The sequence below is a fragment of the Coregonus clupeaformis genome, chromosome 14, assembly GCF_020615455.1.
Source record: "Coregonus clupeaformis isolate EN_2021a chromosome 14, ASM2061545v1, whole genome shotgun sequence".
Classification (NCBI taxonomy): Eukaryota; Metazoa; Chordata; class Actinopteri; order Salmoniformes; family Salmonidae; genus Coregonus; species Coregonus clupeaformis.
Genome location: NC_059205.1, coordinates 35,293,158 through 35,557,086, shown reverse-complemented (window position 1 = coordinate 35,557,086; position 263,929 = coordinate 35,293,158). Strand labels below are relative to the sequence as shown.

The 263,929-nt window shown below is 43.4% G+C and overlaps 7 protein-coding genes, 1 long non-coding RNA gene and 1 pseudogene across 18 annotated transcripts in view; 5 read left to right on the top strand and 4 right to left on the bottom strand.

Annotated features, from left to right (window-relative positions):
* Nucleotides 1–31,475: 31,475 nt before the first annotated feature.
* LOC121581312 (potassium voltage-gated channel subfamily H member 2-like) lies at nucleotides 31,476–121,882 on the top strand. The gene is given in 15 exon segments (XM_045224805.1): nucleotides 31,476–31,551; nucleotides 32,472–32,702; nucleotides 50,208–50,391; nucleotides 51,284–51,346; nucleotides 51,662–51,794; nucleotides 114,247–114,669; nucleotides 114,877–115,273; nucleotides 115,595–115,794; nucleotides 115,976–116,228; nucleotides 116,681–116,874; nucleotides 117,001–117,106; nucleotides 117,214–117,495; nucleotides 117,697–117,898; nucleotides 119,615–119,810; nucleotides 120,339–121,882. Coding segments are annotated over 15 exon segments (3,309 nt in total). The 3' UTR covers nucleotides 120,708–121,882.
* Nucleotides 78,768–95,428, top strand: LOC121580969. 2 transcript variants are annotated; one of them, XR_006003148.1, is made up of 5 exons: nucleotides 78,768–79,489; nucleotides 93,355–93,546; nucleotides 94,160–94,206; nucleotides 94,414–94,561; nucleotides 95,084–95,428. It is a non-coding gene; the product is annotated as an uncharacterized LOC121580969 (long non-coding RNA). The 2 variants fall into 2 exon arrangements; XR_006003147.2 differs by lacking the exon at nucleotides 78,768–79,489 and having other exon boundaries at nucleotides 93,049–93,546.
* Nucleotides 121,883–124,593: 2,711 nt separating the features above from the next.
* LOC121580970 (microtubule-associated protein 4) lies at nucleotides 124,594–178,400 on the top strand. Of its 8 annotated transcripts, none has more exons than XM_041896211.2 (16): nucleotides 124,596–124,729; nucleotides 132,783–132,961; nucleotides 141,820–141,939; nucleotides 142,605–142,697; nucleotides 146,114–147,388; nucleotides 163,426–163,799; nucleotides 164,110–164,319; nucleotides 164,691–164,823; nucleotides 165,001–165,096; nucleotides 165,706–165,950; nucleotides 170,912–170,956; nucleotides 172,359–172,451; nucleotides 173,407–173,488; nucleotides 173,679–173,803; nucleotides 174,218–174,404; nucleotides 174,730–178,400. In XM_041896211.2, exons 2-16 carry the CDS (start codon nucleotides 132,787–132,789, stop codon nucleotides 174,732–174,734), a joined length of 3,258 nt encoding a protein of 1,085 aa, XP_041752145.2. In that variant the 5' UTR covers nucleotides 124,596–124,729; nucleotides 132,783–132,786; the 3' UTR covers nucleotides 174,735–178,400. The 8 variants fall into 8 exon arrangements, with proteins under 8 accessions (XP_041752149.2, XP_041752150.2, XP_041752145.2 ...); XM_041896213.2 differs by having other exon boundaries at nucleotides 146,111–147,388; nucleotides 173,694–173,803; XM_041896210.2 differs by having other exon boundaries at nucleotides 146,111–147,388.
* Nucleotides 178,401–187,160: 8,760 nt separating this feature from the next.
* On the bottom strand, nucleotides 187,161–202,696 carry LOC121580971 (myosin-6). The gene is made up of 38 exons (XM_041896219.2): nucleotides 202,656–202,696; nucleotides 202,121–202,333; nucleotides 201,698–201,841; nucleotides 199,666–199,822; nucleotides 199,508–199,535; nucleotides 198,505–198,610; nucleotides 198,313–198,405; nucleotides 198,109–198,172; nucleotides 197,909–198,007; nucleotides 197,706–197,809; nucleotides 197,453–197,591; nucleotides 197,227–197,345; nucleotides 196,963–197,112; nucleotides 196,662–196,832; nucleotides 196,252–196,561; nucleotides 196,042–196,112; nucleotides 195,755–195,960; nucleotides 195,542–195,665; nucleotides 195,224–195,360; nucleotides 194,856–195,111; nucleotides 194,506–194,748; nucleotides 194,249–194,425; nucleotides 194,005–194,150; nucleotides 193,830–193,920; nucleotides 193,330–193,719; nucleotides 193,096–193,222; nucleotides 192,862–192,980; nucleotides 192,563–192,759; nucleotides 192,120–192,303; nucleotides 191,863–192,028; nucleotides 191,656–191,780; nucleotides 191,253–191,561; nucleotides 190,942–191,145; nucleotides 190,535–190,831; nucleotides 190,318–190,422; nucleotides 190,125–190,220; nucleotides 189,888–190,022; nucleotides 187,161–187,278 (listed from the first exon to the last, which is right to left on the bottom strand). The coding sequence occupies exons 2-38, from the start codon at nucleotides 202,319–202,321 to the stop codon at nucleotides 187,258–187,260; spliced, it is 5,811 nt and encodes a 1,936-aa protein (XP_041752153.2). The 5' UTR covers nucleotides 202,322–202,333; nucleotides 202,656–202,696; the 3' UTR covers nucleotides 187,161–187,257.
* An 8,941-nt stretch (nucleotides 202,697–211,637) lies between these two features.
* Nucleotides 211,638–223,481, bottom strand: LOC121581313 (annotated as a pseudogene).
* Nucleotides 223,482–248,439: 24,958 nt separating this feature from the next.
* Nucleotides 248,440–251,105, top strand: LOC121580974 (fat storage-inducing transmembrane protein 1). The gene is made up of 2 exons (XM_041896224.2): nucleotides 248,440–249,324; nucleotides 250,221–251,105. The coding sequence occupies exons 1-2, from the start codon at nucleotides 249,146–249,148 to the stop codon at nucleotides 250,870–250,872; spliced, it is 831 nt and encodes a 276-aa protein (XP_041752158.1). The 5' UTR covers nucleotides 248,440–249,145; the 3' UTR covers nucleotides 250,873–251,105.
* An 823-nt stretch (nucleotides 251,106–251,928) lies between these two features.
* On the bottom strand, nucleotides 251,929–257,850 carry LOC121580973 (tRNA selenocysteine 1-associated protein 1-like). Its single transcript, XM_041896223.2, has 9 exons — nucleotides 257,427–257,850; nucleotides 256,593–256,690; nucleotides 256,092–256,191; nucleotides 255,437–255,489; nucleotides 255,099–255,230; nucleotides 254,514–254,633; nucleotides 254,096–254,342; nucleotides 253,892–253,937; nucleotides 251,929–252,122 (listed from the first exon to the last, which is right to left on the bottom strand). Exons 1-9 carry the CDS (start codon nucleotides 257,460–257,462, stop codon nucleotides 251,980–251,982), a joined length of 975 nt encoding a protein of 324 aa, XP_041752157.1. The 5' UTR covers nucleotides 257,463–257,850; the 3' UTR covers nucleotides 251,929–251,979.
* Nucleotides 257,851–257,981: 131 nt separating this feature from the next.
* On the top strand, nucleotides 257,982–262,962 carry LOC121580972 (cell division cycle protein 20 homolog). Of its 2 annotated transcripts, none has more exons than XM_041896221.2 (11): nucleotides 257,982–258,088; nucleotides 258,334–258,556; nucleotides 258,711–258,859; nucleotides 258,942–259,038; nucleotides 259,123–259,248; nucleotides 260,420–260,616; nucleotides 260,757–260,851; nucleotides 261,339–261,573; nucleotides 261,754–261,879; nucleotides 262,086–262,203; nucleotides 262,671–262,962. In XM_041896221.2, exons 2-11 carry the CDS (start codon nucleotides 258,358–258,360, stop codon nucleotides 262,847–262,849), a joined length of 1,521 nt encoding a protein of 506 aa, XP_041752155.1. In that variant the 5' UTR covers nucleotides 257,982–258,088; nucleotides 258,334–258,357; the 3' UTR covers nucleotides 262,850–262,962. The 2 variants fall into 2 exon arrangements, with proteins under 2 accessions (XP_041752155.1, XP_041752154.1); XM_041896220.2 differs by having other exon boundaries at nucleotides 257,988–258,022.
* A 922-nt stretch (nucleotides 262,963–263,884) lies between these two features.
* LOC121581518 (elongation of very long chain fatty acids protein 1-like) overlaps nucleotides 263,885–263,929 on the bottom strand; it is a 23,126-nt gene continuing 23,081 nt past the window's right edge. For both annotated transcript variants that reach the window (XM_041897016.1, XM_041897015.1), the window contains exon 8: nucleotides 263,885–263,929. This exon is cut by the window's right edge and continues 779 nt beyond it. The gene's annotated coding sequence lies outside the window, so the exon portion shown is untranslated.

The following is a 263,929-nucleotide window of genomic DNA, read 5'->3' as shown; positions in this document are numbered from 1 at the left end:
ACAAATGATCTGTCGGCCTAAAAACTGTGGATGGAAACGTGGTTTATGTCTAATAAAAATCAAGTGGTTGAAGTTGTTCCATTACCCATTTCGGCAAATTGCGCATTAGGCCTAATAAATTAGCAACAGCCTGCAGCCAATGCTCTCCCACCTATATGTCATGTCTCAGGTAACACGCAAAAGCCAGCACGTATAGAATGCAATAATTGACTAATATTTGCCATATTCTAATAATTATCATGTGTCAATGTTTCGCCACAGTCCTTGCCATGGTGAAACTTGCAATTCTGTAGATCTGAAATAATTGGATGGTGAAACTTGCCAGTCAACCAGAAAAGCAAAGGCGAAGCCATTCAGACATTCTTGAAAGTCAGGACAATCCTTGTCCTACAAAGTACTTTTAATAGTTAAAAATATATATTTTGCTAGCAGTATGCATTTAGAATTAAATATGGAGTGGAGTCAAAGCTGGTGGATAAATAAGATAGTTTACTCAGGCCGTTTACCATGGTCAAGTGGGTCATGGTTAGAATGGATACAGTTCTTGTCAAATTAACGTCAGATTTTACTTTTCGTAGCAGGTTAGGAGTATTAACGTAGCAGGTCAGGAGATTTAGGTTAAGGTTAGAAAAAGGGTTAGGGCTAGCTACTTTTGACATTAATTTGACAAAAGCTGTACAGCTTCTAGCCATGACTGTGTAAGTTGGCATTTCCTCTCTCGAGCGAGCATGCTTTTCCTAGCATGAGCTCACTGTTCCTCCATTAGGAACAGCTGGTTCTGGTCTACTTATTGCTGGCTATTAGGTACTTAGACGAGGCAACACATCAACCAATGGCATTCCTGCCAGTTCCCACTTGTTTCATAGCTCTGGTGGAGCTTTATAAGCTAGAAACAATTTTAGCTGACATGGGCTAATTGAGTGCGTGACATTACAAGAGAAAAACTGCTGATGCACAACCAAATTTAGAAATGGAACCTTGTGTATTCTACTTTTCTAACTCTCAACAGCAAGTTGAGACTCTGACTGAGTTCCTAAAAAATAGATAATATTATTGGGGGAGGGACCATTTTACCTGCTTATAACATTGACATGTCCCCCCCGGCTCCTACACCCCTGGTCACTGGTTCAAATACCTGAGCCGAGAAGGTAAAAAAATCTGATGAGGAGGAACTTCTTGATGCAATTAAAGCCTTTAAGTCCAGGAAAACTCCAGGGCTGGATGGCATACCAGTTGTGATATAGCAAACCTTTTTTGATGTACTCAGAGGACCATTATTAACATGTTTTAACCACTTCTATAAACATTGTAGATGATCAGATACTCAACAAGAAGGTGGTAAATATAAAGATCCAGTCCCCTTACGCTTCAATGTTTTGACGCAAAACTTCTAGCAAAATGCATAGCGCATAGAATTAAAAAGGTATGGTCTGATATTATTCATCCTAATCAGACAGGTTTTTTACTTGGATGATACATTGGAGATAATATATACAGTGGCTTGCGAAAGTATTCACCCCCCTTGGCATTATTCCTATTTTTTTACCTTACAACCTGGAATTAAAATTGATTTTGGGGGGGTTTGTATCATTTGATCTACACAACATGCCTACCACTTTTTCTTGTGAAACAAACAAGAAATAAGAAGAAAAAAGTCAATACTTTGTAGAGCCACCTTTTGCAGCAATTACTGCTGCAAGTCTCTTGGGGTATGTCTCTACAAGCTTGGCACATCTAGCCACTGGGAGTTTTGCCCATTCTTCAATGCAAAACTGCTCCAGCTCCTTCAAGTAATAATAATAATAATAATAATTGGTCATTTAGCAGACGCTCTTATCCAGAGCGACTTACAGGAGCAATTAGGGTTAAGTGCCTTGCTCAAGTGCACATCGACAGATTTTTCACCTAGTCGGCTCGGGGATTAGAACCAGCGACCTTTCGGTTACTGGCACAACGCTCTTACCCACTAAGCTACCTGCCGCCCAAGTTGTATGGGTTCCGCTGGTATACAGCAATCTTTAAGTCATACCACAGATTCTCAATTGGATTGAGGTCTGGGCTTTGACTATGCCATTCCAAGACATTTAAATGTTTCCCCTTAAACCACTCAAGTGTTGCTTCAGCAGTATTCTTAGGGTCATTGTCCTGCTGGAAGGTGAACCTCCGTCCCAGTCTCAAATCTCTGAAAGACTGAAACAGGTTTCCCTCAAGAATTTCCCTGTATTTAGCGCCATCCATCATTCCTTCAATTCTGACCAGTTTCCCAGTCCCTGCCGATGAAAAACATCCCCACAGGATGGTGTTCTCGGGGTGATGAGAGGTGTTGGGTCTGCGCCAGACATAGCGTTTTCCTTGATGGCCAAAAAGCTAAATTTTAGTCTCATCTGACCAGAGTACCTTCTTCCATATGTTTGGGGAGTCTCCCACATGCCTTTTGGTGAACACCAAACGTGTTTGCTTATTTTTGTCTTTAAGCAATGGCTTTTTTCTGGCCACTCTTCCATAAAGCCCAGCTCCGTGTACGGCTTAAAGTGGTCCTATGGACAGATACTCCAATCTCCGCTGTGGAGCTTTGCAGCTCCTTCAGGGTTATCTTTGGTCTCTTTATTGCCTCTCTGATTAATGCCCTCCTTGCCTGGTCCGTGAGTTTTGGTGGGCGGCCCTCTCTTGGCAGGTTTGTTGTGGTGCCATATTCTTTCAATTTTTTAATAATGGTTTTAATGGTGCTCAATGGGATATTCAAAGTTTCTGATATTTTTTTATAACCCAACCCTGATCTGTACTTCTCCACAATTTTGTCCCTGACCTGTTTGGAGAGCTCCTTGGTCTTCATGGTGCCGCTTGCTTAGTGGTTCCCCTTGCTTTGTCATGTTGCAGACTCTGGGGCCTTTCAGAACAGGTGTATATATACTGAGATCATGTGACAGATCATGTGACACTTAGATTGCGCACAGGTGGACTTTATTTAACTAATTATGTGACTTCTGAAGGTAATTGGTCACACCAGATCTTATTTAGGGGCTTCATAGCAAAGGGGGTGAATACATATGCAAGCACCACTTTTCCGTTATTAATTTTTTATAATTTTTTGAAACAAGTTATTTTTTTCATAACACTTCACCAATTTTGACTATTTTGTGTATGTCCATTACATGAAATCCAAATAAAAAATCAATTTAAATGACAGGTTGTAATGCAACAAAATAGGGAAAACGCCATGGGGGATGAATACTTTTGCAAGGCACTGTAAGACTGGAAACAATAGAACACTATGAAAAATCTGCGAAAGCAGGCCTGGTTATCATAGATAACTTTGAAAAGGCCTTTGATAAAGTACGACTGTAATTTATATATAAATGCCTGGAATATTTCAATTTTGGAGAATCTCATACAACGGGTTAAAGTAATGTATAGTAACACTAGGTGTAAATTAGTAAATAATGGCTACTTCTCAGAAAGTATTAAACTGTAAAGAAGAGTAAAACAAGGTTGTCCAACAATAATATCAAGGCGCTAGAAATTCAGGGCATAAAAACAAAGCTGTCATTGTACGTTGCTGATTCATGTTTTCTTTCAAATCTTTCTCCATAGCCTCGTAGAGGATCTAGATACTTTTTCTAACCTCTCTGGATTAAAACCAAATTATGATAAGTGTACTATATTACGTATTGGATCACTAAAAAATACAACTTTTACATGACTGTGTAGTTTACCAATAAAATGGTCTGACGGTGAAGTGGACATACTCGGTATTCATATCCCGAAAGAAAGAAATGATCTCACTACAATAACATTTTATAGAAAGTTAGTAAATATAGATAATATCTTGCTACCATGGAAAGGAAAATACCTGTTTATTTGTGGAAAAATTACCCTGATTAACTCTTTAGTCATTTCCCAGTTTACCTATTTGCTTATGGCCCTGCCTACACCTAACGACTTGATATTTCAATTATAAGAGCAAAAAATATTCCATTTTATTTGGAATGGCAAGCCAGACAAAATGAAACGGGCCTATTTATATAATGCCTATGAATTTAATTTAATATTTAATTCGGAGGGCAGAAACGATTAAATATTAAAGCATTACAGTCATACAAAAGCTATACTTAAATCCAAACTGGTTCTCTAACAGATAAGTAAGAATGGCTCACCCAGTGTTCAAGAATAGCCTTTTCCCTTTATTCAGATTACAACATCTCACTTTCGGTTATTTGAAAATGAAATAATCTAAAAAATATCACTATTTTTAAAACAAGCCATAGAAGGTTGGTTGCAATTTCAGTTTAATCCACCAGAAAAGACAGAACAAATATTACAACAAATATTATGGTTAAACTCAAATATACTAATTGATTTAAAAAAATGTTATTTTTGGATTTTCTTTTTACAAATGGTATTATCTTAGTAAATTATATCATAAGTAGGACTGGTGGAGTTATGTTACACATGCAGCTAACAAACATACAGTGGGGAAAAAAGTATTTAGTCAGCCACCAATTGTGCAAGTTCTCCCACTTAAAAAGATGAGAGAGGCCTGTAATTTTCATCATAGGTACACGTCAACTATGACAGACAAAATGAGAAAAAGAAATCCAGAAAATCACATTGTAGGATTTTTAATGAATTTATTTGCAAATTATGGTGGAAAATAAGTATTTGGTCAATAACAAAAGTTTCTCAATACTTTGTTATATACCCTTTGTTGGCAATGACACAGGTCAAACGTTTTCTGTAAGTCTTCACAAGGTTTTCACACACTGTTGCTGGTATTTTGGCCCATTCCTCCATGCAGATCTCCTCTAGAGCAGTGATGTTTTGGGGCTGTCGCTGGGCAACACAGACTTTCAACTCCCCTCCAAAGATTTTCTATGGGGTTGAGATCTGGAGACTGGCTAGGCCACTCCAGGACCTTGAAATGCTTCTTACGAAGCCACTCCTTCGTTGCCCGGGCGGTGTGTTTGGGATCATTGTCATGCTGAAAGACCCAGCCATGTTTCATCTTCAATGCCCTTGCTGATGGAAGGAGGTTTTCACTCAAAATCTCACGATACATGGCCCCATTCATTCTTTCCTTTACACGGATCAGTCGTCCTGGTCCCTTTGCAGAAAAACAGCCCCAAAGCATGATGTTTCCACCCCCATGCTTCACAGTAGGTATGGTGTTCTTTGGATGCAAATCAGCATTCTTTGTCCTCCAAACACGATGAGTTGAGTTTTTACCAAAAAGTTCTATTTTGGTTTCATCTGACCATATGACATTCTCCCAATCCTCTTCTGGATCATCCAAATGCACTCTAGCAAACTTCAGACGGGCCTGGACATGTACTGGCTTAAGCAGGGGGACACGTCTGGCACTGCAGGATTTGAGTCCCTGGCAGCGTAGTGTGTTACTGATGGTAGGCTTTGTTACTTTGGTCCCAGCTCTCTGCAGGTCATTCACTAGGTCCCCCCGTGTGGTTCTGGGATTTTTGCTCACCGTTCTTGTGATCATTTTGACCCCACGGGGTGAGATCTTGCATGGAGCCCCAGATCGAGGGAGATTATCAGTGGTCTTGTATGTCTTCCATTTCCTAATAATTGCTCCCACAGTTGATTTCTTCAAACCAAGCTGCTTACCTATTGCAGATTCAGTCTTCCCAGCCTGGTGCAGGTCTACAATTTTGTTTCTGGTGTCCTTTGACAGCTCTTTGGTCTTGGCCATAGTGGAGTTTGGAGTGTGACTGTTTGAGGTTGTGGACAGGTGTCTTTTATACTGATAACAAGTTCAAACAGGTGCCATTAATACAGGTAACGAGTGGAGGACAGAGGAGCCTCTTAAAGAAGAAGTTACAGGTCTGTGAGAGCCAGAAATCTTGCTTGTTTGTAGGTGACCAAATACTTATTTTCCACCATAATTTGCAAATAAATTCATTAAAAATCCTACAATGTGATTTTCTGGATGTTTTTTTCTCAATTTGTCTGTCATAGTTGACGTGTACCTATGATGAAAATTACAGGCCTCTCTCATCTTTTTAAGTGGGAGAACTTGCACAATTGGTGGCTGACTAAATACTTTTTTTCCCCACTGTATATGGAAATGACTACTCTATCCAAAATTACAACCAACTAATTGCAGCATTACCTCAAAAATGGAAGAGGCAAGTGGAAGGGGGAGAAAGTAAGGAACTTGTCTGTTGGCCCTGCATTAAAGACCAAAATTGGTTAAAGAAAATTGTGATAAATAAAAAAGTATACCAGTTTCATTTAAGGACCAAAAAATTGACAGCTGTGCCGAAGAGATAGTTGGGAAGAGATTTTCGATGTACCAATTCCATGGCACATGGTTTATTAACTGATACACAAAACGACGCTGGATTCAAAACGTAGAGTTTTTCAATTTAAATTATAATACAAAATTCTTGCAACCAATATAATGTTAAATATATGGGAGATACCATCATCCCAGCTCTGCAGATTTTGCTGCGAAGAGACAGAATCAATAAATCAATCAATCAAATCAAATGTATTTATAAAGCCCTTTTTACATCAGCAGATGTCACAAAGTGCTATACAGAAACCCAGCCTATCAAATAATCAACCCAACCCAGTCAAATAATAATCAGTGGTTGTAGAGGGTGCAACAGGTCAGTACCTCAGGAGAAATGTCAGTTGGCTTTTCATAGCCGAGCATTCAGAGGTCGAGACAGCAGGTGCGGTAGAGAGAGAGAGTGGAAAACAGCAGGTCCGGGACAAGGTAGCACGTCCGGTGAACAGGTCAGGGTTCCCTAGCCGCAGGCAGAACAGTTGAAACTGGAGCAACAGCACGACCAGGTGGACTGTCGACAGCCAGGAGTCATCAGGCCAGGTAGTCCGGAGGCATCATCCTAGGGCTCAGGTCCTCCGGGAGGGGATGGAGAGAGAGAGAATTAGAGGGAGCATACTTAAATTCACACAGGACACCAGATAAGACCAGAGAATTACACCAGATATAACAGACTGACCCTAGCCCCCCGGCACATAGATTATTGCAGCATAGATACTGGAGACTGAGACGGGTGGGTCGGGGAACACTGTGGCCCCGTCCGACGATTCCCCCGGACAGGGCCAACCAGGCAGGATATAACCCCACCCACTTTGCCAAAGCACAGCTCCCACACCATTAGAGGGATATCAACAGACCACCAACTTAGTACCCTGAGACAAGGCTGAGTATATCCCACAAAGATCTCCTCCACCGCACGAGCCCGAGGGGGCGCAAAACCGGACAGGAAGATCACGTCTGTGACTCAACCCTCTCAAGTGACACACCCCTCCTAGGGACGGCATGGAAGAGCACTAGTAAGCCAGTGACTCAGCCCCCATAATAGGGTCAGAGGCAGAGAATCCCAGTGGAGAGAGGGGAGATGGCCAGGCAGAGACAGCAAGGGCGGTTCGTCGCTCCAGTGCCTTGCTGTTCACCTTCACACCCCTGGGCCAGACTACACTCAATCATAGGACCTGCTGAAGAGATGAGTCTTCAGTAATGACTTAAAGGTCGAGAGCGAGTCTGCGTCTCACACATGGATAGGCAGACCATTCCATCAAAATTGAGCTCTATAGGAGAAAGCCCTGCCTCCAGCTGTTTGCTTAGAAATCGGCGAGATATGTAGGAGCAAGCCCATGTAATGCTTTGTCGGTTAGCAGTAAAACCTTGAAATCAGCCCTAGCCTTAACAGGAAGCAAATGTAGAGAGGCTAGCACTGGAGTAATATGATCAAATTTTTTGGTTCTAGTCAGGATTCTAGCAGCCCTGTTTAGCACTAACTGAAGTTTATTTAGTGCTTTATCCGGGTAGCCGGAGAGTAGAGCATTGCAGTAGTCTAATCTAGAAGTGACAGAAGCATGGATTAGCTTTTCTGCAACATTTTGACAAAGGTTTATGATTTTTGCAAAGTTACGAAGATGGAAAAAAGCTGTCCATATTCTTGATATGTTCGTCAAAAGAGAGATCAGGGTCCAGAGTAACGCCGAGGTCCTTCACAGTTTTATTTGAGACGACTGTACAACCATCAAGATTAATTGTCAGATCCAACAGCAGATCTCTTTGTTTCTTGGGACCTAGAACTAGCATCTCTGTTTTGTTAAGAGTTTAAAAGTAAAATAATTGCCGTCATCCACTTCCTTATGTCTGAAACACAGGCTTCCAGGGTAGGCAATTTTGGGGCTTCACCATGTTTGAGCGAAATGTACAGCTGTGTGTCGTCCGCATAGCAGTGAAAGTTGACATTGTGTTTCCGAATGACATCACCAAGAGGTAGAATATATAGTGAAAACAATAGTGGTCCTAAAATGGAACCTTGAGGAAGGTCAAAACTTACAATTGATTTGTCAGAGGACAAACCATCCACAGAGACAAACAGATATCTTTCCGACAGATAAGATCTAAACCAGGCAAGAACTTGTCCGTGTAGACCAATTAGGGTTTCTAATCTCTCCAAAAGAATGTGGTGATCGATGGTGTCAAAAGAAGCACTAAGGTCTAGGAGCACGAGGACAGATGCAGAGCCTTAGTCTGAAGCCATTAAAAGGCCAATTGCCACCTTCACAATTGCAGTCTCAGTGTTATGATGGGGTCTAAAACCAGACTGAAGCGTTTCGTATACATTATTTGTCTTCAGGAAGGCAGTGAGTTGCTGCGCAACAGCTTTTAAAAAAATGTTTGAGAGGAATGGGAGATTCGATATAGGCCCATAGTTTATTACATTTCCCTGGTCAAGGTTTGGCTTTTTAAAGAGAGGCTTTATTACTTCCACTTTTAGTGAGTTTGGTACACATCCGGTGGATAGGGAACCATTTATTATGTTCAACATAGGAGGGCCAAGCACAGGAAGTAGATCTTTCAGTAGTTTAGTTGGAATAGGGTCCAGTATGCAGCTTGACGGTTTAGAGGCCATGATTATTTTCATGAATGTGTCAAGAGATACAGGATTTAAAAAAACTTGAGTGTCTCCATTGATCCTAGGACCTGGCAGTTCTGTGCAGACTCAGTACAACTGAGCTTTGGAGAAATACGCAGATTCAAAGAGGAGTCCATAATTTGCTTTCTAATGATCATGATCTTTTCATCAAAGAAGTTCATGAATTTATCACTGCTGAAGTAAAAGCTATCCTCTCTTGTTGAATGCTGCTTTTTAGTTAGCTTTACGACAGTATCAAAAATAAATGTTGGATTGTTCTTATTCTCCTCAATTAGGTTGGAAAAATAGGATGATCGAGCAGCAGTGAGGGCTCTTCGATATTGCACGGTACTGTCTTTCCAAGCTAGTCGGAAGACTACCAGTTGTTGGAGCGCCATTTCTGTTCCAATTTTCTGGAAGCTTGCTTCAGAGCTCCGGTATTTTCTGTATACCAGGAAGCAAATTTCTTGTGACAAATGTTTTTTGTTTTTAGGGGTGCGACTGCATCTAGGGTATTCCGCAAGGTTAAATTGAGATCCTCAGTTAGGTGGTTAACCGATTTTTGATAGGAATTCCGGGAACTCAGTGAGGAACGCTGTATGCGGCCCAGGAGGCCTGTAAACAGTAGCTATAAAAAGTGATTGAGTAAGCTGCATAGATTTCATGACTAGAAGCTCAAAAGACGAAAACGCAGTCTTTTTTTTGTTGTTGAAATCTGCTGTCATAAATGTTAGCAGCACCTCCGCCTTTGCAGGATGCGCGGGGGATATGGTCACTAGTTTAACCAGGAGGAGAGGCCTCATTTAACACAATACATTCATCAGGCTTGAGCCATGTTTCAGTCAGTCCAATCACATCAAGATTATGATCAGTGATTAGTTCATTGACTATGACTGCCTTGGAAGTGAGGGATCTAACATTAAGTAACCCTATTTTGAGATGTGAGATATCGCAATCTCTATCAATAATGACAGGAATGGAGGAGGTCTTTATTCCAGTGAGATTGCTAAGGCGAACACCGCCATTTTTTGTTTTGCTCAACCTAGATCGAGGCACAGACATGGTCTCAATGGGGATAGCTGAGCTGACTACACTGACTGTGCTAGTGGCAGACTCCACTAAGCTGGCAGGCTGGCTAACAGCCTGCTGCCTGATCATTAGATCATTTGTTGTCCATATATAGCTTGTTTTTGGTCGCAGGTTCAGGAATGGCTGATGAATTGCAACATTTACCTGGAGTTAACTCTGCAAATAGCACTGCTGGGTGATCTGAAAGGTCATAGTCAATCGATCAATAATAAACTCAGCAAAAAAAGAAACAACCTCTCACTGTCAACTGTGTTTATTTTCAGCAAACTTAACATGTGTAAATATTTGTATGAACATAACAAGATTCAACAACTGAGACATAAACTGAACAAGATCCACAGACATGTGACTAACATAAATTGAATAATGTGTCCCTGAACAAAGGGGGGGTTAAAATCAAAAGTAACAGTCAGTATCTGGTGTGGCCACCAGCTACATTAAGTACTGCAGTGCATCTCCTCCTCATGGACTGCATCAGATTTGCCAGTTCTTGCTGTGAGATGTTACCCCACTCTTCCACCAAGGCACCTGCAAGTTCCCGGACATTTCTTGGGGGAATGGCCCTAGCCCTCACCCTCCAATCCAACAGGTCCCAGACGTGCTCATTGGGATTGAGATCCGGGCTCTTCGCTGGCCATGGCAGAACACTGACATTCCTGTCTTGCAGGAAATCACGCACAGAACATTGTCATGCTGGAGGGTCATGTCAGGATGACCCTGCAGGAAGGGTACCACATGAGGGAGGAGGATGTCTTCCCTGTAACGCACAGCGTTGAGATTACCTGCAATGACAAGCTCAGTCCGATGATGCTGTGACACACCGCCCCAGACCATGACGGACCCTCCACCTCCAAATCGCCAAATCGATCCCGCTCCAGAGTACAGGCCTCGGTGTAACGCTCATTCCTTCGACGATTAACGCGAATCCGACCATCACCCCTGGTGAGACAAAACCGCGACTCATCAGTGAAGAGCACTTTTTGCCAGTCCAGCGACGGTGGGTTTGTGCCCATAGGAGACGTTGTTGCCGGTGATGTCTGGTGTAGAAACGATGCATAGAGAAGCGAATGTCTTATCTTCATGGTAAGTGAAGCAAGGGAACTCAGAATAAAATGAATATTAAACAAACACCAGGGATAATGAAGCAGTGTTGGACGGAAGCAGAGTATGAAAGATAACATTAAGTGAGGAATATAGGAACTTTTAGCTGAGGTCACTACAGTAATATTACTGACACAATATCGTAACAAATAAACTGAACCAAACATGAAGCTACTATAGCAATTGATTGTTAATGTTGTTAAGTTAGTTTTTAAACACTATGATAGAGGTAAATGCAGAAACGCTGTTTGAGAATGGGTTTTATTTGGTCTACTAGTAAGAATGGAAGAGTTTCCATGTTTTTATCTGCGGGTGTTAGCGAATGGGGCTCGCTGATGTAAGGGACATTATGGGTTACGTTTGGTGAAAATGTATTTGTGGTATAAGGCAGGATGTAGAGGAGGCCTGTCTATGGAACGAGTGGACTGCAACAAGCTGCAAGGTTGTGCACTTCCTAATCTCAAGGCTTCTCCTGACTGATGAGAAGACAGGGTAAAGTAGCAAACTGTGTCTCACCTAACAATGTTCTGAATACTTTCTTCCAAAGGGTGAAGGCTTCTCTGCCAGAACTAACAGGAGAATCTGGGCATTTTCTGCGCATTGGAGACTATGTGGCAGTAGAGGATTACAGAAGTAAGAGCTGGACAGAATCTAGGTGGGGAGGTCAGTACTAGGTGTTGCTGGCTACCTCGATGGAGGGGAAAGTAGCAGAGACAGATTCCTAGATGTATGTATCCCACTGTAAGAGTATTCTAACTCAGAGGAGGAAGATGGCATCGTAACTGCGGAGCATTGCTTTTGTGTTTGTGTCTGTGTGTTTTTGCAGCAGGGACTCTCAACTTCCCTATTGGTAAGATGCAAGACGGACACACTCCACAGAGCGATGTTGATAAATGGAGAAGGACTCTGGATGATCAGAGACCATAGTGACAGAAGAAGATTTAGAGATAACAGGACCATACATAGTCACCCAGTCTACACCAACGGATGAATGGATAGAGGGGATATCGATCTGGTATAATTTTAACTACTGCAACATTGTACTATGAGGAAACGGCGACCTAGAGATAAGGGAGCTGAGGATGCTGGAGATGACAAGGATCAGGTGATGGGGAGACGATGTTAAGAGGAATGCTACTGATGAGCTACGTGTTCTGGCTGATTCCCTTGGTGGAGGCACAGACCTCCAAGAACTTCAAGATCTTCCAGATTTTCAAGAATCACCTGACTGGCACACCATTCAGTTCTATGTATTTGGAGGGTTTACCTAATAGAATTTGGGGAGTATATTAGAAATTGGTATTAAGGATAATTGTTAAAACATAATAATCAGTCATATAGTCAATGCTTATTTGGATTTATTGGATTAGAAATTAAATCAATTAAACTGTTATGTTTGTCTTCTAGTGAGGTAAATACAGATGGTGTCTTGATGCATCTTGAACCTAAATAAAAGAAACAACATATGAACCGGCTGAAGATGAATATCAGAGGCGTTGAAGACGTTCCTGTAAAGTATAACTACATGTAACCAGTGTACAACAGCCAATAGAAGCTATCAACGGATTTTCTCATGTTTTTATATCGAGGGAGTGGGACAGGAGTCCACCATTGAGTAAGAATGGAGAAACGTTAAAATACAACATTTCTAATGTTGTGGGCATAATGGTTGGCAAATGGATAAGACACAATGGGGTGTAGAGTTGGTGGTGACTCGGATAAGTGTCACACTCTGGCTCTGGGACTTTGTATGTTGAGTCAGGGTGTGTTCGTTTTGTTGTGTTTTTGGGTATGTTGGCTGTGTAGTCATATGACTCCCAATCGGAGGTAACGAGTGTCAGCTGTCGGCTCGTTATCTCTGATTGGGAGCCATATATATACTGGGTGTTTTCACTTTGTCTTTGTGGGTTATTGTTCCATGTTTCTGTCAGTGTTACAAGAGGACTTCACTATCGTCATTTGTTGTTTTTCGTGGTTGCTTTATTAATAAAGTCATCATGTTCACTCCACGCGCTGCGTATTGGTCCGCTTCCTCCGACGATCGTGACAGAATAACCCACCATAAAGGAACCAAGCAGCGCGTCCAGGAACAAAGGGTCTGGACATGGAAGGAACTGGTGGACGGAAAAGGGTCCTGGACTTGGGAGGAGATCCTCGATGGGATGGATCGCCGTCCTTGGAGCGAGACGGTGGAGAGGCGACGGCGAGAGGAGCAACGGCGTCAGCAGGGCCATCGTCGGAAGGACGGGAGGCAACCCCCAAAAAAGTTTTTGGGGGGGCACATGGCTTGGGCGACTGAGCAGCAGGAGGCTGCCACAAGGCAGATACAGAAGGCTACCAGGTTAAGGGGGCTGACGGAGGCAGAGAAGGGACGGATTCAGGAGGCTACCAGGTTAAGGGGGTCACTGGCCAAAGTAGGGAAAGGAGATGTAGAGGCACGGCGTGAGAGACTGAGGTGTGTATCCAGTCCGGTCCGGCCCGTTCCTAATCCCGAGGTACAGCCAGTAGTGTGTGTCCCCAGTACGGTACGGCCTGTTCCGGCCCCTCGCACTAAGTGTACGGTGCGCGTCGCCAGCCCAGCCCGGCCTGTTCCTGAGCCTCATACGAAGCCTACGGTGCGCGTCGCCAGCCCAGCCCGGCCTGTTCCGGCCACTCGCACCAGGGATACGGTGCGCGTCGCCAACCCGGCCCGGCCTGTTCCGGCCACTCGCACCAGGGATACGGTGCGCGTCGCCAGCCCAGCCCGGCCTGTTCCTACTCCACGCACCAGGGATACGGTGCGCTTCGCCAGCCCGGCCCGGCCTGTTCCGGCCACTCGCACCAGGGATACGGTGCGCGTCGCCAGCCCAGCCTGGCCTGTTCCTACTCCACGCACCAGGGATACGGTGCGCTTCGCCAGCCCGGCCCGGCCTGTTCCGGCCTCTCGCACCAGAGATACGGTGCGCGTCGCCAGCCCAGCCCGGCCTGTTCCTGCTCTCCGCACTAGGCCTACGGTGCGTCCCCAGGGCCAAGCATGCCCTGTTGCTGCTCTCCGCACTAGGCCTTCTGTGCGTCCCCAGGGCCAAGCATGCCCTGTTGCTGCTTCCCGCACTAGCCCTGAGATGCGTGTCCTCAGCCCGGTACCTCCAGTTCCGGCACCACGCATCAGGCCTACGGTGCGTCCCCAGGGCCAAGCATGCCCTGTTGCTTCTCCCCGCACTAGCCCTGAGATGCGTGTCCTCAGCCCGGTACCTCCAGTTCCGGCACCACGCACCAGGCCGACGGTGCGCCTCAGACGGCCAGAGTCTGCCGTCTGCCCAACGGGCCTGAACTGTCCGTCTGCCCAACGCCGTCTGAACTGCCCGTCTGCCCAACGGCGCCTGAACTGTCCGTCTGCCCAACGCCGTCTGAACTGCCCGTCTGCCCAACGGCGCCTGAACTGCCCGTCTGCCCAACGCCGTCTGAACTGCCCGTCTGTACTGAGCCTGCAAAGCCGCCCCGTCTGCCATGAGCCTTCCGTCAGACAGGATCAGCCAGAGCCTTCCGCCAGACAGGAGCAGCCAGAGCCTTCCGCCAGACAGGAGCAGCCAGAGCCTTCCGCCAGACAGGATCAGCCAGAGCCTTCCGCCAGACAGGAGCAGCCAGAGCCTTCTGCCAGACAGGATCAGCCAGAGCCTTCTGCCAGACAGGATCAGCCAGAGCCTTCTGCCAGACAGGATCAGCCAGAGCCTTCCGCCAGCCAGGATCCGCCAGAGCCGTCCAGCCAGGATCCGCCAGAGCCAGCCAGCCAGGATCCGCCATTTAGGCCGGTGCTGCCCCTTAGTCAGGTACTGTTCCTTAGTCCGGTGCTGCCCCTTAGTCCGGTGCTGCCCCTTAGTCCGGTGCCGCCCCTTAATCCAGTGGGGTTTAGTTGGGGGGTGGTCATATGGAGGAGGCGACGTAAGCGGGAGTGACTATGGTGGGGTGGTGGTCTAGGCCGGAGCCAGAGCCACCGCCGAGGAGGTATGCCCGCCCAGCCCTCCCTGGTTTAGCCTGGATTGAGGCGCGGTCGCAGTCCGCGCCTTTAGGGGGTACTGTCACACTCTGGCTCTGGGACTTTGTATGTTGAGTCAGGGTGTGTTCGTTTTGTTGTGTTTTTGGGTATGTTGGCTGTGTAGTCATATGACTCCCAATCGGAGGTAACGAGTGTCAGCTGTCGGCTCGTTATCTCTGATTGGGAGCCATATATATACTGGGTGTTTTCACTTTGTCTTTGTGGGTTATTGTTCCATGTTTCTGTCAGTGTTACAAGAGGACTTCACTATCGTCATTTGTTGTTTTTCGTGGTTGCTTTATTAATAAAGTCATCATGTTCACTCCACGCGCTGCGTATTGGTCCGCTTCCTCCGACGATCGTGACAATAAGACATTGTAGTTGTGACATTGTCATGGGCAATTCATTTGGAACTATAAAACTGTCTGAAGAACACAATGAAAAGACGCCAGAAGATTTACGTGCCAGAGAAAAAAGGGGTTGCTTAGCTGTGTTAATAAAAAAATTGGATTGATCTAAATTTGCTAATTTGGGTAGGAGGTATATACACTGCTAAATTAGTAGTATTAAGAATGCATTGAGATAATGATCTGTATTTATTATCAGGATGAGGAAAGTCATAATAGAATTATGGATGTTTATACTGTATGTTAATATACGTGTACACTCTGACAGTTGTAATGAGTGTTAAAGTTGAGGGTTTTAATTTTGATTGATAAGGACCAAGTGAATCAATAAGAATTGTCATTCTAAATTTGGTTGAGTTAAGTAATTTGGGCTTGGTTATAATTTATAAGATGACTAAGTGATTTAATAATATAATATGCCATTTAGCAGACGCTTTTATCCAAAGCCACTTACAGTCATGCGTGCATACATTTTAGTGTATGGGTGGTCCTGGGGATCGAACCCACTACCTTGGCGTTACAAGCGCCGTGCTCTACCAGCTGAGCTACAGAGGACCACCAGGATTTAAGTCAATCATTAGTATATAACTGTCTTATATAGATATTATGGTTAAAACAGTGATACATTATGGTAATGTCTTATTAAATTACCGTATTAACAGATGAGTCACTATATACATTTGATGTATTGGGTGGTATTGATATGGATGTTTAGAGTGGTAGATATATATGTTGCTAGGCAAATACTTAACTGGTTCCTATCATGGGGTTTTGGTATTTGAGACATAGGAATGTTTATGCTATTTTCATATGATCTGATTTTTGTTGAATTCAATCATGACTAGTTTAGGGATGTACTGATTTAACAGGGACTGAAAACAGAGTGTTATACTGTGTATCTATCTTAGGAGAAAAAAGTCAGAGTTGAACATTGTATCTATTAACAGTCTTGGATTTTCAAGCAATTGGGTATGAGATGGCACTCATTAGACAATATGCAATTGATAATCGCATAGCATTGGATGCTATTACAGTAGATAAAGGGGGAATGTATGTGATTATATGCCAGTGATTACGAATAGGGAGGAGAGTACTAATTATTCATCTATATCATGTTATTCCAGTGTAGAGTTCATTGATAAAGTTGATTGAGAAATGGGGAATGTTAAGTTGGAAATGTATAATGGGGAATTTAAGGTTTACAGGATGGAAGATGTGGAAACAAGACTAACTCAGTCGATCAGATAGTGCCCCAAGTGACAAGAGAAAAGCTTGGGGTTCCTCTGAATGAACATGGATGAAGAAGACTGACGTTATTTTTATTTTGATATATTCATTTGACCATATTATAATATCCATGTCGAGTGTATTTGTATGGATGATGTCATTATGTTAAGAATTTATTTATATGTATGTTTTTCTTGGTAGCATGTCTAAGAGGATGGATATATTTGAAAATTATGTATACAAGGGGGTCATTTAAGAAATAGGGATAGTCTATGTGGGATTTTTCCTTATATATCAGTAAGGTTTTGACTACAAAGATTTTTAGCATGAATATATAGTAGTTTATCATGTATCTATCTTTTACTCAGACTGAGTCCATAGCCGGTTTGAGAGGTTTGATAGAGCATGAGATAGATGATGGAGAATTTATACCTTTTGATTAAATTAGGAGAATCTGTTTGGATTCAGGTAAAGAAGGTAGAGAGTGGTGAATTCTCAGTTATCTAGCATAGTTTAGACTCTAATGATATATATACTACTGATTGGAGAACATTTTATTTTATATGAAGTTTTATGTGAATTGTTAGGGTTAAGTAATGTTATAGCTGAGTAATGTTACTTACCACAAAGAGAGAAAAAATATGTATTGTTATGATGTCATTTCATAGTGTTGTGTGAACCAGGTTAAAGTTAGTAGTTAAGCCATTCTGGGCACCGCACAGTCTGAATAACAAGGATTCCATTATGTCGAGGGAGATTACTGAGGTTTATATTAGAATGATTGATGGACATTATATACTGACTTGGGTACAGGGTAATACCTTTAAAGAAGGGAGTGCCCACTGAGGGTTAACAGATGTTCTTGAAGAAACGTGTAACTGAAAGTATATAAGCTGAGATATTTTCTTCTTCGGAATGGCAAGAGGCAAAGCACTGTCCTTTTGTTAGAACGAACCACGGTACCTATTAAATATTTGAATGAACTCCCCAGCTAAGTGTTAAATATCTTCTTGCATCATGAATTACTTGATACCCGAGAAACTCATCATAACGCAGGTGTGATGTTCAGATGTACCGATCCTGTGCAGGTGTTGTTATACGTGGTCTGCCACTGCGAGGACGATCAGCTGTCCGTCCTGTCTCCCTGTAGCGCTGTCTTAGGCGTCTCACAGTACGGACATTTGCAGTCCTCATGCCTCCTTGCAGCATGCCTAAGGCACGTTAACGCAGATGAGCAGGGACCCTGAGCATCTTTCTTTTGGTGTTTTTCAGAGTCAGTAGAAAGGCCTCTTTAGTGTCCTAAGTTTTCATATCTTTGACCTTAATTGCCTACCGTCTGTAAGCTGTTAGTATCTTAACGACCGTTCCACAGGTGCATGCTCATTAATTGTTTATGGTTCATTGAACAAGCATGGGAAACAGTGTTTAAACCCTTTACAATGAAGATCTGTGAAGTTATTTTGATTTTTACTAATTATCTTTGAAAGACAGGGTCCTGAAAAAGGGACGTTTCTTTTTTTGCTGAGTTTATAATAATACTCTTAGCAAAAAAAATGTATCTTTAATTTACAATTTGTAGAAACTATGAGAATAGAAAGGTTCAGAACTTTCGTGAAACATCACAGCACAGTTGAAAAATATATGGCAAATAGAAATCAAAACTGGATGGTGTTCGGAGATAGATGGGAGGGGTTGAGAGGAGCTGAAGGGTGGGACTAAAAAAAACAAAAAAACAAGAGAACTAATGTAAAATATACTGTGTCCGTAAAATGTACAGTGCATTCGGAATGTATCGAGACCCCTTCACTCTTTCCACAATTTATTACATTACAACCTTATTCTAAAATTGATTAAATAAAAAATGTTCCTTATCAATCTACACACAATACCCCATAATGACGAAGCAAAAAGAGGGTTGTAGAAAATTTGGCAAATGTATATGAAATAAAATAAAAAAGATATACCTTATTTACATAAGGATTCTGACCCTTTGATATGAGACACGAAATTGAGCTCAGGTGCATCCTGTTTCCATTCATCATCCTTGAGATGTTTCTACAACTTCATTGGAGTCCACCTGTGGTAAATTAAATTGATTGAACATGATTTGGAAAGGCACACACCTGTCTATATAAGGTCCCACAGTTGACAGTGCATGTCAGAGCAAAAACCAAGCCATGAGGTCGAAGGAATTGTCCGTAGAGCTCCGAGACAGGATTGCGTCGAGGCACAGATCTGGGGAAGGGTACCAAAACATTTCTGCAGCATTGGAGGTCCCCAATAACGCAGTGGCCTCCATCATTCTTAAATGGAAGAAGTTTGGAACCACCAAGACTCTTCCTCGAGCTGACCGCCCGGCCAAACTGAGCAATCAGGGGAGAAGGGCCTTGGTCAGGGAGGTGACCAAGAACCCAATGGTCAATCTGAAAGAGCTCCAGAGTTCCTCTGTGGAGATGGGAGAACCTTTCAGAAGGAAAAATATCTCTGCAGCACTCCACCAATCAGGCCTTTATGGTAGAGTGGCCAGACGGAAGGCACTCCTCAGTAAAAGGCACATGACAGCCCGCTTGGAGTTTGCCAAAAGGCACCTAAAGGACTCTCAGACCATGAGAAACAAGATTATCTGGTCTGATGAAACCAAGATTGAACTCTTTAGCCTGAATGCCAAGTGTCATGTCTGGAGGAAACCTGGCACCATCCCTATGGTGAAGCATGGTGGTGGCAGCATCATGCTGTGGTGATGTTTTTCAGCGGCAGGGACTAGGAAACTAGTCAGGATCGAGGGGAAAATGAACGGAGCAAAGTACAGAGAGATCCTTGATGAAAACCTGCTCCAGAGCGCTCAGGACCTCAGACTGGGGTGAAGGTCCACCTTCCAACAGGACAACGACCCTAAGCACACAGCCAAGACAACGCAGGAGTGGCTTTGGGACAAGTCTATGAATGTTCTTGAGTGGCCCAACAAGAGCCTGGACTTGAACCCAATTGAACATCTCTGGAGAGATCTGAAAATAGCTGTGCAGCGACGCAACCCATCCAACCTGACAGAGCTTGAGAGGATCTGCAGAGAAGAATGGGAGAAACTCCCCAAATATAGGTGTGCCAAGCTTGCAGCGTCATACCCAAGAAGACTAGAGGCTGTAATCACTGCCAAAGGTGCTTCAACAAAGTACTGAGTAAAGGGTTTGAATAGTTATGTATATGTCATATTTCCTTTTTTCTTTTGTAATACATTTGCAAAAAAAATCTAAAAACCTGTTTCTGCTTTGTTATTATGGGGTATTGTGTGTAGATTGACCCCTTGAATTTTATCAATTTTAGATTAAGGCTATAACATAACAAAATGTGGAAAAGTCAAGGGGTCTGAATACTTTCCGAATGCACTGTATATACCAGTCAAATGTTTGGACACACCTACTCATTCAAGGGTTTTTCTTTATTTTTACTATTTTCTACATTGTAGAATAATAGTGAAGACATCAAAACTATGAAATAACACATATGGAATCATGTAGTAACCAAAAATGTGTTAAAGAAATTAAAATATATTTTATATTTGAGATTGTTCAAAGTAGCAACCCTTTGCCTTGACGACAGCTTTGCACACTCTTGGCATTCTCTCAACCAGCTTCATGAGGAGTAATCTTCCAACAGTCTTGAAGCAGTTCCCACATATGCTGAGCACTTGTTGGCCAACTCATCCCAAACCATCTCATTTGGGTTGAGGTCGGGGGATTGTGGAGGTTGGTCATCTGATACAGCACTCCATCACTCTCCTTCTTGGTCAAATAGCCCTTACACAGCCTGGAGGTGTGTTTTGGGTCATTGTCCTGTTGAAAAACAAATTATAGTCCCACTAAGCGCAAACCAGATTGGATGGCGTATCGCTGCAGAGTGCTGTGGTAGCCATGCTGGTTAAGTGTGCTTTGAATTCTAAATAAATCACTGACAGTGTCACCAGCGAAGCACCCCCACACGTCCTCCTCCATGCTTCTCGGTGGGAACCACACATTCGGAGATCATCCGTTCACCTACTCTGCATCTCACAAAGACACGGTGGTTGGAACCAAAAATCTCTAATTTGGACTCATTAGACCAAAGGACAGATTTCCTCCGGTCTAATGTCCATTGCTCGTTTTTCTTGGCCCAAGCATGTCGTCTCTTATTATTGTTGTCCGTTAGTAGTGGTTTCTTTGCAGCAATTCGACCACGAAGGCCTGATTCCCACAGTCCCCCCTGAACAGTTGATGTTGAGATGTGTCTGTTACTTGAACTCTGTGAAGCATTTATTTGGGCTGCAATCTGAGGCTGTTAACTCTAATGAATTTATCCTCTGCAGCAGAGGTAACTCTGGGTCTTCCTTTCCGGTGGCAGTCCTCATCAGAATCAGTTTCATCGTGGCGTTTGATGGTTTTTGCAACAGCACTTGAAGAAACTTTCAAAGTTCTTGAAATTTTCCGGATTGACTGACCTTAATGTCTTAAAGTAATGATGGACTGTCATTTCTCTTTGCTTATTTGAGCTGTTCTTGCCATAATATGGACTTGGTCTTTTACCAAATAGGGCTATCTTCTGTAAAACACCCCTACCTTGTCACAACACAACTGATTGGCATTAAGTAAATACATTCCTGTTAATTGAAATGCATTCCAGGTGACTACCTCATGAAGGTGGTTGAGAGAATGCCAAGAGTGTGCAATCTGTCATACAAGGCAAAGGGTGGCTACTTTGAAGAATCTCAAATATAAAATATATTTTGATTTGTTTAACACTTTTTTGGTTACTACATGATTCCATATGTGTTATTTCATAGTTTTGATGTCTTCACTGTTATTCTACAATTTTAAACATAGTAAAAAAAAAGAAAAACCCTTGAATGAGTAGGTGTGTCCAAACTTTTGACTGGTAGTATATACTGTATTTATATTCATAGAAAAATCTATATGGGGGTTTGGAAATGATGCAGACAATTACATTGATACAAGCTACAATCTATTTACAATATTAAAACTGATCCACCCTCCCCCAAAAAATATAAATTATAATTGGTTGATGTGCCCTTCAGCAATGCACTTAACCCTAATTTGCTCCAGTGGCGCCGTCCTAATATGGCTGACCCTGTAAAAAAAAACATTTCACGCCACCTATCCGGTGTATGTGACAATAAAACATTATTTTTTGGACAGTGTAGAACTATGACAAAGTGACTCAGGATTTTTTCATCCTTCCTCTGTTTTTGCCCCCTTTGTAGGTCAGTAGTCTACCACATTTTAGCACAGTTAAACAAAAGGGTATTTCCTTTCCCACAGAGTAATTCAGAGGTGTTGATTGCTAGACTGACCCTGCCAGTCGAGAGAGAAGGAGAGTGGCCCCCTGTGGTAAGGCGGCAATCAACACAAAGGCCCTAGGCACGCATGTGAATCAGAGGACAAATATGGAACAATTGGTCGAATGGATACTTAAAAATGCTGAAAAGAGAAAGATTTAAAAGACTGAAGGCTATTAATGATAATGAAGATTCTGGAAACACCACATGAATGACGTTGAACACGACAAAATTGTAAAAATCTCAGATCTACCCCTGGGCTATTTAACTGAAATCTCCCAGTAATGTATTGTAAGACTCAGAGAATCATTCAGTGCGAATCATTTAGTGCTTTGCTCCTTTGGCAGTTCATGCAGATTGTTGACTCCCGAGTGACGCGGTGGTCTAAGGCACTGCATCGCAGTGCTAGCTGTGCCACCAGATATTATTTTTCCGAGTCCAGGCTCTGTCGCAGCCGGCCGCGACCGCGAGACCCATGGGCGGTGCCCAATTGGTCCGGCGTCATCCAAGGTAGGGGAGGGTTTGGCCGGCAGGGATGTGGGTTCGTTTCCCACGGGGGGCCAGTATGAAAAAAACAAAAACATGTATGCATTCACTAACTGTAAGTCGCTCTGGATAAGAGCATCTGCTAAATGACTAAAATGTAAATGTAAAAAATTGTTTACTGTTAAAGCTTTCACAGTAATGTCAGTGCAAAAACAAAGGCACTTCAAATTAAATAGCACAATGTCAACAGGACAAATCATTGGGGAAATGCTGTAGTACGCCTATAGGCCTCTTTGGTATGGTTGTCAATCATCTGTAAGCCTATGAGTTGGATAATTTGATAGTTTGGATAGAACAAAGAAGCTGTCACGATCGTCGGGAACAGAGGACCAATGCGCAGCGTTATTAGCGAACATGCTTTTATTTATGATTACACGAACAAAATAACAAAATCGAAACTTGACGTCCAAAGGTGCAAAACACAAACCTACACAGGAACAAGATCCCACAAATACTGTGGAAAAACAGACTGTTTAAATATGGTTCCCAATCAGAGACAACCAGCAACAGCTGACACTCGTTGCCTCTGATTGAGAACCACTCTGGCCAACATAGAAACACAATAACTAGAACACCCTAGAAACACAAAACTAGAACACCACAAAGAACACTCACACACTGGCTCAACATACAAGCGTCCCCAGAGCCAGGGCGTGACAGTACCCCCAAAGGCGCGGACTCCGACCGCGCCAACAGAACACCACAGGGGAGGGACCGGGTGGGCACTCCGCCTTGGCGGCGGATCCGGCTCGGGCATGATCCCCACTCCCTCTCTTACCCCCCACAGTACCTCTGGTCCGGTCTGGCCCTGCTGGCCGGAGCTGGACTGAACACTGGTGGAGCGGATTGCTCTAGCTCCGGCGTGGAGCAGCTGACCGGTGCCGGACCAGGCACCGATGGAACAGGCACAAGCTGTGCCGGACTGACGACGCACACCACTGGCTTGGTGTGGGGAGCAGGAACAGGCCGAGCCGGGCTGGCGACAGCGCACCATTGGCTTGGTGCGGGGAGCAGGGACAGGCCGGGCCGGGCTGGCGGCGCGCACCATTGGCCTGGTGCGGGGAGCAGGAACGGGCTCGGACCGGGCTGGCGGCGCGCACCATAGGCTTGGTGCGGGAAGCAGGAGCGGGCGGACCGGGCTGACGGCACGCACCACTGACTTGGTGCGGAGAGCAGGAATGGACCGGGCGGGCTAGCGACGCGCACCATTGGCTTGGTGCGGGAGCAGGAACAGGCCGGGCCGGGCTGGCGACGCGCACCATAGGCTTGGTGCGGGGAGCAGGAACAGGCCGGGCGGGCTGGCGACACGCACATAGGCTTAGTGCGGGGAGCAGGAACAGGCCGGACTGGGTTGGCGACACGCACCACAGGCTCGGTGCGAGGGACAGGAACAGGCCGGACCGTACTGGGGACACACACCACTGGCCCTACGCGGGGATCAGGAACGGGCCGGACCGGACTGGTAACACACCCCAGTACCTCTCGCCGTGCCTCTACACTTTCCTTCCCCTTTGTGACCAGCGGCCCCCGTATCCTGGCGGCCTCCTCTGCCAACCCGCTGGACCGCTCTATTGCGGCCTCCTGCTGCCCCGTCGTCCACGGCGTGAGCCCCCCCCTAAATATTTTCTGCGTGTCTCCTCCCCGTGGACCAGGCCTCCCTATCTCTCACCAGACTCTCACCTCTCTGCTCTTCACTTGGCTTGGCCCAGTCGAGACTCTTCCTCCACTGCTCCCAAGTCCAACCTCTCTGCTCTTCACTTGGCTTGACCCAGTCGAGGTTGCAACGGAGATCCGCTAGAGATTCCCCTGGCGATGGCTCCTGGACACGCTGCTTGGTCCAGTTTTGGTGGGATCTTCTGTCACGATCGTCGGGAACAGAGGACCAATGCGCAGCGTTATTTGCGAACATGCTTTTATTTATGATTACACTAACAAAATAACAAAATCGAAACTTGACGTCCAAAGGTGCAAAACACAAACCTACACAGGAACAAGATCCCACAAATACTGTGGAAAAACAGACTGTTTAAATATGGTTCCCAATCAGAGACAACCAGCAACAGCTGACACTCGTTGCCTCTGATTGAGAACCACTCTGGCCAACATAGAAACACAATAACTAGAACACCCTAGAAACACAAAACTAGAACACCACAAAGAACACTCACACCCTGGCTCAACATACAAGCGTCCCCAGAGCCAGGGCGTGACAGAAGCATTGGAATTTTAAAAACGTTTGGTGAAATTTGATTGACTTGTCAATCGGCCATTTGTTTTGACATAGCAACTTATCCTTTACAATTTATACTGAACAAAAATATAAACACAACATGCAACAATTTCAAAGATTTTAGAGCATTACAGTTCATGTAAGGAAATCAGTAAATTTAAGTAAAGTCATTAGGCCCTAATCTATTGATTTCACATGACTGGGGATATAGATATGCATCTGTTGGTTACAGATACCTTAAAAATAGGTAGGGGTGTGGATCAGAAAACAAGTCAGTATCTGGCCGGTTGGACGTACTGTCAAATTCCCTAAAACGACGTTGGAGGTGGCTTATGGTAGAGCAATAAACATTACATTCTCAGGCAACAGCTCTGGTGGACATTCCTGCAGTCAGCATGCCAATTGCACACTCCCTCAATACTTGAGACATCTGTGGCATTGTGCTGTGTGACAAAACTGCACATTTTAGAGTGGCCTTTTATTGTCCCCAGCATAAGGTGCACCTGTGTAATCATGCTGTTTAATCAGCTTCGTGATATGCCACACCTGTTAGGTTGATGGATTATATTGGCAAAGGAGAAATGCTCACTAACAGGGATGTAAACAAAACAAAAAAATCTGTGAACTTTTATTTCAGATCATGAAACATAGAACCAACATTTTACATGTTGCGTTTATATTTTTGTTCAGTGTAGTTTGGGACAAGTAGGCCAACAGCCAGAGAGGAACAGGCAAAGCATTCCAAAATCTTTGCTAAGAACACACATACCAAATCATCATGCGGTCCATGAGAAATTCCAAGATTGCGGAAAATCTATAATGGCGGATGTCATGGTCGCACAAGTTACCACAGCCACAAAATAATAAACTGCGCCTATTTCTACAATTTCTCTTCTTAAAATGTGATTTTAAACCTAACCTTAACTCTTACCTTAACCACACTGATAACCTTATGCCAAACCCTAACCTTATAGGAAGACCAAAAAGCAAATGATTGTTTTGATTTTATTATACGATAGCCAATTTTGACTATGTGGCTGTGCTATCTAGTGGAAACCGGATGTCATGGGTCCGAGCATATACTTAGATAGATGACTCATCCTTGTATCTGTTCCATTATGCCGTCTGTGAGAGCACGGGCAGCGCCATTGAGGCCATCTCCATTTTGAAGTAGTCAATTTTCTTCTTCTACTACTTCTATGAGTTGGTAAACAAACTGAAAGGGTGCATACTGCCACGTGGAGTGTGTTGTTTGAACAGCTATAAAGCCAAGGCTGGTGATTTACTGCCACCTGCAGTTATGGTATGTTTGCTCACAAGTATAATTCATTGGCTGATCCCTCCTGATGACCTGGATGGAATTATGTGATCTTTCCTTAACCCATAGGAAGACCCAGGGAGAATCTCAATTGGTTTTGCTCGCCTCCTCTCCTCTTTCCTCTCCTCGTCTCTTTTTGAAAAAGGTCAAAGGTAATTGAGGAGCGGAGGCGAGGAGAGGAAACATGGAAAAAAATGTGCTTGAATGAAATGAGACTCTTCTTCTCCACGCGTCATTAGGCAAATTACGTTTACCGGAGTGGAATCCCAAAATAAATGTGTAAAGGGATCAAAACAAATGTTGCTAGTTGTGCAATACATGTTATAGATAAAAGGATAAGTAGCTTATTGTTTTTAAATGTATGATTTTCTCCTTCAAGAAAACAACAGTTGATTTAAAAACACTTCCACAATTGTCGGCACGAGGATACTCTTGTGCATCCTCTGCCGAAGTAGGTAATCTAGGAGGGGAGCAGACTCTTCAGTCGCTTACTATTGAATTGACCCTCTCCTCGATCACTCGACCACTTATCTATTTCCGGGTCACGGAGGAGATGGAGGGGTCGAGGACAGACTTTTTTCCAATTGAGAATCTCCCCCACCAAGGGCTGTAGCTACCTATGAGGACACCGAGGTCCAAACCTCTGTAATTTTTTTCGAATGAAAACAACTATATGCACTTACTGTTGAGAGTTAGAATAGTAGAATACACAAGGTGCAATTTCAAAACTTGGTTGTGCATCAGCAGTTTTCTGCTTGTTAGGTGTCACCAGGGGCGCAACTTTCACTGGGGACGGGGGGACGGGGTCATGTCCCCCTCACATTCTGAAATGTCATTTTTGTCCCCCCCCAGCTTTATCGTTGTAATGTGATACAAGAAGCGGCAGAGGTGTACTTTAGGACAGGTTTTAAGACATTTTTGCACATTTATTAAAAATTAAAAACGGAAATATTACATTAACATAAGTATTCAGACCCTTTACTCAGTACTTTGTTGAAGCACCTTTGGCAGCAGTTACAGCATCGAGCCTTCTTGAGTATGACGCTACAAGCTTGGCACACCTGTATTTGGGGAGTTTCTCCCATTCTTCTCTGCAGATCCTCTCAAGCGCTGTCAGGTTGGATGGTTGCTGCACAGCTATTTCCAGGTCTCTCCAGAGATGTTCGATCGGGTTCAAGTCCGGGCTCTGGCTGGGCCACTCAAGGACATTCAGAGATTTGTCCCGAAGCCACTCCTGTGTTGTCTTGGCTGTGTGCTTAGGGTCGTTCTCCTGTTGGAAGGTGAACCTTTGCCTCAGTCTGAGCTTCTGAGCGCATTGGAGCAGGTTTTCATCAAGGATCTTTCTGTACTTTGCTCCGTTCATCTTTGTCTCAATCCTGACTAGTCTCCCAGTCTCTGCTGCTGAAAAACATCACCACAGCATGATGCTGCCACCCCCATGCTTCACCGTAGGGATGGTGCCAGGTTTCCTCCAGACATGACACTTGGCATTCAGGGCAAAGAGTTCACTCTTGGTTTCATCAGACCAGAGAATCTTGTTTCTCATGGTCTGAGAGTCTTTAGGTGCCGTTTGGCAAACTCCAAGCGGGCTGTCATGTGCCTTTTACTGAGGAGTGCCTTCTGTCTGGCCACTCTACCATAATGGCCTGATTGGTGGAGTGCTGCAGAGATGGTTGTCCTTCTGGAAGGTTCTCCCATCTCCACAGAGGAACTATAGAGCTCTGTCAGAGTGACCATCGGGTTCTTGGTCACCTCCCTGACCAAGGCCCTTCTCCCCCGATTGCTCAGTTTGGCCGGGCGGCCAGCTCAAGGAAGGGTCTTGGTGGTTCCAAACTTCTTCCATTTAAGAATGATGGAGGCCACTGTGTTCTTGGGGACATTCAATGCTGCAGAAATATTTTGGTACCCTTCCCCAAATCTATGCCTCGACACAATCCTGTCTCGGAGCTCTACGGACAATTCCTTCGACTTCATGGCTTGGTCTTTGCTCTGACATGCACTGTCAACTGTGGGACCTTATATAGACAGGTGTGTGCCTTTCCAAATCATGTCCAATCAATTGAATTTACCACAGGTGGACTCCAATGAAGTTGTAGAAACATCTCAAGGATGATCAATGGAAACAGTATTTCTGATTTTTATTTTTAATACATTTGTAAAAATGTCTAAACCTGTTTTCGCTTTATCATTATGGGGTATTGTGTGTAGATTGCTGAGGATTTTTTTTTTTACTTAAAGAAATGTGGAAAATGTGAAGGGGTCTGAATACTTTCCGAAGGCACTGTAACTGCTGTTTAAATTAACAACAAAAAAACTAAACTAGTGTTTATTCACAGTGCTGAGCTAGTATTGTAACTGACATGTAACGTTAGCTAATGTTTCATCCCCTCTCAACTGAGGTTAATGAATAAGCAACGCTAGCTAGTAACTACCACAGCCAAGTCAGCTCTAGCCTCTAGTTATCTGTCAGATAGTAATAATAACCACCTCATATCACTATCTAACAGCTGTTGTTTGTATGGAAATGTTTTGTAGCCTTTGTTTTGTCCCACTTCAACTAGCTTTTGCCAGTTGATGTACCGTTAGAGAGAGAGAGCTGGCCAAAAGTTGGCTAACATTAGCTATTATTTTTGTCCCAATCACACTAGACCTGAATCAAACTATGAAACCGCCGGCCAAATGATGGAATATTGATATTCTGACATTTTTTTCAGTGCAATGTGAGCTTTAGTAGTCAGTATGGCAATGTAATGTTATTGATCTTTCAATTTACTTAACTAATTCCCTACTTTTTACACAGACACAGTAATAAACAGCTCTAACGTTACAGGCTTCACTGTCATGGTGCACAGTGGAGGTCTGCCCGGTATCTTAGCAGGATCAGATGGTGACAGGGGTCCCAGCAGGGTTAGACAGCCAAGGAAGACCAGTCTACGGAGCTCAGGTGAACTTTGCAGTATATTAACAATATCAGTGAATGATACAGTTCCATGTTGAATTGATGGGTAGACCTACAGTAGCTACAGGACAGCAGCTTAAGCTTAAAGCTACAGTCTGCGATCTGGGAATAATGGTCATTTCAATTTTTGAACCATTGATTATACTCTTGGATAATAGAATGTATAAATGTACACCAAGGTAATTCTTTGTCATGACTCATTTTAGGAGGATCAGATGGTGACAGGGGTCTCAGCAGGGTCAGGCAGCCAGGGAAGACCAGTCTGTGACGGAGGTGAGGTGAATTCTTGCAGATACAACACTTTATTATCTCTGTGCAGCAAACACTGGACAAGCCAGATGCTATTTTAATGCAGTTGGACAAACCTTCAAAGTTGATTTCCAAACTGTGTCAAGGGTTGATAGAGGCTTTCCCCGATGAAACAAAACATGTAAAACAAAAATGTGAGGAAGACATGGTAGAAGCTTTTGATGATGATGAATGGATACAGATATGTTTCAATGCCCAGTCATGTTCATATCATCTCAGACATACATTACTGCAGTTTAAGACCATCCATAGAACATACTATATGCCAGGGGGAGGACCACCAGAACCCCCGCCAGGCTAAAGCCTGTTGGCATCAGACCTCATGCCACGATACCGTCTACCCGATGGTAAGGGAGTGAACAGCTCGTGGCTGGGGTGTGTGGGGTCCTTGATGAGTGATGTACTGGGACGTCTTCCCCACCCGCTGGAGAATCTTGCGGTCGTGGACGGGAAATTCCCGTACCAGGCCGTGATGCAACCAGTCAGGACTTTCTCAATGGTGCAGGGCAGTGAAGGCTGCTGAGGGGGGGATGGCATATAATAATGGCTGGAATAGAGCGAATGGAATGTCGGTGGTGGTGTTGGTCCATGTCCTCAGTGATGTGGATGCTGAGGAACTTTAAAAACTGCTGACTCTCTCAACTGCAGCCCTGTTGATGTGGATCGGGTATGTTCCTCTGCTTCCTGTCAACAATCAACTACTTTGTTTTGTTGACATTGAGGGAGAGTTTGTTGTCCTGGCACCGCAATGCAAGTTCACTTACCTCCTCCCTATAGGCTGACTCGTTGTTGTTGGTTATCAGGCCTACAACCATGGTGTCGTCAGCTAACTTGATGATGGAGTTGGTGTCGTGCAAAGCCACGCAGTGGTGGGTGAACAAGGAGTACAGCAGAGGGCTGAGGACACACCCCTGGGGGGGCCCTGTGTTAAGAGTCAGTGTGGAGTAGGTGTTGTTGCCAATCCTCACAGCCTGTGGTCTGCCCGTAAGGAAGATTTACAAGTTCATAATTTCCATTATTATAGGTAGCCATTGGTAAGTGTAAAGGAAATGCCAATGCAGACATTTGAGACAGTTGAGCATGAACAGATGAGATCAGTAAGCATAGCCTATGACATTCTTGAGAACAAAATAATCTGGTTTACCATTCACAATTCTAACCTGACAATTTGTAACCTGCTGTTGCCACCTGCTGGTCATAGGCTCATACTGTACCAGAATGCAAGCTATCTGGTAATGTGCTTTCTGTGCCTCTAGATGGCAATCCCACCATTCAGTCTCATCTTGATTGAAGGCACAAGGTCCCAGGTGGTGAGTGAATGATGCTATAAAATGCTAGCAGACTTTTATTGCATACATTTGACATGATCAAATAACTAAGCATTTGTTTATCTGAAAGAACATAACCTACAAAAATATATATATTTTAAATATTGCCTTGCTGCGTCTGTGATGGACCTACATCTAAAAGTATTTCCCTTTGCAATGTCACAATCCATTTTCAACATAAATAAGAAAAGTAGGCTAATCTTCTGTTCAGTAAAGTAAGTTCTGTCATATTGCCTTCGACTGTATATAAAAACACAACACAATGGACAGAGACGCACCTGACAACAACATATTGATAGACCATCATAATTTTAAAAAGCAGAGGTTGCAGCCACGACATCTTGGGTGGTCACAGAAACAGGACAATACAGCAACAGTCCCCAGGCACCTGTGAATTGGAATAGCAGCTTCCACTGAACATGAGGCAGTGCTACTTCCAAGCTGGGGAAGTGAAGGATACACCCGTAGCCTAACAACAAAGCAGGTTGGCTGATAGCCAAGAAGCCTATTTGGGGATTTTTTACACAAAAACGTCGAGAGCTTTTCAAAGTGATGAAAAAAGTAGTTGGCACGTCACGTCGCAGGGCTTGGTGGCTGTGACATGTTTCCAGCGGTTTAGGCATTTTAGAGGGACAACATAGGAGACCTCACCTGTGACAGGAGCGTACGGTCCAACTTTCCAAACCGCGCGAAATACGGCCCAAAATGCCTGTTCGGCGGGGACACGTGGCTCCTCAGAACACTTTTCTGGATACAATCATCAGAAAATTCGAAGGACAGAGTAAGATTTTTCTTATTCAATAGTGTACGATTTTTCCTATTCAATATTGAGTCAGCATTTTGGGGAACCAATGTTTAGGAATCCCTTTGGTTAGGGGTTTGGAATAAAATCAAAACAGCCTCTTCCTATTTTCAAAGGCTTCTTTTGGCAAAAAAAATGAAAAATGTCCCTATTGAAATTAGAATATTAGCCTATTATTGAAATCTGCATGTGTTGAGTTAATAGGTTTAATTAGATATATGCTCTTGCACTGTAAGCTATTGTGATTCTCTTGTTTAAAAAAAGTATAGTACTGCAAACGTATTAACCATGATATGATTTATGTCGGATTTGCCACCTTACTTTAATTATGTTTCCCTTCTTGGTATATTAGAATGTTAGGGTACACATAATGATACAATCAGATGTAGGCCTATGGGCTACATTTCTACATGACAGACATACTGGGAGAGTAATATTTCAAGGAGATAAATATAGGGCAGCAGTGTCTGTCAGAGCATACATTTGGCTCAAATCCAAACAGGATCAGAAGTTAGTTTCTAAGCAGGATAGGAGGGAGTAAAACAGCTATATTTCAAAAACTGACATGCATCAATGAATGTTTCCTTCTTGGGACATATTTTGATACCAAAACTTTTCTAAGGCTCTAAACAGTTAACAGTTTTGATGTAAACAGCAAGCTTAGTAGTTGAAGTTGAAAACAGACTTGCACCTTACAGATGCTCCCATCTTAGTTCTCTTGCAGGTTTTAATACATGACTTGGTTATATGCCTTGGTGCAGATCACTGATATGGCATGTGTGGTCAAGTAAAATAACCATCTTAAATTGTACTGTGGTAAACTGTATTATATGCGATGACAAAATCCAAGGACTCTTTAGATTAGAATAATTTTGATATATTATTCCCTCCCTCCTCAGATCGCAAGTTCATCATCGCCAATGCTCGCGTGGAAAACTGTGCCATCATCTTCTGCAATGACGCCTTCTGTGGCATGTGCGGGTACACACGCGCTGAGGTCATGCAGAAGCCGTGTACCTGCAGCTTCCTGTATGGGCCGCACACCAAGAGGCCCGCCGTGGCCCAGATGGCCAAGGCTCTGCTGGGCTCCGAGGAGAGGAATGTGGATATCTCCCTCTACACCAAAGATGGTACGAGCCCGCACAGCCCACAAGGGCCTCAGCAGGGCTCTCATTTTATTTTGAAACATCAAACAGAGTTAGGAATATGGGCTGTAAAGTCATTTTACATTTTGGTGATGTCTTTTGGTGATGCTAGTTTGGTAACATTTTACTTGAACGCTCCATTATATCACAATCATAACTATGTCATAACACTATCATAACGTAACAGTGTCATAATGATGGCGGATTTGACAGTGAGGAGACAGAAAGGATGTTCTGGTGCTTACCTCTCAGAGGCTTTTATTTACAATAATAACAGGCGCAGGACGAATTGGCCGATAAACTTTATACAGAAAATAACAAACAGGACGTTGACATAAAGACTTGAATAAATCAAAGATATTGTCAGTATAAACTATTCCGGCAACAACTTTGCCTATAACAAAATGCAGGTAGGCCAACCTGTTACCTGCCCAACCTGCTCTCCTCCCAAACAAAGGCCGACTGAGCACCTCAGTAGCCTACTCTTTCCAGGAACTCCCTTCCACCATGATAGCCCCAAAACATATTTCTACCACAAATGAATGATTTCCCATGGACATATAACATCATAAACAACAGTTTTACATAAACCCACACTTAAATAACTTATGCCATAACTTATTCTTTAATTCACACAATACACATTCATGAAGTAATTCACCCCGGGATAATTCATCACTTTGGTTATTCCCATTAACCAATAAATGTTCCTTGATGACTCGCAGACTAATTTGCTTCATGCACACCGGCACTTCAACAAGAAAACAGCGCGGAGCTTCAAACAAACATCAGGTAGGTTAAATTATATGATTATTCTCTACCAACACTTCGATCGTTATTCTAATAATATATTTAACATTGCTAGAGCATGTACGTTTAAATGGGCAGCTTTATACACTGTAGAAACATGGTTAACAAGTTACATTGTTTGAGTTACTGGCGTGCACAACAAACACTTGACTTTGACACCTTATGTCAAAGTATTGTTGGCAAACGGAATGCGCAACTCTAACCAACATATTTTCTTTTGTTTCAGGATTCTTGGCTATACCTTGAAGAGATACAATAAAGAGTCTTTCTCAAACCAATACTTTGTTTGTGTCATTGTCTATAAGTCACGGACATGCAATCCATGACACATAGGCTATAGTATCAGAAAAATATAGTATTTAAAAAAAAAAACATATAGCTGGAGAACAAAACATTTGCATAATGGAATAATAGACATTCCATTTCCGCCATGTTTACCTCTCTGGGTCCAAATGGTCCATGTGTTTATTACTCTTATTTCTCTCATTGCCGTTCAAGCAGGCAGAAATACAGCTGGTATGACACGTTTTGCAAAACCTCCGCCTGCTTGAACGGCGAATAGCTCAGATACACATGAACATTTTAAATGACCCCGGGAACCGATAGAACATTGCTCAGAGATGCACAAAATGATATAACATTCACAATTTGTGACATTTTATTTTAAGTAAGTAATGCACCTTTCAGAGGCATTTGACAGGTTATCAGATGAAAAATCTACTGCTCAGTCTTCAACTGGACCTGACCTATCATGTGTTTGTTTAGCTATTTTTTCCACTATCGGCGAAAAATCTGTTTTTTTTATGCCCTCAAAACTCCCAGTTCATTAATTGAATAAAGAAAGAACCATTGTCTAATTGATAAAGTACCTAAACCCATAGGTAAAGCTCTAGGCTAGAGACCAGTATTAATATGACTGCAAGGTAGACTCAGACTGGTGTTATCTCCGTAACAATTGTTATTACAATATATACTGTTTTTAAATAGTAAGCCTGTCTCTTTAATGTAGTGATTTATAGGGTAGGTGGGAGTAGGAGAATCATAACAATAGGAACAAAAGATAATGAGTCATGATGGCTTGAAGGACGATTACTCACTATGCCGCTGAAATCCCAAAAGGTAACCCCAGGATTTTCAAATGGTTGCATATGAGTCCTCTGTCTGTTTCAAGGAGTGGCAACCTGGTCTCAGAGCATTTCGTATTATTCTATGTATATCTGAGAGACTCCATTTAACACGCTGTGTTACATTTCCTATGGTATGTATTAATTTGTGGATGTCCATCACCCCATTTTGTAAGTATACTGTATGTTACGAATTACAATTGGTATTATATGTTACAAATTTGCAAACATATCATATGTTACAAATTCTAGCTAGTTGGCTAACGTTAGCTAGGCTAGGGGTTAGGGTTACGTTTAGGAGTTAGGTTAAAGGCTTAAGATCAGGGTTAGGGGAAGGGTTAGCTAACATGTTAAGTAATTTAGTTGCAAAGTAGCTAAAAAGTAGGAAGGGGTTGAAAAGTAGCTAAAATGCCAAAGTTGTACCTGATGAGATTCAACCTCGCAACCTTAGGGTTGCTAGACGTTCATGTTATACGCCCAGCCATCCACCCCGACCAAGCACCCTACTTTCGTTTTTAGTAACCATCTGTCTTATGCAACCACACCAAACAAAACACATCATACTAATTTGACTGTCCTGGATTTACATTCACTATGTTTACATCTAGTCTGTGAGACCAGACTGGGGCCAGAGATGGTATTGTATAGAAATCATGTAAAAAGGCACATTTCATTTTTTGTTTGCTGGATACTGATACTGTAAGTATGTTGATAATTTTTGAGAGATGAATAAATTCCTTTTGCATAACAGTCTATATCAAAGTACTGAGGTAGATTTAAGAACAGTGCAGGTTTCACAGCATGCTTAGCCTAGGGAATGGAATTAGTAATTCGTTAGATACTGTATATCAAGAGCAGGGACTTCATAGCCATCCAAGCTCTCATGCAGGCAGGCATATACAGTGGGGATAACAAGAATTTGATACACTGCCGATTTTGCAGGTTTTCCTACTTACAAAGCATGTAGAGGTCTATAATTTTTATCCTAGGTACGCTTCAACTGTGAGAGACGGAATCTAAAACAAAAATCCAGAACATCACATTGTATGCTTTTTAAGTAATTAATTTGCATTTTATTGCATGACATAATTATTTGATCACCTACCAACCAGTAAGAATTCCGGCTCTCACAGACCTGTTAGTTTTTCTTTAAGAAGCCCTCCTGTTCTCCACTCATTACCTGTATTAACTGCACCTGTTTTAACTCGTTACCTGTATAAAAGACACCTGTCCACACACTCAATCAAACAGACTCCAACCTCTCCACAATGGCCAAGACCAGAGAGCTGTGTAAGGACATCAGGGATAAAATTGTAGACCTGCAAAAGGCTGGGATGGGCTACAGGACAATAGGCAAGCAGCTTGGTGAGAAGGCAACAACTGTTGGCGCAATTATTAGAAAATGGAAGAAGTTCAAGATGACGGTCAATCACCCTCGGTCTGGGGCTCCATGCAAGATCTCACCTCGTGGGGCATCAATGATCATAAGGAAGGTGAGGGATCAGCCCAGAACTACACGGCAGGACCTGGTCAATGACCTGAAGAGAGCTGGGACCACAGTCTCAAAGAAAACCATGAGTAACACACTACGCCGTCATGGATTAAAATCCTGCAGCGCACGCAATGTCCCCCTGCTCAAGCCAGCGCATGTCCAGGCCCGTCTGAAGTTTGCCAATGACCATCTGGATGATCCAGAGGAGGAATGGGAGAAGGCCATGTGGTCTGATGAGACAAAAATATAGCTTTTTGGTCTAAACTCCACTCGCCGTGTTTGGAGGAAGAAGAAGGATGAGTACAACCCCAAGAACACCATCCCAACCGTGAAGCATGGTGGTGGAAACATAATTCTTTGGGGATGCTTTTCTGCAAAGGGGACAGGACGACTGCACCGTATTGAGGGGAGGATGGATGGGGCCATGTATCGCGAGATCTTGGCCAACAACCTCCTTCCCTAAGTAAGAGCATTGAAGATGGGTCGTGGCTGGGTCTTCCAGCATGACAACGACCCGAAACACACAGCCAGGGCAACTAAGGAGTGGCTCCGTAAGAAGCATCTCAAGGTCCTGGAGTGGCCTGGCCAGTCTCCAGACCTGAACCCAATAGAAAATCTTTGGAGGGAGCTGAAAGTCCATATTGCCCAGCGACAGCCCCGAAACCTGAAGGATCTGGAGAAGGTCTGTATGGAGGAGTGGGCCAAAATCCCTGCTGCAGTGTGTGCAAACCTGGTCAAGACCTACAGGAAACGTATGATCTCTGTAATTGCAAACAAAGGTTTCTGTACCAAATATTAAGTTCTGCTTTTCTGATGTATCAAATACTTATGTCATGCAATAAAATGCAACTTAATTACTTAAAACTCATATAATGTGATTTTCTGGATTTTTGGATCTTGCATGGAGCCCCAGACCGAGGGTGATTGACTGTCATCTTGAACTTCTTCCATTTTCTACTAATTGCGCCAACAGTTGTTGCCTTCTCACCAAGCTGCTTGCCTATTGTCCTGTAGCCCATCCCAGCCTTTTGCAGGTCTACAATTTTATCCCTGATGTCCTTACACAGCTCTCTGGTCTTGGCCATTGTGGAGAGGTTGGAGTCTGTTTGATTGAGTGTGTGGACAGGTGTCTTGTATACAGGTAACGAGTTCAAACAAGTGCAGTTAATACAGGTAATGAGTGGAGAACAGGAGGGCTTCTTAAAGAAAAACTAACAGGTCTTTGAGAGCCAGAATTCTTACTGGTTGGTAGGTGATCAAATACTTATGTCATGCAATAAAATGCAAATTAATTACTTAAAAATCATACAATGTGATTTTCTGGATTTTTGTTTTAGATTCCGTCTCTCACAGTTGAAGTGTACCTATGATAAAAATTACAGACCTCTACATGCTTTGTAAGTAGGAAAACCTGCAAAATTGGCAGTGTATCAAATACTTGTTCTCCCCACTGTATGGGTGATTCTACAGAAGTGATGTAAATTGCTGTCCCACCCCCAAAAAAAACGATTAAAGGGATAGTTCGGGATTTTGGCAATGAGGCCCTTTATATACTTCCCCAGAGTTAGATTAACCCGTGGATACAATTTTTATGTCTCTGTGTGCAGTTTGAAGGAAGTTGCTAACTAGCGCTAGTGCAATTGTAAACTAGCGTTAGCGCAATAACTGGAAGTCTATGGGTATCTGTATAGACTGATACCCATAGACTAGTTAGCATTGGCTTACGAAACTTCCTCTAACTTCCTTCATACTAGACACTGAGACATAAAAATGGTATCCACAATTTTATCTGAAGTAGATAAAGGGCTGTCCAAATTAAAGATAGCCAGCGATATGTTAGGTATGGGGATTCTTTAAAGACGTCCACCAGCGATATTTTTTTTACTTTCACTGTTGAAAAGCGTTATCCCAAGTATAAATACAGTAAAGTACACACACTAAAGGGTAAAAAAATATGTTTTGAGCATAATAGTGTTTTGTAGACAACTGGAGGAGTAGGGCATTCAAGGAGCTGGTCTGATGGGAACCCCTGATGTCATCAGCCTCCCCCTTGCTTGGGAACTCCCCGACTTGTGCTATCTCATGACTTACCTGGACCACCTATTGGGATGTACCTTTTGTTAATTAGACCAGAGAAATGTGACCACTAAATGTAATGGACAGCTATGGATGACAATAAGGCTGAACCATGGGTAAGATAACACATTTGTGTACCAACACATTTACAAACAATAGAGTAAAACTACAAAGCATGTGCCCAGAGCATCCAACGTGTTTGGGTATCGAGCCAGTGCATGATGCAGCAGTAATGAAACCATGATAATGCAGTGGAGAATGTAGCACCACGACCACACCGTGTGCTCCCGCCTATGCAATATTAGTATCCATGTCATAACACAATACTATTGTGCAGATGATGCAGGGAAATGGCAGCTGACCCATTATATAGCATGAACATTCAGCTAAGCAAGGTGATAGTTGCAGAGCATAAAACACATGCCGCCAATAACATACCAAATACTCCTACACTCCCATGTAAAATAGATTAATAATATAAAAAATATGTAAGTGTAAATCAGTGTCAACAATCAATATATGAATCAGTACATTGGACAAAATGATGACAAAAGCAGGTGCAAGCATGAATGCAATAATGTGGTTATGTAAATTGGTATTTAAAATGCCTTTACCATTAGCCAATAGGTGGTGCAGTAGGCCTGGCCTAGCTAGTAAATTACCTGCACCCTAGGACTGTGGGTAGAGCAGCCAAGAGATCTCTGCCTGTTATCACGATGCTCAAGTTAGAATAAGCAACATCATTATAATGTAATCCCTCGCTTGCTCCATTGCATAGCTAGTTCGAAATCATAGTGCAGTACACATTTAAAGTCCCTCAGTGTCACGATTGCTCATTAACGATAAGGACCAAGGCGCAGCATGATATGTATTTATATTTATTTCCGTACTGAACACACGACAAAACAACAAATGAAACGTGAAGTCCGAGGTAGACAAAATAACATACCTCACACGGAACAAGATCCCACACAGACTGGTGCCAAAAGGCTGCCTAAGTATGGTCCCCAATCAGAGACAACGAGCTACAGCTGCCTCTGATTGGGAACCACCCTGGCCAACATAGATCTAAACGATCTAGAAACTAAACATAGAAATAAACACAACACGAAATATACACACCCTGACTCAACAAATAACCGTCCCCTGAGTCAGGGCGTGACACTCAGATGATAATGAGTCATTGGCTAGCTTACAGTCAATTGACAAGCTATCTAACTAGCTGTTGAGCTTGCTACTACTAGCACACACAAACTCATTTTTTAACCAGCTAGCTCGCACATTATCTTGTTAAACTGTTAAATGAGTAGCAAGCAAACTATGAGTTATGCCAAATTACAAACATTATCGTCACTGCGTTGCAACGTAGAGGTCTGCGCTGGACAGATTTTTTGGTACCATGCACGCCCTCTCCCGCCAGAGCTCATCCAGCTCCTGCCCACAGTCCCGCAAAGTTACAATTACACATCTTTAAAATCACCATCTTATGCATTATATTGTGCAATGAAGGTATGCTTTCATTAGACTCTTGCTGGTTGGAATAAAGTCATTTTATTAAAACAAACTCCAGTGTAAACAAACTCATTTGAAGCAGCCCAGACAAAAAGTCACTGTGAGACAGAATGTTAAAAAAAATACGAAGGACTTCATCTCAACTCGAACTGTCAGGAAGAGAAAGGAAAGGCAACACAGGCTATTGATAGGCTGACTAGTGACCAATCATATTAGCCATTATTTCATTACCTTTAGAAAATGATTAACATACTTTCCAGTGCGAACTGCAAGCTGATAATTAAGCAATAAGGCCCTTGGAGGTGTGGTATTTGCCTAGTGCCTGGACACAGCCCTTAGCCGTGGCATCATTTTACATTTTAGTCATTTAGCAGATGCTCTTATCCAGAGCGACTTACAGTTAGTGAGTGCATACATTTTTTATACTGGCCCCCCGTGGGAATCGAACCCACAACCCTGGCGTTGCAAGTGCCATGCTCTACCAACTGAGCTACAGGAGGGCCCATATACCACAAACCCCAGAGGTGTCTTATTGCTATTATAAACTGGTTACCAACGTAATTAGAGCAGTAAAATTAAATGTTTTGCATACCCATGGTACCACGGCTGTCAGCCGATCAGCATTCAGGGCTTGAACCACCCAGTTTATAATTGCTTTCATAATTCATCACAAGTGGCCACATAAACTCAATCACATCGGATAATTGTTTTCGCCGCCACTGTTTGAAGCAGGCGCGCGAGCCGGTTGTGTAATGTGATATTGCAACATGCAGAATGCAAGCTGAGCGTTGAAAACTAACACAACTCTGGGGGTGATTTCCTCTGAACTGATCAGGGACACCTGTGTTATATCTAGCTCTGCTGCACTAAATTCTAATAGTTGATACACAAGTAATACATTGTTTAGAAGCTTAGAATCGTCTCTTTTCAACAATATATAGATCTCAAATGTATGTCAAGGGGCCAATGCGACTGATAAAGATCGAGCAAGTCACATATACAGTGTGCACTAACATAAAACCAACCAAGCTAACTAGCTTCATACAAAGCGTCTGAAATACTGTCAGATTTGCAGAGATAACACAATCCATTTAATTAGTTAAATGTACTGACTTGATCATAGAAGCTACTTCATTGTATAGTGAGGATGAGTTTCTCCTTGAATGATTAGTTCAGGGGCGCACTTCCTGGCCCTTGTCAGAGCAGCATGGGGAATTTAAGAAAAACAGTGTAGGCTACAAAACTCCAGAAATGAATTATATTTTAGCTAGGTAGTTTGCAGCCAGATAATTAGGCCTAATGACTGACAAGGCAGTAAGCAACATGCAAGAAATTATCCTCACAATCAAATCCATCGATTTACAAACCCCCAACTGGTAGCCAACAGCAGAAGTAGCCAAAAGCCGGTTAACATGGCTTATGCCCCGCACTTCCTGAAGGCTGTGGGCAGAAAACAGACATGTTACAGCAATAGCATGTCACCAAGAAACACCAGCGCATAGCTGGTTGTTAATTTCTCGATATCTAAAGCCATCAGAGGATGTGTGTGCAGAACTGGTAAACTAAAGATGGTTTAGCATGAAGATGTGTAGAAACTGCTTGAAATAGAAATCCCCGATCCTGCTTGCAGGCGATGTTGGCTAGGTAAACTTGTGCATAAACACTTAATCTGGTTTAACGGTCGTCTCGCGCCAAACGGCGCATGTGCAGGCCGTCAAATCAAAGGCACTCCGATATATATAGTTGTTTTTGACGAAAATTAAAACGTGTCAGTTTGTCACTTTCACGAGGTTGGAGTAATAACATGTTCAGCTACTTAAGACATTGGCTCGAATCTAGGTTTTGCCTTTAGATATCGAAAAATTAACAACTAAGGAAGAATTGTTCACTTCTCTCATTGACTTCTCAAACCCCCGTCTGGCTAGACTAACCCTTCAGCTAAAGCACATGAGTTAATATGGTGGTAATCTCTCCCTAGTTGCTCTCTGTGTGAGGTACCACATGCAGCACAAGGACACACTGGGGCATTACACTGTGGTCATATATCTCCTGTGGTTTGTGTGGAATTGGCTTTTCAATTTGGGAGCAGCATGTTTTCATGGCATGTCTTTTGGCTGCCTTCCATCCACAAGACAGAGATTTGGGACCGGAACTCCTGAAAGATTTCATCCTCTCAATATCAGCATTAGAGCAGAAGCCTTGGAAGACAGGAGGGATTTCTATTTGGGTCGTCATTATGGCACATTAATCTGGTTTAGGAGTGGAGGATGAATACAAAATCCAGTTAAAAGGGGATAGGGCCAAGCCAAGCTGGTAATTTTCCTGTAGAATCACAGTGAAGTCAATAAGGCATATATAAAAGGGAGCTTGCTCAAGAAATGCTAGTGGCCATGACTGAAGCCAAACGAGAGTTGTCTTGGGGGTGTGGTTTGATGTGAGTGTTTCTTGGGTGTGTCTTTGCCAGGGGTTGGAAACAAAAAATTTTTCCAATCGTTTTGTTCTGAACAGAACCATTTGTTTTTTCGTTCCATTCCACTCTTCCAACCAACAAAATAAAGTTCTGAACCGGTTCGAACGGTTTATATCGTTCCTTTCTGTTCCTTGATAAACCTCTGAAATCTGAAACTATTTTTTAAAAACATTTAGCTCAACATTAAATTACTTCATTAAATTACTTCACCAATCAGTGCGGGTAGAGCAGCTTGCTATGGAGCGGGGAAGCTATTTACATGCATTGGACAGACGAGTGTAGGGCGCGAGATGCGACTGAAATTTTGCGGGTGTGGAGAGAGCGAGAGAGGATGGAGGAGGGCATCTTGTTGTTATGACTTGCATTATCTGAATTAAGCCCAAATAATTATACCTATGGAGGAGTGTTTTTTTTTACTTCAGAGAGTTGGCTTAACATTGAACCAGCCAGCAAGATGATCTGCTAATTCAGTTCTATGTATAGGCTAAAGCCTGTGCTGACCTTGTGTTTAGCCAACCTGATGGCAGCTAGCTAGCATAGCTTGGGAATAGCTGGAGCTGGCTAGCCTATCTAGCTAGTTGATCAATAGCCTACAGAGTAATATGAGAAGAGTGCAATTGCTGAACTTACTGTATGTAGATATTCGAAACAAAGTGTTTTGATAACTTTCAAGTGTAACAGTTCCATGCAGAATAAACCATCCTTCACATAATACTGTATTCTGCTAATATAACAATGTGTAGATATTACACTTGTTGATCTTTTATTGTAATTCACAGCCGACACAGATACTGTACGTATCAACATTTTGTCTGGTGGTGCTGGGGCTACCTTACCAAACATGTCAGTCGTCATTCCTTCCTGTATGGTGTCCCGTATAAGACAGGAGTTCCCTGATATGTTTGAAGAATACACAGGGTCGTCGCCCCTGAGAGAGAAGGAGAGAGAGAGAGAGAGAGAGACTGTCACCATACAGTCATGGAAGCAAACAGTAAATACACGGTTGAACATAGCCAATCAGAGATTATGATTCACAGCTAATTCACAAGGGACATGTGCCAGCATGGTACTGACTGGTTGGCATTACTCACCCGGGCCCGGGAGTAATCCATTGCGGCACCGTGGATGGGGGCATGCACCTATTTACAATATACAAGACATATACAAACACACACAGCACTAATTACATTATCAATGGTGGTTATGATAGGTGAATTCCAGGACAAGTGGTAGTATTTTGACATTTGACCAGATCAAATATGACTAACCAAAGGTAATCTATTATAGTGACAAGATGGTCAACTGAGCGCTCTATCAATGGATAGAGCGGTCAGTTGATGAGGCAGTTGAGGAGGCAAGATCAGGTGGGAACATTCTAGCCAATGGTCTTTTGTAGAAAACATATCAATACACTCATAACAACCTAAGCATTATGAAACTTCTATTCGATTAAATAAGCGTCACCCATTTTAGCTTCTCTACATTGGATACCAATCACTTTTAGAATAGATACAATTGTATTAATCAATTAATTAAGGTTAGACTTGGTTTAGCCCCATCCTATATCTTAGATCGTTTATCTCCCTACGAGCCAGGACGCAGCCTGAGATCCTCTGGCAGGGCACTGTTGATCATTCCAAAGTCTAGGTTGAAAACGAAAGGAGACCGGGCATTTGCCATTAGGGCCACTAAACTTTGGAATGATGGTCTGCCAGAGGAGTTTAGGCTTGCAGATTCAGTGCCTCTTTTTAAATCCCTGCTGAAGACACACTTTTATAAAGATGCTTTTAATGTATGATTTGTTCATTCTCCTTCCTCCTGTCTTTGTTCTTTGGTTAGTACTTTTGTTTTATTTAATTATTTTATGATGTTAAGCACTTTGTTACTTGTATTGAAAAGTGCTATACAAATAAAGTGTATTATTATTATTACCTTTCAAAATAGCAATTCACATTTATCTTGACCAAATTCGACACTCTCATCGCCCCCATACAAAAACTCCTCACTCTTGAGCAAGGCATTTAACCCTAATTGCTCAAGGGTCACCGTTGATAATGGCAGACCCTGGTTGTGACCCCTCTGTCCAAGGTTGTCTCAGGGAGAGTTGGGATATGTCTAATAGGACAAACAATTATTTTAAAACATTTTGTGTTAAAACATTAGGAACACCTGCTCTTTCCATGATATAGACTGACCAGGTGAATCCAGTTGAAAGCTATGATCCCTTATTGATGTCACTTGTTAAATCCACTTCAATTAGTGTAGATGAAGGGGAGGAGACAGGTTAAAGAAGGATTTTTAGGCCTTGAGACAATTGAGACATGTATTGTGTATTTGTGCCATTCAGAGGGTGAATGAGCAAGACAGAATATTTAAGTGCCTTTGAACGGGGTATGGTAGTAGGTGCCAGGCACACTGGTTTGAGTGTGTCAAGAACTGTAACGCTGCTGGGTTTTTCACACTCAACAGCTTCCAATGTGTATCAAGAATTGTCCACAACCCAAAGGACATCCAGCCAACTTGACACAACTCCGGGAAGCGTTAGGCGTCAACATGGGCCTGCATCCATGTGGAATGCTTTCGAACACCTTGTAGAGTCCATGCCCCTCGCTAAAGGCGATGCTACTCAACGTTAGGAAGGTGTTCCTAATGTTTTGTACACTCAGTGTATTCTTGTTGAAGAGTGTACTTTGAATGACTGTCACTTTAAATCTGAGCTTAGCTATTAGAAAGCCCATTATCTTGTTACGATCAAAGGTGTTCTCACAAAGGGGAATTCATTGTTCATAATACGCTTTTAGTTAATGAGGCTCTGAGATCATCATCCAGGCAGGAACACACATTACAAATCAGCAAAATGGACAGCAGCAATTAGAGAATACCTCCATCACTTTTAAATCCTGTCCCTTGAGCGAGAGAGAAGGAGAGAGAGATAGGGATGGAGAGAGAGAGGGGGAGCCGAGAGAGAGCAAGGAAGGGAACCAGGAAGGGAACCAGGGAGGGAGGGAGGGAAAGAGAGAGAGAGAGAGAGAGAGAGAGAGAGAGAGAGAGAGAGAGAGAGAGAGAGAGAGAGAGAGAGAGAGAGAGAGAGAGAGAGAGAGAGAGAGAGAGAGAGAGAGAGAGAGAGAGAGAGAGAGAGAGAGAGAGAGAGAGCAAGACACACTAAAATCAATACATACAGTCATGGAAGCCAACAGTAAATACACGGTTGAACATAGCCAATCAGAGATTATGATTCACAGCTAATTCACAAGGGACATGTGCCAGCATGGTACTGACTGGTTGGCATTACTCACCCGGGCCCGGGAGTAATCCATTGCGGCACCGTGGATGGGGGCATGCACCTATTTACAATATACAAGACATATACAAACACACACAGCACTAATTACATTATCAATGGTGGTTATGATAGGTGAATTCCAGGACAAGTGGTAGTATTTTGACATTTGACCAGATCAAATATGACTAACCAAAGGTGATCTATTATAGTGACAAGATGGTCAACTGACAGAGCGGTCAGTTGATGAGGCAGTTGAGGAGGCAAGATCAGGTGGGAACATTCTAGCCAATGGTCTTTTGTAGAAAACATATCAATACACTCATAACAACCTAAGCATTATGAAACTTCTATTCGATTAAATAAGCGTCACCTATTTTAGCTTCTCTACATTGGATACCAATCACTTTTAGAATAGATACAATTGTATTAATCAATTAATTAAGGTTAGACTTGGTTTAGCCCCATCCTATATCTTAGATCGTTTATCTCCCTACGAGCCAGGACGCAGCCTGAGATCCTCTGGCAGGGCACTGTTGACCATTCCAAAGTCTAGATTGAAAACGAAAGGAGACCGGGCATTTGCCATTAGGGCCACTAAACTTTGGAATGATGGTCTGCCAGAGGAGATCAGGCTTGCAGATTCAGTGCCTCTTTTTAAATCCCTGCTGAAGACACACTTTTATAAAGATGCTTTTAATGTATGATTTGTTCATTCTCCTTCCTCCTGTCTTTGTTCTTTGGTTAGTACTTTTGTTTTATTTAATTATTTTATGATGTTAAGCACTTTGTTACTTGTATTGAAAAGTGCTATACAAATAAAGTGTATTATTATTATTACCTTTCAAAATAGCAATTCACATTTATCTTGACCAAATTCGACACTCTCATCGCCCCCATACAAAAACTCCTCACTCTTGAGCAAGGCATTTAACCCTAATTGCTCAAGGGTCACCGTTGATAATGGCAGACCCTGGTCGTGACCCCTCTGTCCAAGGTTGTCTCAGGGAGAGTTGGGATATGTCTAATAGGACAAACAATTATTTTAAAACATTTTGTGTTAAAACATTAGGAACACCTGCTCTTTCCATGATATAGACTGACCAGGTGAATCCAGTTGAAAGCTATGATCCCTTATTGATGTCACTTGTTAAATCCACTTCAATTAGTGTAGATGAAGGGGAGGAGACAGGTTAAAGAAGGATTTTTAGGCCTTGAGACAATTGAGACATGTATTGTGTATTTGTGCCATTCAGAGGGTGAATGAGCAAGACAGAATATTTAAGTGCCTTTGAACGGGGTATGGTAGTAGGTGCCAGGCACACTGGTTTGAGTGTGTCAAGAACTGTAACGCTGCTGGGTTTTTCACACTCAACAGCTTCCAATGTGTATCAAGAATTGTCCACAACCCAAAGGACATCCAGCCAACTTGACACAACTCCGGGAAGCATTGGCATCAACATGGGCCTGCATCCATGTGGAATGCTTTCGACACCTTGTAGAGTCCATGCCCCTCGCTAAAGGCGATGCTACTCAACGTTAGGAAGGTGTTCCTAATGTTTTGTACACTCAGTGTATTCTTGTTGAAGAGTGTACTTTGAATGACTGTCACTTCTTAAATCTGAGCTTAGCTATTAGAAAGCCCATTATCTTGTTACGATCAAAGGTGTTCTCACAAAGGGAATTCATTGTTCATAATACGCTTTTAGTTAATGAGGCTCTGAGATCATCATCCAGGCAGGAACACACATTACAAATCAGCAAAATGGACAGCAGCAATTAGAGAATACCTCCATCACTTTTAAATCCTGTCCCTTGAGCGAGAGAGAAGGAGAGAGAGATAGGGATGGAGAGAGAGAGGGGGAGAGAGAGAGAGAGAGAGAGAGAGAGAGAGAGAGAGAGAGAGAGAGAGAGAGAGAGAGAGAGAGAGAGAGAGAGAGAGAGAGAGAGAGAGAGAGAGCAAGACACACTAAAATCAAGCAGATTAATATTATATGGTTAAGGGCTGACCCCTCTGTACATCTCACTGATTTATTATTGGCTGACTCCTAAGGTTATTGTTAGGTAGAGTGATGATGACTTACAGGGAATTGTGAATGGCTATTATGAGTGTACATTACTCATGTCTGACTTTTCATTGATGTGTTCACACGTATTTCTGATTAAGGATTGGTACAGTGGTCATTGGTGCTATATTTTTGTCAAAGGTATCTTCGGAATCCAAACTGAATCATGCTATGTTTGACTATTGTTGAAGTGAAACAGTGATTCAGTGGGATTTTGTGGCTAGGCCAAAGGTGGATTTGTCTTAAAATCTGTCTTAGAGGAGTTAATTATACAGAGATTAGTTTTCCTTTCCTCTTACGTAATCAATAGGGGACCTCACACAAAGTAATTGTTGTTTTAGGTGCTTCTCATTGCGAGGGACTTGTTATTTCCTTTCGGGCCCTGGTCCTTGCCTCTCGTCTTATTCTCCTCTGTGAGAACAATGATCAACCACAGATCAATAAGGTGATTCTTCTCTGAGAGCAGAACCAGTGTTTTATTAACATTCATTGTCCAATTATCCCCAAGGCTCATTTCCTCTCTAGTAGATACTACCCACTGGGCACAGACATCAATTCAACGTCTATTCCACGTTGGTCCAACATCATTTCATTGAAATTATGTGAAAACAACGCTGATTCAACCAGTGTGTGCCCAGTGGGTAGGGCTACATCCCAAATGGCACCCCACTCCCTATATAGTGCACCAGTTTTGACCAGGGCCCGTAGGGGGGTATATAATACCTCCCAAATACTAGCTCTGTTCTGGCAAACCCTTAAGCGTCATCTTCATGAACAGTATCCACACCTAGTATCAATCCTTAGCACTCACTCAATGATCCACTCCAGTATCCACACTTAGATTTGTGAATATTCTATATATACTGTATTAGACTGACTCAATTCAATCTCAGCTCTTTATCTGCATTAAGAACTGCTGGAATGCGATCTGTCTGTCATTGACTTGTCATAATTCCGCCATCACTTAATGATACGTATTCATGCATGCTAGATGAGCAGTATTATTGGCTGAGTCTAACAGATCTGTCCATCATTCTGTCAGGCATCTCTGGTCCTGTTTTAAGCAGTCTGAACAGCTCAGCTGTCCCCTGCCTGCCTGTGTTATTGCAGACAGAGATGAGATAGTAGAGGCACAGCTCTCTCCTCAAGCTAATATGTAAATATTTTATGAAGAGAAAGAGAAATCTCCAATAAGTAAATCACAGTTTGTGATGATGAGGGAGAGAGAGAAAGAGAGAGATGGAGGGGGGGGAATATAATCCTATCATTTATTTTGTTTATATGGTGCTTTTGTTCTTCATGTAAACTATGATCTTGTTTCCTTATTGGCCCAGATAACTGCCTTGTCCTTGGTTCTTTGTAATATAGTCTATATATCTCCTGCGGGTACAAAAAATATGTTATACACAATGCAAATTTATATTTTCATTTTTTGTACCGGTATTCTCACAAATGTATTTGGGTCACTTTTTCCACTTGGACTCTTATTATTCCAGCCAATGATTTCAGTCAAATCCTTTGTGTAGCTTCATTCAGTTTTTTATAGGGTCACCATTGTTATGATATCTAGCAGTTAACGGTGTTCTCAGGTGTGCTCCACATGTCGAAGGTGATTTAGCCAATCCAATATGCCTGTAACTCTGTGTGGATTATAGATGTGGTATGTCCGGAGACAAAGGGTTCAGTAGCAGATGGTTTTGCAGTACAGTAGATGACTGTGTGATATCAGTGAGATGAATTAAGGCAGAATAAGGGGCCATGTTAGAGCTCTAATCCAGGAGGGGTGATAATACAGTAAGTTCCTCCTGTCCCCAGTACGGTCCCTGTCAGGCCTGTCCTGTGTCCTTCATGCTACCCCATTTTCTGACTACCTCCCCATCCCCAGTCAGTGCCCTCCATAACCCCCCCCCCCCCCACTACCCTCTCTCTCTCTCTGTCACTCTGTCACTATATCTCACTCTCCTATCCCTCCTCTCCTGTTCTCCCAGGGGAAGCCAGATTAGTTTGGCTCCTGGTAAAGCTGTAGCTCTCTACCAGGTTGGTATCACTGTCACCCGACATAGTTGGACTGAGACAGGATGGGTACTCACCTAGTTACATCACAAGACATGCTTATAATATTATGCAGGCTATAGTACTATCCTGAATATTAAATTATAACAATAAATATTTCATTTTTTTCACTGCAACATTATTTTCTTCTCTCTAAGTACAGGAGGTTGGTGGCACCTTAATTGGGGAGGACGGGCTCGTGGTAATAGCTGGGGCAGAATGAGTGGAATGGTATCATGCCATTCAATTTGCTCCGTTCCAACCATTATTATGAGCCATCCTCCCCTCAGAAGCCTCCACTCTCTTTAAGGTGTACTCTGTGACAACGCACATAAACAGTACTGACTGACATTCATTCACTAACAGATATGGAGAAAGATTGAGGAGATACTCATATTCATAGAACGGACAATTCACAGGACTGATATATTTCCTTAAATATAAATATTAAATCCTTGAGGAAACCCATAGTTCTCCCATGGCAAATCTATGCAGCTCTCATCTTCTATTGTGTTTCTCCCTCTAGAGGACAACTTTGGTATGCACGCTTTAAAATACAATAATGTTTTCTCACTGGTGGTGGTGTGTGTGTGTGTGTCTGTGTCCAGGTGTGTGTTTCTCCTGTAAAATCAACGTGGTGCCAGTGAAGAATGAGGATGGCTCGGTGATCATTTTCATCCTCAACTTCAAGCTGCCCACTGATCCACATATTCCCAGCTCCCCAACCAGAGAGCTCAACCACAAGCTACCCATCCCCTGGCTGACCCTAGGTAAGCAAAGCACATCCTCTGTGTGTTAATGAGTAGGGTCCAAAGATTTTCCTGGAACATCTTAGAGATTAAAGTATTTTAATGAAATTGGTATGGTGTAGTGTAGTCAGAAACATCATAATTATACCTTATTCTGCTGTGCTTACCCACCTTTCCCCTTTGACGTGCAGAACGTCAGCATAGGATTCGCCTGCCCTCTGCCCTGGTCCGCCCCCTCAGCAGCAGTAAACAGTCCCTGGAGGATGACACCGAATTGGGCCACCAGCGGGACCTCCTTGCTCTGGGTCATGAGTCTGTGGCGCTGAAAAAGCTGCTGTCCCTGCCAGAGCGCCGGCGGCTGGGGGGCACTGGGGTACTACTCTGGGACGAAGGACCAGAGAGCCCTGCTGGGAGGTGAGTGGTCCTTTGTGGCTCAGTTGGTAAGAGCATGGTGCTAGCAACACCAGGGTTGTGGGTTCGTTTCCCACTGCGGTCACATGTACTAAAACGTATGCATTCACTGTACTTTAAGTGGCTTTGGATGGAAGTGTTTGCTAAATGGCCTTCAGCCTTAAACCCTCCCACCCCGCTGGAGGAGTGCAGTTAGTCCCTGACAATACACAGGCTGTCATATGTTAATTTTATTTTGATTTATTTAACCCTTATTTTCCCAGGTAAGTTGACTGAGAACACATTCTCATTTACTTATTTAATACTTACTTATTTCATATGTGTTTATAGGTGAGTCCATTTCGTCCTCCAGGGACCCATCCGATGTCCCTCCAGCCCTGTCCCTGGGCTTCTCCCAGTCTTCCCCCATGCTGCACTGCCTCCGGATGGATGAGGAATGTGGCTCCAACTGCAGCGTGACTCCCAGCCACTCCTGTGAGAGCCTCTGCAGCTTGCGGCACACCTCCTCTGTGGACGGCATCAAGACCGTGAGGGGACGGGCCAGCTGGCACAGGAAACTCCAGACACAGCCCAGCAGCACAGGTAGAGTAGGATACAGAGACGAGGATAGGGGATAGGGGTCATGGGCAGAGGACAGAGATAAGGATGGGGGGTGGGGTAAGTGCAGGGGAAGGGACAGGATAGGTAGAGGACATGTGTGGGACACACAAAAAAGGCGGGGGTGTCAGGAGCTGTATAGCGAAATTTGAGGATGAAAGAGGAGCTCATAAATCATGTAATTGATTAATCCTTGTCTTACATTAATGTTCCATCTGTTTAACATCTCCTTGTATTTTTTCATGCACAAAGCACCTTCAACTCTAAGTTACTGGCAATTAAATAAACAGCTTCCGGACCTTCAGTCACGTGACACAGGTCAACCCACTGGACTACAGGCCGGACCTCCTGGTGGCCCTCCCGTTCGCGGAGATTGACATAATCGCCCCCTGTAAACTGATGGACCGCACACACGGGGTCACTGAGAAATTCACTCAGGTGAGTCGCTGCTCTTCTCCTACTAGTAATGTGTATGGATGGGATGACACTATTTCATGACAAACTGCAGTAGAGTAGGGGTCTCCAACCCTGTTCCTGGAGAGCAAACCTCCTGTAGGTTTTCGCTCCATCCCCAGTTGTAACTAACCTGGTTCAGCTTATCAACCAGACAATTATTAGAATCAGGTGTGCTAGATTAGGGTTAGAATGAAAACCTACAGGACCGTAGCTGCTCTCCAGGAACAGGGTTGGAGAGCCCTGGTCTAGAGGCTTTCACAGACACCTTGTCCCTTCTGTAGTCTGCCATTGCAGTATCTGTCCTGAGGGTGGCAGCACTATCCAGAGAGTTTTGCTCAAAATTCAGTCGCCGCTGGTAAACTTAAAATCAAATCAAATCAAATGTGATTGGTTGCATAAACATATTTAGAAGATGTTATTGCGGGTGTAGCAAAATGGTTGTGTTTCTAGCTCCAACAGTGCAGTAATATCTAACAATAAACACAAATCTAAAAAGTAAAATAATGGAATTAAGAAATATAGAAATATTAGGACGAGCAATGTCGGAGTCCGGAGTATAAATAAATACAAAAAAATATATATGTGATGGGATGTATAGACAATATGGACAGTATATGGACAGAATATGTAGTATATCTGAAGAATAGTATACGTATAGCAATAGTTAAATAGTATAGGCCTTGACTAGAACACAGTATTTACATATGAAGTGGGTAAAGCAGTATGTAAACATTATTAAAGTGACCAGTGTTCCATGACTATGTACATAGGGTAGCAGCCCCTAAGGTGCATGGTACAGTAACCGGGTGGTAGCCTTCTAGTGACAGTGACTCAAGTTCAGGGCAGGGTACTGGCTAGTGGTGACCAATGTTCCCTAAAAAACAATCAAAACTGAGCAAATTTCAGGTCTGCTGAGCGCAAACTGGAACCTTGTGAAAATTCTGTGAACACTGAGGCTGTACCCGCTTTAAGTTACAGTTTTAAAAGTGGCCAAATAGGCTACTGTGACTGTTTTATAATAATGTAGGCCTGCCAGATTGGCCTACCATAAAAAACAATTGAGAAAATGCATCCCATAACATTTGAACATGGAAATAGCTGTTCTATCATTCAGCCTACAGTAGCAGCCAATGTGGGGTGTTCAATGTAGGCCTACGCTCCATGAGACTTTTGAGAAAAAATAACATGCTGGGCTTGACATTAACCTGTTTATCCACTTGTCCTTCAGACACAGAGGTGACCGAACTTGTTGTGTTGTTTGATGCAAGAAACCACTTTTGAACTTGTTGTTGTATTGTTTGATGCAAGAAACCACTTTTCAAAAATAAAATGCATTATTATTCCCATACCATTTATTCCCATACCATACAAAGAATCAGACAAAGTATGCTACCCCCTGTCTAATGGCTACTTAACTTATTCAAGCCTGTCTCAAAATACAACACTGCCACTTTAAGACAAAAAAAAGCTCTTTACCTGACTTGCTTTTCAAAAAGTCTAGAAATGTATAAATGTTGTGCTCTTGTAGGAAGCAATCACTCCCCTATTGCTGACTACAAATTATCTATAACTGGGCTAATAAGTCACTAACTAGCAAAGGATATGAACAAAATGTGCACAAGTGGCTACATGCAGCTCTTGCTTTGATCTCAAAACAAGCTCATTTACTCACGTCCACAGCTGTAAACAGTTCAGTTCAAGGCACATATCCATATATGGCAATGGTCTATTTGCGTATAGGCCTACTGCAGCTCTGGTTATGCCGCACTGGTCTGTGTGTTCTGTGTGTTTAAAGGCCTTGATTGTTTAATTCTAACATTAGATTATTCAAATATGTAATACAAAATCTCCAAACTTCTTTAAGTTGAGTTTTTATAGCACTATTAAATGCATCAGGGCAAATTTCTTTAGCATGTTTTTCTAGATTTAGAACATAAAACATTTATAAAGCAAACATTATTCCTAGCACTGCAAATAAAGTGCATTCGGAAAGTATTCAGACCCCTTGACCTTTTCCACATTTTGTTAAGTTACAGCCTTATTCTAAAATGGCCTGAATGCCAAGAGTCACGTCTGGAGGAAACCTGGCACTATCTCTACGGTGAAGCATGGTGGTGGCAGCATCATGCTGTGGGGATGTTTTTCAGCGGCAGGGACTGGGAGACTAGTCATGATCAAGGGATAGATGAACAGAGAAAAGTACAGAGAGATCCTTGATGAAAATCTGCTCTAGAGCACTCAGGACCTCAGACTGGGGCGAAGGTTCATCCTCCAACAGGACAACGACCCTAAGCACACAGCCAAGACAAAGCAGGAGTGGCTTCGGGACAAGTCTCTGAATGTCCTTGAATGTCCCAGCCAGAGCCCGGACTTGAACCCGTTTGAACATCTCTGGAGAGACCTGAAAATAGCTGTGCAGCGATGCTCCACATCCAACCTGACAGAGCTCGAGAGGATCTGCAGAGAAGATTGGGAGAAAGTCCCCAAATACAGGTGTGCCAAGTTTGTAGCGTCATACCCAAAAAGACTTGAGGCTGTAATATTTTTCATTTATTTATTTCACCTTTATTTAACCAGGTAAGCCAGTTGGGAACAAGTTCTCATTTACAACTGCGACCTGGCCAAGATAAAGCAAAGCAGTGCGATAAAAACAACAACACAGAGTTACATATGGGGTAAACAAAACATAAAGTCAAAAATACAACAGAAAATGTATATACAGTGTGTGCGAATGTAGTAAGTTATGGAGGTAAGGCAATAAAGAAATAGGCCATAGTGCAAAAATAGTTACAATTTCGTAATTAACACTGGAATGATAGACGTGCAAAAGATGATGTGCAAATAGAGATACTGGGGTGCAAATTAGCAAAATAAATAACAATATGGGGATGAGGTAGTTGGGTGGGCTAATATCAGAATGGCTGTGTACAGGTGCAGTGATCGGTAAGCTGCTCTGACTACTGACGCTTAAAGTTAGTGAGGGAGATAAGAGTCTCCAGCTTCAGAGATTTTTGCAGTTCGTTCCAGTCATTGGCAGCAGAGAACTGGAAGGAATGGCGGCCAAAGGAGGTGTTGGCTTTGGGGATTACCAGTGAGATATACCTGCTGGAGCGCAGACTACGGGTGGGTGTTGCTATGGTGACCAGTGAGCTAAGATAAGACAGGGATTTGCCTAGCAGTGATTTATAGATGACCTGGAGCCAGTGGGTTTGGCGACAAATATGTAGTGAGGGTCAGCCAAGAAGAGCGTACAGGTCACAATAGTAGGTAGTATATGGGGCTTTGGTGACAAAACGGATGGCACTGTGATAGACTACATCCAATTTGCTGAGTAGAGTGTTGGAGGCTATTTTGTAAATGACATCGCCAAAGTCAAGGATTGGTAGGATAGTCAGTTTTACGAGGGCATGTTTGGCAGCATGAGTGAAGGAGGCTTTGTTGCGAAATAGGAAGCCAATTCTAGATCTAACTTTTGATTGGAGATGCTTAATGTGTGTCTGGAAGGAGAGATTACAGTCTAACCAGACACCTAGGTATTTGTAGTTGTCCACATACTCTAGGTCAGACCCGCCGAGAGTAGTGATTCTAGTTGGGTGGGCGGGTGCAAGTAGCGTTCAGTTGAAGAGCATGCATTTAGTTTTACTAGTGTTTAAGAGCAGTTGGAGGCTACGGAAGGAGTGTTGTATGGCGTTGAAGCTCGTTTGGAGGTTTGTTAACACAATGTCCAATGAAGGGCCAGATGTATACAAAATGGTGTCGTCCGAATAGAGGTGGATCCGAGCGTCACCAGCAGCAAGAGCGACATCATTGATATACACAGAGAATAGAGTCAGCCGAGAATTGAACCCTGTGGCACCCCCATAGAGACGGCCAGAGGTCCAGACAACAGGCCCTCCGATTTGACACATTGAACTCTGAGAAGTAGTTGGTGAACCAGGCGAGGCAGTCATTAGAAAAACCAAGGCTATTTAGTCTGCCAATAAGAATGCGGTGGTTGACAGAGTCGAAAGCCTTGGCCAGGTCGATGAAGACGGCTGCGCAGTACTGTCTTTTATCGATCGCGGTTATAATATCGTTTAGGACCTTGAGCGTGGCTGAGGTGCACCCATGACCAGCTCGGAAACCGGATTGCATAGCGGAGAAGGTACGGTGGGATTCGAAATGGTCGGTGATCTGTTTGTTAACTTGGCTTTCAAATACTTTCGAAAGCCAGGGCAGGATGGATATAGGTCTGTAACAGTTTGGATCTAGAATGTCACCCCTTTGAAGAGGGGGATGACCGTGGCAGCTTTCCAATCTCTGGGGATCTCAGATGTTACGAAAGAGAGGTTGAACAGGCTAGTAATAGGGGTTGCGACAATTTCGGCGGCTAATTTTAGAAAGAAAGGGTCCAGATTGTCTAGCCCAGCTGATTTGTAGGGGTCCAGAAATTTCTGCTCTTTCAGAACATCAGCTGTCTGAATTTGTGTGAAGGAGAAGCGGGGTGGGCATGGGCAAGTTGCAGCGGAAGGTGCAGAGCTGGTGGCCGGGGTAGTGGTAGCCAGGTGGAAAGCATGGCCAGCCGTAGCAAAATGCTTGTTGAAATTCTCGATTATTGTAGATTTATCGGTGGTGATAGTGTTTCCTAGCCTCAGTGCAGTGGGCAGTTGGGAGGAGGTGCTCTTATTTTCCATGGACTTTACAGTGTCCCAAAACATTTGGAGTTAGTGCTACAGGATGCAAATTTCTGTTTGAAAAAGCTAGCCTTTGCTTTCCTAACTGATTGTGTATATTGGTTCCTGACTTCCCTGAAAAGTTGCGTATCGCGGGGGCTGTTCAATGCTAATGCAGTACACCACAGGATGTTTTTGTGCTGGTCAAGGGCAGTCAAGTCTGAGGAGAACCAGGGGCTATATCTGTTCTTAGTTCTGAATTTTTTGAATGGGGCATGCTTATTTAAGATTGAGAGGAAAGCACTTTTAAAGAACAACCAGGCATCCTCTACTGACGGAATGAGGTCAATATCCATCCAGGATACCCGGGCCAGGTCAATTAGAAAGGCCTGCTCGCTAAAGTGTTTTAGGGAGCGTTTGACAGTGATGAGGGGTGGTCGTTTGACCGCGGACCCATTACGGACGCAGGCAATAAGGCAGTGATCGCTGAGATCCTGGTTGAAGACAGCGGAGGTGTATTTAGAGGGTACATTTGTCAGGATGATATCTACGAGGGTGCCCATGTTTACAGATTTAGGGTTGTACCTGGTAGGTTCGTTGATAATTTATGTGAGATTGAGGGCATCTAGTTTAGATTGTAGGTTGGCGGGGGTGTTAAGCATATCCCAGTTTAGGTCACCAAGCAGTACGAACTCTGAGGATAGATGGGGGGCAATCAGTTCACATATGGTGTCCAGGGCACAGCTCGGGGCTGAGGGGGGTCTGTAGCAAGCGGCAACAGTGAGAGACTTATTTCTGGAAAGGTGGATTTTTAAAAGTAGAAGCTCAAACTGTTTGGGCACAGACCTGGATAGTACGATAGAGCTCTGCAGCCTATCTCTACAGTAGATTGCAACCCCACCCCCTTTGGCAGTTCTATCGAGACGGAAAATGTTGTAGTTGGGGATGGACATTTCTGAATTTTTGGTGGCCTTCCTAAGCCAGGATTCAGACACTGCTAGAACATCAGGGTTGGCGGAGTGTGCTAACGCAGTGAATAACTCAAACTTAGGGAGGAGGCTTCGGATGTTAACGTGCCAAGAAACCAAGGATTTTACGGTTACAGAAGTCAACAAATGATAACGCCTGGAGAGTAGGAGTGATACTGGGGGCTACAGGGCCTGGGTTAACCTCTACATCACCAGAGGAATAGAGGAGGAGTAGAATAAGGATACGGCTAAAGGCTTTAAATACTGGTCTTCTAATGCGTTGGGTACAGAGAAAAAAAAGGGGCAGATTTCCAGGCGTTGTAGAATAGATTCAGGGCATTATGTACAGATGTGACAGGTTAAAGGACATATTCATAGCCTGTTATACACTAAAAAGTAGTAAGTTCATGGTATGTAAGGATATTAAAATATCTAAGGTTAAAACGATTATGCATTCAGTACTAGTTCATAGAGATTGATAAAATTCATAATTGTGTTAAAATCCGTCAAGTGTACAAAGGGTAAATATTGTAAGAGGAATGTGTAAACGTTATATTGACTACTTTATTTTGTGGTGCCTAATTTAAGGGTAAAAGTGTTAATCTGTGATCTACTAAATGCTCTTAATCTATGAGCCTGAGATCAATTGCTCTGGTCTCCTCCCAACTTTCTGGGGAAATCACGGTCTTTTTCCTCATTATACTAAAGTTTTCAGTGAGGAAACATAACTGCATCACTCTCGTGATTATTTCTCCCCTTTTTCAGGTACGTTATTGATATAAAACGAGTTAATTTGAATGTAATAACTTGCTAACATGTCAAGAGAGTTTAAGGTATGTGTTAGTAACATCTTGAGTAAGTTAGAGTTAAGTTGAAGAGAGTAATAGGTGCGTGTGTGAGTGAAACCTGCTTGGTTGCAGCGAAGAATAGCTTCGTACTGAGAGTAGCTGCCATTTTATGTTAATTGTGAATGAACATGTGCGCTGTTAATAATATATTTTGGGGTTATTTGTATAATGTGTTTCGAATACTTTGTTGACATGGTTGATAAATGTAGTTATGGGTTACTGAGCTAAAGCTACTTTGTGTTTGACAGTTATATTGAAACATTTGTATATGTTTTAGTGAATTACAGTTTATGCTGTTGTGACTTGAATAAGCTTTGTACCCTACAAAACTCTGGTTCCTGTAGATCTGTTGTTCTGTAAAATGTGGTATTTTTGTAAAAGGATTATACTAAAGTTTTCAGTGAGGAAACATAACTGCATCACTCTCGTGATTATTTCTCCCCTTTTTCAGGGGCGTAACACAGACAAGGATATGGAAGGATATGAGTACAGTGGAGGTAAACCTAAGCGTTGGGTAATGATGAAAGAGATAGCATCACTGGAGGCACCGATTGAGTTGGTCTCCACGTGTATGGGGGGTGGGACAAAGGAGCTATCTAAGGCAGGTTGAGCTGGGCTGGGGGATAATAGTCCAGGCTAGAGCTGGCTGGTAGGTGGTGCAGGCCACGGACAATGGTGAAAAACTGCTAACGGTGGCTAATAGCAAGTAGCTAGTTAGCTGGCTACTCCCGTCCGGTAGACAGAGAGGTAGATAGCCGGGATATGGGCCTGGCTCAAGGCTAGCTCAAGGCTAACTGGTGCTAGCTTCGGGGGCAGCGGTGATTAGCCAACAGCAACATCCATCCGGTTGCGGCTAGCTAGTTGCGATCCGGTGTTATTGTCCAGTGATTCAGTTATTCCGGCAGAAAGTCCGATGTTCTGGGTGAAAACTGCTAACGGTGGCTAATAGCAAGTAGCTAGTTAGCTGGTTAGCTAGTTTCAACTGGAGATTCTAGATAAAAGGTAAGTCAATAATAGAATCCGTTCCACATTGAGTGAGGCGGGTTGCAGGAAAGTATATTTTGTAGAAGGATGAAAAGTGTGATAGGGAAATAAGTACGAAAAATACAAAAAACTGGCTATTTACACGGACACACAACAAAGAACACGACCGCACTGCTACGCCATCTTGGATACCACTGCTAAAGGGTCTGAATACTTATGTAAATGTGATATTTTAGTTAATATTTTTAGTTCTTTCTAAAAACCTATTTTTGCTTTGTCATTATGGGGTATTCTGTGTAGATTGATGAGGGGAAAAAACTATTTAATCAATTTTCAAATAAGGCTGCAACGTAACAAAATGTGGAAAAAGTAAAGGCGTCTGAATACTTTTTGAATGTGCTGTATGTCAACTCCGTCAGACACCATAAAAAGCATTTCATTTTTACAATTGTTGTCCAACATTTGTAATACAAATCTCCAAACGTATTTTTGTTTTGTTTTATAGCACTATTAATGCTCCAAGGCTAGATTCGTTAGAATTTTGGCATGTTTTTCTAGAGTTCGAAAAATAAAACATTTATTAAGCAAACATTATCCCTTGGGTCTAGCACAGCAAATACTTAAATTGTTTAAGCATATGTTGCAGAACAGTGATTAAAATATTTTTTTCAGAGTATTGACAAACAAATATTGACTGCTTTAGTGATGGAGTTGACAAGCCACTGACGGAGTTGACAGCGGATACACAAAACAGACATATTTTTGCCTCTAAAAATAAAAGTTAAATACAAACATTTGTAAAATATGGAAAATGATTCATTTTGACAATCCCCAATCAAAACATAACCATTCTATCAGATCTTTCAGCACTCTGACGGAGTTGATGTTAGACAAAAATCTGACAGAGTTCATGTTTTACGGAGTTGACAAAAATATACGCAGTAGCAATTTTGTTTTTCCTCAGCTGCTTTATGACTCTAAAACCTAATTAAATGTAACATATTTTAACCAAAATTCATATTCTATCGTCATCTAGCAGGCAGATGTTGACAGTTTATAGTTGTGACCATGATGATTCCAATTTTGTTTGTTTAAATCTATCAAAAGTAGAGAACTTTACAGACCATGAGTGGTCTTGTTGCAGCACATGTAATAAGGACATGAATAAGGGGTCCTTATGGTATAGCTGACCCTGCTTATTCTTGATGAATTTAGGATTTTAGACAACTCTGACGAAGTTGACCAAATCTCTGGACACATCTTTTAGGAATCACAGTTTTGAGAGAGTATTCTTTAAAGTCACAAAGGGCTATTTCAATAAACTACATAAGATACATTTTCTGTTAATATCCATCATTGCCCTTTTTTTTTTACACTTTTTTGCAGAGTTTGAAATTAGGATTCTTTGCTCCAGACAAGGGCATTTCCAGTCATAAAACTGACATGGAAATTAATAATATTGAAAGTATTTAGAAAATTCCCAAAACAAATATTTTCCTCATTAAATTCCCCAAATTGTACATTTTAAGCTACAAATTTAAGTTTCTCTGCCAGACAATGATTGTCCCAACATTCTAGAATCCCTGAGCTAATTTCCTTCTATTCTACACATTTTGCCATGAGGCTGAGAGAAAATGTTGATTTGTCCAGGACCCAGTTGCACAGGGCGGGGTTCAGACCCAGGGCCCCGAGCTTGATGATGAGCTTGGAGGGTACTATGGTGTTGAATGCTGAGCTATAGTCAATGAACAGCATTCTTACATAGGTATTCCTCTTGTCCAGATGGGATAGGGCAGTGTGCAGTGTGATGGCGATTGCATCGTCTGTGGATCTATTGGGGCGGTAAGTAAATTGAAGTGGGTCTAGGATGACAGGTAAGGTAGAGGTGATATGATCCTTGACTAGACTCTCAAAGCACTTCATGATGACAGAGGTGAATGCTACAGGGCGATAGTCATTTAGTTCACTTACCTTTGCTTTCTTGGGTACAGGAACAATGGTGGCCATCTTGAAACATGTGGAAACAGCAGACTGGGAAAGGGAGACATTGAATATCTCCGTAAACACACCAGCCAGCTGGTCTGCGCATGCTCTGAGGACGCGGCTAGGGATGCCGTCTGGCCCGGCAGCCTTGCGGAGGTTAACATGCTTAAATGTCTTAATCACGTCGGCCACGGAGAAGGAGAGGCCACAGTCCTTGCTAGTGGGCCTCGTCAGTGGCACTGTGTTATCCTCAAAGTGGGCGAAGAAGGTGTTTAGCTTGTCTGGAAGCGTGACGTTGGTGTCGGCAACGTGGCTGGTTTTCCTTTTGTAGTCCGTGATTGTCTGTAGACCCTGCCACATACGTCTCGTGTCTGAGCCGTTGAATTGCGACTCCACTTTGTCTCTATACTTATGTTTTGCCAGTTTAATTGTCTTGCGGAGTGAGTAGCTACACTTTGTATTCTGCCATATTCCCAGTCACCTTGCCATGGTTGAATGCGGTGGTTCGCGCTTTCAGATTGGCGCGAATGCTGCCATCTATTCACGGTTTCTGGTTAGGGTAGGTTTTAATAGTCACAGTGGGCACATCACCTATACACTTCCTGATAAACTCAGTCAACGTTTCAGTTTATTAGTCTAAATTATTTTCGGAAGCTACCGGAACATATCCCAGTCCGCGTGATCAAAACAATCTTGAAGCGTGGATTCCGATTGGTCAGACCAGCGTTGAATAGTCCTTAGCACGGGTATTTCCTTTTTGAGTTATAGGAAGGGAGGAGCAAAATGGAGTCGTGGTCAGATTAGTCGAAAGGAGGGCGGGGGAGGTCCTTATAACCATCCCGGAAGTTCGAATAGCAATGGTCGAGGATTTTGGCAGCGCGAGTACAACAGTCGATATGTTGATAGAACTTCGGCAGCCTTGTTCTCAAATTTGCTTTGTTAAAATCCCTGGCTACAATAAATGCAGCCTCAGGATATGTGGTTTCCAGTTTGCATAAAGTCCAGTGAAGTTCTTTGAGGGCTGTCGTGGTATCGGCTTGAGGGGGGATATACACGGCCTTGACTATAACCGACAAAAATTATCTTGGGAGATAATACGGTCTGCATTTGATTGTGAGATATTCTAGGTCGGGTGAACAAAAGGACTCGAGTTCCTGTATGTTACTACAATTACACCATGAGTCGTTAATCATGAAACACACACCTCTGCCCTTCTGCTTCCCGGAGAGATATTTATTCCTGTCTGCGCGATAAACTGAGAACCCCTCTGGCTGGACCGATTTCGACAGAATATCCCAAGAGAGCCATGTTTCCGTGAAACAAAGTATGTTACAGGCCTTGATGTCTCTCTGGAAAGAAATCCTTGCCTGGAGTTAGTCGACCTTGTTAACCAAAGACTGAACATTAGTGAGAAGTATACTTGGAAGCGGTGGGTGGAGTGCGCGCCTCCTAAGTCGAACCAGCAGGCCGCTCCGAGTGCCTCTCCTCCGCCGGCGATGTTTTGGGTCAGCTGCTGGAATCAGTTCAGTTATCCTGGGGAGAGTAAAAATAGATCTGCTTCGGGAAAGTCGTATTCCTGGTCGTAATGCTGGTGAGTTACCGCCGCTCTGATATCCAATAGTTTTCCCCGGCTGTATGTAATGATACAAAACACTTTCTGAGCTAATAATGTAAAAAATAATACATATAAAAACAAAATACTGCAAAGTTTCCTAAGATCTAGTCGCGAGGCCGCCATCTTCGTCGGCGCCAGGGAGTAATCCTGGGCTCTGGGAGTGTGGTGCCAGGAAAATAACCTCTCACTCAACGTCAACAAAACAAAGGAGATGATCGTGGACTTCAGGAAACAGCAGAGGGTGCACCCCCCTATCCACATTGACGGGGCTGCAGTGGAGAAGGTGGAAAGCTTCAAGTTCCTTGGCGTACACACACCGAAGGAACTTCACGGCAGGTGCGGCCGAACCCCAACCTCTTGTAATTTAATCACCGACAAACTGAAATGGTCCACCCACTCAGACAGTGTGGTGAAGAAGGCGCAACAGAGCTTCTTCAACCTCAGGAGGCTGAAGAAATTTGGCTTGGCACCTAAAAAAACCCTTACAAACGTTTACAGATGCACAATTGAGAGCATCCTGTTGGGCTGTATCACCACCTGGTACGGCAACTGCACCGCCCGCAACCACAGGGCTCTCCAGAGGGTGGTGCGGTCTGCCGAACGCATTATCGGGGGCAAACTACCCGCCCTCCAAGACACATACAGCACCCGATGTCACAGGAAGGCCAAAAAGATCATCAAGGACATCAACCACCCGAGCCACTGCCTGTTCACCCCGCTATCATCCAGAAGGTGAGGTCAGTACAGGTGCATCAAAGCTGGGACCGAGAGAATGAAAAACAGCTTCATCTCAAGGCCATCAGACTGTTAAATAGCCATCACTAGCACATTAGAGGCTGCTGCTGCCTATTGAAATCACTGGCCACTTTAAGAAATGGAACACTAGTCACTTCAATAATGTTTACAGTCACTTTGATAATGTTTACATATCTTGCACTGCTCATCTCATATGTATATACTGCATTCTATTCTATAATATTCTACTGTATCTTAGTCCATGCCGCTCTGTCATTGCTTGTCCATATATGTATATTTTCTTAAATTCCATTCCTTACTAGTTTTGTGTGTATTAGGTATATGTTGTGAAATTGTTAGATATTACTTGTTAGATATTACTGCACTGTCGGAGCTAGAAGCACAAGCATTTCACTACACCCGCTACACCTTCTGTCGCCTGATAGCCCGTTGCAGGCGTACATGGGCAGCGTTCCAGGTTTCCTCTGAGCGTCGAAACCATTCATCCACCGCAGGTGCCTCGATCTGGCTCTGATGCCATGGTGCCAGGACCGGCTGATAACCTAGTACACACTGAAATGGAGACAGGTTAGTGGAGGAGTGGCGGAGGGAGTTTTGGGCCATCTCTGCCCAGGGGATGTAAACCGACCAATCCCCCGGCCGGTCCTGGCAATAGGACCTCAGAAACCTACCCACATCCTGGTTTACTCTCTCCACCTGCCCATTACTCTCGGGGTGAAACCCAGAGGTCAGGCTGATCGAGACCCCCAGATGGTCCATGAACGCCCTCCAGATCCTTGATGTGAACTGGGGACCCCGATCAGACACTATATCCTCAGGTACCCCGTAGTGCCGGAAGACGTGAGTAAACAGGGCCTCCGCAGTCTGTAGGGCCGTAGGGAGACCGGGCAAATGAATGAGACGGCAGGACTTAGAAAACCGATCCACAACGACTAAGATCGTGGTATTCTCTTGTGACGGGGGGAGGTCCGTAACGAAATCCACCGATAGGTGTGACCACGGCCGTTGTGGAACGGGGAGAGGTTGTAATTTCCCTCTGGGCAGGTGTCTAGGTGCCTTGCACTGGGTGCACACCAAGCAGGAGGAAACATAAACCCTCACGTCCTTAGCTAAAGTAGGCCACCAGTACTTCCCACTAAGGCAGCGCACTGTCCGACCGATGCCAGGATGACCAGAAGTGGGTGACGTATGAGCCCAATAGATCGCGAACATCAGACGGAACATACACACGACCCTGCCTTAGCATTCTGGGAACCTGGTCTGTACGAGAGGGTGAAAACAAAACGTGTGAAAAACATGGCCCACCTTGCCTGGCGAGGGTTCAGTCACCTCGCCGCCCGGATGTACTCCAGATTGCGGTGGTCAGTCCAAATGAGGAAAGGGTGTTTTGCCCCCTCAAGCCAATGTCTCCACGCCTTCAGAGCCTTGACAATAGCTAACAGCTCCCAGTCCCCCACATCATAGTTACGCTCCGCCGGACTGAGCTTCTTCAAAAAGAAAGCACAGGGGCGGAGCTTTGGTGGCGTACCCGAGCGCTGAGACAGTACAGCTCCTATCCCAGCCTCGGACGCGTCCACTTCGACTATGAATGCCTAGGAGGGATCCGGATGAGCCAGCACGGGAGCCGAGGTGAACAGAGCCTTCAGGTGACCAAAAGCCCTGTCCGCCTCAGCTGACCACTGCAGGCGCACCGGTCCCCCCTTCAGCAAGGAGGTAATGGGAGCCGCTACCTGACCAAAGCCCCAGATAAACCTCAGGTAGTAGTTGGCAAACTCTAAGAATCGCTGCATTTCCTTAACCGTGGTTGGAGTCGGCCAATTACGCACGGCTGAAATTTGGTCATTTTCCATCTCCACCCCTGACGCGGACAGGCGGTAGCCTAAAAAGGAGACGGACTATTGAAAGAACAGACATTTCTCAGCCTTGACGTACAGGTCATGTTCCAACAGTCGACCAAGCACCTTGCGCACCAGGGACACATGCTCGGCTCGTGTAGCGGAGTATATGAGAATATCATCTATATACACCACTACACCCTGTCCGTGCAGGTCCCTGAAAATCTCATCGACAAAGGATTGGAAGACTGAGGGAGCATTCATCAACCTGTACGGCATGACGAGGTACTCATAGTGCCCAGAGGTGGTACTAAATGCCGTCTTCCACTCATCCCCTTCCCGGATACGCACCAGGTTGTACGCGCTCCTGAGATCCAATTTGGTGAAGAAATGCGCCCTGTGCAATGACTCCGTCATACTAGCAATGAGAGGTAGTGGATAACTGTACTTCACCGTTATCTGATTGAGACCTCGATAGTCAATGCACGAGCATAAAACCTCCATCCTTCTTCTTCACAAAAAATAAACTTGAGTAGGCAGGGGAAGTGGAGTGCCGAATGTATCCCTGTCCCAGAGATTCGGAGACATATGTTTCCATAGCCGCAGTCTCTTCCTGTGACAGAGGATACACGTGACTCCGAGGAAGTTCAGCGCCCTCCCGGAGAATTATCGCACAATCCCCCTGTTGATGGGGTGGTAATTGAGTCGCCTTCTTTTTACAGAAGGCGAGAGCCAAATCGGCATATTCAGGAGAAATGTGCATAGTGGAGACCTGGTTTGGACTCTCCACCGTAGTGGCACCTACGGAAACACCTACACACCTCCCGAGCACTGACGGGACCATCCCTTGAGAGCCCTCTGTTGCCACTAAATATTGGGGTCATGAGAGGCTAACCAGGGAAGCCCCAACACCACGGGAAACGCAGGAGAATCGATCAGGAAGAGACTGATTCTCTCCTCATGACCCTCCTGCATTTTCATCCAGAGTGGAGCTGTGACCTCCCTAATCAGGCCTGACCCTAAAGGGTGACTATCTAAGGCATGTATAGGGAAGGGCACATCAACAGGCACAATAGGGATCCCTAATCTATGTGCAAATAGACGGTCCATAAAATTCCCAGATACGCTTGAATCTACGAGCGCCTTATGCTGGGAATGCGGGGAAAACTCCGGAAATTCTATGTGAACACACATGTGCGCAACAGGGAGCTCTGGGTGAGTCGGGTGCCTACTCACCTGGGATGGTCCACTAGTGCCCTGCCTGCTGCCTCGACTCCCTGAGGACCCTTTCCAACACCGACCAGCAGTGTGTTCTCTGCGGCCACAGTTGGTGCAGGAAACAGCCCACCTTCCGGTCACCCTTAGATCAGCACCTCCGAGCTCCATCGGTGTAGGGTCAGAAGTGCTGGGGAATGGACTGGACGGACCCTGATCTGGACGTCCGCGGGTGGCCAACAGGTTATCCAGTCGTATCGATAAATCCACCAGCTGGTCCAGGTTAAGGGTGGTGTCCCTGAAGGCCAGCTCCCGACGAACGTCCTCCCGTGGGCTGCATCGGTAATGGTCGATCAGGGCCCTCTCATTCCGTCCCGCGCTGGCTGCCAAGGTCCTGAAGTCCAGTGTGAAGTCCTGTGCACTCCTCTTCCCCTGTCTGAGGTGGAACAACCGTTCCCCCGCCGCTCTCCCCTCCGGTGGATGATCATATACTGCCCGGAAATGGCTGGTGAAATCTTCATAGCGCACCGATGCCGCGTCTATTCCTCCTCACTCAGCGTTGGCCCACTCGAGCGCTTTCCCCGACAGACAGGAGATGAGGGCGGACACGCTCTCGTATCCCGAGGGAGCCGGGTGGATGGTTGCCAGGTAGAGCTCCACCTGGAGCAGAAACCCCTGGCACCCGGCAGCTGTTCCATCATATGCCCTCAGGAGCGAGAGCCGAATCCCACTGGATCCAGGTGGTGAAGAGGTGGACAGCGGTGTGGGGTGAATAGTAGTGGAAGAAGGTGTAGAAAACATAAACCCTCTCCCATCGCTCCATAGTCTGTACCACTTGATCCATGGCTGTGCCAAGAGTCTGTAGCATGGTTGAGTGCTGCTAGATGTGTTCCTCCACTGATCCTGGAGGAATGGATGTACCTGCTGACTACATATGGGTGCGTGATTCTGTCATGCGTCAGTGTGTAGCGGTAGGACGGAGTCAGGCGCAGGACACAGAACTTAGTCAACGACGTACTTTACTTGTAAAAATAAATAAACATATCTTCCACGCAGGGAAGAAAATACTGACTCACATGTCGATGACAACAAAACAACGAACAATCACGCACATCACAATGAGGGAACCAGAGGGTAAAATAGGGAAACAAATTATCGTAATTGGAACCAGGTGTGTGCAATATAGACAAAACAAGTAGAACACAGAAACAGAGATCGGTGGCAGCTAGTACTCCGGTGACGACGAACGCCGAAGCCTGCCCGAGCAAGGAGGAGGAGCAGCCTCGGCTGAATTCGTGACATGAGCACAAGATGAGAGAGAGATAATGGCCCTTCTGGGAAAACTCTTTGTGCCTGTGAAGTTATAGAACAATGGGTCACCTTCACACACAGTATGCCAACTGAACTGGAGGGACTGAGTGTGTTTCAGTGACGTTGTTAACTCTGCAGATATAGCTGATGCAGAAAAGCCCTAGAACCTGAGATGAGATTGTAGATGGTTGTAACTCCAGGGTGTCCCTGATAAAGCATATCCTAGAGAAGAAGTGCCATCAAGGTGAGGAATATACCCTGCTTAGATGCAAGTGAACTGTTATTTCTGTGCACTGAGCCATTGCATAGCAGCTGGATGCATATTGCTGTTGGAAAAAGAATTGGAGGGAAATGTGTAATTCTTTCCATTGCAATAACTTTGGTTCTTTTTATGGACTGTGTCAAACAGGCAGACTCTCACATACTTATGGAAACTCTGTTTTTACAAGCTCTAACAAGCATCAAATGACACATCAGTATAAGCCCTATACTCACCACCCACATACACAAAATCAGAATGTGTAGACAGTTATATCATCCATGTGATGACCCATAGGCTTTACAAACAAACCCTGCTAGAGTGAAAACACCCACCCAGACAGCCCACATAGCTAACGGCTTTATTTTTTATGGAAAATATCTCCCCACAAACATTTTATTTCTAAACCCAGGTCAATTTGATCATGTTAGATTATGTATCTACTCGAGTGAGTCACTGAGGTAATAGTTAGTTTTAGCAAGCAGAAGCAGAATTCAGAGGATTGTGTACTGCAGACTCACTGCTGAACATCTGACATTTTACTGTAACACATTTGGCATGTAGGATATAGCTTATCTTATCTCACAGCATTCTTTGTCCATGTGAAAGTAAAGTTCTGACCTGGCAAACATGTCAGCTACGTGATGTGTGTGTCTTTTTGGCTTTTATTGTGATACATAGACAATAGTTGGTTTAATCATGAGCATTTTGTTTTATATTTTGTTTCATTTCAATTTCCTGACTGTACTACTCATTTTTGGTAACACTAATCAAATCATATCAAATTTTATTGGTCACATACACATATTTAGAAGATGTTATTGCGGGTGTAGCGAAATGCTTGTGTTCCTAGCTCCAACAGTGCAGTAGTATCTAACAATTCACAACAATACACACACATCTAAAAGTAAAATAATTGAATTAAGAAATGTACAGTGGCTTGCGAAAGTATTCACCCCCTTGTCATTTTTACTATTTTGTTGCCTTACAACCTGGAATTAAAATGTACAGTGGGGAAAAAAAGTATTTAGTCAGCCACCAATTGTGCAAGTTCTCCCACTTAAAAAGATGAGAGAGGCCTGTAATTTTCATCATAGGTACACGTCAACTATGACAGACAAATTGAGAAAAAAACATCCAGAAAATCACATTGTAGGATTTTTAATGAATTTATTTGCAAATTATGGTGGAAAATAAGTATTTGGTCACCTACAAACAAGCAAGATTTCTGGCTCTCACAGACCTGTAACTTCTTCTTTAAGAGGCTCCTCTGTCCTCCACTCGTTACCTGTATTAATGGCACCTGTTTGAACTTGTTATCAGTATAAAAGACACCTGTCCACAACCTCAAACAGTCACACTCCAAACTCCACTATGGCCAAGACCAAAGAGCTGTCAAAGGACACCAGAAACAAAATTGTAGACCTGCACCAGGCTGGGAAGACTGAATCTGCAATAGGTAAGCAGCTTGGTTTGAAGAAATCAACTGTGGGAGCAATTATTAGGAAATGGAAGACATACAAGACCACTGATAATCTCCCTCGATCTGGGGCTCCACGCAAGATCTCACCCCGTGGGGTCAAAATGATCACAAGAACGGTGAGCAAAATCCCAGAACCACACGGGGGGACCTAGTGAATGACCTGCAGAGAGCTGGGACCAAAGTAACAAAGCCTACCATCAGTAACACACTACGCCGCCAGGGACTCAAATCCTGCAGTGCCAGACGTGTCCCCCTGCTTAAGCCAGTACATGTCCAGGCCCGTCTGAAGTTTGCTAGAGTGCATTTGGATGATCCAGAAGAGGATTGGGAGAATGTCATATGGTCAGATGAAACCAAAATAGAACTTTTTGGTAAAAACTCAACTCATCGTGTTTGGAGGACAAAGAATGCTGATTTGCATCCAAAGAACACCATACCTACTGTGAAGCATGGGGGGTGGAAACATCATGCTTTGGGGCTGTTTTTCTGCAAAGGGACCAGGACGACTGATCCGTGTAAAGGAAAGAATGAATGGGGCCATGTATCGTGAGATTTTGAGTGAAAACCTCCTTCCATCAGCAAGGGCATTGAAGATGAAACATGGCTGGGTCTTTCAGCATGACAATGATCCCAAACACACCGCCGGGCAACGACGGAGTGGCTTCGTAAGAAGCATTTCAAGGTCCTGGAGTGGCCTAGCCAGTCTCCAGATCTCAACCCCATAGAAAATCTTTGGAGGGAGTTGAAAGTCTGTGTTGCCCAGCGACAGCCCCAAAACATCACTGCTCTAGAGGAGATCTGCATGGAGGAATGGCCCAAAATACCAGCAACAGTGTGTGAAAACCTTGTGAAGACTTACAGAAAACGTTTGACCTGTGTCATTGCCAACAAAGGGTATATAACAAAGTACTGAGAAACTTTTGTTATTGACCAAATACTTATTTTCCACCATAATTTGCAAATAAATTCATTAAAAATCCTACAATGTGATTTTCTGGATTTCTTTTTCTCATTTTGTCTGTCATAGTTGACGTGTACCTATGATGAAAATTACAGGCCTCTCTCATCTTTTGAAGTGGGAGAACTTGCACAATTGGTGGCTGACTAAATACTTTTTTCCCCCACTGTATCTACTTTTTTGGAGGGTTTGTTTCATTTGATTTACACAACATGCCTACAACTTTGAAGATGCAAAATATTTTTTATTGTGAAACAAACAAGAAATAAGACAAAACAACAGAAAACTTGAGCGTGCATAACTATTCACTCCCCCCCAAAGTCAATAATTTGTAGAGCCACCTTTTGCTGCAATTACAGCTGCAAGTCTCTTGGGATATGTCTTTATAAGTTTGGCACATTCTTCAAGGCGAAACTGCTCCAGCTTCTTCAAGTTGGATGGGTTCCGCTGGTGTACAGCAATCTTTATGTCATACCACAGATTCATCCCCACAGCATGATGCTGCCACCATCGTGCTTCACTGTGGGGATGGTGTTCTCTGGGTGATGAGAGGTGTTGGGTTTGCGCCAGACATAGCGTTTTCCTTGATGGCCAATAAGCTAAATTTTTGTCTTATCTGACCAGAGTACCTTCTTCCATATGTTTGGGGAGTCTCCCACATGCCTTTTGGCGAACACCAAACATGTTAGCTTATTTTTTTCTTTAAGCAATGGCTTTTTTCTGGCCACTCTTCTGTAAAGCCCAGGTCTGTGGAGTGTACGGCTTAAAGTGGTCCTATGGACAGATACTCCAATCTCCGCTGTGGAGCTTTGCAGCTCCTTCAGGGTTATCTTTGGTCTCTTTGTTGCCTCTCTGATTAATGCCCTCCTTGCCTGGTCCGTGAGTTTTGGTGGGCGGCCCTCTCTTGGCAGGTTTGTTGTGGTGCCATATTCTTTCCATTTTTTTATAATGGATTTAATGGTGCTCCGTGGGATGTTCAAAGTTTCAGATATTTTTTTATAACCCAACCCTGATCTGTACTTCTCCACAACTTTGTCCCTGACCTGTTTGGAGAGCACCTTGATCTTCATGGTGCCGCTTGCTTGGTGGTGCCCCTTGCTTAGTTGTGTTGCAGACTCTGGGGCCTTTCAGAACAGATGTATATATACTGAGATCATGTGACACTTAGATTGCACACAGGTGGACAATAATAACTAATTATGTGACTTCTGAAGGTAATTGGTTGCATCAGATCTTATTTAGGGGCTTCATAGCAAAGGGGGTGAATACATTTACATGCATCACTTTTCCGTTATTTATTTTCTATAATTTTTTGAAACAAGTTATTTTTTTCATTTCACTTCACCAATTTGGACTAGTTTTTGTATGTCCATTACATGAAATCCAAATAAAAATCCATTGAAATTACAGGTTATAATGCAACAAAATAGGAAAAATGCCAACGGGGAATTGTCAAAGCGACGTGTATGCGGTAGGCGAAGTCAAGAGCAGGACACTGAGCTACTGGCAGATACTTTACTGGATACAGTGCAAATCCAAAGTACAAAGGTAACCTTACACAGAGAGGAACGATACAACCCACACACATGGGCAACTGTCAAAAAGACCAAAACAATTACGCACAATACACAATGAGAAACAGAGGGTTATAAAGGGAACACAATAAAACATAATGGGAAACAGGTGTAAACAATAAAGACCAAACAAGACAAACACCGAAACATAGATCGGCAGCAGCTAGTACTCCGGGGACGACGAACGCCGAAGCCTGCCCGAGCAAGGAGGAGGAGCAGCCTCGGCTGAATCCGTGACAGGGATGAATACTTTTGCAAGGCACTGTATAAATATTAGGATGAGCAATGTCGGAGTGGCATTGACTACAGTAGAATAGAATACAGTATATACATATGAGATGAGTGCAAGCTTTGATGCACCTGTATTGACCTCGCCTTCTGGATGATAGTGGGGTGAACAGGCCGTGGCTCGGGTGGTTGATGTCCTTGATGATCTTTTTGGCCTTCCTGTGACATCGGGCGCTGTAGGTGTCCTGGAGAGCAGGCATTGTGCCCCCAGTGATGCGTTGGGCAGACCGCACCACCCTCTGGAGAGCCCTGCGGTTGCAAGCGGTGCAGTTGCCGTACCAGGCGGTGATACAGCCCGACAGGATGCTCTCAATTGTGCATCTGTAAAAGTTTGTGAGGGTGGTAGGGGCCAAGCCGAATTTCTTCAGCCTCGTGAGTGTCACGATCGTCGAACACAGTGGACCAATGCGCAGCGTGATAAGTGAACATACTTTTTTATTAGAGTCACCACACGAACAAAACAACAAAACGATAACGTGAAGTCCTTGGTTACAATACAAAACCAACACGGAACAAGATCCCACAAAACACTGTGGAAAACAGGCTGCCTAAGTATGGTTCCCAATCAGAGACAACAAGCAACAGCTGATACTCATTGCCTCTGATTGAGAACCACCCCGGCCAACACAGAAACACATGAGCTAGATAATCAACCTAGAACACAAAACACATAGAAACAACACACCCTGGCTCAACATAACAGAGTCCCAGAGCCAGGGCGTGACAGTGAGGTTGAAGAGGCGCTGTTGCACCTTCTTCACCACACTGTCTGTGTGGGTGGACCATTTCAGATTGTCAGTGATGTGTACGCAGAGGAACTTGTAGCTTTCCACCTTCTCCACTGCGGTCCCGTCAATGTGGATAAGGGCGTGCTCCCTCTGCTGTTTCCTGAAGTCTACGATCAGCTCCTTCATTTTGTTGATGTTGAGGGAGAGGTTATTTTCCTGGCACCACTCCGCCAGGGCCCACACCTCCTCCCCGTAGGCTGTCTCGTCATTGTTGGTAATCAGGCCTACTACTGTTGTGTTGTCTGCAAACTTGATGATTGAGTTGGAGGCATGCGTGGCCACGCAGTCATGGATGAACAGGGAGTACAGGAGGGGGCTGAGCACGCACCCTTGTGGGGCCCCTGTGTTGAGGATCTACGAAGTGGAGGTGTTGTTTCCTACCTTCACCACCTGGCGGCGGCCTGTCAGGAAGTCCAGGACCCAGTTGCACAGGGCGGGGTTCAGACCCAGGGCCCCGAGCCTAATGATGAGCTTGGAGGGTACTATGGTGTTTAAGGCTGAGCTATAGTCAATGAACAGCATTCTTACGTAGGTATTCCTCTTGTCCAGTTGGGATAGGGCAGTGTGCAGTGCGATGGTGATTACATCGTCTGTGGATCTATTGGGGATTTAAGCAAATTGAAGTGGGTCTAGGGTGTCAGGTAAGGTAGAGGTGATATGATCCTTAACTAGCCTCTCAAAGCACTTCATGATGACAGAAGTGAGTGCTATGGGGCGATAGTCATTTAGTTCAGTTACCTTTGCTTTCTTGGGTACAGAAACAATGGTGGACATCTTGAAGCAAGTGGGGACAGCAGACTGGGAAAGGGAGAGATTGAATATGTCTGTAAACACTCCAGCCAGATGGTCTGCGCATGCTCTGAGGACACGGCTAGGGTTACCATCTGGGCCGGCAGCCTTGCGAGGGTTAACACGCTTAAATGTCTTACTCACGTTGGCCATGGAGAACAAGAGCCCACAGTCCTTGGGAGCGGGCCGCGTCGGTGGCACTGTGTTATCCTCAAAGCGGGCTAAGAAGGTGTTTTAGCTTGTCCGGGAGCAAGACGTCGGTGTCCGCGACGTGGCTGATTTTCCCTTTCTAATCCGTGATTGTCTGTAGACCCTGCCAAATACGTCTCATGTCTGAGTCATTGATTTGCGACTCCACTTTGTCTCTGTACTGACTTTTTGCCTGCTTGATTGCCTTACGGAGGGAATAACTACACTGTTAGTATTCGACCATATTCCCAGTCACCTTGCCATGGTTAAATGCGGTGGTTCGTGCATTCAGTTTTGCGCGAATGCTGCCATCTATCCACGGTTTCTGGTTTGTGTAGGTTTTAATAGTCACAGTGGGAACAACATCCCCTATACACTTCCTGATGAACTGAGTCACCGTGTCCATGTATACGTCAATGTTATTCTCAGAGGCTACCCAGAACATATCCCAGTCCACGTGATCAAAACAATCTTGAAGTATGGATTCCGATTGGTCAGACCACTGTTGAATAGACCTTAGCACGGGTACTTCCCGTTTGAGCTTCTGTCTATAGGAAGGGAGGAGCAAAATGGAGACGTGATCTGATTTGCCGAAGGGAGGGCGGGGGAGGGACTTGTAGGCATCTTGAAAGGGGGAGTAGCAGTGGACAAGTGTTTTTCCAGAGCGAGTACTAAAGTCAATGTGTTGAAAGAACTTCGGTAGCGTTTTCCTCAAATGTGCTTTGTTAAAATCCCCTGCTACAATAAATGCGGCCTCAGGATATGTGGTTTCCAGTTTGCATAAAGTCCAGAGTAGTTCCTTGAGGGCCATCGTGGTATCAGCTTGATGGGGAATATACACGGCTGTGACTATAACTGAAGAGAATTCTCTTGAGAGGTAATACGGTCGGCATTTGATTGTGAGGTATTCTAGGTCTGGTGAACAAAAGGACTTGAGTTTATGTATGTTATCACAATCACACCATGAGTAGTTAATCATGAAACATACACCACCGCCTTTCTTCTTCTCTGAGAGTTCTTTATTGCTGTCTGCGCGATGTACTGTAAACCCAGCTGGCTGTATGGACGGGGACAGTATACCCCTAGAGAGCCATGATTCCGTGAAACAGAGTATGTTACAGTCCCTGATGTCTCTCTGGAAGGAGATCCTCGCCCTGAGCTTGTCTACTTTATTGTCCAGAGACTGAACATTAGCTAGTAATATACTCAGAAGCGGTGGATTGTGTGCACGCCTCCTGAGTCGGACTAGAAGTCCACTCCGAATAGCTCTTCTCCGCCGGCGGCCTCTTGGAGCAGCCTCTGGGATAAGTTCAATTGCCCAGGGGGGTACGAACAAAGGATCCAATTCGGGAAAGTCGTATTTCTGGTCATAATGCTGGTGGGTTACCGCCACTCTGATATCCCAAAGTTATTTCTGGCTGTATGTAATAACACAAAAACATTCTGGGCTAATAATGTAAGAATTAACACACAAAAAAACAAAATACTGCAAAGTTGCTTAGGAGCTAGAAGCAGAGCTGCCATGTCTGTCAGCGCCATCTAAATCAACTCAGCACAATAGCTGACCATTAGTTCAAATATCCAGTACTTAAGTACAGTAATTTTTTTAAGACAGAGAGCTATTAGAGCTTACACCACTGTTGAAATACCGGCATAGTAGTATAAACCATTCTCTCAAAAGCTTTGCCTTTGAATGGGGAGGCTCAGCCTAAACCTTTCAATGTGTTTGATACCATTGCATTTATACCATTTCAGCCATTATTATGAGCTGTCCTCTCCTCAGCTGCCTCTTGTGACAGTGCCTAGTGAAAGTCTACCCACCCCTCGCAGTCTTCACATTTTGCTGCCTTAAAATGTTATTTAAACATTTATTACATTAGATTGTTTTTCTTACCGATGTACACAACCTACTCCACATTATCAAAGTGAAAGAAAAATTATAGAACATTTTCCTAATGAATAAATTTATTGTGTATGTCTTCACACCCCAGAGTAAAAACTTGGTGGAAGCACCTTAGGCAGCCATTACAGCTGTGTATCATTTTGAATAAGATTCTACCAACTTGGCCAACACTGTTTTCTCTGCTACCGCACGGCAAGCGGTATCAGAGCGCCAAGTCTAGGTCCAAGAGGCTTCTAAACAGCTTCTACCCCCAAGCCATAAGACTCCTGAACATCTAACCAAATGACTACCCAGACTATTTGCATTGCCCCCCCATCCCCACCCCCTCTTTTACGCTGCTGCTACTCTGTTTAATATCTATGCATAGTCACTTTAACTCTACCCACATGTACATATTACCTCAATTTGTTGTATTCGGCGCATGTGACAAATAACATTTGATTTCATTGCATTAGTGCAACATATACCCATTGTTTTTGTCAACATTACTCAAGCTCAGCGAATTTGGTTGAGAGTCATTGATGGACAGCAATATTCAAACCTTGTCTCTGATTTTCATTCAGATTTAAATCAGGAATGAGACATGACCATTCCATAACACTCAACACCTATTGGAAAACCAACACCTATTGGAAAACCATTCTGGTGTGTCTTTTTCATTAACATTTGTGTAATTGTCCCACTGAAAAATACAAATCTATCCCAGGGTTAAGTATTCAGAAGACTGAGGCAGGGTTTCCTCTAACTTTTATCTGGGTTTTGCGCATTTCACATTGATTTTGATCATGACAAACTCCCCAATCCCTACCGGTAACATGATGCTGCCACCACAAAACTTGAAAATAAAGAAGGTTTCACTCCCCTGGGCAAGGTCATAAATAACATAGCCCCCAGTCACACTATCTAGAAGACAGTAGATGCTCTGCTCAATCAATGGTGCCCTTGGGTGAGGCTGGATTGATGGGTGGTGACACTGATACAAGATGAGCTCCTGGTTTATGGAAGGTCACACATGGGAATGTAATGAAGCATGGGCTCGCCTTACACACCTACTGGATCTTCTCTCACTTTATCAACTGGATTGATTGTTTCATCCCAGTACTATACTTTCCAGCTGAGATTAAGTTTGAACAAATGCCCCACAGACTGATTACCACCTCAATACTTTGGCAAGCTGCTGTTTTGAACATGAGTCAGAAAATCTATGAGAATTGGAGGGCAAAGATGTTGCAAAGTTATGTTGATTGATTATCTATTTGTTGATTGTATATATTTCTATTCATGGTGGTTGGAGTGAAAGGTATTCTCTCAACCCAAGGAGGAAGACTTAAGGCATCAGCATGCTTCAGTTCGGCTGGCGCCTAGCTGCATACTCCCTTAAAAGACCTTCACTTGAAAAACCTGAAAAAGCGGCAATAGTACTGTTTGTCCATTTTGAGACACTGTAGCCAGTATACACTTCCTCAAAATAGTCTGAATTAATCTACGATAACTAAAGAAATCAGTCATTAATTTTTAACGTTTTTGCTGAACTTCCAAGATGTTTGGTGCAGTATTTTTCAATGTAAAAATGTGCATGAAAACGAGTCGTCTCTCGTTGAACGACAGCAAAGACTTGATTGAAGAATCCCTACTGTTGACCAATCACCGACGAAGGGGCGTAGACTTCGGCTTGAAATTCGGCTTGCATCCAGAAAAAAATGTAGCGTGCCAGCCGAAAAACCCCTTGCCGAAGTCCAAAACGAACAAAAACGTCACAAAATGTCATCATAATATATGCACGAACTCTACGGAACTGTTTTGACTGGGAAGCATGCGGATGCCTTTAGTGGTATGTAAAGGGGAGGTTCGGATTTGTCAGCGTCAATAAAAGATGAGATTGGTAGAGTAACTATGTGTGCCCAAGGTCATGCCAAAGTTAGCCAAGATGTTGCAAACAATATAAGTTGAGAAAGTGAACCAATCTCTAGTCTACATAGTCCCTGGCGTCTCTGAGGCAAAAATATATTATATTATTTAACGTACAACATCCTATGCAAATCAGCTTAGAGACTGTTAACCACATGTTATCAGCTGGAGGGTAATGGGTCAATGCAGTGAACGGCTAGCTACTAGGTATCAGAGGCAGAAGTATCACCGCTGCTATTTTGTGTTCAACCACAAGATGATGCAAAATATCTTCGATTTAAAAACCCTAACACTGTTTACATTAATTTATTTTAAGAGCATTAACAAATGCAATGCAATATGTAGCTTGTGTGTGACTAAGGGAGAGAGGGAGGTAGGTAGGAAGGGAGTTTATGGAAGTCTGTTGGTGTTTATTTGGGGAGAGGGGAAATCAATCAAGTCCTGCAGCTGGCCTGGTGATGGACTGAAGAGGTGGAAATTAGGAGGGAGGAGGAGGAGAATGAGACAGAGCCAGCTGCAATTACAGCTGATCCTGAGTGGTACAGCGCTTTTACAGAGGCGAGAAAAAGAGGAGGGGAGAGAGAGAGAGCGAGAGAGAAAGAGAGAGAGAAAATGACAGAGGCTGGGGAGAGAGAGATGGAAGGAAGGGTGAGTGGCACCTCACAGATACAGCAAAGCAACTACAACGTAGAGCGGGGACTCTACTCCGAGAGTGAGAGAGAAAGAGAGAGAGCGAGAGCGAGGGAGAGAAAGAGAGAGAAAGAGAGAAGGAGAGCTCTCTGTCTCTGGACATTACATAATTGATACTCATACTGAACAAGGCATGGAAGGGAGAGGAGGAGGCATTATAGAGAAAAAAGAATGGGAGAAGACCATGAAGATGAAGTGACAACAATCTCATTAGGTCGAACCACACTTTAATATGATAACAGAGCACCTTTTCTCCTGGGGACCCGTCAGATCATTAAGACAAGGAACATTAGCAGGAGCGAAAAGGGACTTTGGTTCAAGACCTAAAGTGAAGTAGATGACAGGACGAATAACACAGATGGACCATTCATTTTGTTTATCTCTCTTTGGACTCAGTTTGACGGAACCCTAAACAGCCCTGTGTGGATTCACAGCACAGGGATAGCCTGTAAGTGTGAGCTCACTCAGGGGAGGAGACGGGGGTGTGAGATTGGGGAGATGAGTCTGGGAGGATAACAAGCAGCTGTGTGGAGGAAAGAGCGGGCAGAGGAGGGCAGATCCACCATGTCCCTCAGTGGAAGGGGCAGTATATCCCAGGATGGGGGGCCAGTGGCCAGTAACGAGCGCAGGAACACACGAGTGAAGAGGGCTGTCCGCATCTCCAGCATCGTGGCTCAGGAGGTGAGTAGTCGGACTCTGACCTTGCTGTGAGACTGCATGGGACCACAGGCACTATTGGGAAAGAACAAGGGCATTCAAATAAATCCTAACTTTCAGGGGCTTTTAAATTGTAACATTCGGTCTGTCAAGGATTAGTGTTCAGTTAAACAGAGGCACATTAATTGCTGTTGAAGGGGTGTCACAACTATTATTTTGCTGTGTGCATTAGCCTACATTATCTGTGTATTATCTTAATAGCATGTAGAGCCTATTTTGTTATTTTTTAGAGTTGTTTGGGTCATTGGTTCTCTTACTCCACTGTACAGGGTGCTTGAACAGTTTGTGTCATACTTAAGACATATTCAAAGAAGATGAATATGGTTCCAGACAGTGTACTTACGTCAGTATAAAGCCTATTCGGTGTGCTTCAGCCTGTGGAGGTTAGATTAAATCCAGACAGGTTGTGGAGATCCTTGGTGTGTTTTACTGTAATTAAAAACGTTCTGTGTTTTTCTGATCCATGAATATCTCTACTTGTGATAGGATTATTGGTCATAAGCTGTGTTTACCTGTACAAATGCCAACAAACAGTTACCTAGGGCCATACTACAGTGCGTGTGTGCACGCATGTGTGCATGTGTTTATGTGTTTGAGCAGATGCATACGTACATTATTTGCTTGTTTGCATGCCTGGTTTATGTAATATTATATTGTAATGTCATCAGTACATTAATATGGTAAGATACATGGTCTGTTATGCTAACGCCAGTCTGTTACGCTAACCTCAGTGTTATGTTACATCCTGTTGTGACTACCATTCTCACTGTTATTTTAGGATAAAAGCCACTCAACAAACAATGACAATCAACTTAAGGGGCTTGTTCTTAATGAGTAATAATTTCACTGTTAGTCTACACCAGTGGAGGCTGGTGGTAGGAGCTATAGGAGGACGGGTTCATTGTAATGGCTGGAATGGAATAAATAGAATGGAGTCAAACATGTGGTTCCCAAATGATCGAAACCGTTCCATTTATTCCATTACAGCCATTACAATGAGCCTGTCCTCTTATAGCTCCTCCAACCAGCCTCCACTGGTCTACACTTGTTGTTTACAAAGCATGTGACAAATACAATTTGATTTACATCATGGGTAATGTAGTTCCTCTCAGAGGAGCCAGTGTCACTGACGTAGAATACACCCCCGCAGCCCCTGCAAGGCAAATATGTAGTGGCAGGAAATGAGCTCAGAGTTTCTTGAAAGTTGGGACAATCCTTGTCCGGCAGGGAAACGTAATTTTTATAGTTGGAAAAAAATATTTGAGATTACAATGTACATTTAAGGGAATTTTACTTTACTTTCAATATTATGCCTGGAAATGCCCTTGTCTAGAACAAAGGATCCCAATTTCAATCTCTCAAAAAAAGTGTAAAAAAAAGGGCAATAATGGATATTAACTGAAAAATGATCTTATCATATGACCCATGGGGCGGCGCACAATTGGCCCAGCGTCGTCCAGGGTAGGGGAGGGAATGGCCAGCAGGGATGTAGCTCAGTTGGTAGAGCATGGCGTTTGCAACGCCAGGGTTGTGGTTTCGATTCCCACGGGGGGCAAGTATGAAAAAATAAAAAATATAAATAATGTATGCACTCACTTAAATGTAAGTCGCTCTGGATAAGAGCGTCTGCTAAATGACAAAAAAAATTACATTAAAAAAAATGTAGTTTCTTGCAATAGCCCTCCGTAACTTTAAATCATATTTCTCTCAAAGCTCAAAGCTCAATTCCGTCAGATTTGTCTAAAATCCTAAATTAATCAGGAATGAACAGGGTCAACTATACCATAAGGACCCCTTATTCATGTCCTCATTACATGTAGTGCACTCATGGTCTGTAAAGTTCTCTACTTTTGATAGATTTAAACAAACAGAATTGGAATCATCATGGTCACAACCATAAACTGTCAACTCCATCTGCCTGATAGATTAAGATAGAATATGAATTTCGGTTCAAATACAGTATGTTACATTTAATTAGGTTTTAGAGTCATAAAGCAACTGAGGAAAAACAAAATTGCTACTGTGTATACAACTCCGTAAAACATGAACTCCGTCAGATTTTTGTCTAACGTCAACTCCGTCAGAGTGCTGAAAGACCTGATAGAATGGTTATGTTTTTATTGGGGATTGTCAAAATTAATAATTTTCCATATTTTACAAATGTTTGTATTGAACTTTTATTTTTAGAGGCAAATATATGTCTGTTTTGTGTATCCGTTGACAACTCCGTCAGTGGTTTGTCAACTCCATCACTAATGGAGTCAATATTTTTTTGTCAATAATCAGAAAAACATATTTTAATCACTGTTCTGCAACATATGCTTAAACAATTTAAGTATTTGCTGTGCTAGACCCAAGGGATAATGTTTGCTTTATAAATGTTTTATTTTATCGAAATCTAGAAAAACATGCCAAAATTCTAACAAATCTAGCCGTGGAGCATTAATAGTGCTATAAAACAAACAAAAAATAAGTTTGGAGATTTGTATTATAAATGTTGGACAATAATTGTAAAAATTAAATGCCTTTTATGGTGTCTGACGGAGTTGACATACAGCGCATTCAGAAAGTATTCAGACGCCTTGACTTTTTCCACAATTTGTTACGTTGCAGCCTTATTCGAAAATGGATTACATTGTTTTTCCCCCTCATCAATCTACACACAATACCCCATAATGACAAAGCAAAAATAGTTTTTAGAAATTGTTTCTAAAAATCAAAAAATTTACTCAAATATCACATTTACATACAGTTGAAGTCAGAAATGTACATACACTTAGGTTGGAGTCATTAAAACTTGTTTTTCAACCACTCCACACATTTCTTGTTAACAAACTATAGTTTTGGCAAGTCGGTTAGGACATCTACTTTGTCGCATGACACAAGTAATTTTTCTAACAATTGTTTACAGACTATTTCACTTATAATTCACTGTCACAATTCCAGTGGGTCAGAAATTTACATACACTAAGTTGACTGTGCCTTTAAACAGCTTGGAAAATTCCACAAAATGATGTCATGGCTTTAGAAGCTTCTGATAGGCTAATTGACATCATTTGAGGCAATTGGAGCTGTACCTGTGGATGTATTTCAAGGCCTACCTTCAAACTCAGTGCCTCTTTGCTCGACATCATGGGAAAATCAAAAGAAATCAGCCAAGACCTCAGAAAAATAATTGTAGACCTCCACAAGTCTAGTTCATCCTTGGGAGCAATTTCCAAATGCCTGAAGGTACCACATTCATCTCTACAAACAATAGTATGCAAGTATAAACACCTTGGGACCATGCAGCCGTCATACCGCTCAGGAAGGAGACGCGTTCTGTCTACTAGAGATGAACGTACATTGGTGCGAAAAGTGCAAATCAATCCCAGAACAACAGCAAAGGACCTTGTGAAGATACTGGAGGAAACAGGTGCAAAATTATCTATATCCACAGTAAAACAAGTCCTATATTGACATAACCTGAAAGGCCGCTCAGCAAGGAAGAAGCCACTGCTGCAAAACCGCCATAAAAAAGCCAGACTATGGTTTGCAACTGCACATGAGGACACTTTTTGGAAAAATGTCCTCTGGTCTGATGAAACAAAAATAGAACTGTTTGTCCATAATGACCATTGTTATGTTTGGAGGAAAAAGGGGGTGGCTTGCAAGCCGAAGAACACCATCCCAACCGTGAAGCACGGGAGTGGCAGCATCATGCTGTGGGGGTGCTTTGCTGCAGGAGGGACTGGTGCACTTCACAAAATAGATGGCATCATGAGGAAGGAAAATTATGTGGATATATTGAAGCAACATCTCAAGACATCAGTCAGGAAGTTAAAGCTTGGTCGCAAATGGGTCTTCCAAATGGACAATGACCCCAAGCATACTTCCAAAGTTGTGGCAAAATGGCTTAAGGATAACAAAGTCAAGGTATTGGAGTGGCCATTACAAAGCCCTGACCTCAATCCTATAGAAAATTAGTGGGCAGAACTAAAAAAGCGTGTGCGAACAAGGAGGCCTACAAACCTGACTCAGTTACACCAGCTCTGTCAGGAGGAATGTGCCAAAATTCACCCAACTTATTTTGGGAAGCTTGTGGAAGGCTACCCAAAACGTTTGACCCAAGTTAAACAATTTAAAGCCAATGCTACCAAATACTAATAGAGTGTATGTAAACTTCTGACCCACTGGGAATGTGATGAAATAAATAAAAGCTGAAATAAATCATTCTCTCTACTATTATTGTGACATTTCACATTCTTAAAATAAAATGGTGATCCTAACTGACCTAAGACAGGGAATTCTTACTAGGATTAAATGTCAGGAATTGTGAAAAACGGAGTTTAAACGTATTTGGCTAAGGTGTATGTAAACTTCCGACTTCAACTGTAAGTATTCAGACCCTTTAGCAGCGATTTGGCAGCGATTACAGCCTCATGTCTTCTTGGGTATGATGCTACAAGCTTGGCACACCTGTATTTGGGGACTTTCTCCCATTCTTCTCTGCAGATCCTCTCAAGCTCTGTCAGGTTGTGTGTGGAGCGTCGCTGCACAGCTATTTTTAGGTCTCTCCAGAGATGTTCAAATGGGATCAAGTCCGGGCTCTGACTGGGACACTCAAGGACATTCAGAGACTTGTCCCGAAGCCACTCCTGCATTGTCTTGGCTGTGTGCTTAGGGTCGTTCACCCTGTTGGAGGGTGAACCTTCGCCCCAGTCTGAGGTCCTGAGTGCTCTAGAGCAGGTTTTCATCAAGGATCTCTCTGTACTTTGCTCTGTTCATCTATCCCTTGATCCTGACTAGTCTCCCTGTCCCTGCCGCTGAAAAACATCCCCATAGCATGATGCTGCCACCACCATGCTTCACCATAGGGATGGTGCCAGGTTTCCTCCAGACGTGACGCTTGGCATTCAGGACAAAGTTCAATCTTGGTTTCATCAGTCCAGAGAATGTTGTTTGTCATGGTCTGAGAGTTCTTTAGGTGACTTTTGTCAAACTCTAAGTGGGCTGTCATGTGCCTTTTACTGAGGAGTGGCTTCCGTCTGGCCACTCTACCATAAAGGCCTGATTGGTGGTGCTGCAGAGATGTTTTTCCTTCTGGAAGGTTCTCCCATCTCCACAGAGGAACTCTGGAGCTCTGTCAGAGAGACCATTGGGTTCTTGGTCATCTCCCTGACCAAGGCACTTCTCCCCCGATTGCTCAGTTTGGCCGGGCGGCCAGCTCTAGGATTCCATTAAAGAATGATGGAGGCCACTGTGTTTTTGGGGACCTTCAATGCTGCAGAAATGTGTTGGTACCCCTCCCGAGATCTGTGCCTCGACACAATTCTGTCTCTGAGCTCTACGGACAATTAATTCGACCTCATGGCTTGGTTTTTGCTCTGACATACACTGTCAACTGTGGGACCTTATATAGACATGTGTGTGCCTTTCCAAGTCATGTCAAATCAATTCAATTTACCACAGGTGGACTCCAATCAAGTTGTAGAAACATCTCAAGGATGACCATTGGAAACAGGATGCACCTGAGCTCAATTTCGAGTCTCATAGCAAAGGTTCTGAATACTTACCGTACCAGTCAAAAGTTTGGACACACTTACTCATTCAAGGGTTTTCTTTATTTGTTGAGAGAATGCCAATGACACTTTTTTGGTTACTACATGATTCCATATGTGTTATTTCATAGTTTTGATGTCTTCACTATTATTCTACAATGTAGAAAATAGTAAAAATAAAGAAAAACTCTTGAATGAGTAGGTGTGTCCAAACTTTTGACTGATACTGTATGTAAATAAGGTATTTCTGTTTGTTTTTAAAAAATAAATTTGCAAAAAATTCTAAAAACCTTTTTTCGCTTTGTCATTATGGGGTATTGTGTTACAGGAGGGGGTCGCAGTTCCGGAGCGACCCACTAGGTGTCATCCTCCAACAACTTTAGACACCTCCTCACTCACAGTCTGGACTAATCATTATCTTATTGGTGTCACCTGTGTATACCTGTTCACCTGTGTATTTATGCCCTCACTTCCCTGTGTTCCCTTGCTCTGTTTTCTCTGCTAGTTCTCGATGCCAAACAGTACTAATCAGTGTCTGATCGCGAGACGTATGTACAGGTACTGGAAAAGTGTTCTCCCTGTTTCATTGTTGTTTTCGGTCATAGTTAGTATTTCGTATGTTTGCTGTCAGCCTGTTTTTGCTCCTCCTTTATTTTTTCGTGACAAGTCTGTTATTTTGTATCCTGCTTTTGGGACCACCAGTAATGATCCTTGTTTCACCATCTCTGCCTTCTGCCTACTGTATATCCTGCACCGCACCTGGGTCACACCTCACACCAACCCTTACAGAAAACAGAGGCAGCACAGTATCGCAGCGCATTGGCAATGCAGGGAGCTATGCTGACCTAGCACGACCGCAGCCTGCAGCAGATCACAGAGAATCTTCGCTGGCTGACGATTACCGTGCAGAGCCGGGTGGACACCCGACCAACCCCGGCAGCCGGCGAGCAGAAACCGCGGCAGCGTCGTCTCCAGTCTCGCCTGCGACATCGCAGGAACCCCGCCTACCACCGGAGAAGTACGACGGATGTCCAGAGGGTTGCAGGGAATTCCTCACCCGGTGTTCCCTGGTATTCAGCCTACAACCCTCCTCCTTCCCGATGGAGCAGGGCCGGGTGGCCTACATTATCACTCTGTTGACGGGTCGGGCCCTTTCCTGGGCTACCGCGGAGTGGGAGAGCCAAACTCCGGCGTGCCCCTGACTCCTACCAATTCACCCGGCAGCTACGCAAGGTGTTCCGGACCCGGGCTCGAGAGGCAGTATGGGAGGAGGCCGCCCTGGTCGTCCTTTATGCGCAGGGGCTATCGGAGGGGATGAAGGACGAACTCTCTTTCAGGGAGCTGCCTGAGCGACTGGACGGCCTAGTCGACCTCTCGGTGCGGGTAGACAATTGACGTCGTGAGAGGGTGCACAAGAGAGGGATGACGCAAGGCGCGCTTGTCCAGGATGGAGAAGCAGAGACGTCTGTACCAGGGACGTTGCCTGTACTGTGGCCAGGCAGGTTACCACTTCGACTCATGCACGGCGAAGCCGGGAAACGGGAGGGCTCGCTAATATCGTGAGGGGTGCTAGCGAGCCGGAACCCCAACCCAAGAGACTCCCGGACTTGTTCAGTGGGCCCGCGCTGTGTGTTGGGCGCATGCACTGGTGGATTCGGGGGCTGTGGGAAACCTGATGGACGCGGTGCTGGCCCAAGGGTGGAGTGCTTCGTTACTCTCCCTCTCCGAGCCGGTTCCGGTCATGGGCCTGGACGGGCGGCCGTTGGGGTCGGGCTTCATCACCCGGCGCACTGTCCCCGTGCGTGTCAGGGGGGCTATGGGAGGATATCCAGTTTTTCATTGTGGACTCTCCGGAGTGTCCACTCGTCCTCGGGCACCCCTGACTGGTCGCCCACAAACCCCGGATAGACTGGTCCACGGGGCGGCTCATCCTGGAGGGAGGCTCCGCCTCCGTCTTGTTCCGGTCTCAACCGAACACTCATCAGCCCAAACCACCATTCCAGACCACCTACCAGTCCTCACCTCTTCCCCAGGTCCCGCACTCCGATCTGCCCACCGGGAGGACGGCGGCTACAGACTCCGTCACCGGCCCAGACCTGGCAGGCGTTCCCCCGGGAGTATTGGGATCTGGGGGAGGTGTTTAGTAAGAGGCGTGCCAAGGGCCTACCTCTTCACAGGCCATATGAATGAGCTATCGATCTCCTGCCGGGTGCCATGCCCACACGAGCGCGATTGTTTTCCTTGTCCCGGCCGGAGACACTGTCCATGAGGGATTATATCGACGAGGCACTCGTCGAGGGTCACATCTGTCCCTCTGCCGCGGGCGCGGGCTTCTTCGTGGGGAAAAAGGACGGTGGGCAGCGGCTGTGCATTGATTACCGGGCGCTCAACGGCATCACGGTTAAGAACCGCTACCCACTCCCCCTGATGACGACGGCATTCGATTCGTTGCAGGAAGCCCGGGTCTTCACCAAGCTGGACTTACGAAATGCCTACAACCTGGTGAGGATTCGGTAGGGGGACGAGTGGAAGACGGCTTTTAACACACCGAGTGGGCATTACGAGTACCAAGCCATGCCGTTCGGTCTAGCCAAAACGCCTGCGGTGTTCCAGGCGTTGGTCAATGACGTGCTCTGGGACCTCCTTGCCTACAGCATCTTTGTGTATTTGGATGACATTCTAATATTTTCAAAGGACATGAGTGAACACCAGCAGCATGTTCGGCACGTCCTCCAACGCCTTCTCCGTCACCAGCTCTACGTCAAGGCAGAGAAGTGCGTGTTCCACACAGAGACAGTCTCCTTCCTTGGGTTCATCGTCACCCAGGAGGGGGAACTACGGATGGACCCAGCCAAGGTCAGTGTGGTACTGGATTGGCCCCAGCCCTCATACATCAAGCAACTACAACGTTTTTTAGGGTTCGCTCATTTTTATTGCCGATTTATTTGCAATTTTAGCTCCCTAGCCGTTCCCCTGACAGCCCTCACCCAGATGAGCGTGTGCTCCTTTGCCTGGACCCCGGAAGCGGGGAACGCATTTGATGCGCTTAAGCGGCACTTTACATCGGCCCCGGTCCTAGGGCATCCTGATCCGTCCCTGCCGTTCATTGTGGAGGTGGATGCTTCAGACGTTGCGGTGGGAGCAATCCTGTCCCAGCGGTTCCTCACGGACGTTAAGACTCACCCCTGAGCATTTTTCTCCCGTCGGCTGTCCCCGGCAGAGTGAAATTACGATGTGGGGCACCGTGAGCTGCTAGCGGTCAAGCTCGCCCTGGGGGAGTGGAGGCATTGGCTAGAGGGGGCCGCCCATCCATTTGTCGTATGGACTGACCATAAGAACTTAGCCTACATTCATGGGGCCAAGACGCTCAACTTGCACCAGACCAGGTGGGTGTTGTTCTTCACCAGGTTCCGGTTCACGATCTCATACCGTCCGGGTTTGAGGAACACCAAGCCTGACGCGCTCTCCCGGCAGTTCGACCCCATGGACCTGGTGGAGAGGGACGACTCCATTGTCCCCAACGCCCTGATTGCTGCCCCAGTTTCGTGGGGAATTGATAGGCTGGTCAGAGCAGCGCTACGGCAGGAGCCCGATCCGGGCGGAGGTCCATCGGGGAGGATTTACGTACCCAAGGCTGCGCGCTCGCGACTGCTTCATTGGGCGCAAGCGTCCGACTTCACCAGCCATCCGGGGGGCGCCAGGACGTTGGAGTTCCTGCGTAGGAGGCTCTGGTGGCCATCAGCTGAGGGGGATACGCACGCCTTCGTGGATGCTTGACCTCTGCCTATCCCAAAGCGCTCCTGGTCCCACATCTCGCTGGATTCCATTCCCGCCCTACCCCCCTCTGATGGATACACAGTCATCCTGGTCGTTGTGGATTGGTTTTCGAAGGCTGCCCACTTCATTCCCCTTCTCAAACTCCCGTCGGCTCGGGAGATGGCTAAGTTGGTGGTGCAGCACGTTTTCCGGGTCCACGGCCTTCCCGAAGATGTGGTGTCGGATCGGGGTCCTCAGTTCGCCTCCAGGTTCTGGAAGGTGTTCTGTTACAGGAGGGGGTCGCAGTTTCGGAGCGACCCACTAGGTGTCATCCTCCGACAACCTTAGGCACCTCCTCACTCACAGTCTGGACTATTCATTATCCTATTGGTGTCACCTGTGTATACCTGTTCACCTGTGTATTTATGCCCTCACTTCCCGGTGTTCCCTTGCTCTGTTTTCTCTGCTAGTTCATGATGCCAAACAGTACTAATCAGTGTCTGATCGCGAGACATATGTACAGGTACTTGAGAAGTGTTCTCCCTGTTTCATTGTTGTTTTCAGTCAGTTTGCTGTCAGCCTGTTTTTGGAGACCAATTTACCAAAAGTCTGTTATTTTGTATCCTGCTTTTGGGACCTCCGGTAAAGATTATTGTTTCACCATCTCTGCCTACTCTCTATCCTGCACCGCACCTTGGTCACACCTCACACCAACCCTTACAGTATTGTGTGTAGGTTGAAAAGGAAAACAAATATTTAATCCATTTTAGAATTAGGCTGTAACGTAACAACATTTTGAAAAAGTCAAGGGGTCTGAATACTTTCCGAATGCACTGTAAATCCAGTTGGTTGCATTTTATTAAAACAATTAAATAGGTTGTTCCTTTACATGGTGTGATAGCTGATACTTTGGCCTATCAAAATATAGATTTAACATTTTGTTAATATTAAGACAAATATTTGTGGAAAAAAAGTTGAGATTGTCCCGTCTTTCAAGAATCCCTGAGCTCTAAAACAGCAACATTTTCTCTCAGCCTCATGGCAAAATGTATAAAATAGCATGAGATTAGCTATAATACTGCATATTGTTCTCTCTGCCCCATGACGTAAAAAAAACAAAACAAAAAAAGTAGTGGCCTTGCTCGGACCTTGCAGTGGGCCCCGCGAAACTGTGTGACCATCAGAGGATTAGGGTGAAGTTGCCCCTATATGCTGATCTTGGGTCAATTTAGCCTTTTTCCACTAAATGGTTAAGGTTTGGATTGGGGGAGGGGAAGCTGATCTTAGATCTGTGTCTAAGGGAAACTTCACCCTGGAGTGGCCATTAGACATGGGGAGGAATCTGATGTTGTAAACAGATAACTCCTAGCACTACATCATGCTGGAATTGAGTCATGAGTCGGCGAGAGACAGTGTTTAGGTTTATCCTCTGCAAGTCATTAATCCATCCATAGTGTTAACAGAAACAAGACAAGCATCTCGCTGCAAAGCTTGGTGAATTGAAAACAAATCCAGCAATGGTTCACACAGGTGAATATGTCCACCTACTGTCCAAAAAAGAGAGAAATTGTTCTTATGAGACTAGTTATAGTAATGGTTCATCATAGTCATCTCCGTACTTGGAGACACAGATGAGTTATAGTGTTGATAACCAAAGACTGTGCTACATAATCAAGTATATGTAGCGCACAGTAGGGGAGTTTCTCCGGTCAAGGAACCAACATCCATCTTGGCAAAACAGTGCCCTTGAACACCATACTCAGTCAGTGAAGCATAACGCACCTCATAGCCAGGCAAATGGAATCCCATGTCCCAGGGGCCCTTGTGCATGATTTATTGCAGGATGGGTAAGTGGGCTTCCCCTGTGCTGTGCAGTGCAAAGCAGAGGTGCTCACTTGTTACTGTGACTAGAAGTTTCTACCACAAAATAAATCTTAGAAAAAAGGGTTCCAAAAGGGTTCTTCGGCTGTACCCATATGATAACCCTTTTTGGTTCCAGGTAGAACAATTTTGGGTTCAATGTAGAACCCTCTGTGGAAAGGGTTCTACCTGGAACCAAAAAGGGTTCTTCAAAGAGTTCTCCTATGGGGACAGCCGAAGAGCCCTTTTAGGTTCTAGATAGCACTTTTGTTTCTAAGAGTGTATTTAAGAGAAATATAGAGGTTTGGATGTTGGAAGTATTCTCTCATTTACGATAGCCTGTTCATTGTCTACTGTATGTCAGTGATACACTGCAGAGGTATGTCAATCCCCTGATACTGGGAATAATGTAATTTGGTAATTATATTGTCTTACATACTGTAGGGGAGAACCATTAGCAAGTGTCCTCTACCATTAGCAACTGTAATTTAATTTCTAGGGTAAATTAGTTGAAATGAAAGTGGAATTTCACCCTGGCTCTGCCATGGCATAGAGTCATTACTATGTTAACAACATTACGTTTTTGTCATAAACATCACAATTATCCAAACCACAAGCTAGAACTAGCACATTTTCATTTTACTGGTAGAATCAGGAAGTTTTCGACTTTCTGTGTATTCCTCTGCTCATAGTGAACCACAAAGTCTGGCATTCATAGCGAATGCAGATACTGTCTGCTAAGGTAGATGGGGCCAGTGTTGCCAACTCCTCAGTAAGGAAAGTAGCTATTGGCTGTCCTAAAAGTCACTAAATGACATCATCACCTAATTTGCATAATTGGCCATGTGCATGTAATTGTGATGGATATTGTAGGAGAGAGGAATAACGTTGTGGGAGAGACAAAAAGTGAGTAAAAAACACCCAAAATATGTTTAGAACTACAAATGAACTTTCTTCTGTCGATTCTTGTTTTTTTTTATGTCACAATTCCAACCCTCCTCCTTTATCCGGGCTTGGGACCGGCAAAAGTGACCCAAAAGAGACACTCTGGCGTAGTTATTTCTTTTTTTTGTCTTTTTTTGTTTTTTTGTTTTTTTTGTTTTTTAGTTTAGTTTTCTTAAGTTTGGTTTGGTTTTTAACCTTATGGTCCACTTAGGAGCCTACAACAAGTCACAGTAAAACATGAATATTTTTAACCATAACATTAAAAAATATATATATTGTATACAATCTACATTAACAATCTAAATGGACCAAAAAGAACAATAGAAAAAACACAGGCTGTGCTGGCTCACAGAAAGAGTGGGTCATCGTCATTTTGGTCAAGGCTCTCTATGGCAGGTTCAGCAACTGAGGGAGCTGACTTAAATGAGTAAGCAGCTGATGTGCCAAAAAGCTGCAAAACATTATCAGGCAGCTGGTGCTCATAGCAAGCCTCACCAAACAGCTTTAGTCCATATCGAATGTACAGGATGGAGTTAAGGGTCTGCAAGGACATCCAAATTTTACGTTTGCTTTTTACCACACTCATCTGGCTGAATATTCTCTCGACTTCAGGATTCGAGTGTGGCAAGGACAACACAGACACAGCAGCCATGGCAAGTTCTTGAAACGGGTTGATATCAGCTGCATCCCTGAACTTCCAAATCTCACTCCAGAAGCCCAGTTTTGTCTCATTCCATTTACTAAGATGGATGGCACGCCATTGCTGGACAATCTATTTGTTTCTATTTCTCCAGGGCTCTTATTGTGCTTTAGAGTTTCCTCCACATTGAAAACTGACATGTACTGCAATGCTTCGATGTTGTCCGGCAGTCTCACCCTCAACTCATTAGTGAGGGAGATGGTGAAGGCTACACACCGCTTTCGCTTTCGGACATTGTTTTCATCCTCAGGCGCAAGGTGGAGCTCAGCTGCCTTTGACTCAAAAAGGTAACCAAGGTACGGTTTGGGACTGATGTATCCATCTATTGGCCCTTTGAGTACATCAACATTTGCCAGTGGATTCAGCACCCTGCTGCTCACAGACTTGATCAGGCTAACCAAGCTGTCAAGTAGTTTAAGAGGATCTACTTGCTCTCCCTCAAAAGCCTTGATGGCCAACTGTACCTCACCCTCCCTGCGCTTTGGAGACACTGAAAACCAGTTATAAGTCTCTCATACCAAGTACTCCCCACTATGGGGGATGGTGTCATTGGAATCATGACTTACAGCCAGCTGCAGAGAGTGGCACACATAGCGAATAAGAACAAGATCTTTGAGGCCATACTCCTCCTTCAGCACTTTATGGACCCCATTGTTAATCCCCGTTGAGAAGAGTAAGAACGATACGTGCTTTCACGTCAGTCTCCAAAAGTCTCCAATCACACCATAAAAAGTCGCTAGTCGATTTTAAAAAAATGTGTCGCTAGAGGGGTATGAATACTCGCTAAAAATAGCAACAAAGTCGCTAAATTGGCAACACTGGGGCGCGTCAACAAATGTCGATGATGGCATTTTGTACTTTGAACAAACAACACACAGCAATCTCAGAACTTCTGCAGGCAAGTTTTTTTTGACAATGTTTGTTTTTCACTAACGTTTGTCATCATGCCTGTGTGGTGTTCTGTGCCGGGTTGTGTTAATTACAAACAAGTGCAAAAATGTGTTATCTTTCACCATTCTACCTACCAGAGATTTACCACAATGCTGCCAGGAGCTTGCAGATATCAAGAATGATGCGCTTTACGATGACCAAAGATTATCAGAGGGATTTTCAAGTTGAACTGATGTGATGGGGAATACATTTCGACGACAGCTGAGAAGTGATGCGATACCATCTATTTTTTTTCCCTTCACAACAAAACGGAAGATTCTTGATTAGAGGTAACCTAACGGGATTTAGTGATTTAGCTGATGGCTTTGGGTTCAATACAGGACTATAACATTAGCTAACTTACCTAGCTAGGCCAGCTAGGCTAGCTAGCTAGCTAACGTTACAGTCCTGAACTCTGAAAGCCATCATCTAAATCATATAGCTATCTTTTTTGGTAGACACTCTGTCAATCCATTTCACCTATGCCATGGTAGTCACTGCTAGACTGGTAGCTACCTTCAGCAGCAGAGTAAACATGTTTGTTCATTCTATCTTTGACTGACGTTAGCTAACGCAAGCTAGCTAATGTTAGCAAATAAAAGTAACTCAATCTGGTAGCCATCTATTTCACCCTTGCCTGGAAAACACTCTGTTACTAAAAATAGAATTGTCGATATAGTTAACAAACTCTCTATTTTTGTGTTGGTAGCAATGATGAATGTGTATAAATCAACTATGGTTGGTTAGTTGGTTCTCAGCCAGTCTCAGCTGGCTAGCAATCTAGTGACAGCTAGCTGACAATATTGAAATGTCCATGTTAGGTGTGCTATGCAAGCCAGTCTAATAAAGATCAATACAATTATGCGGTGGTTAAATTGTGTATTGTTGTGTATTTTGTTGTAGATTGTACCAAGATGTCCATCTAACCCCTAGCTCTGCACAAGGTGAAGGTAAGTTGCCAAAAAGATTTACAAGCTGACAGCTAAGCTTTACAGTAAGCATGGCATAAACATGAATTGGGTAGTGTTTGTATGGTTTGTTTTATGGGGTTACAGGTGGTTAGAGGTAGCCTGAGAACCACAGAGTACCTTCCAGACGGTGTAAGTGATTTAGTCTACCCCTCTTCTCTTTTGACCTTTTCTCTTTGTAATACTCAGGTTATCTGGAGTCATTCCACAGTGCCCTGCTGAAAAATACCCCAAAGCTGCGACATTTTGGGTACACAAGCATGAGGGAGCGGACACACCTTGCGGTTATGGAGCGCAACAAGATTGTGGGACAGAAACCAGCAAGGGACACTGAAAGGTATAGAATCAAGACTATAACAGTAATGACATAACCACCTCATTCTTCTCTCTGTAGATTCTTAAAACACAATACAAAGACACGCCTACAAAAATCCCCTGCAAGGGGCTACTATTGACAAGAATGATCTGTCTAAGTCAATGGGCTGGGGGAGGTTTACAGACAGTACTTTGAGATGAGGAAGGGGTTTTTGTAGTGCAGAGTTGTGCTTAGACAGTAAATGTATTGTTGTGTATGAGAACAATTGAGAGATACCATTTCTCCTCTATTTCCCATACACAACAATTCATACTGTGTAAGAACTGCCCTCCTAAGACTTTTCACACCTTCTTTAGCCCACCAGCCCATTCACTTTGTTGACTGATTTTTCCTCTCAAAAGCAGCACCCAATGTCCCTCATTGTCCCTAAACAATATGCTAGCCGGTCCCATTCGGTTGACACCTTTACCAACAAAGACGTGTTGCCATACGTTCCTTCCACAAAAAGTGTAAAATGCTAACACCACAACCATTTATTTCCAGGAGACATGCAGAACCAGCAAATCTTCTGCAATAGTTGGTGGTTAAGAAGCCCTATACCACTTTCGGCAGAATCTTATCCAGCTGGCCGTTCACCGCAGACAGGACAAGACCATTTACCATAAGCACAAAGAGTCTCAGCTTCCCCAGCCCACCATGCCAAACACCATTGCCAGTGTACTGAAGCCGGATAAAGGACTTTTGACCAATCAGATCAGTTCTGAAAAATATCTGATGTGAAAAGATCTGATGTGATTAAGACCAATTAGTGCAATAAACATCAGAATTGGGCTGTCTGTGTAAACGCAGCCAGTGTGGCTCAGCATAAGACCATGTTGCACAGGGGTCTCCAACCCTGTTCCTGGAGAGCTACCCTCCTGTAGGTTTTCACTCCAACCCGTTGTAACTAACCTGGTTCAGCTTATCAACCAGCTAAGTGAAAACCTACAGGACGGTAGCTCTCTGGGAACAGGGTTGGAGAGCCCTAATGTAAAACCACTATAAAATAAATATGGATATTTTCTATCAATCTTTGAAATTTGTATGCCTTTATGGATTCACAGAAGATATTTATATAAGCTGTACAGGGCTCTGTAGCAAACAAATGCTAGACATTCCGATATCCAAATAATATTTATTTGTCAAAATCTAAAATACAGGGGAGTTTACACTATTTAATGCTAACTGAAGACAACTGGGTATTCAACACAAATGGTATATGGTAAAAGTAACATACAAATTTTTTTTATGAACAGTGTAGTACAGTTCATTGTGTCCAAGTGTGTTTCAGGTGTAGAGACACACAAGTGCAGAGAACTGTAGCTGTAGATTGTAACACCAGATAATGGGATTTACCCAAAGATTTTTGCTGACATCTTGTCTATTTCAATTCTTCTCTCATTGATCGAGACAGGTGGGTTTCCACCCCAAAGTGCTGCATGTCATGATAACATAACTCTCTAGGTCAATGAGAGAAGGGGGGCTGTGCCGGTTTTGACACCTTAACACTCTGCCATAAATTAGAGAGGAGGGGGATCTCTCCCTGGCTCTCCAGTATTGGTAAAGGAATGTCTTTGTTCCAGAATACTTTTGCCGCCAAAACTATAAACGTCCAAAAGGTAAACACTGGAACAATATTCCTAACATCCAAATGTTTGGAATGGTCAGTGGGGATCTAAAGAATAATCATGTCATATTGTTTAATATTTTGCGATGTTATTAAAATCTGTATGAACCAAATACTGTAATTTAGGAAGGATACCCCCTTTATCTGTCAAGTTTCCATCAAATACATTGTGATATGAAAATGGATGAAACTATTTTTGTTAAAATAGGAATGTGATTTTAGGAGTCATAAGAGATAACTTCTAATCATATCCTTTGCACAGTAACTAGCCACACCCCAGGTGCCATCAGAGATCATGTCAGCAAGTAGGAACGCCCCTTTTACCAAGAGGGCATAAAGGCTTGAAAGACAAATTAAAATTAGACCAGGAAACGTGGTGACTGCACGTTTAGAATGGTTAGAACTTTGAATGAGAAAGACCAGCCGACGTGAATCGCGAGCTCACGTTACAAAATGGTTAGACCAGAAAGCGTGTAGCTGTGGCTACACGGCTGAAAATGCTTAGAACTTTGAATCTCTACACGAGGTGAAGAAGATAAACTCACTAGACCAAAAAGCATTGGCAGTCTGCAGCTGTACATGTAAAGTAGTCTAGAACTTTGACTAAAGACACAAGGTGGGAAGAAAGGAGAATCCCATCTCAGACAGCCATTGTTGCATCTGAAGTATCTGTCTAACAAACACTTCACTACCAGAGAAGCTCTACAAAGAAGAAGGACATTGTGACCTCTGGTGTACAATCAGAGCCTTACAAGTGAGCTGAGCGAAGACCCAGCCAAAACCTCCTTTCCAAGAGGGCTTGGGTCAACAGAGATAGACGAGCGGCAAACACGTAAATCCATTCATTGGTTTCTTACTCAGAACGGGCGGTGGTTAGGGTGCTAAGTATTCTGATTACCGTGAGCGTAGTTCCCAAATGTATGTACGATAAGTTTGACTCTCTTTATCCCTCTCTCCCTCCTTCTATTGACCCCTCCCTTTTTGATAACCAAGCAGTCATGCTGTTGTTAGTCCGCTAGGGACTTTTCTCATGTATTAAGTATGTATGTATTCTGTGTTATTATTTAGTTAGCTAGTAAATAAATGATTAAGCTAATTTGTGTATTGCTGGTTAGGGTTCTTGCGGAGTCAAGGATTATGCGACGTTCAGAATGAGACTAATATGAGGTAATGATTAATAAGTGACTGTTATCAATATATAACATATATATCTTCTAAGAGTTTAATTTGGGAGATGGTAACTCGATAAACAACTTCTTCCGTGGTGCCCCAAATTCCTAATGAGTTAATTGTTACATGATTAATTTAATCGAGTAACAATTAAACATAGTTGATTCGATAAATAACAGTCATCACATTAATGAAAGTCACGTCATGACACTGTCTTATTTCCATGTTTCTGCTTTGTAATGGTCATTACTTTCAACAAATGTACTATCAGCCCTAATTTCACGTTTGTGTCTATTTCAATAATTAATGCTATAGGTTCGAAATTTATGAAAATGAACCATGCATCAACATCGCAATGTTGTGCAACCACAATATTATTAATCGGACTAAAATGGATCACATAATAGCTATATTAACCATACTTTTCTCATCTCACTTTAATGGGAATGTAGTAGGAGATGTTTTTCACAATTTTCAATGACTATTCATACTTAGCCCTACAAATCATGTGCGCTCCAGCTGTCCTTGGCATGCCCGCTACTCATGTCTTGATAGAATAAACGTCTTTATTCTCTTCACAAACGGCAAACTCATCATGCTTATCACATTTCCATGGCTTGACACAAGGTAATTGACCCCCAGAATCATAAAAATATATATTTTTAACCACTAACCTGTCGATAAAAGCTTATGTGAGAAGCTGATCCATCAAGTCAATTGATTAAGGCATAATTCTAATGATTTCATATATCATTTTCAAACATTCAGTCACTTCTTGATATATTTATTAAAGCAATATGAAGTAGAGGAGACAATGGCCTCTGCTTAAACTTTTTTTGGGGTTTTATTCAAGGTCATCAGTTTATATTGTGTTATTCGTCCCATCCGTCTCTTCTGTAATTGCTCCCAGGCTAACAGCCAAGACTAGCTAGCATGATACTTGAAACCTATGCTATCGTTTAGTCACTAGATGGCTTAAGAAAATGACATATGTTTGGAACCTTGAACAACTAAACCCAACTCTACAACCGAAAAACACTTCCGGGTCCGTTTTTTTCTTACATCACTCAAAACCACTTTTTGTTGATAACTCGGCGAAACATGGTTGGCATGTGCTGTTTTTTGACTTCATTACGTCATTCTAGTTTCTGTGTTATCTGAGAAAATGAGCGTGTTACTTTCACCCCGTGTTACTTTCGTCCTGGCTCTCCCCTAGTTAATGAGCAGTCTTTTATTGTCTCTGTATTTGTCTCATGTTTCAGTTGGTGTCCAACATTGGTCCATATCAGAAACTTAGAGTGCAGATATTTAACTTTTATAGAACAGAATAGAATAACACCTCAGTCTGCCACATCTGTCACTCAAAAATCTGCCGATGCCAGAGTGGCTAAATATGACTTGTTGTATTACTGTTATTGTTCACAATACTGCTGAATAAACCCAGTCCACTACTGCCTCCCTCTGGTCATAATGATATGCACTTCGTAAAGGAGAATGGGAGAAGACGTTTTCACAAGGGTAGCACAGTTCACGAGAACCCAAGTCAGGTCTTTGTTGACATAGAATGTTGAAGTAGAATTTCAGTGGTCGTCTGTTTTAGGGTGCATCCCAAATGTCACCCTACTCCTTTAGTGCACTAATGTGCACCCTGGGCCATAAGGCTGTGGTCAAAAGTAGTGCACAATATAGGGAATAGGATTGCCATTTGGGGCACACACATAATGGGTGCACATTAGGTCATGCACTGTTACAGCTGGGTGGACTAATCTAGAGTGTTGATTAGGTTGGAGGCTGATGAAGGCCCCATCCCTCTTGCTATTGGACGGCTTCCAAGGACTCTGACCTGCTTCAAGGGGAGAGTCAGGGTTCGACTCATCTGGCCTGGAGATGCTGAAGGACTCAGGGCAGATTCAGGACAGAGAGTGGAGGTGACGGGGTGAGATTAATAAGGCCTGGTGACAGGAATCCTATTGACTGGTGGTGTCATTCTCGGAACCATCAGTCTGAATGACAAATCTCTGTAGAGATGCTGATTGAATCCATCTCCCAAACCCCCAAAGTACTCAAATCACTTAATTTCAGTTCGGGGCAAAATAAACAGAGCAAAAATAATTCATCAAAATCTAGAAAGAGCACTGGAGAGGTATAGCAAGATGCATTCTGAACTGAAGAAGTTCATTTTCAGTTTGCCATTGAGGGCAGGCCACCAGATACTGAAAACCTATCTACTTGTTACTCAGTTGTGAAGTGAGCAAACAAACATATGAGAAGAGGAGACTCAAGTTTCAAGTTTTAATAGTCGTACAGTATGTATGGGATACGCATGGTATACATTGCATTCAAAAGGATTCAGACCCCTTGACTTTTTCCACATTTTGTTACGTTACAGCCTTTTTCTAAAATTGATTAAATCGTTTTTTTCCCTCATCAATCTACACACAATACCCAATAATGACAAAGTAAAAACCGGTTTTTAGACATTTTTGAAAATGTATTACAAACAAAAAACGGATATAGCACATTTACATAAGTATTCAGACCCTTTACTCAGTACTTTGTTGAAGCACTTTGGCAGTGATTACAGCCTCGGGTCTTCTTGGGTATGACGCTACAAGCTTGGCACACCTGTATTTGGGGAGTTTCTCCCATTCTTCTCTGCAGATTCTCTCAAGCTCTGTCAGGTTGGATGGGGAGCGTCGCTAAACAGCTATTTTCAGGTCTCTCCAGAGATGTTCGATCAGGTTAAAATCCGAGCTCTGGCTGGGCCACTCAAGGACAATCAGAGACTTGTCCCGAAGCCACTCCTGCGTTATCTTGGCTGTGTGCTTAGGGTCGTTGTCCTGTTGGTCCTGAGCGCTCTGGAGCAGGTTTCCATCAATGATCTCTCTGTACTTTGCTCAGTTCATCTTTCCCACGATCCTGGATGGTGTTCTCCGGGGGATGATAGGTGTTGGGTTTGCGCCAGACATAGCGTTTTCCTTGATGGCCAAAAAGCTCAATTATAGTCTCATCTGACCAGAGTACCTTCTTCCATATGTTTGGGGAGTCTCCCACTTGCCTTTTGGCGAACACCAAATGTGTTTGCTTATTTTTTTCTTTAAGCAATGGCTTTTTTCTGGCCACTCTTCCGTAAAGCCGTGCTCTGTGGAGTGTACGGCTTAAAGTGATCCTATGGACAGATACTCCAATCTCCGCTGTGGAGCTTTGCAGCTCCTTCAGGGTTATCTTTGGTCTCTTTGTTGCCTCTCTGATTAATGCCCTCCTTGCCTGGTCTGTGAGTTTTGGTGGGCGGCCCTCTCTTGGCAGGTTTGTTGTGGTGCCATATTCTTTCCATTTTTTAATAATGGATTTAATGGTGCTCTGTGGGATGTTCAAAGTTTCTGATATTTTTTTATAACCCAACCCTGATCTGTACTTCTCCACAACTTTGTCCCTGACCAGTTTGGAGACCTCCTTGGTCTTCATGGTGCCGCTTGCTTGGTGGTGCCCCTTGCTTATTGGTGTTGCAGACTCTGGGGCCTTTCAGAACAGGTGTACAGTGGGGAAAAAAAGTATTTAGTCAGCCACCAATTGTGCAAGTTCTCCCACTTAAAAAGATGAGAGAGGCCTGTAATTTTCATCATAGGTACACGTCAACTATGACAGACAAATTAAGAAAAAAAAATCCAGAAAATCACACTGTAGGATTTTTAATGAATTTATTTGCAAATTATGGTGGAAAATAAGTATTTGGTCAATAACAAACAAGCAAGATTTCTGGCTCTCACAGACCTGTAACTTCTTCTTTAAGAGGCTCCTCTGTCCTCCACTCGTTACCTGTATTAATAGCACCTGTTTGAACTTGTTATCAGTATAAAAGACACCTGTCCACAACCTCAAACAGTCACACTCCAAACTCCACTATGGCCAAGACCAAAGAGCTGTCAAAGGACACCAGAAACAAAATTGTAGACCTGCACCAGGCTGGGAAGACTGAATCTGCAATAGGTGAGCAGCTTGGTTTGAAGAAATCAACTGTGGGAGCAATTATTAGGAAATGGAAGACATACAAGTCCACTGATAATCTCCCTCGATCTGGGGCTCCACGCAAGATCTCACCCTGTGGGGTCAAAATTATCACAAGAACGGTGAGCAAAAATCCCAGAACCACACAGGGGGACCTAGTGAATGACCTGCAGAGAGCTGGGACCAAAGTAACAAAGCCTACCATCAGTAACACACTACGCCGCCAGGGACTCAAATCCTGCAGTTCCAGACGTGTCCCCCTGCTTAAGCCAGTACATGTCCAGGCCCGTCTGAAGTTTGCTAGAGTGCATTTGGATGATCCAGAAGAGGATTGGGAGAATGTCATATGGTCAGATGAAACCAAAATAGAACTTTTTGGTAAAAACTCAACTCGTCGTGTTTGGAGGACAAAGAATGCTGAGTTGCATCCAAAGAACACCATACCTACTGTGAAGCATGGGGGTGTAAACATCATGCTTTGGGGCTGTTTTTCTGCAAAGGGACCAGGACGACTGATCCATGTAAAGGAAAGAATGAATGGGGCCATGTATCGTGAGATTTTGAGTGAAAACCTCCTTCCATCAGCAAGGGCATTGAAGATGAAACGTGGCTGGGTCTTTCAGCATGACAATGATCCCAAACACACTGCCCGGGCAACAAAGGAGTGGCTTCGTAAGAAGCATTTCAAGGTCCTGGAGTGGCCTAGCCAGTCTCCAGATCTCAACCCCATAGAAAATCTTTGAGGGAGTTGAAAGTCTGTGTTGCCCAGCGACAGCCCCAAAACATCACTGCTCTAGAGGAGATCTGCATGAAGGAATGGGCCAAAATAGTGTGTGAAAACCTTGTGAAGACTTACAGAAAACGTCTGACCTGTGTCATTGCCAACAAAGGGTATATAACAAAGTATTGAGAAACTTTTGTTATTGACCAAATACTTATTTTCCACCATAATTTGCAAATAAATTCATAAAAAATCCTACAATGTGATTTTCTGGATTTCTTTTTCTTATTTTGTCTGTCATAGTTGACGTGTACCTATGATGAAAATTAAAGGCCTCTCTCATCTTTTTAAGTGGGAGAACTTGCACAATTGGAGGCTGACTAAATACTTTTTTTCCCCACTGTATATATACTGAGATCATGTGACGGATCATGTGACACTTGTGGACTTTATTTAACTAATTATGTGACTTCTGAAGGTAATTGGTTGCACCAGATCTTAATAAGGGGCTTCATAGCAAAGGGGGTGAATACATATGCACGCACCACTTTTCCATTATTTACTTTGTATAATTTTTTGAAATAAGTTATTTTTTTCATTTCACTTCACCAATTTGGACTATTTTGTGTATGTCCATTACATGAAATCCAAATAAAAAATCCATTTAAATGACAGGTTGTAATGCAACAAAATAGGAAAAACGCCAAGGGGGATGAATACATTTGCAAGGCACTGTAGGTACCTTTTGGCAAACTCCAAGCGAGCTGTCATGTGCCTTTTACTGAGGAGTGGCTTCTGTTTGGCCACTCTACCACAAAGGCCTGATTTGGTGGAGTACTGTAGAGATGGTTGTCCTTCTGGAAGGTTATCCCGTCTCCACAGAGGAACTCTGGAGCTCTGTCAGAGTGACCATCAGGTTCTTGGTCACCTCCCTGACCAAGGCCATTCTCCCCCGATTGCTCAGTTTGGCCAGGCGGCCAGCTTTAGGAAGAGCCTTGTCGGTTCCAAACGTCTTCCATTTAAGAATGATGGAGGCCATTGTGTTCTTGGGAACCTTCAATGCCGTAGAAATGTTTTGTTACCCTTCCCCAGATCTGTGCCTCGACACAATTCTGTCTGCGAGCTCTATGGACAAATCCTTCAACCTCATGGCTTGGTTTTTACTCTGATATGCACTGTCAACTGTGGGACCTTAAATAGACAAGTGTGTGCCTTTCCAAATCATGTCCAATCAATTGAATTTACCACAGGTGGACTCCAATCAAGTTGTAGAAACATCTCAAGGATGATCAATGGAAACAGGATGCACCTGAGCTCAATTTCGAGTCTCATAGCAAAGGGTCTGAATACTTATGTAAATAAGGTATTTCTGTTTGGTGGTTTTTATAAATTTGAAACATTTCTAAAAACCTGTTTTATGGGGTGTTGTGTGTAGATTGATGATGAAAACATATTATTTAATCAAATTTAGAATAAGGCTGTAACGTAACAAAATGTGGAAGAAGTGAATGGGTCTGAGTACTTTGTATGGGGATAGGGTCGGCAGTTTTTGTTTCTGTATGATAAATTGGATTAAGGAATAAAGACAGACACCAATGTTCAGTTCAATAGCCTTGTTAAGCCTTGTACAAATCCCTACGCTGTGGAGTCTGGGGAACAGTCCAACTAGTCGATTACCTATCAACTAGACTCCGTAACATCATCCTTTTCAATAGAAAGTGCAAACATAACGGCATAACATTGCGTTCTTAACAGTCAAGTCATAACAATTGAAAAGCATGACATTTTCTTTTTACTTCAGCTGTCATCTTCCAAATTAACAGACAACAAGTTAAGTCTCTTGCTTATAGAGTAAGCCTGTCCGGTGGCTTGCACAGCCGACCCACCCGTGAGTAAGTATTGGCTCTGACAGGGGTAGGATTAGGGCCACGAGCTGGAGAGTTTGGTGGGGTAGAAGCTTCACCTTCAGTTGGCTCATGTCTCAATTCTGCACCCCTTACCCTTAGGCCTGGACTGTGATCCAGCTCATCTAAGTGAGTGTATGGCATGTTCTGGTTTGTCTGCTCTGCTACGCGCAGATCCACCCGATTGCGACGATAGAGGGAGCCACCAACATCCACCAGGTAAGAACGTGGTGCAACTCTCTGTAGGCATGTGCCCAGCCTCCAAAGTCCTGTGTGGTCTCCCGGCAGCGGTTTCATCCTTATAGTTTCACCCACCTCCAGCTCTGGTAGGTCTCGAGCAGTCCGGTCGTAGAAGCACTTAGCGAGCTGCTTTCTGTGACGCAGTTTGTCCGTGACGCCAACCATGACGCAGGGCTCAAGTAGCTTGTTAGCTACGGGGATAGTAGTCTTCAGACGTCTGGACAGAAGGCGTTGTGCTGGGCTGCTGTCCATGTTTTCGGTGGGTGTGTTCCTCCACTGTAAGATCGCTTTCCATGGGTCAGTTGCTGTCGCGCAAGGCCCTGCTTAACAGGTTTTTGCAATCTTGACAGCTGATTCTGCCTTGCCATTTGCTTTTGGGTGTCTTGGAGAGGAGGTCACGTGGTCAAACTCCCATTCTGAGGCGAAACGCTTGAACTGTGCAGTGAATTGTGGGCCATTGTCCGTGATTACCTTGTCAGGCTGACCTTGCCTTGCAAACTGCGCCTTGCAGCGCTTTATGACCGTCTCTGCGGACAAGTCAGGGAGCAGTTCAATTTCCCAAAAGTCAGAGTAATGATCAACGAGGAGAAGATAGTCCTTTGTCTGTGGCTGAATAAGTCCATGCTGATGATTTGCCAGGCCCTTGTGGGCAGTTCGTGTGACATCATGGTTTCCTTTTGCTGTTCATGAGCGTACTCGTTGCATGTGGTACAGTTGCTGACAAAGTCTTTAATTTCTGCTTGCATGTTTGGCCAGTATAATGTTTCACGCGCCTGACGGTAGCATGCGTCACCTCCGACGTGACTGGAGTGTATGCGGGTAAGCATCTCTGGACGTAGTGATTTGGGAATAATGACCTTCTGACCTCTGAACAAGACGCCATTTTGCACACTGATCTCATCTCGAAAGGTCCAGTATTCTCTCACTGTGAAAGGTGTCTCCTCTTTCAGATATGGCCAACCTGCTAGAGCCATGGACTTCAGTGACTGTAGGTGTTCGTCCTTGTCAGTATGTTGCCTGATCTGGGCTAGGCGGTGATCTGTCACGTTTAAGTAGTCTGCCTGATTGATCTGTTGAACATCTTGTTGTTCCTGCTGTAGCGAGCAGATGGCCTGCCGCTGATAGGCAGTGCCTCTACCTGTACATTGTGCTGTTGCCCTGCTCAGTGTGTCGCTGATGTACATCTCAGGTCCTGGCTTGTAAATGACCTTCAGGCTGTAGTTTTGCAGAGTCAGGAGCATACTTTGAAGCCTCTTGGGCGCGTTGAGGAGAGGTTTACTGAATATGGCAATGAGTGGTTTGTGGTCAGTTTCAGCGGTGACCAGCTCGACCATATAAGTAGTGATGGAATCGCTGGCAGGAGAAGACGATGCTGAGGCACTCTTTCTCAATTTGTGCATAGTTTTGTTCGGTGGGGGTGAGCGCTCTCGAGGCAAACGCAACGGGCTGGCCTTCCTGCATAAGGCAGCATCCAAGTCCCCTTTAGCAGAGTCGCTCTGGATTGTGACAGGCTTCGTGACGTCGTAGTAGCGCAACACTGGCATGGATGAAGCCAGAGATTTCATCTCCTGCACTGCGGCCTCGTGCTTGGGTAGCCAGTGCCATGGTGTGTCTTTGTCCAGCAACCGCGCAGAGGCTCACAGACTGCTGATAGGTGTGGCATGAACTTTGCAAGATAGTTTGCAAAGCCGATGAGACGCTGTACTCCTTTTGCATCAGACGGGTTTGGCATGTCGAGGATCGCTTGGACCTTGTCTGGGTCCGGCTTCAGGCCTTTTGCCGAGAGAATGTGGCCATGGAAGTGGACGTCTTTCACCTTGAACTGCAGCTTCTTCAGGCCAAGACGAAGCTTAACTGATCGGCAGCGCTCCATCAGTGCCAGGAGCTTCACATCGTGGTCGCGTTTCTGCTTCTTCGTCTGTTTCACCACAGCCTACGATCAGGATATCATCGGCGATGGGTTCAATGCCCTTGAGCCCAGCCAGTAACTCGTGCTGCTTGCGTTGGTATACCTCAGGCGCCACTGAGACACCAAACGGGAGCTTGAGCCAGCGTTTCCGACCCCAGGGGGTCCAGAAGGTAGTCATGAAGCTGCTTTCTTCGTCCAGCTTGCATTGAAGGAATGCATCTCGGCATCCACCAAGGTGAAAATCCTGGCCTTGGGAAGCTTATAGAGGACATCCTCTAGTGTCGGCATGATGTAGTGGGATCGTTTCAGTGCTTGGTTCAGATGCTTTGGGTCGATGCAGACCCTCAGCTTCTCTGGTTTTTTCACTATGACCATATTGCTGATCCAGTCAGTTGGTTCAGTCACAGATGTCATGTGGCCATCGGCCTCGTACTTGTCCAGCTGGGCCTTCACAGCCACTTTCATTGCAATGGGCACATTGCGAGGAGCACACTGGACTGGAGTAATGCTCTCATCCACTTCAAAGTGTACCTCCCCAGGCACTGATTCAACGGGCATGTTGAATACATCGTCATATCTGCTGAGTAGTTGTTCTTTGGACAGGGGTTCATGCTGGACATGATCCACAATGTGCAGGTCATTTGGTACAGTGAACTGCATCAGTCCCAGGCGTTCGCATGTAGAGCCTGAGAGGAGAGGATTTTGACTGGTTTTCACAATCTCGAACTCCAGCTTGTGTTTGCGTCCCCGAATAACACATTCGGTCTCAAAGGTGCCCATAGAGCTCATTAGTTCTCCTGAGTACAGCTTTAGTCTAGTATCGCTGGGAAATAGATGTGTGTCAGGTGCCAGATTGATTTTGTCTTTGTAGCTCATTCACGTTGCATGTAGCACCCGAATCCAGTTGACATTGTTGTTGCTTGTTGTGTAATCGTAGTGTCACAAACCATTTCTTCCCTCTTGAGTGTACAGCCCCAATGGATTCATGCATGTAAATGTCACTTTCACTGTTCAGCTCTGAACATTGAGTAACATCATCAACACAGCGAATCTTGCCCTCACTCACCCTTCTTTTGCTTTTGAGACACACTTTTGCAAAGTGATTATTAGTTCCACAAGCTCTGCATGGTTTTCCATAGGCCGGGCAGTTCTCTTTGCCACGTGTGTGTGTATTCCCACAGTATTTACATGCTACGGGGCTCTCTGTGTTCACCGTTCGTGGTGAATTACTCTGCCTCGATTGGTTTTGTCTGAATGTCTGCCTAGCAACAGCGTGAACAGTATCAACGTCGGAGCGTGGGGTTTCCGTTTCCATTGCTCTCATTCTCATGTCAGTGACTTCAGCAGTGCGGCACATTTCGATGGCAGTTACTAATGTTAAGCCTCTCTCTCTCAGTAGACGCCGGCACGTATTCTCATTTGCAATTCCCAGTACTATTTTGTCACGAATCAGTTCATCTTTCAATCCCCCGTATTCACAAGTGGCGGATTTCTCTCTCAAACGGGTTACAAAGTTGTGTACTGACTCACCCTCTTCCTGTTTGCAGCTTCCGAAAACGAACCGCCGTAAATTACGTTTCTGGCGGGTTTGAAGTAATTCCCCAATGCATCCAATATAGCCTTTGCATCACACTGTTGTCGTGCCGTGAGGGTGAGATTGTGCCGGTAGATATGCCTGCATTCGCTGCCCATTAAACTCCTCAGAGTTGCCGCTTGTACCTCGTTGGGTTTCTCATGTAGACCGGTCACCAGCGCATAGTCCTCGAATTCATCCCTGAAGTTGTCCCAATTAGTATTCCAGTCCCCTGTGAGAACCATGTGATTTGGTGGCGGAATGTTCGCTGCCATAGCAATGGAATAGGAGATTTCTTTGTCTTCAGTCATGGAGATAGGTAGTGATGCTAGCTAGCCAGCTAACACGAGTTGATCAGTGTTGTGAGTAGGAAACGGCTTGTGTTCGCATATGGAACGTAACTGCGCCTATACTGTACTTAGCTACAAAAATAACAAACGTGTGTTTTCCGAGCCACTTCTGATACCATGTTTCTGTATGATAAATTGGATTAAGGAATAAAGACAGACACCAATGTTCAGTTCAATAGCCTTGTTAAGCCCTTGTACAAATCCTACGCGTGAGTCTGGGGAACAGTCCAACTAGTCGATTACCTATCAACTAGACTCCGTAACAGTTTTCTTTTCCTTTGCTCTTTCTTTCATTCTTCCTTTCTTTCTTTATTTTCTTTCTCCCTCTCTCTTTAGCCTCTTTCTTTCTCCTTCCCTCTGTCTCTCGCTCTCTACAGCTCTCTTTTGGGAGACAATTGAGACATGGATTGTGTATGTGTGCCATTAAGAGGGTGAATGGGCAAGACAAAATATTTAAGTGCCTTTGAACGGGGTATGGTAGTTGGTGCCAGGCACACCGGTTTGGTTCAAGAACTGCAATACTGCTGGGTTTTTCTCACTCAACAGTTTCCCGTGTGTATCAAGAATGGTCCACCACCCAAAGGACATCTAGGCAACTTTACACAACTGTGGGAAGCATTGGAGCCAACATGGGACAGCATCCCTATGAAACGCCTTCGGTTTTGGTGAGTGATTGAGAGGCTGGGGAGAGTTTGGTTGGTGAGAGGAACATCAGAACAGCAAAGGCTTGATTGGAAGTCCTCAGTACTCTGACAGTCACACTGTTTCAGTTTGCCTCATGTACTGTACACTGTTTTGTTGTGGAGATGTTCTGTACCTGGCTTTGACATCATACAAAGAGACAAGAACCACAGGGCTTAGGGCTAATGCCGGTCATGTGATTCAAGGTGCTTTATGTCACGCTCTGGTTCCGGGACGTTGTTATTGAACCAGGGTGTGTTTGTATTGTTGGGTGTTGTGTGGGTTAGGTTGGGGATAGGGTGTGTTCGTTTTGTTGTGTGCTGTTTGGTTGGGGTGTCTAGGTGGTTGTCTTCCTTGTTTGTATTCATGTGACTCCCAATCGGAGGTAACGAGTGACAGCTGTCGGCTCGTTATCTCTGATTGGGAGCCATATTTATACTGTGTGTTTTCACCTTGGGGTTGTGGGTTTTTGTTCCATGTTTCTGTCAGTGTTACAGAGGACTTCACTATCGTCATTTGTTGTTTTTCGTGGTTGCTTTATTAAATAAAATCATCATGTTCACTCCACGCGCTGCGTATTGGTCCGCTTCTTCAGACGATCGTGACAGAAAAACCCACCGTAAAAGGACCAAGCAGCGTGTCCAGGAGCAAGACAGCTGGACATGGGAGGAGGCGCCGGGTAAGGAGATCGAGAGGCTGGCGATGGCCCAGGTGGGCAAATCGTGGTCCTGGGAGGACATGCTCGGGGGCAAGGGACCTTGGGGGAGAATCAAGGCCCTGGCGAGAGAGGAGCAACGGCGTCAGCAGGGCCATCGTTGGAAGGACGAGAGGCAACCCCAAAAAATTTTTGGGGGGCACATGGCTAGGCGGCTGGGCAGCAGGAGGCTGCCACAGGGAGAAAAGGAGAGAAGGCTAACAGAGTACGGGGAGCCATTGGCCAGTAGAGGGAGGGAAGTGTTTGTGGCACGGCGTGAAAGACTGATGTGTGTTGCCAGTCCGGTCCGGCCCGTTCCTGATCCTCGGGTTGAGGCCAGTGGTGTGTGTTCCCGGTACGGACGGCCTGTTCCTACTCCACGCACCAGGGATAAGGTGCGCTCGCCAGCCCGGCCCGGCCTGTTCCGGCCACTCGCACCAGGGATACGGTGCGCGTCGCCAGCCCAGCCCGGCCTGTTCCTGCTCCACGCACCAGGGATACGGTGCGCCGCCAGCCCGGCCCGGCCTGTTCCGGCCACCCGCACCAGGGAGACGGTGCGCGTCGCCAGCCCAGCCCGGCCTGTTCCTGCTCTCCGCACTAGGCCTTATGTGCGTCCCCAGGGTCCAGCATGCCCTGTTGCTGCTCTCCGCACTAGGCCTTATGTGCGTCCCCAGGGCCAAGCATGCCCTGTTGCTGCTTCCCGCACTAGCCCTGAGATGCGTGTCCTCAGCCCGGTACCTCCAGTTCCGGCACCACGCATCAGGCCTACGGTGCGTCCCCAGGGCCAAGCATGCCCTGTTGCTTCTCCCCGCACTAGCCCTGAGATGCGTGTCCTCAGCCCGGTAACTCCAGTTCCGGCACCACGCACCAGGCCTACGGTGCGCCTCAGACGGCCAGAGTCTGCCGTCTGCCCAACGGGGCCTGAACTGTCCGTCTGCCCAACGCCGTCTGAACTGCCCGTCTGCCCAACGGGCGCCTGAACTGCCCGTCTGCCCAACGGCGCCTGAACTGTCCGTCTGCCCAACGCCGTCTGAACTGCCCGTCTGCCCAACGCCGTCTGAACTGTCCGTCTGCCCAACGCCCGTCTGAACTGCCCGTCTGTACTGAGCCTGCAAAGCCGCCCGTCTGCCATGAGCCTTCAGAGCCGTCCGCCAGACCGGAGCCGCTAGAGCTCTCCGCCAGACAGGATCAGCCAGAGCCTTCCGCCAGACAGGATCAGCCAGAGCCTTCCGCCAGACAGGATCAGCCAGAGCCTTCCGCCAGACAGGATCAGCCAGAGCCTTCCGCCAGACAGGATCAGCCAGAGCCTTCCGCCAGACAGGATCAGCCAGAGCCTTCCGCCAGACAGGATCAGCCAGAGCCTTCTGCCAGACAGGATCAGCCAGAGCCTTCCGCCAGACAGGATCAGCCAGAGCCTTCCGCCAGACAGGATCAGCCAGAGCCGTCCGCCAGACAGGATCAGCCAGAGCCTTCCGCCAGCCATGAGCAGCCAGATCCGTCAGCCAGCCATGAGCAGCCAGATCCGTCAGCCAGCCATGAGCAGCCAGATCCGTCAGCCAGCCATGAGCAGCCAGATCCGTCAGCCAGCCATGAGCCGTCCAGCCAGGATCCGCCAGAGCCGTCCAGCCAGGATCCGCCAGAGCCGTCCAGCCAGGATCCGCCAGAGCCGTCCAGCCCGGATCCGCCAGCCAGCCAGGATCCGCCAGAGCCAGCCAGCCAGGATCCGCCATTTAGTCAGGTACTGTCCCTTAGCCCGGTGCTGCCCCTTAGCCCGGTGCTGCCCCTTATCCCGGTGCTGCCCCTTATCCCGGTGCTGCCCCTTATCCCGGTGCTGCCCCTTAGTCCGGTGCTGCCCCTTAGTCCGGTGTTGCCCCTTAGTCCAGGTGGGGTTAGTTAGTTGGAGGGTGGTCATAGGGAGGAGGCTACTGAAGCAGGTTGTGACTGTGGTGGGGTGGGGATCACGACCGGGGCCAGAGCCGCCACCGTGGACAGACGCCCACCCAGACCCTCCCCTAGTCCTTATGTTGGTGCGCCCGGGGTTCGCACCTTTAGGGGGTTACTGTCACGCTCTGGTTCCCGGGACGTTGTTATTGAACCAGGGTGTGTTTGTATTGTTGGGTGTTGTGTGGGTTAGGTTGGGGATAGGGTGTGTTCGTTTTGTTGTGTGCTGTTTGGTTGGGGTGTCTAGGTGGTTGTCTTCCTTGTTTGTATTCATGTGACTCCCAATCGGAGGTAACGAGTGACAGCTGTCGGCTCGTTATCTCTGATTGGGAGCCATATTTATACTGTGTGTTTTCACCTTGGGGTTGTGGGTTTTTGTTCCATGTTTCTGTCAGTGTTACAGAGGACTTCACTATCGTCATTTGTTGTTTTTCGTGGTTGCTTTATTAAATAAAATCATCATGTTCACTCCACGCGCTGCGTATTGGTCCGCTTCTTCAGACGATCGTGACACTTTAGCTGGAGATGCATGGTACAAACAGAAAGTAAAGGTTAAGAAAACATGGAGTAGCAGAGAATGTATGGCGCACAGAAGCCTCATATCTTTGTAATTTCTTTCCATTCATATTTTGGTCTTCACTTTGCAACTACAGTTTGCAAAGATGTTATGGGGACATTATGGGGATGTGATGGTGACATTCAGGTGTCGTGCACAAAGGGATGATATTTATAAGAAGCTGTCAACATATCCTCACATCAGTGTGTACTGTTCTTTAACTTAATCTGTCATATTTTCTTTGCAGAAGCCTGAAGGCTGGAGCCACCTGCTCCTTGACTCCAGTCTCTGGTTAAATCAAATCAAATCACATTTTATTTGTCACATGCTTTGTAAACAGCAGGTGTAGACTAACAATGAAGTGCTTACTTACAGGTCCTTCCCAACAATGCAGATATTTTTTATTTTGAAATAGTTACAAATATATATAATAATAATATTAATAAATTAATAACTGCACAAGGAATAAATACACAATGAGTAACGTTAAATTGGCTATATACACCGAGTACCACTACCGAGTCAATGTGCAGGGGTACAAGGTAATTGAGGTAGATAAAGTGACTAGGCAACGGGATAGATAATAAACAGTAACAGCAGCGTATGTGATGAGTCAAAAGAGTTAGTGCAAAAAGGGTCAATGCAGATATTCCGGGTAGCTATTGGTTAACTATTTAACTAACTATTTAGCAGTCTTATAGCTTGGGGGTAGAAGCTGTTCAGGGTCCTGTTGGTTCCAGACTTGGTACATCGGTACCGCTTGCCGTGCGGTAGCAGAGAGAACAGTCTATAACTTGGGGGGCTGGAGTCGTTGACAATCTTTAGGGCCTTCCTCTGACACCGCCTGGTATAGAGGTCCTGGATGGCAGGGAGCTCAGCACCAATGATGTACTGGGCAGTACGCACTACCCTCTGTAGCGTCTTGCGGTCAGATGCCAAATGGTTAGCAGTGTTGGGGAAGCTACTCTGAAATCATAGTTTACCAAACTACCAATTAATTCATACTACTAAAGCTACCCTTAAGAAAAAATAGTTTACTTAACATTTAGCAGACGCTCTTATCCAGAGCAACTTACAGTTAGTGAGTGCATACATTTTAAAAGTTTTTTTGTGTGTTTTTTTCTCATACTGGCCCCCCTTGGGAATCGAACCCACAATCCTGGCGTTGCAAGCGCCATGCTCTACCAACTGAGCTACACGGGGCGCTAACAGAAGCTACTTTGAAAAAGTAGTTCACTACATCCAAGCTACTTCGGGAAAAATTATCGGATCTTAATCTGAAATGTCATAGACTGCAAATTGCATGAACAGATCACTCTGGAGTCAGATGTTAACAGAATGTCTAATTTAGCCTATTAAACACAAAGTGAGAATTAGGCAGGTCTAATGCAGAAAAAGAAAGGAAATTCTTGCCTATTTCACCCATATTTTCTTCTCTTTTTGCAAAAGAAAGTAGTGTGTAGTTCCAGTAGTTAGCCGCACCGCGTCATTGCAAAAAAGTGATTAACTACTGAAAACACTACCAAGATTTGAATTCAGTTCAAATTCCACTAAGCTACTGCAAAATGTAGTTTAATTACTAGTTACCAACGCTGTGATAGACACTGACTAGGGCCCTCACAGGGCTGACACTGTCATCTTGATTTCAATATGTACAGATGTAGGATCTTACTTTGATCACTCTTTGGTTGCTGAGAATCTTTCTGCACCGCAGGAAATGTAGATGAGCTTCGTGATTTACATAACTTCAGTGAAAGCCCACACTAACACACGGTTATATTAACAGTATTGCACTTTTCATGTAGCCTACTTTTGGCCAGCTAAAAGCCTAACCACCAATCAAGCAACATTATGGTCCAAACGTTCAAATCCTGTTGTAGGATCTTCATTTGACCTATATTGTCACAGCAACATTTGAACATTTAGCCCATAATGTTGCTTGATTGGTGGTTAGGCTATTAGCTGGCCAAAAGTAGGCTACATGCAAAGTACAATGCTGTTTCATTAGCTCCATTACCGTTTTTAGCACTATAATGAATAAAGTGGTTGGTGATTGTGTTGAAGCCTAATAGCTACGCTCAATCATGGACTGTTTGTGTGCTCCCATCCTATTCATTGGTACAACTTCAATTTCAAGTGGCTTTTAAGTAAAAAAAAAAAAAGTTACAGCATACAGTAAAGAGCGTATTTTCAATCTGTTGGACCACATCCTTTTTAGAGGACAGGTTTCCCCCGTGGTCATCAAATTCAACACCCTCAGCAAAGTCAGTCACACTTCCTTTCCCTCCTTCCCCAGGTCCTCTCACTAGGCGCAGATGTCCTGCCAGAGTACAAGCTCCAGACCCCTCGCATCCATAAATGGACCATTCTTCACTACAGCCCCTTCAAGGCGGTGTGGGACTGGGTCATCCTGCTCCTGGTCATCTACACTGCCATCTTCACCCCCTACTCCGCGACCTTTCTCCTTAGTGACCAGGAGGAGGTGGCCATGCAGACCTGTGGTTACTCCTGCTCTCCGCTCAACGTGGTGGACCTCATCGTTGACATCATGTTCATCGTTGACATCATCATCAACTTCAGGACGACGTACGTCAACACCAACGACGAGGTGGTCAGCCAGTCACAGCGGATCGCTGTGCATTATTTCAAAGGCTGGTTCCTTATAGATATGGTGGCGGCTATCCCATTTGACCTGCTCATATACCGCTCAGGAGAAGAGGTGAGGAGATCTGGGTGTTATGGTTTTATTGTACCTATCCAAATGCTGCTGTGAGAGTCTGTTATAAGAATCTGTGCAAATATTTATTTATTCTTTCTTAAGTAAACTGACACAGTGATAATAATAAAAAAGCTTGGTTTTATGACTAGGTGTCCTACATGTGTGAATGACCTGTGTTTGACCTCTTTCTGACTTGTACCGTTTTAGACAACAACCCTGATTGGCCTGTTGAAGACTGCTCGGCTGCTGCGATTGGTGCGCGTAGCTCGGAAGCTGGACCGATACTCTGAGTACGGAGCGGCCGTCCTATTCCTCCTCATGTGTACCTTTGCCCTCATCGCTCATTGGCTGGCCTGTATCTGGTACGCCATTGGTAATGTGGAGCGTGCAGGAGCAGCCCGGATTGGCTGGCTGGACTCTCTGGGTGACCAGCTCGGGAAACCCTACAATCAGACTATACCAGGGTCAGGTCCCACCATAAGGGACAAGTATGTGACAGCACTCTACTTTACCTTCAGTAGTCTGACCAGCGTGGGCTTTGGAAATGTCTCACCCAACACCAACTCTGAGAAGATCTTCTCCATCTGCGTCATGCTCATCGGCTGTAAGTCACAATTATAAACCCTCAATACACAAATAAGTATTGCTTAATACACAGGCTATGCCTCTATTAATCCATGATTTGAAATTTGACAACACATGAATGGACAATGTGTAATTATGGATTATGTTTATTGGATGTGTTCGACCTATTGGATAGCCCCCAGGGATGTTCATTTTACTGTATCGTATCTAATAATATAAAAAGCTGTACATTTTGATTACATGCACAAAATCATCATGTTTTCCTAGGATTGTAATGTTACATGTTTCATTTTTGGCAATATGCTAAGACCTCAATCTCGGTTCTCCTGTGTATCAACAGCTCTGATGTATGCCAGCATCTTTGGTAACGTGTCAGCCATCATCCAGCGGCTGTACTCCGGCACGGCTCGCTACCACACCCAGATGCTGCGGATTCGAGAATTCATCCGCTTCCACCAGATCCCCAACCCACTGAGGCAGCGGCTAGAGGAGTACTTCCAACATGCCTGGTCTTACACTAACGGCATTGATATGAACGCTGTGAGTCAGACACACACACACACACACACACACGCACACACACACACACACACCGCTACTTGTTCTGGTAATTTAAGTGTGGCGAAATGGACACAAAGTAGTACTTGTAAAAAGGCAACACACAGTGGTCGACACAAAAGACAAACCAACTGATGTCTCTCCACTCCTAAATGTTGTCCAGGTGCTGAAGGGCTTCCCAGAGTGCTTGCAGGCTGATATCTGCCTGCACCTCAACCGCATCCTGCTGGAGAACTGTAAGGCCTTCAAGGGCTCAACTAAGGGCTGCCTGCGGGCCCTGGCCATGAGGTTTAAGACCACCCACGCACCGCCAGGCGACACCCTGGTTCACGCCAGTGACGTCATCTCAGCCCTTTACTTCATCTCCCGTGGCTCCATAGAGATCCTGAGAGGGGATGTGGTGGTGGCCATCCTGGGTACGTTATCATCTAAACTGCATTTCCATATGGCACAATAAAGATTTACTTGATTTGAATTGACTTGACTTGGTAATATCAGCCCTATCCTAAAGCAGTGGCTTTTAACCTGTATATTGTTGCAGAGGCTTTGAACCCAGTCTCTCTCATCTCCTCCACGAGTTGAGATATGCCTCCATAGCCCTCCACAATGTTTGGTGTAACAGCCCCAGCTAGTGGTTACTATGGGTTAGTCACAAGAATTCGAGAGAGCACATCCACTCAGAAATCTTGTAAATCGCTATAAATTAATACAGAAAAAGTACATTACATATTCATTAATAACATATTGTCTATGAATATACACAATATCAGAAGCATATAATGTATCCATTTTGATCATATTTTAAATAGATATGGTATCAACTACTGTAGCTACATCCAGTAAACAATCTCTAATTTCCTTCCTGCAGGTAAGAATGACATCTTTGGAGAGCCCATTAACCTGTATGCCCGTCCAGGGAAGTCCAATGCAGACGTGAGGGCTCTGACCTATTGTGACCTCCATAAGATCCACAGAGAGGACATGCTAGAGGTGCTGGACATGTATCCTGAGTTCTCTGACTACTTCTGGGGGAACCTGGAGATCACATTCAACCTCCGGGATGTGAGTGGGATTTTTGTTACAGAATCTTGCCACTAATGCCTTCCTAGAAAGTCAGATTCAGGTGAATTTACTGTCTCTTATCTTTAAGTTTCAAATGTTTTGACTAAAGAAATCACTCTATTTCAGGCTGCCACGGTAGCTGGCTCAATGAGCAGTGAGGACTCTGACCATGGTGGAGTCAGCCGTCGCATTCACAGACAACAAATGTCTCTCAGTCGCAGCTTGGACAGAGGTGCGGTACCCTGTTAGTCAAGTACTCTGGCTAGTAGTGCACTAAATAGGGAATAGAATACCATTTGGGACAAACCTTATTTCTGCATTCTTTGCCTCACCTCACAGATGCAGGGGAGACCAATCCATCCCAGAGACCTGTCCGCAGGGCCAGAGGCCAGAGCTCCAGAGACCAGGGAGATGGGCAGAACACAGAGTCTGAGGGGCTGAGGAACTCAGCCTTTTCTCCTTCACACTCCAGCAGAGATGAGGAGACAGTGTTAACCAGCCCTGTACAACCAACTTCACTAATGGGGATGCCCTATAGTGAGACCAAAATCCTCAACGGCAGCAGTGCTTCAGAAGACGAGATTAACCAGAAAACTGGCAATACTTGCAACGCTCTCTCAGGTAGACATCCATTCATGAGCACTACCTTTATAAAAACTTTTGCCTTTGTGTTAGATCTCAGTGGTGTTATTTTTCTCCATTGATGCACCAATATAATAGCCACACATGCTGCTATTCATGTCAGTACAGTATACTGTATGAATCTGATGTAGATATTGTATGAGCTGGACTAGCTGTCAGTTAACCTCCCCTCTCTATCAGGGGCTTTCTCAGGTGTCTCCAACATCTTCAGTTTTTTGGGGGAGAGCCGCGAGCAGCAGCAGTATCAGGAGGTACCCTGCCACAGCCAGCCCTCCCCTCCCCCTCATCCTCCCCCTCTCAATGTTGCCTCTCTCAACATCAGCCGACGGCAGCGCAGCGAGCTGGAGAACAGGCTGGACCTGCTGCAGAGACAGCTCTACAGGTCAGAGAATTCCATATTTAGTGCACTACTTTTGACCAGGGCCCAGGGTATAAGGTGCCATATGGGATGCAGTCTATGACATCCCAAACCTTTGCTGTTGGGAGGCTGTGTCTGCCTTTAACTGAGTGATAATAAGATGACCAAAATACTGTTTACAATAACTATTTACTATAGTGACACTGGGTACTTTAAGGATGGAAGGATTGAAGTTTAAATGTGGTTGTACAGTGCCTTGCAAAAGTATTCATCCTCCTTGCCGTTTTTACTATTTTGTTGCATTACAACCTGTCATTTAAATGGATTTTTATTTGGATTTCATGTAATGGACATACACAAAATAGTCCAAATTGGTGAAGTGAAATGAAAAAAATTACTTATTTCAGAAAATTCTAAAAGATAAATAACGGAAAAGTGGTGCGTGCATATGTATTCACCCCTTTTGCTATGAAGCCCCTAAATAAGATCTGTTGCAACCAATTACCTTCAGAAGTCACATAATTAGTTAAATAAAGTCCACCTGTGTGCAATCTAAGTGTCACATGATCTGTCACATGATCTCAGTATAAATATACACCTGTTCTGAAAGGCCCCAGAGTCTGCAACATGACAAAGCAAGGGGCACCACTAAGCAAGCGGCACCATGAAGACCAAGGAGCTCTCCAAACAGGTCAGGGACAAAATTGTGGAAAAATACAGATCAGGGTTGGGTTATAAAAAAATATCTGAAACTTTGAATATACCATGGAGCACCATTAAATCCATTATAAAAAAAATTGAAAGAATATGGCACTACAGCAAACCTGCCAAGGGAGGGCCGCCCACCAAAACTCACGGACCAGGCAAGGAGGGCATCAATCAGAGAGGCAACAAAGAGACCAAAGATAACCCTGAAGGAGCTGCAAAGCTCCACAGTGGAGATTGGAGTATCTGTCCATAGGACCACTTTAAGCCATACACTCCACAGAGCTGGGCTTTAAGGAAGAGTGGCCAGAAAAAAAGCCATTGCTTAAAGACAAAAATAAGCAAACACGTTTGGTGTTCACCAAAAGGCATGGGGGAGACTCCCCAAACGTATGGAAGAAGGTACTCTGGTCAGATGAGACTAAAATTGAGCTTTTTGGCCATCACGGAAAACGCTATGTCTTTTGCAAACCCAACACCTCTCATCATGGATGGCGCTAAATACAGGGAAATTCTTGAGGGAAACCTGTTTCAGTCTTCCAGAGATTTGAGACTGGGACGTAGGTTCACCTTCCAGCAGGACAATGACCCTAAGCATACTGCTAAAGCAACACTTGAGTGGTTTAAGGGGAAACTTTTAAATGTCTTGGAATGGCCTAGTCAAAGCCCAGACCTCCAATCCAATTGAGAATCTGTGTTATGACTTAAATATTGCTGTACACCAGCGGAACCCATCCAACTTGAAGGAGCTGGAGCAGTTTTGCCTTGAAGAATGGGGGGGGGGTGAATAGTTATGCATGCTCAAGTTTTCTGTTTTTTTGTCTTATTTCTTGTTTGTTTCACAATAAAAAATATTTTGTATTTTCAAAGTGGTAGGCATGTTGTGTAAATCAAATGATACAAATCCCCCCAAAATCCATTTTAATTCCAGGTTGTAAGGCAACAAAATAGGAAAAATGCCAAGGGGGGTGAATACTTTCGCAAGCCACTGTAGCTGTGGTTGTAGATTCTGACTATTCTACTGTTATCCCTCAGGTTGGAGTCACGGATGTCAACAGACATCGGGGCCATCATGCAGCTGCTCCAGAGACAGACGGTGCTGGTGCCCCAGGCCTACAGCACTGTGTCCCCTGAACCGTCTGTCACCCCCACCCTCACCCCCAGGCCTGCAGAAAGGCTGGTGCAGCCTGCCTCACCACTGGACTCAGAGACCCTGGCCTCCTTCTCACAGGTACTGTCTACCACAATTTGCAACTGGGCACACTGATGTGGGACCATAAAAGCATCTTGGCTGATGAAAGACACATCTTCCAAATGATTGTATTTAGATTGAATGTGGTTATCAATTTAGTGAAGTTGATTTACGGATACACTGACATTCTTTGTCGATATTAAGGTCACAAAGTGCAGTTGAGGTCGTGTCATCAGTATGAACGCAGCACATTGGTTTGAGATAATTTGTTTTCGTGCAAAAGAATTGGGTTGAACACACCATTAACATTAGAATGTTGGGTGGAAATCTGCTAAGCCCACCGGGTGGTCTGGTCTAACCCCCTCTGGATGTAGGTCATCAGCTGGTTAAGACTATCATCACTAGTCTGGATCAATAGGAAACAAATGGTCAGTCTGTCTTTTGTAGCCTACTGTATATCAACCAATCATCCCACTTTGATGTTCACTCTGAGAGGGTATTCTGTAATTGTGTACTGTAGATCATTTTCTGATTCTTCTCACCTCTCACCCTTGTTCTTTACCTCAGTTCTTGGTCAACACAGACTTTGATGACAGCCCTTCCAAGTCCTGTGAGTCTCTGCACAGCGCGGTTGAGGTGCGTCTTCTGGAGCCAACCCCAATCCTGGACACTCTCCCCCAGACTCAGCCTCTTCGCATTAGCATCCACCCAGAGCATCACCCCCTGGGCTTGTCCAGCCATCCAGATACTGTGCCCTTAAGCCTGGTCAAACATGGGAACTTCTCAGAGTCAGTGCCCGGGTCAGGGACAGGATTGGCCCAGTCAGAGCCCTCGGATGGCCGGCGGCCGCTCTCCCTGCCTGGGAAACACACAGCTCTGGACCTGGAGAGTCCCTGGACTACTGCACACAGATACAGCTCTGACCCTGGGAGTTAGGGGCCATCCATGGCACTGTATGTGTAACACCTAACAGTTTCACTGTTTATGGACATGGAGTCAGAAGAGGAGGTAGTCAAACAGAAACATATCCAAACTGCTTCCCTCTCTGCCCCTGAAATACAATATCCTGGGCATCGTATAAGAATAGTTTTTGGTCCTCGAAGCATCACTCTTCACAGATGTATACTACCATTTGCAGTATTGTTTATGGAAACATATTTGTCGTTGTTAGTCAATATCTGTCTCTATATGTCCTTGTTGACTCCATGTAGGGGTCAACTGGAGTGTTAGCCGGTCTAACATTACTTTCTGTTTTGTCTTGTGGAGTTGTGATGGGAGAGCTGCTGCTAAGTTTCACTAGTCTACTGATGTTGCTGTACCGGCTGTCCGGCTCAATGGGTAAAAGCCATGAATTCTGGGATCCATATCAACTCCTTGAATTACTTAACTAAATTAGCAAGCAATATGCAAACTGTACAATTTTTCTGTTCTCTTATCATGGTGTAAATTGGATGGTTTCCTCTCTCCTTTGTCCTTGAGTTAGCCTAGATGTTGAATGAGATGGCGGGCGTGCTAAATGATGACATAATATCCTATCCTAGGCCAGCAGAGGATTACAGAATGATGATATAATCTACTGAATGAAGTATCTATCAGAACACATTAATATTCCATGATGCAGGCTGGCCAACTGGGCCTATTCACCTCCCTTCTCTCTCTGACTGCAGAAGACAGACTACTCAGTTACTGTAACAAGCAAAGCCAAGTGTAATGCCACTGCTAGAATGCCACTGTTAACACATGTAAGGGCAGGACCTGTATGTGATAGAACATTTTCGTTTAGGTTGTATCTCTTGTTTGATAAAAGATTTAGATTGAATGATTTATTGAAAATGCATTTGTGTATATATTTCAAGAACCTATCATTATGGTTTATTGATTCATTCTCAGTCTAAATAGTACCCTTACTTATCCTATTGTTATAGTTGTGTTACTGTCCAGTTCTGGGAAATAGATTACTGCAGGGAAAGTAGCTTGTAATGTAGGGATATAATGTAAAAATCAGATACAGTTATTGCTGGTGGCAGGTTTTGGCCAAAGTACAGTATTTATTGAATCAATTGAGTAGAGTTAATCTGTAGTTTGATTTAACTTTGATAATGAACATTTGAATGCTACTCTTGAATAAAAAGATGAACAAGAAATGCATTGTTTTGTATATGGGTCATACCTTGAAACTATTCAAACAAATGGCCAATTGAACAGGCCAATGCACATGTCTTATCACGTTTGTTCATATGTGTTTTACTAAACATGTATAATATGACTTTCAGTGGAAAGATATTTATTATAAATTCATGACTGTGTATACACTTCAGATAAAAGCACTACACTGATCTGGAAATCAGGCCTGTGCGAATCCACAGTAACTCATAAAACGGCTGGTCACTATCATGTCCTGAGATACCCTTTTGAAATTGCAGAGGTCATATATATAGTGCATTCAGAAAGTATTCAGACCCCTTTACTTTTTCCACATTTTGTTACATTACAGCCTTATTCTAAAATGGATTAAATAAAAATGTGTCCTCATCAATCTACACACAATACCCCATAGTGACAAAGGGAAAACAGGCTTTTATACATTTTTGGAAATGTATTACAAATAAAAAACAGAAATACTTTATTTACATAAGTCTTCAGACCCTTTGCTATGAGATTCGAAATTGAGCTCAGGTGCATCCTGTTTCCATTGATCATCCTTGAGATGTTTCTACAACTTGATTGTAGTCCACTTGTGGTAAATTCAATTGATTGGACATGATTTGGAAAGGCACACACCTTTCTATATAAGGTCCCACAGTTGACAGTGCATGTCAGAGCAGAAACCAAGCCATGAGGTCGAAAGAATTGTCCGTAGAGCTCCGAGACAGGATTGTGTCGAGGCATAGATCTTGGGAAGGGTATCAAAATAATTCTGCAGCATTGAAGGTCCCCAAGAACACAGTGGCCTCCATCATTCTTAAATGGAAGAAGTTTGGAACCACCAAGACTCTTCCTAGAGCTGGCCGCCCTGCCAAACTGAGCAATCGGGGGAGAAGGGCCATGGTCAGGGAGGTGACCAAGAACCAGATGGTCACTCTGACAGAGCTCCAGAGTTTCTCTGTGGAGATGGGAGAACCTTCCAGAAGGACAACCATCTCTGCAGCACTCCACCAATCAGGCCTTTATGGTAGATTGGCCAGACGGAAGCCACTCCTCAGTAAAAGGCACATGACATGGTGGTGGCAGCATCATGCTGTGGGGATGTTTTTCAGCGGCAGGGACTGGGAGACTAGTCAGGATCGAGGGAAAGATGAACGGAGCAAAGTACAGAGAGATCCTTGATGAAAACCTGCTCCAGAGAGTTCAGGACCTCATACTGGGGCGAAGGTTCACCTTCCAACAGGACAACAACCCTAAGCACACAGCCAAGGCAACGCAGGAGTGGCTTTGGGACAAGCCTCTGAATGTCCTTGATTGGCCAAGCCAGAGCCCAGACTTGAACCCAATCAAACATCTCTGGAGAGACCTGAAAATAGCTGTGCAGCAACGCTCCCCATCCAACCTGACAGAGCTTGAGAGGATCTGCAGAGAAGAATGGGAGAAACTCCCCAAATACAGGTGTGCCAAGCTTGTAGCATCATACCCAAGAAGATTAGGCTGTAATCGCTGCCAAATGTGCTTCAACAAAGTACTGAGTAAAGGGTCTGAATACTTATGTAAATGTGATATTTCAGTTTTAATTGTTGTATAAAAAACAATGTAATTTTAGAATAAGGCTGTAACGTAACAAAATGTGGAAAAAGTCAAGGGGTCTGAATACTTTACGAATGCGCTGTAGATGTGTTTGATACCGTTCCATTCATTCTCTTCCAGCCATTACAATGAGCCTTTTCTCCTATATCTCTGCTCACCAGCCTCCTCTGATGAAGTGATTTAAAGACATAGCAATGTTATATCATATATAGTCCATAATGGATGGACAAGACCAAAGTCAGAGGGGGACCGGCGTAGGCCTATGGATAAGCAGCAACATTGTAACTATAGATGAAAGGCACTTTAGATTTGGCTGGTCCAACAATGGCTTCATCTGCCAGGGATTATATACCAAATCAAATGAGACCTGTAATCTCTTAATCTTCTAGAAAGCTCTGCATTACAGCACAGCAAGTGAATCTGTTTGGATGGCAGCAGTGGGATGGGATCAGAGGTCTCTCCTTGGGTCATGGTCTTAGATGTTTTAACACCTGGCTGGTCTGTCTTTGTTTACCTCATTAACTGAGAGAGACAGGTTTTTATTAGTGTCACTGAGGTCAGGGCAACATGCCCAAGGATAAAGCAACACAGCTGCAGACCATTAATCCGGGAGAGTAGGCTAAAGTTACACATGCGCCTGTAACACTAATTAGATTTCGTAATAACAGGCTGAGAGAGACAGGCTATGTTTCCATTGTGATGATGAACAGAGAGACTACAGAATGTAGGCTATCCCTGCATATATTTGAGTGAGACTAGCGGCAAAATGCGCAACTGGCATTGAGAGCTGCCTCCATATTGACATTCAGTAGGCTACCTATAGTGCCCATACAGTGTAAACAGAACTTTTATCTACTGTTAACAATGATAGGTCAAATTTCGTCACTTGGGTGGAGGGATGGCGACGATAGTTCATTCTGCACAATCACATCAGCTGTCCTTCAACAGATGTGGGCGGCATCCATGGAGGACCGGCGCGCCGCCGAATCCTGTGCGCGGATGGGAATCATGTGCCGCGCTGACAATCTCTGCGTCAAACATAGAGAATCAAACGAAACACGGCAGCATTTCTCGACTGTGATAGGCTGAGCGTGGAGAAGGAGGTGGGCTGTTTTCCTGCGTTCAGCGAGTGAAGCGCACTGTACGAGAAGGTGGAACAGACTTCGACCAGCGACATCCACGACAACCATTGAGAACTGATCAAAAAGAGACAGCATTGGGTGAGTAAAATGATGAATAATGACAATTGACAGGAATACTACAGGTCAGGCGATTGTCTGGGTTGCAATATTTGTGTGTTTTGCTAGATTTCTTCCCATGCCCCAGAGATGTAGTAATTATTGATGAATGGTTACACGTTTATTACGCAGCAAGAAGCTCACAATATGCAGAATAAACGCAATTCCAGCCTGGTTGACTATGATGATAATGCGCCCTATTCTTTGTTGATACAATATCACATTCTACCCAAATGAATGTTTACATATCAACAGTGGACGTGTTTAATTCACTCCCACCACGACCTATGCAGAAAATTCTCTTTGTTGTGGTGCCGCAGTTGAGAGTTAAGGCCAAATGATGCTGACTGTAGACAGGTGTCCACCGCATCGCATATAGGTCCACGCCAACAGAGTTGACATTGATCGTCTTTACATAAATGTGATATTATGCAGCTTCGGCATTATAATTCATTAAGATAACACCGATAGATGCTTAAAGAGTGCACTGCCACAAGGCTCATCCCTGCGGAAACGACGAATACCACACAAAGCCCCCCTCTCTATGTTGTATCTGTGCTGTGGATTAGGACACATTGTTCTCCGTCCATGTGTATTGTGTAGCGCCCTTCTCTCTTGACTGCAGTCGTACGGTGCATGTAGGTAGGCCTATTGTGTGTTGCGCAAACATGGTTCTGTATGCATGTGATCTATGCCCTCTGTACTGGACTGCAGTCGTCTTAGACCATGCACTTTGATTTGTTTCGTTTTTTATTCTCAGGTTTATTGCTCCTTTTCAAACAACAACGTTTATGTAGTCAGACAGACAGACACAGACACACTATAGATAAATGGACCAAGTAGACAGACAATAGACATACTGACCAATGACTGTATGTGGCACAGACAGACAAATAGACAGGCATGCTTGGATTAGTAGAGATGGCCTAATGCATGCCATGAAATGTATCTCTCTCAGTCCTCTGGAATTGTGGGATTATAGTGCAATCCTCAACAGATTATGGGAGACAGAGCCAGAGGGACTGGGACAGCACAGCAGTGTGTCTGTCCATCAAGGTTCACAAAGTAAAGCAGAGGCAGATCCCAAAGACTTGCCAGACAGTCATTCCATACAGATTGCCATGGTATTGTGAGTAGAGATGTGTGGTACAGTGAAAGCACTCCAGTGATGTATTGAAGTTTGCTTTGCTTTGCTTTGTACGAAAGACAAATATGGAACCAAACTTTAGGTCTCAAATCGTCTGCATGGGTGCAGTGATCTAACAGCCTCTGCAGGAGTAGGAGATTCCATGATGTCATTGTAGATTAGAGATACTTGAGCATGAAAGACGAAGACGAAATCTCTAAGGCTGTGTTTACATAGGCAGCCAATTCTGATATTTTTTCCACTAATTGGTCTTTTGACCTATCGCATCAGATCTTTTCACATCAGATATTTTTCAGAGCTGATCTGATTGGTCAAAATACTAATTAGTGAAAAACATATCAGAATAGGGCAGTCTACGTAAACACAGCCATATAGGCCTATACAGTGGGGGGAAAAGTATTTAGTCAGCCACCAATTGTGCAAGTTCTCCCACTTAAAAAGATGAGAGAGGCCTGTAATTTTCATCATAGGTACACGTCAACTATGACAGACTAAATGAGAAGAAAAAAATCCAGAAAATCACATTGTAGGATTTTTTATGAATTTATTTGCAAATTATGGTGGAAAATAAGTATTTGGTCAATAACAAAAGTTTCTCAATACTTTGTTATATACCCTTTGTTGGCAATGACACAGGTCAAACGTTTTCTGTAAGTCTTCACAAGGTTTTCACACACTGTTGCTGGTATTTTGGCCCATTCCTCCATGCAGATCTCCTCTAGAGCAGTGATGTTTTGGGGCTGTCGCTGGGCAACACGGACTTTCAACTCCCCTCCAAAGATTTTCTATGGGGTTGAGATCTGGAGACTGGCTAGGCCACTCCAGGACCTTGAAATGCTTCTTACGAAGCCACTCCTTCGTTGCCCGGGCGGTGTGTTTGGGATCATTGTCATGCTGAAAGACCCAGCCACGTTTCATCTTCAATGCCCTTGCTGATGGAAGGAGGTTTTCACTGAAAATCTCACGATACATGGCCCCATTCATTCTTTCCTTTACACGGATCAGTCGTCCTGGTCCCTTTGCAGAAAAACAGCCCCAAAGCATGATGTTTCCACCCCCATGCTTCACAGTAGGTATGGTGTTCTTTGGATGCAACTCAGCATTCTTTGTCCTCCAAACACGACGAGTTGAGTTTTTACCAAAAAGTTCTATTTTGGTTTCATCTGACCATATGACATTCTCCCAATCCTCTTTTGGATCATCCAAATGCACTCTAGCAAACTTCAGCCGGGCCTGGACATGTACTGGCTTAAGCAGGGGGACACGTCTGGCACTGCAGGATTTGAGTCTCTGGCGGCGTAGTGTGTTACTGATGGTAGGCTTTGTTACTTTGGTCCCAGCTCTCTGCAGGTCATTCACTAGGTCCCCCCGTGTGGTTCTGGGATATTTGCTCACCGTTCTTGTGATCATTTTGACCCCACGGGGTGAGATCTTGCGTGGAGCCCCAGATCGAGGGAGATTATCAGTGGTCTTGTATGTCTTCCATTTCCTAATAATTGCTCCCACAGTTGGTTTCTTCAAACCAAGCTGCTTACCTATTGCAGATTCAGTCTTCCCAGCCTGGTGCAGGTCTACAATTTTGTTTCTGGTGTCCTTTGACAGCTCTTTGGTCTTGGCCATAGTGGAGTTTGGAGTGTGACTGTTTGAGGTTGTGAACAGGTGTCTTTTATACTGATAACAAGTTCAAACAGCTGCCATTAATACAGGTAACGAGTGGAGGACAGAGGAGCCTCTTAAAGAAGAAGTTACAGGTCTGTGAGAGTCAGAAATCTTGCTTGTTTGTAGGTGACCAAATACTTATTTTCCACCATAATTTGCAAATAAATTCATTAAAAATCCTACAATGTGATTTTCTGGAATTTTTTTTCTCAATTTGTCTGTCATAGTTGACGTGTACCTATGATGAAAATTACAGGCCTCTCTCATCTTTTTAAGTGGGAGAACTTGCACAATTGGTGGCTGACTAAATACTTTTTTCCCCCACTGTACCTGTATATTATCATTATTGTTTAATGATGCTGTCAGTCACAGTCACAGAAGAGCACTGAAATATTCAAGTTGTCATTCAGACTGTTTGAAGTGAAGAAAGCCATAGCAGTTTGCTGGATTCTATTAATAATTCCATATATTAATTTATATTCCTGTTCCATCTAGTCCATCATTCCATTGTTCCTCCTCAGTCACCAAATGATATTCAAACGAAACCCCTCAGTGTGAACTGAAAACAGGCTATTTTCCGAAAAAACTTTCCCCCATTATGAGAGCAAAGTGAGGTAAATCCAAAGTGACACCATATGTTTGTTGAAGGGGGAAGCTCAGTATGCCATGGCGTGCGGCTTCCTCGTCCGCTGCATGGTCTTGGTGTCAGGTCAGGGTCTGCTGGTCTGTGGTGATGTCTAGCTTTCCTGTCATAAACCATCCTCATCATCTCCACCATGAGATGCTGTCCACTGACTGTGATCTACGAGGACACCAGCCCTCCTCTTTTTTTCACAGTGGCCTTGGCTTCCCATCACTAGAGAGCTTAACAATAGAGGCAATGTGAGGGTGCTGTATGAGAAGGGCAAGGAGCCAGGGTCTTTGAGAAGAATCCAAGGGAGTAGAAAAATGGAGAGGGAATGTGATGTCATCCCCATTTGATGTCACTATGGCTCAGTTTGAAAATGGGTTCTTTGGAGAAATATTTCCTAGATGACTAATGTAAAGGACCCGTGTAGTTAAGTGGTTTCTATACTTGTTACTCATTGCTAGTGTCACAGTAGATAATAGAGGAGTTATAACATTGCTATATATTTTGGGATACCTTCTTGTTAATGCTGAGTGTAATGAATCCAACATGATTCTCTGAGAGATTGTACAATTGTAACTTGAAAGCTAGACCTTGTTAAGGAAGGATACGTGTGTGTATTTGAGCAAAAATGTGAGTGTAAATGAGAGAGTAGAACCGATTACAATGAGCGGAGGACCAGCAGGTCAGTAACTCCAGGGTGAGGAGCCATTGTAATGGACTGGACTGTGTCAGGTGCACATCCCATCTTCAGCTCAGCGTACTTAAACAGAAATGTACTATTCTTGACAGTTTACATAGCAACCCAAATGCCAGAATCCCTGAAAGTTCAACTAAGCACAAAGAGTAAATAACCTACCGCTTGTATCAAATAAAATAAAATAAAATGTTATACAACAGGTGTAGACATTACTGTGAAATGCTTACTTACTGTCTTCAGTGTTCGAACAGAGACCCTGTTTTCCCATGCAGCCATCATAGTTTACACACACACATGCACATGAGCATGCATGCACACACACACGCATGCACACACAGACACACACACACACCTCACAGCTAGTCCTGAAGTCAGTTGATTTAGGTGAGTGTCCACACTCTGGGGGTAAATACAGATCTCATCACTGTGCTCTGACTAAGGCCTGACTGAATGACTGAGTGACTGACTGGTTGACTGTTTTCAGGTACTGTGTGTGTCTCCCCTGAGAGAATGAGACAGGGCGACAAAGCATTATGTCAGCAGTAACCAGAGATGGTGCCCATCATGCATGAGAGAGATATAAAAACTCTGACTCATGACAAACACTAGGAGACCTGGCAACATTTTAACACATTAAGGGACATCTGAGACCAGTACACCCTTGTGTTAAAGAAAAGATTGATCACTGTAACCATAACAAACTACTGTTTATTCCCTGACATTACAGTAAACTCCTTGTTGGGTCGGGGAACCAGCCCCCCTCACTTAACGTAATAACACCACATTATAGAGAGTAACTGCTTTACATAAATCATACGAATGAAATCAAAATAAAGACTTTAAAAGAAATGGGATCCAGAGTGATGCCAACTTCTCATCAAACATTTCTTTAACACAGACCAAGACCATCGAATAGATCTGAATAATTATAATTACCTCATGCATGCCACGGCCTATCTTTAGAAATAGCTCAAATGTTGCCTACTGATAATCTGATATATGATCAAATTAATAGATTGTCTCAGTTTTGTCACACGTTTAATTATATTCTATTGAGCTTTATTGATGAAAGAGACTATAGAAAGAGTGAGATATGTTGAATATTGTGCTTGAACTGCAAGACTCCTATTACTGATAACTTCCTCAGTTCAAATCAGTTGGACAAAACCTGTAATCAACCCTAGTGCAACAGATCAAAGGTCTGTAGGTGGGTGTTGATATGTTAGTCAGTCATCTAGTGCTGGCAGTCAGAGGTTAGATAAATATCTGCCAGTACAGTATTTTGCTTGGTGACCATAACTATTGGATCAGTATGCCTTTTACAGTAAAATGGGGGAGTTACCGTATGGGAATATGAGGGGCGAATGAGGCTTACTGAGAGCATTTTGTGTAAACACAAACACCACCCCCCTGAACGAGGCTGTTGCTTTGGATAGCAGGATAATGCCGGGGATTCCCTGCCAAGCTGCTGGCCCAGGCCCACTCTGTGTGTTACTCTGTACTGTGTTAGGCTATGCTGTGTGTTACAGTACAGGAGGCCTGCTGTGGTTTTGGGGGATGATTGTGTGACAGACGGAGGGAGGGATTGAGTATAATATAACAGGGCCTGGCTGCATGTGGAAGTGGGGACTAGGGGTGACTCTAGCTAGCACTAAGCCCCATGCAGCAGTACCAGCTGGGTCTCTCAGGCTTTTACACTCAATATTAGCATAAAGCAGAATTATGCTCCTTTGTGTTAAATGGGACATTTCCAATGTTGCACTCAAAACTGGGGAGAACAGCCGTCTGAACAGCCGTCTGAACACCTGAAGGTGGGTGAATGGAGTTACAGTCACAGCGAGGTTAGAGGTGAAGAGAACTCACGCTTTGAATGAAACAAATGTACCTTTAAGAAAGAAGGGGAAACGGGTCTGAAAAATGATTAACTTAGAATTGGGATCAGAGAACATGAAGGACTTTGGAGAAGAAAGACAGGTAAGGTAAGCAGAACCTTTAAAGGAAGAGGTGTCTACAATGACTTGTAGAGGAGACTGAGTTGAGACAGAGGCTGTTGTAGGATTATGAATCTAATGTTTGCATGCCCTTGCATAATAATAACATTAGCATCTTTTCAACATTTGGATGGATGCATAAAAGCTGAGCTGTGATTTAGCTATTTTACTCAGTCACTGCTGACACCCTGCTGTGATCCTGCCTGAATGCGTTATTTTTGTGTGTCACGTGGTATTCTCTCTCTCCTAGGGGCTGCTACAGTGTGTCAATGTAGTAATCTGACTATTCCTACTGTACTTGGTGTGGCTGCTCACAAAACAATGGGGCACAGTTTCAATCATGGCCAACAAACACTGTATGTATGCAAATCTGCAGGCTGGTGCACAATGGCAGCATGAATATATTTTTGTGAGACTGTGTGTGTCTATGTGTTTGTGTCTGCATGCGTTTGTGTAGAAGAAGGACAATCATCGCTTGTTCGTGTGTGGAGGGGGAGAGAGTGGGTGAGTTGAGGGGACGGGAGGGGACGGGAAGGGAGGAAAAAAAGAATGAAGTTGTGTGTGTGGGAGTGTGTCTGTGCGAGTGTTGGGAGTTCCACTGATAGACCTTTTGTGTAGAGCAGCTCTCAACATATGTATTAGTTTTGCTGTCTGTCTCACAAAGATAAACTCATTATAGGGATTAAATGGTGCACTGTGAAGAGAGAAGAATGTCCTCCCTCTTACTAAAGCTTGGATGCTTCTATCTCCTACTGTACTGTAGCAAGCAGGGCTGGATTGCTAAAGGCAGACAAAAACATGCTGTTCTGCAACAAAGTAGCAATAACTACCCTATTTTACCTTAATTTGAATTGATAATCCAGGGTAATTATTAACTTCCACAGTTTAGACCGGACACCCTCCAGGTTCTTTGCAGACACTTTGATGTAGTGAGTACTCTCCATTCATTGGGTACTGTATGTGTTCCAGACAGCACTCCCGAATGGCTTCTCTGCCTTTTGGGACACAGTGGCGGGGATCCAGGATATCTTTATTACAGTTCCACTGCTCAGGCTATCAGATCTAACAGCGACTGGAAACCACTTTCATATGATAGCCTATCGCTGTCTTCTGAGATGCACAGCGCAACTATAAAAACCACAGCATGTTCTGGAGGTAATATACTGTTGGCCTGAATAGGCCTAGTTGATGATCTGTTTTGCTGTGGTGGTGGGTACTAGTGTAGTGTGAAGACAGCTAGCTGCAGTGGTGTACTGTCTGTGTCACTTGTGTCTTTAAGGGGAGAGAGGATGTGGGCGAGACAGAGGCTGCAGGGGGAGACTGGCTGCAATGACGGTGACAAAATTTCCATCCATTTTTCAGTTTTCTGTCTTTGTTCAATTTTGCATGGGCCCTATGCTAACTTCGGGAGCCCAGGCTTCGAACAAAACACAATTTGGATGGGTGGCCTCTGGAGAATAGCCCTGTGCTGGTCTCTAACAACACAAAATAGACCCACTAGTTTTGTCTAGCAATATAAACCTTGGTAAGTCTTTTGCTAAACCCTGTTCTTATTATGGGCTGGGGGATGGTCTCTGTCAGCTAGGCTATATCCCCTCAGCCTCAACCCACCCCCAAAGAGATGACCTTTTGGACTGAATCCCCCTAAGGTAAATAGAGTGGTTTGACTGCGGCTCGATTTAGTGGTGCTGGGTTGACTGCAGCTGGATTTAGTGGGGTGCACATATGGTGACATCCATTAGCCAAGATCAGCCATCATTATGAGCTCTGACTAGTGGGCCTCCATACCAGTATACGGCTGTAGAGAAATGCAGTATGGGGTTAGTGCGAAATCTTGTACTGATGACGATAATGTTGTGAATGAAGATGAGGATACTCTCTGACCTCTAACCTCCTTGTTCTCTCCCCAGGACCATGGACCTGAGCTTGCATGACGCTCTCACGGATGGGGTGCCCCAGTCGGGCCCGGACAACCCGGTGAGGAGGGACTTCATGGCTTCCCTGGAGAAAGAGACCTTTGATGACAAAGTGGGCGAGACTGTGGGAAAGACTGACTACCGCCCTCTGCTGGACGGGAAGGATGGAAAAGGTAAACTGGGATGCAGGATGTATGGAGGCTTTGTGGGAATGGGTTAACCCACAGAGAGAATTGGGGCAGCAGAGAGACAATCCAGTGAGAGGATTTAGCTGATTATTTTGCTCAGTAAAAGCATATATTGTGACGTATACCTGAATGTCAGCTGCTTACAACTTTAGGATAGACAATCTGTGAGTTCCCTGCCTCCACTTTAATCCCTCTTTTATATCTATACAGATGATCCTTATCTCATATGCATACAATATCATGTACACATATGCTATTGTGTGTACAGTATAGTATGTGTATCATGTAGTGTGTAAGCAAATGTGTTAAATAATGGAGAGAGAGGAGACCTAAGGGACAGAGGAACCAGGCCAGACAATGTTCAGGAACAGAACCACCCGCTCCAGCGCCTGTTATTTACTGTACACTCTTCCTGCCACAGCGTGTGTGCGTGTGTGCGTCGTGTGGGTGCCTGTGTGTATGTGTGCACCCGCACTCGCGTGGATGTGTGTGCATGTGCTGTTTGTTTTGGTTTGTTGCTGCCATCCTACTGTATTGAAGGGCAACACCACTACTGTTGAACCTCATTTTGATGATCTACAGCACAATGATAGTGTCTCCATACACTACCAGTCCAAAGTTTTAGAACACCTACTCATTCAAGGGTTTTTCTTTATTTTTACTATTTTCTACATTGTAGAATAATAGTGAAGACATCAAAACTATGAAATAGCACATATGGAATCATGTAGTAACCAAAAAAGTGTTAAACAAATCAAAATATATTTTATATTTGAGATTCTACAAATAGCAACCCTTTGCCTTGATGACAGCTTTGCACACTCTTGGCATTATCTCAACCAGCTTCATGAGGTAGTCACCTGGAATATATTTCAATTAACAGGTGTGCCTTAAAAGTGAATTCGTGTAATTCCTTCTTAATGCGTTTGAGCCAATCAGTTGTGTTTTGACAAGGTGGGGGGGGGGTATACAGAAGATAGCCCTATTTGGTAAAAGACCAAGTCCATATTATGGCAAGAACAGCTCAAATAAGCAAAGAGAAATGACAGTCCATCATTACTGACATGAAAGTCAGTCAGTATGGAAAATGTCAAGAACTTTGAAAGTTTCTTCAAGTGCAGTCGCAAAACCCATCAAGCACTATGATGAAACTGGCTCTCATGAGGACCGCCACAGGAATGGAAGACCCAGAGTTACCTCTGCTGCAGAGGATAAGTTAATTAGAGATACCAGCCTCAAAAATTGCAGCCCAAATAAATGCTTCACAGAGTTCAAGTAGCAGACACATCTCAACATCAACTGTTCAGAGGAGAATGTGTGAATCAGGCCTTCATGGTCGAATTGCTGCAAAGAAACCACTACTAAAGGACACCAATAAGAAGAAGAGACTTGCTTGGGCCAAGAAACATGAGAAATGGACATTAGACCGGTGGAAATGTGTCCTTTGGTCATGAGTCCAAATTGGAGATTTTTGGTTCCAACCGCCGTGTCTTTGTGAGACGCGGTGTGGGTGAACGGATGATCTCCGCATGTGTATTTCCCACCATAAAGCATGGAGGTGGGGGTGCTTTGCTGGTGACACTGTCTGTGATTTATGTAGCATTCAAGGCACACTTAACCAGCATGGCTACCACAGCATTCTGCAGCGATACACCATCCCATCTGGTTTGGGCTTAGTGGGACTATCATTTGTTTTTCAACAGGACAATGACCCAACACACCTCCAGGCTGTGTAAGGGCTATTATACCAAGAAGGAGAGTGATGGAGTGCTGCATCAGATGACCTGGCCTCCACATTCCCCTGACCTCAACCAAGTTGAGTTGGTTTGGGATGAGTCAGATGGCAGAGTGAAGGACTAGCAGCAAACAAGTGCTCAGCATATATGGGAACTCCTTCAAGACTGTTGAAAAATAATTCCAGGTGAAGCTGGTTGAGAGAATGCCAAGAGTGTGCAAAGCTGGCATCAAGGCAAAGGATGGCTATTTGAAGAATCTCAAATATAAAATATATTTTGATTTGTTTAACACTTTTCTTTGTTACTACATGATTCCATATGTGTTATTTCATAGTTTTGATGTCTTCACTATTATTCTACAGTGTAGAAAATAGTAGAAATAAAGAAAAACCCTTGAATGAGTAGGTGTTCTAAAACGTTTGACCGGTAGTGTAGGTGAAAATGGAGCATATCTACATTTTGTATAAAAAAAGGTCTACCCGATGACATTTTAAAAACAGTGATTTTCAAAGACTATGAGATTCGTGGTGACATGGGGAGCAAGAAAAAACCCTCCCCTTAGCTAGAAAGTCATTGCACGTTTTGAAAATCGCTGTTTTTATACGTTTAATCCTACCCTGTGATGTCACAGAGAAGGATTATTTAGGGCCGTTTTATCTTTTTAACTACAGTTGATAGAAATGTGTTGTTTTCACATACAGTATTTAGACACTGGTTCGTTGCTGGAGACAATTAATATTATGTTGAAAAGTGATGGAATTGCCCTTTCAGTTTGTGTGTCAACCTGAACCACAGTCAAAGAGGGACAATGTGTATTTAAAAAATATTATTTGTGACTCACACCATTTCTTATGCAGTCTTTGGGATCTCTGTGATTCAGTGGTATTGTGCACTGATGTTATTGTGAACAGATTTTTCCTGAACTTGAACTTCATCTTGGGTGGCAACTTCCCCCTGATTTTATCTAAAATAAATTTCACACAAAAAAATTGCCTACTGGAAAACTGTGTTTGTTTCCATCTGCCAAGAAAGTGCTTCACAGTTCATGAGAACTCTGTCAAGAGCATTTGTGGAAATTCACTCCTTTGGGCCATTCCCATCACTGTGGTTCACCCTCAAATGTAATTGTTTATTGTGTTGCATGGGCACATTTTCACAGCTGAATCATCCTCTTTTGGCTATGTTGGATGGCAATTGGTATCTTAGCCCCAGATTGCAATACCTATTTTGCACAGGAATAACAACAGAGAAAGTGAGAGAAAAAATCATAGAACAAAAAGTTCAGAGAATGAAGATTATTTTTCATAACTCTACCATTAGACAACGCTGCTCCTCACAGAAACAGTAGAAGTACATAGCCAGCTAATAAATGTGACCGGTAATATGATAAAGCTCAAATGTACAGCGATAAATCTCCTCCACTCCAGATATAAAATCCATCCTCCCAGTCAGTTCCTTCAGATCCAACTCTCTAACCCACAGACAGTCTCATTATACCTCAGACAGACAGACAGACTCCAAGCACCCAGAGCACTCCCTTTCTCTCTCTTTCTCTCCCTCTCTCTCCATCTATCTCTCTCTCACCTCTCCCTTTCTACTTCTCTCTTTTTCACCCTCTCTCCATCTAGATGACTATCACTGTCTTTGTCCATCTCTCCCACACTCCCTCTCTTTCTTTGTCACTTCCAGAAGTGTCAGCCTGGAGACACGGTTCAGCATTAGCATAGCCCTGACTGGAGCAACATTACAGACTCAGTCATGCACAAGTCAGGACACAGCAATGTCAATCAACACCCAGGCCATTAACATCCTCTCCTCTGGTGTCTTGGCTACATCGGTTGCATGTTAATTATCCTGCTCTCAAACTGTAAATATTGACATGCATATTCAGTCAAAACAAAGGATTAGGATTAGGGGTGGATTAGAGGAGGTATTCTTTGAACTCAGAGGCTTTATGACCTCCATGTCAATCCGAACTGGACACATTGATTTCTTTAAAAGTGGAGTTGATTGACACAGATGACGTCAGCTTTTCCACACAGCTGCTTGATTTAATGATGTCTAATTAAGATAAACCAACATCCTTAGGCTACGCTACATTATGCGGTTTATTTCAGGAGGGCATTCAGAACACAGTGTACATTGTAGCATGTTGGCTAGTGACAGCAGTGTGTTGCATGATAGAGGCTCTGCGTTGAGCATGTGACTGCAGTATGCTGGAACAACAACAATAGCAGAAGGAGGAAACAGCTCTGGTGAGCTCATCAAAAAGACAGAACACCAGTGTTGGCAGTGCAGATCTGTGTGTGTGTGTGCTGATTTCAGCATCTCCTCTGTACTGTATGATGATTGATGCTTTTAGAACAAGAGCTCTGGTCAGCCGCTGTGTAGATCAAGGTTTTCCCAAGGAGATATGAGAGCATTTGCTGCTTATCAGTCACGTACTGTACACTAATCCTTTTCTTTGATACTGTAAGTTCATTCAATACTGTACATATTCTAAATGTTTCTCTGATTTAGCTTCTGTTGGATCTAGTCAATATTCTTAGGATGTCTGATTTGTGGAGTGACAATTCAACATGCCTTCTTCCCTGAACTGAAGCCACACTACATTGAAAGACAAGTAGGAAAACGTATATTTGTATGTGAAATGTCAGTGGGAAATACACAGTAATTGAAGTTATTGTATCAGTCTATCATCCTAGCATGATTAAAGGGATTCAACCCATGTTGTTGCCCCTCTCCTTGACCTACACAAAGTCATTGCTATGTTCATCAATCATTAAAGGCCTTCCCAGAATCTTCCCCATCCCATTCCTTCTCCCCTTCCCCAACGCCCTTCAATCTCAAAGTCATTGGTTGGTTACTTTGTCAATTGTCATATGGAGTTGTCATATAGAATTGGATACTTTGATTTTTGCTTTTCCCTTCGCCTGTTTGTAGTAAAGAATCAAAGATCAGGCCTACATATGCTTATGACGAACAGCAACACAAAATGAGAGAAACCCATACATATACAGGAGGGAGTACAAAACATCTCTTCTCACTGTACAGCATTAATCATTATTATGAAAATTATGCAATTTTCTATTTTTGCTACACCAATTATCCCATAACCGGTGAACAGATATGTATGCAGCTGAAACATGCCTCTCACGGAGGAGGAGGCTGAAGCAGGGGGTGCCTGCCAAATGGTGGCGTAGCACTGGAGAGGTTTGACAAGCTGAGTGCATGTCAACCCCACGGGTACCGTCTGGAGCTGAGGCTGGGGCTGATTCCCATTCAGGCGATAGAAGATGATGGACTTTATCAGCTCTCTGGCCTCTGAGAAATAGCCCTCGAACAATGTCTTAGAAATTAGAAATAGCCCCTGGAACAATATATTATGTGTTATGTCCAGCGTTAGGCCTATGTGTCATTCACCTACAGCCTATTGGGACTATACCATAACAGCTGGTGTAAGATAATGACTTGTGTATTCAGTGTGGGTGTAAACTCATTAGTCACAGAACACATACACCATACTTTAGTGGTCCATTAGCAGTCCATGGAGAGCAATCCATCCCTCCTACACACACAACACAACTCCCTCCATCCTCGTAAACCCCATTAATTTAACATGCTCATAAATGCCAGTCAAGTATAACATATTTTACACTTCATTTCTCACAACCACTGCCTTATTTACTTACTATTTAAACACAGAAATCATCAAACATCTGCTTATCCTCCATTCTGCACCTTACGTAAGGGTGTCCTTACATAAGTGCCAGGCTAGCAGACAGGCTTCTGTGCTGACGGAGTGAGGGAGAAGGAGGAAGGTCATTGTGACTCCTCCGGCAGAGTACAGAGGGAGCCATCGCACCCAGCATGACTTGGCAGTCTTTTGGTCTAGACACTAACTACCTCACGGCGCGTCTGCTTTTACGAGTTATATTCTCTTATTGTTATTATTGCTCCTGGACCCTTGTGTCACAACAGGATATTTGTATTTTGTCTCCCTGCCTGCAGTTTGGGCTCCTAACTTCCCCTCTGTCAGAGATAGGCTACTTGTCTTGAATATCCATATGGTGTTTGGCTCCCTCAGCGATCCCAGGGCATCCCCTGTAGTTCACTTCTGAAACCGGAGAGTTCAAACTCCCCAAACACATAATTTAGGTGTCCCTTTCAATTTAACCGAGAATAGCCTGGACCGAATTTAATTTCTGAGGTATCATACAATACTGCACCAGACAGGAGACCTAAATAATACAGTGTAGCCTACAACTCATGCGAAGCGAAACTATTTATAGTTAACTGTGGCTGTGAGAGCACTGACTGCGGTCTACTGTATCTGTTGTCTGATCAGATGTTGTGTGTGTATTCTAAGACCAGTGTGATATTGTTAGCCCTGGTTCCATTGGTTCTGTGCCATCCTCTGGGGAATAGGAAACTCTGGGCTCCTATGCCAGGGAAGTCTCTGCCATGCTCTGCGTGTCTGGACTGATGTCAGGTCAGACACCGTGCCAGCCCGGCCAGGGTGTTGCTGGGGCGGTGGGGATGTGGTTTTTGGGCTGTGTTGGCATAACTCCACTTATGTGTTCTGAGGGGAGGCGGACGTGCTGCATGGAACGTACATAGGAGAGGACCAACACCTTGATGGTCCCCAGAAGCTACTGTTGCTGAGCAACACAAAATGCTGGGACTTACACCTTCCCTCACGTGACTCTTTCAGATATCTTTGTTTTATCATGAAAGATGTGCTGGTATTTAACACTAGAACCTGGTGTGTGTGTGTATTTCTCCCCGTTTGGTATTTTGTATGTCTCATTGAAGGACATATCACACAGTACTTGACTCTACACGCTGATGGATGACTTTATGACTTTATTTTTGTAATATCACCTAAGTTGCATCTAGTCAAGCAGAAGAGGTCAGATTGACATGCAATGATTTCTCTGGGGTTGTGTGTGTTTGAATGTAGCTCCTGTAGCTCAGTTGGTAGAGCATGGCGCTTGCAACGCCAGGGTTGTGCGTTCGTTTCCCACGGGGGGCCAGTATGAAAAATGTATGCACTCACTAACTGTAAGTCGCTCTGGATAAGAGCGTCTGCTAAATGACTAAAATGTAAATGTATATGGGCTGAATGATCTGGTAAAACAGTGGAGCCCTACAGGAGTAAACACCAGATAGTACAGTGAGTTCCTCTAGGCTGTAATTTAAGCTTAAACTGAGGTTTTTATGTCAATCATTTATGACACAGACGGGAAAGGGTTGCCGCTGGAACCTCAGATGCTCTCGTCTGGTTGGTCGGTTGCGTAACCATAGTAATGGCCCTTGGTGCTGTACTGTCCCCTCTCGTCACTGTCACCCCTCTGCTGTGTTCCAGAGAGGGCTGCTTTTAGGGACAGCACCCTGAGACACATTAGAGTAGCCTATTAGTCTAGGCCAGACATCAACTGACATGTTAGATCAGGTGGGTATTCAATGTGCTTGTCAGTTGTTGGAGGTGGAGTTCATAGAACTAAACATTTCTAGAGTAGCCTAGCATAGCAAAAATATATATAACTGTGTCCAAATACTTATGAAAGGCACTGTAGCCTACATTGAAACCAGGAGGGCAATTTTGCTTGCAAGCTTCATGAGTGGTAGGGTTGCAAATCTACCGGTAATTTACCAAAGTTACCAGAATTTTCAGTAGTTCAGGTAATTATTTGCAGTCTATGGAAGCAATTGGTCATTTATACTTTAATCACTTTAAAATATATATATAACATTTAATTTTTTTCTTTAACTTTAACTTTTAGGCAGGGGCAACAGAGTTAGGTACTTTAGCTTAACATGGTCACATGCAATGTTAGCTAAGCTGCAAGTGTGCACGGGCGTGCAGCTCCCCCGGGACTGCAGCGCAGAAGAAATATCAGCCCGTGCAGAGAAGCACAAGATTGATCTTCACTTAACTTTCTTGAGTTTTCCCCTTTAGTTAACACTATCAACGTTTCCCTTTACTGTGGGAATTGTGATCGAATCAATGCAATATTAGCCACTTTCAATGCAACATACCGAAACAAAACAAACTATGCAAGAGATGTTGTTGTAGGCAGAACGCATCAGAGTAGGATTCCATTGTATTGACAAGCATGACTCAGTCCGTACTCTACACAGACCGGTGCGGCATAACCAATCAGAGCTGCAGTAGTCTAATATGCAAATAGACCATTGCCATATATGGATCTATGCCATTCACTTTGAACTGGACTGTGTTTACAGCATGAGTGGTTGTGAGTAGGTGCGCTTGTTTTGAGATCAAAGCGAGAGCTGCATGTAGCCACTTGTGCAAATTTTTTCATATCCTTTGCTAGTTAGTGAGTTATTAGCCCAGTTATAGATCATTTGTAGTCAGCAATGGAGGAGTGATTGCTTCTTAAAAGAGCACAAAATGTGTACATTTCTAGACATCTTTGAAAAGAGAGTCAGGTATATATTTTTATATTTTGAGACAGCCTTGAATAAACTAAGTAGCCAATAGGCAGAGGGTAGCATACTTTGTCTGATTCTCTGTAATAATGGTATGGGAATAATAATGAATTTTATTTTGTAAAGTGGTTTCTTGCATCAAACAACACAACAACATTTTCAATCACCTCCTTGTCTGAAGGAAAAGTGGATAAGCAGGTTAATGTCAAGCCCTGCATGTTTTTTTCAAAGGTCTCATGGAATGTAGGCCTACATTGAACACCACACATTGGCTGCTACTGTAGGCTGAATGAAAGAACAGCTATTTCCATGTTAAAATGTTATGGGATGCATTTTCTCCATTGTTTTTGATGGTAGGCAACTCTGTTAGGCTGACATTATGATCTAATAGCCACAGTAGCCCACTTGACCACTGTCTGAAACTGTAACTTAAAGCGTGTACAGCCTCAGTGTTCACAGTAAACGCACGCTGGAAGTTGCACAGAATTTTCACAATGTTAAAGTTTGCGCTCAGCAGACTTGAAATTTGCTCAGTGCCGAAAATAATTAGAGGGAACATTGGTCACATGACTTGGTCACTTGGTCCTATCTCTAACACTCGATGTTCAGTCCTGATGTTGATGTCCTGTTTTTTGCCTCTCTTCATTGCAGGCTCCAGTATGATGCCAGGAGGACAGATGGGGACGGGGATGCAGCGGCAGGAACCAATGGGAGAGAAGCGTCCCTGTCAAACTGGACAACAGTCTGCCTTCAATGCTGACTACCTTTCAGGTGAAGCTTCTATCCCCCGGTTTGAATTCCTCTAGTGTTTTACTGTATGTATGCTCAAGCGATAAGGCATGCCCAGTGAAAAGGCATTTTGTGAAAGGACAGGTTTCCATTGTTTCTATATCTGATTATATTTGACTGTCATAGTCATTTGTTTATCCTTATCATCAAGAGCCTAAGATGCTAAAGATCCCTCTGTGGTATATTAAGCTGTCTGGTTACCTAGAGCTGCCTGCCAAGTATCCCTGGCACAGCCCGGGCACTCTCAGGAATGTAAATTGGGCATTACGGTAGTGCAGGACTGCTAGTTAAACGCGTGCCTGCATCTAAGTAAGGCTGTTACATTTTACATTTACATTTTAGTCATTTAGCAGACGCTTTTATCCAGAGCGACTTACATGTTGTTGTCTTCTTGTTGCTGTCTTCTCTGACCATCTGGACATTCATATTCCATAGCTAACTATGATTTATGTGATTGTGAATGTGATCACTATCTCCTTTGGGGGTTTTAGGCTGGCTATTCATTTGCGTCTGTGGTGTACTCATCTGTCATTGGTAGCTGATGTCTGATGTCTCTCTCTCGCTCTCTCTCTCTCTCTCTCTCTCTCTCTCTCTCTCTCTCTCTCTCTCTCTCACTCACTTTCTCTCTCCCCCTAACTTATCTCTAGGCCCAGTGTCTAGTATGATGGGAATGTCTGGTGATCAGTGGGGGAACCAGAACAAAGGAATGAAGGACAGCAACATGCCAGACTCTCTCATGGGTACTGCTTAATAATACTGTACAGTGTTTATGTAACACCATCATGTAGTTAGGGCTGTGACGGTCATGTAATTTTGGATGACGGTATTTGACCAGAGCCAAATGACCACGGTCACCGTAATAACCTTTAGAATAAAATAAAAAATATATAAAATATATAAATATAATATATATATATTTTTACACACATTTTCTCCTCTTCGCTCCTGACTGCACGGGCTGCCATAGAAATATAATGAATAGAACAGGCATCCCCATTCAAGTCAATGAAGCAGGAAGTAAAATATGTGCTAAAATATGTTCTGTGATTTGTTGATTCAACCAGAGATACTTTTGAGGAGATGAGAAACTCCATTGGAATCGTATTTACGCCCATTGTGTACATTGCCTATGCGTCATCAATGGGCCATGCGGTGCATTCTGGGCGATTCTAGGACAAGGAGAGCACTCCTTCAAGAAGTGAATTGGAGTAAATTGGGCCATTGATGACGCATAGGCAACGTACACAATTGGAGTAAATTGGAGTAGATTGGGCTCAAAAATCCAACATTAGTATGAATTCTGTGAACAAGAAGTACAACGTTACAAATCTTTTCAAAGAAATTAGATAATTAACTTGTTCTCTGTAATATCGTATAGCTTTGGAATCGTGACATTATGTAGGCCTACTTTCAAGGAAAATAGGCAGGTTTCTCGACTCATACCCTGACTTTAAGAAGGGATTGCGTGACGATTAGCTTATCTACCGCATGACGCAGTATGACAAAGTGGACGTGATTGGTTGACAGTCTGCTGTGTTTGGTGTTATACGTTTTTCCATTCATTGCCCAATGGGATACCTACCTTCTCCTTTCTCTAATATCTCTGACTCAACTCAACTGGCATTACATCAATACATTCCATTGCATGAGCCACATCAGTTAACATCATTTGAATGAACATTCTACATTACCATGGAAATTATTGCATCACAATAACAGGCAGCCATTGCTAGTGTACCTATGAGTTTACCAGTAAAATTTCCAGAGTTAGAGGTGCGAAGCCCATTCTATTCATTATATTTCTATGTGACTTGTTCGCTTGTTTCAGCAAGGCGCAACAAAGTTTTGTCACGTTAAGAGTCCATGTTATGGAAGAAACGGACTCAACCACACGAATGCCCGACCGTCCCGTCTTCAATCAGCTGTTTGTCTCAGGGAACCAGTGGCAATATATCTAAAACTTTCCCTTTGGATGACTAAGTTATGTTAGGTTATGACGGTCATTTTATTTTCATGACGGTCTTCACCCATAGGCTAACCGTCGATTACATGGTTATACGGTAATACGGTAATTGTGCCAGCCTTACATGTAGTGCTTATCACTGTGTATTATAGCACAATATAGTAGTAATAACCTGTATAATAGAGTAGTTATAACACATCATAGAATAGAATAACCTGTTTGTCTTAATTCCACTCCCAGGTTTCTCCCATCCAGGGATGATGAGCATGAACATGAATATGAACATGGGTTAAGGAGGTATGGGGGGCATGGCTCCATTCCAGTCAGGAATGCCTCTTATGGGCAACCCTCAGAAGGCCTCTCCTCTGTTTGCCGCTGAGCCCCCCAAGCAGTCCCAGGCCCCCTTTAAACCCAATGACCACTACCCCTCTGCCCCGGGCCACAGGTAAGAGGTTGTCTCACACAGAGCAGGTCAACTGGGGGCCTGGGTGGGATTTCCAGAGGTCCAGTCACCAGTTACAGTAAAACACAGTATCAAATGTCAGGAAATCCAATAGGTTTTGATGATGATAGAGCTAAAATGTGACCATGAACAGGGTAAACTTTAACCGTCACTTTTTCTAGAGGGTTCCTCAAAGTGCCAGAACCTTAGTCATCCAAAGGGAACGTTTGAGATATATTGCCACTGGTTTGTTTACAAACTAAATGCAGAACTTGTAGTTAAAAGCCGGCTAGTGGTATTAGTTGTTACTTACATAACAGTTATTTTATTGTAGCGGCCATCAGAGCAGAAATCCAGTGCTGCTCTTTCGTTTATACTTCAGATCTTACTGTAACTTTATAACATTTGTTTGAGAAGCAATAATAATTATGTGATGAGATTCCTAACCTTATTTATTAGAAATAAAGATAAGAAAAAGAAATAAAATCCTTAGATAACCCCCCGCGTCTGAGGCCTAATTGAAGTGCTCCGTTATATTTGGAATAAAATATGTATCTTTAAATATTTATCTTCAGCTCCTTACCCACCTTGACATTGCTTTCTGAGTGAGGCAACCGCATAGACTACAAGTAATGGGCCTTCTGTCAGGAGGCCAAACTGAGGCTTTGGATTAAGACGCACTCTTCACTTTTTAAATACCAATATTGCATGAAACATAGATGATAACGCTACCGGATCTCCTGCACATGGTGTTTAACATAGACACATAATCAGTGAAGGAAGTACATTAAGGAAAATAGCACATCAGTCAATTAGAGAAGAGGGCAGGGATACACAATTTAGAAGAAAAATCCATTATCATTAACGATTGGGGTGAGAGAGGGGAGGTTTTCATTATTTTTCATTTGTCTCTGCCCTGCCATGATAAGTATTGGGATGGTACTACCCATCAGTATTAACTAAGAAACATGGACGCAGAGAGGTTTTTGGCCACTGTAATGTCTTTATCACAACATAAAAAAAGAGCATGTGCTGTATGTTGTTTCTGTGTGTACCGTATCTTTCAGTTATTCATATATTTATGATTTTTTTGTAAATATTGTCTACTTCTAACACTGTCCTCTTCAGTATTTGTTTGTACTGGGTACCCCATGTCACATTACCCCTTCCTCTGGATTCATTGTTTGTCTGTGTTTATCTATGTGACCTGCCTCTGTTGTTGTTATGCAGTCTGCCTGTTCCTTGTACATTAATTCATTTGCTCATCCGCTCATGCGATGTGCTGTCTAGTGTACATTAAACATCACACTGGTCAGTCTCAGCACAATCTCCATTCTCCCCCTGCCCCGGCAGAGAGAATCACACCCAATCAGCTGCAAGCTCAGAGCAGTGCACACAAAAAAAACTGTCCCTCTTAAGGCTAACATGTAATCCATAAGCCTAAAATTCACATTCTATAAGCCTACTTGCCAGGCCATAAATAAATTATAGTGGAGGTCGTGTCAGTATGACTTAACTTACATAAATTCAAAACTCAAGGCACAATTTTATTTAACACAATTGATTGAATCATTTTTATTTGTAGTTTAATACGATTATTTTCTACTCAGTGGTTGAGTTTCATAAATGTAGGTCGGAATTTCTCAGAGCAGATAAGATATACCCTGATTTTACTGGAGAGGATTGGCAATTGGTTATTGGTCTTTACTATGGGTAGTGACATTCCTTCCTCCTCTCTGCTCATCAAGAAGTTTGGACAAACCCAAACCCCTGGGCAGGGGGTCAATCCAGGCTGCAGGCCTCAGAGGGTCTCCCCCTCTCCTCCAGCAACTCAGTGGAGGAGAGCCCCAACTCCGACCCCCTCAGCCCCTATGGCTTCCACAGCCAGGAGACCGGCTCTGGGGACGAGAGGGGGAGTGAAGGGGTCAACAGCAGCAGCAAGCAGCAGAAGAGGAAGAAGAAGAAAAGGAGGTCCAGGGAGGAGGTGTATGACTTCATGGACAGGCAGGAGGCTCCGGATGCAAATGAGGAGGAGGGCGAGACAGAGAGCGGAGCCTCGGACGTCCCTTTGAGCCCGTCCTCCCCGAGCAAGGAGGAGAGCTGGGAGTGTGAGATCCGAGGGAGGGGTGGGGGTAGGATCAGGGGCAGGAAGAATAAGAGCAGGATGAAGCTCCCAGAGGAGTGGGGGCCAACACCCCAGGAGCCAACGACACCCCATGCCACCCCAGCCTCGGTGGCCCTGGAGTCTGCAAGGATCACTGCCTCCGGTCCCTTAAGTTCAACCCTGGAGAACATCTCCTCCCTCATAGCCGGCCCCCAGACTAACCCTTTTAGCAGTTTTATAGAGGACACCAAACTCTCTCACACCCCCACTGCCCCATCCCTCACTGAGAACCCCAAACCCAGTCACATTCTCACCACAGACCCTGCCCTTACAGACACTTTTACTAGTAACCTAAACATGTTTGAGCAACCTCCCCCTGCCAAGGTCAGCATGGACTGGGAGGCTGAGGCTCCCATTAAAAACACTGCCTCGGCTGCCCTCCATTATGAACCCATGTGTGTTGATGACTTTAAAATAGCCAATAAAGATGTCCTACCCCCCAAGAAGGATGAGGCAGCTCTGTCTTTCACTGACAAAGCCTCCTCTGATCGTGGCCGTCCTGAGGCCATGTCGTCTACTTGTGACCAGAAGCAGCTGGGCCCTCAGAGCTCCCCAGGTCTCAGCCCCCAGGTCTCACAGACCTTCTCCTTCCTAGACTCTGTCCTGCAGACCCCCCAAGCCATCACTCCTGCTTCACAGCCCCAATGCCAGACCACCACACCCCAGGGCCCTCCTCCAAACACCACCACCTCCTCCTCTTTCCAGAGCACTCCTCCTCCCCTGTTTAGCCACTCCTCCCAGCCTGATCACGACTCTCCCAGTCCCCGCCCTGCAGTGGGCTCAGGCCTGCCCTTTATCCCCACCGCACTGCCACTCACAGAGCACCAGGAGCCACCGCTGCCAGAGCCCCCCCTGCTGGAAGGTTGGTGACACTGAAGAGGGGACATGTCTATCTATCTATCAGTATGGGGGTGAATGATGACATTATAGTGCATGGCTCTCTCTGTGGACTGGGCCTGCTGTTTCTTGGCCATTATGTGTTTAATAGCACTGGTAATAACACGCTAACTAATTACCACTGCTCTTTAACCTGACTGTGTCTGACTGAGCCTTGAGTCCCTCTTACCTGACTGACTGTCTGGCCTGTCTCTGTAGTACTGTATTGATGATGATGATGATGATGATGATGATGATGATTATAATATCATATGCTATGTGTCTGTCTACCTACTGTACCTGATCATGTCAGCTGACCGGCCCAGCTCGTTTGACCTCCTATCTCTATCCTTTCTAACACTGTAATCATAAACTAATTACTCTACTGTCTCTGTAGATTACTCTCTGTGTGACTCTTGAGTGAATCCACTCTCCTTGGGATAGAAATAGCTAGCTTTCTCCCCCCTGAATGCAATTATCCTAAATTGCAACAAGTCATTCTAGACCTTAACTCTTTGAAATTGACTCAACCTTTCTTCACTAATCAAAGGAATGTTGGTTTGCAGTGTGATTCTCTCTCTTTCTCTCAAGAGACTGATTTCCCCCTGACTAAATGATGCTTTTGTTCCTCAAATTGCCTATGCTGACTGAGGAGTCACTAACAGCTTTTCTTTCACGTTCTCTTTCTACTTGTGTGTGTGAATTCACTTTCAGAACCATTTTGAATGTCTCAAAATGATCTTGGCTAGAATTCTTAGATATGCAATTTGACCATTTTAAAACATACACATTTTACTTTCATGCAATTTTTAATTGGAGATATTAAAACAGATTTTTACTCAAATTCTGAATTCCTTGATGTGCAAGTTACCATGTAAGTGTTTGCATGATTAAGCGAACTGAAATGACTGACATCTATGTTTTGTCTTTTCTCCCCCATATGTACTGTATCTCCTGATGATGGCTCTAATGATGATGATGCTAAATAGGTGAGTTACATTTCCATTGTTGCCTTTGAGAATATTTAGATGTTTCTCATCAGTGGAATAATATGAAGTGAAACTCAGTGTTTATTTCTTTCCTTATTTACTACAAATGTTTGCAACAGGTTTTTGTTCTTTTCAAGTTTTATTGTACTTTGCCTGTCTCACAGTTGGTTAGATATTTTCCATGTCAGGAAAAAGCTGGCACGTGTCTAGTTTGCTCATTCAGTTGGGAATAAGTTTGCCCTAGTTCAGAGACTGTGCTGTGTTGGTCCTTCTCATTTTGGTTTCTCGGTTGGAGATCCAAGGACTGCTAGGTTGTCACTTTCCTAAGTGGCCATCCTGCTGTATAAGGCTGTTGTAGGGATGCTGTTCCTCCTTCCTGGATGACACAGGTGTTTTTGGTTGACAAATGGTGGAAGTCATTAGTATACTTCTTGTCTGTTTGCACCCCTCATATTCCCTTACTCAACCCATTCATCCCATTCAGCGGTCTGTTAATGGGTTATTTACAGATTACCAGGCAGGCAGGTTGGTGTGTGGAGGGACAGTGAGGGACTGGCCTCTACTGGCCTCTCTGTATTCTCACCCCACATCCTCCTTCCTCAATCATCATCTTTGTTTTTCCTCTCCCCTCCCTCCCCCCTCCCTTCCTCCCTCCCTCCCTCAGTCTCTCCACCTAGCAGCCTCTCTGTTTTGTTGCCTTTCTCTCTCTTTCTTTCTCTCTCTCTCTCTCTCTCTCTCTCTCTCTCTCTCTCTCTCTCTCTCTCTCTCTCTCTCTCTCTCTCTCTCTCTCTCTCTCTCTCTCTCTCTCTATCTCTCTCTCTCTCGCTCTCTCTCTCTATATATGTATATATATATATATATATATATCTCTCTCTCTCTCTTTCTCTATCTCTCTCTCTCTCTCTCTCTCTTTCTCTATCTCTCTCTCTATCTCTCTCTCTATATCTCTCTCTCTCTCTCTCTCTCTCTCTCTCTCTCTCTCTCTCTCTCTCTCTCTCTCTCTCTCTCTCTCTCTCTCTCTCCCTCCCTCTCCATCCTCCTCTCCCTAATGCAATATTGATGGCTGGGACTTTTCCGCAGTTACGTAAAGCACACAGCCCTTGTCTTTTTATAGCCGGTGATCAGGCTGTGTGCGGTAGGCAGAGGGAGGCAGATGCTCGGTGGCTGTGCGGTGCGGTACTGCAGTCAGGGTTATCACACCACTCCACCAAAGGTCTGTTTACTGGTACTGCTCAGCCCTGCTGCATAGTCATTATTCTAGTCAGCCGAGCACAGACCATCCTGCCACCAGCTAAACAAAGAGACCATCCATAAGAGCATGCCCAGCCTGGCAAAGCATATAGCTACCGCCGTCGCCACTATAGTACTGATTGAGACGGGCAGTGCTCTGCAGTGTTTCTGTTTTTACGTCGTAGGTACCTTTCAGTAAATACTTCATCATCATGCTGTTGGCTTTAAGTGCAATTCTGTGTTTCACAGTGAATATCATCACACTGGACCATATATGTTGAAGCCAAGTAAAAGGACGGGTGCTATTTTGTGTTGTTTATAATATTTAAAATCCATGCTACCTTTTATGATTTATTAAAGCTGAAATATGTAACTTTTTGGGCGACCCGACCAAATTCACATAGAATGTGAGTTATAGATCTGGCATTCTCAATGAAAGCAAGTCTAAGAAGCAGTAGAGCTGTTCTACGTGCACTATTTCTATGCTTCCTATTCTTAAGTTTGGTTGTTGCGTCTTTTACTTTCGGTTTTGTACACCAGCTTCAAACAGCTGAAAATACAATATTTCTGGTTATGGAAAATATATTTCACGGAGGTTTGGATGGTACAATGATTCTCTACACTATACTTGCTTGTTTTGTCACATAAACTGAAATTAGGCAAACTATTCGAATTTTTGCAACCAGGTAATGGAGGAGCGATTTCTGCATATTTCACCTTTGATTAACCAATGGGGCCATCATCTGGTGGTTCAATAAAATACTGGTGGTTATATAATAGTTCTATCTGTAGCTGTGAATGTGGTCTAGCTGGCTGAAGATACCTCATTAATATTACAGAATGATAAAGAGAGAACACACCTGTGAAGATTCTGCTTGAGGCAGCATCACTGGCGACCGTAGTCCTACTTTTAGCCACTTGTTATCTAAAAGAGCACACTATTATGAAAACGAAAAAACTTTTCATTATAATGAAAACTAGATAAGTTGTCATTATAATAACCTGAATAGAAAGATTCATTGATTTTAAGCTTCAAACCAGAGAATATCAATGTAATCACTTTCCTCTTGTGGAAACAAGTGCTTGGATCTTGAATTGAGAATAAGATTTCATGTTGTCCGTACAATAGGCCTGAAGCTGTACATAAATATTGAATGATAGCAGGATCAGAACTAGGGCACTTGAAAAACAATAGCAGTCATCTCAAATGCTAACCATTTGTATGAGCTATTGGTCTTAAAATGGGTTCGGACATTTTACCAGGTCACTATGCCCATATGGAAAACATTCTTGTTGTTGAAACTAGATAAATTATACTATGATAGCTAATAGCTGAAGGTTTATAATTATGATCAAAACATATCATACTGCAAATATATTCACCACTCTGATCATTTTGATTCGAAAACAGCTTCCAATAATAACATTTCTGGTGACGCTCATTCGTTATTAGAGGAATTAATTGAAAGACAGCTCACTGCATTTCCTCACAGTTATGTGTTCTGATTTCTCAGCCAGGCAAATTATGTCTACAAAGCCAATATTAAACTCTGCTCAGCCAGTGTGGTCTTTTTCCATGTCTCAAACCTTTCTCTTTTTTACCCTGCTTTCGTTTAGGGGCATAATTTGGCCGAATGATTAGATTGTGTTTAATTAGTGTATCCGGATCAGTCCGCTAGACCATCTGATGTGTGAAATCATGACTCTGAAGCTCCATTAGATGTGACACTTTATTTGACTTAATCTAACCCAATTTTGTTGCCATTCCACAAGATAGATTGTAAGCTACCAAGGAAGACGTGGGAAGGGATGTGTGTAGTGAGATGAGTCTCCCTACATATTTTCCTTTGTCCTTTCTCTCCATCATTTTGAGTCCTCTCTCTATATGTCCCTACCTCTAATTCTCCTCTTTCCTTCTTTATTATTGTGTTCATTTTTCTTCCTCCTCCTCTCCATCTCTCCATCCTTCCTTTGCCTTTTCTCTTTCGCCCTTCCACGTCAAGTTCACTTCCAACCCCTTTTCCCAGACTCCCTGGGTCGCCGAGACGACACGCACCATAATTATAGCAGCCTCTCTTTGACTGGGTGCTTGTTGCCATGGATATGGGAGGTGGTTTCCGTGGAGATGGAAGATCTCAGGACTGCCAAGGAAAAAATGGGGTGTGACAGTCAGGAGGTTGGATGCCAGAAATAGAATTCTCTGACATACCTCCTCTCTGCTCTACCCCCCGCAACCCACGGACTGCAGCCTGTGTATTACCACGCTCCCTCTCCCTTTCTGAGGTGGCCTTCCCAAAACATCCATGGCATATTGTAGATGGCTGCTGAATGCTACTGCACATGGCCCACTGACCAGCCACCACCCTCCTCATTTCCTTTTCCAAAACAATGACTTCCTGTTGGGTTTGAAAGTTCACCATTTTAAAAAGTCTCGTCACACCAAAGGCTGTTATGGTATGAGGTGATTGTGCTCAGTATAATTGGTTGTTATGCTGGTATTCACTGGACACAGACATATCACTCACACTGGATACAGACATATCACTCACACTGGACACAGACATATCACTCACACTGGACACAGACATATCACTCACACTGGACACAGACATATCACTCACAATGGACACAGACATATCACTCACACTGGACAGACATATCACTCACACTGGACACAGACATATCCCTCACACTGGACACAGACATATCACTCACACTGGACACAGACATATCACTCACACTAGACACAGACATATCACTCACACTGGACACAGACATATTACACATAGAGTGGTACACTGGAACATATAGAAAATGAATGGCTTCATAGTGGCATCGGTGCCTATTATAATTGGAGTGGAGAGGGGATCTATTTCCAACAAGACCATTTTTGGTTCTCTGCAGTTAGATATTTACCATCATACTTTGCCTTAAATTGAAATTATTTGTGCAATGTTTGTTTGGACAGATCTCTGTATGTTTCTGTATGATTATATGAGAAGAAAACAGCATGGATTATATTTAATGTGGATTATAAGTGTAGTTAAAGCTAGAGTAATCTTTCTGTAAGAGATGTAAACATAAACAGACAGAGGAATATGTTGGACATGGGTCTTGCATAACAATGTCCATTCATGAGAAACAGGACCATTAGAGTGATGTAATGAACAGAGACTAAGGCTCTGTTTTGGGAATGAGGCTGACTGTTGTTGCCATAGACAGACCTGTTGCAGTGTGTTGTGTAAGTTTTCCCTAATATTGTGTGTAGGGCTGTAGAAAACACTGCTGTTTGGGAAATACGTTGACCAGTGAGGCTTCAGTATAGTGCATTTGTATACTTATCTGAGGAGTATTGCGTCAGTGCATTAGTATCTTATGTGATCAACTCAAACAACATGATTTTGCAGTGTGAATTCGAATGTGATATTATTGAAATCTAATATCGCTTACGCTAGCGGCACATGATCTCAGAAGTTGACAATGGCCTGTCTGATTCCAATATGTTCAGCATTTTCCCCATATCAACCCCACTGTACTGTACTCCTTGCACAATGCATTCCCTATTTTGCTACCCCCTCCTACAGTAAATGGGGGACTGTTTGGGGGGATTACGTAATCTTCATTCATTTATATTTAATGAGGTTTTTTTTGGCCCCAGTCCTCATGGAGCTGGAGGTGGGATGGTGGCAGGGGGGTAGAAGGGGGGGGATGTCATCAGAGATTGAATAATCATTGCCTGCCTTCCACGACAATTGCGAAGAGGGAGGGGTCTAGTACAGGACTGAACCTGTGATGTTAGTGCGAACGTTTGGACAGGGTGTTTGTGTGAAGAAGGTTGGCGTATTCAGTACACACAGGATGAGGTGTATATAACTAGGAACACTGGGATTTTTAAGGGTATACTGCATGTCAATGGAGCGTTATCACACACTCTTTTCGAGGCCAGTCGTTCAATACCTTCCTAACAGAGTAGCCCACAGCATGTGACAACAGCAGACAGAAGGAACACAGTGTCCACAACCAAGTCCACAAACAACAAACACAATAAACAAAAGAGCCAAATGCTCCAGGCAGGGCCATGAGCCAGAAGATGCACACCCAGGGGCAGGGTAGAGGAGAGGGGCAGTGGGTACAGTAGTGGGCATGGAACAAAGTGATATGGGTAAGAATTGGAGATGACAGAACAGCATGGAAAAGCACATTTATACCACCAGAACCTGGGAGAGATGTGTAGCACTAATGGATGCTGTTACAGAGAGGACAGATTCATTCAAGTAGAATGGCAGTGGAAACTGTAGCACTGTATCCCCCAAAGCTATCCCCCATCCTCTCTCTCTCTCTCTCTCTCTCTCTCTCTCTCTCTCTCTCTCTCTCTCTCTCTCTCTCTCTCTCTCTCTCTCTCTCTCTCTCTCTCGCTCTCGCTCTCTCTCTCCTGTGTTTCTAATGTAATGCCAAGCTGCCTGTCAATGAGGAGTCAGAGCTGCGGTTTATAGGACACCATGAAAGGGTGTGTGTATTAGTTTGTGTGTGTGTCAGTGACGTTCATTTGTATGTTTGTGTGTGTGTGTGTGTGTGTTTGTGACTGAGTTTACTGCTGGAAGTCGAGAATCTGCTCTAGCGAATGGGGATATGTTCCGTGGAGTCATGTGACCATAGCTCTGTTAGGGCTGTGATGTCAGAGAGGGGGAGAAATGGAGAGAGAGAGAGAAAGAGAGGGAGCAGCATTCAGTTCAGCCTCAGAGCCTCATCTGATCAGTTCAGAGCACAGACACAGAGAAACACACAATTACTACACCCGCACACTCATAGGCTGCGCTTCACAGAAACACCATATACCACAGATAGAGTACATTACCAGCCTTCCTTACCGCCAAGGAAAGATTAGTTTATTTTGCTTTCTAGAAGAATACAGAAGATCCATCAAAAGGAAGCAGGAGAGAGAAGAGAGGGAGAGGTGAGGATGTCTTCTCTCTCCAATCAGCAGCAGCAGAGTGATGGTGGACAGCGCTGTGAGTACACTGAGCTGGGCAAGGTGCCCTCTGTCTCTATGGCGTCTCCTCAGCAGGACCAGATGGGACCACAGGGATTCGGGGGCAGCCCAGGGGCACCCAGGCTAACCGACGAGGACAAGCTGTCAAGCCTGTTTGATGGACCTTCATCTGGATCAGGGTTCAAGGTGGAGTCGTCTGACCTCAAGGTGCCAGGGAGGATGGGTGTTAGACTCGGGGCATCTTTGGGTCTGGGCAGTGCTTGGGAGAGCCCCACAAGTCCCCTCTCCTCCTCGCCCTCTCCAGCCTCCCCCGGGAAACTCTTCTCCACCCCGGGACAAGAACACAGGGCCAATGGAGCAGCAGCCCCGCGAGGGTCCGCTGCTGTGCAGCATGACGCCTCACCGTTCCCCAACACACAGAAGGTGGACAACTGCGTATGGAATCCCTCCTTCTCTGGGTCACACCAAACAGACCTGAAGCCTGCTGTTCAGACTGCTGCGCCTGCACCTGCAGACAACTACTGTGTTGTTGGTGTTGTCGACGACAACTACTCTAAGGGTGGAAACTGCACTGTGTCAGGATTCTCTGAAGACAGTGACGAGGACATGGGGCCTACTTTACCTCGAGGAGGAGGTACCGAGCAGCAACACAAAGCCGTGAGACGCGCCATGTCTGACTGTTCCCACCTGTCTGTGCCAGGTAGCTTTGACTTATCCCAGTATCCAGGGCAGCCTGGCGGACTGGTGGACATGCCCACACCTGGAAGTAACGTTATGGGGTCCAAGTCTCCACACTCGGCTGTGCAACGCTCTCTGACAGTGGGGGAGGAGAGAAAGACTGTGTCGCCCACACTATCTCCTCTGTCCCCACTGAGCCCTGTCAGGGCCCCCAACTCCCCTCCACCCAGGAGGGGTACTGGTAATGGGATGTCACAGAGCCAGAGTGAGAGTGTCCTACTGCCTGTTCCCTTCAGTGGAAAAACCTTCAACAGCATCAATACCAAAAGCTCCATTGAGGGTAGGTGACTGATATGATTTGAGGCCTATTCCTCTCCTTACCGCGTTAGACCTGGTTCCCCTATCTCTCATTGCCTTTGTATATACTGGTCTACACTGATTTAAGTACATAGATGTGGGAGTTCAGGTTTATTTGTGATGCCTGACCATATAGGTCAGTGGGCAGTGGTATTTGTCTGGGATGTAATAGCTGTTTGTTTTATCGATGGACTGCTGAAAGAGAAAATGGAAGGAGCCAACATACGAATGGATGTATAAAAAATTAAAACAACTAGAAATTGTGGTATTTGGTATATTTATACTAGGATGATTTGCTTCTAAAAAAAATTAAGAGAGCAGAAGGGTTTAAAATTCATCACCATTTTGTTTTGACTAAATGTCAAAGGCACCAGAATACCATCATTGAGGAGGTCTGGGGTGTTATACAGAATAATTAGTATGCAAGTCAAGTTCCTCTGAATATGAATGTCTATTGAAATGCTGAGGTTAATTTACCCTCTCAAACTCCCATCTCTTCATATGACTGTGTTGTTCGGTGATACATCACATGAAGTGGCACTCCAACGAGTGGCTAGCACTAAGGGAAGGGTGTGTGATGGATTTGAAATTGAGTCTGGGTATTCATTTAAACAGAAAGTAGTCATTTCTGGTGGCACCATGTGGGGACTGGGGACTCCTGGGAATGCTTTCAGATTGCATGACTACTCTTATGTTATTCATATATACACATAGATTCAATAACAGCAGGCAGTCTGGAGCTTGAGGCCATTTTGCTTGCATTATACACTGAGTGTACAAAACATTAGGAACATCTGCTCTTTCCATGACATAGACTGGCTGTCCAGGTGGATCCAGGTGAAAGCTATGATTCCTTATTGATATCACTTGTTAAATCCACTTCAATCAGTGTAGATGAAGGGGAGGAGACAGGTTAAATAAGGATTTTTAAGCTTTGAGATAATTGAGGCATGGATTGTATGTGTGTATTGTATGTGTGTACAGTCGTGGTCAAAAGTTTTGAGAATGTATTGGTCTTCACAAAGTTCGCTGCTTTAGTGTTATGAGATATTTCTGTCAGATGTTACTATGGTATACTGAAGTATAATTACAAGCATTCCATAAGTGTCAAAGGCTTTTATTGACAATTACATTAAGTTTATGCAAAGAGTCAATATTTGCAGTGTTGACCCTTCTTTTTCAAGACCTCTGCAATCCTCCCTGGCATGCTGTCAATTAACTTCTGGGCCACATCCTGACTGATGGCAGCCCATTCTTGCATAATCAATCCTTGGAGTTTGTCAGAATTTGTGGGTTTTTGTTTGTCCACCCGCCTCTTGAGGATCGACCACAAGTTCTCAATGGGATTAAGGTCTGGGGAGTTTCCTGGCCATGGCCCCAAAATGTCTATGTTTTGTTCTCCGAGCCACTTAGTTATCACTTTTGCCTTATGGCAAGGTGCTCTATCATTCTGGAAAAGGCATTGGTCGTCACCAAACTGTTCTTGGATGGTTGGGAGAAGTTGCTCTCAGAGGATGTGTTGGTACCATTCTTTATTCATGGCTGTGTTCTTAGGCAAAATTGTGAGTGAGCCCACTCCCCTGGCTGAGAAGCAACCCCACACATGAATGGTCTCAGGATGCTTTACTGTTGGCATGATACAGGAATGATGGTAGCGCTCACCTTTTCTTTTCTTGACAAGGTGTTTTCCGGATGCCCCAAACAATCGGAAAGGGGATTCATCAGAGAAAATTACTTTACCCCAGTCCTCAGCAGTCCAATCCCTGTACCTTTTGCAGAATATCAGTCTGTCCCTGATGTTTTTCCTGGAGAGAAGTGGCTTCTTTGCTGCCCTTCTTGACACCAGGCCATCCTCCAAAAGTCTTCGCCTCACTGTGCGTGCAGATGCACTCACACCTGCCTGCTGCCATTCGTGAGCAAGCTCTGCACTGGTGTTGCCCCGATCCTGCAGCTGAATCAACTTTAGGAGACGGTCCTGGCGCTTGCTGGACTTTCTTGGGCACCCTGAAGCCTTCTTCACAACAATTGAACCTCTCTCCTTGAAGTTCTTGATGATCCGATAAACGGTTGATTTAGGTGCAATCTTACTAGCAGCAATATCCTTGCCTGTGAAGCCCTTTTTGTGCAAAGCAATGATGACGGCACGTGTTTCCTTGCAGGTAACCATGGTTAACAGAGGAAGAACAATGATTTCAAGAACCACCCTCATTTTAAAGCTTCCAGTCTGTTATTCTAACTGAATCAGCATGACAGAGTGATCTCCAGCCTTGTCCTCGTCAACACTCTCACCTGTGTTAACGAGAGAATCACTGACATGATGGCAGCTGGTCCTTTTGTGGCAGGGCTGAAATGCAGTGGAAATGTTTTTGGGGGATTAAGTTCATTTTCATGGCAAAGAGGAACTTTGCAATTAATTGCAATTCATCTGATCACTCTTCATGACATTCTGGAGTATATGCAAATTGCCATCATCAAAACTGAGGCAGCAAACTTTGTGAAAATTAGTATTTGTGTCATTCTCAATACTGTATGTGTGCCATTCAGAGGGTGAATGGGAAAGACAAGTGCCTTTGTACGGGGTAGGGTAGTAGGTGCCAGGCGCACCGGTTTGAGTGTGTCAAGAACTGCAACGCTGCTAGGTTTTTCACGCTCAACAGTTTTCAGTGTGTATCAAGAATGGTCTACTACCCAAAGGACATCCAGCCAACTTGACACAACTGTGGGAAGCATTGGAGTCAACATGGGCCAGCATTCCTGTGGAACCCTTTCGACACCTTGTAGAGTCCATGCCCTGACGAATTGAGGCTGTTCTGAGGGCAAAAGGGTGTGCAACTCAATATTAGGAAGGTGTTCTTAATGTTTTGTACACACAGTATTAGAGCTCTCTTTCACCTACAGCTAGCCTATCGCTAAATATCTCACAAAGACACCATCATGAAAAGGATACATCTGCATCCTTCAATTAGCAACAGTAGGGATCAAGCAGAAATAGCTGGCAGCATCTTCCTGCTGTAACAAGGGTCATTTCTACCTCATGGATGAAGGTCATCAGAAAATAATCCCTCTGCTTACGTGCCTGCGTGTTTCTATATAATGCAAGGTCATTTCAAAGACATACTGTACAATATGCACACATTTACTGATTCTAGTGAATTAGCTATATGCATCATCACTTCATATACAGTAGTGTGTGTGCGTGTGTTTGTGTGTGTAGGGGTGGGTGGGTGCATGCATGTGTATGCGTGTATATGTACAGTTGAAGTCAGAGGTTTACATACACTTAGGTTGGAGTCATTAAAACTTGTTTTTCAACCACTCCACAAATGTCTTGTTAACAAACTATAGTCTTGGCAAGTCAGTTAGGACATCTACTTTGTGCATGACACAAGTAATATTTCCAACAATTGTTTACAGACAGATTATTTCACTGATAATTCACTGTATCACAATTCCAATGGGTCAGAAGTTTACATACACTATGTTGACTGTGCCTTTAAACAGCTTGGAAAATTCCAGAAAATGATGTAATGGCTTTAGAAGCTTCTGATATGCTAATTGACATAATTTGAGTCAGTTGGAGGTGTACCTGTGGATGTATTTCAAGGCCTAGGTGGCATCATGAGGAAGGAAAATTATGTGGCAACATCTCAAGACATCAGTCAGGAAGTTAAAGCTTGGTCGCAAATGGGTCTTCCAAATGGACAATGACCCCAAGCATACTTCCAAAGTTGTGGCAAAATGGCTTAAGGACAACAAAGTAAAGGTATTGGAGTGGCCATCTCAAAGCCCTGACCTCAATCCTATAGAAAATTAGTGGGCAGAACTGAAAAAGCGTGTGCGAGCAAGGAGGCCTACAAACCTGACTCAGTTACTCCAGCTCTGTCAGGAGGAATGTGCCAGAATTCACCCAACTTATTGTGGGAAGCTTGTGGAATGCTACCTGAAACGTTTGAACCAGTTTAAACAATTTAAAGGTAATGCTACCAAAAACGAATTGAGTGTATGTAAACTGATGAAAGAAATAAAAGCTAAAATAATTCATTCTCTCTGCTATTATTCTGACATTTCACATTCTTAAAAGAAAGGGGTGATCCTAACTGACCTGAAACAGGGAATTTTTACTAGGATTAAATGTCAGGAATTGTGAAAAACTGAGTTTAAATGTATTTTGCTAAGGTGTATGTAAACTTCCGACTTCAACTGTATGTGTGTGTCTGGTGTGTGATGCTGGTCGCCTGCGTGTTAGTCATGTTCTATGTGACAATGTGTTTACACCACTGGCCAGGCATACAGAACAGCTCTATACTAGAGTCTATAGTGTATGTTTACACCACTGGCCAGGCATACAGAACAGCTCTATACTAGAGTCTATAGTGTATGTTTACACCACTGGCCAGGCATACAGAACAGCTCTATACTAGAGTCTATAGTGTATGTTTACACTACTGGCCAGGCATACAGAACAGCTCTATACTAGAGTCTATAGCAGAGGTCGGCAACAGGCAGTGATTTATTTTGCCCCCACGAAGTTTGTATTAAGAAATACAGTGGGGGAAAAAAGTATTTAGTCAGCCACCAATTGTGCAAGTTCTCCCAATTAAAAAGATGAGAGAGGCCTGTAATTTTCATCATAGGTACACGTCAACTATGACAGACAAATTGAGGGAAAAAAACCCTGAAAATCACATTGTAGGATTTTTTATGAATTTATTTGCAAATTATGGTGGAAAATAAGTATTTGGTCACCTACAAACAAGCAAGATTTCTGGCTCTCACAGACCTGTAACTTCTTCTTTAAGAGGCTCCTCTGTCCTCCACTCGTTACCTGTATTAATGGCACCTGTTTGAACTTGTTATCAGAACTTGTTTTTTATAAAAGACTCCTGTCCACAACCTCAAACAGTCACACTCCAAACTCCACTATGGCCAAGACCAAAGAGCTGTCAAAGGACACCAGAAACAAAAGTGTAGACCTGCACCAGGCTGGGAAGACTGAATCTGCAATAGATAAGCAGCTTGGTTTGAAGAAATCAACTGTGGGAGCAATTATTAGGAAATGGAAGACATACAAGACCACTGATAATCTCCCTCGATCTGGGGCTCCACGCAAGATCTCACCCCGTGGGGTCAAAATGATCACAAGAACGGTGAGCAAAAATCCCAGAACCACACGGGGGGACCTAGTGAATGACCTGCAGAGAGCTGGGACCAAAGTAACAAAGCCTACCATCAGTAACACACTACGCCGCCAGAGACTCAAATCCTGCAGTGCCAGATGTGTCCCCCTGCTTAAGCCAGTACATGTCCAGGCCCGTCTGAAGTTTGCTAGAGTGCATTTGGATGATCCAGAAGAGGATTGGGAGAATGTCATATGGTCAGATGAAACCAAAATATAACTTTTTGGTAAAAACTCAACTCGTCGTGTTTGGAGGACAAAGAATGCTGAGTTGCATCCAAAGAACACCATACCTACTGTGAAGCATGGGGGTGGAAACATCATGCTTTGGGGCTGTTTTTCTGCAAAGGGACCAGGACGACTGATCCGTGTAAAGGAAAGAATGAATGGGGCCATGTATCGTGAGATTTTTTGTGAAAACCTCCTTCCATCAGCAAGGGCATTGAAGATGAAATGTGGCTGGGTCTTTCAGCATGACAATGATCCCAAACACACTGCCCGGGCAACGAAGGAGTGGCTTCGTAAGAAGCATTTCAAGGTCCTGGAGTGGCCTAGCCAGTCTCCAGATCTCAACCCCATAGAAAATCTTTGGAGGGAGTTGAAAGTCTGTGTTGCCCAGCGACAGCCCCAAAACATCACTGCTCTAGAGGAGATCTGCATGGAGGAATGGGCCAAAATACCAGCAACAGTGTGTGAAAACCTTGTGAAGACTTACAGAAAACGTTTGACCTGTGTCATTGCCAACAAAGGGTATATAACAAAGTATTGAGAAACTTTTGTTATTGACCAAATACTTATTTTCCACCATAATTTGCAAATAAATTCATTAAAGATCCTACAATGTGATTTTCTGGATTTTTTTTCTCATTTTGTCTGTCATAGTTGACGTGTACCTATGATGAAAATTACAGGCCTCTCTCATCTTTTTAAGTGGGAGAACTTGCACAATTGGTGGCTGACTAAATACTTTTTTCCCCCACTGTATATACACTGGATATACAAAAGTATGTGGACATCCACATAACATTTGTGGATTCGGCTATTTCAGCCACACCCGTTGCTGACAGGTGTATAAAATCAAGCACACAGCCATGCAATCTCCATAGACAAACATTGTCAGTAGAATGGCCTTACTGAAGAGCTCAGTGACTTTCAACGTGGCACCGTCATAGGATGCCACTTTTCCAATAAGTCAGTTCGTCAAATTTCTGCCCTGCTAGAGAGGCCCCGGTCAACTGTAAGTGCTGTTATTGTGAAGTGGAAACGTCTAGGAGCAACAACGGCTCAGCCGCAAAGTGGTAGGCAAAAAAAAAAGTAAAATCACCAGGAATTCTGCTAAAAATTCAGGAATTCTGTTCCAAAGTATTCCCACAAATAAAAAAAGAGACGCATGTAACCAAGGTATGAAATTACTGTTATTTTTAAATAAAATCTATTTTTGGGCTTAGTTGTAGTCAATTTGCAGTGTACAAATTATTATAATTATGTTCCGGCCCCCTGACCATCTGCTCCGATGAAAATTGGCCCGTGGCTGAATCTAGTTGCCTACCCCTAGTCGATAGTGTATAACAGTTACTGGAACCAGGGCTCCTAAAGCCAGCCATTGGCACAACAAGGCCAGTCCTGTATACTGTACTCAATCATTTGATAGATTTGTCGATTGGCTAATGGTTTTGTACCATTGTGACAAATCCATGATCTTGTCTGACACATTGAACTGGTATCTATCTACCATAAATGTACAATCCATTTGCCCTCACTCTCTTTTTAAATATTGATGCTCTAGTCCACTAATTGGTCTGAATTTTCTTTGAAAAGCGGATTCAGTCATTACGTCAGCGGGTCTTCTTTTGACCCAGCTTAATCTGTCCCACATTTCCTAACCAAATGGTACCATGGGATACAGCCCGAGAGAGGAAAACCAATGTGCCTTGGTCAAAAGTAGTGCATTACATAAGGAATAGGGTGCCATTACAGATGTACCCTCTCTCTCTCTGTAGAGGTTACTGGGGCTGGGTTACATAAGGAGCCGATGCCAACAATGTGCTGTTCTGTCTTCCCTGCTCGGCCCTGGGTTCGACCCTGACTTTCTGTGGCCCTGCCCAGACTCCACACCACCATGCCATGACTGGTCACTGTAGTCAACTCACTCTTATTTCCTCACCAACGAGATGCTCTGGGGTGTAGTACAAAATATGATCACTGATAGATTATAATCATATGAGTATTAAATGACAGCAGTATTCGGACGGTTGTATTTTGTGACGATCAATCAGAGGATTTTAGAGGATTGACATTTAGTTGCCTATTTGAACAGCCGTAACATGTACAAAGTCCTGTTGTCCATATACAGTGGTGGCATTCTTAGGTGGTATTCTTAGGATGCATTGTTGTAGCTCGATTTTCTAGCTAAAGCCAGTCTGAATCTGTGGTTCGGTTAATAACACGCTATAAGATATGCTAGCTCTCATGGCTGAAAGCGACTCTGGCACTATGAAAGGTTTCTCCACCTGTATTTGATCCTTAGAGTAATTCTGGTATTTTTTCATGACATACAGTATTGCGTGTTTGCTAAATGTATGTCTTTTTTTGTCTCTCTACAGTTAAAGCAGAAAATAAGGACAAACAAGAGAAGGCAGATTTCTTCCCGAAGACGGATAACTTGAACATGTTTGAGAAGACAGAGAAAGAAGATCAATCTAAGAAAGTCGACAATGCTGATAAGACCTCCAAATCTGAGAAGATCCTCAAAGATGAAGAAAAGTTCCATATGACGGAGAAAAGTGATACAAATGAAAAAGTGGACAAGCCAGAGAAGACAAACAAAGATGAGAAGATGGAGAAGAAAGAAAATGGGGAGAAAACTGACAAGATGGTCAAAGCTGAAAATAACGAAAAGGCTGGGAAAGCTACTGCAAAGTCCCCAACAACCAACGGAAGCAAGCAGGACCTCACCAGCCCAGACAGTAAGGCCAAGGTAGGTCAAGGAAAGGCCGGGACAATGTTGCCATTCATTTCATTTCAGCAAGCTGCTTCTCCAACTGTCACTGCCATCTCTAGTGTGTGCGTGTGTGTATGTGCGTGGGTGTCTCTGTGTGTTTGTATGCACACGCTTATGTGCAATTTGAGGTTATCGTCGGTGCCAATTTGCTCTGCTGATGCTCCTTGTTTGATTATGATTTGTTGTTAGTGAATGCTGCCTCTGCTGCTTTACCATCCTGCCTGTCCTCTGTTGTATGCTTTTGGTTTTCTTCTTTTCTCCTTTATCGTGTGACGTTGTTGTACAGCCTGCTGTTGGGTCAACCAAACCAAACTCTGCCAAAACACGGCCCACCTCTTTGTCCACTGGGGACGCAGCTGGCCCCCCAAAACGTTCCTCCCCCACCTCAAGCTCTGCCAATAAAAAAAAAACTGTTACCAAGGCAACCACTCCCACTGCTTGCACCAAGCAGCCAACGGCCGCTGCCAGTCAAACCCCTACAGCCACCAAGTCCAAGGTGAGTTCCCTCCCACTTCCCTCTGGTGTCTTCTCACTGGCCTCCCCTTTTGTGGTTGGCACCTTGTCCCCCTTCCGTTTGTTTGGCTATGCCATATAACTGTACAGTGCCCACCTACTGACTCTCACTCACAGTTTGTGGACCACCAACTCCCTGCACTATGACCTCTGTTCAGTCTCTTCACCATTTAGGATAGTCCTACAAACGGAATCTTGTCTATCACTTCCCTGAAAACCCCAGCATACTGTACATTTCCAATATCTCCTTTCTGTTTCCAATCTTTACTCTTCTCATTTCTTAATCACTTTCCTTTTTGTCAAGAGCTCTCTTCCACGCCACACCCTTCTCTGATTTTCTGTTTGCTTACTCAGACTCCGGAAAATGGTCCTCCTGTGCCAAAGGCCAATGGCACGGCCAATAAGAACGGTTCCTCTACAACTGCCACTACTAAACCTGCTGGTCCACACCCCTCTGCTAGTGCCCCCTCTATGCGCCGCAACACAGGTGAGCACTAACTCTTAACTGTACCGTGCAAGCGTACATTCTTTAAGGTACTTTATTCTTGATGATGGTGGTATTCAAAAAGCCAAAGTCAGAATTCATTGGTCATCCCCAAATGAATACACTGTTCACAAGTCTGAATCATGTAAGGTGAGCTTGGTTATGTCCTCTACCCTACAGTTCCCAAGACTGATATCAAGCCAGGTGATGTGAAGAAGCCTAGTACGCTGAAGACAACACCAAGTAACAACAACCAACCTACACAATCTAACCCAAGTATCTCAGTACACAACTAAAATACCTTGGAGTTTAATGTATTCTTTGAAATTGTAAGGACAGACATCCTGTTTTAATCTCTCCTGACAGTGTCATTATGACTACACAGAGAGAGACAAACGCAGTGGGTATGTGAGGCTAAGAGACAGACAGGGATGCAGAGGGAAACTGAAACTTATCATTTTTTTCAGTAATTGGTCTTTTGACAAATCACATCACATCTTTTTCACAGCTGACCTGATTGGCCAAAAGAGCAATTAGTGTAAAAAAGATCAGAATTGGGCTGCCTGTGTCTCAACAGTAATTCCAGTTCCTGAAAACACTGACTGAAGCCTCAGGCCTGTCATGTCCTCCTCAGATCTTCATTAGTCATCGAATCAGAGACTGCTGACACAGCCTTGTAAAAACCCACTACCAGAGACCACAGTATCTACTGTATGTAGGTAGTAGTAGTGTGGTTCCTCATACTCTTCCCTGTCGACTTGTTAGCTTCCAGCCCATTGTTTCCTAGTAAATCATTGTTGGTGTTGTGTGCGATCAGCTCAGCTCCAGCCATTAGAGGGTTACTGTTCAATGGTTCCTCATGTCCTTTCTCTCTCTCTGCCCCAGCCAAGCCCAGGGTACCTCGCACCTCCGCCACTGCTCCGAGCACTCCTGCCACCAATGGGGAGCAGCCTCGCCGACGCATCACCAAACCCCCAGTGCCCAAGCAGACTGCTATGGAGAGGAAACCACCTGTACCCAGAGCACCTAGGACTCCCAGGCCCATCAACGCACCCCTGCCGGACCTGAAGAATGTGCGCTCCAAGATCGGCTCCACAGACAACATGAAGTACCAGCCTACCGGCGGCAAGGTGTGGTAACTAGGGATAGAGATGTACTGTACGTGGAAGCTTGTGGAGATGGGTCTATTTTAGAGGACCGACATGAGACAGACATTTTTGTATTACCGTTTTTTTTTATTGCTAACAAGTATTGTGCAAAACTCTAAATACAGTTATCAAAACAACATGCAACTTGGCAATGCACATCCTACTTGTCTCAAAAGCAAATCTTTCTACCAAATGAAAGCTAACAGTCTCTCACGACACACACACTTTGTCATTCATAGTATCATGACCTACAAAACTCTAAAAACTGCTCCCACTTGAAAATGTGTCAATTTGTCTTTAATATTATGTTTTTTAAGATGAACCAACAGTCATTTTTACAAAAGAAGAGTGGCAAACCTGTACTGTATAGAATGTCCTGCAAGATATGTAAATAAATAAAGCAGAAAGGCTGCAATATGCTTCAATACAATTTACTGCAGAGTAATTCCAAAATACACAAAAATAAATAATTCCAGTACTGTTAAACAAACAAAAAGTGTATACACACTATGAATATGCATAGCATATTGTCCAAATGAAACAGATATATACAGTGAGGGAAAAAAGTATTTGATCCCCTGCTGATTTTGTACGTTTGCCCACTGACAAAGAAATGATCAGTCTATAATTTTAATGGTAGGTTTATTTGAACAGTGAGAGACAGAATAACAACAAAGAAATCCAGAAACACGCATGTCAAAAATGTTATAAATTGATTTGCATTTTAATGAGGGAAATAAGTATTTGACCCCTCTGCAAAACATGACTTAGTACTTGGTGGCAAAACCCTTGTTGGCAATCACAGAGGTCAGACGTTTCTTGTAGTTGGCCACCAGGTTTGCACACATCTCAGGAGGGATTTTGTCCCACTCCTCTTTGCAGATCTTCTCCAAGTCATTAAGGTTTCGAGGCTGACGTTTGGATACTCAAACCTTCAGCTCCCTCCACAGATTTTCTATGGGATTAAGGTCTGGAGGCCACTCCAGGACCTTAATGTGCCTCTTCTTGAGCCACTCCTTTGTTGCCTTGACCGTGTGTTTTGGGTCATTGTCATGCTGGAATACCCATCCACGACTCATTTTCAATGCCCTGGCTGAGGGAAGGAGGTTCTCACCCAAGATTTGATGGTACATGGCCCTGTCCATCGTCCCTTTGATGCAGTGAAGTTGTCCTGTCCCCTTAGCAGAAAAACACCCCCAAAGCATAATGTTTCCACCTCCATGTTTGACGGTGGGGATGGTGTTCTTGGGGTCATAGGCAGCATTCCTCCTCCTCCAAACATGGCGAGTTGAGTTGATGCCAAAGAGCTCCATTTTGGTCTCATCTGACCACAATACTTTCACCCAGTTCTCCTCTGAATCATTCAGATGTTCATTGGCAAACTTCAGACGGGCATGTATATGTGCTTTCTTGAGCAGGGGGACCTTGCGGGCGCTGCAGGATTTCAGTCCTTCACGGCGTAGTGTGTTACCAATTGTTTCCTTGACAAGATCCTCCCGTGTAGTTCTGGGCTGATTCCTCACCATTCTCATGATCATTGCAACTCCACGAGGTGAGATTTTGCATGGAGCCCCAGGCCAAGGGAGATTTACAGTTCATTTGTGTTTCTTCCATTTGCGAATAATAGCACCAACTGTTGTTACCTTCTCACCAAGCTGCATGGCGATGGTCTTGTAGCCCATTCCAGCCTTGTGTAGGTCTACAATCTTGTCCCTTACATCCTTGGAGAGCTCTTTGGTCTTGGCCATGGTGGAGAGTTTGGAATCTGATTGATTGATTGCTTCTGTGGACAGGTCTCTTTTATACAGGTAACAAGCTGAGATTAGGAGCACTCCCTTTAAGAGTGTGCTCCTAATCTCAGCTCGTTACCTGTATAAAAGACACCTGGGAGCCAGAAATCTTTCTGATTGAGAGGGGGTCAAATACTTATTTCCCTCATTAAAATGCAAATCAATTTATAACATTTTTGACATGCATTTTCTGGATTTCTTTGTTGTTATTCTGTCTCTCACTGTTCAAATAAATCGACCATTAAAATTATAGACTGATCATTTCTTTGTCAGTGGTCAAACGTACAAAATCAGCAGGGGATCAAATACTTTTTTCCCTCACTGTAACAATGCTAGTCAACCCTGTCTGATGCATTGGGCCACAAGTTCTCATCCACATCACACCGTATGGCCTCTCGCGCAATACACCTGGGAAAGAATCTCTTTGCATGCCTGATCCATCCCTGGCAATCTTCTGCAGAGATATCCAGGCATCCTGCATTCATTGCATCCAAGAGTGACATTTGATCATGTGGATGGTGGTCATAAACTTTCCACCTCCATGAGGAAAATAATTATTCTATGGGGTTGAGGAACGGAGAGTAAGGGGGAGGAAAAGTGACACCATCCCGGGATGGGCTGCAAACCACTCTGTGACTGCATGGGAGTGGTGAAATGCCACATTGTCCCATACAATCACCCAGGTTTCCATAGAGGTCATCCATGAATGAAATGAGGCGCTCTGTGTTGTATGGCCCAATTAGTGGTTTATGTAACAGCAATCCTTCAGAGGATATTGCGGCACACATTGTGATGTTGGCACCCCTCTGGCACGGGACATTCACTGTTGCTCTTTTCCCAATCACATTCCTTCCACGTCGACGTGTTTTGGCCATGTTAAAACCAGCCTCATCCACAAGACGAACATGTGGGGTGTTGGTCTGGCTTCAAGCTCCATGACACTCTAAAATATTGTAAATCCACAGGGCAACATAACAGTTATTCTATAACAGTAGTTTACATTACAGTATGCTGTAACTGAAATCACTGCTGAGTGTGCAGTGCTCTGGAGGGTTTTGTTTACAGTAAAAACAGTATTTTATTACAGCATATAGACATCTTACCTGGACATATTGGTACCGGAGTTCCTTGACATGATCAGAGTTCCTCTCAAAGGGAACAGTGTACACCTGCTTCATGCTGATATGATGCTTTGTCAAGACTCTAGCAATGGTTGTTGTGCTTACACTTTCAACATTTTGAAATGTATTATTGTCTGCCAACACTCTCTCTTGAATTTCTCTGAGTTTTATGGCATTGTTGCTAATGACCATGTCAACAATTACAGCTTCCTGCTGAGCAGAGAAAATCCTACCCCCCCTCCATTTGGTAACCATTGGGTCCTAAAACAGAAATAAAATTACACACAAGTGGTTCGGAGAGCTTTTGCTCAATTTACTACTCTACAGTGATATTCAGTATAGTTAGATGCCCGTGCAGAATGCATATCTTACCTGTTAGTTTGCTGGAAGGTTCTTATAATAGATGACACAGTTGAGCGTTGCAAATTTGGCTGCACTCTGAGACCAGCATCTCTCATTGATAGACCATGATTGACAACATGATCAATGATTGTAGCCCTAATCTCATCTGACACTACAACTCTGAGTCTTCCCCTCAGTCTTCTTCCACCACGGATACGTAATCCTCTGCCTCTCCCGGCAACTCTTCCACCTCTGTAAGCCACTACACGATCACTGGCCGGGTCCATGTTTATGTAAAATATATTCCAAAGATGTCCACTTTTGTGGAGATGGTAATGACATAAAAATGTATGTCATGGGTATGTCTTCAGTTACGTAATGTAAAATGAAAATCAGATGTGAATAATTAAGAGTTATTATTATTATTTTATTTTAGAATTTCTATTTTGCTTTTACTGTAGGAATGTAAAAAATTGCGGTCTAATTCAATTTTCAGTAGCTTTTGAACTTGAGTTTAACAGTTTTGATAAGGGTATCTTAACATTTGCAAAATGGTCTGTAGATACGTAGAGTTTTGTTGGTAAATGTGTTTTTGTGAGACAAGTATTTATGTAATTTGAAAGATGTTGTCATTGAATGCATTTTGTGTCTAAGCAATGACAAATTATCCACAGGTTGCCACATAGAGTGTTGTTGTGATAACTGTATTTAGAGTTTTGCACATGTATCCGCAGTATTGAACAATGCTTGTTAGCAATCGAAAAAAAACTGTAACAGATTTAACATGCTTTCAATGCTGCCAACTAATGCCATTCATAGCAGGGGTTTTGTCACAAGCAAATTCTCATTCAACATCATACAAATTCCATATTATTAAAACCTCCTACCTTCTCCACTGCTACCATATAACAAGATCATATACCATCTCGTTAGTCATTACCAGCTTTATTGGCCTCCTCAACTGAATAGTGGCACAATGCATTCTACCCCTGGAGAAAATATGTTAAGCAAACTATCTGTCTGTCTAATTCTATCATTATTTTTCTTTCTGTAGTTCTCTTTCTGTTCTCTCCCCTTTGTCTCTCTCTTTTCCTCTCTGTTACTTTTTATTTTCTCTCTTATCTCTCTCTCTTTTCTCTCTCTCATCTCTCTACGTTACAACTGACAGCTGCCTTCACTCATTTGACTGACTTGATAGAAGATGCTGTCACCTGTATTCATAAGATCACTCTGAAAAGAGAAATGCTTTCATACAAATGATCATCTTGGAAAATAGCCATCATGTCCAGTCTTTACCTATGGCATTGGTTGTGACAGTGTCCATCCACAAAAAGGTTGCCTATTACAGTGATGTAAGCAAAAGGGAGACTCCATAGAAAAACAATCTAAAAAATATAGTTTCAGTACCACCCCTGCACACACTTCCACAGACCTGAAGAGTTGAATTGGCTCCCTGAGCCAATGTCTAGGCTTTGGCAAAGCGAGCCAAAGCACTCTTCTGGCATGCAGGAGACCTGGGTTCGAAACCAATCAGTGACACAGACAGGTGGTGTAGCTGAAAAGCAGAGCTCTTCCCTCCATCCATACACCCACCACCACACTCTCCTGAGCCCTGACTGGTGGTACTGACCCAGGGCCCAGGGCAGCCCTGTCTCCTGGTATTGACCCAGGGGTGGTTGTCTCCCCTCAGGTCTCCTCGGCGGGGGCTTCCCAATCCAAAGACGGCCCGGGCAAAGTGAGTCCCTATCATCACATACCCCTCTTTCATTCTCACCCGTGTGCCCAACCACTCTCTCTCCTCTGATATCACACTGAAGGAAATGACATAAGTGGATATTTTTGTCCACTGACTATTTGAACCTATCTGCACACACACAAACACATAAATACAGGCACGTCACTCTCTAACACACTCACTCGTGCACATCCTCACCTTTTCTTCCTCTTCATGATAACCTGTTGCTTTCCGGTATAAAATGTGGAATGGTTGTGGACAGTGTATGACAAGTATCTGTCCCCCCTGAAATGCACAGCTTAACTGACAAACAGACAGAAAAACAGACAGACAGGACCTTGCCATCATCCACCTGACCTCTACAACCATGGCACTACCCATCCCAATTGTTTGGCACAGAAACGAAATAACACAACACCAAAGTGACCGTTGTCCTTCGCTGGTACTCCCATGCACCTGGTACATTTAGAAGGGCCCTGAGCTTGAGTATTTGAGAGGCCCTGGATGGCTTTTGGGTTCGTAGTGTAACCAATACCACTGCTAATGTTTATCTCGGTTTACTTCTACATAATTTAGCCTAAACCTTTTTACAGTCCTATTAGTCTTGTAAGGATTTGAATCTGTGATGTAGTGGTAAAAAAATTGGTGGGTAAACTGATCGCCGGTCACTGTGAAAAAAGTTTCAATGCATGTAAGTAAACTGTTTAAGATAAGCAATACAGAAACAAGCTCCAGCACTCATAAGCCAAGTGATATAGCAGAGTAGCCTCTGGTTGTTCAACAACTGTGAGTTGAGTTCAGTGATATAAGAACTAGAGGCAGTGTGAAAAGGCAGTGAGAACTACAGACCTTGGCTGTGGCCATGTGTTTTAGAGGGTGACTCAGCCTGCCTGCGCTGCTACCTGCGTCACAGAGCTGCAAACTAATCTAAACACCAGGCGTCTCCGAATACAAAGCAAAAAATTTATGGAGAAAGCAGATTAGTGCTTTTCATTCAAGGTTTTTGAACAGCAGTTCCCTTGCTGAGTGACAATGTTTTCAAATCAGTAATTGATATCAGGGAAGAGATGGCTGGCTAGTATATCTGTTTGGGTGTGTGTGTTTGTGTGTGTGCGTGTGCATGTGTGTGTGTGTGTGTGAGAGAGAGAAACACTGCAATAGTTATCAGGCACATCTAGAATTGGACAAGATTTGAACTCATTTGCATGTAAATACTGATGTCTGACCAGCCAGCATTCTGACTGTTGTGTGACTTTACTTTACTTACAATGAGCAAGTAAGAGTTAACAACATACTGTATGCTCTTCAAATTGCTTTATCCTGGTTGCTCCTCCACCATCCTCCACTAATTCTAGACTCATCATAGTGACCCGTTCCCCTCTGCTACTGTGCTGTTTTGTAGGTTATGATAGTCCACAAAAAACTGGACTTCAGCCATATCACCTCTCGCTGTGGCTCCAAGGATAATATCAAGCATGTCCCTGGTGGAGGGAATGTAAGTACAACACATGGTGCTCCAATGTGGCTGCTGCCTCCTTCCCCATATCCCACTGACATGCTCGATTGGACAGAGTAATGTCCTAATGTTCTAGTCATTCTAATTCTATGGTCAGCCCCATTGGCCAGCCTAGATACACTGAGTATACCAAAGATTAAGAACACCTTCATAATATTGAGTTGGGCATGGACTCTACAAGATGTCGAAAGCGTTCCACAGAGATGCTGGCCCATGTTGACTCGAATGCTTCCCACAGTTGTGTCAAGTTGGCTGGATCTCCTTTGGGTGGTGGACCATTCTTGATACACATGGGAAACTGTTGAGTGTGAAAAACCCAGCAGTGTTGCCGTTCTTGACACAAACTACCATACCCTGTTCAAAGGCACTTCAATCTTTTGTCTTGCCCATTCACCCTCTGAATGGCACACATACACAATCCATGTCTCAATTGTCTCAAGGCTTAAAAATCCTATTTTAACCTGTCTCCTCCCCTTCATCTACACTGATTGAATTGGATTTAACAAGTGACATCAATAAGGGATCATAGACTTCACCTGGATTCACCTGGTCAGTCTATGTCATGGAATGTTCTTAATGTTTTTTATACTCAGTGTATAATGTTAGGTCCGAATGCTGTGCTGTTTGTGCAAACTTTCTCACCCGACTAACCAGCCTATTAGAAACTAACTTTCTATCTGCCGCTCACTCTCTTTTACATAGCAACAAGCATTTTCCTTATTAAGTGACAAACAATATTTTAAAATTGATACTTCAAATGCCCACTTCTCCACTTTACAGTACCTCAGCTTTTTATCTGTCCAAATGTCATAATCAGTGTTACACTGGTGGGCGAGAGTGATTCAAGGCATTGTGTGTGAATTTCAGAGTGGGTGTTGTTTCATGTTTGTCATTCTTACTTCAACATTTGTGTTGTTTGTTTGGGTGCATTCAGGTCCAGATTCAGCATAAGAAGGTGGACTTGAGCAAAGTGACCTCCAAGTGTGGCTCTAAGGACAACATCAAGCACAAACCAGGTAAGAAACCTAATGATTCAGGAAAATATGTCTACATCCCAAATGGCACCCTATTCCCTACATAGTACACTACTTTTGACCAGAGCCTCATGGGCCCTGGTCAAAAGTAGTGCACTACATAGGGAATAGGGTTCCATTGGGAAGTATCCTATACCAAATTAATTCTCTTCTTACCCTACTTGTAACTAAGGTCTGTCCACTACAGGGGGTGGAGATGTGAAGATTGAGGCTAAGGCCAATGGTAATGGTAATGGCAAGCCCAAGGTGGAGACAATGGACAATATTGGCCTTGAGGCAGGGGATGGACAAATCAAGGTAAGGTCACCATTCTGTTGTAGTCACATAGTCATTAACATGTTTAACTAACCAGGATTTTGTCATCAAAGTTTTATTTAAATACATTTCAGAAAGCTTGAAGTTATAAAGCAAATGTTTATTGCAAAACACAAAAAGACAGCATCTTTGTGGTTGTGGTGGTGGAAACCTTTTATTTGAACATGCTGGTTGCCCACATACAGAGAGCAATTTCATCCTGTTAAAACAAGCCATGTCATCATGCATTAAGGGAGTTTTTGTCCACAAGATGGCATTAATGATTACCCAGCCTCCCTACTGCTTCATAGAAACACAACAGATAAAGAAAAGATAATTGAACTTATAGAAATGTATAAACACGTTTTGTTAATTAACATCAGTGTGTGTCTAATTCTGATGCTCATATGTTTCTAGGCTGGGGGGATGCCAGAGAAAGCTGCGGGGAAAACATCTCCCCCTGGTGGAGCTCCAGCTACAGGTGCAGGAAGCATGGCTAAGGAGAACGGGCATAAGGAGGCCACGCCTCAACCTAATCCCTTTGGGGGTGACGGGCTGCGGGACCCGATAGGCAGGGGCATGGACAAACACATCCCTGAGACAAGTAAGTGCCCCTTGCTCCAACAAACACCCTGTGGCCTTTCTCAAATCTCGCTTTCACTGTCATGCACTCTCAGAGCTTTAACTTTGAGATGACCTCCGTTGCCGATTGCTCAGATGAGAGATAACTGATTGTTGTGAAGTAGGCTCGTTTTTAGCTTCCTTGCTGCAAATGACAAATACTGTACTCCAACAATGTGTATGTTATTTTATGTCGTAAGTCTAACCAGTTTACGCTCCCCTCTTTCTCGTCTTCCTTTTCTCCTCTCGTCTTCCTTTTCTCCCCTATCCTTCCATCTTTCTCCATTGTGTCTGTATCTGCCCTTCAGATTGAGTCTTACAAGCTGAGCTTTCGCGAGAACGCACGGGCTCGCACCACCAACGGCGCCGACCTTATCTCCTGGCCCACCCCGATTGGCAGCCACCCCTCACCCCCATCGCAGCACCTCTCTCTGTGTTTCTCTGGGGTCCGCCAGCTTCCTCCTCCACTCCCTCCAGCTCCGACCCAGCCCCTCGTCACCCAGCCATTTGGCAGGAGGACAAATACTGAATGCTAACAGGACAAGGACTTCTTTAGCACATTCCAACTTACTCCTTTTACCTCACTATTCAGTATCGTATCACTACTCTCTATCCTCGTGGAAGTATTCAAGTATAGAGACCACAGAGTTCAGACAGATAGAGCAAGGTCTTACTGTACAGTGGGGTTTGGTCTCTTCTGTATTGCTCTGGCTTAACTTGCTGTGATATAAGTGGTGTAGTATGACCTCAGAGTGAACCTTCTAGAATCTAGACCCTCAGTGTTCTGTTATAGTTATGTCAGCGCAGAGTGAAACTTATTATACTGCCTGCTTCTTTTGTTCCAGCCTATATGCACTGTTCTTATACGTACAGTACTGTAGTGCAGTGCAACCTTGATCAAAATCACAAACACCTACAGTGTCGCACTGTATATTAGTATGACTTTTTCGTCATAGACTATCACAATGAGCCACTGCTATCTATGTGACAAACCTTAGATGTAAAACCTTCCTTACCGTACCTAACTCTCTGGATGAGCATACCCTCCCCTGTACTGTAGGGATCCCAGACTTCACTTGTGGCGTTATACAGTACATTATGGCGATTAGTGAAGCACCCCTTATTGTGAGCATGTGGGACTGTCATGTCATCCCAATGAACAGCGGCTAATATGCCACCTCCTCAGTTAATCAATTCAGTATGTCTAGATAACCTTCTGTAAACCTGTGACCCCACCCACAACCCTCAACAATAAGAAACAAGTAGGCTGTTACAAACAGTAGGACATTTAACATCTCTTTAAAAAAAACTCTGTATTGTGTTTTCGTAAATTATTGTAACAATGAGCTGATGTGTCGTTATGTTGTTTCATCATCAATATACCCTTTCCCTCTTACTGTTACATCTCTCTGAAAGCAATACAGTGAGTGGTCTCTGCTGAGGATACAACTTCCTCTTACACACCCGTCCCCGCACATGTAAACTTCAGTACGGTACAGTCAGAAAGAGAGAGAGAGAGAGAGAGAAAAACCCTCTTAGGATCTGTGCACAGAGACTGGATGCCTGGGGCAGGACATAATAGTAAGCAGGAGGCAGCAAATGAAGTGAGGAAAGGCCTATGATTGCACCAGGGGAGTGGAGATACTCCAACGACGATCAAGTCTCTGTAGTGTTGGCCAAATCGTTGGGACAGGGAAGACGAATAGAGAGCCATGTTGAAGGAAAGCAAGATTTAGATAGATAGATATTTTTATGATAACAATATTATCATAAAAACCCAATTACAATTTTAAGTCAATATCAAGAGAAGTTTGTGAAGGACAAAGACTGTCATAAATTGATCTCCAATGTAACAATTGTACATTTTAATTATTCTCAACTAATCCACTGTTAAATATTAATTGATTTGAATGGCTGCTTATGCTACTGGTTCCACTGTGAATAGTGACATTATTGTGTAACAATAGGGCACAATTGCTTAATCAAGCTACATTAAAAAAAAATATATATATAAGCGAATTACTCTGATTAACTTGCTGTCGGTTTTGTAAAGAGGTTGGCGGGTGGAATTGTATTACATTACATGACGATGAATTAGGATCCAGTGTGTGTGTAGTAGTTGAACGATCTTTGGGATGGTCTCATTTTGTGATCAACATTTAGACGTCTGTGGAGTCTGTCTGCAGATTTGTGGTACGTTGCTGGATCAAGGTCGAGGGCACCCCATTGCCTTTAAAATACTGGTAGTTTGGCTCTTAGAGTAAGACAATTGCAGTTCCTTTTGGAGACATCCATCACACTACTCCAAGAGGGATAATGGTCACAGATATGAATGTGTAATTGTGCCTTGTAGATTCTCAAGGCTGAACTGTAACAGGTGTACAGTTCCCAAAAAAGTATATTTGTGTCCCACCCTAAAACACTTTTACTTTGATTTATTTTGTTGTACTGTAATGATATGATGCTGCTTGATGTCGGTAAGGCGTAATTTGAATCTATTTGAGTGTGTGCACTGCAGTGGAGGAAATAATAGTGATCATCAATGGCAGAGATAATCAAAGAGCAAGTGATCAAATTATCGAGAATGAAAGCAAAAGCCCCTTATGATATTTATAAGGTATTCTTTCCCCCAACATTCCCATGGTTAGTTCAAAAAATTTAAAGAAATGAATTGTTCCTGAAGAACAAGTCTTACAATGATGAAAGCAGATGAAAGCACTTTGAATGCACAGTGGCATGTACATTTCATGTTTGAGCTCTACAGTATGTTTGAGTGAACCGTTGCCATGATTGGATGAACAGATGTGTCTTTTAGTCTCCTTGGTGGTAACCTTGCTCACTGGTCACGTTAGTGGACTTTGGTGTCAGGCTTTGGGTCAATGGTCACTCACGCTCAGTCTGTTCTCGTTGTGCCTGTTAGGCATCACATTTATGAACACTCACCTTTCCAACACTTAACTACTGCTTGCACCACCACCCTTCCACCAGTCTTCACACATTCGTTTGTATATAGACATCCACATGTTTTTATCATCACAGGAAAAAAAGGTATTGATATTAGGGTCTTTATGGATGTTGAGAAATGTCTTTCACGTTCATGAACCCATTTCCGGAGAGTGTTTTCTTTCTGGAGTCTGCCTTTTTTCAGAAAGGGCTGAAGTACAAGAATGTTTTTACAATTTAATATATTAAAGATGCAAGATATGAATATAATATGTATGAACTTTTTGTTTTGTTGTAAAAATCACAATAAGACACTTATACTCAATCTAAATTTGACTGACACTAGGAAGTGTGTGTCGAGTCCAGTATGGGGACAGCAGCAGACTGTGAATATCTTAAGCATTCAGCGATGGTTAGCATCTCAATGGTTGGTCTAGGTGTGCTTTTACCCACTCCAAGTGGATAAACTGATATTTGCTTGAATAAATTAACACTTTTATCTGCCTCTTACACTTAGACTTACTATATGTAAAAAATCTACAAGGAAAAAAGAATCATCCGATTTAATGCTTATTGTTCCAAATGTTTTGTGTCACTGGTGAGCTTATCGAGTGCTCAACTTTAATCATGAACCAGGCATTGTGAGGATAGGTCGAAGGTCAAGCTCCCACATGCGGCACCTGACACACATAGCCCTTGAATGTCGCCCAGACATCCCTCCCCCACCCCCCTTGTGAGACTAACAGTAACTGTCTTTTGGCATGTGTTATGTAGCGTGCTTCTGTAAAGCACCAAGGAGCCCATAGCTGTGCTTCTTCTTAGAGCACACCTACAGTGTGTATTATTCTCCATAGTGCACACCATAAGAGCATGCAGAAGACAATGGATTGTAAACATCTGTCATAGATAGGAGGAGTTCATTGTTTCCCTTCCGATTTGAGATGTAATGTAATTTGGTATGAAAGAGATGTTCATTGTGATTCATTGTTAACTAGTGATGTGAATATTAATCATGAAATAAAAGACAAGCAAAACATTTTTCCTTTTCTTCTACTTCATTCTCTTTTTTCTATATGTTGTCCTTTTTTCTATTACATTATGTCTTTTCCATAAATAACTATCTTAGGGACAGTTCAGAATTTACTTGGGGGGGGGGGTCCAAAATAGGGGAGGGTTGTCTAACTACATTTTCTTGCTTTGGGGAGGGTTGTGTGGTTTTTTATTGGGCACAGCGGAGGGTTGTGTGTTTTTTTCCTGGTTTGCATTCGCTCTTCTGCAGGTTTACCTAGTCGGAAAGTATTCAGACCCCTTCCCTTTTTCCACATTTTGTTACGTTACGGCCTTATTCTAAAATTAATTACATTAATTATTTTCCTCATCAATCTACACACAATACCCCATAATGACAAAGCAAAAACAGGTTTTTAGAAATACCTTATTTACATAAGTATTCAGACCCTTTGCTATGAGACTCGAAATTGAGTTCAGGTGCAATTGCATTATTGTTTTCGAGTACAAAAGCCCTGTGATTTGAATGTTTCATTCCATTTGGATCAGTTGTGGGTCTACTCTTTACAGTTTATGAGGCCTAGAAAGGCACAGTAGCAGGCCAGTCTGGCTGTATTTTTACCATGATATTGAAGTTCCCAAAGTCGATATACTTTGTTTATTGGTTGTGTGGTGCATTGGCACAGAGACCTGTTGGTGGAAAATCCATTGCATATATTTTATATAATTATAAATAGGGCATCAAAATGTTGAAAACCTGATTTCCCCCTAGCTGATCATTGTCTGCAGCTGGTTCTGATTGTAGTGTAGGCCTAATGAAACAGGCAGGGAGAGTGCGAACCCTCAACCTTCTGGCCCATAGCCCTGCATGGCATCGACAGTGCCACAATAGCATGCTGAGGTGTCAAAGTCGATATCCACGTTTATAAACACACAATTATTGATATTTGGGGTCGTAAACATTATTTTGAATTAATTGTATGAGGGGGGAGGGTGTGCAATTCTTTTTCACAGTACAATGGGAGGGTCGTGAAAATAGTTTTAACATTGGGGAGGGGGGAACATTTTTTTTAAGACACCTTGAGTTGGACCTTTAGAACTGTCCCTTATCTGAGTCAACAAGAACACAGAGTATAGTGCATGCACATAAAGTATCAGCAAGGTGCAAAATGAAATGGTAGTGGCTAGCCAACTTTGCGTTTAATACTGTATACAGAGAGAAGATAACGATACTTATGTAGAGGGATGATGCATCTTGACAGGCAGCCAGACGAAGGAGACTCAAAGTTAGCCTCTCCATTACAACCTATTGTGCCTGCCACTAGAGAGCTGTATAGCCTAATACCCCGTATAGCCGGATCTTGTTGACATGGAATAGTTTCCTTCCTTTTATCCCTGAGGATAAAGATAAACCTGTGAAATTCCTCCTGGCTGCCTTTCACTGATTAAGCAGGACAACTTTAGATGCACAATAAGGTTCACTGTCAAGCGTCGACCAATAGTAACAGGTGACCCAATGAGAAACCCGTACAATGTTGACTGTAACTTAACCACCCTCTGTCTTTTCACACTATATTATTAGAGTTCACACATCTCCCGTCTCTAGACTAAATAAACACCTGCTGTCCGCTCTCAGTGTCCCACTCCTCACTGTCATGTCCTTGAAAGTCCCCCAGCCAAGCCATCAGGGATGTGTGGTACCTGTCCTACTTGAGTGTGCAAACTGACACGGCTTGGGTTTCAGAGAGGACTATTGTTAGGGGTGTTTGTTCTTATGTGGTGGCAACGTGGCATAACGGACACTTTTTAGAGAAGGACTGCCCACCTCCTTACTTGCCCCCCTCCTGACTAACATTGGATCAGTCATTAGTGACTCTGCTGGATGGTCTCTTCAGTGGTCGTATTCCTATCAAACTCCAGTAGGCTACAGATGGGCTCTCTCACCACTGATGATCCTCTGAACCTGACAGAGAGAAAACATAGCTTGCAGAAGAATTGAAGAGCGGAAAGTGGAAATGTTGTTTAATTTTAGATTACATTGATGCTTTTGATCGGGTAGCTCTGTTTGTCTCTCACAGGATCAATTTGAGAAGGCTCAACTCAAGATGCTTTCCACCAATAGTTTGTCACTCATTGGCCTGTATCTCTGAATGCCTCCACTGTCTCTATGGTCCAGCAGCCTAGGCAGGCAACACTTGAAAGAAATGAAGCAGGTATGTAATCCAGCTTTGAATAATTGCTCATTAAAACCTTTGAAAGGTAGGGCATATACTAGGGTTTTTTACTTAGTGGAAATACTGATAACATAGGCCTACACCATTTTTCAACTCTCAATTTATTTTGAAATGTAAAAACCAAAAAAATAGATTTAATACCGGATTTCAGAGTGACAAAAGCAAATAGCAATGAAAAATCAGAAAATGGAGTGGGAAGAATATATTTATAATTCAAAACAATGCATTCTAAAATAAATCACACACACTCCTCACATGCTCGCCTTTGGTGAGTTTAGGCCATAGTTTGGGACATTAACAAGTAGGCTACAAAATCAGCCATGCTAGTTACTAGGGTGTGCAGCGAGCCGTTGCTGTCTGATGATGTTCTTTCTCCCAAGTAAGTACTAGCAGCTAGGAAGCGACGCAATGGCCTACATTCAGACCAGGGGTCACCAACAGGTCGATCGCGAGCTATCAGTAGCTCGCAGCCCACCTATGTGTAGCTCGCCAAACAATTCTGAAAGTACATGGAATTTTCATGTGTTCCACCACTAACTTGTCATAAACAAATCACATTTACATTTACATTTTAGTCATTTAGCAGACGCTCTTATCCAGAGCGACTTACAGGAGCAATTAGGGTTAAGTGCCTTGCTCAAGGACACATTAACGTCATCTAGCAGACGCTCTTAGCCAGAGCGACTCACAAATTGGTGCGTTCACCCTAAAGCCAGTGGGATAACCACTTTACAATTTTTGGGGGGTAGAAGGATTACCTTATCCTATCCCAGGTATTCCTTAAAGAGGTGGGGTTTCAAATGTCTCCGGAAGGTGGTGAGTGACTCCGCTGTCCTGGCGTCGTGAGGGAGCTTGTTCCACCATTGGGGTGCCAGAGCAGCGAACAGTTTTGAATCACACAAGTGTTAGACACCGAAAGCACCCAGCTACTATCTAATTAAGGCAATGTAACATTGACATTATCCCACCCCTGGTTAGCCACTATTGGCTTAAAAAGCAAACCTAAGACAATATCTGGCAATTCATTTCCAGAAATATTGTGTCTGTCTGTGTGGTGCGCACGTTTGTCTATCACTCCTTGTGTAGCCAGTTGATATGATAACTGTCTTGTGGGTTGACAGAAATACTTTCCCCAAAACCTTCTCAATTAAATGTTAACTGCAAAGTAGGCTTACCTACATGTCAATACTGCTTACAAAAACAAGTAGTGATGAAGTCAATCTCTCCTCCACTTTGAGCCATGAGAGAATGACATGCATATTATTTATGTTAGCTCTACATACAGAGGGGGAAAAAAGTATTTAGTCAGCCACCAATTGTGCAAGTTCTCCCACTTAAGATGAGAGAGGCCTGTAATTTTCATCATAGGTACACGTCAACTATGACAGACAAAATGAGAAGAAAAAAAATCCAGAAAATCACATTGTAGGATTTTTAATGAATTTATTTGCAAATTATGGTGGAAAATAAGTATTTGGTCAATAACAAAAGTTTCTCAATACTTTGTTATATACCCTTTGTTGGCAATGACACAGGTCAAACGTTTTCTGTAAGTCTTCACAAGGTTTTCACACACTGTTGCTGGTATTTTGGCCTTTCCTCCATGCAGATCTCTTCTAGAGCAGTGATGTTTTGGGGCTGTCGCTGGGCAACACGGACTTTCAACTCCCTCCAAAGATTTTCTATGGGGTTGAGATCTGGAGACTGGCTAGGCCACTCCAGGACATTGAAATGCTTCTTACGAAGCCACTTCTTCGTTGCCCGGGCGGGGTGTTTGGGATCATTGTCATGCTGAAAGACCTAGCCACGTTTCATCTTCAGTGCCCTTGCTGATGGAAGGAGGTTTTCACTCAAAATCTCACGATACATGGCCCCATTCATTCTTTCCTTTACACGGATCAGTCGTCCTGGTCCCTTTGCAGAAAAACAGCCCCAAAGCATGATGTTTCCACCCCCATGCGTCACAGTAGGTATGGTGTTCTTTGGATGCAACTCAGCATTCTTTGTCCTCCAAACACGACGAGTTGAGTTTTTACCAAAAAGTTATATTTTGGTTTCATCTGACCATATGACATTCTCCCAATCCTCTTCTGGATCATCCAAATGCACTCTAGCAAACTTCAGACGGGCCTGGACATGTACTGGCTTAAGCAGGGGGACACGTCTGGTACTGCAGGATTTGAGTCCCTGGCGGCGTAGTGTGTTACTGATGGTAGGCTTTGTTACTTTGGTCCCAGCTCTCTGCAGGTCATTCACTAGGTCCCCCCGTGTGGTTCTGGGATTTTTGCTCACCGTTCTTGTGATCATTTTGACCCCACGGGGTAAGATCTTGCGTGGAGCCCCATATCGAGGGAGATTATCAGTGGTCTTGTATGTCTTCCATTTCCTAATAATTGCTCCCACAGTTGATTTCTTCAAACCAAGCTGCTTATCTATTGCAGATTCAGTCTTCCCAGCCTGGTGCAGGTCTACAATTTTGTTTCTGGTGTCCTTTGACAGCTCTTTGGTCTTGGCCATAGTGGAGTTTGGAGTGTGACTGTTTGAGGTTGTGGACAGGTGTCTTTTATACTGATAACAAGTTCAAACAGGTGCCATTAATACAGGTAACGAGAGGAGAACAGAGGAGCCTCTTAAAGAAGAAGTTACAGGTCTGTGAGAGCCAGAAATCTTGCTTGTTTGTAGGTGACCAAATACTTATTTTCCACCATAATTTGCAAATAAATTCATAAAAAATCCTACAATGTGATTTTCTGGATTTTTTTTCCTCAATTTGTCTGTCATAGTTGACGTGTACCTATGATGAAAATTACAGGCCTCTCTCATCTTTTTAAGTGGGAGAACTTGCACAATTGTTGGCTGACTAAATACTTTTTTTCCCCACTGTATGTCTTCCATTTCCTAATAATTTCTCCCACAGTTGATTTCTTCAAACCAAGCTGCTTACCTATTGCAGATCCAGTCTTCCCAGCCTGGTGCAGGTCTACAATTTTGTTTCTGGTGTCCTTTGACAGCTCTTTGGTCTTGGCCATAGCGGAGTTTGGAGTGTGACTGTTTGAGGTTGTGGACAGGTGTCTTTTATACTGATAACAAGTTCAAACAGGTGCCATTAATACAGGTAACGAGTGGAGGACAGAGGAGCCTCTTAAAGAAGAAGTTACAGGTCTGTGACAGCCAGAAATCTTGCTTGTTTGTAGGTGACCAAATACTTATTTTCCACCATAATTTGCAAATAAATTCATAAAAAATCCTACAATGTGATTTTCTGTGGAAAAAAATCTCAATTTGTCTGTCATAGTTGACGTGTACCTATGATGAAAATTACAGGCCTCTCTCATCTTTTTAAGTGGGAGAACTTGCACAATTGGTGGCTGACTAAATACTTTTTTCCCCCACTGTATACATTTAAGGGCCAGCCATGCTGCCCTGTTCTGGGCCAGTTGTAATTTTCCCAAGTCCCTCTTTCTGGCACCTGACCACACGACTGGGCAGTAGTCCAGGTGTGACAAAACTAGGGCCTGTAGGACCTGCCTTGTTGATATTGTTGTTAAGAAGGCAGAGCAGTGTTTTATTATGGACAGACCTCTCCCCATCTTGGCTACTGTTGCATCAATATGTTTTGACCATAACAGTTTACAATCTAGGGTTACTCCAAGCAGTTTAGTCTCCTCAACTTGCTCAATTTCCACATTATTCATTACAAGATTTAGTTGAGGTTTAGGGTTTAGTGAATGATTTTTCCCAAATACAATGCATTTAGTTTTTGAAATATTTAGAACGAACTTATTTCTTGACACCCATTCTGAAACTGACTGAAGCTCTTTTTTAAGTGTTGCAGTGATTTCACTCACTGTAGTAGCTGATGTGTATAGTGTTGAGTCCTCCGCATACATAGACACGCAGGCTTTACTCAGAGCCAGTGGCAGGTAAAGATTGAAAAAGGTAAGGGGCCTAGACAGCTGCCCTGGGGAATGCCTGAGTCTACCTGTATTATGTTGGTGAGGCTACCATTAAAGAACACCCTCTGTGTTCTGATAGACAGGTAACTCTCAATCCACAGTATAGCATGGGGTGTGAAGCCATAACATATACGTTTTTCCAGCAGCTGACTATGATCAATAATGTCAAAAGCGGCACTGAAGTCTAACAAAACAGCTCCCACAATCTTTTGATGATCAATTTCTATCAGTCAATCATCAGTCATTTGTGTTAGTGCCGTGCTTGTTGAATGCCCTTCCCTATAAGCGTGCTGAAAGTCTGTTGTTAATTTATTTACTGTAAAATAGCATTGTATCTGGTCAAACACAATTTTTTCCAAAGGTTTACTAAGGGTTGGTAACAGGCTGATTGGTCGGCTATTTGAGCCAGTAAAGGGTGCTTTACTATTCTTGGGTAGCGGAATGACTTTTGCTTCCTTCCAGGCTTTTTGTAAGCTTAGATTGAAGAGATGGCAAATATGAGTGGCAATATCGTCCGCTATCATACTCAGTAATTTTCCATCCAAGTTGTCAGACCCAGTTGGCTTGTCATTGTTGATAGACAACAGATGCACAATTAAGGCGGAATTACACTTAAAATCAAAATGTGTATGTTTTTTTCCAGAACTTAAAAAAATTGTCTTCTGATGTGATTTAAGCATTAACATGGACTCAGAACATCCACTTTCGTTGTTTCTCTATGAACAATTGTAATATTGAGAGTGAAAAGACCCCTGATTCAGATTTTTAAAAATATAAGTTAGTTAGCTACTTGAGCAAGTTTGCGATGTAGTCTCCTTTGGGCGGAACAAGCTTAAAACATAATAAAACTGCTGTAGTAGCTAGTTATTGAGGCTAGCTAGTCCAACTGGGTGAAGTAAAATGTAAAAAGGACAATGTCATGTGTTTTTTAAATTTGGGCTATTATTTGGGTGCTGAAATCCGTAGTGTTTTATAAAAAACTTCATTTTATGTGAAGTCGGAGGTCTCGTGGAGTTGAGTTTCGTCAGCTAGTGAGACTGCAGTGTCTGGGCTACATCTTTGATAGCTAGCTAGCTAGTTACTGGAAGAAATTGTGTTAAGGGACCGCCTCTAGAGAATCTGCTTGTGATCATAAATTAAATGATTATCATAAAGCAATAACTATATATTTTTGACCTGCAGATTCAACTTTGCTGCCGCATGATAGATCCTGAAACCTAAGAAACCAGATCCAGCTAGCTATGTGGTAAGTAATAAGCTGTATGTTTGTTTCAGCAGTGGTTAGGCCATTCTTTGCTATTCTGTATGTATTTGTGGCTGTGGCATGGCCATCGTCCTGCTAATATGAGCATTTTAGGGCACTTGTATTCAGCCACAGTGCAGCAAGTCACATATGTTTAGGAACATATGAATGATGGGGGCGCCGTGCTCATAAAACAGGTGTTAGGTTTACTAGCTACAGTTTGATCTCTAAAGCTGTTTACTATTTTTTATGAACTCGTTAACTCCTGTAACCCTATGTTATTCAAGTTATTCTACATTTAAACATTCAGCCTTTGCACCAACAAAGGTCCTTTACTGAGCTCTGTTGAGGGGATGAACATTCCATTCCTGGCTACTCAATGACACTTTAAGCCAACCCATTCCCAGCTGTCTATTTCCCTCATCTGATCAGTTATTTGTTAGCCATACACTAAAAAGTCTTATCATCAGTTGCTGCAACCCGACTCCATTGGCCTTGGGTCTTTAACACAGAGGGGTCCTATTATTATTTCATTGGCACCCTTGAACAATACCATAAAGGACCATGCATTGTCTGTCTTGGGGATGGTGTATATTTCCATGTTATGTTGGCATCAGGCAGAGTTCTGCTGTCGTAAATGTGACACGCAGAATATGCTTTACATTTATACTTGGAAAAATGTAACCGATCAACATTACCTTACAAACGTATTTATTCTTAAATTCTCTTTCTCTATCTACTGCAGTGAGGTCAGGTGGAGAGTGAGTGCTATGCCATCTAACACCACAGGAGGGTGAGTTAGCCAGTGTAAGGGATGAGAAACAGCTCCAGGACCGTGCTCCTGCAGACAGTAGCAGGTAAGGTAACAGAAGAGTAGATACAGTGCATTCGGAAGAGTAGATACAGTATTCAGACCCCTTGACTTTTTTCCACATTTTGTTACGATACAGCCTTATTCAAAAATGGAGTAAATTGGGTTTTTTCAATATCAATCTACACACAATACCCCATAATGACAAAGCGATAGATTGATGAAGGGAAAAAACCAATTGAATCCATTTTAGAATAAGGCTGTAACGTAACAAAATGTGGAAAAAAGTAAAGGGGTCTGAATACTTTCCGAATGCACTGTACATTGATGAGAGTTTTTTGTAAACTGTTGATATTGGTAGTCTCCTTGTTAAAATGTTCTACATTTAACCAAGTGAAGATCAATATGATGACAGATCAATATATGCTGATAATCAGATTACCTAGCTTCGATGACAATTAATGACAACAACAATACAATTATTTGAAAGGAGTGGAAGTATCACTCCCATACAATGAATAAAGACACAGTCAGTAGATGTGAATCTGATTGCAATTTTACTTTAATCTACAGTTACTTTAGGGCTTTGGATAGACTTCACCACAGCAGAAGGTTGTCCATCTGAGGTCCATCTGAGAGCTTCACTCTTCATCGTGACCTTTCTGTGATGGTAAAGAATTAGGGAATAGAGAGAGACAGAGAGAGAAGATATTGGTAAGCACTGGTCAAGCTTTACGTAGATACAGTGGAAATGTAGCCTATAGACTTAAGACTGTATTCAATCAAACCTGCCATAGCAATATAACATTGTCTTTGTTTACAAACTACTGCCTATGAACAAACACTTCCTCTTTCTGAAAACTGAAAAGCATCTACTTGTGAAGGGAGTGTACCTAGTAGTAGTAATAATGGGTTTTTACAGGGCCCAAAACTATTCTGTGGATTAATTTAGCAACCATGATAATACAACATTGCAGGTTCAACTGAATTTCAAGTGATGAAAATGTGTCCTAAATTTGAAGTTGTGGATTATTCAATATAAAGCCCTGGATTTGTCATTTAATACACCGATAAATAACTCTGATATTTTATTTTTCCACTTCGCATAAGTGTAACAGTTGATGAGCCTTCAGCTACATCCTCATTACCTCCTTAATCCAATCACCTAGGCTACATATTTATGTAACACAATCTAATGGTGTAGACTTATCAAGACCTAACTCTCATAACAGTGTAATTTGGAATTACTTTGACTAACCAACTGACCACCAATTCCCCTTAAAAATCTTATTACAAACAAGCATTACAAATACAGAATACAAATACTATATGACAAATACAGGCTTTATCTTGACAAAGTCTGATGCACTATGATAATTCTGTTATAATTTTATACTTAAAAAAATTAAATATATTTGGATGCAGGTTTTAAGACTGTTTCAATATGAATGTTTACATCTGCTTACATAGTCACTCACAAAAATAAATATTTTCCACTTTTGCTTATGATATTGAAATACTAGAATTAAAACAATGCCAGTTTTAACATAATTATATTATGTACAGTTGAAGTCGGATGTTTACATACACCTTAGCCAAATACATTTAAACTCAGTTTTTCACAATTCCTGACATTTAATCCCAGTAAAAATTCCCTGTTTTAGGTCAGTTAGGATCACCACTTTATTTTAAGAATGTGAATTGTCAGAATAATAGTAGAGAGAATTATTTCTTTCAGCTTTTATTTCTTTCATCACATTCCCAGTGGGTCAGAAGTTTACATACACTCAATTAGTATTTGGTAGCATTGCCTTTAAATTGTTTAACTTGGGTCAAACATTTCGGGTAGACTTCCACAAGCTTCCCACAATAAGTTGGGTGAATTTTGGCCCATTCCTCCTGACAGAGCTGGTGTAACTGAGTCAGGTTTGTAGGCCTCCTTGCTCACACACGCTTTTTCAGTTCTGCCCACAAATTTTCTATAAGATTGAGGTCAGGGTTTTGTGATGGCCACTCAAATATCTTGACTTTGTTGTCCTTAAGCCATTTTGCCACAACTTTGGAAGTATGCTTGGGGTCATTGTCCATTTGGAAGACCCATTTACGACCAAGCTTTAACTTCCTGACTGATGTCTTGAGATGTTGCTTCAATCTATCCACATCATTCTCCTTCCTCATGATGCCATCTATTTTGTGAAGTGCAACAGTCCCTCCTGCAGCAAAGCACCCACACAGCATGATGCTGCCACCCCCGTGCTTCACGGTTGGGATGGTGTTCTTCGGCTTGCAAGCAATCCCCCTTTTTCCTCCAAACATAACGATGTTCATTATGGCCAAACAGTTCTATTTTTGTTTCATCAGACCAGAGGACATTTCTCCAAAAAGTACGATCTTTGTCCCCATGTGCAGTTGCAAAACATAGTCTGGCTTTTTTATGGCGGTTTTGGAGCAGTGGCTTCTTCCTTGCTGAGCGGCCTTTCAGGTTATGTCGATATAGGACTCGTTTTACTGTGGATATAGATACTTTTGTACCTGTTTCCTCCAGCATCTTCACAAGGTCCTTTGCTGTTGTTCTGGGATTGATTTGAACTTTTCGCACCAAAGTACGTTCATCTCTAGGAGACAGAACGCGTCTCCTTCCTGAGCGGTATGACGGCTGCGTAGTCACATGGTGTTTATACTTGCGTACTATTGTTTGTACAGATGAACGTGTTACCTTCAGGCGTTTGGAAAATACTCCCAAGGATGAACCAGACTTGTGGAGGTCTACAATTTTTAATCTGGGGTCTTGGCTGATTTCTTTTGATTTTCCCATGATGTCAAGCAAAGATGTACTGAGTTTGAAGGTAGGCCTTGAAATACATCCACAGGTACACCTCCAATTGTCTCAAATGATGTCAATTAGCCTATCAGAAGCTTCTAAAGCCATGACATCATTTTCTGGAATTTTCCAAGCTGTTTAAAGGCACAGTCAACTTAGTGTATGTAAACTTCTGACCCACTGGAGTTGTGATACAGTGAATTATCAGTGAAATAATCTGTCTGTTAACAATTGTTGGAACAATTACTTGTGTCATGCACAAAGTAGATGTCCTAACCGACTTGCCAAAACTATAGTTTGTTCAAAAGAAATTTGTGGAGTGGTTGAAAAACAAGTTTTAATGACTCCAACCTAAGTGTATGTGAACTTCCGACTTCAACTGTACACCAGTTATTAGAATAAACAAATTATAATATTAAATAATCTGAAAATGAATTTAGCCTCACTAACCTTGGAACCAACATCACGGCTCTTGACACGCAGCTTGTTGACTTGAGACTCAGCGATGTCGGCCCTTTCCTCAGCCTCGTCCAGCTCATGCTGTATTTTGCGGAATTTTCCCAGATGGTTGTTGGCCTGCTCCTCCTGTGACACAGAAACACAACAAGCATAATTACAGCAAAAGCAGAGACCAATACACTCAAGCAAGCGAAAGGTCCCCAATGTTATAAGTAATTCCACACTTACAGCTTCCTCGGCAGCTCTTTTGTAGGCTTTCACCTTCAGCTGCAGCTTATCGACAAGGTCTTGGAGGCGGGCCATATTCTTGCGGTCCTCATCAGTCTGTAAAGACAGAACCCATAGCAAATGGCAGTCAGTTGCTTAAAAGCACAAACTATGCATGCCTGTCATGGTAACAACAATATAAATAAAAGATCACCTGGTAGGTGAGTTCCTTAATACGCCTCTCATATTTACGAATTCCTTTGATTGCATCAGCACTCTTCTTCTGCTCAGCCTCGACCTCATTCTCCAGCTCCCTCACCTGTCATGACATAAAAATAACATCTAGGCTATGTAACAGGGTCCATTATTGCTGTTTTGCATATGGCTCTAATGCACAGCATGTACATCTACTGTAAAAAAGATACACTCACCCTGTTCTCCAGCTTCTGAACCTGCTTCTTGCCCCCCTTCATGGCGATTTGTTCTGCCTCATCCAGGCGGTGCTGCAGGTCCTTGATGGTCTGCTCCATGTTCTTCTTCATTCGCTCCAGGTGAGAACTGGTGTCCTGCTCCTTCTTCAACTCCTCTGCCATCATGGCAGCATCAGTAATGGCCTTCTTGGCCTTTTCTTCAGCATTTCTGCACTCCTGGACTGCCTCCTCCACCTCAGTCTGAAGCTGGTTTGTGTCGCCCTCCAGCTTCTTCTTTTGGTTCAGCAGGCTGGTGTTCTACAGATGAAAATATGTTTCCACTGTTAAACAGCGGGACAGTCCAGAGGATATGTACAATACATCAGTATCATACTACTAATAAGCACCCTAAATAATCATTTTCACACCTGTGAGTGCAGCAGCTGCACCCTCTCACTGATGTCCAGCAGCTCTTGCTCAGCCAGCTTGCGGCCTCTCTCAGTCTGTTCAAGACAGCTTCTTAGCTCCTCCAACTCTGCCTGCATCAGATTGTTGCGTCTCTCTACAATGGCAATGTTCTCCTTCAGATCATCATTGGAACGAAGAGAGTCATCTAACTGGAGTTGGGCATCCTAGAAGACATTTGTATAATGAATTGTCAGTTGGTTATTAAATTTACATTTACATTTGAGTCATTTAGCCGACACTCCGATCCAGATATAGACCTAAAATAATTTACCTTCAGATGAGCATGAACACTCTTAAGCTGTTTCTGGGCCTCTGATGCCTGCCTGTTGGATTGACTGAGCTGGATTTCCATCTCATTGAGGTCTCCCTCCATCTTCTTTTTCAGCCTGAGGGCCTCAGTCCTGCTCCGGCACTCTGCCTCAAGAGAGCTCTGCAGGGTATCAATGGCCCTCTGCAAATTCCTTTTGGACTGCTCCATCTCCTCGTCCTTCTCAGTTAGCTTGCGCTCAATATCAGCCTTTACCTGATTAAACTCAAGCTGGGCTCTCAGAATCTTACCCTCCTCATGCTCCAGAGAAGCCTGTTGGATCATAATGGTCCAGGTTTATTATAAAGGTGTACAGTATAAGTATGTACAATATATTATGACTTGATTCTGGACAGAGGGAACCTACCTCAGCTTCCTCCAGAGCAGATTGGATCTCACTTTTCTCCTGTTCCAGCTGTTTCCTGATTTTCTCCAGCTCGTGGATGCTCTTTCCTCCTTCACCAAGTTGCTCAGTAAGGTCGGAAATCTCCTCTGTGAGGTTAAGGCCATACAGTGGCATTTAGATTGCTTTGTTGACATTAATTAAATATATACATGCCTGTACTGAGCTTACCTTGGAGGTTCTTGTTCTCCCTCTTCATTGTCTCAAGCTGATCCAAAGATTCCTCATAAGAGTTCTTCAGCTTGAAGAGTTCAGTGCTCAGAGACCTGGCCTCTTTCTGGGAGCTCTCTAGCTCACACTGAGACTCCTCATACTTCTGCTTCCACTCAGACAGAACCTGTTGGAAACAATCAAACAAAAATGTCCTTTGAAAGAAAGGATCATGAACCTATAATTTTGCATATTTATCTATGGCTTAAAATGTTTACTTTGTCAAAGTTTCTTTGTTTCTTGTCCAGAGCGGCAGCAGCGGCATTAGACCTCTCCACATCCACCATGAGATCTTCAATCTCATTCTGCAGTCTGTGTTTGGTCTTTTCCAGGGAGGAACACTTGGCGTTCACTGCCTCCACAGCTTCTTCAGCATCCTGCAGGCGCTGAGCCAGTTTCTTCCTGGATTAAAGAATCAGAAACAGGAGACATTTAGTGCCTGCAGTGAAATTTGTTTTGCTTCATAGGTAAATGAACCTTGGATACTTTACCTCCCTACTAATAGCTGCGTGGTCAGCTATCAGACAAACTTTTTGTTCGTCTTACATTTTAGAAGAAACATAACACAAACAAAAAGCCTATCTGCTAGAAGAGAAACAGTGTCTTTCTTTGGAGAACATTTTAGTAGAAGAGTTAATAAATTTCTGTCATGATTTCTTACTTGGCTTCCTCCAGCTCCTCAGTCTTCTGAATGGCATCAGTCTCATACTTAGTTCTCCACTGAGCCACCTCAGAGTTAGCCTTGGACATGCCACGCTGCAGCTCAGCCTTGGCCTCCTGCTCCTCCTCATACTGCTCTCTAAGCAGGTCACCATCATGTCGAGCAGACTGCACTGCATGGGCTAGTGCATTCTTTGCCTGGGAGACAAATATTTTCACACATTTCGTATCAATAGCTAAGGATGAAGTGATAGATTACAGTATTTTAAATATCTTCGGATTAACATATTTATCTCTCACCTTTGTCTCCTCCTCCAGTTGTCTTTTGAGGTCCTCAATCTGCTGAGTGTAGGACAGCTTCCCTCTACTTAACTGAGATACAAGGGAATCCTTCTCCTCAAGCTGCCTGGAAAGCTCACCTAGTGAAGTAAATTACGAAACTGTTAAGAACAATTTCACCGCCTTGATCAGTGTGGAGGAAGGCATTGTTTTCTAATATTGATGATCATTTGTCATAAGAGAAAAGAAACGTACCATTCTCTGTCTGCAGCCTAGCTTTACACATGCTGAAGTCATTGATACTGCGCATGCCCTCCTCATACTTTGCCCGATATTCACTCATCTGATCTTCCAAGGTCCTGCATGCCTTCTCTAAATTGGTCTGAAATGAAGTGCATGATATCAAGACAAATGTGAGTTTTTAAATAATCCATCATGCATCACATCTGATGAGAAACAAAAAGACCAGATAATGAAATGGGGCCATACCTTGGACTTCACAATATGTTCCATGTTGGAGACCACATCATCAAGTTCAAGCCTGAGCTCGCTCTTTTCCTTCTCCAGTTTCTGCTTCACTCTCTGCAAGTTGTCTATTTGTTCCCCAAGGTCAGCGACACTGTCAGCTTGTTTCTTCCTGAGTGTGGCAGCTGTAGCCTCGTGCTGCAGAGTGGCCTCTTCAAGGTCTCTGCGGAGCTTCAGGAACTCATTCTCCCTCTTCTTGTTCATCTCAATCTGGACAGATGTGGCTCCACCAGCCTCCTCCAGCCTCTCACTGATGTCCTCCAGCTCTCTGGCCAAGTCTGCTCTTTGCTTCTCCACCTTGGCTCGGGCAGCTCTTTCTGCCTCAAGCTCTTCCTCCAGCTCCTCAATTCGTGCCTAGCGAGGGGGAAAAGATTGAAAGATTATTTGGAGGTGACTTAAGTCAAAATAATGTGTATTTTCATTCATTATCATGGTTACACATTCAATTACACATGATCAATTACCTGAAGCTCCTTCAGTTTCTTCTGAAGCTGAATGTTAGCTGCTTGTTCATCTTCTATTTTACTGTTCAGCTGGCTGACCTCAAAGTCTTTCCTGTGGCCGAAAGGCATTTTTTTGTTGGCAAATTAACAAATAAAGGCATGAATGATATAAACTGGAAAATAAAGTTTAACATACTTCTTAAGACGCTCCTCTAGTTGCTGTTTATCATTCTCCAGGTCCATTAGGCTTTCCTGGGTCAACTTCAAGTCTCCCTCAAGCTTCCTCTTGGCTCTTTCAAGATCCATTCGGACCTTCTTCTCTTGCTCCAGAGAACCTTCAAGCTGGGGAACATCATCACAAAACACACTACTGTTTTATCAATTCGATTTCTGCTGTATTTCTATCCTTTATCGCTAACAAAACAACATCAAGTACTCACGTCATCAACTTGTTGCTCCAGCTTAGCCTTTGCCTTGGTTAGAGTGTTGACTTTGTCCTCCTCACTCTGCAGGTCGTCCAGCGTTTGCTGATGAGCCTCCTGGAGAGCCTTCTTCTCCTTGGTCAGCTTAGCAATGATTTCATCCAGAGCTGCCATTTCCTCAGTCAGGTTCTTCACCTGTGAATAGGAAGTGAAGTTTGAACAAACAACATAACCACAGTTTTTATTTGTTTTATGAACATAGAGGTGAAAGTGACCTTGTTCTCAGTGGCATGCTTCTCCTTCTCCACTTTAGCCAGAGTGAGCTCCAGATCATCAATGTCCTTCTTTATCTCAGAGCACTCGTCCTCCAGTTTCCTCTTCTTAGCGGTCAGTTCTGCATTCATCTCCTCTTCATCCTCCAGTCTCTCTGTCAGCTCTTTGGATTTGGCTTCCAACTGAATCTTGTGTTTGATCAGTTGTTCACATCTTTCCTCAGCATCGCAAAGATTATCTTGCTCCTATTTTGAAAGGTTTCATTAGCTTAATGACAATTTCTAAGTATTATTGCAAGGATCACAATTCTGATGCATATTACTTCATTTATGGGATGATATCTTTAACTCACCGCCTGAACTGAAAGCTGTAAGTCATTTTTCTCTTGGAGAAGAGAGACCATTTTCTCTTCTAGTTCCTTCCTGCGAGCCTCAGACTTTGCATAAGCCTCTTTTAGCTTCAAGAACTCCTCCTTCATGTTGGCCATCTCCTTCTCAGACTCAGCGGATTTCAGCAGAGGCTTGATCTTAAAGAATAGCTTCATCCAGGGCCAATTCTTGACCCCCATGAAGGCACGTACATTCCATTGGATCACAAGTAATGCATCTCTGTGAACAATTACAAATATAGTTTAGCAGATATTGCATGGAACTACAATGTGAATTTTATATAGATATAGTTTAAAAGAATCCTAAGTCATTTGTGACTGTTTATGCTTACCTTCGTTCAACAATCTTCTGGAATTCAGCTCTAGCCAGCAGACCGCGTGCTCTGGACTGGATTCCAGTGATAATGAGGGACAAACGGTCATCTCTCATCTCCTCCAGCTGACCAAGTAGACCAGCCTTGAAGAACACCTTAAAGAAATTTCAAGTAGAGCATATCTAAATCATCTCCCTATATACAGAATTAACCCATATTGTTTAACATTTGGGCACTTTCACTTTTGGGAAATATTCCATTTGAAAATGTATGTATATTTTCTTCTTCATCAGAATATATGTATATTGTGTATGACAATCCTTATGAAAGTTCTACCTTAGTGTGTCCAAATCTGTATTGAGTGTGATCAATATCCAAAGACCCAAGTAATTTCTCAGCTCCTTTCTTGCTGTCAATAAACTGTCCTTCAGGGATGGCAGCAGGATTCAGGATACGGTATCTATATGAAGCATTACATAGTCTTGAATATAATACATATTACAAAAGAAGATCTGTTTCCCAATTCAGTTGAACCTATGTATAGTATACCTCTGCTTGAAGTCTCCATACAGGACCCTATTGGGAAAGCCTTTTCTGCAGATCCTGATGCCTTCCAGCACACCGTTACAGCGCAGCTGGTGCATGACCAGAGGATTCTCCATAGCCCCAGGAGTCTTGGTCTCATTGGGGATGATGCAGCGCACAAAGTGAGGGTGAGTAGACCTCAAGTTGGTCATCAGCTTGTTCAGGTTTTCCTGTAGAAGCAATACAACCATGCATGTAACTGTAAATCTGAATAAATAGACACCACAGTTTGATTAGTTTTTCATACTCACCCTGTGCAAGGCAGACACAGTCTGAAAGGATGATCCCTTCTTCTTCTTTCCACTAGCCTTGCTATCATCAGCTGAGAAGTACAATGGATTTCAAATAACGTCTTAAAAATGTACTTTATCTTATTAGATGTATTTGACTGGACAATGCCTATTGTAAAGGACTGATCTAGGTGCTTTCAGAACTGGTTTATATTTTATAAATATGCATACCAGCATCTGTTCCAGCATAATTCTGGAAGAGCACTGTCAACAATTTGAGGTTAGACTTCTGGAACAGTCCGACCACAGTCTCATTCAGTGGATCCTTGTTCTTCACCAGCCAGTTGAAAATATTGTAGTCCACAGTACCAGCATAGTGAATCAGGGAGAAATGAGCCTCTGGTTTCCCTTTCATAAGCCTGGGCTTCTGGAAGTTGTTGGATTTTCCAAGATGGTTGTCGTAAAGCTTGGATTTAAAGGTAGCATCGCTGGCCTTGGGGAACATGCACTCCTCTTCAAGGATGGACATGATACCCATTGGCTGAGGGGAAGACAAATATGAGCAGTGTTACTGATACCCTGATAACATTTAGATGTGTGTAGGTGCACTTGTCTTATTGAAAAACATAACTACTTCTTACCTTTTCAATAAGGTCAATGCAAGCCTGCAAGTCCATGCCAAAGTCAATGAACTCCCATTCAATTCCCTCTTTCTTGTACTCCTCTTGCTCCAGCACAAACATGTGGTGGTTGAAAAACTGTTGCAGCTTTTCATTGGTGAAGTTGATGCAGAGCTGTTCAAAGGTGTTGTACTGCAGCAGAGAGGTGAACTTAAGTTACTGTATATAACAAATCGTTTTACAACTTGGAAGTATTCCTAATAGATTGAGGTAAAAAAAAAAAAAAAAATCAAGTATCATATTGAATATCACTTCAGCTCACATCAAAGATCTCAAACCCAGCAATGTCCAATACACCAATGAAGTACTGGCGAGGCTGCTTGGTGTCCAAGGATTGGTTGATTCTCACCACCATCCAGAGGAACATCTTTTCATACACTGACTTTGACAGTGCACCAATGGAATAGTTCACCTTTAATTAAATAGAAAAAACGTTATTGTTATGGTTATGAACCTTTCCTGATTAACATTGAGCTCTGAGTTCTTAGCGTTTTCAGATCTTCGTTATAAGTCATTTCTGACTCACCTGTTGGACAGTTTGCCCCTTGGTGACCCACTCGTTCCCTACTTTGACCCTTGGGTGACAGAGACCCTTGATGAGGTCAGAACAGTTCAGGCCCATCAGATATGACACTTTGTCAGCATCTTAGGAGAAATAAAATGAAACGATACATTATAATATTAGTTAACTTACTGTCTTTAAGATGTATCATCAACACTGAGGTTTGTTTGCTTAATTAAGTCCCCCTCACCCTCAGTGCCATCAGCCTCTGCCTGCTCCTCACGCTGCTTCAGCTTGAACTTCATGTTGCCATAGTGCATGATGGCACCAGTCAGCTTGTAAATGCCATTCTTCTCCTCCTGAGTGAAGCCCAGGACATCAAACGCTTCCTAAATGAGAAAAAGAGAGAGATAGTATGCTACCAGTGCACCAATAAATACATTAAGGTAATACACTTAAAACAGATATGGCACCAGATGAACCAACCATCAATCTTTACTCACATCAGTGGCACACAACTCATCACCATCATCGATGGAGGCTACAGTTGTCTCTCCTTGGGAGATGAATTGGTAGTCATAGGGGTTGTTGGTGATGAGCAACATCTCTGAAAAGCAAACAGAAATGTCAGATTCTGTCAAATCTAGTGAGATCCGAGCAAGGGTATGTTTTAGTTAGTACATGGATGGCAGTATTCTTTATTTACCAAGCAACTCTGGTTTCCTTTGGGACAGAATCTGGTAGAAAATGTGATAGTCTCTCTCAGCCTTGAGCTGGAAAGTCACACGGGACTTCTCTAACAAATCTGTAATAATGCAAGACGGAAAAGTTTATTGAAGGAAGCAGTTTAACATGATTGTATATATGAGAATAGTTGATAGATGATTTGATTTGAATATTCCTTACAAGTCTCAATGTCTGCAGAGGCTAGCTTTCCACTAGCAGCAAAATGAATTCGGATGAATTTGCCCTGAAGAAAAGTTCAAGAGAACCAATCATTCATTTTGGCATACAATTAACATATATAGTGAATATATTATGTGCCTTGTATCATATGTTGTATGTTTTCAATGGTAGTGTGATCATAATGGTCTGTGGATAGAAACGTACGAATCTTGAGGAGTTGTCATTTCTAATGGTCTTGGCGTTACCAAATGCCTCCAGAGCTGGGTTAGCCTGGATGATTTGATCCTCCAGAGTCCCCTGGAAGTATTCATTGCAGTGTTTTGATTACAGTAACAGTCAAAATACAGGGTAAGGTGCCATTAGAGAACATGTTATCTGTTTATTCAACAAGCTAACCTTTTTCTCAGAGGCTGTATCCTTCTTTCCTCCTACAGCTGCAATACTGGCGTAGTATTGAATGACTCTCTTGGTGTTGACAGTCTTCCCAGCACCAGATTCTCCACTGAGGATACAAATACAGTATACAACAGTAAAATAAGTCATTTAGCAGATGCTCTTATCCAGAGCGATTTACAGCAGTGAATGCATACATTTTCATACTTTTTTCATACTAGTCCCCCGTGGGAATCGAAGCCACAACCCTGGCGTTGCAAGCGCCACGCTCTACCAACTGAGCTACACCCTAAGGGCAACAATTAGCTCACTAGTCCCCCATCCCCTAAAAAACAGCCATACGAAAACCATTTTCTTGTATATTCTTCATTAGTCCAATTTTGATACAATCCTACAAAATGTTGCATGTCAACATTCAAGTTTTCAAGATATAATATCACTTTTCTCCTGGTGCCCAACATCAAGCAAGAGCAAGAAGTCCCATGCAAACACAATGTTAGCCCTATGGGCTTTTATTTTAGCGTAGATGCTCAATCTTAATGATCTCAGCCAAGTCCTTTTCAATTGGTAAGCTGTGTTAGACCGTACCAGCCATGGCCCATCGTATCACCATTAATATTTCCTCCATTCACCAATGCTGGCATGTACTGACTGTTCAACCTTAATTTGCCCTCAGCCTCCAACCAGGCTTCAATGTTATTTAAAAGTTCCTTCTTCTTATCAGGAATCACAGGATGCCTGTCACTGAATTCAAAGTGCATGTTTTATCCACTGTTAATCAGATGTATCAACACAACAGTCCAAATTGAGGTAGTTAAAATAACACAAATATTTAAATTTCATTGGTTTGTCAATGCAATACTTTCCAATTAATCCATCCATTTATCACAGTGTACAGCCACATTATGATTATATACAGTAGCAACACTTCGATGTCACTGTCAGACAATGTAAGACCTAAAAAGAGGAGACAAATTCAGCTTGATGAAAAGGAGAGAAAACTCACGTGATAAGAATGGATTGGTTCTCCCTGTCTGAAATAGATATAAGGACATGGTCACATATTTTTTTCTTAGAATATACTACTCTATTAGTACCGTAATGTTTGAATATCTATTGGGTAAAAGTTGAATAAGATATTGTTAGTCATCTTAGTGAGTTTACCTGTCAGCATGTACTGATAAGCGTTATCGGAGATAGAGAAGATGTGAGGAGGAGCTTCACTCCTCTTCTTGCCTCTGTAGGCTGAGACCACCTCCTGGTTATACACTGGCAGCCACTTGTAGGGGTTGACAGTGACACAGAACAGCCCGGAGTAGGTCTGTAGAAACAGGAAGGAGTCAAAATACAAAAACTGAAAGTTCATATTTCATAGAGTATGATAAAATACAGAGTATGATATTAGGCCTACATTTATTATTGTGATTACTTGGCCTAACCAGATTGTTGTGCAGTTGAATCTAAGATTGGTTGGGTATACAGTGCATTCGGAAAGTATTCAGACTCATTGACTTTTTCCACATTTTGTTACATTACAGCCTTATTCTAAAATGGATAAAATTGTTTTCTTTCCTCTTCAATCTACACACAATACCCCATAATGACACAGCAAAAACAGGTTTTTAGAAATATCACATTTACATAAGTATTCAGACGCTTTACTCAGTACTTTGTTGAAGCACCTTTGGCAGCAATTACAGCCTCAAGTCTTCTTGGGTATGATGCTACAAGCTTGGCACACCTGTATTTGGTTTCTCCCATTCTTCTCTGCAGATCCTCTCAAGCTCTGTCAGGTTGGTTGGGGAGCGTCGCTGCACAGCTATTTTCAGGTCTCTCCAGAGATGTTCGATCAGGTCCAAGTCTGGGCTCTGGCTGGGCCACTCAAGGACATTCAGAGACTTGTCCAGAAGCCACTCCTGTGTTGTCTTGGCTGTGTGCTTAGGGTCATTGTCCTGTTTGAAGGTGAACCTTTGCCCCAGTCTGAGGTCCAAAGCGCTCTGGAGCAGGTTTTCATCAAGGATCTCACTGTACTTTGCTCTGTTCATCTTTCCCTCGATCCTGACTAGTCTCCCAGTCCCTGCCGCTGAAAAACATCCCCAAAGCATGATGCTGCCACCACCATGCTTCACCGTAGGGATGGTGCCAGGTTTCCTTCAGACGTGACGCTTGGCATTCACGCCAAATAGTTAAATCTTGGTTTCATCAGACCAGAGAATCTTGTTTCTCATGGTCTCAGAGTCCTTTAGGTGCCTTTTGGCAAACTCCAAACGGGCTGTCATGTGCCTTTTACTGAGGAGTGGCTTCCGTCTGGCCACTGTACCATAAGTGCTGCAGAGATGGTTGTCCTTCTGGACGGTTCTCCCATCTCCACAGAACTCTGGAGCTCTGTCAGAGTGACCATCGGGTTCTTGGTCACCTCCCTGACCAAGGCCCTTCTCCACCGATTGCTCAGTTTGGCCGGGTGGCCAGCTCTAGGAAGAGTCTTGGTTGTTCCAAATTCTTCCATTTAAGAACTTCTTCCCCAGATGTGTGCCTCGACACAATCCTGTCTCAGAGCTCTATGGACAATATCTTCAACCCCATGGCTTGGTTTTTGCTCTGACATGCACTGTCAACCCTGGGACCTTATATATACTTTTTATTTATTTAACCATTTATGCCTTATTTAGACAGGTGTGTGCCTTTCCAAATCATGTCCAATCAATTGAATTTACCACAGGTGGACTCGATTCCAGTTGTAGAAAAAATTCAAGGATGATCAATGGAAACAGGATGCACCTGAGCTCAATTTTGAGTCTCATAGCCAATGGTCTGATACTTATGTAAATAAGGTATTTCAGTTTTTTGTATAAGTTTGCAAAAATTTCTAAAAATCTGTTTTCGCTTTGTCATTCTGGGGTATTGTGTAGATTGATGAGATTTTTTATTTATTTAATCAATTTTAGAATAAGGCTGTAATGTAACAAAATACGGAAAAGGGGAAGGGGTCTGAATACTTTCCCAATGCACTGTATGAGTATTAAGAATACCAAAAACATGCCAAATACCAAAAAATGCTTGTTGGGTGTTTGGCTGATAGGCTATTCAGTTGGATTTTGATTTATTAGAGATAGTACCTCTTCAGGTCAGAATATCTACTTTGTTTTATTCCACAGTGTTAAGAAATTGAGAATAAATCCAGCATGTGTGAACTCACGTAGATCATCCATGCTGCATAACGCTCTTTGAGGTTGAACAGCACAGCTGGCTCATGAAGGAAGGTGAACATCGCCATGTCTTCAATTTTATCAAACTTTGGCGGGTTCTGAGGGTGGACGTCACACTCCTTCACAGTCACAGTCTGTAAAAAATAAATGATCAGTGTCACAAAAGCAAGTACTGTTGAACTATTTGTCAGTCATTTTAAAACAGTAGTTCACCAACAGTACATCAAAATGGAGTATTAGACAGTTACATTTCCCCCCCAAAAAAATTACAGTAAATGTAGCACAGAAGTGTTTAGATCCAGTAGTTTCTGGCATTATTGGTGTCATATTGCATATAAAGTCATATTTTGTTAAAATATAATCTTATCATCACTAGGTGTCCTGGTTGAGCAGCTCTCTCACAGCTTACTAACCTTCCCGTTCGCAGTGTCAGCGGTGACTTTGTCACCATCTCTGCTGGTGATGGAAGCCTTGACAAATTCCACTTCGGTGTCAGGCACAAAACATTCCTTCTTCATGTCGAAGGGACGGGTCTGGGCCTCCAGACGCTCCCTGTCCGACTTCCTCAGGTAAGGGGCTGCGGGCCCGAACTCCGCCATATGAGCGTCTCCCATGATTTACTGTGTCTAGAGAATGGAGAGGAAATCAACTTCCATGTTTATTTATTTTTATTTAAAGAAATTGTTGAGCTATTTGTTGCATGTTTCCATTTATTTCATACTATATCAGGCATCACTGATATAACAGAATCAAATTTAATAAAACGTTTTAGAAAAAATTATATTCCTTTTGTTAATTTTGAATGACTATTTAATTTCTGATTTCCACGTATTCAATTGATTCTAAGGCATTATTTCTGAAACAATATGACATGATTTAAAATAAAAAATTAAACAAAGGTTAATACAGAATCAATAACACCCTGATATGATGTTAAAATATCCTTACCGCACCAACCCCTTTATAGAAGACTGATGGAGGTAATGGTCCTATGGAAACAAAAACACAAAGACATTTTAAACCATATTTACCCTTTCTAGCACTCACCTTCTTTATACATCAATTTAAAAATGAAAAGTATAGCTCCAGCATCACGTCTTACCTTGCAGTAGTATGGTGACCTATTGTGGTCCAGACCATGTGTCCTCTTTATAAATGAAGCCTCTCTGCCAAATATGGATATGCATCTCAGGGGCCAGGAATGTTATTGTGTCAGTGTTTGGTTGGGGTACAAGAGGGGTGGGGGTTAATGAGTGGCGGAAAGCAATACAGAAATCACCGGGCAGAGGTAGTCTTATCAGTGACGGAGTCCCTGAAGGCTCCATATTAGGTGCTCCGTGGAATGTTGTAGTTAATCATAAATATCTTGAAGCAGTGAGAGGAAGTCAACTCCATCTTTAAATAGTCAACGGATTCTGTCAGCAACCTCAAAATTCACTCATAAATGGAAGATTATGTAGTGTCTTTCATGTTATACAATCTTGCAACAGAAAATCCCTTGTAATCTAACTGGTTAGCTCGCATTGTTGGGATCAATACCATCTCAACTGAAATTCAAAGCTTGAATTGAAAATAGAAAATGTACAGTGGGGAAAAAAAGTATTTAGTCAGCCACCAATTGTGCAAGTTCTCCCACTTAAAAAGATGAGAGAGGCCTGTAATTTTCATCATAGGTACACGTCAACTATGACAGACAAAATGAGAAAAAAAAATCCAGAAAATCACATTGTAGGATTTTTTAGGAATTTATTTGCAAATTATGGTGGAAAATAAGTATTTGGTCAATAACAAAAGTTTCTCAATACTTTGTTATATACCCTTTGTTGGCAATGACACAGGTTAAACGTTTTCTGTAAGTCTTCACAAGGTTTTCACACACTGTTGCTGGTATTTTGGCCCATTCCTCCATGCAGATCTCCTCTAGAGCAGTGATGTTTTGGGGCTGTCGCTGGGCAACACAGACTTTCAACTCCCCTCCAAAGATTTTCTATGGGGTTGAGATCTGGAGACTGGCTAGGCCACTCCAGGACCTTGAAATGCTTCTTACGAAGCCACTCCTTCGTTGCCCGGGCGGTGTGTTTGGGATCATTGTCATGCTGAAAGACCCAGCCACGTTTCATCTTCAATGCCCTTGCTGATGGAAGGAGGTTTTCACTCAAAATCTCACGATACATGGCCCCATTCATTCTTTCCTTTACACGGATCAGTCGTCCTGGTCCCTTTGCAGAAAAACAGCCCCAAAGCATGATGTTTCCACCCACATGCTTCACAGTAGGTATGGTGTTCTTTGGATGCAACTCAGCATTCTTTGTCCTCCAAACACGACGAGTTGAGTTTTTACCAAAAAGTTATATTTTGGTTTCATCTGACCATATGACATTCTCCCAATCCTCTTCTGGATCATCCAAATGCACTCTAGCAAACTTCAGACGGGCCTGGACATGTACTGGCTTCAGCAGGGGACACGTCTGGCACTGCAGGATTTGAGTCCCTGGCAGCGTAGTGTGTTACTGATGGTAGGCTTTGTTACTTTGGTCCCAGCTCTCTGCAGGTCATTCACTAGGTCCCCCCGTGTGGTTCTGGGATTTTTGCTCACCGTTCTTGTGATCATTTTGACCCCACGGGGTGAGATCTTGCGTGGAGCCCCAGATCGAGGGAGATTATCAGTGGTCTTGTATGTCTTCCATTTCCTAATAATTGCTCCCACAGTTGATTTCTTCAAACCAAGCTGCTTACCTATTGCAGATTCAGTCTTCCCCAGCCTGGTGCAGGTCTACAATTTTGTTTCTGGTGTCCTTTGACAGCTCTTTGGTCTTGGCCATAGTGGAGTTTGGAGTGTGACTGTTTGAGGTTGTGGACAGGTGTCTTTTATACTGATAACAAGTTCAAACAGGTGCCATTAATACAGGTAACGAGTGGAGGACAGAGGAGCCTCTTAAAGAAGAAGTTACAGGTCTGTGAGAGCCAGAAATCTTGCTTGTTTGTAGGTGACCAAATACTTATTTTCCACCATAATTTGCAAATAAATGCATTAAAAATCCTACAATGTGATTTTCTGGATTTTTTTTTCTCCATTTGTCTGTCATAGTTGACGTGTACCTATGATGAAAATTACAGGCCTCTCTCATCTTTTTAAGTGGGACAACTTGCACAATTGGTGGCTGACTAAATACTTTTTTTCCCCACTGTACATCAGATAGCAGCTGGATGGGCTACATTTTCCAACTGCAGAGCAGATCTGGCTTTAATTATGTTACTTAAATTACAATTAGAATGTTCCTTTCTAAAGGAAGAAGAAAATATAGTTAAAAATCTATATGTTCATTTGTTTTGAAATAAGAAAATATGAAGAAATAAGATGAACAGATGCTAGTAATTGTAGGGGAGACTGGGGGCAATTGTAACAGGAGGCAATTGTAACACCTTGAATTTCTCCAAACAGAAACAATCTATAGTGATGAAATGCACACAGTGCATGCCTATTTAGGTTCTGTTCCTGCTTAACAAGTTACAGCCAAATACAGTATCTCACTATTTCTTTCATGGGCAAATGTTAGTTTTTTAGGGGTGAAAGTAGTTTTTTCCACTGGCTGTATTTTTCTTATACTGCCCTGCGCAATAACGTCCAATATTTCAAACAAGCATAATTTTCATCACTATATGTTGGCTAAACATTGACATGAATGACGTGTCACTATTGTTGTCTCTTGCTAGGCATATGAGGTTTTGTCATGGCTGCTGGGTTGGGGGCAATTGTAACGCAGTTTTAAAATGGCCCTGAGCCAAGCAGCCAAATGATGAAAACAAGTGATTTTAACTTTAAGAATATATGAATTATACATTAATTATTGAAATACTATCTTTAAATAGCCTTGGGGTCCTGTAGAGAGCCAAAGAAGTTGTAAACAGATCGTCTGGGCACCATCAGATTATTCAGATGTTTTGAGAGGAACTGAATGGCCATGCAATAATTTACTGTAATTATTGAGTATGTACAGTACATAGAAATACGCATATTTCTTGCAAAATCATTACATACTTCTATGATAATTCATAAACATGAATGTTTTTGAAGTTAAGTTAATTTATTAGGTTTATTTTTTAGGTGTTCCATTTGACCCCAGCTGCTGTTACAATTGTCCCTGGCCAGGGGGCAAATTTAACGTCTGGACTTTTCAGATTAAAATCAATATTGTGATTTGACCGTCTTATGTACAGACATATAAGTGGTATGAATGATTGGGAGACAGATGTATGTTTCTTATATCAAACTGGCCTAGTTCAAGTGGTCTCTTAGCAATACAGTAAAATACAAAAACGGTTACAATTGCCCCCAGTCTCCCCTACATTAAAGAACTAGAGCAAATATTTCAAGAGGATAATTCAAATTCTCCACGTCTCAAATGTTTTACGGTGGCACAAGGATAATTATTTGACAACTGGTATTTTTTTGAACACACAAAAGAAGATATTGGATTTCACAAAGGGATATTTAAGAAAAATATGTCATGACAGGGTTCTCAATTACCCAGAGGGCTTAAGAGGAGTTTGTGTTCGACATTGGTAACATATTGTGTGTTGTTCTCATAGCCGTAGACTTTGCGGAAGCATAAACAGCAATATAAAATAGCCAATGGGCCGGTCTAAATAAAGAACATTTAGCCAACGAGATTAACCAGGCGGCAAGTGTCATGCAACACAGACGGAAGTCTGTCACAGGTGACATGCTTTAGATTTAGCTGAAAGATAATAATAATGATACACAATGGAGACAGAGGCGTTAACTGCGGATCAATATGAGGCCAAGGTCATTGCCGACTGGTTCTTATGGAAGCCCATTCCCACATTTTTTTTTTTTTTTATGTTGATACTATCTCAACATTTTTAGATACGCAAGTAATTTTTTGTTGTTGATAAAAATCTAACATTTTAGATAATATAAAAAAATGTTGACTGGAATGGGTTTCCATATGTTCTCCTTTATCACCTACCAACAGCCAGTGAAAGCTCTCTTCTCTTAATTGCAGTCTTGTTGACATGGCATTGTGTCTGAGGACAAAGATAACCCTGTGAAATTCCTGCAGAGTGCCTCTCACTGATTGAGGAGGACAGCTTGTGAGTCATGGTGGGTTTTAAGCTTTCAGTGTTCAACCATTGCCTACATGTAGGATCAACTGTAGCAGATGACCAGACCCAACAAAGGTTTCTTTCACATAAATAAAGAGAGAGTGACAGGTGTATCTTGTAACCCATCAATATGTTATGTTACATTTATGGTGTGGAGTCAACGCTGAGCTGTGCATGGTCAGGTTTATGGCTTGTTTTCTCTGAGTCATAATATTGACATCCCGGGAATTTTGTCCATCATATTTGATAGCGTGTCAAAGAAATCAAAAGAATCAGGTACTCCCAAAGTGAGAAAAAGCAATGAAATGTAACTACTAAAAGTAAAATATAATGTTAGTAACTTCCGCTAATCGTCACAGCCTTTCAAAGGCTCCCGAGTGGCGCAGTGGTCTAAGGCACTGCATCGCAGTGCTAGCTGTGCCACTAGAGATCCTGGTTCGAATCCAGGCTCTGTCGTCCGCGACCGGGAGACCCATGGGGCGGCGCACAATTGGCCCAGCGTCGTCCAGGGTAAGAGCGTCTGCTAAATGACGTAAATGTAAAGGTCAAGAGGTTAAAGATGAGTCAAGTGCTGGTGACAAGTGTTAAGATTATTTCCCTTCTGATAGCTTCCCCAGGCTTGCAAATGACAGCTGGCGTTAGGGTGACAAATGGAAGTGAGAAATGCCATGCCACTGCTAAAGACCCAGTGAAGATAACATTGACCTTCCTATCACTCTGCCCAAAGTCAAACCAGCACTGATTAAAGGAAACATGAGAAAATAGAATATAATTTGATGCAAATGAGTATTTGAGTTAGTTGAATTAATTAAAATGAGTGACTTACAGTAGTAGACTTGTTAAGTGCACCATCACCATACCTACCTCCTATACACATGTTCATACGTTCAGATACTCAGAGGTTTTAAATATTCCAATTGTCCAACCCCTTAATTGTGCATATCACTTGTAACATTCTGTTCCTGAGTGCTCTTTGAGCCCTATTCACAGCAGTCCAGACACCTCTTGACATTTTAACCTTATATGAACAATTGGCAGGTTAACACCACCATGTATTTTATTAGCATGACAGCTCAAACTAAATTCTTCCACTGCTCTGTCATAGAGTCATGGGTAACTGCATACATGGAGTGTGTCTAAAAGTAGGCATGTCAACAGAAGTGGGAGGATCAACAGAAGTGGGTGTATGGAAAGCCAATCAGCTATTTGGGCAGATTTGTTGCCACTCAAGACAGTTTTGCGTGGCTGATTGGGCTGCACGACGAGTCGATTGTTGACAACTGCAACTAGCATTTTAGCTAAGCCTAACCCTAACCCTTTTCCTAACCTTAACCTCATTCTCCTAACTTGCCATGTTAATTATCCTGACCTGCTACGTTAATTCTCCTAACCTACTGTGTAAACATTAAGCTGACCCGCGGTGCACCTGACTATGGCCGGTCTAACCAATAATGGAGCGCTGATGTTACACCCATCGCTGTTGATCCACCAACTGATGTTACACACATCGCTGTTGATCCACCCACTTCCAGACACACTCCAAGTATGCAGTTACCCATACTTGCTGTCGTTCACTACATAATTTAGTCTGAGACTGCCATCATTGAAGTTGTTTGTGGTGATGATAGGCGCAAGGGGCATTGTACAAAACAAAGTCATCAGCAATTGGATCGTCTGTAACCAATCAGTGTATCAAAGCCAATGACGAATTTTCAAACCGTCGTTTTACTCACGTGTGTTCCAGCTCTGCCTAAACCCATCGGTTTCTGAACCAATCAGACAGCCCCGAATGTGTTTACATTGGGTGACGGGTCGGGTCGGTACTCAGATCCAGATTCATTGGGGAGAAGAAACGAACGTCCGTGGGCGTGGCGTAGTGTTTGGCCGGAGCAAGGAGTCTGGGTAGCCAGGCAAGTATTTTATAGGACTGCCTTGTAAATGCCCTCAAACTCAAAGAATTAATGCAATGCAATGAAACTGTAAACACTTCCTAAAGGAAAATAGTGATCATATATTTTAGGGAGCTACAAGTCACCACAAATAGGTGTCAAGATGTACCTTTATCAAGCATGTTATTTAAAACTAGCAACAATAGCGACCATAGTGGGAAAAAAACGTTAAATTGTTTAGTCGTTTAAATGTCAATCAATTTGTCGTCATGCCACATTTATTTTTCCTAATCACTTATCAAATACATCTCTGTACATTAATCCTCAACAGATATTTTCTCCCCACAGCTACTGTACCAGGCGTCAGCATGTTCACTGCTGATGGATTCCTGTTTCTCCACTGGGGGTTTCTGATGGCCACAACACTGTGTTGACAGAAGTGACAGGACTTTGGCGAGGGATAGCAAACAGCACCAGGACAGAACCTCTGCAGACACCAACAGGCACTGACTACTTAGTATTTTTACTATGGTATTTTATGAGAGACTATGATGTAAAAATCAATATGCACAAAATGAAATGCACAGCGGCAAATTACACACAAATTATATTATTTTTATTGAATACTCCTATTAGAGGATGTCAACCTTACTATCAGAATGAGGATATATGGGGGTGCAGAGGGAGTTAATATATCTAGTTGTTCTATTATCATGGTCCAGACACTGAATGTTTTTTAACAGCTATAATATTTCTTAAATATTAAACTGTAAGAGTGTGGACTAGACAATCAGATCTATAATAAAAAATATAAACGCAACATGCGACAATTTCTACGATTTTACTGAGTTACAGTTCATATAAGGAAATCAGTCAACTGAAATAAATTCATTAGGCCCTAATCTAGGGATTTAACATGACTGGGAATACAGCTATGCATCTGTTGGTCACAGATACCTTAAAAAAAGGTAGGGGCATAGATCAGAAAACCAGTCAGTATCCACCATTTGCCTCATGCAGCGTGACACATCTCCTTCACATAGAGTTGATCAGGCTATTGATTGTGGCATGTGGAATGTTGTCCCACTCTTCTTCAACGGCTGTATGCGAAGTTGCTGGATATTGGCGGGAACTGGAACACTCTGACGTACACGTCGATCCAGAGTATCCCAAACATGCTCAATGGGTGACATGTCTGGTGAGTATGCAGGCCATAGAAGTACTGGGACATTTCCATCTTCCAGGAATTGTGCATAGATCCTTGTGAGATGGGGCTGTGCATTATCATGCTGAAACATGAGGGGATGGTGGCAGATGAGTGGCACGACAATGGGCCTCAGGATCTCGTCACGGAATCTCTATGTATTCAAATTGCCATCGATAAAATGCAATTGTGTTCATTGTCCATAGCTTATGCCTGTCCATACCATAAACCCACCGCCACCATGGGGCACTCAGTTCACAACGATGACATCAGCAAACTGCTCGCCCACACAAAGGCATACACGTGGTCAGCGGTTGTGAGGCCGGTTGGACGTACTGCCAAATTCTCTAAAATGACGTTGGAGGCGGCTTATGGTAGATAAATGAACATTAATTTATCTGGCAACAGCTCTGGTGGACATTCCTGCAGTCAGCATGCCAATTGCACTCTCCCTCAAAACTTGAGACATCTGTGGAATTGTGTTGTGTGACAAAACTGCACATTTTATAATGGCCTTTTATTGTCCCCAGCACAATGTGCACCTGTGTAATGATCATGCTGTTTAATCAGCTTCTTAATATGCCACACCTGTCAGGTGGATGGATTATCTTGGCGAAGGAGAAATGCTCACTAACAAGGATGTTAACAGATTTGTGCACAACATTTGAGAGAAATAAGCTTTTTGTGTGTATGGAAAATGTCTGGGATCTTTCACATGTTGTGTTTATATTTTTGTTCTTTTTTAGATCATAAAAAAAAAAACATTGTCTCAAACACAGCCACTAATGAGGAGTATTGTTGTGGTGGCGTGGCATAGGGATTTATTGTGACAGACCAGCTGCTAGTGTGATTATGCTGCATGGTATTGTGAGAAGCCTAGCTATCTGAGGTGGTTTATTGCACGACCTTGGCACCCTGACTCTTACGCTTTCCTTAACGCTCTATTTCGAGAACAAGAGATTTGTTTTATCTCTCGCTATTTTAGCTATCATCACCTCGCATTTCAAACACTTAAGCCCACCCACACAACCCTACTCCCCACCCCACTCCCCATGGCTTTTCTGTCTGTCCACCCCTGCCGGGCCCCTCTCGGGTTCCCTGATAACTCAAACCTTATCCCAATGCCAACGTCAAAGAGGGTGCTTGACCTCATGATACCCAGATAGCCTCATCACCCTCCAACTCTCTGAGATAGTCAAGGATATAGATAAGTGACTATGGTAAGAGTTGGCTAATTAACCAGGTAATGTCATACCCTATACACTTTTGTTTATTTACGTGAAAATAGGAAAATATAAGAAATGTTACAATTATTATTATTTGTAAATTAAGTTTTAGAAATGTCAGCAAGCATGCAATACGTGGGCGCGAATGTTTCTAAATAGTCTAGTTTGGTGATGATAAATTAGCATTCAATCTCACTGACCAATGATGGGCCATTGGTAACTACGACACAATGTAAGATACATAATTGTCAGACTGCTTAAAGAGGTTTTATTCCACACAATTAGAAGAGGTGGAGAGAGATAGAGGGAAATGTACTACACACAGCAGAATATTTTTTCATCAAATCCTTTCTGGAATGTCAGGGAATGTTAGAAAGAATTGAGACAAAGAGAGAGCCAGTTAGTGGAAATCTGGTATCAACAGATAGATTAGTTTCTATCAAAATATAGAAGCCAAACAATGAGTTTAGCCAACATTTTTAGCAAGCATCTGCCAGGGTCAGAAGCCATAGATCATATATTTGATGGTATTTCTAACCTTGGAACCAACATCACAGCTCTTGGCACGCAGCTTGTTGACCTGAGACTCAGCGATGTCTGCCCTTTCCTCGACCTCATCCAGGTCATGCTGTATTTTGCAGAACTTCCAGGTTAGTATTTGCCTGTTCCTCCTGTGATACAGAAACAAACAAACATAATGTCGCCTGAGCTAAAACAGGTGGATAGTATCTCAAGAATGAATGCATAAAGTCCATATTTACAGCCTCCTCTGCAGCTCTCTTGTAAGATTTCATTTTCAGCTGCAGCTTATCCACAAGTTCTTGAAGAGGAGCCATTTTCTTACGGTCCTCCTCATCCTGTCAATTTTAGACACAAAAAATGGTTAAACCCATTTGTTATCAGGTCAGAAGACTGGACAGCCAATGACAGAGTTACTAAAGATACTTGGTAGGTCAGCTCCTTGATACGTCTCTCATATTTACAAATTCCTTTGATGGCATCAGCCTTGAACTCATTCTCCACCTCACCTGTCAAAGCCATAACATTTACAGTGGGGAGAACAAGTTTTGCCGATTTTGCAGGTTTTCCTACTTACAAAGCATGTAGAGGTCTGTAATTTTTATCATAGGTACATTTCAACTGTGAGAGACGGAATCTAAAACAAAAATCCAGAAAATCACATTGTATGATTTTTTAAGTAATCAATTTGCATTTTATTGCATGACATAAGTATTTGATCACCTACCAAACAGTAAGAATTCCGGCTCTCACAGACCTGTCACTCAATCAGACACTCAATCAAACAGACTCCAACCTCTCCACAATGGCCAAGACTAGAGAGCTGTGTAAGGACATCAAGGAAAAAATTGTAGACCTGCACAAGGATGGGATGGGCTACAGGACAATAGGCAAGCAGCTTGGTGAGAAGGCAACAACTGTTGGCGCAATTAAGAGAAAATGGAAGTTCAAGATGACGGTCAATCACCCTCGGTCTGGGGCTCCATGCAAGATCTCACCTCGTGGGGCATCAATGATCATGAGGAAGGTGAGGGATCAGCCCAAAACTACACGGCAGGACCTGGTCAATGACCTGAAGAGAGCTGGGACCACAGTCTCAAAGAAAACCATTAGTAACACACTACGCCGTCATGGATTAAAATCCTGCAGCGCACGCAAGGTCCCCCTGCTCAAGCCAGCACATGTCCAGGCTCGTCTGAAGTTTGCCAATGACCATCTGGATGATCCAGAGGAGGAATGGGAGAAGGTCATGTGGTCTGATGAGACAAAAATATAGCTTTTTGGTCTAAACTCCACTCGCCGTGTTTGAAGGAAGAAGAAGGATGAGTACAACCCCAAGAACACCATCCCAACCGTGAAGCATGGAGGTGGAAACATCATTCTTTGGGGATGCTTTTCTGCAAAGGGGACAGGACGACTGCACCGTATTGAGGGGAGGATGGATGGGGCCATGTATCGCGAGATCTTGGCCAACAACCTCCTTCCCTCAGTAAGAGCATTGAAGATGGGTGGTGGCTGGGTCTTCCAGCATGACAACGATCCGAAACACACAGCCAGGGCAACTAAGGAGTGGCTCCATAAGAAGCATCTCAAGGTCCTGGAGTGGTCTAGCCAGTCTCCAGACCTGAACCCAATAGAACATCTTTGGAGGGAGCTGAAAGTCCGTATTGCCCAGCGACAGCCCCGAAACCTGAAGGATCTGGAGAAGGTCTGTATGGAGGAGTGGACCAAAATCCCTGCTGCAGTGTGTGCAAACCTGGTCAAGACCTACAGGAAACGTATGATCTCTGTAATTGCAAACAAAGGTTTCTGTACCAAATATTAAAGTTCTGCTTTTCTGATGTATCAAATACTTATGTCATGCAATAAAATGCAAATTAATTACTTAAAAATCATACAATGTGATTTTCTGGATTTTTGTTTGTTTTTGTTGCTCACAGTTGAAGTGTACCTATGACAAAAATTACAGACCTCTACATGCTTTGTAAGTAGGAAAATCTGCAAAATCGGCAGTGTATCAAATACTTGTTCTCCCCACTGTATGTAACAGGATCCAGTATTATTATTTTGCAAATGTCTTATGTTCAGTATGTACATGTACAATTTATAATGTAAAGTTAAACTTACCCTGGCCTCCAGCTTCTGCACCTGCTTCTTGCCCCCCTTCATGGCGATTTGTTCTGCCTCATCCAGGCGGTGCTGCAGGTCCTTGATGGTCTGCTCCATGTTCTTCTTCATTCGCTCCAGGTGAGAACTGGTGTCCTGCTCCTTCTTCAACTCCTCTGCCATCATGGCAGCATCAGTAATGTCCTTCTTGGCCTTTTCTTCAGCATTTCTGCACTCCTGCACTGCCTCTTCTGACTCAGTCTGAAACTGGGCGGTGTCAGCCTCAAGTTTCTTCTTCTAATTCAGCAGGCCAGTGTTCTATTCATAGATTATAAGAAAATATATTTTTTAACAATGTTCAGCTACAGCTAAAGAAGAAAATCCATAGTCAGTGATTCTACCTTACCAATGCGTGCAGCAGCTGCACCCTCCATTGACATCCAGTAGCTCTTGCTCAGCCAGCTTGAGGCTTCTTTCAGTCTGTTCAAAACATCTTCTTCGCTCCTCCAGCTCTGCCTGCATTAGATTGTTATGTCTCTCTACAATGGCAATGTTCTCTTTCAGATCATCATTGGAATGGTCACAACTGGATTTGGGCATCCTAGAGAGGAATATGCAATGTAACAATCTTAGAAAAAAGGGTTCTAAAGGGGTGCTTCGGCTGACCCCACAGGATAACTTTTTGAAGAACCCTATTTGGTTACAGGTAAAACTGTTTTGGTTTGCATGTAGAACCCTCTGTGGAAAGAGTTATACATGGAACCCAAAAGGGTTCTACCTGGAACCAAAAGAGTTCTACCTGGAACCAAATAGGTTTCTTCAAAGAGTTCTCCTATGTGGAAAGCCGAAGAACCCCACATGACAAAATACGATAGTGTATGCTATGGTAAGAATACTATAGTATTCACAATAATGTAGTATACTGTAGTATTTACAGTTAACTATAGTATAAATACTGTAGTAAAAAATGAGTATATACTAACTATTACTGTAGTGTTCTTGCAGACTGTAGTATTTACTGTAGTGTTTTTTGCAGACTTTAGTACGGTATACTGTAGTATTTACTGTGGTGTTTTTGTGGACTGTAATATACTGTAGTACTTACTGTAGTGTTTTTGGGGACATTACTGTAATATTTACTGAAGTGTTTTATTATCTTTGACATAGAAGTTGGGGGCTTTCTCCTTGAGGAAACATACAGGAGAAATACTAAAAGAGCAAATGTTCCATATCCTGTCTGTAGGTAGGACTGGGTTCGGAACAGAGAGTTCAAGGCTTCTGCTCTTTTCTAGAACCATAGGGAACACAATATATGGTATATACAGTGGCTGGTGAAAGTATTCACCCCCCTTGGCATTTTTCCTATTTTGTTGCCTTACAACCATTTTTTGGGGGTTTGTATCATTTGATTTACACAACATGCCTACCACTTTGAAGATGCAAAATATGTTTTATTGTGAAACAAACAAGAAATAAGACAAAAAAAACAGAAAACTTGAGCGTGCATAACTATTCACCCCCCAAAGTCAATACTTTGTAGAGCCACCTTTTGCAGCAATTACAGCTGCAAGTCTCTTGGGGTATGTCTCTACAAGCTTGGCACATCTAGCCACTGGGATTTTTGCCCATTCTTCAAGGCAAAACTGCTCCAGCTCCTTCAAATTGGATGGGTTCCGCTGGTGTACAGCAATCTTTAAGTCATACCACAGATTCTCAATTGGATTGAGGTCTGGGCTTTGACTAGGCCATTCCAAGACATTTAAATGTTTCCCCTTAAAAAAACTAGAGTGTTGCTTTAGCAGTATGCTTAGGGTCATTGTCCTGCTGGAAGGTGAACCTCTGTCCCAGTCTCAAATCTCTGGAAGACTGAAACAGGTTTCCCTCAAGAATTTCCCTGTATTTAGCGCCATCCATCATTCCTTCAATTCTGACCATTTTCCCAGTCCCTGCCGATGAAAAACATCCCCACAGCATGATGCTGCCACCACCATGCTTCACTGTGGGGATGGTGTTCTCGGGGTGATGAGAGGTCTTGGGTTTGCGCCAGACATAGTGTTTTCCTTGATGGCCAAAAAGCTCAATTTTAGTCTCATCTGACCAGAGTACCTTCTTCCATATGTTTGGGGAGTCTCCCACATGCCTTTTGGTGAACACCAAACGTGTTAGCTTATTTTTCTCTTTAAACAATGGCTTTTTTCTGGCCACTCTTCCATATAGCCCAGCTCTGTGGAGTATATGACTTAAAGTGGTCTTATGGACAGATACTCCAATCTCAGCTGTGGAGCTTTGCAGCTCCTTTGGTCTCTTTATTGCCTCTCTGATTAATGCCCTCCTTGCCTGGTCTGTGAGTTTTGGTGGGCGGCCCTCTCTTGGCAGGTTTGTTGTGGTGCCATATTCTTTCAAATTTTTTATAATGGATTTAATGGTGCTCCGTGGGATGTTCAAAGTTTCTGATATTTTTCTATAACCCAACCCTGATCTGTATTTCTCCACAACTTTGTAACTGACCTGTTTGGAGAGCACCTTGGTCTTCATGGTGCCGCTTGCTTGGTGGTGCCCCTTTTTTAGTGGTGTTGCAGACTCTGGGGCCTTTCAGAACAGGTGTATATATACTGAGATCATGTGACTGATCATGTGACACTTAGAATGCACACAGGTGGACTTTATTTAACTAATTATGTGACTTCTGAAGGTAATTGGTTGCACCAGATCTTATTTAGGGGCTTCATAGCAAAGGGGGTGAATACATATGCACGCACCACTTTTCCGTAATTTATTTTTTCGAATTTTTTGAAAGAAGTAATTTTTTTCATTCCACTTCACCAATTTGAACTATTTTGTGTATGTCGATGACATGAAATCCAAATAAAATCCATTTAAATTACAGGTTGTAATGCAACAAAATAAGAAAAACGCCAAGGGGGATGAGTACTTTTGCAAGGCACTGTACTTGACATGTAGGTTTCTCACTTATAGGTGGCACAAATTGGGATATGGGGGAGGGGAATAGGTAGGTTATATGCAAATTAAATACTGTATTATTTACTACATTTAAAAAATGTAGTGTTTTTGCGGACTGTATTGTTTTTGCGGACATTTAAGTAGTATTTACTACAGTGTTTTTTTGTGGATAATACTGTAGTATGTACTATAATATTCTACAGTATACTACCAAATTATATACTAAGCACTACACATGTTCGAGGGATACTATAGTGTGTAGTATAGTATTCTACATTATAAACTGGGTGGTTCGAGCCCTGAATGCTGATTGGCTGATACCACGGGTATGACAAAATATTTCGTATTACTGCTCTAATTACGTTGGTAACCAGTTTATAATAGCAATAAGGCACCTCGGGCGTTTGTAATATATGGCCAATATACCACGGCTAAGGACTGTGTCCAGGCACACCCCCGGGCCTTATTGCTTAAGTATACTACAGTTTGCTACATAATTCTTTAGTAAGTACTGTAGTATTCTATCGTAAACTGTAGTATTTTTTATGTGGGACCCTTTTAGGTTCTAGATAGCACCTTTTAAAAAACATTTTGAGCAGTATCTACTAGGCACACCATGGCAGGTCTTGGACTGCTCCATCTCCTCATCCTTCTCAGCCAGCTTGCGATCAATGTTAGCCATGACCTGATTTAACTCAAGCTGAATACACATGAGAAGATTCAAACTGAAGTTGTTGATGTAAAACGGCCAATCCAGACAGAACAAGGGATGGTTTGAAATTGCACTCTCACCTCATGACTCTTTACGGTAGACTTTGTAGTATTGAGTGCTGAAGACCAAAGCTTGATACAACAGTCAGCCACAACATTATCTTTTTTTAAATGTGATTTTAAAAAATCTAAACTCACTGCCTGGACATGAAGCTGGAGATCATTTTTTTCTTGTAGAATGGAGACCATCTTTTCCTCTAGTTCGTTTCTGCGAGTCTCAGACTTGGCAAACGCTTCTTTAAGCTTGAGGAATTCAGATCGACGTGTGAATTGAAGAACTGCATTACATCCTTTGTCAAAGTTTATTTGCTTCTTGTCCAGGGCAGCAGCAGCAGCATTAGACCTCTCCACATCCACCATGAGATCTTCAATCTCATTCTGCAGTCTGTGTTTGGTCTTCTCCAGGGAGGAACATTTAGCGTTCACTGCCTCCACAGCTTCTTCAGCATCCTGCAGGAGATGAGCCAGCTTCTTCCCGAGTTGTGGACGTAGAGACGAAGTAAAAAATGTGGCATATCATTTCATAGCTTCTCCAAACTTCAGGCAATTTACTTAGAAGTTGGTATTTAGTGTTTTAGACTTGATCCATTGAGTATTTGTGCATTTTGATAAATGTTGCTGCTATTTAACAGGAATTAGGATTCTAGCAAATTGTATTTTATCATTCCTTACTTGGTTTCCTCCAGTTCTTCAGTTTTCTGAATGGCGTCAGTCTTGCACTTTGTTCTCCACTGAGCCACCTCAGAGTTAGCCTTGGACATGCCATGCTGCAGCTCAGCCTTGGCCTCCTACTACTCCTCATACCGCTCTCTAAGCAGGTCACAGTCATGGTGAACAGACTGCACTGCATGGGCTTGTGCATTCTTTGCCTGAGAGGAGCAAGGACAGAGGGCACTCATATTATGATGAGGGCATCTTCATTCATAAATAAAGACAATATATGGTCTAAATTACCTTGACTGTTGACTGTACAAATTATTTCCTCGTCAGCTGAAAGACAATATATTAATTTTCTTCCAACTGTCTACCAATGTAATCTAAAAAGTAACAGGTTGAGGAATAAACTTTAGCTTGTTACCTCATTCAGCTTATCTATTGCAATATCCAGAGACAGCAGTTATTCTACCTACCGTTCTCGGCTTGAAGTCGAGTTGTAATGTCATTGAGGAATCTTTGAGTTTCCTCATACTTGGTCCTGTATTAATTGCCGTGGTCCTGAAAGACAAAAAAAGTAATAATTCAAGAGGTAAACAGTGACAAAATGGAAAGAGCTTTGTACTTTCACTTAGATGGACTTTTTACCTTTGACTTTGCAACATGTTCCATGCCTGAGCTCACTCTTCTCCTTCTCCAGTTTCTGCTTCACTCTCTACAGGTTGTCTACTTGCTCGCATAGGTCGGCCACACTGTCAGCTTGTTTCTTCCTGTGTGGCAGCTGTAGCCTCCTGCTGCAGAGTTGTCTCTGCAAAGTTTCTGGAACTCCATCTCCCTATTCTTATTCATCTCAATCTGGACCACAGTGGCTCCACCAGCCTCCTCCAGCCTCTCACTAATCTCCTCCAGCTCTCTGTCTAAGTCTGCTCTTTGCTTCTCCACCTTGGCTCGGGCAACTCTTTCTCAAGCTCCTCTTCCAGTTCCTCTACACGGGCCTAGCACGAGACAAAACGGCATCATCATGGTAAAACATACAAATGTTTGAAGAATTAAAAAGGACATTGTACTTCATTACCTGAAGCTCCTTCAACCTCTTTTGAAGGTGGTTTATTATGGCCTGTTCATCGTGAATCCTACAGATCAGATTACTGATTTCAAAGTCCTTCCTGTGTAATCAGTGTAATCATTCATTGGTAGCTCGATAAGACAAATTGCTTAAGAATGTTTCTGCATTTTGTGATGTCACGAGAGGCTGCGTCCTGGAGGGACGTTACATCCCCCTGAGGTGGCTGCAAACCCAGACAGCTATGGCTCCATCTGCTGGTATGGTCGGGAACTCCACCCCTCTATGGCCAATCTTCCCACGCAGCTGAAACAAATGAGGAGCTGATGAGCTGAAGGTTTGGGAAGTGAAGAGACACACTGAGGGAGTGTGTGGGGGGTGAAGAGACACAGTCTCCAACCTGGGCTCTCTGGAGGACAAGAGTGCTGCACGTCCACTCCCATGAGGAATATAAGGATTTGGAGATACTTACCTTTGGGAAATACTCACCTTTGGATATATGCACCTGTGGAAATACGTGAGAGACATTTGGAAGGACTTTTTGGCTGGGTTGGCCACTAGCTGCAACGTGGACTACAGTAAGGCTGGGGAAAAGTTATCTGAGCGAGTGAGAATTATGATTTTGGATGTGGAAGAGACATCCCTGAACTGTTAACCCTTAAAGAGCCACAAGAGAACAGAATTTTGTTATATTTTAGTTAATTTCCCAAGACCTATAATAAAATCCTTGTTTTGTTTGAACCTTGTCTCCTTGCACTACTTGAGCAATCCCGCTGAAAGCTGTGTAGCCTCTCGTGACGTCACAGATGGTGGAGAATACGGGCACGCTCAAGCGTTAATAGTGCATGTCAGAGGAGGATACCCGAAGGTTTGATCACCCAGTTTTCCAAGTTGGCCGTAGGCTCCCCGCCGACTGAAATGGAGGACATATTGAAATCCCTTGTTGCTGGCCAGCAAGCCCAGATGCAAGCAAACGTGGCTCTCTTGGAGGAGCAAAAGAAAGCCAACCTTCTGAAGGCAGAGGAATTGCAGTTGCAGAGACAGAGGGTGGTCAAAATACCCGCCCAATAAAGGCAAGTGACTTTATATCTAAGATGAGAGCTACCATGACATTGAGGCATACCTGCATGCATTTGAGGCCACGGCCACTAAGGAAGCCTGGCCCAAGCAACAGTGGGTTGGTCTGTTAGCCCCCTTTCTAACCGGGGAATCGCTGAATGCTGTCCGGGACCTGGGCCCTGACCAGGTTACTGACTATGATGCCCTGAAGTCTGAGATCCTCAGCAGATATGGACTCACAAAGTTTGGTATGGCCCAGCGCTTTCACAGCTGGACCTTCCAACCAGACCAACCTCCTCGGGCGCAGATGCATGAACTTGTCGAATCGTGAAGGAAATGGCTGGATCCGCAGAGGAATACAGCAGCGGCGGTGGTGGAGGCCGTTGTGGTGGATCGTTACCTACGCGCCCTGCCTTATGAGGCAAACGGTTCATCAGTCAACAGGCCTTGACCACAGCTGATCTGACCGTGGAAGCTGTGGAAAAGTACCAGGCCACAGCGGAGATGCTGAATGCTTCCCGAAAAGACCCCAGGAGTGCGGCCCCACCACAAATGGGAAGAACCCGTCCAAAGGACCCCAAGGTCTCGAACCCAGCCACGTCAGGACTTATCCCGGCTCCAGGGGGAGCCAGAAACCAGGCGGGTCCAAGAAGAGTACACCAGGAGGGGAAACTCGACAGTGTTACCGGTGTGGGGAGATGGGACATATCTCCTGGCAGTGTGGGAAACCAGCCCGATGAACCTATGCCCACTGCGGAGTCCTCAGCTCAGCACCCACACACCGTTTTGCCTCGCTCTTGGGGAGTCGTAGATGGCGGCCCCGATCGACCCCCCACCTGCCCGGTAACTGTGAATCACCATGATGTGGAGGCCTTACTGGATTCTGGTAGCCGGGCCACCCTGGTGCGTAAGGATTTGGTGGGCCCAACGTGTCTGACCCCGGGGAAAGTCCTCCCAGTTTCCTGTGTCCATGGGGACACCAGAGAATACCCCATTACTGAACTTACATGACCAGCACACGGGGAACCATACACGACGACGGCGGGGGTGGTTGATTCCCTCCCCGTCCCTGTCCTAATTGGGCCGAGACTGCCCAGCCTTTTACCCACTCTGGAGAGAGTCTCAGGAGAGGGGATAACTCGAGTACCTCGGAAACGGAGAGGCAAGACTCATCCTGGGAAGGCTCCGGTGCAATCCTCCGAATTACTCACTCGTCCGGGCTCTGATAGGGATGGCAGGGTGCCCAGACCGACACGAGACGGAGCTACAGAATCTGGACAGAACTGTCTAGTCTGAAGGGGACCGCAGAGGTATCGTTTGTTAAAGCAACAGTTAGACATGAAGACAGAAGAGTTAGATATCCTCCAGGCTAAACTCCAACAGAGCTCCTTCCATAAGCAACAGGAGGAGCTGAGGCTGCGCAGGACCATCGAGGAGTGTGAGGGAGACCCTGCGCAGTAGTAAGGAGGTCAGAAGAAGGCAGAGGAGAAGTACAAGTGTTGGAGAACAAGATGAAGAATGCGGAGGCAGAGAGAGAAGGAACGGAAAGCTGCTCAACAGAAGCTAAACTCTGCTAAAACCAAGGCTGATGCGTTCAGTAAGAAACTCAGGAGAGCAACAGGAGGCTGAGTCCCTGGTCCTAGAGGTGGAGGAGTTGAAGAGAGAGCAGGCTGGCAAGCACCACGGCAATCCGGACGCCCTCTCCCGGCGTGATGCTTCTTCGCTGCCTTTACCGCGGACGTCGGTCCCGAGGGGATGTGTGATGTCACGAGAGGCTGCGTCCTGGAGGGACGTTACATCCCCTGAGGTGGCTGCAAACCCAGACAGCTATGGCTCCATCTGCTGGTATGGTCGGGAACTCCACCCCTCTATGGCCAATCTTCCCACGCAGCTGAAACAAATGAGGAGCTGATGAGCTGAAGGTTTGGGAAGTGAAGAGACACACTGAGGGAGTGTGTGGGGGGGTGAAGAGACACAGTCTCCAACCTGGGCTCTCTGGAGGACAAGAGTGCTGCACGTCCACTCCCATGAGGAAGATATAAGATTTGGAGATACTTACCTTTGGGAAATACTCACCTTTGGATATATGCACCTGTGGAAATCGTGAGAGACATTTGGAAGGACTTTTTTGCTGGGTTGGCCACTAGCTGCAACGTGGACTACAGTAAGGCTGGGGAAAAGTTATCTGAGCGAGTGAGAATTGTGATTTTGGATGTGGAAGAGACATCCCTAAACTGTGTAACCTTAAAGGAGCCACAAGAGAACAGAATTTTGTTATATTTTCGTTAATTTCCCAAGACCTATAATAAAATCCTTGTTTTGTTTGAACCTTGTCTCCTTGCACTACTTGAGCAATCCCGCTGAAAGCTGTGTAGCCTCTCGTGACGTCACAATTTGTTTGCAGTAGAGTGTAATATTTTGTTATGGCTTTAATCTTACTTCTTGAGGTGCTCCTCTAGCTGCTGTTCATCATTCTCCAGGTCCATTACACACTCCTGGGACAAATTCAAGTCTCCCTCCAGCTTCCTCTTGGCTCTTTCAAGATCCATTCGCACCTTTTTCTCTTGCTCAAGGGACCCTTTCAAGCTGCAGAGGACAATTAAGCAAATTACAATTGTTAGTGGTTTGTTAGCATTTTTTCCATTAAAATGCTCTAATCTCTATATAGGATCTCACATCATCAGCTTGTTGCTCCAGCTTAGCCTTGGCCTTGGTTAGAGTGTTGACTTTGTCCTCCTCACTCTGCAGGTCGTCCAGCGTTTGCTGATGAGCCTCCTGGAGAGCTTTCTTCTCCTTGGTCAGCTTAGCAATGATTTCATCCAGAGCTGCCCTTTCCTCAATCAGAATCTTATAAAAACATTTTGTGTTCTTCATACAGATTTTAAGATTTAGAATTACCTTGTTCTCAGTGGCATGCCTCTCCTTCTCCACTTTAGCCAGAGTGAGCTCCAGATCATCAATGTCCTTCTTTATCTCAGAGCACTCGTCCTCCAGTTTCCTCTTCTTAGCGGTCAGTTCTGCATTTATTTCCTCCTCACCCTCCAGTCTCTCCATCAGCTCTTTGCCTTTGGCCTCAAGCTGGATCTTGTTTTTGATCAGCTCCTCACAACGCTCCTCTGCATCACAGAGATTATCTTGCTCCTGCCAAACAGGTTGTAAATATATAGATACAAACAACATAAGAACAACATACAAAAGACAGCACAGTGTAATGGAGGCAGTGTGCCATGTCAGTAACCTTGCCCTTATACTGAAAGCTAGCTTTTTGGTAAAGATGTATGGTAGACTTTGTAGTATGGAGTGATGAAGACCAAAGCTTGATACAACAATTCAGCCACAACATTATCTTTTTTGAAATGTGATTAAAAAATCTAAACTCACTGCCTGGACATGAAGCTGGAGATCATAATTTTCTTGCAGAAGGGAGACCATATTTTCCTCTAGTTCCTTTCTCCAAGTCTCAGACTTGGCAAACACTTCTTTAAGCTTGAGGAACTCTACCTTCAAGTTGTCCATCTCCTTCTCTGCCTCAGCAGATTTCAGCAGAGGCTTGATCTTGACCACCATGAATGCATGGATATTCCATTGGATGACAAACAATGCCTCCCTTGAAGAAAACCATTGGTAACTTTAACATGTGCGTGCATGTGACTATTTATCTTTGGACATGTCTCAATTTTAGCAGAAGCAAGTTTTCCTCGAGTGTCAAAATTAATCCTGATAAATTTACCCTACACAGAAAATGGTTGTTAGTATATTTTCGGGTGATTTAATGCTGTATTAAATAAATAAACCTGAATATCTATCAGAAACTCACAAATCTTGAGGAGCTGTCATTTCTGATGGTCTTGGCGTTACCATAGGCCTCTAGAGCTGGGTTAGCCTGGATGATTTCATCCTTAGTTCCCTTAGAATGTTATAGAAACACATATTAGATACTTGGCTACAGAACTGCTCAATCATGAAAATATGCATGCAAAAGCTGTAACAGATTGAACACCTTGTTTTGGGCGGCTGCATCTTTTAATATCAGAAGCTTGCAATGCTTGCAAAGTACTGGAGGACTCTGTTGGTGTTCACCATCTTTCCAGCACCTGATTCTCCACTGGAAACATAGTAATCTTGTCAAACTTGCAGGGATTATTTTGCATATTCTGAGAGTCTTTGAAGGTGAGTCTGTGAGAAATTAGAGAGATGGTGTAGACAGTTATTAGCCACTTCATTCTGCATCACTTTACAACCTTGTTCTGATCAACCTTGTATTGTATGCATGAGGTCAACTTGGTTTATGTTCAACTTGGTCACTTGAAGTAAAGCACTGACCTTCCCATTCTTGGTCTGCACAGTAACCGGGTCGCCTTCGCGGCTGGTGATGGACACCTTGACAAACTCCTTCAGCATTTCCACCATATATTCCTGTGTCTCATTACATCACCTTGTCAAAAGCATAGCAATAAATCACACAATTAGATTTTGATGTATGTAACAATAATCACTCAATAAAAGTTTATGGAGTGTTAATTTACCTTCAACACTGCTAAGAGGTGGATAAGGAAGGATGCTTCAGAACTGTATCCCTGCAATAGTGGAGATCAAATATATAACCCCTGTAGGACCTGCCCTCAAAGGTCACAGACACTACACAAACCTCACAATCACCTACTGAGACACAAACTACTCCTGACTCCAGAGGGACATGCCACTCTTGCCCAGAGGAGTGCATTGTTGTCTGTCTCCCCTCCCTTGATCGGCCTTCCACAGCTCCATTGTGATTTTATGGGATAATGTCCAGGGAATTTCAGATGTCTATCCTGTGAGTCACACATATACAAGCACTCATTATTATCCCCAATACTTCATCTGTCACTGTCAGTATTGCTTTTTGTCATCTTCTTTGTTATCTAGGGTTTAATATAATGGGTCTCATTTTGGCCCCTCAACTTCTCTAGATCTCCATCTGTCTCATCCACAGCGCTTTTCTGAAATTCCCAAGTGGAACGGCAGGGATGGCCGCATTCACAGCTGAATGTGCATGTGACAGTGCTGGTGTAAATCCTCATTATCACTCATCCAACCATTTGTTTTGACAAGGTCACATTGACTGATTGAACACCTAGCTGATCCAACACATACATTTGTGTTGGAAAGTGCTGCTATGATCTTGTTATTATGACTCCATATTATTTATAGCTATGGGATTTGGGACATTCCCATTCCTCTCTGAAATGCTACATAGGAAATATAATATTGACTGTCACTCATCCAATGATAGCAGAGCTAAGTGGTTGACCAATAACTTTAAATTAACACTTGCCTCAGTATTACATGCTTAGAACACCAGCCATGAACTCTTCATTAGCCAATCATGCTCACTGTACTTGCCGACCAGGGTCATGCACAGACCTTTTGGGGCAGAAAAAATCCCGCAACCACAGTCATAGACTCTTTGAGCAATTATTGCAAGGGGGGAAAGCAGCACAATCTGATGAGAAAGTATTTTAGAAAAATATTTTGAACTGGAATAAATGCTGCACTTATTAACAATGACCAACACAATTCCAGTCAGAATAGAAGATTGTGATAAATACTGTAGCCTACCATTACTATATACAACCTAACTCCATTTGTTGCCACTACCCAGTGGTACAAAACTTGCGACCCCCCGTGCACGCACATCTACGTGTGCACACGCGAACATGCATGCACAATTGCTGTGCAAATGTAGCCTATCATTACAGCCATAAACAATGACGCATTTTCAAAACGCAAGATAAGCTACAAAAATAAATAGCGTTTTACAGCTGCATTTGGAGCTGAAAGTCATTCATGTTAGCAGCCAATATCATCAACTAGGGATATGTCATGTCACTTCTCTGGAGTCCAGAGCAAGCACCATCATATGGCCTACTTGTCGCGGATGATGCAGGACCGGATGGAAAGGATGTTCTTTCTGGCAGCTCCACAACATCACTTTGGAGGGCAGCCTGCCTGCAGAGTGCTCGTTGCCAGCCATCATAGACTGATGTCTTGATCATGGCCACATACTGTAGTCCCCTGTAGCTCAGTTGGTAGAGCATGGCGCTTGCAACGGCAGGGTTGTGGGTTTGTTTCCCACGGGGGGGGCCAGTATGAAAATGTATGCACTCACTAACTGTAAGTCGTTCTGGATAAGAGTGTCTGCTAAATGACTAAAATGTAAATGTAATACTGTATGCATGCTGGTTTATAACGCTGGTATCAAGAGATGGACAATTATCTAGAAATACATTTTAGTCAAATTTAGAAAAGTATCAAATTAGGGTTGAAAAATATTGACTGTATGGATATATTTCTCAATTCAAATAATCAAACATGAAGGTATCATTGTTTTTTGCAATAAACTCTGTCTTTACCCAAGTTATTTTACATAGTAAATATTGCTATTTAAAATGCAGATACCAGCTGTCAGTACAGTTTGTGCATACATGATGGCCAACATTACTATGCCAGACATTTGCCTGAACAGTGGAAACAGAAACACAGCTTGCCACATATTTGCTACCTTTATTGTACCTTTGAAGTTTATCAAATTAGCTTTAATTTTAATCTCTACATGATAATTAGTCGAGACACACATCAGACAGAGTGCCCATTTGGGGGAACACTCTTCATTACTGCTGAGTGCTAAAATACATGTATCTTTAAAGGCTTTTTATGACCTACTATGATATGTGGTTGTCTCACCTAGCTACCTTAAATGATGCACTAACTGTACATTGCTCTGGATAAGAGCATTTGCTAAATGACTAAAATGTAAATGTAAATATGAGTCGGTTTGTTGATCGCTCTCATAAACTTTGGTTGGGTCCAATCCACCAGAGACAACACATTTACATTACATTTCATCATTTAGCAGACGCTCTTATCCAGAGAGACTTACAGTTAGTGCATCCAATACTCCAGAGACGCTTTTCATTGCCCTGGCATCAGCCTGTCACTGCCCGGTGAGGACAATGTCGGTGAGGGGATTCTACTAAACTGGCCCAGGTTGCACCGGGCGCGCCCTGCTCAAATCGAATGGTAATCTGCACCGCTCTGTAATATTTTCAACAAGGCAGCATGATGCGTCGTTCAGAAACATACATCTATTTTCCATCAAATATATGTTCGAATTTTCAAACTAGTTTTCATTGTGAAGGCAGATAAAGCATTTTTATCAAAAGCAATCGCGTATCCATGTGAAAAAAACGGAATCCTACACATTACTCCACGTGCTTAATGTACGTCACTTTTGTTTTGAGCCGACTTCACCGCCGGCCAGAATGGGGGTTTACAGAACGGGTCACCTGGCTAATGCCCGGGAGGCAGACCGGTTCCAAAAGTAATGCAATCACTTTTCACCTGGTGCAAACTACGCCTAACCGAGCGCCCAGACCAACTTAATCGAATCATCCTCAATGACAATTTCAACCTAGATAGCAGTTGATGAGATGACAATGGGCATGTTCGAGCGGTAAGCCTAATGAAGCCGACTGTAGACAAAAGTCGGCGAGTGAAGTTGGGGGAGGTGCATCTGCGCAACCGAAAATCAGACACTGTAGTGGTTTTCCAAAAGCAAGGCTCAGATCAACATGGCAGTGTCAACATAGCTGATATTGTTTATAAAAGTTTTTCTGTAAAAATTTTGAAATAAACGTTTCTACACCCCATACCACACACTCGCAAACTGAAAAGATAACGTTTGAAGAATATTGGTTAGAGAGAGGTCTCAAATATAACTTTCATTTGTATACTCTGTAGCTTTAGAATCGCGGCAAAGTTGGCTCCTGTTTCAGTCACGTCTTTGGCCATGTTAGTTCGTGTGGGTCAAACAAAAACACCCTAATGATAGGTTGACAAATAGTGCCTCCCACAATGCAGTTGATGGCTGCATGGTGCAGTTGGTGAGAAGTAACTGCATCGACTTAAAGGCAATTTAATCAAAAACTGCATGACCTTTGATAAGATGATTTTTGTGAAGCTTATACAGTCGACATGTAGTTGCAAGTTGGACAATTTTCATAACCATAACGCTTTGACTTGACAGAAATGATCCACTACCATCAGCTGAAAGAAAGGGTGTGTTCAAGCAGATCACTTTGTCGATGATCACCGCCTTTCAAAGTGTGTTGCATTATGGTTATAAAAGTTATCTGACTTGCGACTACATGTTGACTGCACCACATCAGTCACTGGCTTCATCAATAAGTGCATCAATGACGTCGACCCCACAGTGACCGTACATACATACCCCAACCAGAAGCCATGGATTACAGGCAACATCTGCACTGAGCTAAAGGGTAGAGCTGCCGCTTCAAGGAGTGGGACTCTAACCCGGATGCTTATAAGAAATCCCGCTATGCCTTCCGACGAACCATCAAACAGACAAAGTGTCAATACAGGACTAAGATTGAATCGTACTACACTGGCTCCGACGCTCATCGGATGTGGCAGGGCTTGCAAACTATTACGGACTACAAAGGGAAGCACAGCCGCGAGCTGCCCAGTGACACGAGCCTACCAGACGAGTTAAATTACTTCTATGCTCGCTTCGAGGCAAGCAACACTGAAGCATGCATGAGAGTATCAGCTGTTCCGGATGACTGTGTGATCACGCTCTCCATAGATGATGTGAGTAAGACCTTTAAACAGGTCAACATTCATAAGGCTGCAGGGCCAGACGGATTACCAGGATGTGTACTCCGAGCATGCGCTGACCAACTGGCAAGTGTCTTCACTGACATTTTCAAACTGTCCCTGAATGAGTCTGTAATACCAGCATGTTTCAAGCAGACCACCATAGTCCCTGTGCCCAAGAACACTAAGTTAACCTGCCTAAATCACTACCGACCCGTAGCACTCAAGTCTGTAGACATGAAGTGCTTTGAAAGGCTGGTCATGGCTCACATCAACACCATTATCCTAGAAACCCTTGACCCACTCCAATTTGCATACCGCCCCAACAGATCCACAGATGATGCAATCTCTATTGCACTCCACACTGCCCTTTCCCACCTGGACAAGAGGAACACCTACGTGAGAATGCTATTCATTGAATACAGCTCAGCGTTCAACACCATAATGCCCTCAAAGCTCATCACTAAGCTAAGGACTCTGGAACTAAACACCTCCCTCTGCAACTGGATCCTGGCGGGCCGCCCCCAGGTGGTAAAGGTAGGTAACAACACATCTGCCACGCTGATCCTCAACACAGGGGCCACTCAGGGGGGTATGCTTAGTCCCCTCCTATACTCCCTGTTCACCCATGACTGCATGGCCAAGCACGACTCCAACACCATCATTAAGTTTGCAGACGACACAACAGTAGTAGGCCTGATCACTGACAACGATGAGACGGCCTATAGGGAGGAGGTCAGAGACCTGGCTGTGTGGTGCCAGGATAACAACCTCTCCCTCAATGTGATCAAGACAAAGGAGATGATTGTGGACTACAGGAAAAGGAGGACTGAGCACGCCCCCATTCTCATCGACGGGGCTGTAGTGAAGCAGGTTGAGAGCTTCAAGTTCCTTCATGTCCACATCACCAACAAACTATCATGGTCCAAACACACCAAGACAGTTGTGAAGAGGGCACGACAAAGCCTATTCCCCCTCAGGAGACTGAAAAGATTTGGCATGTGTCCTCAGATCCTCAAAAAGTTTTACAGCTGCACAATCGAGAGCATCCTGACTGGTTGCATCACCGCCTGGTATGGCAACTGCTCGGTATGGCAACTGCAAGGCACTACAGAGGGTAGTGCGTACAGCACAGTACATCACCGCTTGGTACCGGAGCCCCAAGTCTAGGTCCAAAAGGCTTCTTAACAGCTTCTACCCCCAAGCCATAAGACTCCTGAACAGCTAATCAAATGGCTACCCGGACGCTGCTGCTACTCTCTGTTTATTATCTACAGTGCCTTGCAAAATTATTCATCCCACTTGGCGTTTTTCCTATTTTGTTGCATTACATCCTGTAATATACATTTATTTATTTTGGATTTCATGTAATGGACATACACAAAATAGTCCAAATTGGTGAAGTGAAATGAAAAAAATAACTTGTTTCAAAAAAATTCTAACAAATAAATAACGGAAAAGTGGTGCATGCATATGTATTCACCCCCTTTGCTATGAAGCCCCGAAATAAGATCTGGTGCAAACAATTACCTTCAGAAGTCACATAATGAGTTAAATAAAGTCCACCTGTGTGCATTCTAAGTGTCACATGATCTGTCACATGATCTCAGTATATATACACCTGTTCTGAAAGGCCCCAGAGTCTGCAACACCACTAAAAAAGGGGCACCACCAAGCAAGCGGCTCCATGAAGACCAAGGAGCTCTCCAAACAGGTCAGGGACAAAGTTGTGGTGTCATGCGTCTGTGTGTAGCGGCAGGATGGAATCAGGCGCAGGACACAGAACTATAAAAACGAAGTTCTTTAATGGAACAAAATAGCAGAGCAAATCCTCCACTCAGGGAAGAGCAAATACCAGCATACCAAAATACAGCAAAACAACGAACAATCACGCATAACAGCACGAGGGAACCAGAGGGTAAAATAGGGAAACAAATTAACATAATGGGTAACAGGTGTGGTCAATACAGACAAGACAAGTGTAACACAGAAAACATCGATCGGTGGCAGCTACTACTCCGGTGATGACGAACGCCGAAGCCTGCCCGAGCAAGGAGGAGGGGCAGCCTCGGCTGAATTCGTGACAGTACCCCCCCCACTTGACACCTCGGGGACGGCCAGGAGGACGCGGAGCAGGGCGAGTCGGATGACGACAATGGAACTCCCTCAACAGGGAGGGATTGAGGATGTTCCTCCTGGGAACCCAGCTCCGTTCCTCCGGACTGTACCCCTCCCACTCCACGAGATACTGCAGACCCCCCACTCGACGCCTCGAATCCAGAATGGAAAGGACCGAGAACGCCGGTGCCCCCTCGATGTCTAATGGTGGGGGAGGAACCTCCCGCACCTCAGACTCCTGGAGCGGACCAGCTTCCACCGGCCTGAGGAGAGACACATGGAACGAGGGGTTAATACGGTAATCAGGGGGGAGCTGTAACCTATAACAAACCTCGTTCAACCTCCTCAGGACTTTAAAGGGCCCCACAAACCGCCGACCCAGCTTCTGGCAGGGCAGGCAAGGGGAAGGTTTCAGGTCGAGAGCCAGATCCGGTCCCCCGGTGCATACACCGGCGCCTCACTGCGGTGGCGGTCGGCACTCGCCTTCTGTCACCTGATAGCTCTTTGCAGGCGTACATGAGTAGCGTTCCAGGTCTCCTCCGAGCGCCGAAACCATTCATCCACCAAAGGTGCCTCAATCTGGCTCTGATGCCATGGTGCTAGGACCGGCTGATAACCTAGTACACACTGAAAGGGAGACAGGTCAGTGGAGGAGTGGCGGAGGGAATTGTGTGCCATCTCTGCCCAGGGGATGTAAACTGACCAATCCCCCGGCCGGTCCTGGCAATATGACCTCAGAAACCTACCCACATCCTGGTTTACTCTCTCCACCTGCCCATTACTCTCGGGGTGAAACCCTGAGGTTAGGCTGATCGAGACCCCCAGATGGTCCATGAACGCCTTCCAGACCCTTGATGTGAACTGGGGACCCCGATCAGACACTATATCCTCAGGTACCCCGTAGTGCCAGAAGACGTGTGTAAAGGATTGGAAGACTGAGGGAGCATTCATCAACCCGTACCGCATGACGAGGTACTCATAGTGCCCAGAGGTGGTACTAAATGCCGTCTTCCACTCATCCCCTTCCCGGATACGCACCAGATTGTACGCGCTCCTGAGATCCAATTTGGTGAAGAAGCGCGCCCTGTGCAATGACTCCGTCACACTAGCAATGAGAGGTAGTGGGTAACTGTACTTTACAGTTATCTGATTGAGACCTCGATAGTCAATGCACGGGCGTAAACCTCCATCCTTCTTCTTCACAAAAAAGAAACTTGAGGAGGCAGGGGAAGTGGAGAACTGTCCCAGAGATTCTGAGACATATGTTTCCATAGCCGCCGTCTCCTCCTGTGACAGAGGATACGTGACTCAGAGGAAGTGCAGCGCCCTCCCGGAGATTTATCGCACAATCCCCCTGTCGATGGGGTGGTAATTGAGTTGCCTTCCTTTTACAGAAGGCGAGAGCCAAATCGGCATATTCGGGGGGAATGTGCATCGTGGAGACCTGGTTTGGACTCTCCACCGTTCTTGCACCTACGGAAACACCTACACACCTCCCCGAGCACTGACGTGACCATCCCTTGAGAGCCCTCTGTTGCCACGAAACATTGGGGTCATGAGTGGCTAACCAGGGAAGCCCCAGCACCACGGGAAACGCAGGAGAATCGATCAGGAAGAGACTGATTGTCACGATCGTTCATTAACGACGAGAAGGACCAAGGCGCAGCGTGATATGCATTCATATTTATTTCCGTATTGAACACACGACAAAAGAACAAGTTAGACAAATAACATACCTTTACGGAACAAGATCCCATACAGACTGGTGCCAAACGGCTGCCTAAGTATGGTCCCCAATCAGAGACAACAAGCTACAGCTGCCTCTGATTGGGAACCACCCTGGCCAACATAGATCTAAACGATCTAGAAACTAAACATAGAAATAAACACAACACGAAATATACACACCCTGACTCAACAAATAACTGTCCCCTGAGTCAGGGCGTGACAGTACCCCCCCCCCCCCCAAAGGTGCGGACTCCGACCGCGCCACATAAACCTAATAGGGTAGGGGCCGGGTGGGCATTCCGCCTCGGAGGCGGATCCGGCTCCGGATGTAACCACCACTTACTCTCCACCTCCCCGTTGCGCCCCTGGTCTGGTGCGGGGAGCAGGAACGGGCCGGACTGGGCTGACGAGGCGCACCACTGGCCTGGTGCGTGGAGCAGGCACGGGCCGGACTGGGCTGACGACGCGCACCACTGGCTTGGTGCGGGGAGCAGGAACGGGCCGGACTGGGCTGACGACGCGCACCACTGGCTTAGTGCGGGAATCAGGAACGGGCCGGACCGGACTGGCGACACGCACCACTTGATTAGTGCGAGGAGCGGGACTGGGTTCCTTCATTAACCCCCGCTCCTTCTGCTGCCTAACCAGCTCCTCTCGCCGTGCCTCTACACTTTCCTTCTGCTCCCTCTGCACCAATGACCCCCTTAATCTGGCGGCCTCCTCTGCTAAATGGCTGAACCGCTCTATCGCGGCCTCCTGCTGCCTCGTCGTCCACGGCGTGAGCCCCCCCCCCACTAAAAATGTTTTGGGCTTGTCTCTCCCCCGTGATCATGGCCTCCATCTCTCTTGCCAGACTCTCGCTCATCTCCTCCCAAGTCCATCCTCTCTCCTCATCACGCTGCTTGATCCAGGATTGGTGGGATCTTCTGTCACGATCGTTCATTAACGACGAGAAGGACCAAGGCGCAGCGTGATATGCATTCATATTTATTTCCGTACTGAACACACGACAAAATAACAAACGAAACGTGAAGTCCAAGGTAGACAAATAACATACCTTTACGGAACAAGATCCCACACAGACTGGTGCCAAATGGCTGCCTAAGTATGGTCCCCAATCAGAGACAACGAGCTACAGCTGCCTCTGATTGGGAACCACCCTGGCCAACATAGATCTAAACGATCTAGAAACTAAACATAGAAATAAACACAACACGAAATATACACACCCTGACTCAACAAAAAACCGTCCCCTGAGTCAGGGCGTGACACTGATTCCCTCCTCATGACCCTCCTGCATTTCCATCCGGAGTGGAGCTGTAACCTCCCTAATCAGGCCCGACCCTAAAGGGCGACTATCCAAGGCCTACTGCCTTGACTCCCTGAGGACCCTTTCCAGCACCGACCAGCAGTGTGCCCTCTGCGGCCACAGTTGGTGCAGGAAACAGTCCCCTTACCGGTCCCACTTACATCAGCACCTCCAAGCTCCATGGTTGTAGGTTCGGAAGTGCTGGGGGATGGACTGGACGGACCCTGATCCGGACGTCCGCGGGTGGCCAACAGATTATCCAGCCGGATAGATAAGTCTATCAGCTGGTCCAGGTTAAGAGTGGTGTCCCTGTAGGCCAGCTCCCGAGGAACGTCCTCCCGTAGGCTGCATCGGTAGTGGTCTATCAGGGCCCTCTCATTCCATCCCGCGCTGGCTGCCAAGGTTCTGAAGTCCAATGCGAAGTCCTGTGCGCTCCTCTTCCCCTGTCTGAGGTGGAACAACCACTCTCCTGCCGCTTTCCCCTCCGGTGGATGATCGAATACAGCCCGGAAACGGCGGGTAAAGTCCTCATAGCGCACAGACTCCGCATCTATACCTCCCCACTCCGCGTTGGCCCACTCGAGTGCTTTCCTCGACAGACAGGAAATGAGGGCGGACACGCTCTCGTATCCCGAGGGAGCCGGGTGGATGGTTGCCAGGTAGAGCTCCACCTGGAGCAGCTGTTGCCAGCTGTTCCATCATATGCCCTCGGGAGCGAGAGCCGAATCCCACTGGAACCAGTGTTAGAATGGGTGGACAGCGACGTGGGGGGAATTGGAGGAAGAGGAGATGTTGGGAAACCTCCTCTCTCCCATCGCTCCATAGTGTTCAGGACTCGATCCATAGCTGTGCCCAAAGTTTGTAGCATGGTCGAGTGCTGCTGGATGCGTTCCTCCACTGAGCTTGAAGGAATGGACGTGCCTGCTGACTCCATTACAATGGTGCGTGATTCTGTCATACGTCTGTGTGTAGCAGTAGGATGGAATCAGGCACAGGACACAGAACTATAAAAACTAAGTTTTGAAACTTTGAAAATCCCACGGAGCACCATTAAAACCATTATTAAAAAATTGAAAGAATATGGCACCACAACAAACCTGCCAAGAGAGGGCCGCCCACCAAAACTCATGGACCAGGCAAGGAGGGCATTAATCAGAGAGGCAATAAAGAGACCAAAGATAACCCTGAAGGAGCTGCAAAGCTCCACAGCGGAGATTGGAGTATCTGTACATAGGACCACTTTAAGCCATATACTCCACAGAGCTGGGCTTTATGGAAGAGTGGCCAGAAGAAAGCCATTGCTTAAAGAGAAAAATAAGCAAACACATTTGGTGTTCGCCAAAAGGCATGTGGGAGACTCCCCAAACATATGGAAGAAGGTACTCTGGTCAGATGACACTAAAATTGAGCTTTTTGGCCATCAAGGAAAACTCTGTGTCTGGCGCAAACCCAACACCTCTCATCACCCCGAGAACACCATCCATGGTGGTGGCATGGTGGTGGCAGCATCATGCTGTGGGGATGTTTTTCATCGGCAGGGACTGGGAAACTGGTCAGAATTGAAGGAATGATGGATGGCGCTAAATACCGGGAAATTCTTGAGGGAAACCTGTTTCAGTCTTCCAGAGATTTGAGAATGAGACGGAGGTTCACCTTCCAGCAGGACAATGATCCTAAGCATACTGCTAAAGCAACACTTGAGTGGTTTAAGGGGAAACATTTACATTTACATGGCCTAGTCAAAGCCCAGACCTCAATCCAATTGAGAATCTGTGGTATGACTTAAAGATTGCTGTACACCAACGGAACCCATCCATCTTGAAGGAGCTGGAGCAGTTTTGCCTTGAAGAATGGGCAAAAATCCCAGTGGCTAGATGTGCCAAGCTTATAGAGACATACCCCAAGAGACTTGCTGCTGTAATTGCTGCAAAAGGCGGCTCTACAAAGTATTGACTCTGGGGGGGGAATAGTTATGCACGCTCAAGTTTTCAGTTTTTTTGTCTTATTTCCTGTTTGTTTCACAAAAAAATATATTTTGCATCTTCAAAGTGTTAGGCATGTTGTGTAAATAAAATGATACAAACCCCCCCAAAATCATTTTAATTCCAGGTTGTAAGGCAACAAAATAGGAAAAATGTCTAGGTGGGTGAATACTTTCGGAAGCCACTGTATGCGTGGTCACTTTACCTCTACCTAAATGTACATATTACCTCAAATACCTCGACTAACCTGTGCCCCCGCACATTGAATCTGTACGGGTACCCCCTTTATATAGCCTTGCTACTGTTATTTTACTGCTGCTCTTTAATTATTTGTTACTTTTCTATTTTTAAATTTTTAAAAATTTTATTCATCTATTTTTTACTTAACACTTATTTTTCTTAAAACTGCATTGTTGGTTAAGGGCTTGTAAGTAAGCATTTCACTGTAAGGTCTACACTTGTTGAAACTTCAGAGGGCAAGGCGGAGCTATTACCATATTGCTGACACCTGTCAAATCCTCTCAGATCTCCATAAGTGCATAGGGCGTAGGGCTTAGGTGTCCATTTGGGATTGGGCCCCACTGCATACAGAAAGTGGCAAAGTTGGTTCCTGTTTCAGTCATGCCTTTGATCACATTTACATTGGTCAAACAAAAAAAAGCTAATGATTGGTTGACAATAGAACGTCCCACAATGCAGGCCATGGTTGCAGGATGAAGTTGTTGAAGAGCAACTGCAGAAACTTGCAGTCGACTGCAGTCAAAACGTCATGAACTTTGATCACATGATTTTAGTTAAGTTCATGCAGTCAAAATGTAGGCGCAAGTCAGACTTTCTTTTCCCATAATGCAACACACTTTGAAAGGCACCGACTTGACAAAAGTGATCCGCTCGAACATGCCCAGACTTCAGTTCTAGAATAGCCAGAGGATGGAGCATGTCCCCCTGTAGGTTCAATGTAGGTACATGATTTAGAAAATAATGTAGAAATATATGATTTTTTGAACAACTTTTGTCTCAGTCATTATTTATGTAAATGGCGTCAAAGATCTTTTCAGTGCACTTTGGCATGTGCTCTTCAAAGTTACGTGTGAGCTCATGTACCAGAAGCGTCTGCATGCATCCTGACTCCTGTGGGAATCACATGCCACATGTCTGCCTTATCATCCCCTCCTGTTGCCTCCTGTGTCCTCATCTGAGAGGACTTAGGGGAGTTGAAAAGGACTGACCGCATCCAGCAGTGCAGCTGTTTGTATTGTCAGTCAGAGCCTTACCAGGGGATTAGAGTTCAATTCCAGTTCCACAGCTGAATGTTCCATTCTCAGAAGCACAGAGAGACAAATACATTAATTGTTTTTGGTCATCACAAAGGATAGGATAGTTGTTGGATAAGCAAAGTTGTTATTTATTTGGAAAATTATACTGATCAGATTTATGCTTATATTATATCCCTCAAGGTACTGTATGTTTGTGGCCCAATTTATGTATACAAAGTTGAAATAAACATCCCAAATACACCATTTTTTTCTCTCTCTCTGTGTTGTCTCAATTTCCTTATAGACCTTTCAGGCATCCATTTTTCCTGTGAACAGAAATAGAACAATTTAGTATGTGTCAGATGAAAACAAAGAGACAGGAAAAAGTCAAAGGCTTAGTAATAGAATAGCTCGGGATAACGACAGTGAGATGTCCATTAATACCAAGGGAGCCATAAGGCTGGAGCCCAGGGTAAATATTTTGGAAGCAGGAGCCGTTAAGATACAAGTGGCATTCTACACATTCTAGATTGCTGACACAATGACAAGAATACTACATCCAGAACAACCCTAGCTCTGCTTTCAAAACATACCCACATGGAACTAAATGATCATGTGTAATGCAGCTTTTGGCCACATAGTGGCAGTGATGCCACATCAATATAGGCCTACTGAAGTGGCCTAGTTATTCTAGGATGGTGATTGAAAATTTGTTTTTACTACATAAAATGTTTGTTAAATGCTTGTGTTGCCTTTCTGTCAATGGGGTTACCTATATTTTAATGACAATTCAGGCTTTCCAGAATGTAATGTGACTACACTATATACACAAAAGTATGTAGACACCCCTTCAAATTAGTGAATTCAGCTATTTCAGCCACACCCGTTGCTGACAGGTGTATAAAATTGAGGACACAGCCATGCAATCTCCATAGACAAACATTGACAGTAGAATGGCTTACTGAAGAGCTCAGTGACTTTCAACATGGCACCGTCATAGGATGCCACCTTTCCAACAAGTCAGTTCGTAAAATTTCTGCACTGCTAGAGCTGCCCCGGACAACTGTAAGTGCTGTCATTGTGAAGTGGAAACTTCTAGGAGCAACAACGGCTCAGCCGTGAAGTGGTAGACCACACAAGCTCACAGAATGGGACCACCGAGTGTTGAAGCGCATAGAGTGTAAATAATGGTCTGGGGTTGTTTTTCATGGTTCGGGCTAGGCCCCCTACTTCCAGTGAAGGGAAATCTTAATGCTACAGCATACAATGACATTCTAGACGATTGGAACGCCGACTGCAAGCCAGGCCTAATCGCCCAACATCAGTGCCCGACCTCACTAATGCTCTCCTGGCTGAATTGAAGCAAGTTCCCTTCAGCAATGTTCCAACATCTAGTGGAAAGCCTTCCCAGAAGAGTGGAGGCTGTTATAGCAGCAAAGGGGGGACCAATTCCATATTAATGCACATGATTTTGGAATGAGATGTTCGATGAGCAGGTGTCCACATACTTTTGGTCATGTAGTGTATTTCATTTTCATATATAATCAAAGACAGAAAAGGTTAAAGATAATATTGAGAAATGCTTTTGATTAGTAATAATTTACTTCAAACAACAACAACAACAAATTATATAATAACACCAGTTTTATAACACCAGTGACCAGTAACACCGGTGACAAATCTTCAGACTATTCTATTAAAAAAAGCAGAAACAGTAACACCAGTGACTGTAACACCAGTGACAAATATGCAGAAAATATAGAATATCTAAGATGGCGGCCACAGTAGCTCAAATCACACTTCTTAAAGCTGCAATATGTAACTTTATGGCGACCCGACCGAATTCACATAGAAATGTGAGTTATAGGTCTGTCATTCTCATTGAAAGCAAGTCTAAGAAGCAGTAGATCTATTCTATGTGCGCTATTTCTATGCTTCCCGTGCTTAAGTTTAGTATTTGCCACTTTTACTTTCGGTGAGATATATTTCACAGCGTTTTAGATGGTACAATGATTCTCTATTTCTTGTTTTGTCACATAAACTGAAATTGGGCAAAATATTCAAATTTTAGCAACCAGGAAATGGACGAACGATTTCTGCATTTTTCACCTTTAAATTGTAAATCAATCACTTAATCATGTGATTTGATCAATAATTTTAAATCAAATGTCCTTTTCCCCTTAGTACAAACTGTGTAACATGACACATTTTAAGGCTTCGCATGAAATTAGCAAATGAATCATCAAATTGCTAATATATGAAGAGAGAGTGCATACTCATGTGCTTTTCAAAACAGTCCTACCTCCAATTAACCTTTTGACCCAGTAAGAAGTTGGCAAGGATGTTGCATTTTTTTAAAATGGTGGTTTTAATAATGGAGTAACACCAGTGTCATGAAATTGAGGGACAGTTATTCCTTGTAAATTATTTATAATATTTAGTTGATATTTTAGTTTTAGGTAATCCACTAAATAAATATAATACTTTCCTTTGTATTATGACATTTAAAGTGGGAGAAAAATATATTATTTTACTCAAAATATCTCACTAAACAACAACTCCTGAACCAAGGGACAAGCCATTTTCATGCTACTGACGTGTTCTACGAAATATATATAAAATAGTTTGGACTATAACTGTCTTATTAACAATAAAACAGACATTTCTACGTGTTTTCCTGGTGGTTAAGGTGGGGGACAGGGAAGCCACAATTTTCGTAGAATGACCCGCATACAGCCTACAGGTGAAGTGAGATAGGACTAGAGCTATACACGGACAACACTACAGCTTAGCCCCAGAGGGTAGTCATCTGCTACTACCATTCTTCACAATCGTTATGGAAATGGTTGTTTCTTGAATAAACTATTTACTCATCAATCATATATGAATATCAGTACAGTGGGTTTCAAAAGAGGGGATGCTGTCCGCACACTGCGAAAAGTGATCTTCGCACTTAAAAAACATATTTATTTTTACAAAAGTGATAACTTGCAACGTTGCATAGTGCCCAAAAGTGTGCGATGGAGAAAGTTAGACTAATGCTATCTTCAGTACGCTCTGGAGAGCGACACATAATTACTTGTTGTACATATAACCTCTTAATGAGAAACTACCAGCAGGTGCGCTCCTTCACATAGAGTATTCCATACAGGTGTGGTCAATAAGCCTACGTCAGAAACATTTTGCTGGTAAAAGGGGGATCTCTGATTACCTGCTGGGGGCATAATATCAAGTGCGCCTAGTGTGGTCTCAATCAAAGTATCCATAGCCTGTACTATAGGCTATAGGCCTAGGCTATACGAAGTGCATGCTCGGAGATGCACAGGGCAAAGTTACATTTCTAAGAAAATGTACTTCCTTCCTGAGTTTTTGTACTGCTGGGATGGTGTAAAGATGCAACCTGGTCTCAGAGCATTTCGTATTATTCTCTATGCAAATCCATTATGTACGTAAATCCAAGACACACCATTTATTATTTCGTAAGTTATGTATTCATTTCTGGATGTCCATCTCCCATTTCGTATAATATGTTATGAACTACAATTCGTATTATATGTTACGAATTAGCTAAATGTATGATATGTTACGAATTCTAGCTAGGTGGCTAACGTTAGCTAGCTAGCTGTCTAAAGGCAGCTGGGTTAGGGGTTAGGGGTTAGGGTTAAGTTTAGGAGTTAGGATAAAGAGTTAGGGTTAGGGTTAGCTAACATGCTAAGCAATTACAAAGTAGCTAAAAAGTAGTAAGTAGTTGAAAAGTTTCTAATTAGCTAAAATGCTAAAGTTGCCCGTGACGAGTTTCGAACTTGCCCACCCATCCACCCCAACCAATCAACCTACTTTTGTTTTTGCCTTAAGTATCCATCTGTCATGGTTCCACCTGTCACCAGAGGGCGGCAGAGACCATCCTAGAGACAATAATGACACTCAGGTGTGTTCTATCACTAATTATGATTTCCCTTTCAAGAGAGGTGTGTTTTCTGTTTCTCTTTGCAGAAGCTTGATTTGTTTGCCATGTGCGTTTGTCTCCTGAGTGAGTTTTCTAGTGTTTGTTGTTTTCCCAGTATTACTGTGATCTTTCTGTTACCAATTCTCAGTAAAGTATCCTAAACCACTGATTCCTCGTCTGGTCTCCTCTCTGCTCCTGGGTCCAACCTCACCACGTCACATAAGCATACCAAACATAACATATAATACTAATTTGAGTGTCCGGATTGGCATTTACTATGTTACATCTAGTCTATGAGACCAGGCTCAAACACTAGGCCAGGGTTCTTCAATTCTGGTCCTGGAGGGCCGAAACACTTCTGTTTTTTATTTCTACCTGGTAGTTAATTGCACTCACCTGGTGTCCCAGGTCTGAATTAGCCCCTGATTAGAAGGAGAGGATGAAAAACAGAGGTGTTTCGGCCCTCCAGGACAGGAATTGAAGAAACCTGCAGTAGGCTATACTACATTACACACTGCAATGGATAAAATATCCCAATGAGCCCTGCCCTGCACTTGCTGATGTATAGTTAAATCCATGTGTGCCACCTAACCAATTGCTGTGCTGTGTGTGGTGGCACTTGAGGAGGCGAGTCAAAGGCTTCTTCCAAAAATAGTTGTTTATTTGTTAAAAAAAGTATAAATATCTGTGCACGCGTACTAGGCCTACTGATGTCCTGTTCAATTTGAGAGGGAGAGTGCAAAGATGAGAAGGAGGACCGGCGGTAAGCTACCGCTGTAATTGATTTGAGTAAAAACAATATGTTTTGTTGCCCATATTGAAGCTATTTATAAGAGTTATTGATCTCACAAAAAACATATTAGAGTAATTTTCATAACTTACATTACTATGAAGCGGCAGCCACGGAGATGGACAGTGCATGGGTGCTGAAAGGCTAATTCATTTAAACAGTCTTCATTTTAGGGTACTAACAACAAGAGGGCTTTGTGTTGGAACCTATTTCCTACTATTCAAGAAATAAGAGGTAGGCCTACCTGTTTGACAGACAAAATTATAGTTTACTATCCATAGATTTTGTCAGCCAATTCCTTCAGTCACCATGCACTTCTTAAATATCTCAGTGTCAGTGAAGGGCTTGGTGTGTTAAGTTAAAACCAGGGCTCGAATTGAGGGGGTATGTCAGGGTATTGTGACGTTTGTTAAAGAAAATGTGTTTGTTAAAGAAAATGTCTACCCATTGTTAGCTTAAAATGTGTAAAAGAAAATGAAATGGACCTGATTATATAAAGTGATAATGACTCTTTAGTCTGCAATGCTTAATGGTAGCAACATTCAGAGTCTGCGTACAACATTCTACAGCCGAGGAGACAGAAAATGTACTTTGCTTGGGAAGTAATATGTGATTCTGTCACTATCAATTGACGTTCAACATTTCAACAGGCTATTAACAACATACTAACTCTAAATCAGTCAGGAACAAGCCAGGTAGCCTAAGAAAGAACGAAAATGTATTATTTAGGCTATATTATTATTTCAAGTTTATAGCCTGCCATTTAAGAAATTAATTGTGAACCATTTGTGACACGCTACAGGCTGGCAGGAGCGCTCAGCATATCAACAACATGCCTACAGTGGGGAAAAAAAGTATTTAGTCAGCCACCAATTGTGCAAGTTCTCCCACTTAAAAAGATGAGAGAGGCCTGTAATTTTCATCATAGGTACACGTCAACTATGACAGACACATTGAGAAAAAAAATTCCAGAAAATCACATTGTAGGATTTTTAATGAATTTATTTGCAAATTATGGTGGAAAATAAGTATTTGGTCACCTACAAACAAGCAAGATTTCTGGCTCTCACAGACCTGTAACTTCTTCTTTAAGAGGCTCCTCTGTCCTCCACTCGTTACCTGTATTAATGGCACCTTTTTTTAACTTGTTATCAGTATAAAAGACACCTGTCCACAACCTCAAACAGTCACACTCCAAACTCCACTACGGCCAAGACCAAAGAGCTGTCAAAGGACACCAGAAACAAAATTGTAGACCTGCACCAGGCTGGGAAGACTGAATCTGCAATAGGTAAGCAGCTTGGTTTGAAGAAATCAACTGTGGGAGCAATTATTAGGAAATGGAAGACATACAAGACCACTGATAATCTCCCTCGATCTGGGGCTCCACGCAAGATCTCACCCCGTGGGGTCAAAATGATCACAAGAACGGTGAGCAAAAATCCCAGAACCACACGGGGGGGACCTAGTGAATGACCTGCAGAGAGCTGGGACCAAAGTAACAAAGCCTACCATCAGTAACACACTACGCCGCCAGGGACTCAAATCCTGCAGTGTCAGACGTGTCCCCCTGCTTAAGCCAGTACATGTCCAGGCCCGTCTGAAGTTTGCTAGAGTGCATTTGGATGATCCAGAAGAGGATTGGGAGAAGGTCATATGGTCAGATGAAACCAAAATATAACTTTTTGGTAAAAACTCAACTACGTCGTGTTTGGAGGACAAAGAATGCTGAGTTGCATCCAAAGAACACCATACCTACTGTGAAGCATGGGGGTGGAAACATCATGCTTTGGGGCTGTTTTTCTGCAAAGGGACCAGGACGACTGATCCGTGTAAAGGAAAGAATGAATGGGGCCATGTATCGTGAGATTTTGAGTGAAAACCTCCTTCCATCAGCAAGGGCATTGAAGATGAAACGTGGCTGGGTCTTTCAGCATGACAATGATCCCAAACACACCGCCCGGGCAACGAAGGAGTGGCTTTGTAAGAAGCATTTCAAGGTCTTGGAGTGGCCTAGCCAGTCTCCAGATCTCAACCCCATAGAAAATCTTTGGAGGAGTTGAAAGTCTGTGTTGCCCAGTGACAGCCCCAAAACATCACTGCTCTAGAGGATATCTGCATTGAGGAATGGGCCAAAATACCAGCAACAGTGTGTGAAAACCTTGTGAAGACTTACAGAAAAGGTTTGACCTGTGTCATTGCCAACAAAGGGTATATAACAAAGTATTGAGAAACTTTTGTTATTGACCAAATACTTATTTTCCACCATAATATGCAAATAAATTCATAAAAAATCCTACAATGTGATTTTCTGGAATTTTTTTTCTCATTTTGTCTGTCATAGTTGACGTGTACCTATGATGAAATTTACAGGCCTCTCTCATCTTTTTAAGTGGGAGAACTTGCACAATTGGTGGCTGACTAAATACTTTTTTTCCCCACTGTATATATTTCATATTTAGGCTGTATAAAATGAAATGTAAAAAAAACAATGACTTTTTTTTTTTACGAAAAATGCCTTATTAGGCTATGAAGTCATTCAACAATGACTGAATTCACTTTTAGAAACATGAGTTTGGCCAGTCCTTGGTTTGAGGATCATGCGGTGAGCTATGCATGCCTAGTTTGTTAATTTAGTCTAGCAGATGCTCTTATATTCCCATGCCATAATCACAGTCAACACAAATCTATTTTGTAACAACAATATCATGGCATGAAATAGAATAAATACAAAAATGGTAGCTTCCCAAATAAAAAAAGTTACAAGTGTATATAGGCCTACCTGATGATATGCGGCTGCTGTGTTAAACAACTAATGTTTTTTTCTCAAATTCATTGATGATCAGATACTTCAGTTGTAACTGGTTCTGTTGCGCTCAGTTGATAGACAACTTTAGCACTGATCCAAACATAGACTATACACTTCTTTAACAATAGCCTGTACAGAAATCAAAACGACTCTGGTCCTGCAGCATGCGCTCATTCGTTGTCATGCTCTATTGTGGTATTAAAAAAGATTCTGCTCATCTCCTGTCATGTAAAATGACATAGAATTGCTTGAAATGCGTTAATAAAAGGCAATTTCTTCTCAGTCTGCAAATAAGATGATAGATTCATGCAGTGCTTTTATTATAATGGAGATATTTTCTCCCCTACCCTAGTCCGCAGTGGTCTGTGAATCCACAACCTTCTGGCTACTTTGCCATGTAATGCTTAAAAAAATAGAAAGTACTCACACATCTTGACTTTTTCCACATTTTGTTGTTTTACAAGGTGTGATTCAAATGGATTTAATTGTCTTTTTTTGTGTCAACAATCTACACAAAATATTCAGTAATGTCAAAGTGGAAGAAAATTCGTAAAACAATTATGAAAGATAAAACACTAATATCTTGATTAGATAAGTATCCAACCCCTTTAGTCAATACATGTTATAATCAACTTCGGCAGAGATTACAGCTGTGAGTCTTTCTGGGTAAGTCCCTAAGAGCTTTGCACACCTGGATTGTACAATATTTGCACATTTTTCTTTTAAAAAGTATTCAAGCTCTGTCAAGTTGGTTGTTGATCATTGCTAGACAGTTACAGTGGCTTGCGAAAGTATTCACCCCCCTTGGCATTTTTCCTATTTTGTTGCCTTACAACCTGGAATTAAAATGGATTTGTGGGGGGTTTGTATCATTTGATTTACACAACATGCCTACCACTTTGAAGATGCAAAATATTTTTGTGTGTGAAACAAACAAGAAATAAGACAGAAAAACATGAGCGTGCATAACTATTCAACCCCCCCCCCCATTCACCAGAGTACCTTCTTCCATATGGTTGGGGAGTCTCACACATGCCTTTTGGCGAACACCAAATGTGTTTGCTTATTTTTTTCTTTAAGCAATGGCTTTTTTCTGGCCACTCTTCTGTAAAGCCCAGCTCTGTGGCGTGTACGGCTTAAAGTGGTCCTATGGACAGATACTCCAATCTCCGCTGTGGAGCTTTGCAGCTCCTTCAGGGTTATCTTTGGTCTCTTTGTTGCCTCTCTGATTAATGCCCTCCTTGCCTGGTCCGTGAGTTTTGGTGGGCGGCCCTCTCTTGGCAGGTTTGTTGTGGTGCCATATTCTTTCAATTTTTTAATAATGGATTTAATGGTGCTCCGTGGGATGTTCAAAGTTTCTGATATTTTTTTATAACCCAACCCTTATCTGTACTTCTCTACAACTTTGTCCCTGACCTGTTTGGAGAGCTCCTTGGTCTTCATGGTACCGCTTGCTTGGTGGTGCCCCTTGCTTAGTGGTGTTGCAGACTCTGGGGCCTTTCAGAACAGGTGTATATATACTGAGATCAGATGTGACAGATCATGTGACACTTAGATTGCACACAGGTGGACTTTATTTAACTAATTATGTGACTTCTGAAGGTAATTGGTTGCACCAGATCTTATTTAGGGGCTTCATAGCAAAGGGGGTGAATACATATGCACGCACCACTTTTCAGTTATTTATTTTTTAGAATTTTCTATCACAATATATATTTTTCATTTCACTTCACCAATTTGGACTATTTTGTGTATGTCCATTACATGAAATCCAAATAAAAATCATTTAAAATTACAGGTTGTAATGCAACAAAATAGGAAAAACGCCAAGAGGGATGAATACTTTTGCAAGGCACTGTATTTTCAAGTCTTGCCATAGGTTTTCAAGCCAATGAAAGTCAAAACAGTAATTAGGCCACTCAGTAACATTCAATGTCATCTTGGTAAGCAACTCCAGTGTATATTTGGCCTAGTGTTTTAGGTTATTGTCTTGCTGAAAAGTGAATTTGTCTCCCAGTGTATGTTGGAAAGCAGACTGAACCAGGTGTTCCTCTAGGATTTTGCCTGTGCTTAGCTCTATTCCGTTAATTTTTATCATAAACAAACTCCCTAGTCCTTGCCCATGACAAGCATACCGATAACATGATGCAGCCGCCACCATGCTTGAAAATACAAAGAGTGGTACTGAGTGATGTGTTGTGTTGCATTTGCCCCAAACATAACGCTTTGTATTCAGGACATAAAGTTAATTTCAATGCCACATTTTTTTGCAGTTTTACTTTAGTGCCTTATTGCAAACAGGATGCATGTTTTGAAATATTGTTATTCTGTACAGGCTTACTTCTTTTAACTCTGTCAATTAGGTTAGTATTGTGGAGTAACTACAATGTTGTTGATCCATCCTCAGTTTTTTCCTATCACAGCCATTCAACTCTGTAACTGTTTTAAAGTCACTTTGGCCTCATGGTGAAATCCCTAAACGGTTTGTTTCCTCTCCAGCAACTGAGTTAGGAAGGACGCCTGTATCTTTGTAATGACTGGGATTACTGATACACCAATCTAAGTGTAATTCATAGCTTCACCATGCTCAACTTACTATGTGACTTGTTTTTTACTCCTGAACTTATTTAGGCTTGCCATAACAAAGGGGTTGAATACTTATTGACTCAAGACATTTCCGTTTTTCATTTTTAATGAATTTGCTAAAATTTCTAAAAACATAATTCCACTATGACATTATAGGGTATTGTGTGTAGGCCAGTGACACACAATCTCAATGTAATCTATTTTAAATCCAGGCTGTAACACAACAAAATGTGGAACAGGGGTGTGAATACTTTCTGAATGCACTGTACATGCTAGATATAGACTTTCTCTGTATATAGGCATACAGAGAAAATAGACCGTGAGGCAAGTCAGTCAGGAATACTTGAGCTAGAAATGGCAGAGTTGGGGAGTAATATGAGAGAGAGAGAGTGTGTGAGAGAGAGAGAGAGAGACAGAGACAGTGAGAGATAGAGAGTTGAGAGAGAGAGAGGGTGGACAGCTCCAACTCACTGATTGACAGAGACAGGCTTCTAGGCCTACACCAACAGCTGAGTCTAAGAATGGTGGATGTGAGGATGTGGATACAGTACACAGGTTATAGATATAAATAGAAGACACATGGAGGAGACCTAGTTATTTAGAATGCTACTGACATTTACAGTAGATAGTTAAAGAAAACAAAAATGTAATCACAGAACTGTGGGTCAACCAATTCAACTGGGACAGTGTTTGGCAGCTCTAGCGCTTACATTAATCAAATATCATTGCACAACTTCACACTGTTCATAATGAGTTGAAAGATGTTATTAACAAAGTGCATACTCAACATTAATGTAGTCTTTTTTTGGGATGCACTCAAATACCACAATAATCACATTAACAGTAGGCTACTTGCTGATTCACTCACTACATTCTGTAACCCCTAAAAACTTTGTAAAGGTAATGTGACACCTGCAACGGAGGGATATACCAAAGTCGAGAACATATGTCCCACTCTGTGGGGGTTGATGAAAGGGCGAAGGGGTGGAGACAGGAGCTGAGGGGATGTGGGACAGGGGAATCTCTAACTTCAGCTCTAACAGTTGGACTTTACGGTCTACTGTATGAGCACAAGGACAACGCACACGCCATTGTAGATGAGCAAATTTTTTTATGCTGCATGAGTAAGAGGTGGGCAGTTACCTCAGCAATAACAGGAAGAACAGTGGCAACACGTGGAAGTAAATCCAAAGTGGAAACCTAGTCAAGGTCAGACAAGGCAGGATTAAAATATTCTTCAACTGCAGAAAACTGCAAGATATTAAATAACAAATTAAGTGCAACATTTGTGGAAATGGGATGTACCAACTGTGTTGGATACAGGAGGTGAACAACTGGATTTTATAGTGTACATTCAAATAAGTGAGTTTCTGAAAGGTAGAACACCTGCCACATCTACACATGAAGAGTTGAATGTCAAAAACTTGCAGAAGATTGCATCTCGATTGAATTACCAAACCTTTGGATTGATTCAATGAAAAGTGATTTACATCAACTGAAGGTCTTGGTTTTGGATTATAACATGCAGGATTGGTAACTCACACTGGCATAGTAAGCAATACAGAAACAACAACCTACAGGATCATTGGATACACACATGAACTATAGGGTGTAGTCTTCCAGAGGAAGAGATAAAAGCTTAATTATTTTTTCAGTTGAGGCTAGATTCAGTGAGTTGAGATGTTTCTCAATACCATTCTGGTGGTCTTGACTGACCTAGCAGCCGGATTCATGGGAAGTGCCAATTTCCGCCGCCATTTTCACCTGTTGTTGTCATGCCTGATCGTGTTTGGACCTGCCCTGAGCATGTGGGTCTCCCAACACAGCATCTTCGCCAAAAGGACTAATTTTCTTTACAGGTGAGAACTAAGATGGGCTCAAACAATAATGCATGATTGCCTTATTGTTGGTTTCAGGGTCTTTTTCTCAAGTACAGTGCCTTCAGGAAGTATTCACACCCCTTGAATTCTTACATATTTTGTGTTACAGCCTGAATTCTGAGATTTTGTGACACTGGTCTACACAAAATAACTCATCATTTCAGAGTGGTATTATGTTTTTAGACATTTTTACAAATTAATTACAAATGAAAAGCTGAAATGTCTTGAGTCAATAAGTATTCAACCCCTTTGTTATGGGAAGCCTAAATAAGTTCTGGAGTAAAAATGTGCTTAACAGGTAATAAGTTGCATGGACTCTGTGTGCAATAATAGTGTTTAACATTATTTTTTTATGACTACCTCATCTCTGTACCCCACACATACAATTATCTGTAAGGTCCCTCAGTCGAGCAGTGAATTTCAAACACAGATTCAACCACAAAGACCAGGGAGGTTTTCCAATGCCTCGCAAAGAAGGGCACCTATTGGTAGATGGGTAAAAATAAAATAAAAGCAGACATTGAATATCCCTTTGAGCATGGTGAAGTTATTAATTACACTTTGGATGGTGTATCAATACACCCAGTCACTACAAAGATACAGGCATCCTTCCTAACTCAGTTGCCGGGGAGGAAGGAAACTGTGTAGGGATTTCACCATGAGGCCAATGGTGACTTTAAAACAGTTACAGAGTTTAATGGCTGTGATAGGAGAAAACTGAGGATGGATCAACAACATTGTAGTTACTCCACAATACTAACCTAAATGACAGAGTGAAAAGAAGGAAGCCTGTACATAATAACAATATTCCAAAACATGCCTGCCAGTGAATTAAAACCATGTTCCAACCATCTAGTCATTTCTTTACCATTCAGAGCATTCCTGCGCTCAGGCTGGGGATGGACCTGCATCTTCGTCGGCTCCTTTGTCTTCCTCCTCTCCTTCTCAGTACGCAGATCCCTCGTTCTCTCACTGCGACACCTGTCCAGGCTGGTGGTGGCAGGCGTGCTGTGGGTGGGGTTCCGGAAGCTTCTGGATGTCCTTGAGAACGCCACAGGGAGCTGCTACGAGCCCCTCAGCGCTGTAGATGGCCAGCCCACGGTGGACGGCCAGCCCTTCCTACTACTTCGGGAGGGGGCGAGCAAGAAGTTGTGTGTGGGAAACGGCATGCTGTGGCGCGGCTATGAGGTCTCTGAGGACATCTTTTTGCTGTGTCTGTGCTGCCTGCTGGTGGCAGAGGAGACGGCTGTGTTCGGGCCCTACCTGACTCTGGGTGGGCCCTCGGGGGCCCCGCTGCGCCTGCTCTTCCTGTTCTGTGTCATCCTGCTGGGCCTCTGGGTGTTCTTGCTTCTCTGCCTGCTGGCCTACTTCCCCGCATTCCCCACACAGATCTTAGGAGGGGCCCTGGGGTGTCTTAGTTGGAGGGGCCTGTATCAGGGCTGGTACCGCCTGGGCCCCAGCTGGTACTGTCCTGGACGACCAGGGGTGGGACTCTTAACCAAGAAGGAAGGGGGACAGCCTGAGTGAAAGAATGAGGGGAATGGCTTTAGGCATAAACACATCTCATAAAACTTAGGCACTGGGCTAATGAATGTGCTGTCTTTTTCATGAAAGAATGAGGGGCTAATTAAACCCTCTACAGAATGTTAAGTCATTTTTAACTGCTGTCAACTATCATCGAGTTATTGTACTTGATAATAAATATTTGTTTGTGAACTTGTCTACAGGCAGTTTTATGATAAATAAAAGGCTTCATTCAATTGGTTGGCTGTCTTTCAGACCTCAGGTGCCATCATTTTGCAAAAGTACATGCATATCAATATGGTATTAACTAGGCCTCGAACACATTTTTACAGTGCACCTGACCATAAAACATTTATTACATAATGCTGTATCATTTTGATTATGCATCTTTGACAGTGCTGGCCATGTAAGTAAGAAGTTAAATTAATTACTTGTGATTTTATTCAAATCAGACCAAATGTGTTGAATGAACATGTTAAACTTTGCATAAGCACCACTGTTCCGTGTCAAATTATAATTGGATAATACAGTCTACGACTGTACTTAAACATAATAACTTCAACATCCAGTTGTTGTTTTTTCTCCAAGTCAGCTTTAATAATACAATTACTCCAAAAGCTCCAGGCACAAAAAAAAAGCTGACATGAATTACAAGTCTAAGACAAATAGACAAATTGTATAACATGAAAATGACAGGTGAATGCACATTCTTTTAAAGAAATGCAAGCTGTTGAAATACAAGCTTAAATGTAAGTTTCTCATTTTTGAAAAATAAAGTGAGTTACTCCAAAAACAATGCATTTCTTTCTGAAGACAAGATGGTCCCCAAAACAGTGTGAAATACAAACAAATCATGTCTGGGAGATGACGAACATTGATTACTTGATTTAATAAAATAAAAATGGAAGAATACAGTTTCTTCAAAAAAACATTAATTTAAAAAATGCACTGCCAGAAGAAAAAAAAAGGGGGGGGACACACAATATATACAGGAACATGCTGTGTCTCTACTGGTGATTTTTTTTTTAAACAACACTGACATTTTCTGTGTGACTGCTCTTTTGGAGAAGATACATTTCATACTAAATTCATAGGACAAGTTGAAACAGATCAGGAACTGGAAAAAGGAGGGATTTTTGAGGTCATGGTATCCAGTGGTTGCCAGTGACAGTTCATTAGTGAATCATAGAGCTCCTCACTCCTCTCCATGAATTCTTTGTTCAGTGCATCCACATCCAGGTGAGGGTTGGGTTCTGGCAGGGAAGAGTAAATAAGTCAACAAGCCAATGGATTTGAATGCAACAGAGTCAGGCAATGGCAACAATACATTTAAAAGGAAAAACAACAAAGACCTTATACAGTGAGGGAAAAACGTATTTGATCCCCTGCTGATTTTGTACGTTTGCCCACTGACAAAGAAATGATCAGTCTATAATTGTAATGGTAGGTTTATTTGAACAGTGAGAGACAGAATAACAACAACAAAATCCAGAAAAACGCATGTCATAAATTGATTTGCATTTTAATGAGGGAAATAAGTATTTGACCCCCTCTCAATCAGAAAGATTTCTGGCTCCCAGGTGTCTTTTATACAGGTAACGAGCTGAGATTAGGAGCACACTCTTAAAGGGAGTGCTCCTAATCTCAGTTTGTTACCTGTATAAAAGACACCTGTCCACAGAAGCAATCAATCAATCAGATTCCAAACTCTCCACCATGGCCAAGACCAAAGAGCTCTCCAAGGATGTCAGGGACAAGATTGTAGACCTACACAAGGCTGGAATGGGCTACAAGACCATCGCCAAGCAGCTTGGTGAGAAGGTGACAAAAGTTGGTGCGATTATTCGCAAATGGAAGAAACACAAAGAACTGTCAATCTCCCTCTGCCTGGGGCTCCATGCAAGATCTCACCTCGTGGAGTTGCAATGATCATGAGAATGGTGAGGAATCAGCCCAGAACTACACGGGAGGATCTTGTCAATGATCTCAAGGCAGCTGGGACCATAGTCACTAAGAAAACCATTGGTAACACACTACGCCGTGAAGGACTGAAATCCTGCAGCGCCCGCAAGGTCCCCCTGCTCAAGAAAGCACATATACAGGCCATTCTGAAGTTTGCCAATGAACATCTGAATGATTCAGAGGAGAACTGGGTGAAAGTGTTGTGGTCAGATGAGACCAAAATGGAGCTCTTTGGCATCAACTCAACTCGCCGTGTTTGGAGGAGGAGGAATGCTGCCTATGACCCCAAGAACACCATTCCCACCGTCAAACATGGAGGTGGAAACATTATGCTTTGGGGGTATTTTTCTGGGGACAGGACAACTTCACCGCATCAAAGGGACGATGGACGGGGCCATGTACCGTCAAATCTTGGGTGAGAACCTCCTTCCCTCAGCCAGGGCATTGAAAATGGGTTGAGGATGGGTATTCCAGCATGACAATGATCCAAAACACACGGCCAAGGCAACAAAGGAGTGGCTCAAGAAGAAGCACATTAAGGTCCTGGAGTGGCCTAGCCAGTCTCCAGACCTTAATCCCATAGAAAATCTGTGGAGGGAGCTGAAGGTTCGAGTTGCCAAACGTCAGCCTCGAAACCTTAATGACTTGGAGAAGATCTGCAAAGAGGAGTGGGACAAAATCCCTCCTGAGATGTGTGCAAATCTGGTGGCCAACTACAAGAAACATCTGACCTCTGTGATTGCCAACAAGGGTTTTGCCACCAAGTACTAAATCATGTTTTGCAGAGGGGTCAAATACTTATTTCCCTCATTAAAATGCAAATCAATTTATAACATTTTGGCATGTGTTTTTCTGGATTTTTTTGTTGTTATTCTGTCTCTCACTGTTCAAATAAACCTACCATTAAAATTATTAATTATTAGAATTATAGACTGATCATTTCTTTGTCAGTGGGAAAACGTACAAAATCAGCAGGGGATCAAATACTTTTTTCCACTCACTGTATCTGCAGAAAATTACATTTTTCTTTTGTGCATGTGAAAGGATAGTGAAGAGTTACCTTCTGCTGCCTCTTCTTCAGGCTCATCTGTGGACTCCTGTGTTTGCTAATGTGAAAAACAAGACAACAGAAATGAATCATTGTGAACACTTGAGGACAACGGTTAGCATGAAAACCCTTTTTAGACAGATCTCATTCGATTAAGGGATAGGTTATGGGGAATTATGAGGGGAAAGATCACAGGAGCTTGTCAGGAAGCCTTACCTCTGAGGAAGTATGCATGTCTGTGTGCATGGGGGGCATGCTAATGGGAGGTGGGGGTCCCATCATCCCATGGGGGCCTGGAGGGGGGTACCCCCCGTAAGGACCGTACCCACTGTAGTTGTAGCTGTTGTACTGGTCATAGCCCCACTGAGGGTAGTAATTCTGGTTGGGTTGTTGATAGTACGGCTGTTGGTAATTGTTGTGGTAGGAGTTGTGGTTCTGGTTGTTATAGCTGTTCATTTTATGGCTAAATAGCAAGGAAACAGGAAAAATTAATGTTAGGTGCAGTGGATGTCAAGTTAGGAGGACAATCATACATAGTATAGCAACTTTCAACAAAGACAGACCAGCATGACACTAATCGACCCTAACACAGTATAATTTATACACTTATTTCAGAAGAAGATTAGAACCATACCTCTTGTTCACAGCTATGCTGATCCTGATTGGTTTTGTCCCCAGGCCTGAGGCGTTCTGACACTCATCGATGGCTTTCTTCTGTTCGTTCTCATCCTCAAACTTGATGAAGCCATAACCTCTGCGAGAGCAAGCAAAACGCTAAAACCCTGAGCACACATTCTGTCCGGACTCGCCGTATCATGCTAATCAAATACATAATTAATTCGAAAACAAAAATGGTATGGTAGAACTGAAACTTGTTGTTTTACTTTCAATATGAAGTAGCATCACTTCAATTGTGAGTTGCTCTTGCTTACCCTATATGGGGAAAACAATAGTTTTAGCATAAATGTCAGAAACAAACTTTTCCAGTATTTCTGGGAAAATTTACCAGTGGTAACAGTGGTGAAGATACCCAACACACTCGTATATCTACACACAATCCAATTAAATAAGGATCTATTGTTTCAAAATGTCATGAGATTTTACAAGGAATTTAAATGTAATGAAATGTCTGATTAATTCAAATTGTGTTCAAAATAAGGTGGTGCATAACTAGCATCACCAAATAACATGAATGTATAAGTCTGTTCAGCGCTCATACCTGGAGTTACCGTACTGATCAGAGACCACTTTGCCTCCTTTGCAGGAAGGGTACTTCTTCAGGAAGAACTGATGAAGTTGGTAGTCATCCACTTCTGAAGACAGATCTCCCACAAAGACAGAAAATTCCGGCCTGAGGATGCATAAAAAAAGAGACACAGAGAGAGAGGGATTAATAAGGTGAACCAACACCATACCATCTAGCGTTTTCTTTCTCACAATATTTTTTCTGGAGGTAGGAAATATCACACAGAGCAGCAAACATGACAAACAAGTTACTGCGGGTTCCAACAACAGAATCATGCATCAAATGAAGAGGAAGAAAGTAAAACAGCTTACCCAGCTTCTGGCCGTTTCCCGTAAGTTGCATAGTTTAACTTAAACTTTCTGGGCTATACAGGAAGAAAGAACAAGCAGTCAAGCACCTTCAAAGACAAACGTGTGTAGCAAGGACATATATTGCTGGAAAATAAAGAGTATATTATTAGAGAAGAACATTTTATTTGGTTTACATACCTCCACCACCTACAGGCTTTATTCCATTCGTCAGTTAGTTCCTAACAGAGTTTATTCACCAGCTTCAAACATTTTAGTGATCCAATTGACATTTTAGTCATTTAGCAGACGCTCTTATCCAGAGCGACTTACAATTAGTGAGTGCATACATTTTTTCATACCCACAACCCTTGCGTTGCAAGCGCCATGCTCTACCAACTGAGCTACAGCTAAAAACAAAGTCTATTTACAAACTGCCTCAACCACCTTCATCAGGAAGAAAACGGACCTCAGTAACTTTGCTGTAATGTAAATTTGAGATACTGTATTCCGTTCCATCAACCTCAAATTAAGGTGGGGGCCAATGCTAGTGAAGCTCCGCTATCAACAATACATTTGAAACTAAAACTAGAGGGTGGTCGTCCGCTAATACATCATCAGTAAGTTGTTCAAATGAACTATGAATATTAGAAATGTCAAGCTTATAATGAGTGCTCACCGGATTTGATCCAGGAACTAGCTTCCCATTCAGTCTGTGAACGCATCGGTCAACGCTGGCTTCGTCTGACATTTCCACAAAGCAATAGCCTGCTGAACCACTGTAGAACAAGAGATTGAATTAGTGACAATAGTGTGATACAACTACATTTTAGAAACGGACAGAAAACCCCAATGTGGGGTAATAATATCCCACAAATATTGTATTTTAGAATTACCTTATCAATTCACAGCTCTGTGGTAAGTAAATCAAGTACTTCACTAAAATGACAACAGGAGGTTCTAGAACAACTGGCATTTAAGGTTAGGGTAGCCTGGCATTGTAGCTGATAGGGTTCAATTACTCACAATGTATTTTAATCACTGACTGATTCTAATTTGGGCAAGTAGTGGCTTGATCTATAGCCTACATGCAATAGTGTGGACTATTTTCAAACAAGTGAACACATGCTAAACACATGGCATCACTTGACTACATTAGACAGAGGTGTGATGAACATACCCTGTTACTCTGTGGGTAATGATCTTAACACCATACGCCGTCTCGCCCATAGTGCTGAAGGCTTGTTTGATGAAATTCTCATCCATGTATGGGTCCAGCTATGAAGAAGATTGTGTAGAGTTATCTGTCTGTAAGATATACACTTGCAAATATCCCATTCATATCCATGAAATATAAAGCTGGCTACAGTACAAGCCAGGAAATAGAGAATAGTGAGAGAAGTCCTAGTTAGGTTAGGCATAATGTTAACAGTGTGTTTAAAGTTAGGTGTAAAATGTTGCTACAATTATGACTTTGTGGCTGTGGTAACTAGTCACGACCAAACATTTGTTGAACGTAATTCAATTCGTCAGACACTTCCTTCACCATGGAGTGGAGTTTAGTCAGCTATGATAACTAATGACAAACCAAATGTCTGCCTAGGCTCAGGAGTAGCTGTAAGCACGTTAGATGATTACCAAAGACAGGTTTAGAAACGATGTTATTATTATGCGCTGTACTACTACTAGGCCCAGCCAGGGCAGCAAGCTAGCTAAACTGTCGGAATTCGGGAACGTTACTTTTGAGAAGTTAACACATTTTAATTAGGTAGCGAATACATCTCTGGCTGTATCTCTTATCCTGTTTTTAAATAAATGTCCACATAGCTATACACATTATACACTTCACATCAATTGGAGAACTTAGCTAGCTGACGTTAGCAAGCTAGGTACTGTAGCTACGTAACGTTCCTATATAGCTAGTCTAGTGTAGCTAAAGTAGCTGGCTAGTGCCGGCTAAAACGTTTTCTACCAGTCAGTTAGTAACAAGAGGATTAAAACAGAGCGAACGTACATCACCCATCCAAAGGCTTGTCATCCTGTTGAACATATTGGTGCTTTATTTTTTTTGGGGGGGTATCCTACAAACACGAATATGTAGTTACTAGTTAAGTTGTATAAATGGATAGCTTTTCCTCCCGAAACTGGTGCTAGTGAAATCAATGATGGTGAAGACCACGCCTCCGGAAATTCGGTTAGTAAATAAATTGACTTGCAAGAATGGACACATCTTCAATTGATTTCCGCATTAGATTATGTAGCCGACTTCGACATTATTGACTTCATAGATCAGTGTTAATAACAATAAAAAAAACTCAGTGCCAGTTGTCTGGACATTATTTTCGCTAGGGGGCGATATGGATTCTATCCGTCCTTCGAAACAGTGTGACGAGATTTTCTTTCGGCATTGATTATTCAGGAAGTTAACGTCTACATTTTCCACCAATCATGGTAACGGATGCTATTCCACTTCCATGGTTACCGCCCAAATATTTTGAACAAACCAATCACGACACCGCATTTAGTAATTTAAAGAAAGTTCGTCATCGGTCGTTGAAATTTAAACTTCAGCTGCTGCAGAAAGAAACACGTTTCAGTAAAGTTTGGGAGGTGATTTTCCATTTCAGGAGATATAAAAGTACATTTATCATCAACGACGTGTGGAATTAATTTGGAGTAAGTAGCTCACGTTTGTTAACGCCTACATTTAGGTTTTGTTGCATGAAATGTAAATAATAAATGACGGAGAAAGGCAGCAAGTTTGCCACCTGCAAGGTACTGTAGTGTAGGTAACGTTAACTTGCTAGTGTGAATTAGTTGTCTAAGATTAGCTAACATGCACGTTTATATAACAAAATATACGTTTTTGTTAGTGTAAGTTATAAGCGACTTGGTTCTATTCTTGCAACGTTACCCTGCAGGGAGACCGAAAGGCAGATTCAAACATGGCTCAATTTGGATTCGACAACGACATTCACAGCATTCTGAAGCTGGATATGCCAATCACAAACGCGCCCATGGCGAGGTGGCAGAGAAAAGCCAGTTCGTCGATGTCGACCAGCAGTGCCAACACCAGCGCTCTATCACCTGGCAAATCCGGAAACAGATCTCTTAGTATGTCCAAGACGCCCAGTAAAACACCAGGTAGCTAGCTATTGTTTTTGCTGTTGAATTTTGCTCTACAGTATTTGCTTCTGTGTATGTAGGTAGTCCCTTTCAACTGTCTATGGGTGTGGCACTGTTACCAATCTGTTTCACCAAGAGTTCTAATACTAATCTGCCCTTCTCTCTTGCTCAGGTAAAAATGGAAAGACACAGTGCACACCTTCCAAGGCAGGCGGTGACCGTTTCATTCCCACTAGAAACAACAAACAGATGGATGTGGCAAGCTTCCTGCTCTCAAAAGAAAATGAGCCCATGGACACAAACCCCTTAGCAGCAACATCAGTGAGGCTTTTCTCTAACATTTCCCATCACATTTGTTGGTATATTGTATTGTAGCTAAAAATCGACACATTTGTCATTGTAGGAGAACCAGAAAGCATGGTCTGTTACACTCAACGGATTTGACATTGAGGAGGCAAAGATCTTGCATCTAGGAGGAAAACCCTTGAATGCTCCAGAAGGTAGGTCTACCGTTGGGAATGATTGTGTGACTTTGTCAGTTGATTGATATCAGAATCTAGTGTCCAATTCTCTTTTCTTTCCAGGTTACCAGAACAACTTGAAAGTTCTCTACAGTCAGGTTTCTACCCCAGTCTCCACCAAAAAGACCAGATACATACCATCTGTGCCTGACAGAATCTTAGATGCTCCTGAACTCCGAAATGATTTCTGTGAGTCCTGCCAATACAGTACTACAAATATCTAATAACCTGTCTGGGGAGTAGGTATCGAGGGACTTAACCTAGGGGTGTGTGTCATAGACGCTCCTGAACTTCAAAATGACGACTGAGTCTCCTAACACAGTAAATGTCCAGTAACCTACCGGGGAAGGAATCCTAGCTATGGGTGTAACATGGGCCTGCTGTGATGCATAAATCACACATTGATTTACATTTTAATAATTTAGCAGATGCTCTTATCCACAGGGGGGGTGGTGCTGTGGGATTATTTCAGATACTCTTTGAAGAGGTAGGGGTTCGGTTGTTTTTGGAAGACTCTGCTGTCCTAGCTTGAGGGAGAAGCTGGTTCCACCATTAGGGTTTAAGCATAGCCTGAGGGTAGGGAGGGGCATTTGCTCTTCCGTAGGCAAGTACCATGGTCTTGTAGTGGATGCAAGCTTCTAGTAGAAGCCAGTGGAGGTGCGGGGTGACGTGGAAGTACTTGGGAAGGTTGAACACCAGGCAGGCTGCAGTGTTCTGTATAAGTTGCAGGGGTTTGATGGCATAAGTGGGGAGCCCAGCCAACAGCGAGTTGCAGTTGTCCAGACGGGAGATGACAAGTGCCTGGATTAGGACCTATGCCGCTTCCGGTGCGGTAGGGTCGTACTCTACGGATGTTGTAGAGCATGAACTTGCAGGAGCGAGTCACTGCTTTGATGTTTGCAGAGAACGACCAGGTGTTGTCCAAGGTTCTTTGCAGGGGGGGACACCGTGGAGTAGTCAACCGTGATGGTGAGGTAGGCCTTCCCTGTCTTGTTGAGATTAAGCTTGAGTTGTTTGGCAGACATCCAAGCTGAGATATCTGCCAGGCACGCAGAGATGCGTGTCGCCACCTGGGTGTCAGAAGGGGGGGGGAAGGAGAAAAGTAGTAGTTGCGTGTCATCCGCATAGCAATGATAGGAGAGACCATGTGAGGATATGACGGCGCTGAGTGACTTGATGTATAGAGAGAAGAGGGCCTAGATTTCAATGGGAGATTTACAGAAAGTGATTTAATGCCAGATCAAGTTGGGATCTGGTCCTTTTGGCTTCAGACTCTTAATTCAATCAGGGTGGAAATGGTGGCGGCAGAGAGGAGCATTCTTTGTTAAAAAGCTCCATTGACCTCCTTCTGTTCCCACAGATCTGAACCTATTGGACTGGAGCAGTCGGAACCTTCTCGCAGTTGCCCTTCACAACAGTGTTTATCTGTGGGACGCCACCCAGGGTGACATCGTCCTGCTGATGAAGCTGGAGCGGGAGGAGGACTACATCTGCTCTGTCTCCTGGATCAAGGAGGGCAACTTCCTGGCCATTGGTACCAGTGACTGCAAAGTTCAGGTAAACTGTCTGATGTGAACCTACCCAGCACACATCTAAAATAATTTGGCTTCCAATGCAATTTTATGGTGTTGAAGAGAGTGATTTGCTGCTTCCTGTTTTTTAAAATACATTTAACCTGAATTTGTCTTTGTCCCTAGTTGTGGGATGTGGAGAACCAGAAGCGTCTACGCAGCATGGCCAGCCACACTGCCAGAGTTGGCAGCCTGAGTTGGAACAATCACATTCTTTCCAGGTAAAGATTTGTTTCTGGGGAAAAAACAACGAATGTTCAGGAACAAAAGTTGAGTGAATAGTCAGTCCCACTTATGCCACGATTTTGCATCCCAGACAAAATGTCCACGTCGTGGGAAAATTATTAGGTTGTAAACGATTGTCGTGCGTCTTGGCTCGTTCAGTGTGACCTAGGTCTGCCGATTTTTAAGTACCGCTACAAAGTTCTAGCAGTTTCAATATTTTTGCCTTTAGCGTGCAGTGTGGCTGGTGTTACGAGCCGATCACAGTGACTGACCAATAGGAACACTGCCTGTACAAAGTATGCACACAATCATACGATTATTGTGAATAGTCAGATTAATGTAATAGTTATATTTCAACATTTAGCCTATATGCTGTGCAAAAAACGATTTCCCTAATAGTATTTTCTTTTTTATATACTTGTGGCCAAAATATTTTAAAATATATATATTTTTTTTACCATCTTTATTATTTTCTTTTTCCAGTGGCGCAAGATCTGGTCACATCCACCACCATGACGTGAGGGTAGCGGACCACCACATCTTCACCCTCTCCGGACACTCTCAGGAGGTGTGTGGGCTGGAGTGGTCCCCTGATGGGAGATACCTGGCCAGCGGAGGCAACGACAACCTCGTGTACGTGTGGCCAGGCGTGCAGGAGGGCAGCGGCCAAGGCAGCAATGCTGTCCACGGCTTCAGTGAGCACCAAGGAGCAGTCAAGGTAAATAACAAACTTTTAACAAAATGTCATTCTTGGTGTGAAATGCTAAACTACCATGTTTTATTGAAGGATGGAGTTGGGAATTAATAAAAGGGCACAATTTGATGCACATTGAAGTCCACTCACTGTAAAGAGACGTGCCAAACCCTAATGATTGTTTATCTTACTCAAATGTCTTAGGCTTTGGCCTGGTGCCCATGGCAACCCAACATTCTTGCGTCTGGAGGGGGCACCAGTGACCGACACATCCGCATCTGGAACGTCACCAGTGGCACTTGCATCAGTGCCTTGGACACTCAGTCTCAGGTAACTGCACCCACCTTGAACCCTAATGGGGTTGTATCTGAAGTCTCACTATTTTGTACAGGATGATATTACACCTCCAGGGTCCTGCTGCTCAGTCATAGCAGCATGAATATTTGCATACCAGTCACTTTTTAAATGAGGTTACTTTCCATAATTGCTATGCTGTACAATCAGACCATTAACTGGTGGTCAAATTTGCCTTACAGGTGTCCTCTTTGAAGTTTGCACCAAACTACAAGGAATTGGTCTCCAGCCACGGATATGCCCACGACAACGTAGTCATCTGGAAGTACCCCTCCTTGACTAAAATGGCAGAGCTCAATGGTGAGTGACTGGCCTAAAATTATGAATATTGTATAAAAACTTAATGGCTCTGTATGAAGTTGTCATTAATGGGTCATTTTGTTGTCTGAAGCTGTAAAAGCATCCAAGAGCCTGACGGTAAATGTCCCTCACCCCAGTCTCCTTAACTGGGTAAACATAATCCTAATTTAAATTAAACTGTAGATAAACTTGCTTAATGTCAATCCATCTCAATAATGATGCATGTTTAAAGATGCATTATGCAGAAATTGCTCTGCCATTTCTTGGTTCCTAAAATTCTAATAGTTCGCTTAATTTCACTTTGCAAGCGTGAACAATCTAAATGTATATTCTTTCAGCTTTATGAAGCTGGTGTACAAAACTGAAAGTAAAATAGCACACACTTTTCCAACTGTAGCCATTAGTTTATTCTGGGGTCAAAGTTCAAAACTGATATCTTAAACCACTTTTTTTTTTTTTTTTCACAGGTCATGAGGGCAGAGTCTTGAACATTACCATGAGTCCAGACTGCTCGACTGTTGCCACTGTAGGTGGTGATGAAACTGTCCGCCTCTGGAAGAGCTTTGAGCTGGATCCAGTCAAGAAGAAGGCCAAGGAGCGGATGGTGAAGTCCACCAGCGGTAGTATCCACCAATCTATCCGATAATGGAATTTTTGTATTGTATGTTCAGGTTAGTTATTGATCGACTCATCTGAATTGTTTACTAATGTACCAACTTTTTATTCACTGTAAAATAAAGATTGCCACTTTAAAATTTTCTTCACGTTTGAATATCTTGCAGCCTTGCCACTTGTTCAGAAAGTCTTCAAGGATTATAACCGGAGTTGATTTTAGCGAATACTGTTTGGGCCCTCATTCATTCAATGTGAAACTGAGGATATTTCTTTCTTTGCTGAAACCCATACTTGTTTCTGCTTTTGATTAATTGGTCTGTGGTTAACATTAAGTACAGTAGTCCTGGGATGGTTTGTCATGGGTGACGCACTATTTAAATGTGGTGTTGGTCTTTTAATAATTCATAAATGGCTCTAAGAATGGCGTTTCCTGAAGTGGATAATATTGACTTGTCCAGCCAGACGGGATGCGGTCTAGGTCATGATGTACAGATATCACAATGCCTGAAAGTGTTAACATCTGGGGAACAAATCTTCCGAAACTAGCGGTGTGACCACAGTAAAGACTACCTGGAAAACAACCAATGGATGCTTTCCAATTAGATATTCTGCAGAGTTCAAGATCATGTTGATCTGTAGGTTCCTGAGAAGCAATTCTCTAGAAATTCTAAAATTGTGTCCCAAGTAACCCTAGTCTCTAGCCAACTGTTCTAAACCTGTCCAGAGGCCAGGATGGTGTTCTATAATATATGGACACAGTAAGCTTGTTGGATGACCTAATTAAAAATATAAGGAGGCATGTATGACTAATGTTCAGAACACAATTTCATTATGAACTCAAATACACAACACCCTTGACCCTGATGGTGAGGGAAAATATGGCGATGGCTGGGACATGTGCAGACTACCATCAGAACGCCCAAAATAAACATGAAGAACAATAGAAAAGGTGTGGCCTGACCTGTAGGAGCCTTATCTAGAATGTTGCTGCAGACCAGATAGTGGCACTCCAGTGGATGCCTTGTGCCTCAAGGTAAGTATGTTTGACTCAGCCTGACACTTAAAACGTTTATTTCAAAAAGTTAAATATACAAACAGCACCAAAAAACAA

Bases quoted from the DNA above. Each gene is read 5' to 3' on its own strand.
- LOC121580970 (XM_041896210.2), top strand. From the start codon at position 132,787: ATGGACCTGAGCTTGCATGACGCTCTCACGGATGGGGTGCCCCAGTCG. The intron at 141,940-142,604 runs GTGAAGCTTCTA...ACTTATCTCTAG, and splicing joins CAATGCTGACTACCTTTCAG to GCCCAGTGTCTAGTATGATG. The intron at 142,698-146,110 runs GTACTGCTTAAT...CTGCTCATCAAG, and splicing joins CATGCCAGACTCTCTCATGG to AAGTTTGGACAAACCCAAAC.
- LOC121580971 (XM_041896219.2), bottom strand. From the start codon at position 202,321: ATGGGAGACGCTCATATGGCGGAGTTCGGGCCCGCAGCCCCTTACCTG. The intron at 194,426-194,505 runs GTCACTTTCACC...TCCTATTCACAG, and splicing joins AGCATGCCACTGAGAACAAG to GTGAAGAACCTGACTGAGGA. The intron at 190,023-190,124 runs GTAAGTGTGGAA...TCTGTGTCACAG, and splicing joins AAAGAGCTGCCGAGGAAGCT to GAGGAGCAGGCCAACAACCA.
- LOC121580974 (XM_041896224.2), top strand. From the start codon at position 249,146: ATGTTTCTCAATACCATTCTGGTGGTCTTGACTGACCTAGCAGCCGGA. The intron at 249,325-250,220 runs GTGAGAACTAAG...TTTACCATTCAG, and splicing joins AGGACTAATTTTCTTTACAG to AGCATTCCTGCGCTCAGGCT.
- LOC121580973 (XM_041896223.2), bottom strand. From the start codon at position 257,462: ATGTTCAACAGGATGACAAGCCTTTGGATGGGTGAT. The intron at 255,231-255,436 runs GTAAGCTGTTTT...ATGCATCCTCAG, and splicing joins GGGAAACGGCCAGAAGCTGG to GCCGGAATTTTCTGTCTTTG. The intron at 252,123-253,891 runs GTAACTCTTCAC...CTTCCCTGCCAG, and splicing joins TGAAGAAGAGGCAGCAGAAG to AACCCAACCCTCACCTGGAT.
- LOC121580972 (XM_041896221.2), top strand. From the start codon at position 258,358: ATGGCTCAATTTGGATTCGACAACGACATTCACAGCATTCTGAAGCTG. The intron at 259,249-260,419 runs GTGAGTCCTGCC...CTGTTCCCACAG, and splicing joins TGAACTCCGAAATGATTTCT to ATCTGAACCTATTGGACTGG. The intron at 260,852-261,338 runs GTAAAGATTTGT...TTCTTTTTCCAG, and splicing joins AACAATCACATTCTTTCCAG to TGGCGCAAGATCTGGTCACA.